General features: G+C 42.4%; 14 protein-coding genes across 21 annotated transcripts; 6 read left to right on the forward strand and 8 right to left on the reverse strand.

The window, feature by feature from the left end:
• The first annotated feature begins 22693 nt into the window (after positions 1-22693).
• Cfap126 (cilia and flagella associated protein 126) lies at positions 22694-25831 on the forward strand. The gene is made up of 5 exons (XM_077791419.1): positions 22694-22720; positions 23890-23952; positions 24125-24205; positions 24658-24834; positions 25372-25831. Exons 1-5 carry the CDS (start codon positions 22694-22696, stop codon positions 25648-25650), a joined length of 627 nt encoding a protein of 208 aa, XP_077647545.1. The 3' UTR covers positions 25651-25831.
• A 2378-nt stretch (positions 25832-28209) lies between these two features.
• Positions 28210-71661, reverse strand: Sdhc (succinate dehydrogenase complex subunit C). Its single transcript, XM_077791010.1, has 6 exons — positions 71579-71661; positions 62750-62806; positions 61039-61140; positions 52169-52230; positions 32952-33115; positions 28210-29060 (listed from the first exon to the last, which is right to left on the reverse strand). Exons 1-6 carry the CDS (start codon positions 71596-71598, stop codon positions 28956-28958), a joined length of 510 nt encoding a protein of 169 aa, XP_077647136.1. The 5' UTR covers positions 71599-71661; the 3' UTR covers positions 28210-28955.
• Positions 71662-75176: 3515 nt separating this feature from the next.
• Positions 75177-80438, forward strand: Mpz (myelin protein zero). Its single transcript, XM_026380587.2, has 6 exons — positions 75177-75308; positions 77887-78053; positions 78309-78522; positions 78741-78876; positions 79036-79096; positions 79227-80438. Exons 1-6 carry the CDS (start codon positions 75212-75214, stop codon positions 79326-79328), a joined length of 777 nt encoding a protein of 258 aa, XP_026236372.2. The 5' UTR covers positions 75177-75211; the 3' UTR covers positions 79329-80438.
• A 20301-nt stretch (positions 80439-100739) lies between these two features.
• On the reverse strand, positions 100740-120329 carry Pcp4l1 (Purkinje cell protein 4 like 1). Its single transcript, XM_026380606.1, has 3 exons — positions 120109-120329; positions 102515-102569; positions 100740-101927 (listed from the first exon to the last, which is right to left on the reverse strand). The coding sequence occupies exons 1-3, from the start codon at positions 120115-120117 to the stop codon at positions 101785-101787; spliced, it is 207 nt and encodes a 68-aa protein (XP_026236391.1). The 5' UTR covers positions 120118-120329; the 3' UTR covers positions 100740-101784.
• A 10525-nt stretch (positions 120330-130854) lies between these two features.
• Positions 130855-136964, forward strand: Nr1i3 (nuclear receptor subfamily 1 group I member 3). Its single transcript, XM_026380577.2, has 9 exons — positions 130855-131018; positions 131388-131527; positions 132434-132564; positions 134173-134342; positions 134556-134695; positions 135313-135458; positions 135552-135668; positions 135857-135962; positions 136826-136964. The coding sequence occupies exons 2-9, from the start codon at positions 131394-131396 to the stop codon at positions 136953-136955; spliced, it is 1074 nt and encodes a 357-aa protein (XP_026236362.1). The 5' UTR covers positions 130855-131018; positions 131388-131393; the 3' UTR covers positions 136956-136964.
• Positions 136965-137650: 686 nt separating this feature from the next.
• Positions 137651-140663, reverse strand: Tomm40l (translocase of outer mitochondrial membrane 40 like). Of its 2 annotated transcripts, XM_026380575.2 has the most exons (10): positions 140580-140663; positions 140112-140359; positions 139764-139831; positions 139373-139465; positions 139004-139105; positions 138749-138854; positions 138426-138548; positions 138248-138324; positions 137935-138037; positions 137651-137797 (listed from the first exon to the last, which is right to left on the reverse strand). In XM_026380575.2, the coding sequence occupies exons 2-10, from the start codon at positions 140224-140226 to the stop codon at positions 137658-137660; spliced, it is 927 nt and encodes a 308-aa protein (XP_026236360.1). In that variant the 5' UTR covers positions 140227-140359; positions 140580-140663; the 3' UTR covers positions 137651-137657. The 2 variants fall into 2 exon arrangements, with proteins under 2 accessions (XP_026236360.1, XP_077659867.1); XM_077803741.1 differs by lacking the exon at positions 139764-139831 and having other exon boundaries at positions 140507-140635.
• Positions 140664-142885: 2222 nt separating this feature from the next.
• On the forward strand, positions 142886-144169 carry Apoa2 (apolipoprotein A2). Of its 2 annotated transcripts, none has more exons than XM_026380612.2 (4): positions 142886-142928; positions 143098-143172; positions 143443-143575; positions 143952-144169. In XM_026380612.2, exons 2-4 carry the CDS (start codon positions 143121-143123, stop codon positions 144070-144072), a joined length of 306 nt encoding a protein of 101 aa, XP_026236397.1. In that variant the 5' UTR covers positions 142886-142928; positions 143098-143120; the 3' UTR covers positions 144073-144169. The 2 variants fall into 2 exon arrangements, with proteins under 2 accessions (XP_026236397.1, XP_026236398.1); XM_026380613.2 differs by having other exon boundaries at positions 142906-142924.
• A 2682-nt stretch (positions 144170-146851) lies between these two features.
• Fcer1g (Fc epsilon receptor Ig) lies at positions 146852-150386 on the reverse strand. Its single transcript, XM_026380598.1, has 5 exons — positions 149928-150386; positions 147979-148070; positions 147791-147826; positions 147346-147366; positions 146852-147205 (listed from the first exon to the last, which is right to left on the reverse strand). The coding sequence occupies exons 1-5, from the start codon at positions 150121-150123 to the stop codon at positions 147143-147145; spliced, it is 408 nt and encodes a 135-aa protein (XP_026236383.1). The 5' UTR covers positions 150124-150386; the 3' UTR covers positions 146852-147142.
• Positions 150387-150585: 199 nt separating this feature from the next.
• On the reverse strand, positions 150586-162385 carry Ndufs2 (NADH:ubiquinone oxidoreductase core subunit S2). Its single transcript, XM_026380596.2, has 14 exons — positions 162249-162385; positions 161519-161625; positions 158815-159005; positions 155845-155965; positions 155533-155645; positions 154965-155039; positions 154707-154784; positions 154486-154571; positions 154151-154270; positions 152995-153124; positions 152422-152517; positions 151195-151278; positions 150994-151051; positions 150586-150820 (listed from the first exon to the last, which is right to left on the reverse strand). Exons 1-14 carry the CDS (start codon positions 162341-162343, stop codon positions 150783-150785), a joined length of 1392 nt encoding a protein of 463 aa, XP_026236381.1. The 5' UTR covers positions 162344-162385; the 3' UTR covers positions 150586-150782.
• Positions 162386-165944: 3559 nt separating this feature from the next.
• On the forward strand, positions 165945-174262 carry Adamts4 (ADAM metallopeptidase with thrombospondin type 1 motif 4). The gene is made up of 9 exons (XM_026380609.2): positions 165945-166613; positions 167732-168055; positions 168308-168440; positions 168955-169125; positions 170508-170794; positions 170903-171089; positions 171552-171727; positions 172910-173085; positions 173768-174262. The coding sequence occupies exons 1-9, from the start codon at positions 165945-165947 to the stop codon at positions 174192-174194; spliced, it is 2550 nt and encodes an 849-aa protein (XP_026236394.2). The 3' UTR covers positions 174195-174262.
• Positions 174263-184706: 10444 nt separating this feature from the next.
• Positions 184707-191193, forward strand: B4galt3 (beta-1,4-galactosyltransferase 3). Of its 2 annotated transcripts, none has more exons than XM_026380585.2 (8): positions 184707-184891; positions 185813-185887; positions 186222-186530; positions 187054-187289; positions 188241-188431; positions 188563-188685; positions 190192-190296; positions 190427-191193. In XM_026380585.2, exons 1-8 carry the CDS (start codon positions 184792-184794, stop codon positions 190698-190700), a joined length of 1413 nt encoding a protein of 470 aa, XP_026236370.2. In that variant the 5' UTR covers positions 184707-184791; the 3' UTR covers positions 190701-191193. The 2 variants fall into 2 exon arrangements, with proteins under 2 accessions (XP_026236370.2, XP_026236371.2); XM_026380586.2 differs by having other exon boundaries at positions 184808-184891; positions 185709-185887; positions 186256-186530.
• Positions 191194-191322: 129 nt separating this feature from the next.
• Ppox (protoporphyrinogen oxidase) lies at positions 191323-196341 on the reverse strand. Of its 3 annotated transcripts, XM_026380592.2 has the most exons (13): positions 196223-196341; positions 195260-195353; positions 194979-195113; positions 194740-194855; positions 194422-194554; positions 194050-194194; positions 193759-193949; positions 192481-192541; positions 192186-192304; positions 191997-192107; positions 191748-191897; positions 191573-191615; positions 191323-191492 (listed from the first exon to the last, which is right to left on the reverse strand). In XM_026380592.2, exons 2-13 carry the CDS (start codon positions 195344-195346, stop codon positions 191350-191352), a joined length of 1434 nt encoding a protein of 477 aa, XP_026236377.2. In that variant the 5' UTR covers positions 195347-195353; positions 196223-196341; the 3' UTR covers positions 191323-191349. The 3 variants fall into 3 exon arrangements, with proteins under 3 accessions (XP_026236377.2, XP_026236376.2, XP_026236378.1); XM_026380591.2 differs by lacking the exon at positions 196223-196341 and having other exon boundaries at positions 195260-195817; XM_026380593.2 differs by lacking the exons at positions 195260-195353; positions 196223-196341 and having other exon boundaries at positions 194740-194871; positions 194979-195109.
• Positions 196342-196587: 246 nt separating this feature from the next.
• On the reverse strand, positions 196588-203550 carry Usp21 (ubiquitin specific peptidase 21). 2 transcript variants are annotated; one of them, XM_077791259.1, is made up of 12 exons: positions 201193-201810; positions 200377-200436; positions 200099-200219; positions 199768-199879; positions 199425-199580; positions 198592-198656; positions 198238-198341; positions 197970-198056; positions 197620-197691; positions 197285-197399; positions 197086-197200; positions 196588-196888 (listed from the first exon to the last, which is right to left on the reverse strand). In XM_077791259.1, the coding sequence occupies exons 1-12, from the start codon at positions 201790-201792 to the stop codon at positions 196798-196800; spliced, it is 1698 nt and encodes a 565-aa protein (XP_077647385.1). In that variant the 5' UTR covers positions 201793-201810; the 3' UTR covers positions 196588-196797. The 2 variants fall into 2 exon arrangements, with proteins under 2 accessions (XP_077647385.1, XP_026236385.2); XM_026380600.2 differs by lacking the exons at positions 196588-196888; positions 197086-197200; positions 197285-197399 and adding an exon at positions 202620-203550 and having other exon boundaries at positions 197434-197691; positions 201193-201813.
• Positions 203551-203641: 91 nt separating this feature from the next.
• Positions 203642-207671, reverse strand: Ufc1 (ubiquitin-fold modifier conjugating enzyme 1). Of its 2 annotated transcripts, none has more exons than XM_026380604.2 (6): positions 207517-207671; positions 205068-205135; positions 204772-204835; positions 204355-204431; positions 204047-204137; positions 203642-203852 (listed from the first exon to the last, which is right to left on the reverse strand). In XM_026380604.2, exons 1-6 carry the CDS (start codon positions 207637-207639, stop codon positions 203772-203774), a joined length of 504 nt encoding a protein of 167 aa, XP_026236389.1. In that variant the 5' UTR covers positions 207640-207671; the 3' UTR covers positions 203642-203771. The 2 variants fall into 2 exon arrangements, with proteins under 2 accessions (XP_026236389.1, XP_026236390.1); XM_026380605.2 differs by having other exon boundaries at positions 207473-207609.
• Between the last annotated feature and the right edge of the window lie 6568 nt (positions 207672-214239).

The raw sequence follows: 214239 nt of genomic DNA on the forward strand, positions 1-214239 counted from the left end.
TTGCAGTTTTTGAGTTTGGATCAATAAACAGCTTCCAAGTTGGTGAACAGAACAAGGTGCTGGAAGGGTGGCATTCCTGAAAAGAACTTGGAAGCTCCAAGCCCCTCCCTGATACTTTGCCCTGTATGCCTCTTCCATTCGGTTGTGCCTTGTAAAAAATCCACTACATATAAATAAGTATCTCCTTGAATATCATGAGCTGTTAAAGCAGATTATCAAATACAAAGGGGGTTATGGGAACTCTCAATTTATAACCAATTGATCATAAGTACAGGTGAAACTTGGGACTTGATATCTAAAATGGGGCAGGGCAGTGTTGTGGGACTGAGCCCTTTCATGGGATCTGCACTAACTCCAAGTAGTTATGTTACCAAACCCAGGTCCAGAAGTTCATCCTTCAGAAAAACAAATGTCTGAGAGATGAGCATTAGGAAGAAAGGCTCTATTTAAAGGCCACTGCCCAGGCCAGTAATTCTTCTGAGGCTTAAATACTGCAGGTTAGGGCTACATACACTAATGGGAAAATTGGTTCCATCAGGTTGAGTCAGGAGCCTCAGGCATCAACATCCTGCTGAACTCCAGAAAGAGTACTGGAAAGTTTTCTCTGTTGAAAAACAGCCAATACAAGGCCAAGGCCAGAAAAGCATCTTTAATTATTATAGTTGGGCCCTTTGCCTATAGGGGCAAAAAGTTGGAAGTACTTTCAAGACCACAGAAAGAGTTTAACACACTTTTCATCTTGCATATGGACTGGTTCAAGGTCTCCAAAATACATTGCTAATGGAAAAGACTGGAGCAGTGTGTAACATATATTTGGGTAAGGAAAAAAATAGAGGAAACAAATTTGTACACATGTAACTACTGTATATACATGTATAGATAGATGATCTACAAGCAACTGGTCATACAAGAAACCGGAATTAGTGGGTGCTTCTGGGAACTCAAGTGCAGAGATGGAGAAAGATTTCTCTTTTAAAAGTCCCCTCCTCCTTATGCAAAGCTTCACTTTCCTCGGCTTCAATTACCTGAAGTCAGCCTCAATCTGAAAATATTAAATGTAAAATTCAAGAAATAACTAATAAGTTTTAAATAAGCTTTATTATAATATTTTGTAATAATTGTTCTATTTTATTGTTATTAAACTCTTATTGTGCCTAATTTATTAATTAAACTTTATCATACAGTATTATGTATGGGAAAAAAAGCAGTACTCTCAGCACTACCTGTGGGTTCTGAACCTATGGATTTAAACACCTGAGGATTGAAAATTTGAGGGGAAAAATAAATATGTACTGTATAAACATTTTTGCCATTATTCCCTAACAAACAATACAACTATTTACATTGTATTAGGGGTTTTTGTTTGTTTGTTTTTTGTTTTGTTTTGGTATCAGGGATTGAACTCAGGGGATCAATCCTGAGCCACATCCCCAGCCCTATTTTGTTATTTTATTTAGAGATGGTCTCACTGAGTTGCTAAGCACCTTGACATTGGTGAGGCTGGCTTTGAACTCCTGATCCTCCTGACTCAGTCTCCCTATTTTCTGGGATTATAGGTTAGCACTACCATGTCCAATACTAATCCCTTTTTCTAAGGCAGACTACACATATAAGGTTCTGTATTCTCCCCAGTTTCAGGCATCCACTGGAAATCCTGGACTTACCCCTTGGTTAAGAGGAGGCTAGTGTACACTTTAATGTTTGAATTTGTTTTTATTGTGTCTACATATTACCTATTCAAAAATTATCCAATGTTTTTAAGATGAAAAAATACCATTAAGACAAAATATGGCAGGACATGGTGGCACATGCCTGTAATCCCAGCAGCTGGGAAGCAGAGGCAGGAGGATCACAGCCAGCCTCAGCAATTTAGCAAGGCCCTAAGCAATTTAGCTAGACCCTGCTTTTAAATAAAATATTAAAAAGGGCTGGGGATGTGCTCAGTGGTGAAGCACCCCTGGGGTTCAATCTCTAGGACAAAAAAAAAAAAAAGACAAAATACGAACGTGGGAAATGTATGTGACATAGTCTTAAGTGAAAAATGTCAGAGCAGCACAAACTGGAGTGGGCAGACGAAATAAACATACTAAATATGAGAAATAAATATACAAAATATGAGAAAGGAGCCAGGCATGGTGGTGCAGGCCTGTAATCCCAGTGATTCAGGGGCTCAGGTAGAAAATCACAAGTTCAAGGCCAGCTCTCAATTTAGTGAGATCCTGTCTCAAAATAAAAAGAACCAGGAATGCACTCAGTAGTAAAGTGCCCCTGAATTAATCCCCAGGATGATGATGATGATAATAATAATAAGACAGTAATAATGATAATATTTCAACAGTAATAGTAAAGGGCTGGGGTTGTAGCTCAGTGGTAAAGTGTCCCAGGGTTCAATCCCCAGTACAACACAATAGGAAGGGGTTAAAAACAAACAAACAAACAAACAAACAAAAACTAGTTTGTGAAAAATAGATTATGAGTGCGTTTTCAAATTTTTCCTTACAAAGATAAAGAAAGCATAGATATGCTAAAACAAAACAGGAGCATTTCCCCCAAATAAATTAGTCACATGGTGGTGACTTCCCTTTCTATTCCAGAGGGTATCCAGGTTGCTACTAATCCCCTCACTTCTTTCTCGAAGTTTTGGGGAGGCAACAGCTGAGCCAAGCCTGGGGCCTGCCGGCGCAGAGCGCAAGTCACAAGTGGGTGCCCAGCGGCAGCAGAACTGGGCGCCGACCCTGCACATCCGCCAACCTTGCCGGCCTAACCTTAAGTCGGGAAGACCTCGTCCCCTAGGCGGGAGACCTGACGCCCCAAGAAAACTCGGTGCAGTTTCTCACAAGCTCAGGGAGGCCCCGCCCCGCGGAGGTCAGGAGCTTTTCAGGGAAGTCCTGAGTCATCGCGGGAAGGGTTGTCAGGGCTGACCTCATTTCCCAGCAGCCGGGGCAGGACGACAGTCCCCGGCCACGAGCCAATGGAAGGGAAAAGGAGCAGAGCGCCGAGCGTGGCGACGCCGGGAGGAAGGGCGAGCCCGGACGTCCTGTCCTGGGAGGCTGACGTAACCGTGGGTCAAGGTCTTTCCCGGAAGGATAGTGCGGAGCCACGACTGGCGCACCTTGGGCTCTGAGTTCCAGCAGAGGTTGGTTCACTCCAGCTGGGCCTTCTCCACCTTAATCCACTCTCATCCCAATTGTAGGTGTTATTCTAAAGGGTTCTGTGAACATATCAGCCAGGGAAATTCTGAGTTTCACAGTTCAGCAGTTCTCTTTCATGGTTTTGGAGTCTTCCTAATCATAATAACGTTTGTTTTACATCCTTGAATCAGACTAACTTATAGTATCATTTAATCCTTCCAATCTTATGAAAAAACGATTATCAAAATGTTACAGATGAAGAAATAAATTGTAGACATGTTTCTCTCTCTTATTTCTTCCCCCTCACACTATCATATATGTAATTTTGCATAACCATGAGGGTCTCATGTCACAGTAGATTGGGTAGAAAGAGGTGATGGGAGGGGAGGGGAGGGGGGATAAGAAGGGCAGCACAATACAATAGACACTAGTATGGCCCTATGTATAAACATATAACCAATGTGATCCTGCAATCTGTACACGTGGAAAAATAAGATTATGTACCCCATTTGAATCAAATGTATGATATGTCAAGATCATTGTAATGTTTTGAGCAAATAATTTTAAAAATTTTTTAAAAAAAGAAAGAAATTGTAGAGCAATCTTGATATCCCATTCTGTTAAGTGATTGAGCAAGATCCAAGCTCTGGTTTCCTTTTGTTGTTATTATGCCAGGATTTGATCCCAGAGCCTCCTGCAAGCTAGGCAAGCCCTCTATCAATGAGCTATACTCCCAGCCAGACCCTGGTCGCTCATTTATATTGATTGTTCACAAATTCTTTTTTATATTGGGGCATCACTTAAAACCAGTCCTAAAAACAATACTTCATCTTAAGAGAGGGTAACGTCTATTAAGGAATGGTGCCCTCCCCCTGTCATGGAAGGAGTGTGTCTGACTTCTGCCCTCACCCTCCCACAGGTAAGGCAGTGAGGAAACTTCCAGATGAGGTCTATGGGCCAGCAACACTTCTGTCTTAAACACAATACACTCTTCTGCACCTTTTGCAGGGCACTTCTGAGTATTCCAGTAAAACCCTGAAGTTGGGGCCAGTGCTAGAAGGAGTGTCAGCCAGGGAGAGGATGGCAAAGAGAACAGGGGTATTTGTTGCCCAGACTGGCCTCAAACTCCTGGACTGTAACCATCAGCCGCCTTAAGTAACTGGGACTACAATCCTGTACCAGGGCACCTGGTTTAAACCTCACATTTAGGAAAAGGATGCGGTATGTAATACCTTCTAACAATCCTCTTAAAAAACACAATCAGCCATAAGATGGAAGAGCCAAGCATTTACCTGGAGGTGCTAAATAACCTCAAAATATTCTATCTTGGTTATCTTTTTCTGTGTATCTACATGAGAGCATGAGAGAGTGACTCTATATTCCTTTGTAGTTTAAGTGAGTTTTTGACTTAAGTTGAAGTGATACAAGATTTTGTTTTCTTTCCTTTTTTTTTTTTTTGAGAGTGATACATTTTTCATTTGGTTACTTTAGAATGCACTTGGAATCCAGTGAGCCTATAAGGAAGCAGAGAGACTAGGAGTCTGAGGCAGGAGTAGCACAAGTTCAAGGATAGCCTCAGCAACTTAGCAAGACCCTATCTCAAAATAAGCAAACAAACAATAAAAAAGAACTGAGGAGGTAGAGCTTGGTGTAAAGTGCCCTTGGGTTCAATCCCTAGTACCAAAAAAAAAGAAAGAAAGAAAGAAAAGAAAAGAAAATTTCAACCTCCAAGTTTTCAGCCTTTCTATCTCATTCAATTGGTCAAAACAGATCACAGAACCAACCTAGATTCAAAGAGAAGAGAACAAGCAGCCTCTTGAAGGATAATTGTCCATATTACATTGCAAGGGAGTTTGTAAATGAGAGATATATACCTTTATAGACACAATCACCACTACTATTAAGAAGAAACTACCAGGCAGGTAGCATAAATCTGTCATTCCACCTAATTAGGAAGCTGAGGGAGGAGGATCACAAGTTCAAGGCCAGCCTGAGCAAATTAGCAAGAAGACCCTGTCTCAAAATAAAAAGGGTAGGGAAATGTGGATAAATGGTAGGGTACCTATGGGTTCAGTCCCTAGTACCAAAAATAAATAAATAAAGGAGTAAAATAAAAAAGAAGAAACTAATATATTTTTAATTGGGCATTTAAAATTTTCCCCATTTCTCTGCCTAGTGTGTGCCAGGATTTGGGCTTATCAGCACCAAAAAGAAAATAAAATTTCCCCCATTTCTCCCCATATTTTTTGAGGAGTCCACTGGAGATCAAACTCGGGGGTACTCAACCACTGAGTCAGCCCTATTTTTGTATTTTATTTAGAGACAGTGTCTTACTGAGTTGCTTAGCAAGCCTTTCTTTTGCTGAGGCTGGCTTTGAACTCATGATCCTCCTGAGCAACTGGGATTGCAGCATGTGCCACTGTGCCTGGCTCTCCCATTTCTCCTCATCTTGTAGGACAGACACTTAAGAACAAAGTTAGAGCAGTATGCTGATATTAGATCAGTTATGAAATATCACCCCTGCCCCATGCACATAAGCTCAGCAGTTAACAAGACCCTGTCTCAAAATAAAATAAATAAATAAAAAGGGCTAGGAATGTGGCTCAGTGATTAAGTGCCCCTAGGTTCAATTCCAGGTTTAAAAAAAAAAAAAACTGGTTTAAACTAGATAGTCTTAGTTTTTGTTTTTGTTTTGTATTGTGATTGAAACCAGAGAGGCTTTACCACTCTAGTCCCTTTTATTTTTTTTATTTTGAGACAAGGTCTTACAAAGTTGCTGAGGCTGCCTGTGGACTTGAAATCTTCCTGCCTGAGACTCCCACATCACTAGGATTATAGGTGATAATCTATAATCCAGCAAGAGTTTTACTCTTAAGAAATAAAACTGAAGAACACTGGATACCAGTGGGAAGTTAGGAAAATTAATTTTGGCCAGGCATGGTCAAAGGAGCATGCCTGTAATCTCAGTGCTACGGAGGCTGAGGCAAGAGAACTTCAATTCAAGGCCAACTTCAGCAATTTAGCAGGACACTGTGTCAAAATAAAAAGGGTTGGGGGGGCTGGGATTGTGGCTCAGTGGTAGAGTGCTCCCCTAGCACAGGAGGGGCCTGGTTCGATCCTCAGCACCACATAAAAATAAAGGTATTGTGTTGTGTCCATCTACATCTAAAAAATAAATATTAAAAAAGGTTGGTGACTTAGGTCAGTGGTAAATCGCCCCTGGGTTCAATCCTCAGTACCAAAAAAAAAAAAAAAAAAAAAGAAGAGGAAGATTAATTTTGATTTTGCTATTAAAACTCTTGTATCTTCCTTTATTCCCATCCTGGTTTAATCTACTATTATCTCTTTCCTAAACTACCACAGATTTCTAGTCAGTGTCTCTCTATCCACAGTTGTGATTATTTAATCCATTCTCCATTTATGTATCTCTATATTTTAAGCCCTTAATACTAAGAATATACTTTAAATTTTTTTTGTTTTAGTTATACATGACAGTAGAATGCACTTTGATATATATAAGAGTATACCATTCTTCTGATTATACATCATACATAGTTATATATGTACATAGGGTGATAATGTCTAATTTATTCTACTATTCTTCCTGCCCCCATACTCCCTCCCCTTCCTTCACTCCCCTCTACCTAAAGTAACTCTATATCAAACATATTTATATTATATTTTTATTAGTGATTTCATTATAATATTTTTAGATCCTAAATCTGAAAAGGAACTCAAGAATCAACTTTTTCATTTTAAGGATGAGGAAAAAACTTGATAGAAGCTATATAAGTTGCTCCAAGGCAACTGCTTAGTTAGTGGCATAGCTGGAACATGAAAAGTGATATTTTCATTTATCACCTTACCTTTGAAGTAAAGATGGGAAACATAATAATAATAATAATAATAATAATAATGCCTTATATTTGTTGTCCTATATTTATATTTTTCAATACTTCTTTAAAACTGATTGTAGGGGCTGGAGTTGTAGCTCAGTGGTAGAGTGCTTGCCTAGTATGTGTGAGGCACTGGGTTCAATTCTCAGCACTGCATATAAATAAATACATAAAATAAAGGTTGTGGGGAGCCATTCTCACACGTGATCGGGTGCCTCCCGTTAAGGGTCTGAGGCACTTTGGCAAAAGTTGAAGTTTTTCCCGGCCCTTTCCTGATGAGAGAGCCCATCCGTGTGGGGGTGTGCCTGACCACTGACCCCGGGGACCCAATCGCTGACCCTGACCTTGGAGTGCAGCCCCCCCTCAACCTTCATTGGATGGAATTCTCCCCTGAATCTCTTGTTCCCTAATAAAAGGCTAGTCCCCGGTGCTCTCTCTCTCTCTCTCCTGCTAGCCCTGAGTAATCCTTGTTGCCCTGCTGGGCGGCTAGAGGAGCGAACCAGAGAGGGGAGCCGTCTCGGACCTAGCAATAGAATTAAGGTAATTGAGTCTTGTGTTTTTATTTCGATCTTGTCTAACTAACTTTATGCCTAGAACCTCATTAATGAAACCACTGCGCAGGCCGGGTGGTAGAAAAGGTCTATTAACAACTAAAAATATATTTTTTAAAAAACTGATTCCATCTTAAAACAACCTGGTGTATTTGACAGAGGAGATGTTATTATCCTCCATTTGTAAAATTAAGACATTGAATATTGAGAGGCTTGGTGACTTATTCAAGGCCATAAATAATTGGTAATTGAATTGGACCTATGAATAAATGTCTTCAGGCTACTCTTTCAGGATTTTAAAAATGCTTTTCTAAAAGTTTTTTTGCTACATGGAACATACCTGTAATCCCAGCAACTCAGAAGGCTGAGGCTGGAGGATCACAAGTTTAAGGTCAGCTTTGGCAATTTAGTGATCCCCTGTCTCAAAATTTAAAAAGGACTGGGGATGTAGTTCAGTGATAGAGTGTTGCTGGATTCAATTCCCAGAAATGCAAAATAAAATAAAATATCTCAAATACACAAAGAATATCTATAACTGATAAGAAGAAGAAATAAATTGAAAATGGGCAAGAGATATGAACGGGCAGTTCATAAAAGAGGAATTCTTGGAACCAATGAACATATGAAATTTTCCATTTTCTAGTCAAGAAAATGGAAATTAAAAGAATGATGATACATTGTCACAAGCCATCCATGGGCTGTGTGTGTAAGATATGCCCATTTGAGCATATGAAGGGACTGGTCTGGTGTTATGCTCTTATTGGGCTGTGAGACAAAGTGATCCCATTCTGCCTGTGATCCCATATAGCACCTGAGATGGGTGTGACTTGCCAAGAGTCATTCAATCTGCTGACCACAAGACATCACCAAGCAAGACTCCACCCTTCAAAACCCAATCCCTTGCCTTATTTGGGTGGAACTTTCTATTGAATGTCCTTTCCCCAATAAATAGAGGGGCTCAGGATGGGCTCACTCTCTTCCTTGCCTCTGTTGCTCTCCTTGCCCTCTTTCCAGTGTGGGAGCTGATCTTTGAGGTCACAGAGCTGTCCCTGACCCTAGCAATTGAGAAAAAGGTATTTTCAGGTTTGTGTGGTTTCTTTGCTGTTTTCTTAATTATGGATACAGCTAGCTCCTTGAACCCAGCTCATCTCATCAGCCTGGTCTGCTAGCAACAATACATCATTTTTCACTCTTCAGATTGATAAAAAGAGTGATAAAGTCAGGCATGGTGGCACATGTCAGTAATCCCAGAGACTAGGGATGCTGAGGCAGGAAGATTGCAAGTTTGAGAACAACTCAGAAACTTAGTGAGGCCCTAAGGACTTAAGCAAGACCCTATCTCAAAACATAAAAAATGGGCTAAGGATGTGGCTAGTGGTTAAGTAACCCCAGGTTCAATCCCTAGTTCAACAACAACAACAACAACAAAACACACACACACACACACACACACACACAGTGAAAATATTCAGGAACTGAAAGGAGGGAAGAAAAGAGGCACTTTTGTATGCTTCTGGTTGGAATATATATCACTACAAAATTGTTATCTGGCCATGTACATAAAAAATAGAAACACTGCTATGGTTTGTCTAAGTGTTCCTCAAAGGCTTGTGTGTTAAATGCTTGGTACTATTGGGAAGTGGTGGAACCTATAAGAGGTAGGGCCTACTGGGAGGTCTTTGGGTCATCAAAGGTGTGCCTTTGAAGGGTACAGTGGGACTCCAGTCCCTTCCTCTTTCACTTGCCAGTCATGAGGTGAGCAGCTTTGCTTTACCACATGCTTCTGCCACAGGTTCCACAGCAACAGGGCCAACTAAGCATGGACTGAAATTTATACTGTGAACAACAACAACAACAACAACAACAAAAAAAAAACACCTTTTCTCTTTAGTTGATTATCACAGATATTTGTTATAGTGATGGAAAACCTGACCAAAGGCTTTTGCCCAGCAACTGTACTTTTAAAAATCTAAGCTGAGTATGGTGGCACGTGCCTAAAATCCCAACAGCTGGGGAGTTTGAGGCAAGAGGATCACAAGTTCAAAACCAGCCTCAGCAATTTAGGAAGGACTTAAGCAACTCAGCAAGACCCTGTTTCAAAATAAAAAATAAAAATACCTGGGGATGTGGCTCAGTGGTTATGCACTCCTGGGTTCAATCCCTGGCACCAAAAAAAAAAAAAAAAAAAGGAATCTAGCCTAGCCTACTGAAATAAAACCATCAGTATATAAAGCCAAATGTGCAAAGATTTTTTTTTTTTATAACATTGTGGTGTCGAAAAAGTAGAAATATTCTGTATTTCTATGGCATACTAGGCCGTTATTTAAAAAACTGAAATAACTACATATTCATATGGTTTTCTTTTGGAGACATTTCTGATTCTTTTTGGCTATTGAGTCTCTGAACCTATTTCCTATGTTTAGAGGCTATCCCTCCACCTTATAAGAGACAGATATTTCTCATTGCTTTTTTTAAATATATATATTTTTAGTTGTATGTGGACACAATATTTTTATTTATTTTTATGTAGTGCTGAGTTTCAAACTCAGTTCCTCACACATACAATATGTACCACTGAGCTACAACCCCAGTCCCTCATTGCTTTTTAAAAAAAATTATCATTATTAGTTTATTATTGTAGTACTGGGGATTGAACCCAGAGGCACTTTGCCCCTGACCTATATTCCCAGGCCTTTTTACTTTATTTTTAGACAGAATCTCTCTAAATTGCCAAGGCTATCTTCAAACTTGGATTCTCCTGAGTCAACCTCCTGAGTGGCTGGAATTACAGGCATGTGTCACCATGTCCAGATCCTCATAGCTTCTTAAAGCTGCAAAATACTCATTGCGTGGACACAGATTATCTTATTGACAGTATATGGGTTGTTTCCAGTCTGTAGCTATCATAAATAATGTTTGATTTAATAGCCTTCTGCATACTTCTTTTCATTTTTGCCAGAGTACTTTGAGATTAATTCCCAGAAGTGAGATTGCTTAACTAAAAGCCATCCCTAATTGAGCTAGCCAGTTATTACCAAATTCCTTCCCCACTAAGAAGATTGTGGCATTTTGTATTTCCACACTCAACTTTTTTTTTTTTTTTTTTTTGGTACTAGGAATTGAACCCAGGGTTGCTTTACTATTGAGCCACTTTCCCGGCCCTTTTACTTTTTATTTTGAGGTAAGGTATTGCTAAATCGCTGAGGTTGGCCTCGAATTTGTGCTCCTCCTTCCTCAACCTCCTGGATTACCAGTGACATCACAGGCAGCCTGTGAATAGTATGAATACATATGAATAGTATCTGTTTTCTTACCAGCTGGCCAGCATATGAATAGTATCTGTTTTCTTACCAGCTGGCCAGCAGATTATATTCTCAAAGTTTTGGATTTATGCTAATTTCATGGGGGAGGGGGGTGTGCTGGGAATTGAACCCAGGGCTTTGTGCATACGGAGGCAAGCACTCTACCAACTGGGCTATATCCCCAGCCCCTCCATTGCCGAGTTTCTGTTCTCGAGACTAAAAGGCTCAGGGGTCACTCTAGTTAAACTGGGCTAACTGGGCTGCACAAAATAACCACACAAAAGACACAAATACCTTTTTCTTTGGGGTTGCTGTGACGGCTCCTCTGACCTTAAGGGTCCGCAGAAAGAGAGAAAGAGAGCATGTGCTGACCCGTTTTATAGAGGAGAAGCTATTCAAATGAGACAAGGGGTCAGGTTTCAGGGGGCTGAGTCTATCTTCATGATGTCCACTGTCAGCAGGTGACTGACACCTGGGTAGGCCACACCCAAGGGCACAGTAAGAGAAGGGGACACACAAGGCACTTCCATGGAAGATTCTATCCTAAACAGGGCAAGGGGTTATATTACAAAGGAACAGGTGAGCATAGCTTCACCATGGGGCTGTAGCAAGGCACACCCATTTCTGTGACTGAGCACCTCAGCACCCAGCTGGGGAGTGTAACTCAGTCACCCGTAAAGTTGGCCTCCCACACTCCATGTAGTTTTAATTTGATATATTTTTTAACTTATTTCCTGGGGATTGAACCTACGGATGCTTTACCACAGAGCTACATCTCCAGCCCTTTTTATTTTTATTTATTTATTTTTTTATTTTTGAGATGGGTCTTGCTAAATTGCTTAGACTGGTCTTGAATTTGTCATCCTCTTGCCTCAGCCTTCAGAGTAGCTAGGATTACAGGCATATTCAGCACTTTTCTTTTAATTGTGATAAAATATTCTCTTTTTTTTGTAGTTGTAAATGGACAGAATGCATTTGTTTATTTTTATATGGTGCTAAGGATCAAACACAGTGCCTTATACATGCTAAGCAAGCATGCTCTGTCACTGAACTCCAGCTCTAGCCCAAAGCTCCACTTTTTTTTTTTTTTTTTTTTGGTGGTGCTGGGGATTGAACTCAGGACCTTGTGCATGCTAGGTAAGCACTCTGCCAACTGAGCTATACCCCCAGTCCTTGTAAAATATTCTTTTGATGCTTTTAATTTTTAATTTATTTTTTGGTACTGGGAATTGAACCTAGGGCACTTTACTACTGAGCTATGTCCAGACCCTTTTTATTTATTGCTATTTATTATTTTTACACAAGGTCTAAGTTTCTGAGGTTCTCACTAAATTGCTGAAGCTGGCCTTGAACTTGCAATCCTCCTGCCTCAGCCTACTGAGTCATTGGCTTTATAGACCTGTGCCAAGAGCCCAGCCGCTTTTGACACTTTTTAATCAGAATTCTACTCTCTTACATGATTACAATGGCAAACTTTCCTTAAATTAAAAAAGAAAAAAATTCCAGCACATTTTTAGCTTTCCTGAATCTCTTCTCTTAGATGTTTTACACTACTGGGAACTAAATCCAGGAACTCATACATGCTAGGCAAGCTCTTTTACCACTAAGATGTATCCCCAAGCCTAGATGTATTTGTGTGTGTGTGTGTGTGTGTGTGTGCGCACATGCTCATATGTGTGTGTGTGTTTTAAGTTGTAGATGAACACAATATCTTTATTTTTTTATATGGTGCTGAGGATTGAATCCAGTGCCTCATGTGTGAGAGGCAAGCACTCTACCACTGACCTACATCCCCAGCCCCTAAGATGTGTTTTTTTAAAAATATAAATACAGCATAGTGTTGGATTTTGCTTTGTTAGTCAATGTGAAAACATTTTCTTTTAACAGGTATGGTAAACCTATTGATATCTATTAACATTATCAATGTTTGGCCTCTGATCTGCCTTACTATTTTAAATGTATCTTCAGTATTCAGAAAGAGTTTACAATTTTGTTCTAATGGTTATCTTATTTTATTTATTTGTTTGTTTGTTTGTTTGTTTGTTTATTTATTTATTTTTGGTACTGGGGATTGATCTTTACCACTGAAGTACACCTTCAGCCATTTATTTTTGAGACAGACTTTCACTAAGTTGTCCAGACTGGCCTGGAACTTGCAATTCTCCTGCCTCCACCTCCTGAGTGGCTGGGGTTACAGTGTGTGCTACAATACTTTTGTATAATATACAAGTTCTCTTTTTGGCTATTGCTTATATGAGCAATACTGAAATTATTTAGTAACCTTTTATTTTCCCTAGCACTTAACTTGAGGAAAAAATCCATTTAATCTTTTTTTAAAAATTTTTTTTAGTTATACATGGACACAATATCTTTATTTTGTTTATTTATTTTTATGTGGTGCTGAGGATCAAACCCAGGGTCTCTCCCATGCGAGGCGAGTGCTCTACCACTGAGCCACAACCCCAGCTCCCCAATTTACTCTTAATTAAAATCTATATATGACAATCAAAATACTTCTATGTCTCATGTACTCTCTCTAATGTCTCCTCATTGATAGTTGTACTATATTTACAGGATTGTCAAGAAATCTGGAAAAACAAGTAAATATATATTAATGTCTTATTGATATTACATTTTAATGTACAATAATAATATCTATTTTCATACTTTTATGGCCACCCTGCATATTGTGAAAGTTTATAGCCATCATATATACAATGTTTCCATTATAACATTTAGTCTTAGTTATGCAAATAAACAAAATTTAATTCTTACCACTAGTCAGAGCCATTGCTGTCTCATCCATCATTTTGGTTGTTTAAAGTTTGTTTTCTAGATTCCTCAAAAAGGAATCTTTCATGAAAAGAATACTTTTGTGGGCTGGGTTTGTGGATCAGTGGTAGAACACTTGCCTAGCACGTGTGAGGAACTGGGTTCAATCCCCAGCACACACATACACACACACACAAAACCTAAATAAACAAAATAAAGGGGTGTGTGTGTGTGTATTTTTTATATATTAGTTTGTGGCATATGGAGGCTGGAGGGAAATGTAATAGCAATCTCCATTAGAGGGAGCCTTAGTCTCAGAAAAGAAAAATGACTTGGATATTTGACATCTATAAGGAAATTCTGAAACTATAGTTTTTATGAATTTTTATTTATGACCATACATTTTCCAGGGTTTACCATATAACAGAACTGTGTTTTCAGTTCCTATAAGGAAATCTACAAAAGCCAGGGTATAAATAGTTCAAAATTGGACCAGCAGCTTGGCTCAGTGAGATCTTCTTAGCTCAGTGAGGCAACTTACAGGGTACCTTGGAGCCACTTGGAAGAAAACTTGGGAATTTGATGAAATAATTAGAGACAGTGATTCAGGAAGTCAAGCCATGAAACAGATGAAATACATGCCCAAGTCTTTATTAATAACTAGTTATTCATCATTTTTCTGATTTTAAATTTTTTCCAGGGCAAGAAAAATATGTTATAAGTTCAAGTTGTTGACTTTTGGCTATTATATATTAGAAAGCACTTAATATGATAGTTTATCTAAAACCAAATTTTTGAAAAGTTGTGTCACTAAACAAAGTACCATATTTAGTGCTTTTAGAATATAGGAAATAATATGAGATGAAAGCAAATAGCTTAGAGATCTAATCAATCTATAAAGCCTTCAAGAGCTGCCACAGAAATAGAAGACACCATCAAAAAAACCAAGATGGATACACAGCCGAGTGCTACTAGACTTTTAAAGAAGAACTAATACTAATACTCTTCAATTTATCTGAGGAAATAGAAATAGAAGCAGCACTTCCAGACTCATTCTAAGAGGCCAGTATCACCCTGATTCTCAAACCAGGCAAAGACACATTAAAAAAAAAAAAAAAAAGAAAGAAAGAAAGAAAAGAAAAAGAAAACTTTAGACCAATATCTCTAATGAACATAGATGCAAAAATTCTGGCAAATCGAATACAAAAAAATATCAAAAGGATCATGCACCATGACCAAGTGGGATTCATCCCAGGGATGCAAGTTTGGTTCAATATACGGAAATCAATAAATGTAACTGACACAATAGACTTAAAGATAAGAATCATATGATCATCTCCATAGATGCAGAAAAAGCATCTGACAAAATATAGCACCCCTTGATGTTCAAAACACTAAAAAAAAATAGGAGTAACAGGAACATATCTCAACATCATAAAGGCTATCTATGCTAAACCCTAGGCCAACATCATTCTAAATGGAGAAAAATTGAAGACATATCCTCTAAAAACTAGTACAAGACAGGGATGCCCTCTTTCACCACTTCTATTTATAGTTCTTGAAACACTGGCCAGAGCAATTAGACAGATGAAAGAAATTAAAGAGATACACATAGGAAAAGAAGAACTCAAATTGGAACTATTTGCTGATGATATAATTCTATATCTAGAAGACCCTAAAAGTTCCACCAGAAAACTTCTAGAACTAGTAAATGAATTCAGCAAAGTAGCAGGATATAAAATCAACACCCATGAATCAAATCCATTTCTATATATCAATGACAAATCCTCAGAAAGGAAAACTACCCCATTTACAATAGCCTCAAAAAAAAAAAAAACAACTTGGGATCAACTTAATGAAAAAAGTGAAAGATATATATAATGAAAATTACAGAAGCTAAAGAAAGAAATCAAAGAAGGCCTTAGAAGATGGTAAGATCTACTTTGCTCTTAGATACAAAAAAATATCCAAGGCAGAATTAATATTATCAAAATGACCATACTACCAAAAGCACTATATAGATTTAATACAATTTTGATCAAAATCCCAATAACATTCCTTATAGAAATAGAAAATGCAGTTATTAAATTCATCTGGAAAAATAAGAGACCCAAAATAGCTAAAGCAATCCTTAGCAGGGAGAGTAAAGCAGGTGGCATCACTACACCAGACCTTAAACTATACTACAGAGCAATAGTAACAAAAACAGGATGTTATTGGCATCAAAATAGACTGGTAGACCAATGGGTACAGAATAGAGAACACACAGACTAACCCACAAAACTACAATTATCTTATATTAGACAATGGTGCCAAAAACATGCATTGGAGAAAAGATGGCCTCTTCTACAAATGATGCTGGGAAAACTGGAAATCCATATGCAACAAAATGAAATTAAACCTCTTTTCTCACCATACACAAAAACTCAACTCAAATGGATCAAGGACCTTGGAATAAAACCAGAGACCCAATAGAAGAAAAAGTGGGCCCTAATCTCCATCATGTGGGATTAGGCCTCAACTTCCTTAATAAGACTCCTTTGGTGCAAGAATTAAAATCAAGAATTAATAAATGGGATGATTCAAACTAAGAAGAAAAAAGTTTCTTCTCCGCAAAAGAAACAATCTGTGAGGTGAATAGAGAGCCTATATCTTGGGAGCAAATCTTTACCCCTCACACATCAGATACAGCACTAATCTCTAGGGTATATAAAGAACTCAAAAAGCTAAACACCAAAAAAAAAAAAAAAACTCAACCAAATAAATAACCCAATCAATAAATGGGCCAAGGACCTGAACAGACACTTCTCAGAATATGAGAATATCAATCAAAAAATATATGAAAAAATGTTCATCATTGCTAAAAATTAGAGAAATACAAATCAAAACCACTTTCTTGGAAAATTTGGAATGGAACCACCATTGACCCAGCTATCCCTCTCCTCAGTCTATACCCAAAGGACTTAAAAACAGTGTACTACAGAGACACAGCCACTTCAATGTTTATAGCAGCACAATTCACAATAGCTAACCTGTGGAACCAACCTAGATGCCCTTCAATAGATGAATAGATTAAAAAAAAAAGTGGCATATATACACAATGGAATAGTACTCAGCAATAAAAGAGAATAAAATCATGGCATTTGCAGGTAAATGGATGGAGTTAGAGAAGATAGACAATCACAAAAAACCCAAGGCTGAATGTTTTTTTCTGATGTAAGGAGGCTGATTCATAGTGGGGTAGGGAGGGGGGACCATGGGAGGAATAGATGAACTCTAGACAGGGCAGAGGGGTGGGAGGGGAAAGGGGGGGACATTGGGTTAGAAATAATGGTGGAATGTGATGGATATTATTATCCAAAGTACATGTATAAAGACAAATTGGTGTGAATATACTTTGTATACAACTAGAGATATGAAAAATTGTGCTCTATGTATGTGTAATAAGAATTGTGCATTCCGCTGTCATATATAAATAAAAAAGTTAATTAAAAAAAAAGAGCGTCCACAGAACTGGAATACATGGCTAAAGGGGGAAAACCTCTACAGAAGGCACTTTGACAATCCCTATCAATACAAACATACTTTCTGAGTTTACAATTTCATTTTACAAACTTATGCTATAGCTATACTCACCCAAATGCAAAATGACATATGAACAAAGTTACATATTGCCACATTGTTGTAGTAGCAAAAATTTGGAAGCAACCTAAATGTCCAATAGGAAATGCATTAAATTATAGAACATCATCAGTGTATTACCCATTTACAGCTATAATAAAAGAAGCTGTTTATGCATTAAAGTGTAATGATATCCATGAGGCAGGAGAATCACAATTCAAAGTCAGCCTAAACATCTGTGAGGCTGTCTCAAAAAAAAAAAAAAAAAAAAGACATAATAGTATCCATCCAAACACAGTAGTGCCACATCTATAATCCCAGCAACTTGGGAGACTGAGACAGGAGGATCACAAATTCCAGGCCAACCTGGACAACTCAGTAAGACACTGTCTCAAAAAATAAAAAGGGCTTGGGGTGTAGCACAGTGGCAAATTACCACTAGATTCAATCGCAGAGAATTGAAAGAGAGAGAAGAATTGGAAAGAATAGATAAATTGGGCAAATGCCTGCTTAGGATAAATTCTGAGCCTGACAGTACCAGCAAGTCAGATATGAAGGCCACAGTGGCTGTATCCAGTGGGAACTGAACCGCAGTTCAAGTGCTAGTTCTGGATTTTTCAGGAATAATTTAAAATCCAAGTCTAACTTTCCATCCCAAAATTGTACAAACTACCCTGTGCATTTTATTTATTTATACCAGGGGATTGAAACCAGGGGTGATTAACCCCTGGTTTAATGCTCAAAACTAAGATTAACCTTATTTCACATATGAAGGCACCAAGACCAAAATGATTAATTTCCCAAGGTCTCATACTTAAGGCAGAACCAGAATTTAACTCAGGTAATTCGATTCCAGGACTTATGCTGGTGGTACCCTTACCTAGGTCCAGTTTATACATTGCCTATAGATCCAAAGTAAACTTGCACTTCAATAGCAGATAATCTCAATGCAAATAAAAGATTTCCTAATGGTCTAATTTCAGACATCAGAGAAACTGAATGATGAAAATACCTTGAGATATTTTGGGAGTTGCAGGGAGCCATCCGTGAAAACACATGAGGATCTTCTCTCAGCATGTAGCCAGGGAGATTTTAGGTTTAATCTTGGGAACTATCCATGGCTCTCCCACGAAATAGATTGCCCAAGGCACATGACCTTTATCTTCACTCTGCTAGGATGTTCTCTGATTGTCACTCAGGAGATGGGTGTAACCAGTTAGGAACTGGACAGCCCACCTTTTACGTTTTTTTGGAGAAGAACGTTCTACGGAAGGCCTTTGATGTCCTCCGAAATAAATAAAGCAGGTTCAGGCTTCATTTTGCCAGAGTATAGAAGCTCCATCCCTAGGATCGGCTTGCTCATCCCGACTTGCTTTTTGAAATTATTTTTTGTGTCCTGTGTTTTTTTTTTTTTTATTGTTGTTCTATTTTTCCTAGCTTTTATTTTTCAGCCAGCCCATTCCACAGAGAGGAACCTCATTTCTATTGCCTGCGCAGGACACAGGTGAGAGGGAATAGGGTTTTTATGAGCCTTTTCAAAGAACTGAATATGGTCCTAGTGACCTGAGGTCAACAAGTTCATGTAAAGAAATGCTAAAATCAATGCAATTTTATTAGAAGCTTAAAATTGCCTATTTTGATTTTTATGACAATTTTCTAGTATCTGTGAACTTTTAGCTGGAAGAATTCATACAGGAGCAAGTCAGGATTACACCTTAGATTTTAGGTTTATGAGAGACAAATAATCTAAAATGGTCATCCCTCTCCCCAGAACAATGGATTATGGGATCCAGAAACAAATCCCAATATATTAGAGAATATGATAAAAGTGGCATTCCAAATTAGTGGGAAAAATAGTTTATTCAATAAACAATGCCAAGAAAATCAGTTAGGCATCTAATACCTCACCTCTGTCTGTTCACTAAAACAAAGTCCAGTAGGAACAAAAGTCAAATTGTTAAAACTGAAACCAGTTTTAGTTAGTCTTTAAACATTGAAATTTATGAAAAGCTTTCAAAATAATAAAGTCTAGAAGTATAAAGAGTAATAATTTGACTACATATTGAAAACATAGCTGGTGCATTCCTGTAATCCCAGCCACTTGGAAGACTGAGGCAGAAGAATTGCAAATTTGAGGCCAGCCTGGGCAATTTAATGAGAACCTATCTCAAAATAAAAAGGATTGGGCATGTAGCTCAGTGGTAGAATACCTGTAGGTTCAATCCCCAGTACCTGCCCCCTTCAAATGTCCATAAGCAAAAAAAAAAAAAAAAAAGTCCCAAAGAAAACAAAAGTAACCAACTGGGATAAATGGTTGCATCATGTCTGGGAAAGGGCTAGTTTCCCTAATATATAAAGAATTCAAACAGATTAATAACAATGATTGACAGTCTAATCACAAATGGCAAAAGACATGAAAAGCCATTTTTATAATCCCAGCAACTCAGAAAACTGAAACAAGATGATCATAAGCTTGAAGCTAGCCTCAGCAACTTAGCAAGACCCTGAGCAACTTAGTGAGACCCTGTCTCAAAACAAAAAATAAAAAGGACTGGGAAGGTAGCTCAGCAGTGGAGTACCCCTGGGTTCAGTCTCCAGTACAAAAAACAAAACAAAACAAAACAAAAAAAAAACAACCAAAAACCAGGTGACAGCTGGGCACAGCAGCACATACCTGTAATCCCAGAGGCTTGGGAAATGAGGCAGGAGGATCTCAAGTTCAAAGCCAGCCTCAGCAACTTAGTGAGTCTCAAAGCAACTTAGTGAGACCCAGTCTGAAAATAAAAAGGGCTGGTATGTGGCTTAGTGGTTAAGTGCCTCTGGGTTCAATCCCCATTATTAAAAATAAAACAAAACAAAAAACAGAAAAGTAAGTAGGCACTTATTATGCACTGTCAGAACAAACAAACTGACGTAATATTTTTGAGTGATAATTTTAAGTACCTACTAATAATTTAAATGCACAAAGCTTTGACTTTGCAATATACTTTTATAAATTAATTTCATATATTATATATCTTCATAAAGATACATAGTATATATGACCTTAGAGATATAGGTGTACATATAGTTTTCATTGCAGCAATGTTTGCAACAGCAGATAACTTAAATGGTCACATGTATGGGTCTGAATAAGTGGTGGCATATCACAAGTGGAATACTATACCGTCATAAAACATAGCTCCCAAGATACTCAAAAGCAAATCACAAAGCATTGCAAACAATTTGCTCTCATAATTGTTTGAATGCATAAAATATCTCTGGAAGAAAACACAAAATATTGACAGTAATTGCCTCTGAGGAGCACAACTGGAAGTTGAAGTCAGATGAAGGTTTGTTTTTTCATTAAACATTTTCTTATAAAAATGGGGATGTGGCTCAAGAGGTAGCGCGCTTGCCTGGCATGCGTGCAGCCCGGGTTTGATCTTCAGCACCACATACCAACAAAGATGTTGTGTCCGCCGAGAACTAAAAAATAAATATTAAAAATTCTCTCTCTCTCTCCTCTCTCACTCTCTCTTTAAAAAAAATTCTTTCTCTCTCTCTCTTTAAAAAAAAATGGGATTCTTCCCCCATGTACAAGCATATTACTTTTTCAATTAAACAAAAACTAGCAACTTTAGACTCTGCAGAGTTCCCACTAGATGCAGCCTCCTGATCATGAACTTTTCAGTATTTGGAACCATGAGCCAAATAAAAAAAAATTTTTTTTTGAATGCTAGGGATCAAAGCCAGAGCCTCCTGCATGCTGGGTAGACACTCTACCATTAGGCTATATCCCTACCCCATCCCTCTTTTAAAATTTTATTTTGAGACAGGGTTTTGCTAGGTTGCCCAGGCAACCTTTTTTCTTTATAACTTAAAAAACCAAGAACACAGTCATCCCATATCATTATATTCCTATCAGAAAAGCAGGTGAAAACATATCAGCTGAAGACAGAAATTCCAAGAGAAACGATACTTGCTTAACTATCATTGTGACTTAAAAGTCCAAAACGGATACTCTAGAGCAAAGACAATTTTTGGTCCTTAAATAACTCCCATCTCTTCCATCACTCTTGAGATTAATGAGAACAACATGGACTAAAGACTCAAGTCCTCTTTCCAGACTTCACATTATCCAGCTGGTAACTGTCAGAATCTAGGAAACGAGTTATTTTTTACCTTCTCTAAAAGTGTGAGGAATGTTCTTACACTTGAATTGGTTGGGATAAGGACTTTGGGAGAAAGAGAATAAAAGGATGACAATTAATTATCCCTTATAATGCTTCCCTTGTCTCACTTACCTATTTCTTTGGACAATTTATTTTCAAAGTTGGGAGCAAACACAGAGAATCTTGTGCTCATTAGGCAAGTATTTTATCACTAAGGTATACCCCGCAATCTGGAGATCACTTATTTCTTTTATCTTAACAGCTTATATGTAGACAATTGACAAAGCACAGTTCCACTTCCTCATTAGTTCTCCTAACAACCCAGTAGACGAGTATTTTAAAATCAATCTAGATGAGCCTCAGAGGGTTGGTTGCCTAGTCCTATGGACTTTCTGTCATCATCCCTGCTCAATCTCCCTGCATAAGGCTCCATATATTACATTATCCTAGCCATTGCTAAGCATCTGTGCTCTTAAGTTCTGTTACTCTAGAGTGACAGAGAGACAAGAGTCATTTAAGGACAACAGACAAGATGTAATTTTCCTTTTGGGAACAAATTTGAGTCAGTCATTTTTTTAGACATTGTTTCTTTGTTATGCAACCTGAGAAAATGAAATAGTGGGCCCTAGAAACAGTATCTTACCATATTGAGTACGTACCATGATAGCACATTATCTAGAATGAGTGAGGCACTGGGTTCAATCCTCAGCACACGTTAGTTAATTAATATAATTAATTATTAATGATAATAAAGATATTGTGTTCACCAAAAAAAAAAAAAAAGACTAGACACATTACTCACTTTATCTCACTTACCTATTAAACCCAGACCCTTCACCACCACAATAGATATTTAGTGAAGGGAAGCCAGCTGCTTAAGGCCATATAGCTTCTATGTTCCCATGTCAAACAAAGATTCAAACCTCAGTTTCTAGCTCTACAGTCTGTAGTATATTGTGCTACATTGCCCAACAAATACAGCTCTTGGAATTTCATGGTTTGTTAAAGTTTTTAAAAATACCCAACACAACACGGAAGTTCTTAAGCAGGGGTAAGTTATGTTAGAGAGGGGAGGGTGGGAGGTAGGTCTGCTATCCAGCTAATTTTCTCATGTTTACAGTGCCTCACTTCTCTAAAATGAAACTAAGTTTCAGAAAGAAAGATGGGGGCAATATGAGCCAATGAAGTAACAGGCTGATTGGAAGGTAGTCCAAGAAGGTCTGCCTTCTGAGGTTGCCAGGCAACACATGTAAACAGTACAGGATCATGGCCACCAACTACAGTGCCAATCAGGTAAGTTCTTTCTCCACTTCTCTAACATTAAATTTTGCCTTCCCAGTTCTATCTTTGGCCTGGCTTCTCCCATAGGATTCTGATTTTTGAACAGACAGCTGACAGTGGGCTGATTGGGAGGGTCCAGAGATAAGCAAAAGGTATCTCTGGGTTCAATTTGTAAGATGTAAACCAGAGGTCAGAATTCTTTTCAGTAACAGGTCAGAAAGTAAATATTTTAGGCTTTGCTGCCAAGTAGCAAAGTCAAGAATATTATGTATCGGGCTGGGAATGTGGCTCAAGCGGTAGCATGCTCGCCTGGCGTGCGAGCGGCCCGGGTTCGATCCTCAGCACCACATACAAACAACAATGTTGTGTCTGCCGAAAAATGAAAAAAAAAAAAAAAAAGAATATTATGTAGCCACTTATATAAGAGAAATACTTCTCTGTAAAATTTTTAGCAAAATTCAAAACATAAAAACTGAGCACATCTTTTTTTTTTCTAATACTAATGAAAAAAGTGGAATTCTTTCAGGGTGAGAAAATATTTTGCTTAATTGGTATTAATAGTGTTCCATTTTGGCAAATCAATTGCAAACATTTATCTAAATCATTCTTAGCTCTCAGGCCATCCAAATACAGGTAGTGATGTGGATTTAGCCCATAAGACATAATTCACCAACTCTTGGTCAGCACTGCTCAATAAAAGAGTGGGAGTCACAAATATAATTTCAAATTTTCTAGTAGCTACATGAAAATTAAAATTCATTTCAGTGTTGTAATTTAACCCAATTTAAATCTAAAATATTTGAACATCTAATCAGTATTTTTAAGTTATATTCAGATATTTTATTGTACTATGTCTTCAAAGTCCTTTATATTTAAAAAGCTCTCGATTTGGACTAGTCATATTTCAAGTGCTCAATAGCTACTTGTGGCAAGCCCTTAGTTTTAAAATCTAGAGAACTATGTTTAATGCTGGGCATGATGACATATGCCTCTAATCCCAGCAATTCAGGAGGGGCCTATTCATCATTTCCTAGGTTTGGGGCTTGTTTTTCTTTTTAAAGTCATGCTGAGGATTGAACCTAGGACCTCCCACATGCTAAACAATCCCTCTCCCGCTAAGCCTATATCAGCCCAAGCTTGGAAACTTTTAACTTGATACGAATTCTCATTTGTCTCTACAGTATGAAAAAGCTTTCTCACCTAAGATTCTGCAGAACTGGTCTCCTGCCAAACCAACAAAAGAGGTATACCATGTTTGTTATGATCCTTTACATTACGCTCTGTAATCCTATCACCCCTTTTTTAGTCTTCTCTAAACTTCCTGTCCTCTACTCCCCAGACTCTAGTTCAAGCTCCTCAGATATATCCTCCCTCTATTGTACTAATAAGCATTTCTCTCTTCCACCTCTACCCCAGAAAATCTCTTCCCATGAAGGCTACACCCAGATTATCGCCAATGATCGTGGTCATCTGTTGCCTTCAGTGCCCCGTTCCAAGGTGAGATACCCATCTCCATTCTTATCAAGAAAGGTTGAAGAACTGAGGCATAGAACTGGGAGACTGCAGGCACTCTCTTAAGAAATTAAAATTCAATCTAATTCATGTTTTGAGTATGCCAAACTCCCAGCTAGTTTATCTAATAGGAAAGAGTTGTGCTTAGCATACGAATCTATAAGCAGATGAATGAACTGTATAAACAAATGTCCTTGGGTGATGATACTTGGGGGACTCTTGATCCTCTTAGCCTAAGGATACAGAATTTAGAAGGAAAATGTTGAAAAAAAATTCCTAATTGAGGGAGAGGGAAAAGGCAGGGGAGGGATTATGCTTTTAGCCTTGTTTCATTACCATGCACTCCCTAAGGAAGAAAGAATGGAGAGAAGACAAAGGTCCTACCAATAGGAATTTACAGGCAGTGAGAAGCCCTGAAGAATCCCTTTTCCTTTTAGGTAAGTCCCTGGGGTACTTTCATGGGTACCTGGCAAATGCCTCAGAAGATACCCCCTGCTCGAGTGACCTTGACTTCCCGAACAACTGCTGGTGCTGCCTCCCTCACTGAATGGATACAGAAAAATCCTGATTTACTCAAGGCCTGTAATGGGTTGCGTCCTGAAATCTTAGGCAAGGTATTTATTCTTCCTACCTAACCTGAAATCCCATCACCTCCAACCTCAAAAAATGTCTATTGTTATGCCAACATTGTCCCAGCAGGGGGAACCCTAACCATTCTATCTTGTCTAGTCCCTAATCACTTTTTCTGAGGCCTGAAGGGATGAACTGTGGATTTATTACCAGCCTCTCAACATAATAGAAAATAATCTAATCTCAAGGGGAGGTTAGGAGAACCAAATTTTTATTTGAAACCTACCAAGCATGGTGGTGCAGCTACAGGGGAGGCTGAGACAGGAGAACTGCAGTTGAAGTCCTATCTGGGCAATTTAGCAAGACTGTCTCAAAATAAAAATAAAAAGAACTGGGAATGTAGCTCAGTGGTAAAGCACCCATGGGTTCAATCCCTAATGCGTGTGTACACAGACGCACACACAATCAGAAACCCAACTTTCTGCCCATGGTAGGGGAATAAGGGAGTCAGGATTCTGAGGTGGATTGGGAATATTCTGGGCCTCACCAGAAACATGTCTATTCTATTCTCCTCTCAACAGCCCAATGATCCAGAGAGTCAGAAGAAACTCAGGAAGAAGTCTATCACAAAGACTGTACAACAAGTACCAAGTCCAACCATAATTCCAAACTTTATAGCTACCAATCCTAATCCCCCAGATCAACCCCATAGCCCACATCCCTCTGCAGGTCATACTCCAGGTCCCCAAAGCCCAGTTAACTCTCCAGGTCCCCAAAGCCCAGTTAACTCTCCAGGTCCCCAAAGCCCAGTTAACTCTCTTAATAGTCCACCTAGAAGTGCAGGTGTGATGGAACACTGAGACATAGCTGAGATACAGAAATATACTTAGATTGAGTAAAGTAACCAAAAACACCTAGTCCAAAATGTGGAACAGAGAAATTTAAGACCGGAGTAAAGGCAAATTTAAATAATAAATATTGTTTGTTGAATCTTTTACTGATTTGGATTTTCTCTCTCTCTTTTTTTTCCCCCCTTATGGTGCTAGGGATTGAGTCCAGGGCCTCTCATATGCTAAGCAAGGCCTCTACCAAATAGCTACATGCCCAGGCCCAGGCAGTTTGGCTGCCTCATGTAACCCATAATTAGGAAGGTTGAAAGTAGAGGTGAGGGCTGGGGATGTGGCTCAAGCGATAGCGCACTCGCCTGGCATGCGTGCGGCCCGGGTTCGATCCTCAGCACCACATACCAACAAAGATGTTGTGTCCGCCGAGAACTAAAAAATAAATATAAAAAAAAAAAAAAAAAGTAGAGGTGAAAAAAAATTTACAATGGTTTGGGGTGCAAACATTTCCACAAGACTGAGTTGGTTATACTCAGAAATGACCAAGAGAAAACTGGCTTAATTTTATAGCAAAAGGGAAGACCCTCAAAAAATCCATTCTTGCCCTTTATTTTTCATTCTACTTCAAAATCTGAAGTAAAATATATAGAGAGTATGTTTGAAGAAGGTGGCAAGGAAAGATATGGAGGGGCTGAGGGTATATCCCAGTGGCAGAGTGCTTGCCTAACATGTGAGGCCCTGGGTTCACCACAACTAGAAACAACAAAAAAGGGTATAGAAATCCAAAGTAGAAGACATTATCCTTATCTAAGCAAAATTATACAGTTTGGAAACTTAAGTATGGAAATGATTAGAAGACACAAGAAAAATAAAATGAGGGAGCAAGTACAAATTTATGGTTGAAAAACAATCATGATGTCCTACTACTCAACTCTTAAATAACTGGACTGGTGACAAGCCACCAAAAAATTCAAGAAGTAGAGGCTAGGGCTGTTGCTTAGTGGTAGAGCACTTACCTAGCATGTCTAAGGCTCTGGGTTCTATTCCCAGTATTGAAAAATGAAAGTCAAAAAGCCTCCGATCCATTTTGCAGATTCCAACATGCTTATCATTGACCCTGTTCTGCATCTTCCTGGCTATTAAATTTAATGCCCTTGCCAATCCTTCCCCAGTTCCAAAACCAAATCATTCCCTCATGAATACTTGTACCTCATTCAAAGGACAAAGTAGATGCGAGCTGGATTAAGCTGGAGGAAAGCTGCAAAACTTCCCAGAGCAAGGCTAGCAAAAAGGGGAAGTGATCAGTACTTAGATGGAAGACTGGGAACTGGGAGAGAAACTGTTAAGGTAGCAGTTTCCACTGTCTTAAGACCTTCCTATCCAACTGACACCAGTTAGAGGTCACTGTTATTCCTCTCCTACCCTCAGGTTTAACTAGTTGACCAACAAGAGCCATCTCTTTCCAGGCAGTGACAAAAGCTTGTAGTATCAGTTACTTGGAGGCCTAGGTTCCACCATGTGACCAGTGCACTGGTTTCATTAAAGAGATTCTTGGCATAAAAGTTAGCTAGTGAGATCGAATAAACACACACTCAGTTACCTTTTTCTATGACCAGGTCTGAGACGGCTCCCCCTCTGGTTCTCAACTAGAACCACCCAGTAGGGCAGCAAGGATTACTCAGGGCTAGCAGGAGAGAGAGAGAGAGCACGCCAGGGAGTGGCCTTTTATTGGGGAACAAGAAATTCAGGGGAGAATTCCATCCAATGAAGGTTGAGGGGGGGAGCACTCCAAGGTCAGGGTCAGTCACACCCCCACACGGATAGGCTCTCTCACCAGGAGAGGGTCGGGAAAGCTCCGACACAGTTTAGCCAGAGTGCCTCAGATCCAAACCGGGAGTTGCCCAATCACGTGTGAGAATGGCTCCCCACACCTTTAGGCAGGAGGATCCTAAGTTCAAATACTAGCCTCAGCAATTTAACAAGGCCCTAAGCAACTTAGCAAGACCCTGTCTCAAAATAAAAAGGGATGGGGATGTGGCTCATTGGTTGAGTGCCCCTGGGTTCGGTCCCTAGTACCAAAAACAAACAAAACAAAACCCCCAAATTTGCAGACTATCAAAATAGTACTTCTGCCAAGGGATTTAGGGCCCCAAAGGCCAGACCTATATGGGTTATAAAAGCATTAAATTTAACCATTATATACATATATGGGGGAGCCCTCAGATTTCAATACCCTCTTGACCCCCTAAATCTTAGGTCATCATCCCTTAGCTGGTCCTATGGTGGGAAAATTTGCTGAACTGTAATATGAGGCATATAATTCTCAATAGGATTTTGGAGCCTTTAATAACCTAAAAGTTCTGCACATGCTTAGCTTCTTTTCCTTTTCTGTGGAGGCTTCTCTGTGATATTTGAATCTCTGGCTAATCAGATTTTCAATCCATGAAAATTTCTAAGTGGTCAGTTGCAGGGTCCCTCCTGGGAAAATTCACTAGTGGGTATAAATGCCTGAGACCTGAGGGAGGTAAAGGAAAAGTAATTTTCTTGGTTTCCTTAGATTTCAAGGAGAGTCAGAGATAAAATGAGTGTTTTAATTCAGTTTCAGAAAAAGATAATACATGAACTTGGATTAGAAAACATGACATTAAAAGGTTTGCTTTTCCAGAAATGCAAAAACAAAACAAAACAAAAACCTTCATTGCAGTTGATGATAATTTTCTTGATCTTCCTCTTGCTATATATCTTCTTCCCGAAATATCTACTCCAAGAACCAACTCACCCTCTTTATCTCCATGTAGCTGGGCCTGGATAATTCCCTACTCCTACCTATCTCCTTTCAGTCACACTGTGTGGGTGCTAAAGGCCCTGGGCTCTGACCAATGAACAGAACTGTCCTTTAAGCCAGCAACCCACAGGCAGTGGCACCCAAAGCCTCACCCCCAGTTCCCAGGGCAGAGGCTACAGAGCTGGCATTGTTTCCACTGTCTTGGGAAGAAGGAGCCAAACGCTGACCCTCAGCACAAATCAAAGTCCAACATGGAAAGAGAATAAGGGCTCCTTGGCTCAGAGTAGGCTGTGAGCTGTGGGCAGGAAAAGGGAGTTTTTGCAGCCACTCCATCATTAGAAACAAGGGGAAAACTGGACCTTTTTCTACTATTGTGGTTCTACAAGCTACTCTTCTGAGTTCCAAAGGGATCTGCAAGCACAAAAGGGTTTAAACATATTAGGAGAACTTTGTTCATTGGAGATAAGAGTGACTGACAAACAGGAAAGTAAATCAATGTAATAATTTGTAGGAAGATGATGCTGGGATCTTCAGTTCTTCACATGGCTGCCAGCCCCAGAGAGGACAATACAGTAAGAACTAAGACGACCACTCCAGACTGGTAGAGTTGGGTAATCTTCAGGCCTTTTCCTAGGTCCCACATCTATAGAAAAAGGAAAACAAAATTTAAAAAAAAAAAAAAGTCCCCCCCCTCCCCCAGTACCCAGAACCTGGTCATAGCAACTTTCTCAAAAACAAATTATCTATTGGAATAGGCACCTCCTTTCTGCGTGGGGAAAAGCACTTATATCTTCAGGTTTGACCTTTACGCTTCTCAATATGGTACTTAAAATCCACTTATCCCAATGACAGAAAATCAAGTCCCACTGTGTGGTGGTGGTAAAAAGAGTATTCTCTAGAACTGCCACAGAACCTTCATACAAAAGCTTCCCCACAAAACAGATAAACCTTTTTCTCCTGTCAACATATGTAGACCACATAGATCAGTGTTTACTGAACTGTGTTTCTCCACATTGTTCTGCATAATGTTGTAAGGCATTATATTGAGCGGGGGGAAGTTCCATGGTCATATAAATCTGACAAACATTTGACTGAAAGACTCTCAATTTATTAATGTGTACCGTTAATCTTGAAAAGGGGGATACAATATTCATGTATGGTCAATCACAAAATTCCTTTTTAGAACATCTATCAGAATATTAGTATTTTAAAGAATACTCTGGGATCAGAGTCAATTTTGTTTTGACTATGACTCCACTAATATCTTCCAAATTGGAACCAGGTAGTAGAACTCTGTGTATAATATACCAAAAGTTCATGAAACAACAAATATTTACCCACACTAATGTGTACTGCATTTTATATTTTCTATTTTGGGTGGAGTAACTCACTAAATTTTCTACCCACCTAGTTGAAACCACACTTTAAAAAACACTAGTCTAAGTTGGGCACAGTGGCACACTCCTGTAATCCCAATGAGGCAGGAGGATCCAAGTTCAAGGATAGCCTCAACAATTTAGTGAGGCCCTTGGCAATTTAGTGAGCCCCTACTCAAAAGAAAAAAGACTAGGGATGTGACTCAGTGGTAAAGTGCTCCTGGATTAAATCCCCAGTACCTAAATAAATAAATATATGAGTCTAGATTCTTGTACTCTAGGGATATTAACATATCACACTCTAAATTACTATAAGAGCCCCTGGGGGAAAAGTAAAAGTTTGCCCACAGTCTGAATTTTATAGACTCGTATAAAATTGATTAAATTGAAGTCACTTTGGGGAAAAATTGTAGAGAGACCCAGAAAAAAAAAAACAAGGTGAAAACATTCCTTTACCTACACCCCCAATTATGTTCTACCTAAACCAGATTAGGAATCAAGCAGATTACATAGTATCTGTAAGCTGTTTTGCTTACAGAGGCAGTGTTGAGTCCTACTGGGTGGTGGGTAGTAGGAAGGATATTCTCTACGATGTTCCTACTCTTTGACATCAATATCTTTCTTCATTCCCCCATTAGATCTTACAACAAGGCAAATACCAAGCTCAGAGGCCAAACACTAAACACTGCCATAGGAAATAGTTAAAATGCTGAATCATACTCAGAGCTAGTACTTTTTAGAAGAAAAATTTTAAATTTAAAGGCTTAAGAAAAGCCTTTAGGCCAGGTACAATGGCACATGCCTGTAATCCCAGTGGCTCGGGAGGCTGAGGCAGGAGGACTGCAAGTTCAAAGCCAGCCTCAGCAACTTAGTGAGGCCCTAAGCAATTTAGCGAGACTCTGTCTCAAAATAAAAAAGGGCTGGAGATGTGGCTCAGTGGTTGAGCAACCCTGGGTTTAATTCCCAGTACAAAGAAGAAAAAATTTAAAAAAAGAAAAATGAAAAACCTTTAGGTTCATACATCTCTTACCAAAAAAATTCCTCTCATATGCAGGAACCAGGGCAGAAAAGTCCTGAGTTCCGGAATTCTGTAAAACCTCTCTCCTTGTAACAGTGGTCCACTTTATGCTTTGAATATAGCCCTTGCTGCTCTGCTACTGTAACTTATTTTTAAAATTGTTTCTTTCTCTTCTTCTCACCCTGCTCCTTCCTAATCTCTCCCCCTCCCCAATCTCAGGGGAAACAGAATTACCTTTCTTCCCCATCCCAGGCAGTTATCTGTCCCTGAGTACATACCCACCATAGGAACAAAGTAATCCAGACTTTGGGGATGGTACCAGAAGATCTCAGAAATGACTATCTCCCAAATGAACAAGTGAATTACAACTCTAGACAGAGAACACATGGAATGCAGCCTTTGAATCACCACTTTAAAAGCCTCCTGTTCCTGGTGATGGGCAGAATCACAGCTTTTGGGACAGGAGTCCCCTATGTTTCTCCTTTGCTAGCAAAGCAATAGACCTTTTTCCTTTTTCTCAAAACTGTGTCCTCATTACTAGATTGGTATCAGACACAAGAACTGAGCTTTTGGCAACATCCCTTCCCTCTCCTTCTCACCAGGATGTGGATGGAGGAAGCTGATTTTCTTTAGAGAGCTTTGTTCCTTGGAATAAGAAGTCATTAATGGAAATGCCCTTCCTTCCCACTAACTTTCCCTCAGGGAAGTGAAAAGTCATTTTAAATCAAACCAAACACCACCCTAGGGAACAGTTAATAGATACATTTAATTTAATAGGTCATTAAGTCTGTTTTATTTATTTATTTTTTTCTTTTATTCCATTGAACCACCTATAGGAAATCTGACAAGTGCTGCATTTCTCTAAGACTCTAATGTGGAAGGCAAAAGCATCTACCTGACACTTGGCTCAGGTTTAAATGTAATGGAAAACCAGATTTTTTATTGTTTTGTGGTACTACGGAATGGACCCAGGTCATTCTACAACTGAGCATTACGTCCCTAGTTGTTTTTATTTTTTATTTTGACATAGGGACTTGCTAAATTGTACAGGTTGGCTTTGAACTTGCAATCCTTCTGCCTTAGCCTCCAGAGGAGATGGAATTACAGGTGAAAAGAAAATTTTAATTGCCTTTTTGGGGAAGGATACAAGACTAGGAGTAGGGAGACTGACTTAAAAAGCTTAATTCCTATATTTATTGATTATTTTGGGCATTGGACATTGATTGGGGTTCTCTACTACTGAGCTAGATCCCCAGTACTTTTTTTTTTTTTTTTTTTTTTTTGAGATAGGGTCTTGCAAAGTTGCTGAGGCTGGCCTCAAACTTGGGATCCTTCTGCTTCAACTCCCTAAATTGCTGCTGGGATTACAGGTGTGCACCACTGCACCCAACCCTCTTCATTTTCTTCATGAGAAGGACAGAAACACCTGTTCTGAATTGACACCAAGGCCACATAGGAGGCAACAGGAACAGTCTACAGTCCACTAATAAAAGATTCTTAAACCCAAGATAAAAAAATCTGGGATCCATGGCACCCAGTTTCTGTTAAAGTTGCCCCATTCTCTATAATCACTCAAAAGCAACAAAAACAGTTAATATAATTTAATGTCAAGCTAACAAAAGCTAATATAAAAAGACTTGTCACTTTGTGTTGACAGAAATGGTAAACTGAAAGCAGCAAACATGTTCACTTAACTTATAATTGACATCCCCAGTATTTTTAACAGTGCTTGGCACCTAACAGGTACCAATTCATATTTATATAATAAATATGAATGATTTGGCTTCAGGAGTTTCTTTTAATTATATTTTTCTTAAAACTGGAAGAATTCATGCTGACAGCCTGCGAGTTCCTGCCTGGACTATACCTGATAAGGAATGCTGAGGAGGTCTTATTTAACTTTTCCCCCAGAGGACCTTGAGTGAAGGTCCAGCACAACTAACCTTAAGAATAGCACTGAGGGTTTAAAGTATTGCTCAGTTGGTACAGCATGTATGCTTAGAATGTGTGAGGCTCTACGTTCAAGCCCCAACGTCAAAAAAGAAAAGAAAGAAGAAGAGCACTAAACTCAACAATGAGGATCCTCTCAGCCTCCCCACTCCCATCACTCAGAAAACAAGCAAATCCATAATCAACTTACCAAGTGTCGAATTCCATTCCAGGTGTGATACATGAGAGGGAAAACAAGTGCAAATTTAGCTGTGTGGATCAGTGATGGTCCCAGACCCAGGGATTTCACAAATTCCAAATATGACTCGAAGTTTCCAGGGAGCAACAGGGCTGACAAACCAAAGAGGTAGACCCCTAAGAAGAAACAAAGAGCCCATCAAAACTGCATACCAGTTACAAGTAACATAATGTGTAAAACAGGGTACCATGAAAGCTCCTGGAACCTTATACAACTCTGAAATACATGTTCAAGTTTACAGTGGCAGATTGGTTAAGATGCAACCTGATGGTAATCTCAATACAAAGTTTTCTTTTTAATCTGTGTATTTGGTACTAGGGATTGAACCCAGGGCACTCTTCCACTGAGCTACAAACCCAGCCTTTTTTTATTTCATTTTGAGAGAGGGTCTTGCTAAATTGCCCAGGCAGGCCTCAAACTTGAGATTCTCCTGCCTCAGCCTTGGATATTGGTACAGGCCACTGTGCCAGGCAGTATGTTTAGTAGAATATTCCTCCTTTCAACATCCTGCTTTATAACAACCTTTCCTGACAGAAGTAGTCCTCTTGCTGTATCATCATGTCAGTAAGAAAGACAGTGTATTTTCTCCAAGGAAAGGAGCTAAAAAAAAAAAAAAAAAAAAATTAAGTGACTTGGGAGGCTGAAGCAGGAGGACCATGAGTTTGAGGCCAGCCTCAGCAATTTAGCAGGACCCTGTCTCAAAATTAAAAATTAAAAGAGCTGGGGATATAACTCAGTGATAAAACACCCCTGGGTTCAATCCCTAGTACTATTAAAAATTTTTTTTAACTCAAAACGGATCACAAACCTAATTGTTATATAATTAAAATATAAAACTCCTCAAACCATATGTCTGATGAGAAACTTTTTTTAAATGTACAGACATTTATCAGACGGTATTCTTTTTTATTTTGTACTGGGAATTGAACCCAGGGGTGCTTTATCACTATATCCTCAACCTTTTTATTTTTTATTTTGAGACAGGGTCTTGCTAAGTTGCTTAGAGTCTGGCTAAATTGTTGAAGCTGGCTTCAAACTGGTGATCCCCCTGCCTGAGTTTCCTGAATTGCTGGAGATTACAAGCATGTGTCACTGCACCCAGATATTTGGTGGTATTCTTGAGACCACTACTTGGAAGGAAAAGAAGCAGGATTTGGCAAATTTAATAATTAAAAATAATTTAATTGGACCTTTATCCAGAATATATAAAGAACTCTTTTTTTTTGGTACTGGGGATTGAACCCAGAGGGGCTTTACCACTGAGCCACATCCCTAGTCCTTTTTATTTTTTAAGACAGCAGCTCATTAATTTGCTTAGGGCCTCACTAAGTTACTGAGGCTGGCCTTGAATTTGCAATCCTCCTGAGTTGCTGGCATTACAGATGTGCACCACTGTGCTGGGCTTAGAAACCCAAGCATTTATTTATTTATTTTGCAGTGCTGTGGATTGAGCCCAGGGCTTCACAAATGCAAGGCAAGCTCTCTACCACTGAGCTACACACACACAAAACAAAAATCCTGAGGCAGGAGTACTTCAAGGTCAAAGCCAGCCTCAGCAACTTAACAAGACCCTAAGCAACTTAGCAAGAACTTGACTCGAAATAAAATATAAAAAGGGCTGGGGGTGTAGCCCAGTGGTAAAGTGCCCCTGGGTTCAATCCCTAGTACCTAAATAAATAAATAAGAAAATGCTCCAAATGACTATCAATTAATGGATGTGTAAATTAAACATGATATGTCAATACCACAGAATATTATTCACCAATAAAAAGAAATAAAGTAGGTCCATACTATTATATGAATAAACTTTGAAAACATGCTAAGTGAAAGAAACCAGTCATGAAGGACAATACATTATATAATTCCATTTATATAAAATGTTCAGAATAGGTAAGGGTATGGACACAGAAAGCAGATAAGAGGTTGTATGGTTTGAGAAGGATGCGCTAAGGAGTGACTGCTAATGGATAATGAAGTTTCTTTGAGGAGTAATAAAAATATCCTAAAATTAATTTGTAGTACAACTCTGTGAATGTATAAAAATCACTTAATTATACATTTTAAATATGTAATTGTTATGTGGTCTGCATAAAGCTCCACAAAGCTGTTAAAAGAAATAATCTCTTAGTTCCTATCCTTACATATTTCCCTCAGCAACTACAGAATGATTCTAAACAGCAGGATGAAAGGGCACACCTGCTGAAAATATATAGGGTTATTTTAATAAGCATTTACTGCTCCATTTCCACTCAAGGCCAAATAGTGGTTAGAATCATAACAATTCAACTACCAGGAACCGTCTCTCTCTTTTTTTTTTTTAAATATTTTTTAGTTGTAGATGGACACAATACCTTTATTTTATTTATTTTTATGTGGTGCTGAAAATCAAACCCAGTACCTCACACGTGTGAGGCAAGTGCTCTACCACTGAGCCATAACTCCAGCCCAGGAGGAACCTTCTGATATTAATGTTATTGATATTGTTGTGCCAACTCCAAGTCTTAAGAGAACATGAAACATTCATAAATGGTAGGAAATGGAAAGCAGGACAGAGAGAGTATGATTTTTAGAGGCTTGTTCTATTTTCACATGTAGCAGACACGTTCTCTTTTATTTCTTTGACACATTTTTGTGGGGGGTACCAGAGATTGAACTCAGGGGCATTTAACCACCGAGCCGCAGCCACAGTCCTTTTTGGTATTTTATTTAGAGACAGGGTCTCACTGAGTTGATTATTGCCTCGCTTTTGCTGAGGCTGGCTTTGAACTTGTGATCCTCCTGCCTTAGTCTCCCGAGCCTCTGGGATTACAGGTGTTTGCCATCCTTCCTGACTCACTGACACTTATTGAGGGCATACTATGTGCTAAATTTGTGAAAGGAAAACCAAGCCCTCATCTCTGACCTTAAGAAGCTTACAGTCTAGTAGATATATTTAAATACATCAACCTACAGTACAGAGAGATAAGCACTATAACAAAGGTATATGTGTGCACAGCATGTTATGAAATAAAAAGTAAAAGAATCAAAATCCATCTAGTAGGAGGGGGAGAATATCAGTATCTCCAAAGGCTTTTTCTCAGAGATTTACTCATCCTAAGTTTTGAGGAAAAAATAGAAAGCTGGTAATTGGGGAGAGGCAGGATATGATGTTCAATCATAAAGGTCCTTATGTGCTAAACTACAGAGTCTAAGTAGTCTTTTTGGTCAAGGATAACAAGTAGATTTCATCTTGGTGCCAGAGTTCATCTCAGTTCCAATTTCTATCAATTAGCAATATCTGTCTAGAGTACAACAGTAAGAAGGCTTCTTAGACCATATCATAGATAGAAAAACCTGCCATGGCCTCAGTAAGAGGGAGAGTTACTTGAGGCAAATTTTACCATAACTAATGGAACTGGAGAGTCATTAAGCTGGAGAATGATATGGTCAGAGAGGTCCTTTAAAAAGATAAACGTGACATCAATGGGGGATAAATCAAAGGAGAGAAATAAGGTAGGAATTTTGAATAGAAAACCATGTTAATTCTAAGTCTTAGTTGATAAAGCTTAAATAGTTTAAATGGACAAAAAAATAAAAACAGCTAAAAAAAGACTTAAAGGACTGCAGAAAGCCATCTGTGAAATACATGAGGATCTTCTCTGGGCGTGGTAACCAGGAGAGACAGACCTGGCACTAGAAACCTTCCATGGCTCTCTGATGTCAATAGATTGCCCAATGCACATGACCATTCCCTCCGCTCTGCTGGGACAGTTTCTCATAGTAGTTCGGGAGATGGGCATAACCCATTAGGAACTGAACAGCCCACTTTTAACCTTTTTTGGAAAAGGACATTCTATAGAATATCTTTGATGTTCCCCCATATAAATAAAGCAGGCGCATGATCCATTTGATCTAGAAGTTCCATCAGTCTCATCAGCTTGTCTGTTCTGCCTCCATGTTTGAAACTACTTTCTGTGTCCTGTGTTTTTTTTTCCCATTCTATTTCTCTTAGTTTTAATTTGTCAGCCAGCCCATTGCACCAAGGGGAAACCACCAACAAAAAATGCAGGTTGTTTTTTAGTTAAGTTCACTTCAGTAGTATTTTTAAAATAAATTTTTAAAAATTTAGTTGTAGATGGACACAATACCTTTATTTTTTTATGTGTTGCCAATGATCAAACACAGTACCCCATGCATGCAAGGCAAGCGCTCTACCACTGAGCCATAACCCCAGCCCTCACCTCAGTAGTTTTGATATGCTTGGGGCTTGATATTGATTTGGGGAGGAGGGGGAAGATAGGTTCGTTTTAGAGTATGTTTATATACCAGGTGCTTAAGAAACATAAAAGTGAAGATGTTCAATAAGCAGCTAAAGGTCTAAAGCTAGCTGAGTTTTGATTTAAAAATATGAATTTGGGGATCATTTGCATGTAAGTGATAAGTGAAGTTTTAAAGTGTGGAAGGGGTAATTCAGGGAAAGTAGAGTTAAAAGAAAAATAGGCAGCCGGGCATGGTGACACACACCTGTAATCCCAGAGACTCAAGAGGCCAAGGCAAGAGAATCCCAAGTTCAAGGCCAGCCTTAGCAATTAGTGAGACCCTGTGTGGAGAAAGTGGTGACTTGGAATATGGTCTTTGTCTGCTTTGGAGCTATGGCTGTACTTTTCTCTGGGAACTTTCTGTGTAAAGGTGCAGGGCAAGATTGCCCAGGAGCTATGGTAATGAAGCCCTGCCTGAGGAAGTTTTGGGTACAGAATAATAACATTCTTGACCTTGAGCTCAGAAACAGCTGCTAGGGATAGAGAATTCTGAACATAACAAGATAACCAGCATATCTTGCAAGTGGGGCAAACTTCAAGTCTGCTTGCTTTGCAGAAACTCTGGACAATGGGCTTCCTGGGTGCAGCAGGATAATAACAGGATGTTCCTAGCATTGCAACAGTAGAATAGCTACAATAATGTTTCTAGGTCTGTAACTTTTTAGTGCACAAAGAAAGAAACCCCTATGGTTTTAACTTCCTGATTATGAGACCCTATATAATAAACATGCTGAGCTAGCTCTGGGTCACTGGGTCACTGTTCCTCCATCAGAGGTCAGTATTCCACCTGGTTCCAGCTTTTTCTCTGTGTTTGTGTGTCTCTTAATCCCCCATCGCCTCTTGCTGGTTTCTAGGGTTCAGCAGTGTAAGTTGCAGCAATCCTGTCTCAAAATAAATTTATTCATTTACTTTTTTAAAAGCTAGAGCTATGGCTCAGTGGTACAATATCCCTGGGTTCAATCCCCACTTCCACAAAAAAACAAAAACAATACTGGCACTGGCAAAAAAAAAAAAAAAAAAAAAATTAAACCAGTGGAACAAAAAAACAGAGCCGAGAAATGAATCCATGAATATCCATGAATGTCTGAGGTCAACTATGATTTTTGACAAAGATGCCAAGAGTACATCATAGGAAAACAATAGTCTCTTCTTTAGTGTATATGTGAGAAGGGAGTGGTACTAGAGCCCAGGGGTGCTTTACCACTGACCTACACCCTGAACCTTTTTTTTTTTTTTTCTTTTTTTAAATAATTTTTTAGGACAGCATCTCATTGAATTGCTGAGGCTGGTCTTGAATTTCTGATCCTCCTGCCTCAATCTAGCAAGTCACTGGGATTACAGGGGCGTGCCACCACACTTAGCTAAAAATAGTTTCTTCTTGGGAAAACTGGCTATCTACATGCAGAAGAGTAAAACTGACCCCTATATCACACCATATACAAAAATTAACTAATAATTATACCAAGCTAAAAAGCTTCTGCACACAAAGGAAATAACAGTGTGAAAAGATAACTTATGGGGACTGAGAGAAAATATTTACAAGCCATACATTTGAGAAGATTAATATTCAAAATATAAGGAACTCAAACAACTTAATAGCAAAACCCAAAAAACCCAATTTAAAAAATGGCCAAGATTCCTGAATATATATTTTTCAAAAGAAGACATACAAAATGGCTAACAGATACATGCAAAACTGTTCCACACTGTTAATCATTAAGGAAATGCAAATCAGTCACACGGTCAGAACAGCTAGTGGCAAAAAAGAGGAAAGAAAAGTTTCTCAAGGATGTGGAGAAGAGGGAACCCTTGTACACTATTGGAAGGAATGCAAATTGCATAGCCATTATGCAAAACTGCTTGGCAGTTCTTCAAAAAACTAAAAATAAAAATTTCATAAGACCTAGCAATCCTACTTCTGAGTATTTATTTACCCCAAAGATTTTAAATCAGTTTTTTAAAGAAATATCTGCACTCCATTGTTTACTGCAGCACTATTTATAATTGTCAAGTAATGAAATCAAACTAAGTATCCATCAACAGGTAAATGGTTAAAGATGAATGATTAAAGAAAACATCTCTCTCTCTCTCTCTCTCTCTCTCTCTCTCTCTCTCTCACTCTCTCTCTCACACACACACACACACACACACACACACACACGAATACTACTCAGCCTTCAAAAAGAAAATTCTATAATTTGTGACATGGATGGAACTGGAGAATATTAAACTAAATAAAATAAGCCAGGCATAGAAAGACAAATGGTGTGTATTCTCATTGATTTGTGTAAAATAATCAAACTCAAAGAAGCAGATAGTAAAATGGTGGTTATAGAGATTGGATTGTAAGGGGAGTGGGATCATGATGGTCAAAGGATACAGAATCTCAGAAGGAATAGTTTTTATTTTTTATTTTTCAGCTTTATTGCAAACATGTTCAATAAAAAAAATAATAATAGTGTATTGTATTGTACATCTCAAAACTGCTAAAAAAGTAAAAAAAAAAAAAAAGCCAAAATCTTATCAAGGAAATTTAGGTGAACTCCAGGTGATATGCTTGGAATTGTAAAATTTTTTTTTTTTTCCTTCTTTTGGTACCAGGGATTAAACCCAAGACACTTAACCACTAAGCCACATACATCCCCAGCCACCCTGCTCCTTTTTTATTTTTTTGGTACTGGGAATTGAACTCAGTGGCACTCAACCACTGAGCCACATCCCAGCCCTATTTTGTATTTTATTTAGAGGCAGGGTCTCAACATGCTTGACCACTGTAGTTTGGGTCACAACTCTTTTCCTGTTTTTGTCTATTTAAACATTTAAATAACCTACCCTCATTAAAATATAAGAATATTTCATCTTTCTACTCTTGACTGGAATATCCAGTATATTAGGTCTGAATTTCTGCATAACAATAATCAGCTGAAGATATACATATATCAATGAATATCTCAGGAACCCTGACAGAACCCTCAATACTCATTAATATGTCCCCAACATTGAACTAGATGTCGATTATCTCTGTACTCAGAATTTTTTTGTTTTAGGAAGGAAAAAAGGTACAATTTTTCTTATGGTTGTGTCTCTATAAAAAGTGGAACAGCTATGTATTTCACTTGATTACTCATCTGCTTTACTCATTTAAATTACCTGCCTAGCCTTTGTAGATTGTGAGATTTCAAAGTCATGCTTTTGCATTTTTCTAACAAAACCAAATCCCAGAAACATTAGCCCTAAGAGTTTTATTTTGCTCTAGCTTTGTCTTAGATACACTAACGTAATCTTATGTATATCACATATTTTTCTCCTCTCCCCTACAACAAGGTCCTACTAATCTTGGCAAAGTTTGGGAGATTGAGAAAGAATTCTGCCTCCCCTACTACCTATGCTTAAGCTCACTTAACTTTTCAAAATCTAAATTCTCATTTATAAAATGGAAATCGTATCTGTTGTAACAATTTTTTGGAAGTGAAATGAAAGTGCTGGTAAAAGTAAAAAGACTAAGCACTCTTAAGATACTATTATTTTCTCTTCTATTTCTTGCTCCAATTCTACCAACTATATCTCTGTCCTTAATCTAATTCTTCCGGAAGCCTGAGATCAATATTCAAACCATTCAAAAGCTTCAAAAACTTCTCTTGATCAAGGAGCTCAGTTTCAGGATAAAATATTGATTAAATTCTAAGCAACAGACACCAGTGCACTAACACCAACCAAATGTATTTGTTACTCCCAATCTGATGTCTGTAAAAGAATACTCACTTTTCCATAACTGCAAATATGCACGTTATGGTTCCAGTGTTGTGATTTTATGAACTCTGGAAGATTATCTCCCTATGTAGGGAAAAAAGGATGGAAATTATAAGGTCTGACAGGGCTATATTACATTAGTAAGTAATTATAGATATTTGTGAATATACGTAAATATATTTCCACATATGTGTAAAAATATTTCCATTTATGTGAATTTTTTCTCCTAGTGCTGGGGATCAAACCTAGGTCCTCACACATGCTAAACAAGTGCTTTAACAGTGAGCTACATCCTCAGGCCTTTTTATTTTATTTTGAGATGAGGTCTCACTAACTTGCTAATGCTGGTCTTGAACTCGATATCCTCCTGCCTCAGTCTCTGGAATGGCTGGGATTACGGGCTTGTACCACCACTTCTGGCTATGTATATATTTTTCAAATGATTATAAATTGGTAGGACCAGGTGTTTGGATATAACCACTTAGTAAACAAAACTGATACTTCTTTTGACTTAAAAAATTACTGAAGACACAAGGGTACCATAAAGTGAGAAAATTTGAGAAGGTTTAGGAAGACATTATGACTCAACGGAGTTTTGTCTTTGATAGTCTGGGTAAATAGGAAGCTAGAAGATTGAAGGAGCAACTCCACTATTCTTTGATTTTCAGTACCAATACAAAGTTCAGAAACTTCAAATGCCACTTACATTGCTTAGACAGCAGAGCAAACTCAGCCCTGATCTATGTACTAAATGGTACAGCAGGCTAAGAGCCAAGGCCCAGGAATGACCCTCCGAGCAATACCCCTAGAATACGAGGCTGTGATATGGCTGCCTTATCACAGGAAATACTACCTTCTCTCACATAATCTGCCACAGCCAAACCCAATGAAAATCCTGAGATGGGAATAACAGTGTCTTTAGCTTTTGCTTTTCCCATGAATCAAATTATATTGATTATCTCTCGCCATGCACAAAAGTTAACTCAAAATGGATCAAGGAGCTTGATATCAAATCAGAGACTCTGCGTCTGATAGAAGAAAAAGTTGGCTCCGATCTACATATTGTGGGGTTGGGCTCCAAATTCCTTAATAGGACACCCATAGCACAAGAGTTAATAACAAGAATCAACAAATGGGACTTACTTAAACTAAAAAGTTTTTTCTCAGCAAGAGAAACAATAAGAGAGGTAAATGGGGAGCCTACATCCTGGGAACAAATTTTTACTCCTCACACTTCAGATAGAGCCCTAATATCGAGAGTATACAAAGAACTCAAAAAATTAAACAATAAGATAACAAATAACCCAATCAACAAATGGGCCAAGGACCTAAACAGACACTTCTCAGAGGAGGACATACAATCAATCAACAAGTACATGAAAAAATGCTCACCATCTCTAGCAGTCAGAGAAATGCAAATCAAAACCACCCTAAGATACCATCTCACTCCATTAAGATTGGCAGCCATTATGAAGTCAAACAACAACAAGTGCTGGCGAGGATGTGGGGAAAAGGGTACACTTGTACACTGCTGGTGGGGCTGCAAATTGGTGCGGCCAATTTGGAAAGCAGTATGGAGATTCCTTGGAAAGCTGGGAATGGAACCACCATTTGACCCAGCTATTCCCCTTCTTGGACTATTCCCTTCCCTAAAGACCTTAAAAGAGCGTACTATAGGGATAGCTATAATAGCTAGACTGTGGAACCAACCTAGATGCCCTTCAATAGATGAATGGATAAAAAAAATGTGGCATTTGTATACAATGGAGTATTACTCTGCACTAAAAAATGACAAAATCATGGAATGTGCAGGGAAATGGATGGCACTAGAGCAGATTATGCTAAGTGAAGCTAGCCAATCCCTAAAAAACAAATGCCAAATGTCATCTTTGATATAAGGAGAGCAACTAAGAACAGAATAGGGGGGAAGAGCATGAGAAGAAGATCACCATTAAACAGGGACGAGAGGGGGGAGGGAAAGAGAGATAGAAGGGAAATTGCATGGTAAAGGAAGGAGACCCTCATTGTTATACAAAATTACATATAAGAGGAAGTGAGGGGAAAGGGGGAAAAAAAACAAGAAAGAGAAATGAATTACAGTAGATGGGGTAGAGATAGAAGATGGGAGGGGAGGGGAGGGGGGATAGTAGAGGATAGGAAAGGCAGTAGAATACAACAGACACTAGTATGGCAGTATGTAAAAAAGTAGATGTGTAATCGATGTGATTCTGCAATATGTATACGGGGTAAAAATGGGAGTTCATAATCTGCTTGAATCAAATGTATGAAATATGATATGTCAAGAGCTTTGTAATGTTTTAAACAACTAATAATAAAAAAACCACAAATTATATTGATTAGTTTAATCAATTCAAAAGGAAGACTGTCTCCAAATAAATCAACTATTTCTTTAAACTATTTTACTATACAGCCCCACATCAATGTTTTCAAGATTAGTTTTTTCCTTTCTTTTTGATGCTGAGGATTGAATTCAGGGCTTCCTTCATATTAAGCATATGTTCTAACACTGAGCCACAACTTGGACTCAAGATCAGGATTTGACAAAAACACTACTGAGTCTGAAATAAATATTAAAAATCAGGAATTTAAGCAAAGTAGGGTGGTACACTCCTGTAATCCCAGCAACTAGGGGGGCTAAGACAGAAAGATCTTAAGTTCAAGGCCAAGGACAGCCTGGGCCACCTAACAGAGACCTTCTCCCAAAATAAGATGGCTGGAGATTTACCTTGGTGGTAGAATATCCCTGGATTCAATCTCCAATGCTGCCAAAAAAAAAAAAAAAAAAAAAAAAAAAAAAGGTGCAGCATTGGTGGAAAGAATCTGAATTTAGGTTTCAAGTCTTAGCACAGACATTTAAATACTGAGTAAACTTGGCTAATCCTGTTTTTGTTTGTTTCTTTAGCCAATAAATGGCTATGGCAATAAATTTATTTGAAATAGCTGGTATTTTCTGATGGGTTGATTCCTTAAACACACAAACAATACATATTTTTATTATATATATATAAAGTGAAATCAAGTCTCTGGCTATACTCAGAACAGAGGTTATCCCTGAGTGGTGGGATTATGGGGAAATCCTCTGAACCATACATTTCTGTCATATTAATTTTCTGTCATTATAATGCTTTTATAATCAGGAAAGAAAAAGTTTTTAAAATATTGCCTCTAGTAGGTCAAGGTGATCTGGAATCATTATACAAATGCCAACCCAGACATGAATTGAAGAGACATAGGTTAGCTGGATGCCTGTTTATTTTTTCCCACAAAAGAAGCTCACCTCTTCAAATAGGTACATCAGTTAACTCAATCAAAAGTTACCTTAGCCAATTTTTCCCTCATTACATGTGAGAAACATATGAGATGAAATTAAATAAAGGATTTCTTAGATCTTCCCCCGGTATATATAATGTTCAGTATACTAGGAATCAGGAAATAGTCTATACTCTTAGAACATGAGCGCCAAAATAGACTCCTCTAACAGTAACACAATTGAAACTGAGAAAAACAAAGCCACTGATGCTGTCCCATCTAATCATTAAGAAAAATTAAATGGCTCTTTTGCTTAGCTGCCAAGACCAGCCTCTGCTGGCTCCACTGCAGTTAAGTGCTATATACAGAACTGTGCAAATTGTAAGTCTTATTGCCACTTCCAAAAGCCATCAAAAGCTCTTTCAGACACTTTTTCCTAGCAAGCCGCTGCAGTTATCACTGCAAATGAAATCGAAAACATCTACAAGAGCTGTGATAAAGCTGTCCAAGTGATGATTAAAACTCAGATTGAGAGCACCTGATTGCTCTTTTATCTAACTAGGATGTAATCTGCCCATTGTTCCCTTGCAATGTCTTTTGGGTCAGGAGTATTCATGCACTGAAGAAAAGTAAAATATTTTTGAGAGCATATTCTCCTCTGGTGACAATCAGTTTTTCAAGTCATCCCATTTTGGCAATGCATGAACTACAACAAAATAGTCATAATGTGCAAAGGGCTGAAAATGAGATTTTTTTCCTAACCACAAATGATCAGACATTTTCTGAGACGTACCAGATTAACTATTCCAATTATTAATGTAGCCAGGAGTAGTGATACACTTCTATAATCCCAGTGACTCAGGAGACTGAAACAGAAAGATCACAAGTTTGAGGCCAGCCTAGGCAACTTAATCTCAAAGTAAAAAATAAAAGAGAGAGCTGGGGATATAGCTCAGTTGTAAAGCACCCTTGGATTCAATCCCTGGTGCATGTATATATGTATGTATGTGTGTGTGTGTGTGTGTGTGTGTAATAATCACCATGAGGCCTGTATTAGGAACTTATATAAAGTATTTAAATTCTCACAATGATAACTAGGCATTATTATATGTAGAAGAAAATGATGATCTAGTATATTGAAAGGCAACCTACCCTTCTCAATTTCTCTCCAAGGATCTCAATGGTGACAAGAATTCTTGATGTATTTTTTTTTATAGTCCAAGTCTACCTGGTCTTTAATTGTCTAAATTAAGACTACAGTACATAAAGCAGACTGCAATGAGTTAGTATATACGGCAGCAGCTGGGGAGGCTGAGGCAGGAGGGTCACAAGTTCAGACAGCCTCAGCAAAAGCGAGGTGCTAAGCAATTCAGATCCTGTCTCTAAATAAAATAAAAAATAGGACTGGGGATGTGGCTCAGTGGTTGAGTGTCCCTCAGTTCAATCCCCAGTACCGCCCCCTGCCCCCACCCAAAATTTAACAGATCAAAAAATAAGAAGGAAAAGAAGAAGAAAAAAAAAAAAAGCAAATCAGAGCAAAGAGTTGTGAGACAAATGTCATCCAAGCCAAGGTGAGGCCTGATAAATCAGAATCATTCACCCATGTGTCACAAGACTACTTCTCCATGGTCTGGAAAATTGGTGTTCTCTGGGTTCAACTCTCTCTACTCTCTGAACTCTAAGACAATAAGTACTTTCATCACCAGTCCCTGGCATTCACTTTTTTTTTTTCTTTTTTTTTTTTTTAAGGAGGGAGAGAGAGAGGGAGAGAGGGGGAGAGGGGGAGAGGGGGAGAGGGAGGGAGAGGGAGAGGGAGAGGGAGAGGGAGAGGCAGAGAGCAAGGGAAGGAGGAAGGGGGGAGGGGAAGGGAGAGGGAGAGGGAGAGGGGGAGGGGGAGGGGAAGGGAGAAGGGGAGGGGGAGGGGAGGGAGAGAGAGCCTGGCATTCACTTTTTGCATTTTCTTTTCTCCTTCCTACTTATTCCTCTCTGATTGTCACCCCCAAGATCCTCTACCCCTCCCAATGGGCAAGCCAAATCCAAATGCCTACAAAAGCCACACAAATATGTAAGTCAAGCAGAACACAAAAACACATATTATTTTTAATGGATGCACAGTAATCATACATGCTTATGGGATACAATATGATGGTTTAATCACATATAATCACACATACAAATCAGGGCACTAAGCATTTTTAACATTTATCATTTCTTTGTAGTGAAAACATTCAAAATCCTCTCTTCTACCTATTTTGAAACATGTGATACATTACTGTTAACTATTGTTATCCTAATCCAAAACTTTGAAATTATTGGAAGAAAACATATTTGGGAATCACCTTATGATATCAGTATAGGCAAGAATTTTTTTGGATAAGACTTCAAAAGCTCAGGGACCAAAAACAAAAAGAGACAAGTGGATTATATCAAACCAAAAAAATTCTGCACAAAGGAAACAATTAACAGAGCAAAGAAACAGCTGACAGAATAGAAAAAAAAGGCAGGGAGTCAAGTCATATCCAGAATATATAAGGAACTCAACTCAATAACAAGAAAACAAATAATCTGATTTTGAAAAATTGGCAAAGGACTCAAGTTCTATTTTTTTTTCATTACAGTATGACCAAGCAAAATACATCTGTTGACCAAATATGGCCCACAGGCTGCCAGTTTGTACCCTAAAATAGAATATAATAGTACCAACTAGATTCCTGCCTTACTTAATTCAATCACATTCTGGTCACATGTCTCTAACATTATTTGGTCATCTTGGTTTATTTAGTTAGTTTTATGGAGGTATAATTGATACATTCAAAACTATACATATACACTGTATGCATCATATACATTGTACAAACTGTATACATTTTGATGCATTTGGAAATTTCCTTGTTGTTCTCATCTGTACTACAGTATGTCCATAAACTTTCAGTTTATTCCAACAGACAACAAATCATACTCATTTCATAATAATTTATATTAATTTTACAATCCTTAAATTCGAATTGTTGCTCCCATATACAGTAAAAAAGTATTATCTACATTTGTAAATGAAATATCTGAGGCTGGGGGCTGAGGTTGTGGCTCAGTGGTAGAATGCTTGCTTTGCACATGTGAGGCACTGGGTTTGATCCTCAAGACCACATAAAATAAACAGATAAACAAAAGTACTATATCCATATTCAATTAAAAAAAATTTTTTTAAAATCTTATCTATCTGTTTATCGGAGGCTAGCACTAGGGATGCAGCCCAGTGGTAGAGCATTTGTCTAGCATGTGCAAGGCACTGGGTTCAATCCCCAGCACCAAAAGAAAAAAAAAAAAATTAAAATTAAAAAATAAAATTAAAGGCTCAAGGAACCAAATAACTTGTCCAATATCTGACAACTACTTAGTGATAGAGTTGCATCTGAACTCAGATCTATCTCATTCCAAAGGTTTTCATCGTCTCTATACTACCTCAGTCTGGAATGATCAGAATTCCTAAGGTGTAACAGATAACATTTAAGAATCAATAAAAAATGTCCCATCTCAAGAAAAGCCCAGAGGAATTAAAGAATCCCTTTCAGAAGTCATTAGTTACTTACAAATCTATTAGTTCTTTGGCTTTTCTAGGGGGGGAAAAAAAAAAAGAATGCCTAAGCAGCAGGTTTGCTTATGAATTAAGGAAATCTCAACCCCAAAGTTTTCTTTCTCTCTTTTTTCCCCTCTCTCTCCCTCCTTTCTTTTTTTTCTTTATCTTTTTTTTTTTTTTTTTTGATACTGAGGATCAAATCCAAGGGTGCTTTGTCAATGAACTACATCCCAGCCCTTTTAATTTTTTATTTTGAGATAGGGCTTTGCTAAGTTGCCAAGGCTGGTCTTGAATTTGCAATCCTCATGCCTCAACCTCCCAAGCAGCTGCACTCCACCATGTACGGCTCACACCTCAACTAGCAGTCTAATAAAAAGTCAACATTCTTTTTTTTTTTTTTTCCGATTCTGGGGATTGAACCCAGGAGTGCTTTACCATTGAATCACCAGCCCTTTTTAAAGATTTTTATTTTGAGACAGGGTATCACTAAGTTGCTGAAGGACTCACTAAGTTACTGAAGCTGGCCTGGAACTTGTGATTCTCCCGTCTCTTCCAGAGGTAGTGGAATTATAGGTGTGTGCCACCACACCAGGGCTGGGGTTGTGGCTCAGAGGTAGAGTGCTCGCCTACCATACATGAGGCACCGGGTTTGATCCTCAGCACCACATAAAAAAATAAAATAAAGATACTGTGTCCTCCTATAACTAAAAAATTAAAATAAATATTAAAAAAAGAAAATTACAGCCTGAAAAACGTTTCCCCAAGAAGTTTTAGGATGAAACTGCTCATTAATACCAACAAGCAAAAAGTGTCAACCTAAAAATTTCTCACTCTAAGCACAAATAAAAGCAATCATTAAAAAAAGTAATTATAGGGCTGGGGATGTGGCTCAAGCGGTAGCGCGCTCGCCTGGAATGCGTGCGGCCCAGGTTCGATCCTCAGCACCACATACAACCAAAGATGTTGTTTCCGCCGAAAAACTAAAAAAATAAATAAATATTAGAATTTCTCTGTCTCTTTCTCTCTCTCCTCTCTCTCTTTAAAAAAAAAAAAAAAAAAAGTAATTATAGGGGCTGGGATTGTGCTCAACAGTAGAGCGCTCGCCTTGCACATATAAGGCCCTGGGTTCGATCCTCAGCACCACATAAAAAAATAAACAAATAAAATAAAGATTTTTTTTAAAAGTAATTATAAATTTAATCAAGATTCACTCTATTAATCAATGCAAGCAGGTTTAAAACCAGGAACTACACACAGATTCCTAGGCAACATCATATACCTTCATTCTAATATCCCTTTACCAACCAAAGCAATGATAGCCTAAGAATGACACCATCAGATCTTAGGAGTTTCTATCCTTATATGATTATTACCACCAACAACATGTATGTGTGTGTACATGCATAAGATTAAGAACAGCAGAGACTTAGCTTCAGATAATTCCTGCCAATACCTAACCTATAGCTCCCTAAATGCAAGATCCTACACTAAAGCCACTAGGCTGATAAATCCTTTAGGTAAAGAGAAAAAAAAAAAAAAAAAAAAAGTCTACAGAAGTCTAGGAGGGACCCTGAAGGACAGTATGAAAAACAGAAGAGACTTTTCCAATACTACCATCACTTTACCAAGAAAATCAAAAGATATCTCTTTCTTACCCCGACAGCTCAATCTGTTATCAAATTTCTGGATCAAGCGCATATTACACACTAGGACCTGAAGGCTGCCTGCCATCTGTTCCACTCGGCACAGTGGGTCATTTCCTGACAAGTGAGCAATGATGCCTGATGTGTGAATAAAACTCAGACTTTGCTCCCAGGCTAAAGTAGCAAAAGAAAGGAGGCAAGGGGACTTGGAGTCTTCCATAATACAATACAGTGGGGCTTCTGTCTCTCAGGTATATGACCTCACACAGACTCTAGGCAAGATATGCTCTTACTCTGAGGATAAGGTTAAAGGCATAGCAGGGAACTATCCACAAGAAAAAAGAATTTGCATATCTGGCATGGATTTATGCTGTTCAAAATCATAACTCCATTTTCCTCTGCCAGCAAAGGGCTTAGAAGTAGCAACTTAAAACAGAAGACTTGTAGAACAGGTACTTACACCTCATTCTGCATTTCTTTTAGGAAGCATTCTACCACTCTTAGTTTATATTTGTTCCTCTGATGGATTTTTTTTAATATTTATTTTTTAGTTGTAGTTGGACACAATACCTTTGTTTTATTTATTTATTTTTATGTGGTGCTGAGGATCGAACCCAGGGCATCTACACGCTAGGCAAGCGCTCTACCACTGAGCCACAACCCCAGCCCCGCTCTGATAGATTATAAGAGCTAGATTACCTTTGTTAGAAGACAGCACAAGTTTCCAAGATGTCTTAAGGAGACTGAAAAAAAATAAATTCAGATTTACCTATGCAGGCCTCTATAACCTCTCTGTGCTTCCTCTCAATCAAGTAGCTTTCAAACCTAAGAAAAGAACCTGAGCATAGCAGGCACTCATAATTAATTGATAAAAAAGAATGAACCAGGAAGCCAAAGTGGTGGCACACACCTGTAATCCCAATGGCTCAGGAGGCTGAGACAGGAAGATTATGAGTTCAAAACTAGCCCCAACTTAGTGAGGCCCTAAGCAACTCAGTGAAACCTTATTTTTACATAAAATATAAGAAAGGGCTGGGGATGTGGCTCAGTGGTTGAGTAGCCCCAAGTTTAATCCCCAGTATCCAAAAATAAATAAATAAGTGAATGAGGAGCTGGGCATGATGGCACATGCTATAATCCCAGCACCTGGGAGACCAATGCAGGAGGATTGTAAATTCCAGATCAGCCAAGGCAATTTAGTGAGATCCTACCCCAAAACAAAAATAAATAAATAAATAAAGTTGGGTGTGGTAGCACACACATATAATCCCTCAGAAAACTTGGGAGGCTGATGCGGGAGGATCACAAGTTTGAAGTCAGCCTTAACAAATTAGTGAGACCATTTCAAAATAAAAACAAAAAAGGCTAGGGATATAGCTCAATGATAAAGCACCCCCATATTCAATCCCCAATACCAAATAAACATATAAATTTAAAAATTTTAAAATTAAAAGGGCTGGGGATGTGGCTCAGTGGTAGAATACCCTTGAGTTGTATCCCTAGTACCATGAAAAAAACAAGAAATGGATGAAGGCTGGGAATATAGCTCAATGATAAACATTTACTTGGCATGTACGAGGCCCTGGGTTCAATTCCTAATTAAAAAAAAAAAAAAAAGCAAAGAAGTAATGGCCATTTTTGCTGAATGCAGTGGCACACAGCTATAATACCAGCTATTCAGAAGGCTGACCCAAGAAAACAAGTTGGAGCCTAGCCTGGACAACTTAGTGAGTCCCTATCTCAAAATAAGAAAATAGGGCTGGAGGGCTGGGGCTAGGGCTCAGTAGTAGCACACTTGCCTAGCACATGTGAGGCACTGGGTTCAATTCTCAGCACCACATATAAATAAGTAAATAAATAAATAAAGGTTCTACTGACAACTAAAATTTTTTTTTTTAGATTTTAAAAAAAGTAAATAAAACTTACATTAAAAGAAAAAAGTAAAAAACAAAAAAGGGTTGAGTTAGACTGGTGGGTATAGCTTAGGTGCAAAGTGTTTGCCTAGCATGCACAAGGCCTGGGTTCAACCCTAGCACCTCAAAATAACAACAAAAAAGTAAAGTAGAAGAAGGCAACGGGGCCGCAGAAAGAGAAAGGGGAAGTAATGGATCGAAATGAAGCAAATTATGTAATATGCATGTATGAATATGTCAAAATTAACCTATTATGTATAACTATAATGCATTAATACAAAATAAATTAACTAATTAAGAAGGGGTGGGGACATACCTCAGTGGTAAAGTGCCCCTGGGTTCAATCCCCAGTACCAAGATATCATAACAAATGATGAATGCAGGAACTTAAAGGGACTCGTTATATCTAGGCCTCTAATCCCTGTGACTCGGGAGGCTGAGGCAAGAGGATCACCAAGTTCAAAACCAGCTTCAGCAACTTAGTGAGGCCCTAAGCAACTTGGAGAGATCTTGTCTCAAAATAAAAAATAAAAAGGGCTGGGGATATGGCTCAGTGGCTAAGTGCCCCTGGGTTCAATCCCCGGTATCAAAAAAAAAAAAAAAAAAAAGACTCATCAATCTCTGAGTTGCATAAGACGGTGAGTGACAAGAGTCATAGAAATAGCAGTTCTTCAAAGAAGTGTGTGTGTGTGTATGCGTGTATAAAAATGCACATACATACCTCCACTTAAGGCCACACCAGTACCACGGTGGCAAATGGACATTGCCATAGGAAGAGACCAGCTACAAAGAAACACATAAAGACAATTTAAAAACGGAAAAATTGACCCCATAGCAGAGTGTCCATCTTGGCAATGAAAACATACACTAATTCTGAAATAGGCATTATTTATTTTATTTTATTTTTTGGTACCAGGGAGTGAACCCAGGGACACTTGACCACTGAGCCACATCACCAGCACTATTTTGTATTTTATTTAGAGACAGGGTCTCACTGAGTTACTCAGAGCTTTGCTTTTGCTGAGGCTGGCTTTGAATTCGAGATCCTCCTATTTCAGCCTCCAGAGTTGCTGGGATTACAGGTGTGCACCACTGCACCAAGCTGAAATAGGCACTATTTTAAAAAAAAAAAAAAAAAAAAAAAAACAGTTTTCAAATTCCTTGCTTTCACTTTTTATTTTGAAAACTAGGCTGGGGTGTAGCTCAGTGTTAGGATGCCTTCCTAGCATGCATGAAGCCCTGGGTTCATTCCCCAATACTGCAAAATTGAAAAATGAAATATAAAAAAACAGACATTTATTTAAGAAGTGTCCCTCCTTTTTTTTTTTTTTAATTTATTTTTTTTTATTGTTGGTCATTCAAAACATTACATAGTTCTTAATACATCATATTTCACAGTTTTGTCCCTCCTTTTATCAGACTTCATCACTGTTAGAGCTGAGAGGAGAAAACAATTATAACTTCTTTCACAAGGAGAAACAGAGATCACTATATTGTCACCAATAAAAGTTGGCACAATTGGAGGAAGTAATCATTGGAACATAACCACCTGGGTCCTTCTGTTTCTCCAGTTTTAACACTGTAGTGGAAAATCTAAGTGAGTTTTACTTACCCAGTTTCACAAAATATATGATCATTCTTGAACTCTCCCTTATTATATTGAACATACCATTTATTCCCTAATAAATAATTTTGCTGGATTTAGTCCTATTCCCTTCTCTTCCTTTCCCTTCCCCTGTACTTTAACACTAGGTTACATCCCCAGTCCTTTTTTTATTTTTAGACAGGGTCTCCCTAAATTGCTGAAGCTAGCCTCCAAATTGTGATCCTGCCACCTCATCCTTCAAAGTCACTGGAATTAGAGGCATGTGCCACATGCCCAGCTTAGTATATATTTCTTACCATAGCAGTTCTAAAACACTTGGTCATGAAATCAAGTTGGGCAGGATGGCACACACCTTGGGAGGCTGAGGCAGGAGGATCATAAGTTCCAGGCCAGCTTGGAAAATTTAGCTAGACTCTGCCTCAAAATAAAATAAAAAGAGCTGGGGATGTAGTTCAGTGACTCTGGACTCAATCCCCAGAATCCACTCCCCCCCACACAAATTCCTTTTTAAATCATAAACCGCCATTTTGCCAAAGCATTTCCATAGAGGAACAATCAACATGGTTATTCTAGACCTGTTCTCATTCTCAAGAGGGAACTGATTGGTAAAATAGAAGGAATAGCAGTCTTGGAGAAAGTTAATGCTCATTTGGAAAATCAGCTTAGAAAGGGAATACTGACCAAAATCAGACCACATATTTAATACCCTAAAGAGAAATTACTGAAGTTTGAAAAGATCTCAAAAAGAAATTCTAGGACTGGGGATAGATTTCAATGATAGAGTGCTTGCCTAGCATGTGCAAGGACCTCGATTCAATCCTCTACCTACAAAATAAAAATGTTCACAATTAAGCCTGGTGTGGTGGTGCACATCTGTAATCCCAGGGGCTCAGGAGGCAGAGGCAGGAGGATTGTGAGTTTAAAGTCAGCCTCAGCATCTTAGTGAAACCCATGGCAACTCAGCAAGACCCTGTCTATAAATAAACTATTAAAAAGGGATGGGGAATGTGGTCCCTGGGTTCCATCCTTGGTACCAAAAAAAAAAAAGTTCACAGTTAAGAAAAGAGTAATATTCAGAGAAACCAAAAAAACTCACTAGAGACCATTCTGATTAACTCAGATTTAATGGGATAAATATAAAAGATGGAAGAAGAGCCACATAACCAAGGACAAACAGAACAATGGCATAATTTGGCAAGAACAATCAGGAGAGCTGCAGCTTGTAAAAGACATTAAGGACAGCAAAAAGGGGCTTTTAAAATTGCATTCAGGGACAGAAAGCCCCCTAACTAGAACAGGGAATTTTTGATGACAAAATTGTGAAACAGATTGCTTAAATATTTTGTCAAAGAGAAAGACTATCAGTCTAAAAAAGAACAAATATTTATTTGAAAGGCCTGAAACCCAAGAGGTAAGGAAATTTTGAGGCATTACTTAGCATTCCAAATGCAGTTATGGGGGCTCCTAGCCCACATAAATTAACTCCCATCACTAAAAGAGAGAAAAATTCAAATGTTACCCTAATTTTTTTTTTTTTTTTTTTTTTTTTTGTACTAGGAATTGAGCTCAGGAGCATTCAACAACTAAGCCATATCCCCAGCCCTATTTTGTATCTTATTTAGACACAGGGCCTCAGTGAATTGCTTAGCAACTCATTTTTTGCTGAGGCTAGCTTTGAAATCACAATCCTCCCACCTCAGCCTTCTGAGCCACTGGGATTACAGGAATGCACCACCTCACCTGGCAAATGTTACCATAATTTTATTTCTTTAGTAGCAGGAATTGAACCCAGGGGCTTATCCTTAGTCCATTTTTAAAAATTTTTTGAGACAGGGTCTTGCCAATTTGCTGAAGCTGGACTTGAACTTGCAGTCCTCCAGGGCATGAACCAACATGCCCGGCTACCCTAATTTTCAAAAGTCATTAAACCATAATAACCCAGTTAGCCTAGTACTGAGTGGGTAAAGGACATTCTACTTGCCAAAATTAACCACAACATTACTTCTTGTACCACATGCTCTTCCAGAATCTTGTCATTCTTTACCAAGTATTTAGTCCCTTCCTTTAAATCCAGGCAGAACTTCATGACTAATTGCTTCAAGAAACAGAACACAGAAGAAATAAACATGCATGACTTCCAAATTTCCCTTCCTCATGCTATGAGGAAGCCCAAAGTAGTCAATGCAAAGAGTTTATGGGTATATCAAAAAAAAAAAAAAAAAGAAAAGAAAAGAATTGGTACCGGGCTGGGGATGTGGCTCAAGTGGCAGTGCGCTCGCCTGGCATGCGTGCGGCCGGGGTTCGATCCTCAGCACTACATACAAACAAAGATGTTGTGTCCGCCGAGAATTAAAAAATAAATATTAAAAAATTCTCTCTCTCTCTCTCTCCCACTCTCTCTTAAAAAAAAAAAAAAAAAAAAAAAAAGAATTGGTACCAAGAATGTAGCTCAGTGGGAGAGTGCTTGCCTAGCATGCACATGGCCCTGGGTTCGATGCCCAGCACCACAAAATAAAACAACAAGAATTCAAAATTTAAAAATTATGGGAAACAGCCCATGTGGAGAAAATAAGGGCCACTCCCAATAGCCAGGATCAACCTAAGACATGTAAGCAAACAGAACTTGAGATTAGTTTAACCCTTAGACTGTGTTTTCCAGTTGAGATTCCAAACATCATAGAATAAAGATAATCACTACCACTACTCCCTGTTCAGTCATTAAGAGGCTAGTACAGAAAACCAAGACTATTTTAATTCACTTACAAAAAGTAGAAATCAGTATGATTTCACTTAGAAAAAAAAAATTTTTTTCAGGAAATACTGAGGTTTTTCTTTTTTCTTTTCTTTCTTTCTTTTTTTTTCTCCAGCACTGGGGACTGAACTCTATCACAAAACTACATTCCCAGTCCTTATTATTTTGAGACAGGGTCTCACTAATTTGCCCAGGCTGGCGAATTTACCATTCTTCTGCCTCAGTCTCCCAAGTAACAAGGGTTATAGGCACTCACCACAGGGCCAAGCCTGAGATCCTTTTTGAAGTTTATTATTTTATCCATTTCCAACTCCTAAAAGAGTATCAAACATACTGGGAATCATTAAAAAAAAAAAGTCTACTTTTCTGTTTTTTGACTTTGTTAATACAATTGTAGGCAACTAGAAACATAAGAATATATGAATTTCAGCAAGTGATCTAACAATTGTGCTACAAACAATACCTTCAAGAAAGTAAAAAGACATGGTAACACACAACTACAATCCCAGCAGCTCCAGAAGCTGAGGCAGGAGAATCACAAGTTCCAGGCCAGCCTGGGCATTTAGGAAGGCACTGTTTCAAAATTAAAAAAAAATAAAAGGGCAAGAGATGTAGCTCAGTGGTTATGTACCCCTGAGTTTAACTGCCAGTACCACACACACACAAAAAAATGAGAGCCAGACATGGTGGCAAATGCTTGCAATTCCAGCAACTCAGAAGGCTGACACAGGAAGATCACAAAATCAAAGCCAGCCTCAGCAATTTAGTGAGACACTGTCTCAAAATAAAACATTTTAAAAATGCTGGGGATAATAAATTTTTTTTTTAATTTTTAATTTTTTTTTTAAAAGGGCTGGGGATATGGCTCAGAGGCTAAGCACCTCTGGGTTCAATTCCTGATTCAAAAAAAAAGAAAGTAAAGAAAAAGCATTTCTCCAAGGAAGATATACATGAAAAGATGCTCAACAATCTCTCTTCCAAAACACTCCAGAAGTTACCAATAAAAGTATGATTTCAAATATCACAGATACATTTCTCTGACATGTCACCCTTGAAACAGGCCCATATTCCTTGATGTTTCCTTTTTGTATCTCACAAGTGTGTATGAAGTTCCATTACTGGAAGAGCAAACAAAATAGTTGTAGGCTTACCTCAGCAGCCTACTACCATTTTTGTGTGTGTGTGTGTGTGTGTGTGTGTGTGTGTGTGTGTGACTTGTAAAAAAAGATCAAGGCTTTTAATATAAATTGAGAATAACTTGGGAAGTTCTCCATAATTACAATCCTCCCTCCCCACCAAAAAAAAAAAAAAAACAAAAAAAAACAAACATTTATCTTTGGGAAAAAAAAAGTTTCACCAGGGACTGGGGTTATAGCTCAGTGGTAGAGCACTTGCCTAGCACATCTGAGGCACTGGGTCTGATCCTCAGCACCACATAAAAATAAATAAATAAAACAAAGGTATTGTGTTCATTACAACTAAAAAAATAAATAAATAAAAAATTAAAAGTTTCACCATGAGATATTAAGAATTGAGATCACTAGCCAGGGATTACAGTGGCTTGGAGGCTGAAGCAGAATGATTACAGGTTTGAGGCCAGTCTCAGCAATTTAGTGAGGCCCTTAGCAATTTAGTGAGACCTGTCTCAAAATAAAATAAAACAAAAAATTTTTTTAAAAAGGACTGGGAATGTAACTCAGGGTTCAATCTTTAATGCCCCTGTGCCCTCAAAAAATAACTAAGATCACTTATTAGCCTACTTTTATTTTAGTAAAATGTCTAATTCCTGCCATCAGAATTATTCCTGGAATTTGGGTTGGGGAAAAAACTGAAGGGCTGTGGTATTTGTGGAGGTGGTTAAAAAATGGCCAGCCTCACTGGCAGGAAACCAAGTAGAGGGTAGCAGAGCTCAAGATGTTGCTGGGTTGGCTTAAAAAAAAAAAAAAAAAAAAAAAAAGCAGATCAACAGGGACTTATCTTAGGAGGCACCAGCTATATACACTGTATATATAGTCACATATACACAGTGGGGTATGATTGGGTCCATATTTATCTTAGCTCTGTCCACTGAGAGGGCCTAGAAACAATGACATACTGGTAGTACCAAGCACATCTAACAACCAAATACTCATTTCACAGAAGCCATCAATACCCACTGAGCCAATTGTGGTTGGTACATACCTGATGTACCTACAACTTGAGAGGTTAAGGCAAGAGGATTACAAGTTCAAGGCCAGACTCAGTAACTTAGGGAGGCACTATCTCAAAATAATAAAAAAAGGACTGGGGGATGTAGTTCAGTGGTAAAATGTTCCTGAGTTCTATCTCTAGTACCAAAAAAAAAAAAAGGAGGGGGGGGGTCCATTTGTCAAGTCTGGCACCATCTGAACATCAAAATAAAATGAAACTAACAGAGTACAACCCTCTCAGCAAAATAAGAATCCCTGACTCCATACTGATAAAGAAGGCAAACTTTACTCTATAGAAATAAATAAATCTAGATGGGACATGGAATTAGAAAAATCACAGTTTGGCAACCATCAGAGTAATAACCTGATTAAGTAAAATATTATCCACAGATGTTGTTGGGTAAATGTCTGATGAAAAACAGAATATTTAGAGTTTCAAAGTATCTTCCCACAAAATATTATTAATTATTAAATATGCCAACTTTACATGAAAAAATCCAGTAAACATATCTTAACCAGTGATAAAAGCTCATATCAGCTGGGCACAGTGGTGCATGCCTGTAATCCCAATGGCTCGGGAGGCCGAGACAGTAGGATCGAGAGTACAAAGCCAGCCTTGGCAATGGTGAGGTGCTAAGCAACTTGGTGAGACTCTGTTCCTAAATAAAAAACAAAAAATGGCTGGAGATGTGGCTTAGTGGTCAAGTGCCCCTGAGTTCAATCCCAGTAACTGCTCCCCCCACCAAAAAAAGCCTCATATCACCAATAATGGATTAAATCATCATCATGTACCTCCTGAAATAATATATTGAGAAGAACACAGCATCAACTCAGGAGCCTGCCAACAATATATAAATCAAAAGTACATGAGACAAAGCCAAATTGGAGGAACATCCTAAAAATGCCAAGGTCATAAAAATAAGAAAAGATGAAAACTGTTCCATACTGAAAGAAATTAAAGAGATGACAACTAAATACAACATAAAATTCTGTGTTCTATCTTGGACCTACAATGGACATTACTGAGACAACTGGCAAAATCTGACCAGACCTTAAGTTCAGATGGCAGAGCTGGATTAGTGTTAAATTTTCTGATTACGATGGTTGTACTGTGGAGAGTGTCTCTGATAAAACACATACACAATATTAAGGGGTTCTGGTAAGCAGAATAATAAACTCATTGAAGATATCTATGACATCTCTAGAAGCTATGTTACCTTATATGGGAAAAGGAGAATTAGGGGATAAAATTAAGGTTCCTAACTTTAAGATCAGAGTCCATTCGGATTAGGCAAATGGACCCAATACAACCACAAGGTCTTCAAAAATGGAAGAGACTGGCAACAGAAAGATAGATAATTGAGATGATGGAAGCCAAGTCAACATGGTAAGATGGGAAAACTAGACCCCCCACTGCTGGCACCAAAGATGGAGGAAGGAAGCCACATGGCAAGGAATTTGGGCAGCCTTCAAAAACTGAAAAAGGAAATAGATTCTTTCTTATAGCCTCCAGAAGGAAAAACAGCCTTTATAGCGTCTTGATTTTAGCATAAGTAGACCTGTGTTAGAGTTCTGGCCTTTAAAACCATATGCTATAGTACAAGAGCATTTACAATATATAAATAGTTGTTAATACGGCATTACAATGTATAAATAGTTAATACGGCATTGATTAAGGAATAATGACAAGAAAAAAATACGTACATGCTCAGTACAAATATGATTTTTTTTTTCCTTTTGCAGTTCTGGGAATTAAACCCAGGGCTTTGCTCATGTTAAGGACATGCTCTACCACTGAGCCACACTCCCCATTCTAAGTAGATTGTGTCTTGAGTTTTACAGAAGACAATTAAATGCACCTCAGGAAGTATTATACTCAGAGTCTCACCCATATCTAATTTTGATATTTAGATGAAATTTTAAAACTTGGAGTCAATGCTATAATGGGTTAAAACTTTTGGGGCCAATGGGATGGGGTGAATGTATTCTGCCCATGGGACAAACAATCTCGGGGGGACTGGGATAGGCAGATCAGTTCAAATGTAATTATTAGCGTCCTTAAAAGTAGAAGGGAGAGGCAAAATAGATTAGAATGATATAAAGTGAGAACAAATCTGCTGTTGCTTGCTTTGAAGGTGGAAAAACAAGGCCACAAGCCAAGGAATGTGGATAGCATCCAGAAGCTAGAATTGGTAAAGTAATGGATTTTTACCTAGAGCCAATGGAAAAGAACGCAGCCCTTGCTAACACCTTCATTTGAAATCTATGTCACACTTCTATACTACAGAACTGTTAAGACTATGAAATTCTGTTATTTTTAGTCACTAAGTTTTAAAAGGGCTGGAGAGGGAACTCAAAGGTAGATCACTTACCTACCATGTAAAAGGAACCCAGTATGATAAAAAAGAAAGAAAGAGTAAAGAAAAGAAAAACCTGTTCTTAACTCATTCAGATATGTCAACAATCTGGGAATCTGCATAAAGGTATATGGGAACTCTGTATAATTATTTCTGCAACTTGTATGTATATTTGAAATTATCTCAACATTTTTTTAAAAGCTTTGTACTGGGGATTGAACCCAGAGACCTCCCACAGGCTAGATAAGCACTCTACCACAGAACTAAATTCCCAGTCCTTTTTATGTTTTTAATTTTGAGACAGGGTCTCCCTAAGTAGCCCAGACTAACCTCAAACTTCAGAGTGTCCTGCCTTAGCATCCTGAGTAGATGAGATTTACAAGTATGCACCACCTCAACAGACTCAAAACATTTTAATTAGTGGAAACTGTATTGGGACACATTAGAATTTCCTAAATAGTAGTATTGCAAGATAGATTAAGGCTAGACGATAGACTTAAATCATGTCCAAATTTAAAAAGGCCTGATAAGTTATTTCCCTCTACTGTGAAGGGTATCTCATCTACACAGCTACTTTCCATCTGAGCAAATATTTCCCTCCAATTGCAGAGAATATCAGGGAGGCTAAGGACAACCTCCAGAACTTTTACCCATCACCTCTAGATTCTCTGGCTCCAGAGACTTTACCTGTAGATAGTAATATGGGGAGATACAGGACGGTTTGAACTTGTGTTCTTATTCCAGAACCGCTCCATCTCTTCTTTGGCTGTGGTTCCCATCGGAATAGCACTAAAATAAAACCAGAAGATTAAAAATGGATTAAAAGTAAGCTTGGTTTAATTTCATTTGTTTGTTTTTTGGTGACACTGAGGACTAAGCCCTAGGTACTCTACCACTGAGCTACATCCCCAGGCCAGGCTGACCTTGAACTTGCAATCTTCCTGCCTCAGCCTCCTGAGACTCCTGGTGCTGGCAGTTTCATATTTTATATAACAAAAATTTTAAAAAAAAAGTAAGGTGAGCTTGACAAAGACAAACCCAACAACTTAGGAAAACATGTTCCTCCAATAGTATTATTTTTATGCCAAGTTTGCTTCAGTTAATAACCTTGGGGCTAGGAAACAATCACGAAAACTCAGCTAACACTACAAAATAACTGTACTGTAGTCTTCAAGAATTCAGCCATAAAAGATAAAGACTAAGACACAGTTTCAGATTTTAAAATATTAAAGAAATATGACAACTAAGTACACGTGAGTCTAGTTAGATCTTGGGTAGAAAATGAGATACTGGATTTCATAAAGTACGTTATTTGGAAAAAATAGAAAATCTGAAAATCAACTGTGCATTAGATAAGCATTCATCAACATTAAATTTCCTAAATTTGATAATTATGCTTGTATAACTATGCTGTGTTATGTAAGGTAATTTCTTGTTCTCAGAAGAAACAGTTACAGGTAAAATATCATGCTGTTCACAACTTACTCTAAAAGAATTCTGTGAAAATAATAAATATATATTAGGCTGAAGCACAATAAATTGACAACTATTCAACTACTTTTGACCTATAAAAATAACTGTTTCATATGATACAACCTAAAATAGAATGAATAAACAAACAGCAAAATGTTAACAATTGATAAATCTGGATAAAAGTTGTATTGAATTTCATCATACTACTTTATAACTTTTCTGAAAGTATAAAATTTTTTTTCAAAATAAGAATTTAAAAAAGAAGGAAAAAAAAGGCAATTAACACCAAAAGACTAGGAATGACTGTTTAGCAGGGGGAAAATATTTTACAACTAATTAAGATGTGAAATTGCCTAAAATTAAAAATTACAAAAAAATATTATTAAGGAAAAAATACAAAGTAGAAAAAGGAGAATTAAATATCAGTGAAGGAATCAAGAAGTTGGAGCACAAATTAAAATTAAAAAAAAAAAAGTTGGAGCAAATCAGTGAAGTTAAAAATTTCAATAAAGCTCTCACCAGGCATGGGGGCACACGCCTGTAATCCCAGTGGCTTGAGAGGCTGAGGAAGGAAGACTGCAGGTTCAAAGCCAGCCTCAGCAACTTAATGAGGCCCTAAGCAACTTAAGGAGACCCTGTCTCAAAATAAAATACAAAAACAAGGCTGGGGATGTCACTCAGTGACTGAGTGCCCCTGGGTTTGATCCCCAGTACAAAAAAAAAAAAAAATAGCAATAAGACTGGCCATCTATAGTGGTGCACTCCTGTAATCCTAGAGACTCAGGAGGCTGAGGCAAGAGGATTCAAGTTCAAGGCCAGTCTCAGCACCTCGGCAACTTGGAATACCTTGTCTCAGAATTTTAAAAAAAGAAGTATCATAACAAAGAAAATAATAATAATAATCTCCACAGACTTGGAGACTTACTTTCTGACATAGAGCTGAGGACTTAGGTGAGCTCGGAGGCAATGACGGCCAACATGTCTGCAAGATAAGAGAATCAAGAATCATACATATTTAAAGGTCAATTTTAATATATCAGCATCCCATTTTTGTACTATATTAGACTTGGGGGAAGATGGCTAGAATAAAAATAAGATGAAGGCCGAGGATGCAACTCAGCAGTACAGCATACTTAGCAGGCAGAGGACTCTGGGTTCCCATCCCCAGCACCAAAAAATAAGATGAAAACAAAGTCATTATCAGTGTCCCTATTTTCTAGTTGAAATACTACAAATTCTTAGTAACTTAAGAATGATTAGAATTATTACCTATAAATGCAAAATAAAATTTAACTTTTTCAAAATAAGAATTTAAAACAGAAGAAGAAAAAAAGGCAATTAACACCAACAGACTAGGAATGACTATTTTGCAGATGTAGGTTGGAATCTATGGCGTGCTCTGTCAGTGCTACTGTTTCCCAGACAAATAACAAAATATAAGGTAAAAGAATAATCAGAGCTGGACCAGCTGTGATGGCGCACACAAGTAATCCCAGTGACTTAAAAGGCTGAGATAGGAGGATTCCCAGTTCCAGGCCAGGCTCAGCAGTTTATCAAGACTGTCTCAAAATAAGAAATAAAAGGACTGAGGATGTGGCTCAGTGGTAGAGTGCCTCCCGGTTTAATCCCCAATAATGCAAAAAATAATAACAATTAGAGTTGATAATATTCAACAGAATACAGAAAGTGATTTTTTTAAAGATAGGTCCCATTGGAGGCAACACTTAAAAGACAGGGATTAAAAACATAAAGGGCAGGGGCTAGGGTTGTGGCTGCTCAGAGGTAGTGTGCTTGCCTAGCATGGGAGAGGCACTAGGTTTGATCCTCAGCTACCACATAAAAATAAAGGTATTGTGTCCACCTGTAACTAAAAAATAAATTTAAAAAACATAAAGGGCAGTACAAAACAGAACAGAACAGTAAGCCACAGGCAACATCAAGCACACAGTTTAGCTATAGTGGAGATATGTTGCAAATGAATGAACTAAAATTTGAAGAAGGGATTCACAGAATGAGGGTCCTAATAGTAAGCTAGGTCATTTCAGGAATTAATACAAAGTTCCAGACAACCTGGATGAACTTCAAGTCAAAAAGTCATTTAAAAAAAAAAAAAAAAAAAAGCCTCTCATATAATAGTGCAAAAAATATGGGAACACAAAAATAAAATTTTACCACTACCACAAAAAGGTAAAATTTTACCACTCCCACTTTAAAAGGACATGTAAATTCCCTAACTAAAAAGTTGCTATTTTTGAAGTATGTACTTTAGTGCCAGAACTGATTTTTAAGTCAAAAACTAACATGTGACCAGACATTTTATATAAGAAAAATGTGGGGGCTGGGGATGTGGCTCAAGTGGTAGTGCGCTCTCCTGGCATGCGTGCGGCCCGGGTTCGATCCTCAGCACCACATACCAACAAAGATGTTGTGTCCGCCGAGAACTAAAAAATAAATATTAAAAATTCTCTCTCTCTCTCTCTCTCCTCTCTCACTCTCTCTTTAAAAAAAAAGAAAAGAAAAATGTGACCCAAAGTTTACAAAGCATTATAAAAAACACAAAAACTATTATACCTTTTAGTCACATCAATACATCAAATCTGTACAAAAGTATTTCAGAAAGTGATCACGATGAATTAAGTTCTAGAAGTAAAAATTAAAAATATGGTGCTCTTCAAAAGTTATTGTGTGCCAGGTTTGGTGGCACAAGCCTATAGTCCCAGCAATTGGGAGGCTAAGGCAAGAGGATTGCAAGTTCAAGGTCAGCCTCAGCAACTCAGTGAGCCCATAGGCAACTTAGCAAGACCGTCTCAATTTTTTAATATCCCCTTCAAAAAAGGGGAAAGAAGTTTATTATGCATCTACTACATGCAAGACACTACGGGGATTAATAGAGCTCATGATGTTCCTCATGCCACTGACACTAGATCCACAAACATTTCAAGGTCTATGTTTTATAACAGTACACTTAAAGGGCCCACTACTTGAAGGGAAAAATCCAACCAATACTTCCTTCTTTGGTTCTTCCCTCTTCCCTGCTTTGGAGGCAAGAGGTGAATACAGACATTGTGTACCCAATGCTCCCAGAAAGAAGTGGGAACAAATCTCTTTAAATCAATTGAATTGTCTATGAAGTTGCAGGGCATGCATTCCTCACACCAGGCTAGGCCTAGTCAGCCAGCTACCCAGTAAGAGTTTGCAGATGTGGGTTGGAATCTATGGCGTGCTCTGTCTAGTGCTATTGTTTCCCAGACAAATATCAATGCAAGATTTCCACAAGGGCCTTACAGATTGAGTTGCACAAACTTCATAACCTTATTTAAAATATGACAAAAGTAGATATCTATCCTTGTGTTTCATGTGAAACCAGGAACTTTGAAAAGACTTTCTTTCTCCACCCATGAATGGTGCTTAAAATATTAGCACTAGAAAGTAACAAAACTTCATATTATCTTTAAGTCAGAACCTATAATTTCTACTAAGCATTGTCCCTTTCTAAACACACTATACAAAAAATGTAATCATTAATTGGATCATTGTTGGTTTGTTGTTTTTGCTATTGTTTTTTGATACCAGGGATTGAACAGCTTTTCCACTAAACTAATTCCCCAGTACTTTTATTTTTTATATTCAGACAGGCTCTTGCTAAGTTGCTAAGGGTCTCACTAAATTGTTGAGACTGGTCTTTAATTTTCAATCCTCCTGCCTCAGCTTCCCCAGTCACTGGAATTATAAAAGTCAAATAATTTTTGAAACTCTTCTCTGGATTGGGGCAACAACAGTACTAGAAAAAGAACACTGCAAAGTAAAAATGATAGTCTTAGATCTGTAACTTGAGTTGTGTAACTTGAGTAAGTCACTAAACTTCAACCTTTTAATTTATAAAATGGGATTGATAATATCTACCCTTATTGATTGTTGGGAGAATTACATAAGAAAATGTACAAGAGCCATGAACATGCCTATAATCTCCCAACTGGGCTGGGCTGAACACTGGGAATTTGAGGGAGGCTGAGGCAGGAGGCACACAAGTTCAAAGATAGTCTCAGCAACTTAGCAAGACCCTGTCTCAAAATTTAAAAATAATTTTTAAAAAAAGGGGGGGGGAGCTGTGGATACAGCTCAGTTGGTAGAGTACTTGCCTTGCATGCACAAGGCCATGGGTTCAATTCCCATCACCATAAATAAATAAATAAATAACATTTTTTTAAAAAAACTGGGGATGTTTCTCAGTGGTTAAATGCCCACGGGGTCAATCCCAATGCAAAAGAAAATCAAAAAAAAAAAAAAAAAAAAAAAAGAAGAAGAAGAAAGGAAGAAAACATACAGGAAAGCATTCTCTGGACTATAATACACCACTTATGTGTAAGAGATCAGTTCATTGGTCTCCCCAAGAACTTCATTGGTCTTTAGAATTCTTAACACATTTTCTTCAAAACATTCAGTGATGATAAAAACACTCATTTGGAAAAAAAAAAAAGGTTATTCAAAGCCATGTCTGTGATCAAACTGAAGACTATTTTTAATTCAAAACAAGACATGACTGCAATATAATGAGTTTCTTTGATTTGATGGCATTGAAAAGGTCTTATAAACATCTGCATTTGCAATAATAAAATAGATACATATAATCTTAAATTAAATGAACAATTTATTTTTTTGGTAAGAGTGATTGAACCCAGGGCATTTTTACTACTGAGCTATATCCCCAGGTCTCTTTTGAGACAGGGTTGTGCTAAGTTGCTGAGGCTGGCCTCCAACTTGCAATCCTCCTGCCTCAGCCCAGCTTCGGGAATCACTGGGGTCATAGGTGTGCATCTGACACTAACTCCCAAGCTATAACATAAGTCATCTTTGACTTCTCCTTTTCTGTCACCACCTATATATATGCATGGCATCATCCAATTCTACCATTACTATTTAGAAAACTTCATTCCAGTCCATTACTTTAGTCCATATCTTCTTTAAATATTTCTCCCCAGAACTGTAACAGGAGCTTCTGAACTGACCTACCTAGCAACAGTCTCTTCCCTATAATTCAACTTCACCAACATGAATGTACTGAAAAATAAAGTTACTCTCATTCTTACATCCACTACTTGCATTGCTATATAAGAGTCAAAGTGTGGGCAAACTCTCCAGACCTACCCTCTCACAAATTCCCATCAGTCCCCTATACTTCTGACACACTGAACATTACATTATGCCCAGACAGAACAAGCCTCCTTATGACTACAAGTCTTTGCTCATGCTCTTCTAATTGGAACTCCTTAAAGCCTCTTTTTTTCTTAATATTTATTTTTTAGCTTTAGGTGGACAATATCTTTATTTTATTTTTATGTGGTGCTGAGGATCGAACCCAGTGCCTCACGCATGCTAGGCAAGCGCGCTACTACTTGAGCCACATCCCCAGCCCTCCTTACAGCCTCTTAAACTCATCCATCAAAATCCAACTCCTAGATGGCAAGATCAAGTCACTTCTTCAGGCTTGCTCTATCCGCCAGGCTCTCATACATGTTTCTATCATCATTTGCTATGTTGTTTAATGATTCATCTATTTATCTCTCCTTCTAGACTTTGAGCTCCACAAGGGCTGAAATTCCTGACATTGATAGCACCTACAATAACTGAGAACTAAAACTAATTTTTTTCTTTTTCCCCTAGTGCTGGGGATCACACCAAGGGCCTCACACATGCTAGGCAAGCACCCTACCACTGTGCTACATATATTGGCCAGACAGTTGAATCACAGTGACTGTGCTTAAGTGGCATAAACATTATTACATGGAAGCCCAGCTGTCTCTATCTATCTCCTTCTTGGCCTTGGAAAGTCATTCCTTGACTGAGTGTTAATGGAATTCGTGTTACTCAGCTGTGAACAGCTCTGGCTGGTCCCTGGACTGTTACAAAATATGAAGCACTATTCAAAGGCTATGAAATATAATATTCTTTTTTGGAGGGGAAACTGGGGATTGAAATCAGGGGCACTCAACCACTGAACCACATCCCCAGCCCTATTTTCATATTTTATTTAGAGACAGGGTCTCACTGAGTTGTTTAGTGCCTCACTTTTGATGAGGTTGGCTTTGCACTTTCGATCCTCCTTCCTCCGTCTCCTGAGCCACTGGGATTACAGGTAACTAATAATTTTTAATTAGCCAAGCATCAAAAATTTTTAACTGGAGCCAAGAGTGGGAGTGCACTGATATAATCCCAACAACTTAAAAGACTGAGGCAGGAGGCTCTCAAAATAAAAAATAAAAAGGACTGAATCCAGTACAGTGGAGCACATCTGTAATCCCAGCAACCCAGGCAGGAGGAACTGGAACCTAAATTCAAGATCAACCTCAGCAATTTAGTGAAACCATAGGGTCTCTAAGACCCTAAGGACTTAGAGATCCCGCCTCAAAATAAACATAAAAAAGGACTGGGGATGTGGCTCAGTGGTTAAGCAACCTTGGGTTCAATCCTGATACCAAAAAATAGAGTAAAAATAAAAAAGACTGGAGATGTAGCACAGTAGTAAAGCATCCCTGGGTTCAATCCTCAGTACAAAGAAATAAAATTATTTAAGAGGGAGAAGGGAAGAGTTTAGGGAAATGGTGGTAATGGATAGAAAATTTTACTTACATACAAATAAGCTCTAGAGCTTTCTTGAAAACATGGTGATTTTCGATTTAAATTTAAAAAATGTATAAACTTTAACTGATACATAAAAAATTGTACATATTAATGGAAGTACTACAGAATACCTTTATACATGTCTATATTGTTCAGTGTTTACAGTGGTGATTTATAGTTAATAACAATGTATTACACACTTGAAAACTGCAGCTGGGCATGGTGGCACACCCAGCTACTCAAGGGGCTGAAGCAGGAGGATCAGTTCAAGACCAGCTCTGGCAAGTTACTGAGGCCCTGTCTGCAAATAAATTTTTTTAAAAAGGGCTGGGGATGTAACTTAGTGGTAGGGCACCCCTGAGTTTAATCCCAGGTACCAGAAAAAGGAAAAAAAAAAAAATTGCTTAGAGCCAGCACGGTGGCATACAACTGTAATCCCAGCAACTCAGGAAGCTGAGGCAGGAGGATTTTGAGATTAGATTGAACTTCAGTAACTCAGCGAGACCCTGTCTCTAAATAAAATATAAAAAGGTCTAGGGATGTGGCTCCGTGGTTAAACGCCTCTGGGTCCAGTCCCTGGTACCCCCCACCCTCCGCCCCAAACTCCTTAGAGTAGATTTCAAGTATTACACACATACACATACACACAAGTACATGGGTACTACATATGTTGACTAGCTATATTTAGCACAATGTATACATATTTTAGAACATCAAATTGTACACCATAAATATACACAATTTTTATTCATCAAGTGAAAATACACATTTTGTGAAATTTATTATTTCTCCTAAGTGGGCTCAAGTTATTACTATTTTCAACTCACAAATGAAGAAACTACAATCATAGAACTAAGGAACCTGACTTGTCTAAAATAAGTGAAAAGCAACTCTTACAATTTCTTAAAAGATACCTTCCTTTGAGATTAAAATCAGCATACTATAAACAGTATCAAATTCCTCTAGAGAATTGGTATTAGGATGGAATCTTCTATGGGGAAAAACAGTTTTAATTCACTATTTCTCCATCCAATAAATAAATAAAAGCCCTTGTGAGAAATAGAAAAGTGCCCTTCCATAAGAGCTTAAGGTTACCACTAATGAAAAAGAAGTGTATTTCTTGGCATTGAATCCTAGTATGGACAGAACAGTGCTACACAACATAAAATGACACTGTCTGGATACACTTTAATGAATATGGCTTACAGGGGATTAGCTGCAGGACCCTCAGCAGATACCAAAACCCTTGGATGCCTATATCCCTTCTATAAAATCATGTGGTGACTGCATATATCCTATGTACATTCACCTTATTTATTTATTTTTTTAAATCTTTTGGTACTGGGGATTGAATGCTGGGGTGCTTTACAACTGAGTTACATCCCCAGCAATGCCCACTCCCCCCTCTTTTTCAGATAAAATCTCACTAAATTGCTGAGGCTGGCCTGGAATTAGTGATCCTTCTGCCCGAGCCTCCTGAGTTCCTGGGATTACAGGCATTAGCCAACAAATACAGCTATTCCTATATACTTTAATCATCTCTAGATATTCAGAATGGCCAATATAATGTGAATGCTGTGTGAATAGTTGTTACATTGTATTATTTAAGGAACCACAAAGAAAAAAAATACATAGTGCAGTCCAGGTACAACAATCATAGTTGAAGACTGCACAGTATGTAAACAGAAAGTGTAGCAATTAACTCTGAAATAGTAAATTCTGCAGAGAGGAGAGACTGAGGATCTATGAAATAGTGGGAGGCTAACGCAGTATGCCTAAACACTACTTCATTTATGTGGACTCAGCATAATGCTTGGCAGGCAGCAAATTCAAATAACTTCTTGTAACTTTCTGGAATTTGTTTTTCAAGTATTTGAACCCATGGAGACAAAACCCAAGGATAATAAGGGGTGACTGTAATGACCCTCAGCTTCTAATCACTAATCCTGAAGCTCATCAAATGAACTGTTTAGAACAAATACGATCATTTCAAGCTAAATGTTAACTCCTCCAAAAGCTCCTAACATCTACTAAAATATGATATCAAAATCCAATGTCATTCAATTATGATCAAGTCAACTGGAAAAAAGGAAGGAGCTCCAGCAAGACTGGCCTCGGCATATCTGAGAGAAAAGATACATATGAAGATAAAAGGCAAAGAGAAAATGAAGGATTAAATAACTGATCTCAACTCCCAAGAGGAATAATTTCGTCACAGAGAAAAACTAAACAAAATCCCCTATTTTTATATTGCCTGACTGAAGTGGAAAGAGAAATGAGAAGACATTTGGAGAAATCGGGAATTGAAATCTCAACAGCATTTAAGCTAACTTTCCATAACAAATAGTTTCCAAAAATAGGGCTGGCACAAAATTATACTGGGATTTGTACCAGGAATATCCACAGGCGTTAGAGGCTAAGGACTTGAAAGGCTTGGGAGTAGAAAATGAGACCTAAACAGTGGAGAGTTCTAAATGGAAGAAAATCTAGGCTATTACTACCGATAGTGAATTGACCTTTTAGAGAAAAGCTGGGATCATCGCCCTTTAACCCCAAGTAGAAAGATAAACTAAAAACGAACTCCCTAGGGTGCAGCAGAGGACCTCTCGTTGTTATTATTGCTAATCGCGGTCCAGGCTTCTTCCATCCTCTGCTAGGGGCCTGTCGGGAACCTGGACAGAGTCACCCATTGCCAGCAACCGCTGGTGTCTGCAGAAGTTAGAAGCAAAAGTAAGAACACCGAGATCTCTCCCTCCGCCCCGAAGCCCAATCCCTAAATAAGATCTCGAAATTGTAAAACTCAGGGTCAGCTGAGTTAGAATATTTTCGGGTCTCGGCTCTGGGTGGGGTCACGAGAGTAATCTGGGGGAGAAGTACTAAAGCAGGAGAAAGTAGAAAGGGCAAGAACCGCGCCACTCCTCGGTACTTAGTTAAGTGACCTCAAAGCCCTACCGAGCTGCACCCAAGCGGCTGGGGGAGGGGGGTGTCTCTAGGATCCCGGAGCGGTGGCCTCCACACCCACGGGTCATTTCCCAGCCCAGGCACAGGGTAAAGCGCTGTCAGCCAAACGTTAAGGATCCGTTCTGGTCTCCCAAGGGTCGCGGACACCGACTCCCAACCCCCGCGCTAAAGTCACCTCAACAAGAGCACAGCCATCTTGGGTTCCGGTCTGGACGGAAGTGACGCAAGCGGCGGGGCGTCTGAGCTGGGGGGGGGGGTGAAGCCCGGGAAGAGTCGTCACGTGATGACACCGAGTTCTTTAAAAGGCTCCGCGACGCTGCTCTAGGTTCTGCGCTTTTGGTGGCAGACGTTCGGAAATGGTTTGTTCTTCCCCTCTTCCTAACGGTTTTTGCCAGGACTGCAGCAGAGATTCCGCTGGGTTTAGAATCTGCCACCCGCGTACGCGTTCATTTTTTTTTAATCCCCTTTCCAATCAGTAAAAATTGCCCACAGTCTTCACTGAGTCTGAATTTGACTCCACCTCCCTCCCTGGCCAGCCTAAAAATATCAGAGTTGGTTGGCTGAGACAATGGGGAAAAAGATACTTTGGGCTTCTTCTGATTCTAATATGTTTTGGTTAGATAGATACACAGGTTGAGACCCACTCAGGGGAGTCTGAGATGGGCCCACGAGAGGACCTTGCAGTCACCTCAACAAGATGAGGAACCCAAGAATGGGGAACGTCTAATCAGGCCTCAGGATTCCTAGGCTTGAGCTGCTGCCTGAGCTAGGCGCCCACCAGCCAAAGACAACGCTCCCTTGTTCCTTGTTTCAGTGCTATGTGGGCAACACCCACCATCAGAAGAACCTGAGATATGGGGGAGAACCTGCTTTGATTTGTACATACTGCATATAAACAGTTTTGAGGAACCCAAGCGTGGTGATCAATTTCAGAGAACTCACGACTGGAGAGAGAAAAAAAATCAAATGAGAAAGGAATAAAACAATGCAAAAGTTCTTGGCCCTTTTGCAGGGAAAGGGAAACAGGCGGAGTGGAGGTCACAGCCCAGAGGAACTCCTATTCTACAATAAAATATGTTCAAGTCACATTAATATTCAGATCTCATTTATATTTAGCACTCCCGAATTTTTACTTTCAGGATTTAAATAGCACAAATTCATTTATTTCTGAACCAAATGCTATTTTGCATTTCTATAATGTTAGACAAAAAAAAAATAAAAAAGCATTATTATAGATTTTTTAGGATTGGAAGGGACCTTAAAGACACTATAATCCAACCTTCTACCAAGTGCAAAAATCGCTTCTGAAGCATCCCTAACAGCTGATCTTCTAGACTGCTCGAACTCATCCTGTGGTAGTAAACAGCTTAATCATTACAAAGTTGTTCTTCTATTGAACTTCCAGTCATTGATACTCCTTTGGCCTTCAGGAGTATCACATTAGCAAATAAATGAAGACCTCTTGCACTTAGCCTGTTGTTGTTGTTTGGGGTTTTTTGTTTTTGGGTTTATTTTTTCTTTTTGTTTGTGTGTTGTTTGTTTGTTTGTTTGTTTTTTGTACTGGGGATTGAACCGAGAAGCATTTAATTGCTGAGCCACATCCCCAACCCTTTTTATTTTTTATTTTGAGACAGAGTCTTGCTAAGTTGCTTAGATCTTCACTAATTTGCTGAGACTGGTTTTGAACCACTGGGCTAGCTTTACTTAGCTTTTTAAGAAATTTTATTTAACACATAGGAGCTGTTGAGTTTCTGCCACAGTCTCTGAAAACTACTACAGGGGATTCAAAGACACAGACATACATTGTCCTCAACAAATTTATAACCTTAGCAAGATCCCTGAAGAAATACAACAAAGAAAGTAGTCAACACAAAAAACAGGTATAACTAAAAGTGGTGACTAGATAGGAAGAAAGTGATTGTTTATAGCTGGGAGAGGTAAGAATTGCAACATTTGTTGATGATGATTTTACCTGTGCAGTTTAGGACTGGGGTTGTAGCTCAGTGGTAGAGCACTTGCCTAGCACAGGTGAGGCACTGAGTTCAACCTTCAGTACCACATAAAAATAAATAAATAAAGGTATTGTGTCCATCTATACCTAAAAATATTTTAAAAGGTCTTTTACTTATTATTTATGTAGGTATTGGGGTGCTTTACTACTGAGCTACATCCCCAGTCCTTTTTATTCTTAATTTTGAAACAGGATTTCCCTAAGTTGCTGAGGCTGGCCTCAGACTTGCAATCCTCCTGCCTCAGCCTCCTGAGTCACCAAGTTCTATTCCCATCCCTAATTCCACCCCAAAATCTTAAAAAAATGGGTAAAATGCATCAGATAAAATCCACCCTCTTTGAGCTATCATTTAAGGCTCCTTAGGAAAAGGCTTCAACTTTTCTGTTCAGACTTATTTTCCCTTCAAGTTCCCCCAAATTAAAGTGGATGACTCAAGATCTTCCCTAAGTGTCCCCAGTACGTCACAAACCTGTCCAGCTCACACACACACACAAAAATGCATGCACAAAACACATTTTCTCACATTTTTGTACTTAATTTTGTTGTTCTATCTATCTGGTCACTCTCTCTGCTCTTTCCTTATTTTCAAAATGTCACTCATCCTTCAAGGTTGATCTATATCTAACATTACCTCTTAGACCTGACTGCCTCTTCCTCTGAACTTTATTTATTAAATGCAGTTTATTTTTGTGTTTAATCTCTCACATGACTTAACCTTCATAATGCTGTAGCTGTGTGTGTGCTCTGTTGTATTCCCAGCTCTTTGTTCATTACTAAAGCAAGCATCATGGTTTATTGTAATTGGTAGTTGATGGGTTTGTTTTCTGATCCTCTCTCCCTCTTCCTCCAAACTAAATTTTGAACTTGCAGGAGGGACGTAATTTTTATTCCTCTTTCTATTGCCTGCATTTCCATACTTTACATATAGCATTCAGTACAATTTTGTTGTCTTGCTCTAAATTTAAATGAACTTAAACTGCAGCATAAGTCATCAAAGAACTTCTTAACAAAGAGGGAAAGGTCTAGGATTTCTTCCTTTGAAATTTCTCAGTCAAGTTTCTCTCTGGGAAGCATCTCCCAGGATGCAGGAACATTGTGGGGTGAGGGATATTCCCAAAGAACCTGGTCATCTCAAGAAATCTATAATGCAACCTATCGTAATCAAGATAACAAGAGAGTTGGGGCTGTAGCTCAGTGGTAGAGCACTTGCCTAGCACATGCGAGACACTGGGTTTGATCCACAGCACCACATAAAAATAAATAAATAAATAAAGGTATTGTGTCCATCTACAACTAAAAATAAATATTTTTTTAAAAAATAACAAAAGATATCCTGTTTTCAGAGTTCTCTGGGGGAAAATTGCTTATAGCTTCTAGGACTCTCAGGGGCCTCCCGTCAGGCAAGGAGGCTAAGGAGAAATCACATTTCATGGTCTTTGGATTTAGGTTTCTCTGCCTAACTATCCCTCAGAGAAGTGTGTTTGTGTCCCTTTTTCTGTCCCTCTCCTTCACCTCCCTCCCAACATTCCAGCCTGGGGCAGGGGAAGGCCAGAAGACACAAAGCACTCTGTGTGTGGGGTGGTATGTGTCCCCCCCCATCCCTCCACCCAGAGTATACAATGCCCCTTCTGCTCTCTGCACCCTGTCCCCCCACCACCACCTCTCAACTGCACATGCCAGGCCGTAATTGGTTACTGGCTCAGGACAGCCCCCTCATGCTGGGGCCCCAGGGGATTTTAAGCGGGTTCCAGGAACCCCCCGCTCAGTTCCTTGTCCCCCACTCTCTTCACCCCACAGATGCTCCGGGCCCTAGCCCCTGCCCCAGCTATGGCTCCTGGGGCTCCCTCATCTAGTCCCAGCCCTATCCTGGCTGTGCTGCTCTTCTCTTCTTTGGGTAAGTGGAGCCACCCCAGTCTAGGTACCTTGCAACTCAGCTGGTTTCAGCATCCCCCCACTGCCTTTGTGGTACCCCTTATTGCCAAAAACCAGTGAGCAAAAGCAGGAAGGTGGTATTGTATTCAGAGAAAAATATATATCATTTGGAGGGAGTCAGGAAAGATCTTCTGAGAAGGGAGATGGTAAAAGAAAGTTTGAACAGCATTTAGAGTGGGCATGGCTGGACCCAGGTTGGAAACCAGTAACATACCCCCAGAACCATGCTGAGAATCTGATAGGAATTGGGGTTAGAGTTTGGGAAGAAACAGGATCAAACACTGGCTTCTATTCCCCACTCATCCCCTAATAGGGCAAGAGGTACCCAACTTTAGTTTTCCAGAAATGAAAAGTCAGGAAGTATAATCTAAGGAGGGAGCCTGAAGTTGTGGCCTTAGCTCCTTACAGTTTTTGTTTTCTTGGAGCCTCACATTCTCTCTGTGGCTCCTCATCTATTAAGTGAGTGGATGGAATAGAAGGAAGTTTCTATGAGATCCCAAGATCTTGTCCCTCTAAATCTGTCTTCCCTCATTTGTTGGCCCATCCATTCCTTGCCCTCTGACAAGTATTGGATAAGCAAGAGAAAGTCAAAACAGTGGACTGAATGGATCCTCTCCTTCTCCAAACTACCCTGAGTCCTGGTGCCATGGGTGACAGTAGGCAAGCTGGGATGAGGGTGAGGGAGAAGTCAGCAGGAGAGGGAAGTAAATTACAAAGCCCAAGGTTTTCTGCTGTCAGGTCCTTGAATCCTAAACCCAGAACCTAGACTCTTATGCGCTATATTGAACTGTTCCAGATACCCTGAGAAAATATTAAGGATAAGGAGTTAGAGAAGGGAGTGATGAGAGAAATGGGGAAAGGTAGTCTTGGAGTACAGGAGGGAGGGTGAGTTCAGTCCCAACGTCTGTCCCATTCATAGAACCATTGAGCTGAACTGAGAAGGGCAATGATTGGTATTATAACAGGAGGAATAGAAGTTAGATCCAAAGAATAACCTCCCTTGTTACCTTGTGATTCCCAAGAAGGCTGTAAGAAGGAAGTCCCAGGAGGTGAGTAAATAATATTGATGCTGAGGTGGGAGATTCAGGACAATGGGGTGGGAGTGGGGGCTGTAGAATTCCCCAATATTGGCCAGATAATGGGTCTTTGTTTGGTTGCCTCCTCCTCCTCCCCCCATAGAACAAAAGGGTCTACAGTGGACCCCATCTAGGGCCAGCCCCCACACATAGTCTCCCTGGAATGGCCTTTCTTGTGTGGGTGAGTCTTGCGGGTGGCACTAGGCTAGTTGGCCAAAGAGGAATGAGGATGATTAAACCACAGAGGCTCCCATGCAATGTCATTTGAACTCTGAGCTTGGGATCTTTCTCTGTATCAACTTCCCCTGAGAAGAGTATGAGTCCTTCTCTACCGGGCTCCCCAGTCAAAAGCAAGTTGTATGGCAACCAGGAATTCAGTAGTGAGGATTGTCATGCCACGGAAGACCTATATTCTCCAGTTCTCTCCATTTGGTGGGGTGGAAGGGCAAGAAATTTGAGTTTGCTATACTGTAAAATATCATACATCTGTTGAAAATAAGATTGATGTCAAGACGAGTGTAGTGGTGCATATCTGTAATCCCAGCAACTCAGGAGGCCAAGGCAGGACAACTGCAAGTTAGAGGCCAGCCTGGACAACTTATGGAAACTCTACCTCAAACTGAAAAATAAAAAGGGCAAGGGATGTGGCTTAGTGGTAGAGTACCCTAGGGTTCAATGCCAAGTCAATTCCCAATACCAAGAGGGGGGGGTGGCAGAGAATGTTATTATGCAATGTATATAAAAAAGCTCCACAAGCAAACTTATCCATTTCTTATAAGTACAAGTATATCTTGAGTTTATTGAGTTTGACAACCAGAAAAGCATACACATTAAATTGGTAACTGTGGTTCTGCGAGGGGACTACAAGAATTGGTTGGAGTGAGTGTGAAAGGAAACCAACTTTATCTGTATTGCTTGGATACTATATAAGAAGAATACAATTTATGTTACCTATATAATTTATAAAAACTTTAAAACTCTGCATCTAAGGGATAACTTAAGACTTGGATACTACCAGGTGTAGTGGTGCATTCCTGTAATCCCAGTGACTCAGGAGGCTGAGGCATGAGGACTGCAAGTTTCAGGCCAGCCTCAGCAATTTAGTGAGATCTTGTCTCAAAATTTTACTTGATTAATTAAAAGATCCAGGATATAACTCTAGGTTCTATCCCCAGTACAGAGAGAGAGAGAGAGAGAGAGAGAGAGAGAGAGAGATTTTATCAAAGGGAAAGTGAAACTTGAAAACAGCCCATCTTCTGGAAGTCCCCAAGACAATCTGTTACTACATACAGAGAGCTTGAACAGACATAACATTTACACTCATCAATTCAGTTAGTCCAGAGAGGTTCAGGCCTCAAAATTTTATTATTTCTTTGACTCAATCCTTGATTGCACTTTGGTCTCACATCCTCCATAGCCTTTACTGGGCCACATGCCTTTCTGATTTCCCCTCTGTGCTTGCAGTGCTGTGCCCTGTCCAGGCCATTGTGGTTTACACAGACAGGGAAGTCTATGGTGCTGTGGGCTCCCGAGTGACCCTGCACTGCTCCTTCTGGTCCAGTGAGTGGGTCTCAGATGACATCTCTTTCACTTGGCGCTACCAGCCCGAAGGGGGCCGAGATGCCATTTCGGTGAGTGCCTGAGGGATACTGGGGCTGGATAATAGAAGGGGTACCTCAAAAATCAACAGAAAAGAGAACTTGGGCTAAGGAAGGAAAAATCCTTTATAAGCCATAACCCCAACTTTGGCAAGTAAGTTGCATTTTTGCCACCCACAGCACTACCCTTTCCAGGCCAGAATCCCTGGCCCTACCCCCGGGGTGCCAAGCTTTGACAGCTTTGTTCTCACTAGGGTTCTCTTACATGCTTCCCCTCATTCCTCATAGATCTTCCACTATGCCAAAGGACAACCCTATATCGATGAAGTGGGGACCTTCAAAGAGCGTATCCAGTGGGTAGGGGACCCTCGATGGAAGGATGGCTCCATTGTCATACACAACCTTGACTACAGTGACAACGGCACTTTCACTTGTGATGTCAAAAACCCACCAGACATAGTGGGCAAGACCTCTCAGGTCACACTCTATGTCTTTGAAAAAGGTGCGACAAGGAGTCCAGAAAGGGGAGGAGGGAGACTGATAGACTGGGGAAAGAGGCAAAAAGCCCCACCCAACAATGTTTAGGCTTTGGGAGGGAGGGCAGGAGGTAGCCTTGGTTAGGAGTCCTATATCCCTAACGTCTGGGAATAGACGTGGGTCAATGGATCAGAGACAGAGGTCCCGGTTCATTTCCCCACTTCTTTTCCCTTCTCTTCCTAGTGCCAACTAGGTACGGGGTCGTGCTAGGAGCTGTGATTGGGGGCGTCCTTGGGGTGGTGCTGTTGCTACTGCTGCTTTTCTACCTGGTTCGGTACTGTTGGCTACGCAGACAAGCGGCCCTGCAGAGGAGGCTCAGGTAAGGGGCGGAGCCCGACTCCCCACCCTTAATCCACTATTTCCCATCTTGGTGGAGACCACTTCAGTAGGTAAGAGGGCCAAAGGAAAGAGAAAGCTGCGACCCGCTCTGCAAAGGTTTTGGGCGAAACCAAACCCACAGCAACCCCTTTTCCTGCAGTGCCATGGAGAAGGGGAAATTGCACAAGCCCTCCAAGGACTCGTCGAAGCGCGGGCGGCAGGTTAGCGGGACTTGGAACTTGGACAAGATGGGGAGGAGACCTGGGAGTCGCAGGGCAGCCGTGAGGGGCGGGATGGGAACAGTCAAGCCCCACGGGATTCGTGACTGATGTGAGCATCCCTCCCCCACAGACGCCAGTGCTGTATGCCATGCTGGACCACAGCCGAAGCACCAAAGCTGCCAGTGAAAAGAAGTCTAAAGGGCTGGGGGAGTCTCGCAAGGATAAGAAATAGCGGTTAGCGGGCCGGGCGGGGGATCGGGGGTCAGGGGCAGAGTCCGCTAAAGGTTCTCAGGTGGTGGTCATCGAGATGGAGCTACGAAAGGATGAGCAGAGCTCGGAGCTCCGACCTGCTGTCAAGTCCCCCAGCAGAACGAGCCTCAAGAACGCCCTCAAGAATATGATGGGCCTGGACTCGGACAAGTGATCACCGCCCCCAGACCCTGCCAGAGCAGGGGGACCTAGGCTCCTCTTATCCCCCGTCTAGGTGCTTTCCTCCCTTGCTCCCCAGCCCTGCCCTGCCCTGCCCTCACCTCCCTTTGAGATGTAAGTTTCATTCTAAAATTCATTCCCAAACACTTGTATTGCTCCCCCCCCCCTCACCCCCTGACTTTCTGGGATCCCAGGGACTAATCATACCCCTCACCTGCCCCAAGGGCTGTGTGTTTGGTGTCTGTCCCTCAGGCACTGAGAAGAAAGGGAACTTGATAGCCCCTGCCTCAATTCCAGGCCACCTGTTCTTCCATCCCTTGCACCCGAGCCTGACCCCTCTGGCTCTTTCCTTTCCCGCCCCTCCCTCCCCTCCAACAAGTGACCCAGCTCCATTATCTGTCCTGTTAACACTCAGATCACCCCAATCAGACTCTCCTTCAGGGTTTATTTAGGTTGTTGATTATTTTTTATTTTTTAATCCTTTGTTTGCTTGTTTGTTTACCTGTGCCCATGCTCTGCCCTTACCCCCATGACTGAGGACCGATGACGTCATGTGGCTTTTTCAGGCCCCCAACCCCATTAAACAGAGGGGCCCCTGATCCTCAGACCTCAGCTTGATACTTCCTGATCACTTTGGAGCACTGTTCTAGGACTCAAGAACTTGGAGAAGGATGAGGGGAGAGAGAAAGGATCCTCAAAGGTCAGGGGTGGAGGAGGGGGGCAAATGAGCCTTAAGAAATGGCTTTAAACAATCAAATAGAAAGCAGGAAAAAAGCAAATGGGAAGTAGGGGAAAAAGGAAGAGGCTGCTCTCCCAGCTATAGGGAATTCTTAGGAATTTTCTACATTCTGTATATTGCTTTTCAAAACTCCAAATGTCCTTAAATGTTTAATAAACACTGACATTTCCAGAAGTTTCTGGCTCCCTCTTGAATTCCTAGTTCTCCTGGGAATAATCCCTGCCCCTTCTCTCATCCCCAACATCCTATGATTCTGCCTCATCAACATTAGTTGTTGAGTTTGGTCTTGTGGTATTGTATAGTGGGAAGAATTCTGAAAAAGCTCACAAGACACATTGGGACGTTCAACAAATACCCAAAAAGCTTGTACTATGTGCTAAGCTGGGTCAGGCTTTGTTTTTACATAAGTGAAAACACACTAACCAAGATTCAGATTCTAAAATATCCCAGCCACTCTAGCTGTGTGATCCAGGATTGCATTTTATTTTATTTTATTTTTTTAATATTTATTTTTTAGTTTTCGGCAGACACAACACCTTTGCATTTCATTTTAATTTATCTAACTTTGGTAAGCTTGTTTATGCATTTGTCAAGAACTAAGATCGTGATATCCACTCTGCTTAATGCCCAAGGATGTTGTGAGAATCCATCCTATATATGGAAATCTTGGTAAATTATAAATTGATATACAACTAAGATATTGAGGATGAGTTCTTTAAAGGTGTTTTTAGCTCTTGCTTAAATAAGTACATTTTATAAACTAGCACAGATCTCTACAAAAACCCACATTTGTTTTGTTGGTAAACTATTTTAGCTATAATATTAATATCTCATTAGCTAGTTTGCTGGTATGTAAATTTAGGTTCATAATTAATATCCTTGAATCTTTAAATGATTGTGAAGATCATATATGCATCGTCTTTGCTTTGCGTCAAAAAACAAGGCTCTCAAAAGCCATTTCTTCTCCTTATTAAGACTCAAAAGATGTGATTAACACCAGCTTTGCCAAAAACCCATAGTGCTACTGTTTATTTGGGGGTATCTTTCACTACTTTTATTTTATTTTTAATTTAATTTTTTATACTGGGGATTGAACCCAGAGGTGCTTGACCACTGAACCACATCCCTAGCTCATTTTAGTCTTTATTTTGAGACAGGAGTCTCACTAAGTTTCTCAGGGCCTCAATAAATTGCTGAGGCTGGCTTTGAACTCATGATCCTCCTGCCTCAGCCTCCCAAGTGGCTGGTGTTATAGGCATGCACTGCTGCACCCAGCTGTTTTCACTGATTTTAAAAGAAACATTTATCTGAATTAATTCTAATATAAAATGGATTCTGGAGAACTTTTGGATGGGGGAGGAGAAAACAGTCAAAATCAATAAAGTTAGGAATATCTAAGTTAAAGATTTGTTATTAGTGAAGATACTAAAATGTTCATTATTCATCAAATAGTTGTAGCTGAGTACCCTTTTGAGTTTCCTGGGCTGTTATGAGAGTCAAATGAAACTTTGGGTCAGTTCTGATATATAGCATAGCCCAGAGTATCACATTTCATTACACTTTTGTTCTAAAAATTATCAGCACCTGCATTTTACCAGCTCAATTTACCCAATTGTTGAATATTTCTGATTCCATCAGGATTTCTGGTACCCTGGAACAGTATTTTGCAAACTTTCCATTATGTGTTTTCACAATCATTCCATACTTTTATGAGCTTATTCAGGACTACTTCCCATTTTCCACAATGTAAACCATATCTTTCTCTCTTCTGCAATGAAGCATTAAGTAGAGCCTAGAATAGTGAGCCACATAAAGGAAAATAGCAATATTATATGGGATAGTTTGAATTCCATCAAATTGCTACTTTTAAACAGATCATTTATGATCCTCAGTGCATCATAAATAACAAAATTTATCTAGGCATGGTGGCATATGCCTGAAATTCTAGCAGCTCTGGAGGCCAAGGCAGGGGGATCCCAGGTTCAAACCAGCTTCAGCAACTTAGCAAGGCCCTGTCTCAAAATAAAAAATAAAAAGGGCTGAAGGTGTAGCTCAGTGGTAAAGTGCCCTGGGTTCAATCCCCAGTACCAAATAAAACAAATAAATAAAATATTAATATTAATAATAATGATAATAATAACATAAATTTTGACCAGACATTTGAGTATTTTGAGAATAATTTAAAGCTTTTTAATGTAAATTCAAAATAAAAAGACAAAAATTATAATACAGCTTATGAATATACATAAAAACATTTCAATAAAATATTACCAGATAGAATCCTACAAGCTAATAAAATAATAAATTATGACCATGAAGAATTAATCCTGGGAATGAAAGAATATGTCTATACCATAAGAGGGCTAGGGTGTAGCTCAGTGGTAGCTTAGTATTCACAAGGCTCTGAGTTTGATTTCCAGCACTGGGGGAAAAAAAAAAAAAGGATAAAGTAATTTGTGGGCCAGGTGCAGTGGTACATACCTGTAATGCCAGCTACTCAAGAGACTGAGGCAGGAGAATCATGAGTTCAAGTCCAGCCTGGGCAACTTGATGAGACCCTCTCTTTAAATAAAAAAATAAAAATGCATGGGGAATGTAGTTCAGTGATAGAATGTTCCTGGGTTCAATTCCTAGTACTGAAAAGAAAAAAGAAAGAAAGAAAGAAAGAAAGAAAGAAAGAAAGAAAGAAAGAAAGAAAGAAAGAAAGAAAGAAAGAAAAAAGGAAATATCATGTAAAACACTACACCTCTTTGTCATTAAAATAGAAAACAAGACAGTTTATTCATTATCTCTAAAAGTACTCAACACCATTTTCAAAGAATTTAGTTGACATAATAAGAATAAGAAACCTCTCTATATATTAGAAGAAAAAAAACTATCTTTATTTGCAGATAGTTGCATTCCTAGGAAATGCATAAGACTTAACTAGAAAGTTACTGAACTAATAAGTCAATTTGGTAATGTGATTATAAGATAAATGTATTGCAATCTATAATGAGAAATCAAGATAGAGACAGAAATAAGATAGGAACCCATTATTGGCAATGAAAAGAACAAAAACAATCACAAGGTATATAACTTGTATGAAGAAAATTATATTTAGGCCACACCGTGGCCTGGAGTTCCGGAGGGAGAGCCTGCCCTCCCTGTGCCTGGAGATATGCAGTGAGCCACCCTGTGCTTGGGTTCCTTATTCACCAAAGCATGGCTCCACAGCCCAACATCAAGGTACATATAGGCTTGAGGCTGCCACAGCCATGAAACTGGGATATTGCGGCTTCTATCAAGGGACAACAATAAGGACCTGGTAAGACATCATCAAGGTCCCTGTGGCCTGGCTGCACCAGAGGGTTCTCTACTAGGGGTGCAACAGTTATCCTGTTGCTGAGGTAACAGGGAGTCTTGCATGGGGTTGCCTATCTCTTGTTTCTCCTACTAACAGCCAGCTTCTTATGATTATCCTCTCACTAGTCATATAATCTAATACCTCCATATTCTCACATCCTACCTCCTAAACATCTCAGCCAACCCCTCAGGACCCCCATCTACCTTTAGAAACTGTAAACCATTACGCAAACCTATTAACTATAAGGTAGAAGATAACCGAACTCATCATTTCTGATTATAGTGACAAAACTGTAAATGTAAAAATAGAAGCTAACTCATATATGCTGCATGTTGGGTACACTGAGTGCTGTAATATTGATCTCTCCCTTAAAAGTGAGCTATTGGTAACCCATAGGAACACTATAAGACAACAGGACAGAAGCTGTAATACCTCGGATCTACACTGCAAAAGAGGAAGACTCATAGACATCATGAAAAAACAAGGGAGAAAAGTGTCCCAAATAAACCAAGATATACAACAATAGAATAGATAGATAGGGAAGTAGGTTAAATGTCAGAGAAGGAGTTCAGAATATACATAAGTAAAATGATTTGGGAATTAAAGAACAACCTAAGTGAGAAGATCCGGGCAAAAATCGGTCACTCCAACAAAAAGAGAACAAGTACAAGTTGTAAGAGATTACTTCAAGAAAGAGATAAGAGATACTGAAAAACAAACAAACAAACAAACAAATCCTTGAAATGAAAGAAACAATAAGCCAATTTAAAAAATTCAATAGATAGCATCACCAACAGACTAGATCACTTGGAAATCAGGACCTCAGACAATGAAGACAAAATATATGATCTTGAAAATAAAGTTGATCTCACAGTGAAGATAGTAAAAACCATGAACAGAGTACCCAAGAATCATGATACCATCAAAAGACCAAATTTAAGATTTGTTGGGATAGAGGAAGGTTCAGAGATTCAAACCAAAGGAATGCACAATCTCTTCAATGAAATAATAGCAGAAAATTTCTCAAGCATGAAGAATGAACTGGAAAATCAAATACAAGAGGCCTATAGGACATGAAATGTACAAAATTACAACAGATCTACACCAAGACACATTATAATGAAAATGTCTAGCATACAGAATAAGGATAGAATTTTAAAGGCTGCAGAGAGAAAAATCAGATTACCTATAAAGGGAAGACCAATTCAGATCTCAGCAGATTTTTCAACACAGAATCTCAAAACTAGGAGATCCTGGAACAACATATACCAAGCTCTAAAATATAATGAATGCCAACCAAGTATCTTATATCCAGCAAAATTAAGCTTCAGATTTGATGATGAAATAAAAACATTCCATGATAAACAAAAGCTAAAAGAATTTACAGCAAGAAAGCCTGCACTACAGAACATATTCTTGGCAAAATATTCCACGAGGAGGAAATGAAAAACAACAATGAAAATTTGCAAAGGAAAGAACTACAATAAAGGAAAAGCCAACCAAAGGAGAAACCAAGTCAAGCTAAATATCAAAAATGACTGGTGATACAATTCATGTCTCTTTCAACTCATTTTGATAAATTTTTACACATAAAAATTTTAACTACAATATCATCTTATTTTTCAGATTTTTGTTTATTTTGTAATTTTTGTTTTCCATTTCTCTTCACAAAGTTACACAAATATGTTCTTTAAAAGTTTTAGCATTTTATATGTTATATTTTAATATAAAATTAATCTGGTATGTGTGAATACATTACCTGTGATATGAGATGAGGTATATTTTACTCTCCTATAATTAAAAATCCATTATTCAAGATTCCAAGATGAAAAAAGATCAATCAGAATAAAAATTGTTTAATAAGGTATTTATAAAGGTAAGGGCAAGATCGAGGGAAAAACGAACAAATTTTGTGAAGCCCCTTTCCTTCCATAAACTTGGAGAGGTAGGAGGTAAAAGAAGAGAGAGCCACTATGAAAACCTTGTAGGAGAAGGTGACCTAACTGAAGTTATTCCCACCAAAAGCATGAAGAAACCAACCCACAGTCTATTAGAGTCTTACAGGGAGAAATAGAACACCTCGCTCTACTCTTGTATATTCTAAGTTCATCTCTTTGGTGTCCCTTTCTGATGGAATGCAACAAGAAACCACATAACAAGGTGACTTACCATGCAGCCTACAGCATATGTCTCATCAAAAGGTGAAAGATGGAAAAAGGAGCCAATATGACAGCCAGTGGTTACATGAGGCCACTGAGTATTTGAAATATGTCTAGTCTGAATTGAGGTGTGCTATGTGTTAAATAGACATTAGATTCCAAAGAATTACTAGGTCAAAGAAAATGAACATGAACTATCTTACTAACTTCCACCATGCGACCAGCGCACTGGTTTCATTAAAGAGGTTCTTGGCATAAAAGTTAGCTAGTGAGATCAAAATAAACACACAGACTCAGTTACCTTTTTCTATGACCAGGTCTGAGACGGCTCTCCCTCTGACTCACACCTCGAACTACCCGGTAAGGCAGCAGGGATTACTCAGGGCTAGCAGGAGAGAGAGAGAGAACACGCCAGGGAGTAGTCTTTTATTGGGGAACAAGAAATTCAGGGGAGAATTCCATCCAATGAAGGTTGAGGGGGGCAGCACTCCAAGGTCAGGGTCAGTGATAAGTCCCCGGGGTCAGTGGTCAGTCACACCCCCACACGGACAGGCTCTCGCACCAGGAGAGGGTCCGGAAAGCTCCAACACAGTTTAGCCAGAGCGCCTCACACCCAATCCGGGAGTTGCCCAATCATGTGTGAGAATGGCTCCCCACAACTAACAATTATTTTCTTTGCAAATTATGTTGGTAATCCATTGGGTTAAATGGAACTATATTAAAATTAATTTTTCTATTTGTTTAAAAAAAGAATTAAAGGAGAACACGGTAACATATTCTGTATCTTGATGGTAGTACTATATACTATATATTTTTTATATTTGTATTATCAAAATTTATATAACTATAAAACTAAATAGGCAAATTGTACCATATATAATTTATATCTCAACAAACATGACTTTTAAAAGAAATCTAGTTCATAAAGTGTTTTAACAGGATTAGGCACATACTAACCACCTGATAAATAATGGCTATTATTATGATTCATTAAAACAACCAGCATCAAGCTGTTTCATTGTAGGGTAGGAGGGGGAGCATGGGAGGAATAGATGAACTCTAGATAGGGCAAAGGGGTGGGAGGGGAAGGAGGGGGGCATGAGGTTAGAAATGATGGTGGAATGTGATGGACATCATTATCCAAAGTATATGTATGAAGGCACAAATGGTGTGAATGAATATATTTTGTATACAGCTAGAGATATGAAAAATTGTGCTGTATATATGTAATATGAATTGTAATACATTCCGTTGTTATATATAACAAGTCAGAATAAAAAATAAAATACATATTTTTTTAAAAAAGAAAGTTACAACATTTATAAAAGGGTTTAGGATCTGAATAAACAACAACAACAAAAAAAATGTTTCATTCTACATTCTTTCTTTTTTTTCGGGGATGGCGGGTAACCAGGGATTGAACTCAGGGGCACTCAACCACTGAGCCACTTCCCAGCCCTATTTTGTATTTTATTAGAGATAGGGTCTCCCTGAGTTGCTTAGCACCTTGATAAATTGCTGAGACTGGCTTTGAACTTGTGATCCTCCTGCCTCTGCCTCCCACATTGCTGGGATTACAGGCATGCGCCACCACACCCGGCTTCTTCTACAATCTTAAGGAAGACTGAATAAAATAAAATTGTCTTCCACCAATAACATATAATAATCCACTGGAAATCCCAATAAAATAATTTTAGAAATGTAACTAACTGTTTTAAAATCCATATGAATGAATAAATATGCAAGGGTTTCTGCGAACATTCTGAACAAGAAAAATAATGAGAAGTGTCTTGATATACGACTAAATCAGTCAGAGTCACTTCAGGTGAACTGGGCTGGCATGAAATAATCACACAAAGTCAGAGAAAATATCTTTTTCTTTGGGTTCTGCGGTGACTCCTCTGACCCACCTCCCACAAAATGGGCAAGTCAGGCAAGAAAGAGAAAGGGACACTCCTGGAACCCTGGTTTTATTGGGGGAGGCAGTTTGAATGAACATTCCATTCATATAAAGCAGAGGAGTAATGTTACAAGGGGCAGCCCACTCCCATTGGGTACCGCCCACTCCCAAAGCTTGCTCCTCTGCTGAGCAGAGATGGGGATCCACCTGCTTCCAGGTTAGGAAAGCCAGTCTCCACATTTCCATCACTCAAAGCTAGGGGGTGCTCAGCTCCTACGTGGCAGCTCAGACAGAGAAGTGCACCTTAACACATATTAAGAAGTGCTGTAAAGCTACCTGATACAAACAGGTTTAGATGCATATATAAGTAAAACAGAATACAGCATCTAAAACCAGGCAAATGAATGTAGAGTATATTATAGTATAAAAACAGCATTACAGTTCAGTGATAAATAGGTTATTCTTGAATTCCTGGGCTCAAGCAATTCTCTTGTCTTAACCCCCCAAGTAGCCAAGAACACAGGGGCAAGATGACATATTGGGCTCAAATGGATTATTTAATAAAAGATACCAGCACAATTGATTTATATGCCTGGAAGAAAACGAAGTAAGATTTTAATTCCACACCATATACAAAAATAAAACCTAAATGTTAAAAAAATTACAAACATTTAAAATAAATAAGAATATTTATTTAATTTCTAATGGGGAAAGGTCTTTAAGAAAGACAGAAAATCAGCCAGGTGCAGTAGCATGCCTGTAATCCTGGTCTCTGGAAGGTTGAAGGAGGAGGCTCACAAATTCAAAGCCAGAATGGGGAATTTCCCAGGTCTGTGCCCCAAAATTAAAAATGAAAAGAGCTGGGGATGGAGCTCAGTGGTAGAGTTTCCCTGGGTTTAATGCCCAGTACAGCAAAAAACAAAAATAAATTTAGAAAGAAAGACCAGAAATCAACCAGTCCAATCATGCCTCTATCCCTATCAATCCACTAAAACTGCTCTGGTCAAAAGGTATTTAACTGGCTTTTGCATCACTGTGACCAAAATACCCAACAAGAACAATTTAGAGGAGGAAAAATGTATTTGGAGCTCACAGTTCCAGAGGTCTCAGTCCAGAGACAGCTGAATCCATGGCTCTGGGGCCAAGATAAGGCACAACTTCGTGAGGAAAGGGCCCCAGACTCAGTTCATGATGCCGGGAGTTGGATGGTTTGAGGGGAAGTGTCCAGAAGCAGAGAGAGAGAGAGAGAGAGAATGGCAGAAGGAGCCTCAGGGAGGATGCACTCTTCCAGGGCAAGCCTCCAGTGATCTACCTCTTTCAGTCACACACCACCAGCCTACAGCTACCCATTTACCACTCAATCAATCCATTCAAACTAGGATGGACTGATTGAGTTACAGCTCTCATAATCCAATCATTTCATCTCTGAATATTCCTGCATTAACCCGTGCATTGCGGTGGGGGTGGGGGGACATCAAAACCATAACAGAAGGTACTAATAATGTCCATTTTACCAAATCCAATGGTTACTCTCTCCTTCCCCCAGAACTGGGGATTGAATTCAGGAGCACTCTACCACTGAGCTATACCTCCAGCCCTTTTTATTTTTTATTTTGAGATAGGGTCCCCCTAAGTTACCAAGGATGAGCTTTCGTGTTAGAGGCCATATATATAAATTATGGTTTGTTTGAGTCATTAAGGCAGGGGTCCACTTTTTCAGGAACTCCTGGGTGGAATCCCCCTTTGGAGAATGCCCTGATAATGCTGGTGCCTGTTTCGGCTCAGAACCTTAAGGATCAAACAGCTTCTGGGAGATGGGCATATCCTGCCAGATAACCTGTTCACTGCAAGACCCTTGCCACACCAAGAAGCAAGCACCAACACAAGATCCTCACCCCTGCCCACCCCAGCTCTCAGCCAGAAACCTTATACCTACCAATCACCTTTGATCTGTACCTCTATAAATAAAGAAAGCCCAGGCTTTTTCTTTGTTAGGAGCCAGACCCTACTGGTTGGCTCAACGGGTCACACCCTTGCTTTGAAAATATATAATTCTTGTCTTTTTGTCTTTTTTTTCCTGCTTTATTACTTTCACAACTCCTGCCTTAGTCTCCCAAATAGCTGGGACTATAAGCTGCACTGCCACACCAGGCTCAATGGTCACTTTTGAATCTTCCTCCTCTTTTCGGCAGAACTCAACAGTTTCAGCCACTTATTTCTAATAACATTATCCCTTTGCTTCCTTTTTTTTTCTCCTACCTAATTCAGAAATGCATAAATTTAGTTTAAAGCAGAGATTGCAACAAGCCATCTTTTTACTATTGTCCCACACAATGTGTTTGTTTATTCAAATTAGTGCCACAATTGTCACTGGGCTACAGTCACCTGGAGCTGAATATTGTTTTTCTCCTTTAGAAGGAGCAGGGCATCCTTGCTTCTCTCACTTTCTTATCTGCCTAACCACTCAACATATGAATTTTCTACACTGCCTTAAAATGTCTAAGAAATGGTTGGACAGGAAAAGCTCACGGCCCACTCCTGTAAATCCAGCAACTTGTGAGGCTGAGGCAAGAGGATCACAAGTTCAAGGCTAAATTCAGTAATATAGGGAGACGCTGCCTCAAAATAAAAAAAGGATTGGGGATGTAGTTCAGTAGTAAAGTGCTCCTGGGTTCAATCCGCGGAAGAAGGAAGGGAGGGAGGGAGGGAGGGAGGGAGGAAGGAAGGAAGGAAGGAAGGAAGGAAGGAAGGAAGGAAGGAAGGAAGGAAGGAAGGAAGGAAAATACAACAAGTTACCAAGTTACTACAGTCTTCATTTCTGCAACTGGTCAAGGAGCCATAATTGGACTATGAACTTCTTCCACAACCCTTTTTTATCCCCAACCCCGCCCACCCCAGCTCCTAGCCAGAACGTCAGATGGTCAGGGTCCTTTACCTATAGAGAGGGAATTTCCATTTCTGACTCAAGGTCTGAGTTCTCTCAATTGTCCTCCCTTTTTCGGGTTGCTGTATCCCATTAATCTTTGTTTATGTATTGGTGTCTCGTGCATGGGTGTGTCTTGCTACAGCCCCATGGGTGAAGCTATGCTCACCTGTTCCTTTGTAATATAACCCCTTGCCATGTTTGGGATAGAATCTTCCATGGAAGTGCCTTGTGTGTGGCCCCTCTTCTTACTGTACCCTTGGGTGTGGCCTATCCAGGTGTCAGTCAACCTGCTCACAGTGGACATCATGAAGATACTCAGCCCCCTGAAACCTGACCCCTGGCCTCATTCGAATAGCTTCTCCTCAATAAAAGGGGTCAGTCAACGTGTGCTCTTGCCCTCTCTCTTTCTCCGGACCCTTAAGGTCAGAGGAGCTGTCACAGTGACCCCAAAGAAAAAGATATTTGTGTCTCTTGTGTGGTTATTTCGTGCAGCCCAGTTAGCCCAGTTTAACTAGAGTGACCCCGAGCCTTTTAGTCTCGAGAACAGAAACTCGGCACTATCCTCCTGCCTCGGCCTCCTAATTGCAGAGATTACAGGCATGTGCCCGTAAATCTTTATTATTAGTCATGGAACTCTGAAGCTTCACTTCTAGAAAATCCCCTGGTTTCCAGAAATAGCTTTCTTTGTCCCCTCTGTGTAGCAGCAGCTCAATTTCCCCCATTTATTCAGGATCAATCACATACCAGCCTTAGTATCTTTTTTTTTTTTTTTTTTTTTTTTTTTTTTGTCGTGGGCATTGAACCCAGTGGTGCTTTACCACTTAGCTATATTCCCCAGACCTTTTATTTATTTATTTATTTTCTTATTTTGAAGCAGAGTATTACTGAGTTGGTTAAGGCCTTACTAAAGTGTTGAGGCTCTCCTCAAACTTGTGATCCTCCTGTCTCAGCCTCCTGAATTGCTGTGATAACAGGTATGTGAGGCTGAGGCAGGAGGATGACCCAATAGCATATAAAACCTTAAATGACCAGGCAGTCCTATCTTCCATATTCATCAGTGGAATAAATCTCCCTCTAGGGACTAAGTTCTTCTTTTTTAAAAAAAATTATTTATTTATTTAGTTGTAGTTGGACACAATATTTTTATTTTATTTATTTATACATGCTGCTGAGGATAGAACCCAGGGCCTTGCACGTGCTAGGCGAGCGCTCTATCACTGAGCCACAATCTCAGCCCCTGGGGACTAAATTCTTCAAACCAACAGAGCTTGAGGTTGTTGGGAAATGAAAACTCTGTGAGTAGGTTATTCAGTGTGATAGTGAAAGCGCCACTCCTACTTCTACCCCCTAACTCCTAAACCCACATATTCTGGCTGTGGGAGAAATAAGTCCCTATAATGACCTCTCATCCAAAGCACATACTGCCATCTTGTAAGTCAGATCCCCATTTTTTTTTCAGGGTATTGTCCTTTGAGTGTTCAGCAAACCATTCCAAGTTTTATATAGGCATCTGCTTCCAAGTAATGGGGAATGTGTTAAGATCAATTAATTCCATGAGCATGAGCTCATTAGTGCATCTCCTTTATTGTGAAACAAATTCCTTGATTAAACACAATGATATAGGGGGAATGCCATGACTACAGATAAGGCATTCTATAAGTCCACAAATAGTGGTGTTGACCTTTTTTGGCTTTTATGGGCAAGAAGGGAAAACCTATATTCGGAATGTGTCTATCCCTGAGCTGGGGTCCACTGAGATAGAATTTTCACTGGATTTCCTCACACCCAGGTATTGATGTACAGGATATAAAAGGTATCACAACACTTTCCCCTGAGAAAGTTGTCACCCAGTGTGATCAAAATCAAATGTGTGTGCTTTCTCACCAGAAGTAGGGAGTCTAGTATTGAGCAGATGTCCACACACATGCACATGTGTGTGCACACTGAGGTTGATTCTAGCATGTGTAGTGTATGAACATTGTTTAATATTACTTTAAGTATAGAATAACTTAAAGCAGATCTCTTATTTGCCTAAATTACTTTGCTTATTCTAAAATAATCAAAATTAGGAATTACAGGCACATGCCTGTAATCCCAGTGGCTTGGGAGACGGAGACAGGAGGATCGGCAATTCAAAGCCAGCTTCAGCAATGGCAAGGTGCTTTGCAACTCGGTGACAACCTGTCTCTAAATAAAATACAAAATAGGGCTGGGGGTGGCTGGGGTTGTGGCTCAGTGGTACAGCGCTTGTCTAGCATGTGTGAGGCACTGGATTTGATTCTCAGCACCACATATAAATAAATAAAATAAAGGTCCATTGACAACTAAAAAAAATAATAGGGCTGGGGATGTGGCTTAGTGGTCAAGTGCTGTCATGAGCCATCTGTGGGCTGTGTGTGGACTATGTTGCACATAGTAGCCTCCTGAGGAGATAAGTCTGGCACTGGGCACTCCCTGGGGCACCTCCCCCCAACAGGGATTGATTGCCTGATACAGGTGAACTTCCCCCTCAGATCCCACAGGCTTGCCAAAATGCGTGTGACTTGCCGAGATGTCCATCAACTGCAAGACATTGGGAAGTAAGACTCTGTCCTTGAAACCTTATCCCTGCCTTTGATGTACCCCCTTAAATAAACCATGGGAGCCATTTCTCTTTGTCTAGTTCAAGAACCATGTGGACTAGATCTATTAAGGGCTTTGCTGTTTGTAAATATATTTCTGAGTGCTTGTGTTTTATTATTTGTTAATTATTTGAGATATTAAGATTTAGGGTAGCTTGGACTCCCCCCCCCCCCACAGTGAGATGCTAGCTGTCTTCCTTGCCAAAAGAGAGTTCCTGAGTTCAATCCTAGTTCAAAAAAAAAAAATTAAGGATTGTCTAGATACTCACCTGTTTCTGGTAAGACCTAAAATGAGATCAAACTACACCTGGTTTATGTTCCTGCTGTAGCTCTGTGTGACCTAGGACAAATCACCTGACTCTAGAAACTTGAATTCTGTGAAGTTAATATCTGATGGTTTATTTAAGATAGCAAATGGGAGGATATATGAAAGTACAAAAAAAAATTAAGTGTTTGGCATAGAGTAGAAGCACTATCCATGCATGTTCCTAGTTATTCCCTTTCTCCCTCTGTTCAGTTGAAGGAAGTGGGGGACTCTCCCCCAATAAACACTCAGAGATCAGGGCCCAACTCACCATCCAGGGGTCTAGTCTATCACTGTCTGCCTCATAATCCAGACTGCATCACAACTCAGGTACTATCCTTTTGTCCTGCAAATCCTTTTCCTTCTAGGCATTAAGTGTGTCTCCCAACTGAGCCCCCACAGTCTATCCTGCAGTCCTGTCTTGAGTGTCCAGCCCATGGCAAAGAATTGCAGCTTGACAGTGAGGTTTGGGGGACCCTTTTAGAAGAGGGTTGGAAAGAAGAGAAAGATAAATCTAGGAGCACTTATCACTGAGCTGCATCCCTAGCCCTTTGGTTTTATTTATTTATTTATTTAAATTTATACGTGACAGTGAAATGCATTACAATTTTTATTACACATATAGAGCACAATTTTCATATCTCTGGTTGTATACATAGTATATTCACACCAATTTGTGTCTTCATACCTATACTTTGGATAATAATGATCATCACATTCCACCATCATTAATTACCTTTTGGGTTATTTTATTTTATTTTATTTTATTGTAGTTGTAGATGGACAGAATGCCTTTATTTTATTTGTTTATTTTTAAGTGGTGCTGAGGATTGAACCCAATGCCTCATGCATGCTAGGCAAGTACTCTGCCACTGAGTTACAGTCCCAGCCCTGTTTTTTTGTTTTTTTTTTCAGACAGGGTCTTGCTAAGATGCTAAGGCTGGCCTTGAGCTCAGAATCCTCCTGCCTCAACTTCCCAAGTCACTGGGATTACAAGCATGTGCGTCACTGTGCCCAGCCAACTACTTTTAATTTCAAGAGAGCCTGGCTACATGTTCCCTGGAGTAACAGGGGAGGCAGCTGGATCAAGGCACTGATACAATTCGGCAGGAATCTGCTAGACCAGTCAGATAAAGCCAGCATCTGATCCTGAATAAGAGAGGGTTCAGGCCTTACCTGTCCAGGCTATGAGGGACCAAATCAGGTATGCCTGAGCTCAGCTAAGGGAAACTCTGCTCTATTCCCTCTAAGCTGGACAATATCCTTTTTTTAAATAATTTTATTTATTTTTTTTAAAGAGAGAGTGTGAAAGAGAGAGAATTTTTTAATATTTATTTTTCAGTTTTTCGGCAGACACAACATCTTTGTTTGTATGTGGTGCTGAGGATTGAACCCGGGCTGCACACATGCCAGGCAAGCGAACTACCGCTTGAGCCACATCCCCAGCCCTGGACAATATCCTTAATAACCAATCTGGCTACACTTCATTTATCCAACCCTTTATGTAGTATTAAAAAAAAAAAAAAAAAAAAAAAAAAGCACAGACTGATTGAATCAGACTGCCTGAGTTCTGGGTCTAATTCAACTACTCATTTGTTTTGAGAAGGTCCTTCAATATCTTTGACTTCTACATTTGTAAAATGGGGATATAATAGTATATAATAATATAAAGTATCTGTGTCATAGGCTTGTAATGAGTTAATATATATGAAAATGCTTAGAACAGGATCTGGCACATAGCACTTTAGGAACTTTATTTTTTTTAAATATTTATTTTTTAGTTGTAGTTGGCCACAATAACTTTACTTTATTCATTTATATGTGGTGCTGAGGATTGAACCCAGGGCTCCACATGTGCTAGGCAAGCATTTCACCGCTGAGCCACAACCCCAGCCCCAAGGAACTTTAGATATTACTATTATCACCATTCATATCTTGTATGCAGTATGAAGCTAGAGAATCACCAAAACGTAGAGAATGAACATCCCTTAGGACTCTACCTATGAATAACTCTAAGTTGATAGGGCCTTATATGCCAGTAAGAACACTCTCGAGTACTGAAGATGGCTTTTCTTGCTTTGTTCTTGAAAATCCAGGTGATTTGGTAAATAAAGAACACTGATGATGATGATGATGGTCATCATCATCATGAGAAAATAAAAGGAAAAATTTGATAAAAGAAACATTGAGAAAGCTTTTTAAAATGGAATCAGAAACCAGGCATGGTGGCGCAGGCCTGTAATGGCACTTACTCAGGAGGGTGAGGCAGGCAGATCACAAATTCAAGGTCAGCCTTAGCAACTTATTAGGACCCTGTCTCAAAAGAAAAAAGAAAAAAAGCTGAAGAAGGTATAGTTCAGTGATAGAATTGGATTCGATCCCCATTATTTAAAAAAAAAAAAAAAACCCAGAAGTGGTAAGCACACACCTATAATTCCAGCAGCTTGGGAGGCTGAGGCAGGAGAAGCACAAATTCAAAGCCAGCCTCAGCAGTTCATCAAGGCCCTAAGTAATTTAGGGAGACCCTGTCTCAAAATAAAAAATAAAAAGGGCTGGGGATGTAGTCTAGTGGTTAAGTGCCCCTGTGCTCAATCCCCAGTAAGGGAATCAAAAGGCACTATGAGAATAAGTAGTTGCCTGAGAATGTGAACTTTTGGGCACTTTGACCCCTTAATTGCAGGCAGCTGGAATGACCAGATAATTACACTGAGACCAGAGACTCAATATGTATGTCAAGCGATTATAAGATTATTGTTTTACAGACATTTTTAATACATTTATACATTCTTTTCTTTATCTGATTAGTCTCATAGCACCTGCCACTTAAACCCTGTTCTTTCTCGACATTTAATAGAAATTTTCTTCAAAGGAATTTTTACTGCTTTGCAATAAATTAGTACTACTTGTCTACATAAGTTTCCTTTTTTCTTGCCTCCTTTGGAACATTCACTCCGTGGTATCTGAATCTGTTTCCTAATTGTAACCCAAATAAATACCAAATAAAGTTCTTTTATGTTATCCATGATGGCACACACCTATAATCCCAGCTGCTTCAGAACCTAAGGCAAAAGGACCACAAATTTGAATATAGTCTCAGCAATTTAGCAAGACCCTGTCTCAAAATCAAAAGGGCTGAGTCTATAGTTCAGTGGCACAGCACCCCTAGATTCAATCCCCAGTACTGGAGGGGGCAGAGGGGGAAGCAAACTTCCTAACCACCCTTCACAACCCCTCAGTTTTCAGAGGCACAGACAGCAGAGAGACCAGTTGGGGAGATGATTAAGGATAGGAAGAGGGGCTTGTGGGTATAACTCAGTGGTAAAGTGCTTGCTCAGCATGTGTGAGGTCCTGGGTTTAGTCTCCAGTATGGGGATAAAAAAAAAAAAAAAGAACAGGACGACAACAGCTCACTGGAAAGTGATTCCAATTTCCAGTCAGAGTTGGTTCGCAGAGCCTGAGGATAACAGGGGCAGAGATGCTGCCAGAAACTGCTTCCAACTGCAACAATTTCAGAAACTCATCAAGGGCAAGAAGAAGAGTGGAGAGAGAGAGAGGCAAAGAGGTGGACAGGAAGGGGCAACTGGCAATTCCCCAAAAAAGGATATTAAGGCAGGATTTCATTGTAAGAGGAATGGAAAAGACAGAAGTGGAAGAAGCTGACTCTACATTGGGGCCAGATGAAGGTGAGGTCAAGAGTTCCATTCAGTAATATCAAGTATCTGAAAGTAGGATGTGAAAGGTTGTCTAGGAAGCAGAATCCTTGTCCCTTTCACTACCTGAATTTTCCACCCAGAACCTTCATCTCCAAGTTTGGGTTTTAGAAACATATTTAAAAATATATCACTTACTTAGACCTACAGACTTTCTCTGCCTTTGTCAGGACTATAGTTCTGTTATACTGTACAGTTGAAAATACACCAGAAGAGTAATCAGTTATTTGGATGTGATACTAGGATAGACTAAGAAATATTTGGTCTTCATCCTCAGGTCCTGGCACAGAGCTCCTAAAGCCCTTGGAATTTCTTGAGTGATGACTGTTATTCATGATAAACCCCTCTTGACCACACTACATATATGCTAGTGAGGTGACTCTTGAAGGGTGGAAGGCTTACTGCTAGAAAAACCAATCTTATGATTAGAAAATTGAACTTTCAATCCCTCTCCCATCTCCAGAGGGAGAAGGGCTGGAGATTGACTAAATCAAATCACTAATGACCAGTGACTTAATCAATCATGTTTATATAATGAAGCCTTTATAAAAATTGTAAAAAATAAACTTCAGGTTTCAGATAACTTCCAAGTTGGTGAACATACTTATGTTCTGAGAGAGTGGTGTCCCCAGAGATGACATAAAAAGCTTCACGTATCATCCTCCCTATACCTTGTCCTATGTATTTCTTCCATTCGACTTTTTCTGAGCTGTATCCCCTATAATAAATCAGTAAAAGTAGGTAACACATTTTCCTGAGTAATGTGAGCCATTCTAGCAAATTATCCAACAGGAGCAAGGGGTCCTGTGACCCCCTGATTTACAGCTGATTAGTTGGAAGTACAGGTCACAGCCTGGGATTTACAATTGGCAACACACATTTGGTGTCAGAAGTGTTGACTCTACTTTTCATTTCTTTCCTTTTCCCCCCCCCCTTCATGTCTTATCTGCTAAGCCATTTATAACAGAAATCAACAATTCCACAAAGACTTGTCATTTTTATTCCACAAAATAAAATACTCAAGAAAAACTCTCCAGTGATTAGTACCCAAGGATCATTTCTTTAGCTATACATACTAGAGGGAAGAGAAGCAGGAATCTAGAGCCCCAAGAATGAGATCCCAGTGGCTGGGGACATAGCTCAGAGAAGAGGCTCAATTTGAATACCCATGGTAGGAACAAGCAGCCTGGCAGAGAGAAATCAGCTTTTAGAACTGTTATTGAGATCTACCATTAGTTTGGTAAAGATACCTGTGTAAGTTAGTTTTTCATCTCTGTGACTAAAATAACAAACAAGAAAAATTTTGAGGAGGAAAAGTTTATTTAGATTCCTGGTTTTAAAAGTGTAGTCCATGGTAGGCCTCTTCCCTTGCTCTGGGCCCAAGGTGAGGCAGGATATCATGGCAAAAGGGCACTGCTTGTGTTATGGTGACCAGGAAACAGGGAGACAGAGAGTGGAAGGAGAAAGGGCCGCAGGGAAGATGCATCTTTCAGGGTTCGTCCCCAGTGACCCACCTTCTCCAGTCATGCTCTTCATGCTATGGTTACCACCCAGTTAGTTCATTCAAACTAGGATGGACTGATTAGGTTACAGCTCTCTTGACTCAGTCATTCACCTCTGAATATTCCTGCATTAAAATGGAAGCTTTTGGAGGATACCTCATATCCAAACCATAACAATGCCCAAGGCTCTCTTTTGGTCAAACCCATCCTTCCCAAAGTAATGACTATGTGTTTATTACTAAGGACTTAATTTAAAAATATGCATGAGGATAAACATAACCTTTTTGGAGCAAGAGATGGTGAGGGGAAAAATCATTTCAGCAATATGCTCCAGATCAGTGTGGCAAGGAACAAATCAGTGGAGATCCCGCAAGCAGAAGATACTATAGAAAGGGGCTGGTGACAGAGAACTCCATCCTTGCCTTAGCAACAGCCAACTCTCAAGAGCCCAAGGCTCTAATAAGAAGGAGCAATTTAGTCTGACCATAGGCAAAGACTAAGGTACAGCACCAGTTAATTCTCATCTCATCCATGGGATAAGGGAACAGGAAATACTCCTATTTTACTAGAATATGCTGGAATACACAAGGTGTAGCAATAAAGTTATTCTCGTATTTGCCTAAGAGGCTGGAACTAAAGGCCACTATCATTCCTATACTGCACTCAGAACATAGTCCAAATATAACAGTAAACTTCCTTTTCTCTAGCATCAGGAGGAGGGAGGTACCGCCTTTTACATATGGCCTTCCCATGAATCACTCTTTAATTCTCCTAAAATGTTATAGGCTTGCTAGGCATGGATACACTTTGGGGTAAAGTTTGCATTCCAGTGATATTGTCCTTTGTTTCTTATTCATACCTGCTATATGTTGTTGTTGTTCTGCAGTTCTGGGGATTAAACCCCAGGGTGCTCTACCACGGACCTACATCCCCAGACCTTTTTATTTTTTGAGTCCGGGTCTAAGTTGTTTAAGCTGACCTGAAACTTGCAATCTTTCTGCCTCTGTTTCCCAAGTCATTGGTATGTCAGGCATGTGCCACCATGCCTGGCTTGCTATTTGGTTTTGACTTCTATATTCTTGAATCAAGAAGGGAAGTATAAATACTAAGAAGTAAGGGGAAATCTTAGAGACAGGGAATGAGACAGTGTTTTCTAGAGACTGGGAAGAAAGAGAACAGGGAATTATTGTTGAAACATTTCAGTTGTACAAGATGAAAAGTACCATGGAGATAGTAGTGAAGGTTGCACAACATTGTGAATGTATTTAATACCACTGAACTGGATAGATAAAAAAAAAAATAGTTGAGATGAACTAGACATAATGATGCATGCCTGTAAATCTTAGCCGCTCAGGAGGCTGAGACAGGAGGATCACAAGTTCCAGGCTAGCCTGGGCAACTTAACAAAACCCTATCTCAAAATAAAAAATACAATGGGCTGGGGATAGAGCTCAGTGGTAGAGTGCCCCTGGGTTTAATTCCCAGTACTGAAAAAAAAAAAAAAAAAAAAAGCTAAAAATGGTAAGTTTAAAAAAAGAAGTGACAGCAAGAATAGATCTTTTTTCCCCTCAATCTTTAATCATTTGCTTTCTAGTTTCAATGTATAGTCATTTTACTTCATTTGTGATTTGAACTCTTCTGTGTAACACTGGTGCTCTCTAGTGACCGTAATCATTGTTAGCTTCCCTTAAGTTTGATAAACACTGGTAGAAGAAGGGAGAATGTGGGAGGAAGAACAAGCAGGATAGGTCATTTGGGGATAGGGAGCAAGGAAGACTAGTTTTGTTTTCAGAGTGATATGTACCAGGTTTGCTCTTGACTGGCAGGAGTACAGGAAGATGAACTCCCTGCAGGTGCACACTGTGGGTGGTGAAAGCAGCAGACACAATGTGGGAGGCACATCAAGGTGAGGGCAAGGTCAGGAGAAGGAAGGCAGAACTGGCTTCACCCTGAAAACTATTCAGCCAGTGTTGGTTTCTGTGTCACCATGTAATCCATGCAGTTGCTCTACCATTCTCCCTGGGGCCAGTTCAGGCTTAAGTTCACATTCCTCCAAGACAAAAACACTAATAGAGTTAAATGGCCCCAACTTGAGGCCTTTTTATTATCGTTGTTGTTACAATTATTAAACATGCTAAAATCACAGAGTGGCTATTTCATTTCTGCCCTGACTCCACAGTGGGGCAAGGGGGAACTACAGGGGTCACATGCCTCTTGTGGCTTCTGGGGATGTCTAGAGTTGGGGGGTTAGAGGTAGGCAGGTTAGCAAAGCCCCAGGAATCCTTCAGGTAGTACACTTTTACTGACAATAACTTGTGGCTTCAGAGACTTCCCCTTCTTCACTTTTCTTTCCTCTCTAATCCACCCTCCGCCTCATTCCCCTGCCTATGGCTCCTTAGGACCTCTTCTGCCTGTGCCTTTTGTGGTCTTAGACTGAAAGATGAAGGAAACTTTTCCAATCCTCTACCACTCCCAGTCTCCCTTCCTTGGAACTAATCTACTCAGCATGCACTAATGTAGTAAGCTGTTTGATTTAGGGCCACCAGGAGAGAAAGGGAAGCTCAAGTTCCCATTGTGGCTTTGATCATAGGAGGGAGGTTGGAGGTTTTGGTGCAGAATAATCTGAACGGGAAAGAAATGCTACTTTAAGTATGAATGTTACAACTGGCAGAACAGTGCATACACCTACCCTTGGACACCCTACTCTGAAGTTTTTTTCCTCCTTCCCATATCATTGAGGGGTGGGGTCCATTCTACCTCAAAGCCTCTGTTTTCCAACCCCACAGGGCAAGCATAGGCACTAATGAGAGAGCCTGAGCCCAAGGAGAAACTGATCCACCCTTTGGCAAGTGGCTGCCAACTGAAATCTTCATCTTGTCTGTGTCCCTGTATCTCTACTGCTGTGATGTCTCAAGAGGGTCAGAGAAAAGAATATTTAAAGGTTGAACTTGCCTCAGTGAGAGGCCAGAGGGATAGAGGGACAAGATACATGGGAGTCAGGGCTACAGAGAAAGGGAAAGAAGGTAGCAGGGTAAAGGGCTAGGCTAGCCATTCAAGAGCTGGGATCCTTTTTCCTTTTCTGGAATCGTCGGAACTTGCCCTGAATGGCGAGGGCAGCCTTCTCTGTTTCTGGTGCTGTCAGATCAATGTCAATCTCCTCCTCCTCCTCAGACTTCTTGACACTGCCAGCTTTCCCTGTGGATAGTTGGGAGATACGTTAATGAAATAACCTGCTTATTCTAGCCTTTTCTTCCAAGCTCCAAATATAGTGGGTAAGGTCCATTTTGTGCTACACTCTTTGGGGTAGACCCCAGTCTTTTCTAGGACTATGAATGCCTGATGATTCTCCAAGAGGTTTGAGTCAAGGTACCAAGTCTGGGAGTCAGCAATAGTTACTGAAGCTTTGCTGTTTTTGAACCAAATGACAAATGTCTCCTATCATTACTTATTCCTCAATCCTATAGTTCAAGTCCCAAAATTCACTTTCCCCAGTTTTTCCTCAATTTCCAATGGAGACAGAGACTGATATTTCTCCTGCCACCCCAACAACTTCTGACCTAGTTTCTAAAATCAAAGAGGAAATACTGATAGGTTTACTTTTTAGTAAAAAGTAGAAAGAAGCCTATAGATGATAGTAGTTTTAACATAGACCTTTGGCCCATTTTTTCACATTTTTATTCCATTGACATCTGGCCTTAGGTGCTTCCAGATTTGCAGCTCTACTTGTCTTCATGTTCCCACCTTCACTAGCTCTACAAACTGCCTAGCCCAACCCCACTCACCTTTCTCTTCTGGGCCAGATGCCTGGTTGCTTCCTGGAGATGTTTTGGTGTTAAGCTGGAAAAAAATCAGGATATCAGATATTCATGGAAGTATTAAAGTACCATCCCTTTAGATCACTTTGGTATACCTAAGCTCTGTTGCATTCCCTTAGTCTCTGGAAGAAGTAGGTCTTAAGATTAAGAACAGAAGAAAAATTATCAAAAAATTTATCAAATGAATATTTATTGGTGCTACAGAAATCATAGAGGACAAAACAAACAAAGAAACCCTGCCCTTATGGAGTTTAAGAATATACTCCAACAAATAAATAAATGATGATGATGTTGGGTGGTGGTAAGATTTATAGGGAAAAGGCAGGGAAGAAAGATAATGAATGCTGGGGAGAATAGAGAACAGTTTGACATAGAGTCATCAAGAAAAGTCACTTGCAAGATGGCATTTGAGCAAAGGGCTGAAGGAGATGAGGGAGTAAAGTTTATTTTATCAATGGCAAGAGCTTTCAAGGGTGCTGGGGAGGAAGTATGATTAGCCTATTTGAGAAATAGCAAGAGACCAGTGTAGCTGAAGAGGAGAGAGGGAGGAGGAAGGTGGGAAATAGATGGAGATGAAGTCAGAGCTAACTGGGGCTGGAAGCAGATGATGTAGTGCCTTGGAAGTCCTTTTAGGGAGTTTGACTTTTACCACAAGTGAGATGGGAAGCCATTGGAGACCTTCAACTGACACAAAAGGGGCATGAGGGAGGAAGCAGATATGCCTGTTAGGAGGTTATTGCAGAAAACCAAGCAAGATATGACGGTAGCTTGAATCAGTATGCTGACAATAGAGGTAGCAAGTAGTTGGTCTTGGATGTATTTTCAACTTATGACCAACATGAATTGTTGACTAAGTGGCATTGTGATAAAGAAAAGTCAGGGATAACTTCAAAATATTGGCCTGATAACCTGAAAAACATGGAGTTGCCATTTCCTGAGATGGAGAAGCCAGGAAAAGGAACAGGTTTTAATGAGAGGATCACCAGTTTGTTTTTGAACAAGTTTGAGATGTCTATTAATTATCCTGGAGATGTTTTTATAAGCAATGTATATTCAAGATGAGTTTAAGTGTAGAGTCTGGGCTGGAGATATAAGCTAGAGAGTTATTAACATATGGATGGATTTAAAGTCATGAGACTGAATGAGATCACCAAAGGAGTAAGTTCAGTTAGAGAAGATAAAGGATCAAATCCTGAGGCATTCCAGTGATTAGAGCTGCAGAAATGAACAAAAATCAACAAAGAGAACTGAAAAGAAGTAAGGTAGGAAAGAAGCCAAGAGATTAGAGTAAAGTGGAAACCATGTGAAGAAAATATTTCAGGAAAAAGAGAGTGCTTAACTATGCCAAATTCTCAGTAAGCCAAATAAGATGAAGACTGAGATTGACCACTGAGTCTTTCTTTGTGGTGATCACTGTGACATTGACAAGAGAAATTTTAGTGAAGAAATTTCAGAGAGAAAAGTAAGCTAAGCACAGTGGCACACACCTGTAATCCCAGCTGTTCCAGAGGATGAGGTAGAAGGATCACAAGTTTAAGGTCAGTTTGGGCAACTCAGTGTCTCAAAACAAAATTTTAATAAAGGGATGAATAGGGCTGGGATTATGGCTCAGCAGTAGAGCGCTCGCTTAGCACGGGCGGGACCCGGGTTCGATCCTCAGCACCACATAAAAATAAAGGCATTGTGTTGTGTCCATCTACAACTAAAAAAACAAATATTAAATAAATAAAATAAAGGGATGTATATAGCCCCCCAAAAGAGGTTAATCCAAAAAATTAAAGGCCAAATGTTCTCTCTGATATGTGGATGCTGAATCACAATAGGCATAGGGGTGGGGGAGTGGAAGTTCACGGGCTGGGGGGGGGGGACGGGGATGGGACAGGAAAGACAGTAGAATGAAAATGGGACATAAATTTCCTATGTTCACAGTGTGACTCCACATCATGTACAACCACAAAAATGGGAAGTTATATTCTATGTATGTAATGATATATATCAAAATATATTCTATTGTCATGTATAACTAAAAAGAATAAAAAATTTTAAAAAAAGTTTAGTCCACACTGAAAAAAATATGACATAGATGGATGTGCAGTAATAGGATAACAGCCAATTGTCCAGACAAGAGGGTCAGGGGTCAAGAGGCAAGTTCTACAGTTCCATGATCACTCACTTCAAATCCTCCTTTCTCTATTATCAGAAAATCCCTGACTCTCTGATCTTTGCTTTAACCATTATCCGTTTGACTCTAAACCTGTTGCCTTAATCCATCAACTCTTCTCCCTCTTCCCACCCCTCCCCTTTGAAGGAAAAAAATCTGGATTCCCATTCTAAATATCTCTTCTCAGGTGGCTGTTTCCTCAAATTTTCTTATATCAGCTGACCTTGAGAATTCTTTTAATAAAGAATGTGTCAGGATTGAACCACCCAGCCAGCCACTTTCCCTGCCAGCTGCCCCACTTCCTGAGCCTCTCTTGAGATTTCTATCCCTGGAATGAAACAGTGGCTCAGTTGCCATCTGGCTTTCCAGGAATCCCAGATCCATTTGGGTTAAATTTATGAAAGAGCAAGGGTCTCCACTGGGGATGACAGAAAAGTGTGTTGTAAGGAGAAGAAAACTCCTAATGCTCAGAATGCCCCTTACACCTTCTGTTGAAAAGCAGGGTGCTAGAGCTTCTACCTCCTGCTCCTCCTCCCTCCATTCTCTCTAGTCAGTTCTCAAAATAGCCACTGTGGACACTGGCTTTAGTTGTTTGCAACTTGCTGAGGTTGTCTCTCACCACTTATTTGGTACTCATTCCTTCATTAATTCCTGGACTTTGACTCAACTTTCTTATTCATTTTCCAGAAATTCTGCAATTTTAGATAAATTGAGGTTCTCTGGTATGTCCATGTACAGGCCATCAGACTAGCCATACTTCAGGTAAACTAAGGAGGCATGGAAGTCCACTCTGCATAAACCAGAGACCAAACTGTCTGTAAGAGTACCTTTTAAAAAAACTCACATCTCTGGAGGAGTGATGCTAACTCACAAAAGCTATACAGATCAGTATTTCTCATCCTCTCTCAACCCCTCATTCTAGGCAGATACAGATTACAGACTTCTCAGTGCTATTCCACTTCTTCTAATATTAGGCTTTTCTGATCAGAAACAACAACAGTGAAATGGTTTAGCAAATCCTTCCTTCTCCTTAGGGAATCCAAGTAGAGAAACTGGTAAAAATCAAGGAGTTTAGAACATTACCTCACTTATTTTACTAATGATCACATGTATAATACTTTGTGCTCATCACTTTCTGTGCACTTTTAAAACACACTGAATCATTTTTAACAGTCTCATAAAATAGATGTTGTTATTATACTCATTTCACTGATTAGGAAACTGAGGTCAAAAGATGTTAATTTTCTTGCCTAAGGTCATAGAGCTAAGAAGTTACGAAACCAAGATTTGAAGCCAGGTAGTCTGGCTTAAGAGTCCAGGCTCTTGAACATTATGCTACACTATTTCTGAAGATCTCCAACCAAAAGCATGGGTCAATGTGTGCACACTTGAGGAAGATGTCGTGTGTGAGACTGATCTGACTACACAAATTCTCCCACTCAGCACAGCAATTCCCAGATAGAAAGGAGTCTTAAGAATCATGGTTTTATTCCATTCCCACAGTCAGGTAGCTGAACCCAAGGCCTGGCCTCTCAATCCCCAGTCCTCAACACTTTCTTCATATACACGACACAGAGAACATAAAGAACTGAATCCTGTTCTCCCATTATGGACCAATCTTAAGTGTTATGTGAAAACTTAATCCCACACCATACCTGACAGATGACTGCTCTAACCCTGATGTGTGCTCTGTGGGCCTCCTTACACATACTAGGCTGACCCCTGGGGGACAGTCCTAGCTTATGTGTAAGTTCTTCACTCACAGGACAAAATCCTATCCCCGCAGCATCTGAAAACTCTACATATAGTATCATCCCATTGCTTTCCATTTCACATGACTCCCTTGCTTACATTCAAACCTATTATTACAAGCTTCTAGTGAGCTTGGAGCTTGGTTCAGTTCAGCCTCATTGCCCACACAGGACTAAATGTTTCTTACTTCTTAATACATACCAAACACTAATTAGCAACAGTGAGGCCCATCAACACTTGCCTTTCCCTAGAGGGCCTTAGTTTCTTTCCTTGCCTACCTTCCTGTATCCCTTTCCTGCTCACCTTGGGATCTGATGTATACCAATGTTCCATTCCATCATCTAGGCAGTAGTTGCCAATTCTCCATGAGTATGCTTTTGTATCTTCTTCAACTCAAAGTTTGTATCTTCTTCAACTCCTTTCTCGTAGGGAAGACAGAGGTAAAGCCCAACATCTTAGGAGTATCCCCCCACCACATCACCCTTTTAGGCTTTAAAACTATAGAAAGGAACATAATACAGCAACATCCTTTTATTCTTTAGTATGTCCTCCAAGAGTATTTACCTTTTTGATTTACTCCCACTTCTTAAAAAAAAAAAAAAAAAAAAAAAGAGGAAGCACTATACATTTGCCCTGTCCACCTCCTCCTAGGACATTTATTAACATTCAGATGAGATCTTGTTCTTCCATCTGAGCTCTAGATCCTATCCCCTTTCTCCTCCCCAGGAATCTTGACCTCCACTTTCTTATATATAAAGCCTCTCCCCCTCTTTAAGAAAAAAGGAAAAGAAACGCTTTCTCAATCTGAATTCCTTTTTGAGTACCAGTAGAATATAAAGAAGCAGGTCTAGGACTCAGTTTTGGGGGACAACAATATTAAAAGGTTAGAGAGATCTTTTCAACAAACAGTGCTGAAATGATTGAGCAGCCATATGCAGAAGAAAACAAACAAAACAAAAAAAGGCCCACCTCAAGCCATACCTTGAATCTTATACAAAAATTAACTCAAAATAGATATAAAACCTTATACTAGCTGGGCATAGTGGCACATGCCTGTAATCCTGGTGGCTCAGGAGGCTGAGGCAGGAGGATCTCAAGTTCAAATCTAGCTTCAGCAACTTAGTAAGGTCCTAAAAGCTTAATGAGACCCTGTCTCTAAATAAAATACAAAAGATGAGAATATGGCTCAGTGGTTAACTGTTCCTGGGGTTCAATTCCTAATACCAAAAAAAACAAACAAACAAACAAAAAAAACCCTACACACCTTAAACTATAAAACTTTTAGAAAAAAAGTAGGGAAAAAATCTTTGCAACCTTGGGGTAGGTAAAAATTTCTTAGATATACCAAATACACAACTCATAAAAGAAAAAAATATAAATTGAAAAATTAAGAACCACTCTTAGACACTCCTAAGAGAATGAAGGGACAAGCTATAGACAGGAAGAAATATTTACAAATTACATATCTGACAAAGAACTTGAATCAAGGGTTAAAGATATAGTTCAGGGTCTGGGGTTGTGGCTCATTGTAAGTGCATTTGCTGGGTTTGATTCTTGGCACCACATACAAATAAATAAAAATAAAGGTCCATCAACAACTTAAAAAAAAAAAAGATATAGTTCAGTGGTAGAGTGCTTGCCTAGCATGTGCATAGGCCCTGAGTTGTGGAGTAGGGAAAATTTGTATTCAGATTTTTTTCTCCAGTACTAGAGATTGAATCTAGGGGCATTCTACCCCTGAGCTACATCCCCAGTACTATTTATTTATTTATTGTAGTACTGGGGATTGAATACGGGGTGCTCTACCACTGGGTTATATCCCTAGTCCTTTTTATTTTTTGAAACAGTTTCTCTTTAAGTTGTTGAGGAGCTCACTAGGATGCGAATGCTGTCCTCCAACTTCAGATCCTTCTGCCTCAACCTCTCAAACTGCTAGGATTACAGACATGCACCACCATACCCAGCGCTTTTTATCTTTCACTTTGAGACATGGTCTTATAAAATTGCCCAGGCTGACCTCTAACTTGTGATTCTCCTGCCTCTCAGATTGCCCAGTCACTGGGATTAAAGTGGACATCATGCTCAACTAATGACTCTCCTTTAAATAACCAGTATTTTCCATGATACTAAATTGAATGCAAAAATTTCAGCTCCATTTGAGTAGACTCTTGACTACTCCCCCTGCCTTAACACATACTCCTTGCTTGGCTTCTGAGATATCCTAGTTTTTTCCTGGATTTTCTCCTACCTTTCTGGATTCTTCTGTCCAACATTTAAGGGTTACAGATTCTTAAGATTGAGGATAAGTCCTCTTCTGTTCTCTCTTCCTAGATGATCTCATCTCTACCTATTACTTCCTAGATGATCTCATCTGTACCTATTACTTAATACCAAATTATACTTTATACCAGCACTATCCAATTCAGAGATTGACAAACCACAACTCACAGGCCAAATTGGGTCTGCAACCTGTTATTGTAAATTAAGTTTTATTGGAATGCAGCTATGCCTACTTGTTCACATATTACATATGACTGCTTTGGCACTAAGCAGTAGAGTTGAGAACATAGTTCCACAAAGTCAAAAATATTTTGACTTTCTAGCCCATTAAAGAAAAAGTTTGCAGACCCCTGTACTGTAACTTTCTACAGTGCTAGAAAGCTTTTATATTTGCACTATTATGATATCCACCAGGCACATGTGGCTATCGTGTACTTTAAAATGGAGCTAGTACAATTGAGAAATAAATTTATAATTTTATTTTATTACATAAGATTTAAGTTAAATAGCCATATGTGGTTAGTGGCTATCATATTGAACGGCACAGAATGGCATTTCTATCCCAGATCACTGCTCTGGGCATCCACTCTGTGGCTAGTTCAGAGGTTGTGGGGAAGGTATCAGAAGCCAGGTCTTAGCCGGGTTTGGTAGCTCACACTTATAATCCCAGTGACTTGAGAGGCTGAGGCAGGATAATTGCAAATTCGAGGCCAGCCTCAGCAACTTAGTGAGGACCTCAACAACTTATTGAGATCCCATGTCAAGATAAAAAATGAAAAGAGCTGGGGATGGGGCTCAATACCATGTGCTCCTGGCTTAAATCCCCCATACCAAAAAAAAAAAAAAAAAAAGCCAGGTCCTTGCTTTTCTTCCCTTCAGCATATATACCTGAAAAAGTGCTGAGGGTGAAAGGAAGGTCTTCTTAGAAAGTAGAATTCATATTACCTGTAAAAAAGGACCCCATTCCTTTTTCATTTTGAGACAGGGTCTTGCTAAATTGCTTAGGGCCTCACTAAGTGGCTGCAGCTGGCCTTAAGCTTGCAATTCTCATGCCTCAACCTCCATAGTCCCTAGGATTATAGGCATGCACCACTGCACCTGGCGAGTTATTGTATTTTTTTTAAACTGATGCATTATAATTATACATAATAGTGGATTTGTCACTTATTTATATGTGCACATAATAACAATTTGGTCAGTTTCATTCCCTAGTACTGATCCTGGTTCTCCCCTCCTCCTCCCTCTAATTATTATGTCTTATTTCTCCTTCCCTACCTTCAGCACCCCTCCAGACTTCATTTCATTGAAAGCACAGTCCATATATTTTATTTATTTGTGTGCCACCTATAAAAACTACAACCCATATCTTGCACATGGTAAGGTATTCAATAGATATTTGTTTATATGAATTAGTATTTTCTCAGACTTTAAATTTCTGGAATGTCAGTGAAGTCAAACAGATCACAATTCATATCCTACAGCTGCATAGACTATCTGTTCAAATCCCAGCTCTGCCACTTATAATTGTGTGACATTGGATAAATTAGTAAGCCTTGCTGTGCTCAGATTGATTATTTGCAGAAGAGAGATAATATCTATTTTAAAAGGTGAAAAATAGTAGAGGAAAAATATATAAAGTGCCTAGAATGTATTAAAATAGTTATTATTCTGAAGTAATATAACCCTGGGTTGAATGTAAGCATAGCTCTATGCTCAGCATATAAAAGGTTCTGGGTTCAATCCCCAATACAGGAAGGAAAAACAAACAAACAGTCTAGGTCAAGTTACTGGAGATACTGCACGGTTAAAGTACTGGGATCAAGCATGGAGTTAGCAGGGCATGGTGGCAAATATCTGTATTGCTAGCGACTCTGGAGGCTGAGGCAGGAGGATTGCAAGTTTTAAGTCAACCTCAGCAACTTGAAATCAAAACAAAACAAAGCAAAACAAAAAGAGTAGAGTTACCACCAGGTGCACTAACATTACAGCTGTAGTCCTGGAGACTGGCAGGCCAGGGCAAGAGGATCACAAGTTTGAGGCCAGCCTCACCAGCTTAGCAAGGCCCTAAGAAATTTAATAAGACCCTGTCTCAGAATAAAAAATAAAAAGGAGTCAGGCATGGTGGTGCTTGCCCATAATTCCAGCAGCATGGGAGGCTGAAAAGGGAGGAGGGAGGATCATAAGTTCAAAGCCATCCTTAGCAAAAAAAAAAAAAAAAATGAGGCACTAAACAACTCAGTGAGACCCTATCTCTAAATAAAATATGAAATAGGGCTGGGGATGTGGATCAGTGGTTGAGTGTCCCTGAGTTCAATCCCTGGTACCCTAAATAAATAAATAAGGCTGGAGATGTAAAATAAAAAGGGCTGTCAGTGGTAGAACACATCTGGGTTCAATCCCAGGGAACAACAACAATAAAGTAGAATTACCACAGAGTAGACCTTTACTAAATGGTGCTGAATAGCTGGGATTGCTCTAAGGGTCCTTGGGATTTATTCTGCAACCAAAGAACCTTACTAAATGATCTTTTACTCTAAACTAATCCCAAGAAAAACAATCTCCTATCTTCCCAGTATCTGTCCTGTCCTCCAAAATGCTGAGAATGGCTCTAAACCTTTGGAAGCTCATAGACACTTTTTCTTCTATCTCTCTCTTCTTCTTTTTTTTTTTCAGTTATAGAAGACAGAAAGAGATTAGTGCTTAGAAGCAAATAAATCATATCTCCTTGATCAAGAACTTTTGTCCTCCCTAGTATCACAAAGATGATTATGTAAGTCTGTTCCTTGCCCCACAAGTTAGTATTGTCTTGGCAAAGCACCTACAGATGGTCAAAACAGCATCTCAGGTGTTATTTCCCTGCTGCCACTAATGGGAAAACAGTCACCCTATAACTCTAGGCCTGATGCACCCTGCTCCCTCCTCCCGCTGCATTTCTTTCTTCCTTTGTTGCTTTCCTCTTTAATGGTGTTACCACAGCAACCATTGTCACCAGAAGAGGGAAGATAACATTACCCCTGCCTGCTCCAAGCAGTGGGTTAAAATTAATCTTGGGGAGGGTAAACCACCCAGTTTTCCCTGTACTCTTTAAATCATGGAACTCTTTAAAGAGGGATCACAGATTGTTAAGAGCAGCAATAAACAGGAACAGGGTTCACTTCATTATACCCGGGTCAACTATACCCTGTACACTTGCATAACATAGTTTGGATGCTGTGCAAATGAAAACACATGATGAATACATACTGATACTGCCACGATTACTGGCAGTTTAGATGAGTATGTTACTGGAAGTACTGTTGCCTCTCAGGGGAAGAGGTTAGGCTACACGCTTGTTGCTCCAAAATAACCAGAGTCACACTGACAGGATGATAAGTTTTAATCGAAGCCAGCTTTGAAGATTTTCCCCAGTTTGATCAAACTGCATAAAACACATTTTTCCTTTTTCCATTTTTTTGCTTATTTTGTAAGCTGGTGGGTAGCCAAATACAGCCAGCTAGTAGCCAGGCAGGGTCCCTGGGCCAGGCTATTGGGTACAAATAAGTTCAGGGAGGCTGGGGTTGTAGCTCAGTGGTAGAATGCTCACCTAGCACGTGTGAGGCCCTGAGTTCGATCCTCAGCACCACATATAAAATATATAAAGGTATTGTCCCAACTACAACTAAAAATAAATAAATATTTTTTTAAAAAGAAAGAAAAAAATTTAAAAAAAAATAAGTACAGGTACTCAGAATCCTCCTGTCCTACAGGCCAGGGCAGAGAACCTTAAAAGAGTTTGAATCCTAAAAATTCTAAATATGAGCCTTAAAAAGACCCTTTTCTTGCCTTTGTATGGACTTAAATCCTAAGCTTCATAAAATCCCTACTTGCTCTAGAGATGCAAGAAGTGAAGCAGAACAAGAATTAGTGGATACTTCCAAATGGTTACAAAGAGGTTTTCTACCCCACTGCCTCCCAGGGACTCTTTTATCCCTGTTGACATATTATTCTACAATGTTAAATGAAAGTCACTGCTAAAGGAACTTATAGAGGCATCTGGGATCCCCTGGTGCCCCTGGATGACCCTAGACTGCTGTTTTTGGAGCACTGTTGGAACTGTTTCAATTCTTTCAGTGCAGCAACCAGCTGCAGTCCTCAAACAGTGTCAGAAACTTGTTCAAGGTCACCCTCAAGATAATAACAGAAAAAGAATTAGGAATCCTTACTCCAGGTTCCACAGATACACAATCCTCCCCTAGTATATGGAATATAACCCAGATGCTCTACATCTTGGTGATTTCCCAAGAAAATAATAGAACTGAAACAGTTTTAACTCCCAAGCCCCTGGTTTGTCCCTCTTCCCTTAGCCACCCCACCCTGTTTACTGGAATAGAAGTACCCCCACTGAAGTCAGAGGCAGAATTCCTTATCCATGCCAGCTCATGGTATGCAGTGAGTCAACAACCCCAGCCCAATCCCCCCAGCATGGGCTGCCACAATTTAATGAGTGGTTATTTGTGATACTTTGCACACGGCTTGGAGCTGTGCCTTTACCCCATACTGGGGGATAAGAAATGGGGGAGAGAGTAGTGCCAAAGCATCACTTATTACTATAATCTTCAATGTGCATCCCACCCCTGGTGTTAATGTCCTAAAATAAATGCATTAATCCCCCCACAGCCTACAAGGCAAACACTCAGCTGGAGGGCTTTGTGTGGGAGGAAAGCAGCACCAAGGACAACAGAATGGTAAATGGCACCTCTTTTCCCCAGGTGGGGGTTGGGAAACCTAGGTGGGCATGCCTTCAGGAGTCAGCCCAGAGGGATGTAGAAAATCAGGATTTGGTGAGCCTGATCAGTATGGAGAAACTGACAAGGTCTAGGTTTCTAAACACTTGTATAAAAGCACTTTTAAGGGATGCAGATTTTTTGCAAAAAGTAGTTTGAATCTGCTTCTGACTTCACTTACTCTTGCAACTAAAATATTTCTGAGGCAAGTCAAACCATTATGAGCAGCAGGTCTGGAGTATGGATTTAGAAAACCATACACTTCAAATTTTGGAATCCCAATAGGCTTTCATTACGTACATCACTTACAGTCTAATACAATCTTTCCTCCCCACCTCTTTTTGCTTTCTCCCTCTGGAAGGCTTTGTACTCCTTTCTTGGAAGCCAATTGGCCAAATAAAGGAAAACAGAATACACAGAGAGTATATAGAGCCTGTTTGGTTGTCAAGCGTACTAATTTTACTTAGATACCCTGTTTTTCTGCACTGTATTCTCCAAGTCAAATAAAAGTAAGAGGGCTATAGCTCAGTGGTAGAATGCTTGCCTAACAAGTGTGAAGCCTTGGGTTTGATCCCCAGCACCCCACACATACACACACACAATTAAGAGAACTGCTTTCATAATAGTGTGCTAGATTTCAAAAAGAAAGCTTCTCCTTCTGGTTCTTGATACCCTATAATTAAGTAATTAAGTGAATCAATGATGGACATCAAAAACTAAGAACCTATGGCTGGGTGTGGTAGCCCACACCTATACTCTCATCAACTTTGAGGCTGAGGTAACAGGCACAAGTTCAAGGCCAGTTTGAGCAATTTAGTGAGACTCTCAGTAACTTAGTGAGACCCTGTCTCAAATATATAAAAAGGATGGGGGATGTAGATCAGTGATAAAGTATCCCTATGTTCAATCCTCAGTATGAAATGAAAGACAGGAAGGAAGGAAGGAAGGAAGGAAGGAAGGAAGGAAGGAAGGAAGGAAGGAAGGAAGGAAGGAAGGAAGGAAGGAAGGAATTTAAAAGCTATGAAAAGTTGGGTGTGGTGGCACAGGCCTATAATTCCAGCAGTTCAGAAGGCTGAGGCAGGAGGATTGTAAATTCAAAGCCAGCCTCAGCAATGGTAAGGCACTAAGCAACTCAGTGAGAATCTGTCTGAAATAAAATACAAAATAGGCTTGGAGATGTGGCTCAATGGCTGAGTGGCACTGAGTTCAATCCCCAGTAAAACAAAACAAAACAAACAACAACAACAAAAAAAAACCTCTTTTACCCCCTGTCAAAAAAAGCTATTAAAAGATGGCCTCTAGGCTTCCTTTTTCATTCATCCCTATCAGTTTAGCTACTTCACTCCAGTATATTCAATGCACCCTTTGTTTTTTCTTTCTGTTCTAGAATTGAACCCAGGGCCTCTTACATGCCAGACAAGCATTACCACTAAGCTACATCTCCAGCCTCAATGTACCCATTTTTAAAGTGACTAGGCATCTATCAAAATGTGCCCAATTGATAAATGTTATCCCCTATAGGTCTCTCATCTCTATTTTCTTTCTTAATGTTTATTAAACCACAACTGCTTGCAATTTTTATAAAATGCATCTTTAACACGTTCATGGCTCAGTGGTAGATGCTCACCTAGTGAGGCACTGGGTTCAATCCTCAGCACCACATAAAAATAAATAAAATAAAGGTATTGTGTCCATCTACAACTAAAAAATATATTTAAAAAAACTTAATGAAAATTAAATGATTCTATATTCATTTGGGTAACAAGTTACAGAGGTCCAAAGGAAAGTTCTTTTGGGATAAGAAGGCAGTTGTACTGTGCCCTAGTTTCAGTTCTAGTCCTGTGTAAACTTTGATAAGTTTGGGTATCAGTTTCCTCACCTTTTAAATGAGAATAATGGGCCAAATGAGAATATCTCTTTAACAAATTTTAAATTATATCACTAAATTTCATTATTTATTTGTTTGTTTGTTTATTTGTTTATTTATTTATTTATTTAGGTACCAGGGATTGAACTCAGAGGCACTCAACCACTGAGTCACATCCCCAACCCTTTTTGTATTTTACTTAGAGACAGGGTCTCACTGAGTTGCTTAGGGCCTCAGTAAGTTGCTGAGGCTGTTTTGAACTCGAAATCCTCTCACCTCAGCCTCCATGACCGCTGGGATTACAGACATGAGCCACCTTGCCTGGCATCACTAAAATGTTTTGATATTTTATTTAAGATTATCTTGGTGGAAAATAATATATCTAATGTTCTATCTTTAATTTTTTGCAAAACTTAGTTTCTCTTTTTCCATAATAAATCAGACTTATGAAAGACCATTTTAAAAAGTTGAAAGAAAAAAAAAAGGAGGGAGGCATTCACAGAACCACTATCTCGAAGAGACAATTATTGATCCATCTTTTCCTTCTGCACAAGTAACCTGATCTCCATCACATTCATCAATTAAGTCATGAAAGATATATCAGATCTGTGTATTTGGACTCCAGCCATATTATTACAGTTGCCTGCACCCAGAAACTTGACATTCTGCACCAGGCATGGTGATATACTCCTATAATCCCAATGACTTGGGAGACTGGAATAGGAGGGTTGCAAGTTCAAGACAAGACTGAGCAATTTAGCAAGACCCTGCCTCAAAATTAAAAGGGCTGGAGACACCACTGGGCATGGTGGCACACACCCATAATTCCAGCAACTCAGGAGGCTGAGACAGGAAGATGGCAAATTCAAGGGCAGACTCAGTAATTTAGCAAGGCCCTCAGCAACTTAGTGAGATCTAATCTCAATTAAAAAGAGCTAGGGATGGGGCTGGGGTTGTGGCTCAGTGGCAGAGTACTTGCCTTGTACATGTAAGCCAGTGGGTTCAATCCCCAGCACCACATAAAAATAAATAAACAAAATAAAGATATTGTGTCCATCTATAACTAAAAAAAATCCTTTTTTTTAAAGAGAGAGAGAGAAGAGAGAATTTTAATATTTATTTTTTAGTTTTCGGCGGATACAACATCTTTGTTTGTATGTGGTGCTGAGGATCGAACTGGGGCCGCACGCATGCCAGGCGAGCGCACTACTGCTTGAGCCACATCCCAGCCCCTAAAAAAATTCTTAAAAAAAAAAAAAAGAGCTGGGGATGTAAATCAGTGATAAAATACTCCCGGGTTACATCCCCAGTACCAAGGGAAAAAGGGGATGCTGTTCACATTCTAAGGGATAATTGATCACAGCTACCACTTGGGAGAAAGTCAACTATATTTCCAGGTCACAGGATAAAAAAGTCATCCATTTCTACCAAGTAGAAGCTCCTGCTCAAGCAGCTAAATCAGCTAAAGCAACAACCTAAATTGATGGCCAAGAAAAAGGTAAGCAAGCTTAAAAACCAAGTTCTAGTTTCCTTACTTTGGAAGAAAGATATTTCCAGAGATAAAAGGCATTATCAATAACAAGTAGCTAGTCCTTATTTTATATATTTAATACCACTATAATAATAAATAAAATAAATGAGAGAGAGAAACTTGGATCTCTTCCAAATCCCTACTAGGTTTCCTAACAACTGACTCACAGAAGATATAACAGAATTGTCACTCTGACCTAACATCCATTGTCGGGGAGGTTGCACATTCAGACAGATGTGCAAAGGAAAAAGAATATGATCCCCAAAGTGTGACATCTCATTCCCAGAAGACAGCAAGAAGAAGAATAAATGAGAAAGTAAAAGCTTTCCACTAATGATCTAGTTGATCTGTCCCTTGCTCCTGCCAGCCAAAACACAGGACAGACACCCAGAGGATTGTCCCTAGCAATCCATGACTCCCTTTTCAGCAGAATGATTGCTGGACCAAGGGATTCTTCCCACAAGGTTTCTCACAGATAAAGAATGCAACAGGATCACAGAAGAACCTGCAATTCTGCTTTTAAGCAACCAGCTACACTGTATGAAAGGGATTATAGAAAAGAGCCCTTTGGGACCAAATGCATCTCCCCTTCTCTCCTTCACTGAAACTAGGGTAAAGTTATTAAACTATAAGAGACAGACTGTGATTCACAGCAATCAAGTCCTGCTTGCAGCTGTGAATGTAGACAAGCTGGAGATGAGTCCCTGCAGCTCCTCTGTGCATGAGTACACACATTTACAAGGAAATGCTCTGCTGCAGTACTGAGTGACAGCAAAAAGCCACCAAGGCAAAGCAGAGCTAGAGATCCGGTAACCCCAACAGAATCCCTACACTGTTAGTTGCTCTAAGTCTAGAGATTCCTTCCCAGTTTTTATTCTTTAGTTGACATGGGAATCTCTTGAAGACATTCTAAATTCTCTCAATATCATGCAGTTTCTCTAAAGCAAGAAAATAAGCAGATGGGGGAGGTGAAACTTACATAATATTCAGGGTACACAGAACTTTCCTGGCCTGGGCACTTCAGCCTGAAAGAGGAAACCCATGGGGCTGGGTTGATAGAAATGAAGCAGTTTGGAGTCTCCCTGGGGCTCCAGAGCTCTGGGCAACACTTCCGCTTTTCATCATAGATTTTATAAAAGGAAGAAAACAGGCTGGGTCTTTGCCTCTAGGGAAGCAGAGATCCCTAGGGCATATGGTTTAAAGACAACTGGTCTCTGTGTACACCCAGGTGGCTGCTTCAAGATATTATAAATACTCATCCCTGTAGTCAGGATTAGCTCTGTATTAGGAGGCAAGCATGTATAGCTAAATGGCTAGTTAGAACTAGTTTGCTCTGACATCTAGGAGGCTAGCCAGTCTTGTATACACTGAATTAGTCCCTATCCAAGGATCCTACTCTCATTACTCTCGGAGCCCCTTCATTGGGGATAGCCAAGGCTTACTGTCAAGAAGAGCCTCAAGACTTTATTTCCCCTAGCAAGAGCCAAATTGTTTTCTTTGTTACAAAACAGCTTTGTCACTTCACCAAATGCCACCCTAAATGCTAGCCCTTATAGTGTGTCCTACAGAAGGGCCTTACGCTTCTCCCCCAGAGCATAAGCAAACACAAATCTTCAAGTTGGCATAGCCTTCAGATAAACTCCCAGGGGATGGACTGGATTAAAACTCATATTTAGAAACACTGGGGTGGGAAGCAGTAGTTTGAACCTTAGACCTCAGTGAAAATAGAGCAAAGAAAATCTCTCTGCTCATGTTAGAGCTGAAAAAAATCAAGGGGAGAGAAGGTTGATCCACTTTTTCTTTTTCTTTCTGAAGGACTGCCATAGTCACAGTCATAACCAGCTGAGGGACTAAAAACCACTTTGTTTCTTCTTAAGCCCCCCCATACAAGCTGAATTTTCCAGGATAAACTTAGTGGACATGGCAACCAAGACAACATAGCAGTTGGCACTAATTGGCTCCCTAGGTGACAAATTTTAGGAGCCAGCAGAGCTCCTACTGAAAATCTTCATCTTTTGTATCTAAACTGGGACCTGGGCCCCAGAGACCTTCACTAAGATGATATCTTTGGGAATTCTTGTGCTAGTTTTCTATAATACTGTAACTGAAAACAGAGACAAATGAACACACAAACACACACACATACACACACAGATAATAGCTAACATACATTGAGTGCCTACTCTGTGATAGATAATGTATACTTTGATTATACCATTTAGTCTCATTTAATCAGAGAACAACCTGTATTATCCCCATTTTACAGATAAAAAGTCAAAGCTCATAAAATTTGTGTGATTTGCCTAAGGCCACATAGCTAAGTAATAGAGCTAGGGTCTGATAGATAGTTGAGAAGCTGGATTGAACACAATCTGTATGCTAGGAAGGATCTGTATGCTAGGAAGAGGACTGCAGAAAGCAAGCTTGTGATGTTACTTATCCAGACCAACTTTGCTTGGTACCTTTTTTCAGGATATGAGACTGCCTGGATAAGAGATTACAAATACAGTCAGACAATGGGAGGGGTCTTTCAAAGTCTTGCTTTGACCCCCACCATGGACAGTATTATTTGAAAAGACTAGATCAGTTAAAGGACTGGACCTGGCTCCAATGAACATCATAGAGCCCATTCGAAGATAGATGTAACAAGCATTGTAGAAGGAGGTCCACTCTTGAAGGGGACATCTCCCATGGAACTGGACATGTCTCCACTACAAGGCTTGTGAACGTCAGAAATGGTCCCTCCAACATTCCTGACAATGAGTGAAAGATGCCACCTTCCTAAAAGAGGGAAAGTGATCATCCCTGGGGGCCAGGGATGGAAATCTTGTTGGTTGCCTCATAAGGAATATAGGAGTAATACAACCCTAGGAGACAAGGACATAGGTGAAGTGAGGGGTCAGGAGGAGCCTGAATAACCTCAGAACAGTAACAGATGCAGAGGGCAGTACCCCGATAGCAGAGTCCCCTCCCTCTATGGCCAATTCAAATCACCTCAAAAGCGGGCATCCACAGTTGGCAGATTTAAAGCCTTCCCTTATCCAATCCAGTGCCCAGAGGTGGGAGCTTTCCCAGAGGGGCAATGGAAACCCCCAGAGAATCTCCAAGGTGTCGCACTCTCCCTCACCTCCCTGGGACCCCGAGCCGCAGTCTTCTCCCCGCTGCAGCCCTCTCCCAGAGCGCGGTGGGCCTGGCCGCGCCGCTCACCTCGCTCATCGCGGCAGCGGGACTAGGAGCGCCAGGCGCGGCACGCGCAGGTGAGGCGAAGGGCCCTCGGGGATGTGTGGACAGCGGCCGAGAGTTGCCGGGATCTAAGGCAGAGACTCCGGCTGACTAGGAGAAAAGAGTAAGCGCGGAGATCCGCTGCTTCCGCGCCTGCACCCCTTGTTCTCAGCGTTCAGCTTCCCGCCAGAGATCCCCCTTCGACCCTGTCCTGTCAGAGCCTCTCCGAGCGCCTCCGCCGACCCCACTTTTTATAGTCAGCTTCGGTACCCGCCTCCAGCCTGACCAATAGGAGGCCCCCCTGCGGAAGAGTGACAGCCCCTTGCATCCAATAGTGTCAGACTCAGAGCTTTGCTGCATTTCCAAACTAGGGTAAGAGAGACAGTGAGCGGGAAGGAGGGGGAGGCCGTCGGGGGATGAGAACACAAAAAACGAAGTACCGAGAGCAATGAAGGAGAGGTAGAATGAAAGGAAGGAGGAAGAGGGAAGAAAGAGTGTGTTTGAGAAAGAAATGAAAGAAGAACTGGGAGAAAATCAAGAAGGCACGAGGGAAACAGGAACCAGTGAATTAAAGGGGCGAAACTAAGATGTGGCAGGTTAAAATTGAATAGTAAGGTGGCAGTCTGGAGAGACAGACAGACTGGAGCAAATGAACAGTGCTCAATGCTCTGAAGCAAAGAACAGGAAAATTGGGAAGTGCCTATTTGACGTGGAAGATCATAAATCTTAGAAGTTGGGAGACATTTTAGGATTCATTAATCCTATTTCCTACATGAGGCTAAACAAAACAAAATCTTTCCAACAGAATGTTGATCTTCCAGGCTCACTTGAATAGATAATGAGCTCTTCCTGTTAATTTACAACTGCACTTTTTCCCCCCAGCTCAATCTAACAAGTTACTCTTAGCCTCTATTGTGTCATGGCTATAAGGCTTTTTTTTTTTTTTTTTTTTTTTTTGGGTGCTGGAAATTGAACCCAGGGGTTTAACCATTGAGCCATATACCCAGCCCTTTTTCATATTTTATTTAGAGACAGGGGTCTCCCTGAGTTTCTTGGGGCCTGGCTGAGTTTGCTGAGGATGGTTTTGAATGCACAATCCTCCTGCCTCAGGCTCCGGAGCTCCTGGGATTACAGGCAAGCACCACCACACCTAGGACTATGAAGCTATTTAAAAAACAAAAAGCACACACTGCCAGTGGTAATGGTGCACACCTGTAATCCCAGTGACCAAGACAGCTGAGGCAGGAGGATCTCAAATTCGAGGCCAGCCTCTACAATTTAGTGAGACCTTGTCTCCAAATGAAAAGTAAGCTCTCTGCTTCCTACTGCCATGTTCCCAGCTGCTTTCCTCCACCACACCCTTTTGCCATGATGTTGTGCCTCACCTTGAGCCCCCAGGAATGGAGTCAGCCTTTCAATAGACTAAGATCTCTGAAACTGTGAGCCCCAAATAAATTTTTCCTCCTCTTAAATAGAAAAGTAAAAAGGGCTGGGATGTAGCTCAGTGGTAGAGCACCTCTGGTGTGGATACCCAGCACCAAAAACAAAAAACAAACAATACAAAAACAAACAAAAAACCCAAGACACACCTTGAACCTATTGTTGTCACTAAAACATTTAAATCTTGTCTCCTAGAGGCCAGCTTGTTTCCCCTGCAATTCAGGTAGCAACCTACCATTGGGGTGGTAGATATCTAAATACAAAAGCTAACAGAGTGGTCTCTCCCAGAGCATAAGGAACAGATGTGAAAGATGAAGCCCAGAATCTAATCTATATAGATTATTTCCCAATAATATGGAATTTTACTAAATAATTACTATGCTGTATAATTTTTAAGAAAAAGATGATTAAAGAAGAAAAAAATAGAACATCTAGGTAAAAGGTGTTATTCCTGCTTGTCTATCTAGCTTTCATTTTTTTCTTTTAAAATCCTTTAAATTCTCATGCCTATAATTCTGGGCATTGTAAAACCTTTACTTACAGCTTTAGTCAGCCAAGACTGAATATTTTCAGCTTTAGCAGTTACAATCTTTTTGGTGGTGTGTTGGTTTGTTGCAGTTCCAGGGATGGTACCCAGGGGCGCTCTACCACTGAGCTCCATCCCTAGCCCTTTTTATTTTTTATTTTGAGGAATGTTCTTGCCAAGTGGCCCAAGCTGACCTCAAACTTGCAATCCTTCTGCCTCAGCCTCCTCAGTTGCTGTGATTATTATAGGCGTGTGCTACCACAACCAACTATTATAACAATCATGAGAGCCTCAGTCAGCAACCACTTTCAGATCAGTTTCAGACCACAAATAGACCTTTCTGTGTTTTTACACTTTCTCTGCCTGGTTGGAAACAAAAAAGATTGGGAAAAAAAGATGACCTCTTTTCTGTCATCCACCTTAGATCCTCGACTCTCACTTTCCAATGGGAATCCCGTTGCCTGAGTTACTAAATTTCTAACCAGCCTACTCCTCTGGCTTCCCCCTTTCTAATGAACAGCTAATTAGCATTGAAAAGATTGCCTTTAATGAAACAGACCTTTCTGAAGTTTTTAAACAGCTATGAAAATATATTCTAAAGGGAATTCAAGACCTTATATCAGGGATCAGCAAGCTTTCCCTATAATAATCAAATGATAATTATTTTAGGTTTTGCAGGCAGTATATGTTCTGTGGAGACTACTCAACTCTCCTATGATAGCTTGAAAGAAGCCTGAACAATATGTAAACAAATAGGTATGGCTATGTTCAATAAAACTGTATTTGTGAGCACTAAAGTTTAAATTTTATATAATTTGCATATGCTATAACTTTTTAAATTTTAGTGTAAAACCATTCTTAGTTTATGTACAGCAAGCTGGATTTGGCTCACAGACCACAAATTGCCAATCCCTGCTATAGATGATTACATGTTCAAGAATGCTACAATACTAAATTGTATGATAATAAATAGTATTGTTTAAAGAAGGAAGACATCAGATAGAACCAAAAGAACCAAAAGTTTCCTGGGGAAAGTGATAGGTTGGGCCTTAAAGAAAGAGCAAAATATAGGCAAGTGGAGGAAAGAGAAAGGAAGGAAGAAAAGATGTGTCTTCCTGGTATCTGAGTAATAATAAGAGAAAGAATGAAAGAAGACAGTTTTATGATCAACTTGATTCAGGAGATATGTAGAGGTCCTGGATATCAAAATAAGAAAATTAAACATAGCCTTCATACAAATAGCATTTCTATATTATTCTTGCAGAGAAAAGAGCACTGATCTGACAAGAGAAAGACTAAGAGCAAGTAGACTAAGATGGGCATACTGCAGTTGTATAAAACATAAGAGCCTGGTGACTGTAATGATGTTAATAGAAGAAAAGGCACAGTATCAGGAGACACATGGCATAAGGAATCAATAATACCTGAAGAATAAGAAGATTTAGGGGAGGATTCAAAGTGACTCTTGGAATTCAGAATCAGGAAATAGGGAAAATTATAAATCATCCATTGGCTATTAAGCCCACATTAAGCCCACTATTAAGCCAGGACCAATGTGGCTGTCAGGATAGAAAAACCCATGCAACACAGATGTTACAATCCAGTAAGTGAGGGACAGTTATGTGAATATAAAGGTATGGTATTGTTGCAGGCACTATAATAGAAGTCTGAGAAAGTGTGGCTGCAGTCCAGGGAAAGCAATAGAAGACTCCTAACTTGAGGAAGCATCAGAAGTAACTACAAAATTTCTGGGATTACAGATGGCACAGGCCTGTAATCCCAGTAAATCAGTAGGCTGAGGCAGAAGATCTCAAGTTTGAGGCCAGCCTCAGCAACTAAGTGAGACCCTGACTCAATAAAAAGATTTGGAGGTGTAATTCAATGGTAGAGCACACCCCTGGGTTCAATCCCTAGTACCTCCTCATCCTTCCCGCCACACACACACAAAAGATGTTAGCTATTTTACTTTTTTTTCTTCTTGGTACTGGGGATTGAACCCAGGGGTGTGCAGTATGCCCATCTTGGTCTACCTGCTCTTAGTCTTTCTCTTGTCAGATCAGTGCTCTTTTCCCTGCAAGAATAATATAGAAATGCTATTTGTATGAAAGCTATGTTTAATAACCACTGAGTCACATCTCTAGATTTTTAAACTATTTATTTTGAGACAGTGTCTTACCAAGCTACTTAGGACCTTGCTAAATTGCTGAGGCTGGTCTTGAACTTGCAATTCTCCTGTCTCAGCCTCCCAAGCTATCAGGATTACAGGCATGCATTACTGCACCCAGAAGCTACTTTACTTTTTTACTGAAGACTTTTATAGAGAGGAATCATTAGGGCAGAACGTAAAAGAAAGGTAGCACAGTTATAATGGGGAATTAGGAAAAAGAAGAATCCATTAGAGGAGAAAGGAAAAAAATAGTTATTAGAATATTGGTGCAAGGGTTGGGGGTGTAGAGAGGAAGAGAATGTAATTGTCAGGGGTTCAAAAGCAGTAGGAAGGTTGATTGTTGATTAGGAGAAACATGGGAGAAAGCCCAGTGAATTCAAGAGACCACGGGAAATCATTGATGATTTTAAAGAAAGGAGATTAAAGCCAGATTATAAAGCTCCAATGAAAGGAACCCTTCCTGTTCAAAGAAGTGTTTGTGCCAGCACCTGGGGTGCCAAACAGGATAGAGCAAGCCCAGATTAGAAATTTGGCTCAATGGACACCTGAGTGAGGTTGGCCAGAAATCAACTACGAACATGGCAGGTAGGAACAGCATGTAGCAGTAATTAAGAAGTCAAAACCACCCTCCCCCCCAAAAAAAGGAAGAAGAAGTCACAAACCAGTTAGGAATCAGACCAGAGGACTGGAGGAGAGCTGGAGATGTACCTCTGTGATAGAGCATTTGGCTAGCATACAAGAAGCCCAGGGTTCAATCCCCAGTCGCGCGCGCGCGTGCGCGCGCGCACACACACACACACACACACACACACACACACACACACACACACTTAATGGAAATCCTGCCAGAGAATCAGGACAGCAAAGGATGACCAACTATGAAAGACAGTAGCTAAGAGGAAAATAGAAATGTATCCAGATGACCCCTTGGAACTTACAGTGCTAGCAAAATGTCTGGCACAAAATAGGTTCCCCTTAAATATTTATTGGACAAACAAATGGCACAAATATAGGATACAATGCCATGTGGAAAGAGCAGGAGTTTGGAATCAGAACTTAATTCATACCCTAGCCCATTTACTCATCCATAAACTTTCATTATAAATGCCTGAAGTAATAAAAAGATGTGGCCCTTGACTTCAGCAACTCATAGTTGATTGACAGAGTCAGAAAGAAACAGGCAATTGTTCTGCAACGTGATTAAGTGCTGTGACAAATTTGTGTGCAAAGGTACAGCTCTAACCTCTACAGCTCACAGGTTCTCCAAAGTGATCTGCTGCATTCAGGCCAGAAGAGCCAAGAGGAACAGGAAAACCAAGGATGGAGTGTTTGAGGTGGGTGTGCTTGAGGTGATTCCAATCAGACAGAACAACAAGGAAAGCTGCTCAGAGGTGAGTGAGCACAGCATGTTCAGGGAACTCCAAATGTTTAAGCACATCTAGAGCCAAAGTGCTTTGTGCTAGGTCAGTGGATGGAAGTGAGGTTAGAATAGATGAGGACAGAGTGATAAATAGAGGCCAGATCACAAAGGACTTTGTGTGACATGCTAAAGAGATTGGATTTTTTTCCCCTGAAGGTGATGGAAAGCAAATGAAGAATTTTAAGCAGGGGAGAGACATGATCAAATTTGCATTTTAGAAATAGCAACAGCATGGAGGATGGGTTGGAAGGAGATGAGGCTGGGAATAGGGAGAATAATTTAATAGGCTACTGCAGTGATGAGTGAAAAATGATGAGGCCCTGAACTCAGCTTAGAGATAGTGGGTGGTTAGAAGTCAAGAGACAGAAATAACAGGTCATGGGCATGAGGGAGAGAAATGAGGCTAGGTGACCCCCACCCCACATCTTCTGGCTTGTCATCTGGGAAAGGGTGGGGAAGGAAAGGAAGAAGGGAAAAATGAATATGTATCTATTTTCTTCCATGTTCCAAGCACTGTTTGAGGAATTTTACATATATTACTTTATTTAGCCTTCACAATGAACCCAGATAATGGGTGTTATTAACTCTTTCTTCCAGATTAAAAAATAAAAACAAAAATCTAAAATTCAGAGAGCTCAATCCACTAGGCTATGGCCAACACAGGTATTTTTCAGACTCTGGCTCAGGATAGATGTGTTGGAAGAGGATGGGGGCATTAGTTAACCCTGAAGTCTATTTGGATGCCAGGTGCCTTCTGCAGCAGATAGATACCAGTCTCAGTCTGATCCACAGAAGAGACTCTAAAATTGGGAGACATTTCTGTCTCCCAAGCTCAGGGAGGTCTGTCCCCAAGGCAACTTTATCTCAAAGAACTGTTAAGTGAACTTCTCCGTGAACAAAGCTCACCATAATCCCCAGACCTCCAGTAAAGGGACAGCTCTGAGCCAGAACATTTGTCTCCACCTGGCCTCTCCCTAAATATTAAATATTGACCTAGGAGAGGAAGTGTACCAGTTGGCCCAGCATGATGATATATGAATCCCAGGCCCCATGGAGCTGGGTTAGTCATGACAAATAATTTAGGAAGAAACAAAAAAAAAAATGAATTCAACTATCAAGGGCCAGAGTCACAATTTGAACCTAAGTCTGTATGACTCCAAGGTCCATATTTTTTCCACTTTCTCAAGTTGGGATAGTCACCAAGTTAGATTACACAGAGAAGTTAGTTTGGGGAATTGGACATAGTGACATTTTAGACATAGTGAATTTGAGATGCCTCTGTGACATTCAAGTGAAATCATCTAATAAACTGTTGGGTATATTGTTCCCTTGTACAAATTACTTAAAGTATCTGAGTTGTTGAAAAAAATACCAAAGTCTCTGAGCCTCAGTTTCCTCATCTGTAAAATGGTAATATTATCTATCTTAAAGGGTTAACGGAGGTAAGATTCTTACATAGTACGCTGCTCACATTAGGCAGTCAATAAGAATAAATGAAGCTGGGTGTGGTGGGGCATGGCGGCACATACCCATGATCTCAGTGACTCCAGAGACTAAGGCAGGAGGATTGCAAGCTCAAGTCTAGTCTGGGAAACCTAGTGAGACCCTGTTGCAAAATTAAAAAAAAAAAAAAGCGGAAGTGGCGGGGAGGCACTGGCAATGTAGTTCAGTGGTAGAGTGCTCTTGGGTTCAGTCCCCTGAACCAAACACACACACATACACACACACACACACACACACACACACACACACACACAAAGAATAAATGAATAAAGCACGTGCTACCTACGATATTATGCATATTCATTGCTGCACAATTTAGAATGTGATTATTTCCTTTTTTAAAAAACATATTTTTAGTTGTAGATGGACACAATACCTTTATTATTTTTTATGTGGTGCTAGGGATCAAACCCAGTGCCTCACACGTGCTAGACAAGCGCTCTACCACTGAGCCACAACCCCAGCCCTGCTTATTTCCTTTTAAGATTTAGTAGTTTAATTAATTTAGTCTCCATAGTTAGACTATAAATTTCTTTGTAATACAGATGCCGTCTTTTGGTATTCCTTATGGTGCTAATCAGAGAATGGGGACTTGACAACTTATTACTAGAAAAAAAATGTTGATGTGGAAGTGGATTGGGACCTAAAGTATGGGGGATGCTTTTCCTTTCGTTGTCTCTTTCCCACCAGCTGCTTAATCAACCAAGCTAGAAACCTGGAGTCATCTTTAACTCTTCCTCTTTCTCAACCCAAACATCTAGTAGTCACCAAATTCCAAATTACTTCACCTATATATCTCAAAACTCTGTTCTCTCTCTACCACTGTCCTAAACCACCTGATCTCTCACCTCCATTATGGGTTTTCTTTCGTTTGTTTGTTTTTCTATTTATTTATTTATTTATTTTTATGGTGTGCTGAGGATCAAACCCAGTACCTCCCACTTGCTAGGTGAGCACTCTATCAGGCCTGGGCAATAGTAACTGCTTACTTTGCCTCCAGTTCTGCCTCCTCAAATCCATCTTCCAAAGAGTCGACAGAGTAAACTACACAGAACACAGATCTGACCATGTCGTTTCCCGGCTTACCCTTTCAAAGCTCCCTGATGGACTCAAACTGTTTAGTCTGATACATATGGTCCCTAATGCTCTATACATAACACCACTGTTCATCTGAATGTATTTCTTTATGTGTCTTTAAAGGTCTATCTTCCTACCAGCATTTCAATGCCATGAGGTCAGGAAAGCATCTTATTCATCGTTTTGTCCCAAGTATCTAAACACATAGTAGATTCTCAATCAATATTTGTTGAATGAACAAATTAGTATGAAATCTCAGTCACATTTGAGCAAAGACAACAACAAATATATATACACATAGATATACTCACCATCTCCCAAAGACCAGAACCAAACACCTCTCTAAACTCAGCTTATTTTAAAATACCAAGTTATGCATAGTTGAATATTGTACCACTTGAAGTTAAGGGTTCTACCAATTCATTCTGGGAACCTAAATGAGGTTCTTTTTTCAACTTACTATTGTGTGTGTTTGTGTGTGTGTGTGTGTGTGTGTTTATGACTCTAAGCTGCACTTGGGTTTTTAACCCATCTTTAAAAAAACAATTAATTGGGGCTGGGGATGTGGCTCAAGCGGTAGCGCGTTGTCTGCCGAGAACTAAAAAATAAATATTAAAAAAAAAAATTCTCTCTCTCTCTCTCTCCTCTCTCACTCTCTCTTTAAAAAAAAAAAAGAATAACAAGGCACATTTACCATTTAAAAAAAAACAATTAATTATAGGTTAGCTTTCAAGAAACTGAAGACATGACAGAAAAAGGAAGAAGAAGGAAAAAAATTCTCTTTTATTCTGTGGGAACAGTTTATGCAGGGCAGAACCAATTAATACCTAGGAATCCTCAATGAGAAGAATCTCTTTTTTAAATTGATTGATTGATTGATTGATTGATTGATTTTGGTATCAGGGATTGAACTCAGGGGTACTCAACCACTGAGCAACATCTCCAGCCCTTTTTTGTAGTTTTTTTTTTTTTTAGAGACAGGGTCTCACTGAGTTGCTTAGAGCCTTGCTAAATTGCTGAGGCTGGCTTTGAACTTGTGATCCTCCTGCCTCAGCCTCCCCAGCCACTGGGATTACAGGCATGCACCACTGAACCCTGCTTAATTTTTTTGTTTGTTTGTTTCTTTTAGTTGTAGATAGACACAATGACTTTATTTTTATTTATTTATTGTTGATGTGGTGCTGAGGATTGAACCCAGTGCCTCATACATCCTAGGAAAGCATTCTAACCCTGAGCCACAAACCCAACCCCCCTACTTCTGATTCTTAAACACATTAATCATAAGTCCTTCATCTTAACTCCAGACATGCTGTGTACATAGTTTTGGAGACCCACTGAAAAATGAAAACCCTTATTTAAAAAAAAATCTTATTTCAGGACTGCAGAGCAAGCAATGAACTCCTCTGAATGTAGGGCCTAGTGCAACTACATAGGTCACACCTGAAGTCAGCTCTGGCACAGGAGTTCACAAATCAACCCCAGCTACCTCTGATTTACTAGAATTCACTCTGAATTAATTCTCAGCCATTCATAGCAAGAAAATGAGACCCTCTTCTAGGCTCTTAGACCAATTCTTCCCACCCCACTTACAGGGGATTGAACCTAGAGGCACTTAACCACTAAACTACATTCCCAGCTTTTTTTTTTTTTTGTCTTTTAATATAAGCTGGGAATTGAACCCAAGGAAGCTAGACAAATGCTCTACAATTGTAGACAAATGAGCTACAGTTACAGCCCTTTTGTCTTTAATTTTGAGACAGGTGCTAAATTGATGAGACTGGACTTGAATTTGTGATCCTTCTACCTTGTTGTACCAAGTCTCTGGAGATTACAAGCCTGACTTTTTTTTTCCAGTTGTAGATGAACACAATACCTTTATTTTATTTTATTTTTTTAATGTTGCTCTGGGGATCAAACCCAGTGCCTCATATGTGCTTGGCAAACACTCTCCCACTGAGCCACAAACCCAGCCCTTCTGCCTGGCTCTTAATTTTTTTTAATAAATCCTTCCATTTTCTTTCTTTCTGAAGCCTAATTTTAAAGTCTTTTTTAAAAGAACTTTTCTGAGTCTGGTATAATTGTAAGATATCATTGTTAGTAAAATAGTTAATTTTACTACTGACATAGTGCATGTGAAAAGTTTGCTCTGTCTCTCCCTTTCTTTCCCTCACAGCTTGTCCAGGATCCATGTATAGAGGAGGCTGCAGATCTACCCTGAAGCTCAAAAGTAGAAAAAAACTTGGGGCTGGGGATGTGGCTCAAGCGGTAGCGCAATCGCCTGGCATGCCTGCAGCCCAGGTTCCATCCTCAGCACCACATACAAACAAGATGTCGTGTCCGCGGATAACTAAAAAATAAATATTAAAATTCTCTCTCTCTCCCTCTCTCCCTCTCTCTTTAAAAAAAAAAAAAGAAAAAAGAAAAAAAACTTGGTGAGTCTGATAAGCAGCAGCTTTTAATGAGTGATAAGGTCCCGCCCACCAGGAACCCTCCCCGTGTGCCACCAACCAGCATCTTAGGCATGCTGGTAAACTTCCTACACAGGCCTTTGCCCTAGGTCCAGAGTATGTGCCCTACCTACCTAGGGCTCTGAGAGCACCCAGAGGCCACATACATAGACATCCCTTGTTTTCCAGGTAGTGAAAAGTACCATAATTGCTAACTCCTGAGATCACAAGGAAAGCAGAGTCACTGTGGGAATTTGGCAAGACGCATCCTGCACCAAATTCTGTGGCCTGTGGTGTGTTGCCTAAGAGAAGCAGGTAAGAAATCTTTTGGGGTCCAGGTGTGGTGGTGCACGCCTGTAATCCCAGCAGCTTGGGAGGATGAGATAGGAAGATTTTAAGTTTGAAATCAGCTTCAGCTAGCAAAATTCTGCCTGGGGATGTAGCTCAATAGTAAAATACTCCTGGTTCCTGGGTTCAATTCCCAGTATCCCCCCACCACCACCAAAAAATAAATAAATAAATAAAATAACTTTTTGTTCAGGGCCAGAGACTTAAGCAACTGTCTTGCTTTTAGTATAAATAGTGCTGGGACCAGGTTCAGGGCAGGTTTGGAAAGAGGCTCCACAGAAAGAAGAGAAAGTCACAAGTGGCTCAGAGTGGTCTGCTAAATCTTCTCACATTCAGGGGTCCATGATAGCCACACCAATACCTGGAATCATGGCTAGTGGGGAAGATGAGCCAAGGAACTGTGTGGTGTGTGGGGACCGAGCCACAGGCTATCATTTCCATGCTCTGACGTGCGAGGGCTGCAAAGGTTTCTTCAGGTAAGACCCTCCTCCTCCATAGAAACAACCCTGTTCCCAGCTCCTATCAGTCAGCCTTTAAACCCTGGCACACGCCCAGCCTTGTCCAGCTACATTACTCCTGTATTTAAGTCTCACTACTCTGTGGCTAGCACTCTACATCTTGCCAACCACACCACTGTATAAACTGACGGCATGATAAAAGAGAGAGGACCAAATATTTGTCCCATGCACACAGTCTATTTGTTCCCCCCCCCTTTCTCTCTGTGTGTGTGTGTCTCAAGAGTACTTATCATGTGCCCATTGCAAAGCACTAAGGTAATACTATATTGACTAGGCTTGCCCCAATGATCCTGTGTGTTGTGCTCTATTCACTCCTGAAGTTCTTTGAACTTGTGCTCTATTCACTCCTGAAGTTCTTTGCTGAGTGAAGGTGGGAGACAGCTGTAGTCCCAGCTACAGAGGCTGACATAGGAGGGTGGCAAGTTCCTGGCCAGCCTGGGCAAGTTAGCAAGACCCTGTCTCAAAATAAAAAATAAAAAGGGCTAGGTATGGGGCTGGGATTGTGGCTCAGTGGTAGAGTGCTTGCCTAGCACATGTGAGGCCCTGGGTTCTATCCTCAGCACCACATAAAAATAAATAAAAATAAAAGTATTGTGTCCAACTACAACTAAAAAATAAATATTAAAAAAAAGGGCTAGGTATGTAGCTCAGTGGTTAAGGCCTCCCCCCCGGAGGGTTTTGATTCCTAGTACCACAAAAATTTAAAATGTCTCTGTTGGGGCTGGGGTTATGGCTCAGTGGTCTGAAGTGCTTGCTTAGTTCGTGTGAGGCATTGGTTTCAATCCTCAGCACCACATAAAAATAAATAAAATAAAGGTATGTGTCCATCTATAACTAAAAAACAAAAATGTCTGACTTTCACAGACGAGCAGTCAGTAAAAGCACGGGTCTCACCTGCCCCTTTGCTGGAAGCTGTGAGATCAGCAAGACCCTGAGGCGCCACTGCCCAGCCTGCAGGTTGCAGAAGTGTCTAGGTGCTGGCATGAGGAAAGACAGTGAGTTGGTCTCCTACCTTCCCAGTTGTCCATTGACTGTCTCTGTGCTTTGTCTTTATTCCCAATAGTACATTTTGCATTAACAAGCACAGTAAGATTATTTTTTTCAAATTCGTCAGATGATATCACTATTCTACTCAAAACTCTCAATGGCTCCCCATCTCTTTTAAAGTACAAGATCTCTTGATCTGGTTCCTGCATACCACCTTTCAGACTTCATTTCCTCTTTCCCCCTTGCCCAATCCAGTCCAATAACATTGACTTCAATGCCCTTCTTAAACCCACCAATCACACTCTTCCCCAGGACTTTTGCACTCCTCATTCCCTCTACCTGAAAAGTGCTTCCCTTGGTATTCATATGGCCAGCTTTTTTCTTTTATCTCTTGAGTATAATGCCTATCACCTAGTAGATGCTCGATAATTTTTAATTAATTAATGTTTTCTCTGTGCCAGGTAAACTATTCTATGCTCCCAATAGATGATATAACTGGGACTCAAAGAAGTTAACTTACCCAAGATCAACCAGCTAAACAGTTGTACAGTCAGTATTCAAATTCAAGTCTGCCTGACACTAAACTCTTGCTTTTTCCATACGATTGCAGTACTTTTCAATAGGATGGAAAGAAAACTATTTATAAACCAAAAAATCTTGGTTTGAATTCAATCTGCATCATTTATTTTATGACCCTGGACCTGTTGCTAGAATCTAAGCATATTTACATTTCTGAAAAATATGAATAATACTTACCTTGTCTACCACAGTGTTGTTTCATCCAGTGAAATCTAACCTCAGAACTTTTGAAATTATAATGCTGTGTCATGGTTTGGATCTGGAATGTCCCCAAAGTCTCATGTGTTGAAGTCTCGGTTTCCAATGCAGTAATGTTCAGAGGTAGGGCTTTTAGGAAATGACTGGATCATGAGGGATAGAACCTCATCAGTGGATTAATCCATTTGATGGAACTAATAATTTGAGTGGACTATTGGGACGTGATAGAAACTGTAGGAGTTGGGACCTAATTGGAGTAGCTTACTGGGAACCTGCCCTGGAAGGGTTTATCTTCCTCATCTCCTTCCTCCCTCTCTCTGCTTCCTGCTGCCATGAGCTGAGTAGCTTTTCTGCCATGATGTTCTGCCTTGCCTCCGTCCCAAAGAACAGAACCAGCCAACCATAGACTGAAATTGAGTCAAAAGAAATGTTTCCTCCTCTAAGTTATGTCAGGTATTTTGGTCATGGAAATGAAAAGCTAACATATTATACAAACACAAGATGCTGCCTTAGCACTTTATTAAGCCCCTCTTAATTATTTCCCCCCAAAGCCAACCATCTTATACCTTTCCCACTTTACTCTCCATCCTTCCCTCCTTTCCCACAGTGCATTGTTTCCTGCCATGTGCCTTACAGGTAACTGAGGTTGGTGAAAGGGGGCAGGAATTCCCCACACTTGAGGTCTCTAGGAGTCAATCAAGTTCAAGGAAGCCTCAGGAACTCTCCTTCCTTCCCCAATCCTTCCTTGTATAGAGTGGTTGAGGAATCCCAGATCAGTGACTGGCTGAAAGATGTTCTCTGCTGGTCTAAATAGCTTTGTTACATCTCGTCTGGTACAGTGATACTGTCGGCAGAAGCCCTGGCATTACGACGAGCAAAACAGGCACAGCGGCGGGCACAGCAGACTCCTACACAATTGAGTCAGGAGCAGAAAAAGCTGGTCCAGACCCTTCTGGGGGCCCACACTCGTCATGTTGGCACCATGTTTGACCAGTTTGTGCAGTTCAGGGTGAGCACTGATCAGGGCTGAAAGTGACAAAAAGGGTATCTAGGAGGTGGCCTATGGGAGAGGGCTGTGTACCATGTACCAACAGAGGATAGATCTTCTCCAGAACCCTAGTCTGGGCAAATTCCTCTAAAGAACCTTTCCAAATAAGGCTGGTGAGGCCTCAACAAAAGCCCTAGGAGCCAGGGACTCTGGCTCACATCCTGATCTCTACAGCCTCCAGCCTACCTGTTCATCCATCATCAGCCCTTGCCTACCCTGACCCCTGTGCTACCTCTGCTCACACACTTCGCAGACATCAACACTTTCATGATGCAGCAAATTATCAAGTTCACAAAGGATCTGCCTCTTTTCCGGTGAGTGATCTTCCCTTATCTCTCATGAAGCAAGGGCTTCATAAATTGTATACCGTCTTCATCTCTCCCTACCTCTAAAAGTTACTGATCAGCTGGTCATGGCGGCTCATGCTTGTAATCCCAGCTACTCAGGAGGTTGAAGAAGAAGGATTGCAAATTTGCAGCCTGTCACAGCAACTTAGTAGACCCTGTCTCAAAATAAAAAGTGCTGGGGGTGTAGCTCAGTGGTAGAGAGCCCTTGGATTCAATCCCCAGTACTAGGGTGGGGGGAGTCCTATCACACATGGTGGTGCATGCCTGTAATCCCAACAATTTGGGAGGTTGAAGCAGGAGAATGGCAAGTTCGAGGCCAGCCTCAGCAATTTAGCTAGGCCCTAAGCAACTTAATGAGACCCTGTTTCAATACAGAAAATAAAAAGGGCTGGTGATGTAGCTCAGTGGTTCAGCACCCCAAAATAAAAAAGTCACTCAACCAATTACCACACCCCTTAGTATTTCCAAGCACCAGGTCTCAAAATCAGGTTTGTTTTTAAGTGTGTCACTCAGGACCGGAAGTTCCTCTCCCTCTCCTAAGTTCAGACTTGTCTAAAATGCCCTTTTTTTCGTGTTCTCTATAGATCCCTGCCCATGGAGGACCAAATCTCCCTTCTCAAGGGAGCAGCTGTGGAAATATCTCACATTGTACTCAATACCACTTTCTGTCTCCAAACACAAAACTTCCTGTGTGGACCTCTTTGCTACACAATGGAAGATGGAGCCCATGGTGAGAAGGTGCTAGAGCAGTAGGGGCATGTGTCCTTGTGGTCTGGGATGAGGTGAGGTGACCTAGAGGCTCTAAGCCTCATATCTCCTACAGCAGGGTTTCAGGAAGAATTTTTGGAGTTGATATTTCGCTTCCATGGGACACTAAAACGACTGCAGCTCCAGGAGCCTGAGTATGTGCTCATGGCTGCCATGGCCCTCTTCTCTCCTGGTGAGCATTTCCCAAAGCCCAGAAACTTTGGTCCCACCATCTCTACCCAAACTGGGTCCCTTGAATCCATCCGTCCATGGCCATCTAGCCTTTAAACCTTTGGAGTGGGTCTATATCATCCTCAGACCCTGGGACACTGTGCAGGCCTCCCCCCTCCCCCTTGTCCTTCCCAGCTCTCTCTCTTACAGATCGGCCTGGAGTTACCCAGAGAGAAGAGATTGATCAGTTGCAAGAGGAGATGGCACTAACTCTGGACAGCTACATCAAGGAACAGGAACCAAGGCCCCGAAATCGGTAGGTGGGAGCCTGGGGCTTGGAGGCTGCACTGGGGAAGAAAGAGGTTATGGAAAACGCTCAACCCTGGATGAATGTTTTTCCTGTCTTTTCCTTTGGCAAACCAGATCTCTTGGGGTCTGGTCCTTTCCTCTGGCCATCCCAGTTGCACAGTTCCAGCATTCAAATTGCTCTTACTGATGTTTGATCTTACTTTTTCCAGATTTTTTTTTTTATTCAGTAGAGATGCAAAGTAGTAGCTCACAGGCTCTTATAATAGCATTCCTGAGATTGATGACATCTATAACCTAGCACTATAACTTCTCCAGACTAAAGTAGACCATTAAGAGTCTTGCTCACTTTTGTTCCTTGGCCCTTTCTCATCTCTCCACTTGGCCAATTCCTTGAATTTTTTCATTTCCCTTGGAGTTAGGGTCATTCACAGTTTTGTGTCCCTGATTCAGGATCTATCTGGGCTCTGTGGTATGTGCAACTTCTGTTCTTACTCATTCCTCAATAAGTCAGTTTGCCAGAAGAAGGATACTTTGTACCACAGAACAACCCACCCATCTTCTAGAACTTGCTCTAGAAGGCCAAACCCTCAGACTCTACACAGTTGAAGTTCTGGCAAGGTCTGGGGCTTCCTTCACACTTGGCCCTCAGAGTTCAGGAAAAACTGGGCATTGTGACAAGATAGTATCAGACAGATACCCCTTTGGGGACTTTTGAACATTTGACAAATTTTCATACCAGAGCCTGATTTTCTCTAAAGTTCAGACTTAGCCTCACTGAGGGTTAATTCAGTGGGTCAGGGCCTCAGGACAAGACTTCTAGCTGTCTTATTTCCTTTCTCTTCCCTGGTAACCCCACTACTTCCTTCAAAGGTTTCTATATGCAAAGTTACTGAGCCTGTTGGTTGAACTCCGGAGTATTAACAACGCATACTGTTACCAACTCCAGCACATAAAGGGACTATCTGCTATGATGCCACTGCTCCAGGAGATCTGCAGCTGAGCCCCAGCCTGGCCTTCTTCCCCAGCCCACTTGGGACACACCGGACTGGAAAGGGGAAATTGCTAGGACGAGGAGAAAGGGAGTTCAGTGATTGTAATGAAAGACTAAAGCAATAAATGCCTCTTCATGCGATCATTGGGGTACTCAGGGGTGACCATGGGGGTAAGGTTGTCCTTTGGATGCATAGAAGATGAAGAAGAGGAAGCCTCAGGCTAAGAGGTAAAACTTCTGGGAATGGGTAGGTCCCACTTTTCAATGCCCCAAATTTAGCCCTTCAGCCCTACTTTCTCAGCCTTGGGAGACTCTGGGATGGGAAAACAGGATGGGGAAGCTAATCCCATGCAGTCTTTTCTGCTCTGGAGAGGAAGGAGCTAGGGGCTTTAATCCAGAGGAAAACAAAGATGGAAATGAAGGGGGGAGTTCAACCAGACATATTCCTTAATCCTTCTCCCTTAGTCCAGAGCAACGAGAGCCTGGGGAAGATGATACTGGGGCTGGTGGCAGAAGTGGGAGCCTCAAACCACTGCCTTATCAGCTGACCCAGTGGCAGCGCCAATTTTGAGAAGGGTATGGTCCTGTTCCCCACTCTGCTCCTAGGACCTAGAGGTCACCCATCGAGGTGGGCTCTGGAGAGGAGCCTAGTCTCTGGCCCTAGGACACCTGACTCAGGTTCCAGCTGTGGGGGCTGGCTCTGGGACAACCTCAGCCCACAGTGATGCTGAAGCCACAATGGAATCTGTTGCGCCAATGATTAAGGAAGGCTCCAAGGGCCAAGGTGACGGGCAGCGGGGGCATCTTCTTCTCCAGCACAGCACCTACACACCAGTTACTATCCACCAAGCCTATTGGGAAAGAAAACATCAACTAGGTTATTGAACAAGACTTGGAGAAAAGGGTTGGCAAAAATAAGGTAGAACTTCCCTCCCTCTGCATCCCCTGATCCTTCAGCACTTCTGAATGCTGTCACAATAACTCTTACCTCTAAACACCATGTTGGCCTGGGGCAAAGTCAGGTGGTAACCAAAGGAGAAGGTTGTGTCTTGTAGCCTTGTATTTGCCTCAAACTCCACTCCGACCTGAACCTGAAAAACAAGGGCAAGGATAAGAGGGGGATTCAGTCTTGGTGAAGACCCGAGGGGCCCTGACAGGGGATCAGCAGAATGAAGACATCCATGAAAATGTATACCTGTGTGGGTAGGAAGAATACGAGGCCAGCAAGAGCCTGTTTGTCTACAAAGGCAAAAGTTTATATAACTGACTTAGTAGCATAGGGCATGAGATAAGTAGCTCACCTGTTCATTTGCCCTGTGGTAATAGCTTGCGTGGGCCCCGCCAGATCCCACATTCAATGTAGCCACCCAGTGTACAGCTGTAAAAAACAAAATACAAGGGGAAAGGAGAATTACTGTAGTAGGACGCATTCCAAGGACCCCAGCAAAGCCAGAATTGCCATTCCACTTCACCCCATACCCGAGTACTTCCCAGCCAGAGTCAAGATGGCTCCCTCTTCACCCGGCCGCCGGTGATAAACTAGCTCTCCTCCTAGCACCAGTCGATGAGTGAGGCTCTGCAGAAAGTGAGCGACCATGATCACTGTGGGGGAGTGAGGAGACGTGGAGTCAGAAATAGAGACAATAGTGAGGACTATTCCTTCACCCCCAGTTCCCTCCTACAACCTGCCCCAGAAATTCCTTTTCGAACTCCCAAACTCTACAGAAGATGAGGAGGCATGTCCAACATTAGCAAATAGAACCCTGTTTAGGGTTCAAAAGAACCCTGTCCCAACTCCTCACCCGATTCCCCAATCAGGTCAGGATTTCCTAGGGTCAGAGTGGCTGTGTAGTCATCTCCTCGATACTCGCCATCAAACTGCCATGTCAGGAATTTGGCCTGTTGTGTCTGTGTGGAGAGAGCAAGAAGTAAAATCTCCAACCATCTTTTTATAATCACTATTGCCTCTGATCCTCCCCCTGGCTTCCCCAGGGCAGGATACCCATAGAGGAGAAAGAGAAGTGCCTCGATGGATGGAGGCAGGAACTGTGGGTCACCTGGAAGACAGCCTTAGCTCGGAGCCGCTCTGCCAACAGAAGCAGGACCTGGGCGTTGAGACTTCCACTGCTGTCCATATCCCCTACCACAGTGGGGAACACCTGGTGAGGAGTGTAGACAGTAAGGCTGAGCTGGATAGCATTACTCAACTTAAACCCAAACACTGGGTTACTCAGCGCCCCCTGGTGGAGACACAAAGAAAAACTCTGGCATCTTTTCATAGAATTGTTTCCCCACCCTTTGCCATTCAGAAGAGACAGAATCTGGTTACTGTCAATTCTTCCCTTAACACACACATTTCCTCCTCCTCCGGACCTAAGTCCCAGGTGCGCTTTTAGAGAGTGGACCCAGGTATGTGGAGCCCTCACCTCTGTGGGGCTGAGCTGCCAATCCCCTGCATAGGCTGCATGGAGGTGATAGCCAGGCAAGCCCAGGGCACTCATGTGCACAGTGTGAGCCACCTGCAGAAAGAGGAGTCAATGGAGGAAGAGAGCATCCATGTTTCATTTCAATACCTCATCCCACCCGTCATCTTCTCCCCATTCAGGGGGCCTTTTAAGAATCCCAAATATCCCAACATATGCAGTGGGTTAACAGATTTTAAGCACCAAGTCCCGCAGGCAAGGGAGGTAAAGAGAACCCCACATCCTCCCTCATTTGTCCCACATAGCCTAGCTAAGGCTGGAGTGCAAAAAGGAAAGGAGGATCCAAGGATAGGCACGAAGGAATGGTAAGGATGGGACAGAGAAGTGGGAGCACCTGGAAATGGCTGCTCAGAACCTTGTTGACAACGAGCTTCACTCCCTCCATCTGTGCTGGGAATACATCTGAAGGGGGTGGGGGGGAAGGGAAGGAATAAGCACAGACAAGGAATCCCTACCCAAAGAGATAGTCTCCCCTTTCAATCCCATATGAAGCACTGGAGGGATTGACCTCCTTTCAACTCCTCAAACGAAATGCTCCACTTCATTTGGGCACCTGATTCTCCCTGAACTGAATGCCGCAGCTGTGATTTCCCCTTTTCTGTTCCCATCACCGGACATCAGGTTTCAAGACCCTCCCTTCCTCCGCCCCTTCAACTTGAGATCCAAATGACAGAGTTCTCACCTTTGCATAGCCGGTGCAGCTCATCGAAGCTCCCAGGGTTGGGTAGAGGTTCCTCTCGGCGGGGGCTCCGGCGGGGCATACTCCCCATCGGTGCCAGGCCCAAAGTATTACCCATTTTAGTCCAGAGGACAGGGAGGGGCCCGGGTTAGCCTGGGAAAGGATTCTGGCTTCCTCTACCCCCCACGGGCCCCACCCCCCATCACCAGGCTCCCCAGTCTCAGAAACTTCCACATGATCGAATGCTAGTCCTGGAACAGGAAGAGTGGGGAGAGAGAGCACCGATGGAGAGATAGAACCCTAGGCACACTCCCACCCCATCTTTGATCCCTCACCCCCACCTGTCACCCCTGTCCTCGCTCCCATTTTTTAATCCTAACCCCCACCACAGACCTCACCTGGATTCCTAGTCTTTCTAATCTTCATTCCCACGCCCTGAGGGCAGGCCCGCAATAGAACAGTAGCCCTTACCATCTCAGACCATCCTGCTGTCCCTTTCCCCCCGGCACACCCCGGTCATCTTGATGGGGGCAGCCATCTTGGTTAATGGCAAAGCTTCGGCTTCACGTTGCATTTCCAGAGTGGCCATGAGCGCCATCTTGGAACCGGGCAAAGGAAACTACCTAAGACCCAACCCTCTCCTGATTCGGTCCCGCCCAATAGGTGGGAAAAAAGGCACTTCGATCTCCTAGTCGCCAATGAGAAAGAAGGAAGCAAAAGAGTGGCAGGCATGGCAGCCGGGGAGCTTCACCCTGGCGGGGCAGAGGCCAGCGGGATTTGATTGGTGGTTTCTTAGACTTCAGCAGAAGGCCTTAGATTGCCCTGCCTCTCCAAGGTCGAGATAAACCTGTGAACGTTCAAGCCACTAGAGGGAGTATCTTGTCGCTTGGACCACTGAAACTCCTTGCACCGGCCACGAAAAAAGTGAAACTACAGCCTGGAGGCTGTTTTATTTTTGGTACTGGGGATTGAACCCCCGGGAGCTCTACCACTGAACTACATCCCCAACTTTTTCTTTTCTTTTTTACTTTTTTTGAGATAGGACTCGATTAGTTGCCGAAGCTGAACTTGTGATCCTCCAAACGTGTGCCACCACACCCAACTCAGATTTTGTGTTTAGTGACGAATGATGGAGGAATGATCCTGAAGACTTCTTTCGAACCTAGTTCATATCATGCCCCACATCCCCATTGAATCCACAGCCCTCCACAGCCCGCCTCTAAATGACACATAAGCACAGCTCTTCCCCAGACACAAACCCCCTCATCTTCTAGAGGTCTACACCTCTCAGGAGTGTCCCCTCTGGGTAGAAAGGAAATGGGTGTGTGACAGTTTGGGGTAGAGGAGCAGGCTCTGGGCAGAACTATTCCTTAAAATACCATCTAAGCCCAGCGGCTCGGGAGTCTGAGGCAGGAGGATGGCAAATTCAAAGCCAGCTCAGAAACTTAGTGAAGCCCTAAGCAACGCAGTGAGGCCTGTATTTAAATAAAACACAAAAAAGGCCTGGGAATGTGGCTCAGTGGTTAAGCGCCCCTGGTACACGCCCTCCAAAATAACAACAACAACAAAAAAAACAAAACAGGTACCTCTATAGTTAATCCTTCTTTCTTTGAGTTTTCAGGCAGGGTGAACAAATAAAACCTAGGAATAAGTTTCCAGACCACAAATGTGCTCTGCCTTAGGGCCAGGGGCAAGCAATAGACTACACTCAAGAACTATGAGCTCTACTGGGGAATAATTGAAAATGGAATAAAATTGTTTAGCCTTTTTTCCCTACCTTTCTCACTAGCTCCCACCACTCCTTCCCATCTTTCAGGAATGTTCCACATACCTAGGGAGCAAACTTTGAGGGCAATAGGGTGGAAGATACAAATGCTTCTGGTATCTAGTTAGCTAATTCTACTGAAATGCTTTGAGCCTAGGAATGTAACCCCCCTCCCCTTAATTAGGGCTGGGACAAGGGCCAGGACCTTGGCCATAGGTATTCTATGGCCCCTGCTAATTCAATATTGGCTGACCACTGCCTTGAACTGATAAGGCAGTCAGATGACCAGGTATATTCAACCCTTATCCTAGCAGGAGCCTCTTGTGTCTTTTCCTGCCAGAGCTCTCCAACTGAGAGGGGAAGGGCAGAGGCTGTTTTCTGAATTTGTTTTTATTGGGGGAAGGGTATGCTCATTGATCAGCAACCAGGAGGGCCATTCTGGGCCCTGGGTTGTTTTCTCCCCCTGTCTCATTATACATTAACTGAAAAAGGACAGAGTCAATCACACCTGCCCTCTGACCCTGACTCTCATTCTCCTAACCCCCATTCCCTTCACTACTGCCCCTAATTTCAACTGCTCTTTTTTTCTTTTATTCTTTTCCCCAATACTTATCTTCAAAGTTGCAGTGAAGACAAGTAGGGTTGGGGAGATGAAATTTACTCAGAAAAGAGATAAAAAGATCAAGGATCAAGGGTTTGATGTCAGAGCTTTCCAGAGAAATGATTAGAAATCTTGCTTCCCCACTGCATTCAAATCCAAAGATAACTAGCCCCAGATCCCAAAAGAGTCAATCTTAAACAGATGGATGTGTACACTTTTGCCCTTCACTAAGGCCTGTACCCTCTGCTTCTCATTTAATCGCCATGAGTTCCTCATTTCTTGTCCTCTCCTCCCCCATTTCTCCAATCTGTTTACTTCAACATGGTCCCTCCCCCAATATCTCCCCAGAATCTCTATCACCTGACAGGGGGTGGTGAAAAGGACAGGTATATATATAGCCCCTGCCTTTCCAGCCAGGCCAGCAACAGACACCAAAGACAGAGACGCTGAGTAGGTATGGTGAGAGAGTAAGAGCTGTGGGCAGCATGTAAAGAGGACTGGGCTTTGATGGTGGAAAGGAAGGGAACCAGGGTGGAGAGGGCATCTGGATGTGAGATCCCTGGGGAGGGGGTGAAGCCCATTTGGCTTTATCATCCTTCCTCACCACCAGCACTATATTCTAGGCGACCTTTCTACTGTCACCACGATGAAGCTGCTTGCAATGACCGTGCTTCTCCTTACCATCTGTAGCCTTGAAGGTGGGTATGATATGGAGGGAGGGGGACAAAGAAGAACAGGAGATGGTGGTCCTCGCTACCCATTTTCTGTGTTCCTATGCCTCAGTCTGGCAACCACGGAGCTTTCCTCTCTGAAGTCCAGAAAGAAAAAAATATATATATCCAAAGATTTGTCTATATATCTATTTGGAAAGGGGGCTGAGAGCTGGGGTGGAGAATGGCAGAGGTATGGTGGGAGACCAGGACTCATTGCTGGGGACCCAGCTGAGAAAAGTGTGCCTATGTTTCTAGGGGCTTTGGTTCGGAGACAGGCTGAGGAGCCAACTCTGCAGAGCCTTTTCTCTCAGTACCTCCAGACTGTGACGGACTATGGCAAGGACCTGGTGGAGAAGGCCAAGGGCCCAGAGCTTCAAGCCCAGGCCAAGTAAGTGTCAGGGGTAAGGGTTTGGAGGTGGGACAGTGGAGAGAAGGAACAGAAGATGGAAGGTCTTACAGGAGACTGACTCAGGGGTGGAGGTTAAGAAGGATTCAGCTTAAACTGGGGAGAAAACTTCTTCCATTGCTCATAGATCGTGTGTACCTTTTGGACAGATAGGGGTAATAGGAAGTGGTCCCTGAATTTCAACCTCTAGAGTCTATTGCTCTGTCCAGTGGTGGGTTTGATTCTCCTACTAGGTGCTTTGCCATGGCAGGAGGGACCAGAGACCTAGTTCATTTTGCTCCTTCTCACCACCAACAAGGCTCCTCCCCGCCAGTCATTAGGTTTCTTCACACTGACCTCTAATCCCTCCCCTATCCAGGGCCTACTTTGAAAAGACGCAGGAACAGCTGACACCCCTGGTCAAGAAGGCTGGAACTGATCTGATTAACTTCTTGAGCAATTTCATGGACCTCAAAAAAACACAGCCTGCTGAGCAGTGAGGAGACCGTACCATTTCTTCCAACCCCAGGGACCAGGCCTAGTGTCCCTCTCCCTACCAACTCCCCATTTTCTACAATAAATGTGGAAGGAATCAAATTGTGAGTCTCATGTGTTCAGGTGACTGGGAAAAGTAGCAGAGTTGAGGAGGAGTGGAAAGAAGAAAAAAGATAAATCTGCTTTTAAAAGGAGAAGGGTTTGGGTGTGGAGGGATAGAGAAAGGGTTGAAGAGACAAATGATTGAAATGATATAGCAGTGGTGTGTGGTATGCCTGTGATTCTTCCTCAAGCCCAGGGAATCTCCCACAGCCCAGGCATAGCTCTGCCGTGGAGTGATAGTGCCACTGTATAGGACATGGAACTGTGAAAGAAAGGAAGGATTCATAAACCCAATCCCTAGACTTCTGAAAATTACAGGAAATGAGGGCATCCTTCAGAATTTCCCCTTAATCGTTCTAGAAAGAGAAAAATATCTTCCTCAAAATTAGCCCAGTGGTGTGACCCAAGACCCTCTCTTTCCTTATGAGTAAGGAGAATACTCTTGTTTCTCCATCTCACAATAAAAGAGAAACCTGGTTTCACTCCTTTCCCTAAAAGTGTTCTAATTCTTCCCTCCTTTCAAAACCTCTGAAAGCTTGGACCCATTCCAAGCCCTTCCCCTACCATTATCCAGGCACTATTCAAAGAACTGGCCTGGTAACCATCTTAGAGCCTGGAACTGGTAGCCATTTAAAGGCCTGACAGTTATCTAACTTGGTGGACATGGGATATAAGAGACGCTGTGATACCTGGATTAAATGAAAATGGAAATCAGGTTGGGTTGATAGGGGGAGATACAGTTCTAAAATGAGGCCTTTTCCAATAAAAATGAATTCCTCTTTTATTTACTTATAGTATAAGGAATCAAACCAGGGATTCACACATACTAGACAAGTACTCTACCACTGAACTACAACCTTAGCCTCCTGCTTTAAAAGTTATTTTCTCGGGGCTGGGATTGTGGCTCAGCGGTAGAGCGTTCCCCTAGCACGGGTGGGACCCCGGTTCAATCCTCAGCACCACATAAAAATAAAGGCATTGTGTTGTACCCATCTACACCTAAAAAACAAATATTTTTTAAGAAAGTTATTTTCTCTGTATGTCTAGCTACTTGGAAGGCTGAAGTAGGAGGATCACAAGTTTGAGACCAACCTCACCAATTTAGCGAGACCCTGTCTCAAAATAAAAACTAAAAAGGACTGGGTTTGTAACTTAGTGATAGAGTGCCCCAAGTTCAATACCCAGTACCAAATTAATTAATTCATTATAACAGTTATTTCCCTGTCCCGGCTCATTTCACATACAGCATCTGAAGTCATCTTTCTCCCGGAGACTGGAGATGGCTTCAATTTATTCTATATGTTGATCAACCTCCTTAATCTGTTATCAAGACTCTCACCATTCATAATTATTCCCCTACCCTTTTCTTTCAAAATATCTACCTTTTCTCATGAGGCAAAGTGTGCAGAAACAAAGATTTATTAGTCTGTTATTTGCAAGGTGACAATTTGGACAAGTTAATTTCAAAAAGCCTGAATTTCCTTAGGAGTTGACAAGTGAATCAAATGGTACAACTGAAAAAATAGTTTGAGAAACATAAGTTACTACCCGTACAAAGTATTGCTTGGCACAAGGGGTTGCTGGAAGCTTGGGGACCCTAGACCCATTCAAGAATACCTGCTGGGTTAAAGGTAGAACTGGCAGCATCTCAGGAAGTTTAAATACTTCCAGGCAGAGCTTTCTGGCAGTTCTGGAAACAGGACAGGCACAAACACGGGATTCCTTGGTCACTCACCCATGGGCTTGGGGGAGATGACTTCTTATCTGGGCCCAATTTGATTCCCTTTGCCTTACCTGTCTTTAATCCCTATTTGGCCATTTCTCTAAGGCCCCTTTCTCTATATGTGAATGTGCTACTAGGGATTGAACTGACCTACATTCCTGAACCTTTTGATCTTGCTAAATTGCCCAGGCTAGCCTCAAACTTTTTTACTTTTTTTTTTTTTTTTTTTTTTTTTGAGTGCTGGGGATTGAACCCAGGGCTTTGTGCATGCTCAACAAGCACTCTACCAACTGAGATATAGCCCCAGCCGTGGCCTCAAACTTTTGATTCTCCTGCCTCAGCTTCCTGAGTCACTGGGATTACAGTAGTATACCACTGCATCTGGCTCTTAAAAGTTCCTCTTACCTTAGAATTCCCCTTAAAATCACTCTTTCTAGAAAACCGTCTATTAGGAGCTTCACATAACCCTGGTTATCCCATTTTTTTTTTCTGCATGTTTGGCTTTTCAACTGTGCTAATTCCCATATGCATATACTGGATTGGTACATATCTGGATTGGTGAAAATCTGGGATTGGACAGACAGGCTCCCCCACAATCCAACAATTGTCAATTTTCAGACACAGAAGGCCACATTGTGTGCAGATGTCATTTCTTAGGTTCTGATGTCTCCGAACATGGCTACATTCCCAGCAGAGTTGGTGTGTAGGGAGCATACTCCCTGCTCTAGCTCTATCTCAGAGCATCTGGGGGTCAAAGGTCTCATCCCTCCCCCAGCTACAATCAGCATTCATTCCTTGTTTGAGCAAAGTAGCTTTAAAGTTCATTAAACTGTGAGTTCTGTGAGGTCAAGAACTGAGTTTGCCTTACTCAAAACTGCATCTTCAGTATCCTTCCTAGTGCCTAGTAGAGGCTGAATAAATATAAGATAAATGAATGAACAGATAGAGTACAGTCTGTGACAGCTTTATTGAGGATCTCCCTTCCCATTGTTTAACAAGAGTTGGGGAGGGGGAAGGGAAGAATGGTTGGGCAAGGGAGTGAGACTAGAAAATAAACACATTGAAGAGCATCTGAGCATAAGTCTTTAAGTGGGAGGAGAAATCGCTGGTGTACATTAACATGGGGCTTGGCATCATTATAGGGATAAGGTCAGTTGGCATTAAGAGTGTGGAGGCATATACAATGCTGACCATAAGGGCTGGGAGGTGAACTGGAAGCCACAGAAAGATGTGACCAAGGATATCTAAAGCTATTGAGGTGGTTTCTCATACTTCAGAGTCTCATATGTCTCCTGGGTCCGGGTGCTCAGGCCCTGAAGGTGGGAGTCAAAGAATGGTCAGGGGTTTGATCTCACCCAAGAAGCCCCACCCACCCCAAAGACCTTGGCCCAAGGTCACCCCAAACCCCACCCTCTTTTGCTGATTCTGAGGGGGGACAATCAGGCTCACTCACCGTGTAAACACCATCTGATTTCTGCAGAGAGGAAAGGGGCAAGGCATTACAGACCCATATCTCTTTGAGGGCTCTTCAGCATCTATTAGGAGCTTCACATAACTTTCCCACCCAGGGAGTATCTGGGTCAGGGTCAGAGTTAGCTGCCTAACGCTGGAGGTCATTCACATGATAGGGACATGAATACACATTTGCCAACATGGATACAAACACAAATAACACACAACTCTCATGCATTCATTATCACCCTGTGCTTGATTCTTCCCTGTTACCTGCCAGACATTTTACTTGTGGCTTGGCCAGCTGGCAGGGTAAATAAGGTAAGGTGCTAAGGTGTATGCAGATCAGTACAAGAGATGCATGCTCTCCCAGAGGACTCAGACCCTAACTCTAGAAGGGCAGAATCTGAAAAATTATCAACACCCACATGTGGGAAGGTCCATACCTCATAGTTGGCTATAGCTGCCTTTCGAACCTGGATCTGGAGTGGAGGAAAGGTAATCCGTGAAGAGGAAATTAGAGGCCCATCCCCTTCCCTCCAAGTGGGAGAACCCCTTGGGTTCCCCTTCCTCCATTCCACACTGCTGCCACCCTCCCACTTCTCCTTCTAGCCCTCACCCCACTTTGCCTTACCTTGAGTCGACAATAGAGCAGGGTGAGGACAATACCATATAAGAACAAGATGGCGTCCAGGATATAGCAGAGCTGAGGCTCTCCCAGGGCCTCTGAGGGGATAGAGGGTACCAGGGGGTCAGGGACATGGTGGTGGGATCTCGTGCTCAGTGGAGAGAAGGGAGAGACTTAGAGGGGATCCCTTTTAGGAAAGAAACTCTATGGTCCTTTCTGGACTCCTATTTTTCTTACTTTTCTCTATTCTCCCTTACCAGAGAGTAGGGATAGAATAAAAAGTTCTATTGCAGTAGGACTTACATGGTTTAAGAGTTGAAGACTTTCCCCTTAACCCCAACCCTCTTTAGCACTGTGGTTCTTTGGGTTCCATTGAGCGCTTCATCTATTCTCAAGGACAGGTCTAAGTTCACTGGGCTGAGACTAAAACCTCAGCCCAGCGGGGGAGGGTGATAGAGAGGCAGTGGCAAATTTCAGCTTAAGAAACCACAAGAGTGTGTCCTGTGACCTGTGGCTGAGAGCTGGACAGGAAGGATGTGAGCTGGGGAAGGGAGGGAAGGCAATTACTCCATTATTGGTCATCTCCCAGCCTCAGCCTCATTGCTCTCTGTCCCACAAGACACTTAAATATGCTAAAAACAAAGTATCTACTTTCCTATGCCTGCCACTGGCTGTGCACATGGAGCTGGGGAAATGACTACAGGCTCAAGGGAATGATCCCAAATTAAATGCAAAATATGAATTCTTCCTCCTGCTACTCTGCCCTGTTACTCACTGTGAGCCTCTCGGAGGGGAAGTTTTTTATGATTAAAAAAAAAAAAAAATCACATAGGATCTGGGCTTCCAAGACTGTTCCCAGCCTGTATCAGAACTGATGGAATGCATCTGACTAATATGGGCCAAGTACTGACATCAGTAAAATACTTTTTATTCTGTAACACATGCACAATATTACATAAATCTCAAAACTACCCTGTGAAGGAAACGTCACTGCCGTTTTATGGATGACGAAACCCAGGCTTTCGGAAAAGCTAAGTAACTCATTCAGGGCCACAGTTAAGCAAGAGACTGGAACTGAAATCTAGTATTTTCTGCCTCCAAAGTTTTTCCTATGCCCTGGAGCTCTGGCCTCCCTCTCCATCCCATGACAGCAGATAAGTGGCTCACTTAATCCTTTTTCTCCACCTCAACTGGGTTGGTGGGACTCATTCAATTTCTCCAGTTTCCTTAAAGTTAACCAACTCCTTCCTCCCCAACTGACACAACCTCTGTTCAGAACAGACACACCCTCATAGCATAGACAACCCAAAGTAAGCAAAAAGTGAGAGTTCTTCAATTGACTAGAGTCCTAGAGCTAGAACCTTGTTATTTGTGCCTCTATTTCTCCGCTGATGCTCAGGTCTCTAGAAACAGGCATTTCATATGGCCCACCTTCCTATCAGCTCGTGCTGTAGTGATGATCCGCCGAAACAGCTATCATGCCTATTTATCTTGAATACCCCTTGCCTTGCTCCTAAGTCCAAAGACAGGCCTCTGCTCTCTAAAAGGGAGTTTTGTATATTTATAATTAACTACAGACCAACTCCCCCTGGACAAAACCAAGGATACCACAAAAATAATGCTGATCAGGGAAAATGGAGCCCTCTCATACATGCCCTTGATTCCCACACTGAGGACCAGCTCTTCGTACTAAACAAACACCTGCTTTTCCTGCCAAACTGACAGTCTCAAAGCCATCCTGAAGTCAGTCTGGAATAAGGTTGGAAAGGGACTAAAATCAAAGAAACCATGACTAGTGCCCTGGATAGGACCAGACTCAAGGTCTCTGTATCTCAGCCCTGTGCCCACATGCCTACCACTGGCCTTCCTCATTCTGTCCCTGACTAGAGCCCTCCCATAAATGCTCTTGATTCCCACACTGAGGCCCAGCGCAGTGACGCTCACCACACTCTCACCTGCTTGTTCAACCAAAAGGAGTAAGAGCAAGATCACTGCTGGAATCATCTTGGGCAGGGGGCTGAGGAGCCGAGAGCTGGGATCGGGCGCTGACAGCACTGCGCAGCTGTGCTCTGAGAACAGTTCCCTGACCACAGAGTTCCCCCCTTCCTGCCACGCCTTCCCCCACATTTTGGCCCCTTCCCCTTCCTGCATTAGAGATTGGGCGGCTCCCGGAAGGGCTAACTAGGGGAGCTAGAAGATCTGGACTCTAAGATTCAGCCCTTCGATGACCAACCTCAACCCACGGAACGAGGGGACTCTCAAGCTTGGGAAAGGCTATCTACACTGCCACCTTTCACTCCGCCCCTGTTCATAGACACACGTTTGATAAACTGACTTGATAAACTGCCCCTCAAGATTCCCTCTATACTCTTAACCCTTACCACCTGAAACTTTATACCCAGTCTTGATTAAGGAGCTTACCATTTTGTGTGGACATTGAGGTTAACGCAGAGGGAACTGAGGGAAAAAGAGGAAATGAGGAATAGAGAAGTGGAAAGGGCAAGAGTCAGCAGAGGGGTGGAGATGAGCAGGAAAAATTGCTGAGACCTAAATTTAACAGAAAAACAAAGTGAAAGACAATAAGATACCAAAAAGACATATCAGAAGCTTGGCCATAGGGGCTGCAAGGCAGCTAATTTATTATAATTTTTCCTTTTCAGTACATGCACAGAAAGTCTGTACAGATATATGTGTATGTGTACACACACGTACACACACACGCGCGCACACACACACAGACCCATTTTCAATGAGGAACAGGCTCCACAGAGGAATCTGATAGACAGGGCAGGTCAATGCTGTTCCCCTGCTCACCGATCTACTTCTCCAAACACAATATCTTGGGTACCTAGGTCAGAGGATAGAGAGAAGTTGTGTTACCAAAGAGCCAAAGCTCATTACTAAGTCCAAGAGACGGAGGCCTCAAGTCCATGTCAGTCTATGCTGAACAGGGAGTGTTTGGTTTCCCAACCACAGCCTGACACCCCTTGTACCTCCAGTACACAATAGGATGCCTCATACCTATAATGGCAACAACATCTGCCAACATGTGTCCCTTAGACATCTTGTCCAAACCAGCCTGGAGAGACAGAGAGAGCAACAGTGTGAGCAAAGATTTGCAGGGAAGGAGGAGATGGAAGGAGATTTCATAAAATCTCAACCAAGGTCAATAAATTTCTGGATTAATTTATTAGCATTCAAATCACTGGGATTGGTTCTTACCAAGTGGGCAAAACCAGGAGCTTTGATCTTGCACCGATAAGGGCGGCTACTGCCATCAGACACCAGGTATACCCCAAACTCGCCCTGTGCAAGGAAGAAGGTTGGGTGCCACTGTTTTTTTTTTTTTTTTTTTTTTGAGGTCGATCGATCGGCTGACTATATTGACAAGATACTGATTGGTTACATGTTGAAGAAAACATACAATACAAAATACAGAAAAAGTTGGTTCCATCCCCTCCCACTCCCCCCCTTACCCACCCACCCCCAAATACTCATCATCGTGATTTGGTCAGAACAGGGCTCAGAGCCAGAGGTCAGGTGACCGAGGGTGGAGGGGTCATGGGCAATGGATTCGTGGCTGTCACAATGATGCTGCGGTAATGCTGCGTTTTCTCTCCCAGCTGGGAGTTGGGTGGGAAGGAGGCTGCAGCCTGATGACAGCCAGCTGAGGGCAGAGCTGCCTGTCCCCTTCCCAGCCCAGGGCCTGCCCACCACCCCAGACTAAGACCACTCCCAACAAGGTAAGGATGTGGATGCTCACAAGGTAAGGATGTGGATGCTCTGGGTGCCACTGTTAATAGGAAGAACATTCTTCCCTGCCAACAAAACATCTCTGTTCATCCTCACATCCTCTTGCTGATGAGAGAGCATTCTGTTATATGTCTGTCTATAGCCACTCACCCCACATTTGGCTGTGGGAAGCCAACCTTATGGGTGACTGAGTTACATTCCCCAGCTGGGTGCTGGGGCCCTCAGTCACAGAAATGGGTGTATCTTCCTACAGCCCCATGGGTGCAGCTATGCTCACCTGTTGCTTTGTAATATAACCCCTTGCCCTGTTTAGGATAGAATCTTCCATGGAAGTGCCTTGTGTGTCCCCTTCTCTTACTGTGCCCTTGGGTGTGGCCTACCCAGGTGTCAGTCAACCTGCTGACAGTGGACATCATGAAGATAGACTCAGCCCCCTGAAACCTGACCCCTTGCCTCATTTGAATAGCTTCTCCTCAATAAAAGGGGTCAGCGCGTGCTCTCGCTCTCTCTCTTTCTGCAGACCCTTAAGGTCAGAGGAGCCGTCACAGCGACCCCAAAGAAAAAGGTATTTGTGTCTCTTGTGTGGTTATTTTGTGCAGCCCAGTTAGCCCAGTTTAACTAGAGTGACCCCTGAGCCTCTTAGTCGTGAGAACAGAAACCTGGCATTTGGCCTTTCCCCTTCCCTCTTCCCCTCACCTTAGGAGCCTCAATAGCAGTATACGTGGCTCCTGGAGGAACTTGGTAGCCCTCAGTATACAACTTGAAGTGATGAATCAATGACTCCATGGAAGTCTAAAAGGAGGGAAAACAGAGCATTAGTAAACCAGACCCAAATTCTTTCTCCTGAACCTTCCTCCAGCACAAAAAATAATGTGTCCTCAAGTCTAAAAACCAACACGGAAGCAGAGAGAACACAGAATAAAAGAGTGCCACAAGACGCTCAGAATCTTATACAATATGCCAGGCCTGGTGGTGCACGCCTACTACTCAGGAGGCTGAGGCAAGAGGATCACAAGAACAAGGTCAGCCTCAGAAACTTACTGAGACCTTTGTCTCAAAATAAAAAATGAAAAGAACTGGAGAGTAGCTCACTGGTAGAGCACTCCTGGGTTCAACCCCTCCCTCAGTACCAAACAAACAAAAAGACAAAAAAAAAACAAAAAACAGAAAATTCTTTGAAAAAGCAAAAATAGGATTGAATCCAAGGCTACTCCTCCCTGGCCACCAACCCCTTCCCAATACCCTCCTCCTCCTCTCCCTGCAGCCAACCTTCATCTCTGCTCGCTTAGGTGGAGACACTTTAGCGTCATCAACCTTGATCTCCCCAGAAGGCATCTTGTTTAGACACTGTAAGATGATGCGAAGGGACTGGCGCATCTCTTCCACCCGACACAGGTACCTAAGTCAGTAAAACAGACTCAGAACAAGGCTGAGGAGCATATATGGGGCTGGAAAGATAACTTCTGATTGACCTCAAGAGAGTTAGATAAATGGTCCTCACTCTTTTCTCCTAATACAGCATCTCTGTTTAGAGTGGTTACCCATATAGATCCTGCAGTATTTTGATTTTACTACAGCCTTTCTCCAAATCCTCTTTATTTTCTCAGACCATGGCCTGTAGTATTTCCCTGTTTATCCTCTCAAATACTTTCTTGAATGTATTTGAATGGAGGAGACAAGCACAGGGGCAAATGCCTATAATCTCAGCAACTCGAGAGGTTGGAGCCTTGTAAATTTGAGGCCAGCCTCTGTAACTTACTGAGGCCCTAAGCAACTTAGGGAGACCCTGTCTCAAAATAAAAAAACAAAAAGAGCTGGGACATAGCTCAGTGGTAAAATGTCCTTGGATTCAAAGCTCAGATACAAAAAAGAAGAAAAAAAAAATGAGGGAATTAAATGGAAAAACAAGCAAACAAAACAAAACAGAAAAACAATAGTAGCAAATCTTACTCTAATCTTACTTAGGGTCAGTGAAGAGGAGTGGAATTTAAAGCTTAGAATCTAGTGGAAAGAGCACAGGATCAGGCAGATTCTAGTCTTAACCACTATTAACCACTACTAACAGAATAATCCCAGGCTAATCCCTAAATTTTATGCCTTAGATTTCTCAGCCATAAAATGCAGCCCAAACTAGTTCTAAGACAGGGATAGCATAAGGATAAGATAAGATACCAGGTATGTGCAATGTATTTTGGGGATTTTGTTTTGGTTTTGGTTTTTGGTACTGGGACAGAACCCAGAACCTTATATATGTTGAGCAAGTGCTCTCTCGCTGAATTACACCCCCAGCTCAAGCAACCTAATTTGACACAGGAGCTCCTATAGGGATTTGGAAGTAGGGTAAAAAAGAAAGTAGTAAAGAGACAAGTTAAGCAGGGGCAACAAGCTAGACAAGCAGCTGAGAAAGGAAGGACTGGGTCCTTACCTATCATAGCAGTCTCCTCGAGAACCAATAGGAACATCAAACTCAACCTGATCATAAACATCGTAGGGCTGAGTCTTCCGCAGGTCCCACTGGATGCCTGAGCCCCGAAGCATCACTCCACTGTAGAATAGACAGCATAAGGGCCACTCTCCACAAACCAAGAAAGGAGGCACATTCTTCCTTAGTCTCCTCCTTCCCTCCCTGACATTCTGGGCATGAGATACAAACTCAGAAAATGGCAAAGAGGGTGCCAAATATTCTTTCAAGCCAAGGTACTGTGCTGGAACTCCCCACTCCTATCCCAACCCCTAAGGAGAGATGTAGTAATCTCCTACCTAAAGCCATAGTTCAGCGCGTCTTCTGCTGTCACAACCCCAATGTCAATAGTTCGATTTCGCCAGATCCTATTGTTGGTCAGCATCTATTAATCAAGAAAACTGATGCATTAATGCTCTTTATAACAATATTTAAATACATCTATATTTCTTTACAATTGGAAACTAAAATTCCACATGTTCTTTTAGGGGGGATTTTTCCCCATTGTCTTCTATCTTACCTCCTCTACTTCATCAATCCGAAGAGAGAAGTTCTTAGAAAACTCATAAATATCATCCATAAGCCCAAGGGGTAGGTCCTAGAAGCCAAATGAAGGTAATAATGAAAATAGTACAGTCTCCATTAAGGACAGTCAGCTCAGCAACTCTCCCCCATGGCTACAGGGTTAGTTTCCACCAGCCAGCACTGCCCTCCAGCGGCCACAGAGGGAAGAGGCCTATACTGGAGGTTTGGGAGGCAGGGAAGCCCACTCACTTACCTGGTGCACTCCTCCTGGGCGGATGTAAGCAGCATGCATTCGGGCTCCAGATACTCGCTCATAGAATTCAAACATCTTGATAGGACACATTGGGAATCAGTGACCCCTAAGTCCAACACACTATACCACCTTTTTTTTTTTTTTTTTAAGTGTTGGGATGAAACTTAAGGCCTCACACATGCCAGGCAAATGCTCTACCAAGACCATTCCCAGCCCCCACCATCCCATTTTCTGCCCTTTTTATTATTTATTTTTTAGTTGTAGTTGGACACAATACCTTCATTTTATTTAATCCATTTTTTGTGTGGTGCTGAGGATTGAACCCAGGGCCTCACGCATGCTTAAGTGAGCACTCTACCACTGAGCCACAACCCCAGCCCATCTTCTGTCTTTTTATGTTTGACTAACCCCTCATGATATGGAGTTCCTAAGAATAAAACTCAAGTAAATATACCTTCTTCTCTTAAATAGTCTCTCCATGTTCTCTTTTTCCTTTTAATCTCGCTTCCTTCATGCCCTCCCTACTTTCACTCTTCCTCCCCTATTCCTATCCTTGCCTCCCTCATACCTTCTCCCTTTCTTCAAACATCCAGAAGAAAGGGGTCATGGCCCCAATGTCCAGGGCATGTGTGGTTACAGCCATAATGTGGTTCAAGAGTCGTGTAATTTCTCCAAACAGCACTGGGGAGAGGTAAAGACAAGAAAAACAGAAGGATATAGCAGCCAAGGATTCATTCTGAAAACAGTCTGGACAGAGCCTGGGGTCAGAATAATGAATACCAACCTTGAATTCAATGTTCCTAAGGTGGAGAAGGGGTAGAGTGGAGAAGGCATGGAACTGTGCTCAAAATGGGCAGCAAGAATAAGTGACAGAGCATACCTCGGATCCACTGTGCCCGGGGAGGAGGCTGGATGTTTAGTAACTTCTCCACAGCTAGCGAATAGGCCTGTTCATTACACATCATGGACACGTAGTCTAGTCGGTCAAAGTATGGAAGAGCCTAGGCAGAGGGAATAATCTAGGTCATATCTAACAAGCCCAGGAAACCACAGTCTGGCTGCCAGAAGCCTTCCTTCCAGTGGACTGGAGTCCCAGCAATGCAGGATGAAATATCCCAACAGCCAGTAGTATGCTTGGTAAATGTTTCAAAACTGGCTCTCCAACATGAGGGGAAGACCCTAATTTGCCATTTTTGTCAATTCCATAGTGAAAATACTCCCACTTTAAAGCTATCAACATTATGTGATGGAATGCAGCATTGGGAAGAGCAGCACACCAATATATAGTATTTGTAATACAGAAACACAATAGTACCTTAAAGGCAGCCCAGTAAAATGTAATAATAAATAAATAATAAATTCTGAGTATTTCCTGCTTTTTAATTTTTTTGGGGGGTACTGGAGGTTGAGCTCAGGGGTGCTCGACCACTGAGCCACATCCCCAGCCCTATTTGGTATTTTATTTAGAGACAGGGTCTCACTGGATTGCTTAGCACCTCACTAATGCTAAAGCTGGCTTTGAACTCATGATCCTCCTGCCTCAACTTCCTGAGCCACTGGGATCAGAGGCATGCACCACCATGCCGGGCTTCCTTTTTATTTTTAATGCATTTTATTTGTTTGTTTGTTTGTTTGTTTATGGCATTGGGGATTGAACCTGGGGATGCTTTACCACAGAGCTGCATTCCCAGTTCTTTGTCATAAATTTTGAAACAAGGTCTTGCTAAGTTGCTGAGGGCCTAAGTTGATGAGATCAGTCTCAAATTTTAAATCCTCCTGCCTTAGTCTCCTTCCTGAGTCACTGGGATTTTAGTGTACCACAACATCTGGTTTAATGTATTTTTAACTAATATACAAAAACATAAAAATTGGGGCTGGAGATATAGCTCAGTTGGTAGAGTGCTTGCCTCACATGTACAAAGCTCTGGGTTCAATCCCCAGCACCACAAAAAAACAACGTAAAAATTATATATATTAATAAGGTATAATATACTGTTTCCATACATATGCAGAGTTTTAAGTATTTCTTATCTATCTTTTTTTTGGGGGGGGTGGGTTACCAGAGATTAAACTCACAGTACTCAACACCGATCCATATCACCAGCCCTATTTTGTATTTTATTTAGAGACAGAGTCTCATTAAATTGCTTAGTGTGTTGCTGTTGCTGAGACTGGCTATGAACTCAGGATCCTCCTGCTTCAGTCTCCTGAGCTGCTGGGATTAGAGGCAAGAGTCACCTTGCCTGGCTTCTTATGTTTTTGTTTGTTTGTGGTACTGGGAATTGAACTCAGGGGTACTCAACCACTGAGCTACATCCCTAGCCCTATTTTGTATTTTATTTACAGACAGAGTCTTACTGAGTTGCTTAGCACCTCACCATTGCTGAGGCTGGCTTTAAACTCACGATCCTCCTGCCCCAGCCTCCTGAGCCACTGGGATTATAGGTATGTGCCTCCATGCCCTGCTTCTTATCTGTTTTTAATTAATGTATTGCCATAAAATTAAATTTTTTTAAAAAATCACAACCCTATATAGTTTAATTTTTAATAATGTCTGTGTTCAATAACTGGCTCACAAAAATCTCTGAAAAATTTACCATTTACTCTCTTGCTAGTCAGTATTAGCTGGCACCAGCACATCACTGTCGACAGTCCTCTGATCCAAGTGACACCTCTGCCAAAGACTGGCCTAGACTACTAACTCTATTTTCTCTTAAGTCTCTTAAAATTGAGCGGGGCATAGTGGCACATGCCTATAATCTCAGATACCTGGGAGGCTGAGGTAGAAAGATTCCAAGTTCCAGGCCAACCTGGCAAATTTAGTGAGACCCTGTCTCAAAAAAAAAAAAAAAAAAAAAAAAAAAGATGGGCTAGGGATGTAGTGCAGTGGTAGAGTGCTCCAGAGTTTAATCCCTAGTACAAAAAAGAAAACTGAGATGTTGAAGTCGAGAAAGGTAATCAGTCTTAGGAGTATCTGGGAGCAAGAGTTTTAAGAAAAACGGAGCACCAGCTAGAAATGGTCCTTTCCCCAGAAGGCCAAGAAAACGAAGTCCTAGCTGTCTACTTCAGTTTCCAGGAAGGAGGCGGAGCTAAAGTATCTCTTGTTGGGACAGCCTGTTCTTGTCCTGATGTCACTATGATGTGGGATAGTGCTACAGGGATTAACCCATAGATGCCAGAACCAGAATCCACTGCTGCCTATAATTCTCTGGGGGAATCATGCACTAGTCACTGTTCATCCCCAAACAGGGCTGAGTCTAAATCCTAACCCCAACACCACCATTATGTTTTCAGGACCTTTCTTCGTGACAGTAAGAAAAAACTTCAGATTCCCAGATCCAACTCCTTCAAGTCTGACCTTCACCACTTGGGTCACACGGTTCTCCTAAAACAGGCAAACTGTCACAAATCCCCTCCCAGTCACTCTGACTCACTGAGTGTTTCAAAAACAAACTTAGACAGCTGGAAGATACAAGAATCAGCTGTTAATCCTAGAGGGCTGACGTCTTTCTCCTCTTTCTCTGCCCTTAGGGACACTAACTTTGACGTTAGTATAAGAGCAGGGAAACTGAGGCACTAGGGTACTAATGGTCAAGGAGTGAACCAAGTTAGTCATAGAAAAATTGAGAGTGTGGCTCTGGGTCCAAAGCACTTCTACTGGATAAACCAAATCCAAAGGACTCCATCCCCTAATATCACCCTCCATCTTCCCAACCAAGACTGTCCTAAAAACCTCAATGTGCTACCCTCCTCAACATCATCCTTCTCTGAAGTTTTGGGGCAGCAAACCTTGCAAAGTGCCAGGCTAAAACCCACATCCCATCAACAGACCCCTGTTCCCCCCTCACACCTGCAGATAGGTCTTGTATTCAATGAGCTTCTCAGTGCCTCGATGAAGGAGCCCAATGTGAGGATCACATTTCCGCACCATCTCGCCACTCAGTTCCATCACTAGTCTCAGGACTCCATGGGCTGCTGGGTGCTGGGGTCCAAAGTTCAGGGTCAGGTTGGACACCATTTTGTCCTTTGGAGGGTCCACATCTGAGAAATGGCAAATAGTTGAGAAATAAATGGTAATTCCCTTGGGAAACTTCAAGAGACAACAAGAACTTAGTCTCTCCCTATAGATCTTCCATCTCCCTATTCCATACCTTGTTAATTTATGAATCACCAATAGAACTAGGAAAAGTTCCATCAGAAGAGGAAAAAGGGAGATCTAAACTTTCCAATGAGAAGGACCATGAATCTCACCAAGTGTGGTGGAAGGCTGAGATAGGAGGATCACAAGTTCAAGGCCAGCTTCAGCAATTCAGAGAGGCCCTAAGCAACTTGCCTATCTCAAAATACAAAGGGCTGGGGATGTAGCTCAGGGTAAAGTACCCCAGCCCCTGGGTTAAATCCCTAGTACAAAAAACAAAACAAAAAACCATGAATCTCATTTTATGTCTCCTAGAACACACTTACATAATCCTTTTCTATGTCTTCATCTTTTTTTTCCCCTCATACTAGGGACTGAACATAGGGGCATTCTACCATTGAACTACATCCTCAGCACTTTTTATTTTTTATTTTGAGACAGGTTGTGGGAGACCAACCTCCCACATAACTGGGTTAACTCCCCTGCTGGGCGATGTGGCTGTCAGGTAGCAGTCATGCAGCTATACTGCCCCGCTCTTCTAGGGTTCGATTAACTGTCTTCATGCCCCATGTGTCTTTCTACAGCCCCTTGGGTGGAGCTACGCTCACCTGTTCCTTTGTAATATTACCCCTTGCCCTGTTTAGGATACAATGTTCCAAGGAAGCGCTTTGTATGTGTCCCTTTCTCTTACTGTGCTCTTGGGTGTGGCCTACCTAGATGTCAGTCAACCTGCTGACAGTGGACATCATGGAGATAGATTCAGCCCCCTGAAACCTGACCCCTTGCCTCATTTGAATAGCTTCTCCTCAATAAAAGGGGTCAGTGCATGTGTGTGTGTGTGTGTGTGTGTGTGTGCATGTGTGTGTGCGCGCGCGCGAGCGCGCACTGTCTCTCTCTCTCTCTTCCTTTGGACCCTTAAGGTCAGAGAAGCTATCACAGCCACCCCAAAGAAAAAGGTATTTGTGTCTCTTGTGTGGTTATTTTGCGCAGCCCAGTTAGCCTAGTTTACCTAGAGTGACCCCTGAGCCTTTTAGTCTTGAACAGAAACCCGGCAACAGGTCTCACTAAGTTGCTTAGCACCTCACTAAATTGCTGAGCCTGGTCTTGAAATTGCGATCCTGCTGCCTTAGCCTCCGAGAGTCTCTGGGATTACAAGTGTGCGCCTCTGCACCCAGTCTTGATCCAGGTTTTTTTTTTTTTTTTAGAGGGGGGGGGAGAGAGAGAGAACTTTTTAATATTTATTTATTTATTTATTTAGTTTTCGGCAGACACAACATCTTTGTTGGTATGTGGTGCTGAGGATCGAACCCAGGCCACACGCATGCCAGGCGAGCGCACTACCGCTTGAGCCACATCCCCAGCCCATTGATCCAGTTTTAATCTCCCTGCAGTTTCCTCACATTTGGGATAATACCCTCACAGCATTGTTGGAAGGATTAAGTGAAATAACACATACAAAATGTTGCACAGATGGGTATAGTGATACATGTCTGTAATTCCAACTAATAGGGAGGCTGAGGCAGAAGGTTTTCAAGTTAGAGGCTAAACTCAGAGGCCAGCTAAAGAGGGGACAACATCAGTGGCAGAAACCCAATAAATAGACTCCTGAGATAATTGTCTAATATAAGATAAATATGAACAAGAGCGATGGCAATGAAAATTAAAAGAAAGAGATAACCTGGTATGAATATTATGAAAGAATCTATGTAATCTGATGACTTACTAAACAAAAACTTAGAAGCCAAAAGAGAAAAAGAGTCAAAGATTACTAAAAAGTTTCAATTTTGAAGAAATAAAAGAAATGAGGGTATTACTGATCAGAAATTTTTAAAAAATCAAGAGCCAATTTTTAAAAATTATTTTTAAATTATTTTTATTTTTATTTATTCTAATTTGTTAAGATATATATATATATATATATAAAAAAAACAGCAAAATGCATTACAATTCATATTACACATATAGAGCACAATTTTTCATATCTCTGGTTGTACACAAAGTAGTGTTACACCATTCATGTCTTCATACATGTATTTAGGGTACTTGAAGAAGAGCTAATTTTGATGTGGGAAAAAATATGGTTTGTATTCAAGTAGGTTATATTTGAGTGCCAGTGGGGAAACTACTTGTCCAGATGGAAAAATGTATTAAACCTGGAAAAAGGTGACACTAATTATTGAAATTTGGTAGGAGCCTTTAGGTAATAACTAGGACCTACTCTTTCTTTTCTTCTGGAATGTCCTTCTTTTCCGTCTCTATCCTGCAAATACCTGTTATTATCATCAATGTGTTTGCTGAATTGGGTGGTGAAAGAAGCAAACATAGCAGAGGCTAAAACTTGCCTGAGACAGAGGGCTAACAATCAGCATGGGGCAGGGATGGCTATAGTTTGAGACAGTAGGTTCTGGGTACTTACCATTCCAAGGTGGAGGCTTCCAGTGTGCTGTTTCTTTGGTGGGGTACATGACAGCTCCCCCAAACTGCTGTGCCCATTCCACATCTGGCTGCCATTGCCGGGCGCCTCTGAGAAGTTAAAGACAAGATTCTAGACAAAGGGAATGAACTAATGCTTGCTTCCTACGTTTCCGATTCTATAATGCCCTAATTTCGGACAGAGATAGTATAGCTTTGGCAAAATAAGGTAGAACTTTAGGGGTTACACTCCTACTAAGACTTATTCCTGCGTTCACTCCACCCATCATCCTTGTGCATGCAATACTGGGGAACCTGGCTCCTTCATATTTCCATCACATTCATATTCCTATGCAAGTGAACATGAATGTGAGAAAGGAGTTTCTACAAGGTCATCTTAAGAGGGTGGGGGGGGGGAGAAAGAAAAAGAGAACGGAGAGTGAGGGAGTGAGGTTCCTTGGCTGGGCTCTGCTTAGGTATGACAGGAGAGGTGCACTCAAGTTTTCTCCCACGCCACTGATTTTGCCGCTGGCACAACAAGCTCAAGCCCCTGTTCCCTTCCTCAGCCACAGCGGGCGCCACTGCATCTCGGAGCCTGAAAAATCAGGTCTGAGCGAGGGGATCACGGGCCTGGGTCATTCTTTCCTAGGGGGTCACTGGGCCCATGGAGTGTCCTCATCTTTGGGAAACTCTATCATTGAGGAGAACATATCGAGGACTGCCCTCGATCTCACCTGCTGGGCTGAATCGACAGACGGATCCCAGCCCCGGACCGCAGCGCCTGGGTCCCGACACCCCGGAGGCTGCATAGGGCCCTCAGCGCCGCCATCTTACCCTGGGTGCAGACTGCTGGAAGGAGAACCGGGCGGAAGTGATTCCTGCGCGCCTCCTTGTGGGCTTCTCGTCTATTAGCACAATAGATCCACCATCTGGGAAGCTGGCAACGCCGTCTGCTACGAACCTGACAACATCCGGGTTTTGCGACTTAGCTTCATTTGCACTTAAATAACAGTGAATGCCGCCATCTTTACTTAGGGCGGTTTCTCCCACGGCTCCTGGTTGGCTTTTCCCGGCGTGAGCTAAGGGAACTTGCCGCTGTAGCAGGGGCAAAGTTGCACTTCGCCTTTTCTGGCAAAGCCCGCCTGCGTGTACCAGGGAAAATGTCCCTGGCTCACTTTCATTTGGGGGTTCCTAATCTCCGTTCCACCTTGGCTATGGTCCTGCCCTCCTGGGACAGCCCCAGGCTTTGCCAATAACCTTTCTCTCCTGGAATGCTAAAGATTTCTAACAGGGAAAGCCAGCTAATTTCCAGATGTCCCAAATGAGGATAGGGATGGTGGCCCAAGTGCGTCTGGGTAGGTCTGAGAGCTTCCGCCAAACCAAAACAAAAACAAAAAAAGAGTAGGACGCCAAGGCCACCAGCATTGGTGGAGAGGGGTGTGTAGGAGCCACCTCATCCCAGATGGGGGAGGGAAGATCCTCCATGGGTGACCCGATATCCTGTAGGCATTCTGAACTTACAGAATCACAGACCCACAAAGCTTCCCTATAGATGTCTCATACCCCACTTCCATTCTGTCAATCTCTTTTTCCCTCAAGCCTTGGTAGTGGCCAAAAGCATAAAAATGTAATCGCACCAGGACTCTGATCCCGATTCTGTATGGACAGAGTTTTCCCATCTTGAAGTCTGGTTCCTGTCTCTTCCTCTGCCTTCAAGCCCAGTTCCAGCTGGGCCACCCACCCGCAGAATTTGTACAATTTCCCACCCTGAGAGTGGAAAGAAGCCTTCTCCAGATCTCCCCTAGTCAGGGTCCCTGGGACAAAGCCCACCAGCAGTGCAACAGGGTGGAGCATGCAAACCAGGGGAGTGGCAGAAACAGAGAATTCTTAGCTGCAAAGAAAGAGGGAAAAGCCAGACTTCTAGCATGAATATTGACCTAATGGGAACTGTACCAAAGGGTGGGTCCAGATCCATGGCTGTGGGAACTGGCCGGGACTTAGGAAGGACAAGGCAGTCCCTGCAGAATCAGAACAGAGGCTTGGTCCCCTTACCCTCCGAAGAAGTCCTCACCCTTTTCTTTGGCCTTTTCTCCCTATAGTTGAAACATTAAATATGTTATGCTGTATTTATTTGCCTTAATCCAGCCTAAGAGAAATCAGGATATACTCGGGCTGCTTGGCCCTGGGGGCAACTTGAGCTGGGACTGGGGTGACTGCTCCTGGGGGGCTGCTTAGGACACTGCATCTTTTGTGCTTTCTCTCTGCTGCCAACACCCCCCACACACACTGCTGTTGCCACTCTAAGGCCCTTTGTCTTTCACTGCTTAGTCACCCCCTTTGTCTTCATCTCAGAGGGGGGATGGAAAGGAGCAGCAGGAGTCCTCTGGTGATAGCTCCTCTTGCCCCTGCCCCTTCTGGCCTCCCATCCCTTGTCTAATTCCTCTAGCCCCAGCCCCTTCCCTCCCATAAGACCAGGGAGGGTCAGGGCATGTGGTGGGTCAAAAGATGGGTCTTGTAGTTACCATGGGGTGGGTGATATAGGAAGTGATAGGCACCAGGGCAGGTATTAGTGACCTGGGCAGGAAGGGAGGAGGAGATGAAGTATTATGGCGGATATGATGTGGGGGACAGGAGGTGACATGGCAGAAAGTGATTAAGGGAATGGGGGCAGGGGGAGGTGATTCCCCTCTGGAAAAAGGAAGGGACTGCTGACTGCACTCTCCTTCCTGGGGATTTCCTGGGGAAACAAGTGGCTGTAGGGTTGGCTGAGCAGAAATTGCCCCTATTTCTGAACCCTTTACTTCCTTGCCTTGAGAATTCACCCCTCTTCTGAGTCACCTCCAATCCAGAAGAAAAGGAATCATTTGCTTCCTTTCTCCAACACCACCCCTTCTCCCCAGCCTCTCTCCTCACCCCAGACATACTCCACTCTTTCCCCCATCCCCATGGAGAATGAGAAATCAAAGATTACTAGATATTCCAGGAACTATTGGCTTTTCAGGGCAAGGTGGGGACAGAGAAGGGAGCCAGGTTGGGGATTTCCTCAGGTTGACACTGGGTAATTCTGAGTTCTTGAGAGAGCAAGTCTTGCCTATACTGGGGGCTTGCCAACTTGAGACTGGGGAGGGGTTAGGGTAGTTGGGAGTGGGTAGGAGCAGGGCCAAGAGCCTGGGGGAAGCTGCTGGGAGCTGGGCCAGGGAAATGGGGAGTCAGGAAGCAGGGGGGGATCCTGGGGAGTGGAGGCGGAATAGCTGTTCCCGGCTTTGTGGGGGTAACTCAGGAAGGGGGAACCTGAAGGAGAGGAGAAATAAGGTGCCACTCTGGATCCTCTTTCTATAGGAAAATAAAAAAGTTATTAACCCTCCCTGCAGTGTTGTCTGTCTCTTTTATATATGTCCATTCTAGCAGAATCATCCTGTCTTTGGACAGTAAGCTCCCTGATCGCTGGCTCGCTGCCTCCCCCGTCTTTCTGCCCCCTCTGCTCTCTCCAGCTGTTTGGTCCCATCCTGAACTATGTCAAGGTACCTCCTTTCTTTGTTCTTCATTGTCTGCTTCCTCGCCTGTTCCCCACCCTCTCTCCCCCAGAGAGCCTGCTCAGTCCCCTTAGCCCTGGCAATCAGCCTGTGAGGGCAGAGGGCAGCATTGAGGGAGCCTTGGGAAAGGGGAAGTCAGCCAGGTCAGACAGTAGGAGCGGGAATTCTCCCAGGGTATGATTCTATCTGTGCGTGTTATCTGGGCCCTTTCCCTGGCTCCCTACCTCCCTTGGGGCTCTGTCCCACCAAAAAGGGAAAGAGACAGCTAAGGGCTGAGTGTGGGGTTTGGGAAAAGGCTATGTCATCAGCTGGCTCAGTTCCTATAATCCATCCGGCTGCTAGAGATTCCCCTCCCCTGGGCAAGTCCCATTTTTTTTTTTTTAAAGGAAAACAAAAATTAGGATTTTGGGAAGCAAAGTCTATGTCCCACTGACAGAGCTCCCGGCTGAGTGGCTTACAGCTCAGCCAATCACAGAAGCTCTAGATGGTTAAAAGAGCTGGCGGGGAGAAAGGCTGGGGAGAACCCACAGGGAGACCCATAGACACTTAGACACGAGAGAGACAGGAGGAGAGAGACAAAGGCACAGCGGAAGGAGAGAGAGACAGGGCAGGCCGAAGGCGAAGCCAGACAAAGTTGTACAGAAGGAGAGGCCAGAGAAGCTGCGGAAGACACTGGCAGGGAAAGACAAAGATCCAGGAGAGGAAGGCACAGGAGGGCAGTTTGGAGGAACCAGACCCCTGGGCACCTCTCCTGAGTCTAAGGGTTAAGTTTTCTCCATCTCTTCCGAAGGTCCTCAGCCCCTCTGAAAACTGCCTCTGACCTTGGCACGAATCCTAGCCCCCAGGCTTTAGAGAGGAGCTTTCCACAGCTAGAGTGTGGAGGACTTCATGCTCCAGATGGCCTCAGTTCCTCCCAGCTGCAGCGCCCGTGCCATGTCCCGGACCAGCTCACATCCCGGGAGGGGCTTGGCGGGGTGCTGGCTGTGGGGAATCCAACCCCGCCTGCTGCTCCCCACTGTGCCCCTCTCTGGGCTGCTGTGGCTGCTGCTGCTGCTGCTGGCCTCCCTCCTGCCCTCAGCCTGGCCGGCCAGCCCCCTCCCCCGGGAGGAGGAGATCGTGTTTCCTGAGAAGCTTAACGGCAGCGTTCTGCCTGGCTCAGGAGCCCCCGCCAGATTGTTGTACCGCTTGCTGGCTTTTGGGGAGACACTGCTACTGGAGTTGGAGCAGGACCCTGGTGTGCAGGTTGAGGGGCTGACGGTGCAGTACCTGGGCCAGGCACCTGAACTGCTGGATGGGGCAGAGCCCGGCACCTACCTGACTGGCACCATCAACGGAGATCCAGAGTCGGTGGCATCTCTGCATTGGGACGGGGGAGCGCTATTAGGAGTGTTGCAGTACCAGGGGGCTGAGCTCCACCTCCAGCCTCTGGAGGGAGGCACCCTTAACTCTGCCGGGGGACCTGGGGCTCACATCCTGCGCCGGAAGAGTCCTGACAGCAGCCAGGGTCCCATGTGCAACGTCAAGGCTCCTCCTGGGAGCCCCAGCCCCAGCCCCCGAAGAGCCAAGGTAGGCAACCCTGGAATCTGTATCCTGCAGTGTCCTTTCTCCATGTCTGTCCTACTGACCCCTATTCACCCTCTCTCCACCCACTTCTACTTCTGGCCATGCTGCTTCCCTTCCTTCTGTCTGTCTGCCTTTCCTCTCTCCACTGGCCTCCTGTCTTGGGAAGGGTCCTCCCTCTCTCTCTCCCCCCCCCACCCCCGAACCCTTCTCCTAGCCAGACCACTGATCCACTCCAAGTATTCCTGGAGGTGGGTCAGATACTCTAGGCTGGGAATGGCTGCTTTCCCTTATCCCACCCCCATACCCCTTCTTGGCTTTGGCATCTCCTACTGGCACAGTCCCCAGCAATAGAGCTCTCCTAACAGCCCCCATGGCCTTGGCTCTTTTCTCTGCCTCAGTGATTTTTCACCCCCACACTCAGCTAAAGGAGTGAGGTTTGAGTCCCAAGGGATTGGCCTCTGGCTTCTGATGCTTTCTTGAAATTTGTTCTGGCAAACTGCAAACTAGGACAAGAGTGGGAAGGGGAGGAAAGGCATCCCAATACCTCCTCTGGTCAATCCCCTTCCCACACTGTGGACTGACTGAGGCTGCCTGAGGCTCCATCCTTTCCTCCCTCCCACTCCTGTCTCCCCCTTCTTCCCTTCCTTCCTCCTCCCTCTCTAGCTTTAATCCAGACCAGACGCTCCCTCCACACCCGCCACGCTGAGATCTGGCCCTGGCCCTAGCTGCTGACTGAATTGTTCCTCCAACCACACAGGGCAGACACGTTGCAGCCCAGCCCTCTAGCCCTAGTCCCACAGGCCCCAGCCACACTCAGGCCTGGGTACCCCAAAACACCTCCTGGAGGCATTCCAGTTGCTTTTCACTTCTGGGGCCCACAGTTCCAGGACATGGCATCCCCTTCTTTCCTTCTCAGAACCAACAGCTGGGTCCTCAGCATTACCCCAAAAGCCCTAGAATTTGGGATGGGGGGACGGCCCAGCCCAGACCCGTCAGGAATCTATGGGGTATGTGGGGCCCAATGGGCTGTGCTGAGTTTCAGACCCAGGAAGTGATGGAGGGGAGTGATCATGGGTCTCAGAGGCCATTTCAGGATCCTCCTCTCCCTTTTTTCTCTACAGCGATTTGCTTCACTGAGTAGATTTGTAGAGACCCTGGTGGTGGCAGATGACAAGATGGCAGCCTTTCATGGTGCAGGGATAAAGCGCTACCTGTTGACAGTTATGGCAGCAGCAGCCAAGGCCTTCAAGCACCCAAGCATCCGCAACCCTGTCAGTTTGGTGGTGACTCGGCTAGTAATTCTGGGGTCCGGTGAAGAGGGGCCCCAAGTGGGGCCAAGTGCTGCCCAGACCCTACGAAGCTTCTGTGCCTGGCAGCGTGGCCTCAACACCCCTGACGACTCAGACCCTGACCACTTCGATACAGCCATTCTGTTCACCCGCCAGGTGAGGCTCCACTCAGTTCCACAGGCCAGGTGCCAAAAACACCAAGAAGCACCTCTAAATAGATGGTGTTGGAAACAGTGCTCCCGGAGTGGGACAGCAGGATGCCTGGCCCTGGCCAGGCGGCCATGTGTGGCTATCTGGGCCTTGACAGTACTGGGTACCCAGTGCTCAGGTCTCCACTAATCTGGGATCCAGACTAACAGATCCAAGTGTCTTCACCCCCCATGCATCTTCTATGATCCCTCTCCACAGGACCTGTGTGGCGTCTCCACTTGTGACACTCTGGGTATGGCTGATGTGGGTACTGTGTGTGACCCTGCTCGGAGCTGTGCTGTCGTGGAGGATGATGGACTCCAGTCAGCCTTCACCGCTGCTCATGAACTAGGTAAGGTGGGAGTGGGGCCATGGGGCACCTGGGATGGATAGCAGCAGTATCTGGGGAGCAGTATCCCCCTAACTAAGGGGACAGTGAGCTCATGGGAGTACAAACAAGAGTCCTAAGGTGTTCCTTCCTCCTCCCAGGCCTAGGTTCAGCTCTGGATGTAGACAAATAGATTTTCCTATTCAAATAAGATAGTATATGGAAACCTGCTATAAAGTGCTATGTGTGTGTATGTATGTATGTTTGTTTAGAGGGGAGTAAGTGAGGGAAGGGAGGTTCAGGATTGGGAATGTTGGCTAGAATGAAAAATGAGTAGGGAAGGGTCTTTCCTTTGGAGAAGGGGAGATGGAGCAATGGTGGTTCTACGTTGAGGAGCTCTTAGAGCACCAGGAAGGGGTTGGGGGCAGGATTGGTTAGGAAATGGATCTGATCGTGCACAGCTGCATCCAGATTAATAATGGAGCTCCCTGAGGGCTCAAGGAACCCTTAGTCACTAGCAGGACCTCTGCCCTTACAGGCCATGTCTTCAGCATGCTCCATGACAACTCCAAGCAATGTGTCAGTTCGAATGGGCATGGGAGCACCTCCCGCCATGTCATGGCTCCTGTGATGGCTCATGTGGATCCTGAGGAGCCCTGGTCCCCCTGCAGTGCCAGCTTCATCACTGAATTCCTGGACAATGGATACGGTAAGAAGTGACACTCATCTTTCCCTGTGTAGGATTCAATTTCTGCCCCCACTGGACTCTCACTTCCACTACATCTCCCATAGGCCACATTGACTCCCCTATATTTCCTCTGCAGTGTGGAATGGGGTGAGAAATGCTGCTATCTTTGTATGGTTCCTACTTCCTTTGAGAATAAATAGCACAACTAGAGAAGGCAAATTTTGGATCAACAGAATTGGAACCTGACCTAAGGGCTAGAACTGTCCTACACTGGAATGGGCTAGTTGTTGAAGGAAGTGATTACCTTGTCTCTGAATGAAATGTTCCAGAATAGCAGGCTGACTGTCACTAGGCAGAGGTTGGTTGATAAGAAGCAGACTCGGGGCTGGGGATGAGGCTCAAGCCGTAGCCCGCTCGCCTGGCATGCGAGCGGCCCGGGTTCGATTCTCAGCACCACATACCAACAAAGATGTTGTGTCCGCCAATAACTAAAAAATAAATATTAAAAAATTCTCTCTTTAAAAAAAAAAAAAAAAAAAAAGATAAGAAGCAGACTCTAGAATCCCATGGGAAGCTGGGCATGGTGGCTTATGCCAGTAATCCCAGCTACTAGGAAGGCTGAGACAGGAGGATCACAAGTTTGAGGCCGGCCTCAGGATAAATGTGGCTCAGAGGTAAAGGTTTCCTGGGTTCAATCCTCACTACAAAAAAAAAAAAAAAAAAAAGGTGGTTTAGATTTCTATCCTATCCTTCTTCTTTAGTTGTATACAGATGCAAGACTGTAAATCCCTTCACTTCTCCATGTTTGTATCTAATGTATAAAATGGTATAATAATGGTGACTACCTTATAGGTATTTGCCATGATGAAATGTGATAGTGCTGATTAAATGTGATAGGTCAAGCATTTAGACAATCCTTATTGGATAATAAGCATTCAATAAAGCTTAACTGCTATTTATTTTTTTAGTACTGGGGATTGAACCCAAGGCACTCACTTTACTACTGAGCTATATTCCTAGTGCTTTTTAAAAAAAAATTATTTATTTGTTTTTATGGAGTGCTGAGGATCGAACCCAGTTCCTCACACATGCAAGGCAAATGCTCTACCAACTGAGCTATAACCCCAGCCCTCTAGTGCTTTTTATTTTTTATTTTGAAACAGGGTCTCACTAAATTGCTTACAGCTTCCCTGAATTGCTGAGGCTGGCCTCAAATTTGTGATACTCCTACCTCAGCAATGGGATTACAGGCATAGCTGCAATTTAAAGCCTCTTTCAGCGTCAGGATTTTTTTTTTTTTTTCCCCTAGGATCCCTCAGCCCAGGGAGAATAAGCTTTCAGCTGGCAATCCTGAATTCTCTTCTCAGTCCCTTGCTGACTTTGTGCCTCAACCCCCTTTCCAGGACACTGTCTCTTAGACAAGCCAGAGGCTCCACTGAACCTGCCTGTGACTTTTCCTGGCAAGGACTATGATGCTGATCGCCAGTGCCAGCTGACCTTCGGTCCTGACTCACACCATTGTCCCCAGCTGCCACCACCCTGTGCTGCCCTCTGGTGCTCTGGCCACCTCAATGGCCACGCTATGTGCCAGACCAAGCACTCGCCCTGGGCTGATGGCACCCCCTGTGGGCCTTCACAGGCTTGCATGGGTGGCCGCTGCCTCCATACGGACCAACTCAAGGACTTCAATGTGAGACTCTAGGGCAGGAGTTGGATAAAGGACCTGGGCGAGTGGGGACTAGCCCTCAGTCCATAAGAGAGTATCCTTAAACTATCTTTCCATTCTGTTCTTCTTTAGGTTCCACAGGCTGGTGGTTGGGGTCCCTGGGGACCTTGGGGTGACTGCTCTCGGAGCTGTGGGGGTGGTGTCCAGTTCTCTTACCGGGACTGCACGAGGCCCGTCCCCCGGAATGGTGGCAAGTACTGTGAGGGCCGCCGCACCCGCTTCCGCTCCTGCAACACTGAAAACTGCCCGACTGGCTCAGGTGAGGAATGGGAGGGATGGGAGCTCTTGGGAAAGGATGGTAAAGAGTAGGAAGGACTGTCCCAAGAGGTGTTGATTGCCCCGGCTGCTTGGGGGAGTGACTTTGCACTATAAAGGAACTACCCCTCTCAGTCTATGGGGAAAAGAAGTGCCATGCAGTTTAAAGTGCTAAGTGGAACCATCAGGCACGGTGACACACACTTTCAATCCCAGCAGCTTGGGAGGCTGAGGCAGGGAGATCATGAGTTCAAAGCCAGTCTCAGCAACTTAGTAAGGCCCTAAGCAACTTAGAGAGATCCTAACTCAAAATAAAAAATAAAAAGACTGGGGATGTGGCTCAGTGGTTAAGAGCTCCTGGGTTCAATAACTGGTACAGGGGTGGGGGTGGAAGGAGGTTCTGGTAGAGGAGTTTTGGGGATAATGTGAGGAGGGAGAGGATCTGACTGTCCATTTCACCCCTTAGCATTGACCTTCCGTGAAGAGCAGTGTGCTGCCTACAACCACCGCACTGACCTCTTCAAGAGCTTCCCAGGACCCATGGACTGGGTCCCTCGCTACACAGGTGTGGCCCCGCGGGACCAATGTAAACTCACCTGCCAAGCCCAGGCACTGGGCTACTACTATGTGCTGGACCCACGGGTAAGGGACAGGCACCCCTACGCCCTGTTCATGTTCACATATTCCCCAGTGATCCTTCTGCATTCTGATGGCAAAGATTTTCCAAAATTGCCCCATCACTGGCATAGCCACACCATACCAGCCCATGGGTCTACTCAGACTTATCTGTCCAAGGGTATTGAGAAAACAGTTTGCAGATGGCTGCTCTAGGCGGTCCCCATTTCCCTGCTTCTTTCCCTCTCTCTGTCTTTCTGCATTTGGTGAGAATGGAAGTGTGGGACCTTTGGGGCAACTCCTCAACCCTCCTTTCTATGGGTTCCTCTGTCAAATTACAGTGGTGGCTTCATTAGACTAATGGAAGCCAGTCCTTCAATGGACAGGCTTCTGGAAGTGCCAGATGTTCCTGCACTCCCTCAGTGCAATAGGGCACATCAATGGGTTGAGAGTGGAAGAGAAAACAAACCCTAGTAGTACTTGCCTCCCTCTCTTTGCCCAATCTGTGGAGAATTTCTGTGGTTTGGCTGCCCTCTAGTGTCCATATGAAGACAGTACCATCAGATTCATGAGTTGTGAGTGGGTCTCTGAAGGACCAAAAATTGGGAGTCTTGGTTTCTTTGCTTGCCATATCAGTAAATTTTAAGCAAGTTCTTTGCTCTTTATAAACCTTAATGTTCCATATCTAAAAACCTCAAATAACAGTTGTGAAATTTGATTTGAGATTTATATATATATATATTTTTTTTTTCTTTCTTTTTGAAACTTTTGTAGTACTGGGGATGAAACCCAGGTTGCTCTTCCACTGAGCTACATCTCTAGTAATTTTTATTATTTATTTTGAGACAGGGTTTCATTGAGTTTCCCAGGCTGGCCTTGAACTCGTGATCCTCCCTGCCTCAGCTGCCCGAGTTGCTGGGATTCCAAGTGTGCACCACTGAGCCCTGCTTGTGTTCATGCTTGTAGAGCATTTAATTTAGCACACTGCCTGACTCATAGTCAGAGCTCTGAAAGTGGTGGCTTTTATATCAGTTGTTATGATTATCATCCCGTACAGTGGCTGGGACTCATCCTACATACCATTCACATCCCCTACCTCTCTCAGCTTTTCTGACACCTCTTTCCTGTTGGGACCTGAGTTGTATTTGGCTTATCAACCTCTTCTCATTTAGGAAGAGACCATTATCTTTTTTCTTCTTTTTTCTTCAGGTGGTAGACGGAACCCCTTGTTCCCCAGATAGCTCCTCAGTCTGTGTCCAGGGGCGCTGCATCCACGCTGGCTGTGACCGCATCATTGGTTCCAAAAAGAAGTTTGACAAGTGCATGGTGTGCGGTGGGGATGGTTCCAGCTGCAGCAAGCTGTCAGGCTCTTTCAGAAAATTCAGGTTCCTTCACCATTTGTTTTTTGCCCTCTACCTTTATGGATGCTGTTCTGGGGATACAGAAGTGAACTCAACACTGTTTCTGCAGTCTAGTGGGGAGACCGATGAGTAGGCAGTTATGATGCCATGACTCACATGTTCCACAGAGAGTGGCACAGGGTGCTGTGAGAGCCCTTATGGGCATCAAGGATGACTTCCTTGGGAGTGACTATAAACTGAGCCTAGGCTGGAGAGTAGGAACTGGACAGGCATCAAAAAGTGTGTATGGGGGGCACTAGGAGGCACCTGAATAAGAGAATAGTGGGTATAGCTGGATGTGGTGGCATCTACCTGTAATCCATCTACTTGGGGAGCTGAGGCAGGGACATGGCAAGTTTAAGGCGAGCCTCAGCAATTTAGCAAGCCCATGCCTCAAAATAAAAACTAAAAAGGATATAGTTCAATAGTAGAGCATCCCTGGATTCAATCTATCCCCCCCGAAAAAAAAAAAAAAAGAGAGAGAGTAGTGGGTGTTCCTGACCAGGTACATGGTTAGGAGGGAACATTTGCATGTAGATCTGATCTGCGACAGTTCATGTAGGTTTGAGGAGATGACCCTCTACTCACATACAATCAGACAAACACACCCCAGAAGACTGAGAAAATTTAGAAAATGCTGAGTTCTCTATCTCTTTTCTCCACACAGGTACGGATACAACAATGTGGTCACTATCCCTGCAGGGGCCACCCATATCCTTGTCCGGCATCAGGGAGCCCCTGGCCCTCGGAGCATCTACCTGGCCCTGAAGCATCCAGATGGCTCCTATGCCCTCAATGGTGAATACACACTGATGCCCTCCCCCACAGATGTGGTATTGCCTGGCGCAGTCAGCTTGCGATACAGTGGGGCCACTGCAGCCTCAGAGACACTGTCAGGCCATGGGCCACTGACCCAGCCCTTGATGCTGCAAGTTCTGGTGGCTGGCAACCCACAGAATGCACGCCTCCGATACAGCTTCTTCGTGCCCCGGCCAGCCCCTTCAACACCGCGCCCCCCTCCCCAGGACTGGCTACATCGCCGGGCACAGATTCTGGAGATCCTTCGGCGGCGCTCCTGGGCAGGCAGGAAATAACCTCACCATCCCGGCTGCCCACTCTGGGCACCGGGGCCTCAGACTCAGCTGGAAGAATGAGGGGGCTTCTGCAGCTGCCTCTTGCTAAGACACAGTGGGAAGGGGCTATGGGGGTGAACCTGCTTCTCCTCTCTGCCCTAATGTGCAGGCTGGCCCTGCCCTGGTTTCCTGCCCTGGGAGGCAGTGATGAATTGGTGGATGGAAGGGACTAGGAGATAGTCCCCTATCCAAACTGCTCCCTCAGCCCTGCAGGTCATGGGAGGGAGGGGGAAGGCAGGATGGGCCCTGGGCCCAAGTTGTATTTATTTAGTATTTATTCACTTTTATTTAGCACCAGGGAAGGGGAGGACTCTGGTCCTGGGGAAATTGACCCCCACCCCTCATAGCCCTCACCCTGGCTAGGAACTTGAGGGTGGCAGTGATAAGCATGAATGATTGTTTGTGTGTTTTGTGTGTGTGTGTGTGTGTGTGTGTGTGTGTGTGTGTGTAAGTCTGTGTATTTACATTGAGGTATAACCTGCCTTGCTTTCCTCTCCCTGAATTTTATTTGCTGGGAAAGGAAGAATCAAGAGTAGGTTGGACTTTTAAGGAGTGAGGGTTTATTAAGTTTCTAAAATATAAATTGAATTCTGCTATTTATGTACTCCTTTTGGAGTCAGACAGATGTGGGTTGTGCCTTGGCTCCATGTCTCTAAACATTAGTTTTATTCATTTGCCAGTAATAATACCTCCCTTAGAAATGTGTAGTAAGGATTAAATAATGTAAATAAATAACTAGCATAATGCCTAGCACTTGGTAAGTGCTCAACAAATGGCAGCTGCTGTTAGTTATTATCACCTTTCTGTTCACATCCACCCTCTACAAGGTCTGCAGTGTGCTTAAAGGTGGCAAAGATCTGCATCAATGGTGGCTACCCTCACCCGCAAGCATAGTTCCTTTGGTTGGCAGAATCCAATCCTGGATTCCAAGGGACTATCAGAGAAAAGACATTCTGTCCCTACTCCTGTGGTGCCTCATTCACAGGAAACACTTGGCAAGTGCATGTGTGGTAGAGCACTTGTCTGTATGCCCCAGGTCCTGGGTTCAATCTCCCAGTACCACATACACACACACAAAAGCATTTGGCAATGAGAACATGAAGGTGCAAAAATAAGATCAACTAACTACATCAACACAAAACAAGTGTTTAATAGTAGCAATAATAGTTGAGGGGGTCAAGTCAGGGAGGACTCTTTTAATAGAGAGAGTCCTGAAGCAGGAGCTGATGGATCTGAATTTGAGCTAGAGTTTAGCACCTTATTAACTGGATGGTGTTGGATAAGTCACTGATACAGAACTTTAGATTACTCATATATGGAATGGAACTAATAATACTTGTTCCCAGATAATACTTGTTCCAGGAGCAAATGTTTAAATATTTTCAAATAGTAAAGGCTACAGCAATGTGAGAAGTTACCCTCATGACTACTCAGTGAGACTGGGTCCCCAGAATCAAATAATATAAACCCAGCAGTCTTCTTTGAAGATGTGAAGTTAGAAGAGAATTCAGGCCAGGCACAGTGGTGTATGCCTGTAATCACAGAAACTCACGAGGCTGAGGCAGGAGGATCATGAATTTGAGACCAGCTTCAGCAATCTAGTGAGACTTTAACCAAATGTGTTCAACCAATTTTTTTGTCACAAAAAATAAAAAGGACTGGGGGATATAGCTCAGTGGTAACATACTCCTGTGTTAATTCCCCAGTACTCCCACTCCCTCCCAAAATAATGGAAGTCAGTATGAGGAACAAAAATAATTGGGTAGGAGTCAGGTGTGGTGGTACAAGTCTGTAATCCCAGTGATTTGGAAGGCTGAGGCAGGAGGATTGCAAGCAACCTAGCAAGACCTTTTCTCAATACAAAAAATAAAAAGGGCTGGGAATATAGCTCAGTGGAAAAGTGCCCCTAGGTTCAATCTTCAGTATGAAAATAATAATGCAGTAGGGGTAGGCACCAAGGCAAAAAGAATAGCGTGAAAAGGGATTTGAGGTGAGGGGTGCCAGGTGTTCAGTGGTGGCAGAGTATTTGCATAGCAGGAGGGAGCAAGAGCAGCCCTACTTTACTGCCTAAGCAGGCAATTTTGCTTGAGAAAGAACCTGGGTAGTCCTGTGCATATCATGCATGGGACAGGGATGAACAAGGGTAGCAAGTGGGCCCTGTAAAAATTTGCAGTGTTGAGTGTTAGAAGCTAAGGATCAGGGAAAGGATTGAATGTGAAGGAAAGGGAAGAATTATTGGTTAAGAATACCCTGAGGTGAGAGGGGAGGGAGAATGAGGGAACCAAAGACACATCACTCTGCCACAATAGCCCTTGCTGGGCTGCCAAACATGGCTTGGGATACAGAGCTGGGACTATGGGATTGAGGCCGGTCATGGAGGTTGTAGAAGTTGTGTGTGCTATGCTCACTGGTGCTGGGCTTTGCTAATCAACTTCAGTACTAGGCAGAGCCTTACACAATGCCCTGTGCTTTGTACCATCCAGCACAGTGTCTGCTCCCACCGCAGCCATGGGAAAATGGCCACCCACATTTTTCTCTCCAGCAAAATGTCACACTACTGTGCTTGAATGCCCTGGTGCTTCCTCTGGTACCAGTCAAGCATGAGGAGGTAGGAACAGGATAGCTCAAGATCAGAGAGATCTTCAATTGTTTCATCTAGCTAACAAAATTGGATCACCAATAATATGTTCACGGACCTTCATACTTTGAGCTCACGGTACACTGAGCAGAGCCCTGTGGTAAATGGATGTGAAGTACAGCGTGAACAATATATGACTGTGTACTAAAGGAGCCCACATTGCATCCTGGGGAGAAGGTCGGGTGTTAGACTTCCACAAGAGAAACAAATGGGTCCAAACAAGGGACTATAAGATAAGGACAAAATAAACCGTGCAAAGACTGAGCTTTGGACTTCATGGGCTATAGGGGTATGAAGGGTGAGCCTGAGGAGAAGGGCTTTCTTTCTCTTTCTTGTTGGGAGCCACACTGGACAGAAGCTATGTGCACACCTTTAAGTCCTGAGTAAAGGGGTACTGAACAGTTTTTGCACCCCGCAATACATTGAGCTTTACCTCTGCTTGGACAAGGAAGGTGTGGCTCTAGGAATGGGCGACACCCAATGGGGTTGAATTACACCCACCGGTTCCTACCCCTTTGCCCTTTTTGGTTTAGAATGTTCCATGGAACATCCCCTTGTGTGTCCTCTATATAAGAATAAGGAATTCCAGTGGCTCTCTTTCTACAAACCCCTAGGGTCACAGAGCCGTCCCCGGATTTTGAAAAGGTACTTCTGTGTGTTTGCGTGCTTTCTTTACCATTTTCTTAAGTTATTGGAATAGTCAGATTTTGTGAACCCAGCATAGGTCACCAGCTCGGATAGATGGCGGATTTTCTCTCTCTTTCCCCCTCCCCCCTCCCTCCCTCCCTCTCTCTCTCTCTCTCTCTCACACACACACACACACACACACACACACACACACACACACACACGGTGAACCCTGAAGCTCTTTATTACTGACCTATGACCCTACCCCTTTTTATTTTTTGAGAGGGTGTGGCTAAATTGCTGAGCCTGGTCTTGAAATTGTGATCTTCCTGCCTCAGCTTCCTAAATTACTGGGATTATTGGTGTGCACCAATTGCACCTGGCTCACCTTTCTTTAATGCTCTTTGCAATTCAAACTTTGTAAATCACTTTCATATATGTTATTTTAAGAAAACTTCTGCCAATGTAACTCAGTGGTAGAGTACCCCTGGGTTCAATTGCCAGTACTATAAAATAAAAGAAACCCTCTGCTCAATGGGTAGGGTTCTTACTGGCATACAGAAATATTTTCCAGCTAGGGGTGGTGGTGCACACCTGTAATCCCAGTGACTCAGAGGCTGAGACAGGATTGCAAATTCAAGGCCAGCCTGGGCAATTTAGTGAGTCCCTGTCTTAAAATAAAATTTGAAAAATAAAGTGGGGAGATCTGGGGATGCAGCTCTTTGGCAGACTGCCTCTGGGTTCAATCCCCAATAACTGCCAAAAAAAAAAAAAAAGTTTTCCAGAAGGGACTGAACTCTAACTTGGGAGTTTACTTCTATAATTATGTGAGTAGGTGGTTGGGAGCATAGAGTGAAACAGGAACAGAGAGAACTAGCTTTTCAAAGAGAAGTGAAGGGTGTTCCCTCCCTTAATCTCAGGCAAGGCCTGACCCCATTCTGGAATGACCTTCTCCATACTATCCCCCCAGACCCAGGTTATAGGGTCCACCTGATATCCTGAAGTCAGGGGGCTAATAAATTGTTGATAGGGGTGTGGGGCATACCCCTCCCTGGAAGTGCCAGGATGGGCTCTGTCTCTCCAGGCTCTACTCAGTGCCTTCATGGGTCTGAGCTAGCTAAGGTGTGGTATATAGGAAGGAGCAAAAACAGGAATAACAGGAAGAAAGAAGGCATTGGAACTTTTCAAGTGTATGGTCTTAAAAGTGAAAAGAGGGCATAATGAGCTGGAAAAAGAGGCAGTGACTGACAAGGAAGTATGTGCCCTGTCCCTAGAGAAGTTCAAGCAGAGTTTGGACAACCCTGTTATGAGGTGCCAAGTGTTACACATGAGAGTCTGAGGCAGAGAAGGAGATTGAAGCAAGAACTGAGTTGGTTCAATTTCTTTAAACTCCTCCTGCCCCCAAGATTCTCAGCTTCTGTGGTTACAAGTGAGGAAATTTGGGAATTTGTCCAACTACTATTTTTGTGGTGGATGTGAGAGAGCCAGACTTTCCAGAGGGGTCTGGGGAATGGGCATTTATACTTCTACTCCATCTCTAGTTCCACTTCTTTCATCTTCATTCAGCATTACAGTATTTTGTTTTTTAAAATACCAGATTGACAGTTAAGTGACAAAACCAGAATCTCATTGGTCAGGGTTTGTGGGGGAGGAAGGGGCAAGAAAATTGATTTCAGTGTCTTAACATTTCATTGGCTACGAGGATGCTTCTGAGCCAATTGAATACCTTCCCCACTGACTTGCTGGGGAGGAGCCAAAGTCATTGGCAGCAAGAGTAACCAGCTGACAGCTGGAGGAAACCACCAGTTCTAAAAATGCTCAGAAAGAGGGGGGTCAGGGGAGGTGGGGGAGCAACAATACTGAACAACTTCCCCAGACAGGACCTTATATGGGGACAGGCCCAGAGTACTTAAGTAGCCTTGGGAAGAAAAGGGAGGGGAGAAAGAAGATGTAAGCATCCCTTATGATCTTCTGGTCATCCAGCAACAGGGCCCCCTGAAAACACAAACAGTGACACACATTACACATATACATCCAACTTCATAGAGATATACCAGCATACTCGTTTGATAATTGTTAGAAATACCTAGGTGCCAAAAGAAATCAGACAAGTGCTTAAAAGTGGGTGGGCAAAGCAAACTTTATTTCTGCCAGGAGGGTGTGCTACTGGAACCTGACTAGCTAGCTATACCTGGGTGGGTAGTCTGCCTACTAATGCAGCCCTACACTTTGCCCCAGTTGGAGGAGCTCGGGGATACAATCTATATGATTGGCTAATTTTCCGATTAGGGCAGCAAAGGGAAGGGCTATAATTAAAATGGCTACAATTTAATCCAATTAAGGCTATTTTCTGAAAATGGACCACTGGGACTTTCTATTTCTCACATAATGTAGGTACAAATGAGCATTAGAGGGCTGAAAATCTTTTAAAAACTGCCCTGGAAAGTAAAATATATTGATTGACTTAATTGTTCATCCCATTTGTTTCTTCAATAAATAAACCATTGGATTGTAAACCGTTGTAATCATGCTCTCACAGCATTTGGAAAAGACACAAAATTTTGGAGTCAAGCTGAATCCAAACCTTGCTACTGATATGTACTGATGTGATCTTGAGTCACTTGATCTCCATGAACCTTGCTCTCCTTATTTGTATAATGGGTACGCTTCTACCTGCCTATGGAGAGGTTGAACAATGTAAATGCTTAGCAATCGATGCATTTGGCTTCTAGTAGTGATCAATACATGCTGATTCTCTTTCCCTTGAATCTTTTTTCCCCCCTGTCCTCCCTTCCAATCCTGCATTAGCATGAGAAAATACCAATGAACTGTCTAGATCTGATCTAAAATAGGCTTTTTGTAGAATTTTTGCCAAAAGTTCTGGGCTACTTTCAGGGGACATTAAAAAGAAAACATGGTCCCCATCCTCAGAGAGTTCACAAAATGAGTAAACATACACAAATGTAATCCCAATGACTTTGGAGGCTGGAGGCAGGGGATCCCAAGTTTAAGGTCAGCCTAGGCAACTTAATGGGACTCTTGTCTTGAAATACAAATTAAAAAACAGGGCTGGGAATGTAGCTCAGTAGTAGAGTGCCCTTGGGCTAAATCCTTAGTACTATAAACAATCAATCTGTGGCTGAGACAGGTAGGGCAAAAGTTCCAGACTTGTCTATAGGTGATGTGTTAGAGGAGGGGCACCCAGCACAGAATAGGGTCACAGTTGTGTTCCTGGAAGCCATTTCTGCCTCTCTTTCCAGAATAAGCTGTAAGGTTGCAAGAACCCCCATGGAGTCCCATAGGATAAAAGATGGGGAAAAAGAATTTCTGTTTGCTAGGTCAGCTCCAGAGCCTTTCTGTTATGCAAAATCAAAGTGAAATAAGTTTTTATAATAAGTTTTTATCTTCCAGAAATGAAGCTGGAAGATAAAAATTGTGTGGGACTGAGTGAGGATGGAAGAGATAGGTTTGGGGAAAAGCTTATCCAGGTGAAAAATGGTTGAATAGGAGAAATGATTTAAGTGTCACTGGACTACACTTGGAATATGCTCCCACTCCACCCCTCCCCCTGCCTGTAATGTTTATTTGAAAAAGGAAATCAAGATTTAAATAATTTTAGTAGTTTATTTATTTATTTACTTACTTACTTACTTACTTACTGACCCAGGGGGTGCTTAACCACTGAGCCACATCCCCAGCCCCTTTTAAATTTTATTTAGAGAAATGGTTTTGCTGAGTTGCTTAGGTCCTCACTAAATTGCTGAGGCTGGCTTTGAACCCACCATCCCTCTTAGTCACTCAGATTACAGGTGTGTGCCACCATACCCAGTATAAATAAGTTTACAGCTTATTATTAGTTTGATTTCTAAAATGTTTCTTCTGTGTTGAGTATCATGACTGGTCCACTAGGGGGCCAAGGGTTTAATCAGAATATAGAAAGACAGGATGTTGTGGTGGAAACCAACATATTCCAACTTGAGTTTTCAGAAATGTAGAAGTTATAGATGATGACTAAGTTCAGGGTGTGGCTAGGGTGAAGGCTTTTGAGAAGACAGATACAGAGGGAGATAGAAAGTACAAGAACAAAACACCAAGGTGGAGCAGAGGCTCAGAAAAGGATCCTCTGAGAGAACCACACTTCAGAGAGCTGTGTAAGTCTGTCCTTTCTGCTATAGTGAGCTCCTTTAAAAAATCAGGGCTTTTACTTGGCTCCTATTTTGTGCTCAAATTTCAGATGCGTTGAATATCTGCTGCTTGCTGGCACTTTTCCATGGTTCTATTATACCAAAATCTCTTAAGATAGAGTTTATTTTGGGCTGGGGTTGTAGCTCAGTGGTAAAGCACTCGCATAGTATGTGCGAGACCCTAGGTTCAATCCTCAGCACCACATAAAAATAAATTCATAAAATAAAAGGTATTGTGCCTATCTACAACTAAGAAAAAAAAGTTTATTTTACAAATGAAACCTAGAGAGGATATTGTTCAGTCATACCACCAAAGTATTTCAAAGCTGGTGTTGTATTCAAATCCAGCATTATTTCATTTTCACCCTTTATAGTCACCTCAAACTTGTTAAGTCCAAAATTCATCATCTTTGCCCTTTCCTCAAATATGTTCCCCCTAAGTTTTGCTCATTAAATGACACCACAGAACTAGGAATGCAACTCAGTGGTAGAGTACTTGCCCAGCTTGTAAGTCCTTGGGTTTGCTCCCTAGCACAAACAAAAACCCTCATTCATTATCCACCCTTTGGTTCAAGTTAAAAATCCAGGAGTCATCTTGGAGTCCTCTAACTTCAAGACTTGGCATAGTCAATCAGTCACTGAGTTCTCTTTGCCTCTAAAAGTTCTCAAAGGTAACTTCATCCAACCCAAATGCTTTTTTTTTTTTTTTTTTTGCTTTTTTTTTTTTTTTTTTTTTTTCCTGGGAATTGAACTCAAAGCTTTGTACATCAAGGTCCACCACTGAGTTACATCCTCAGCCCCCAAAGTCTTTTAAACTTGAACTTTTCTTCTTTTCTTTTTAAAATCATGCTGGTGGTGCTGTACATATTGAGCCCTGGCATAGGCAGTTTCCCCAGCTGACCAGATCCTAGGTGATCTTCAGTATGACCATTGCTTCTGGATTCTCTAGCACTTTTGGTATGACTCAGATGCTGTGCTGGGTCATTTTACATATCCAGATCCTTCCCAATGGACAGATGAAGAATTAGGCATCCCTCCTGATGATGAAGATTGAAAGTATAGACTCAACTCTTATCAAGAGCAAGTGAAAATTTCAAGAAATTACAGACTTCATATTGTACATTAAAAGTTGTACGTGGGTGCAGGACACACACTTGGAATACAAGCAGATTGGGAGGCTGAAGCAGAAGGACTGCAAATTCAAAGTCAGTCTAAGCAATTTAGTAAGGCCTTGTCTCAAAAATAAAAAGGGCTGAGGATGTGGCTCAGTGGTTAAGCGCCCCTGAGTTTGTTCAATCCCTGGTACCTTAAACAACAACAACAAAAAAAATTGTAAATTAAAGTGATTGGGGTCCAGTGTTCAGATGTAGAACATCCAAGTTCAATTCCCCAATCTTAAAAAAATATATTTTTAACTTTTATATTGTTTTTTTTTGAGAGAGAGAATTTTTTAATATTTATTTTCCATTTCTCGGCGGACACAACATTGTTGTTTGTATGTGGTGCTGAGGATCGAACCCGGGCCGCACGCATGCCAGGCAAGCGCTACCGCTTGAGCCACATCCCCAGCCCTAACTTTTATATTGTTAAAGAAAAAAATTACCCTGACACTTGCTAAAATAGAGCAGAAGACTATTTAGGGTTATCGGGGAGGTAAAAAAGACTATTACAATAAGGGAGAGAGGGAGAAAGGGGAAGAGAGAGAGAGAGATAGAGGTATCAGGCCAAAATCCTAATACAGCACGGGCAAGTGGGGATTTATAGGCAAAATGAGAAGGTCAGTGGATGGAAGCAAAATTACATCAAGGATAGGGGAATTCTAGATAAACTGATAACAGGATTTTTACAGAGGTAGTTGAGGGTTGTCAGATATCCAGTGCTCTCTTATCTGCCTTGGCAGGATTCTTGCTAAAACTGGCTACCTAGGCCCAAGAGGGACTCAGGAATATGACCTCATTAAAAAAAAAAAAAAAAAAAAAAAAAAAAGGCTCAGAAGAAAGGTTTAAAGTTTGGTTAAGGAGACAGTCTTTTGATTTCCATGTAAAAATGAGCTTATTGTTTATATCACACAAGAAGTGGCAAATGTTCTAATCGTTACAAGAGAAAATCCAGAGAACAGACACATTTACAGATCAGGAAAACAAAAATAAATAAGAAAGTGGGGGCAAAAGTTGCTTTTTTTCCATAAGTGAGGAGTAGGAGATTAACAGGATCTCTACCAGACAGGATGGTCTTTGCATACAGATTAGGTTCTTATACTAAATTGTATAATTAATGCCCGTGAAAACAGAATCATATAAAGCAGAATATACTATACACAAGGTCTTCAGGTTTCCCATTAGCCATCACTATTTCTGGAAAGCCTTTCCGGAATCTCCACGTATGAATGAGTTGCCATTTCTGGGATATCATATTTATCATACTATACTGTTTATATCCCTTCCTCCCTGCCACACGTGCCTCAGCTTTTTGAGGCAGGCACTGAGTAATTTCAAGTCCCTTACCATTAGAAACCAAAAGAATAACATATTGCATTATCAATGTAGCGTCCATTTTACTATAATACCTAAGGAAACATATTTTTACATTAAAACTGGCGCTGCCTTTTCTTCCACACTCGGTGTTTTATTCACTGCTTCTATTTCAAGGCCTGCAGATACCACGGAGATACAAAATGCGCTGCAGGAGTCTGCAACATTAAAGCCTGAGCGAGAAACAATTTTGATACTAAGTGGCCAGACACCGCAAGAGGTGTCATTGACAACTGGGAAAGGCGCTCAGCCTACCCCCCCCACCCCCCTCGGGGGATAGTGAGGTCACTGCACCAGAAACAGTCCCTCCGGCCTCTAAGACAGTCCCTTTGGGCTCTATGAAAGACGAAGGAGTTGAGCTACTGTCTTTACAAATCTGAGAGGTGGGAAATGGAATCCCAATAGAATCCCAATAGTTGGAGTTGAGATCCTCCTGCTCACTCCGCGAGGTGTAGGATCGATCCTTCGGTTCTCTCCACGAGCAAGAAACCCACCCTCGCCGCCCCCGCTGCACTCCGGCAGACGCCTCCAGGCGACGCGCTGCTGGAACCTTGCGCTTCGCCCGGCGGCCCCGCCCCATGACGCGAGGCTCCGCCCCGCAGCGCCCGCTTCCAAGATGGCGGCAGAGATGCCCGCCCGGCTGTCTGGGTGGCGGTGACGAGGTAGACAGAAGACCAGGTATGTGGGCTAGGGAACGTGGAGACAGAGGCCTCGGAGAAAGGTTCGGTAGGAAGGGAGGGTGAAGTTTGGGGTAAGGGATGGAAACAAGCTAGGGACAAGGTTCCAGAGGGAATTGTGGACGGGGACCGGGTGGGCTCATTTTGCTCGGTAGGGCAAAAGCAAGAGGAGCTTGGGATGGGGTGGGCGTGCTCGGAAAAGACTGGGTTTTAACCCCAGGCAGAAAGCCGGCCACGCCCCTCCAGGTGAGCCCGCCTAGGTACCCCGACAGTCTCTGCTTCAGCCCTCCCTGTCTCCGCACTTCAGCAGTCACCCTGTTCTCCACCTCTGTTGGGGCTGGGGAAAGGCGGAAAAGGTAAAGGATACCATCCGCGCGGTGCACCCCGCCGCGCTCCAGGGATGTTTGCTTGCAGCTCCCAGGTGGTCATTCTCCCTGAACCTGCGGAGCTAGCTCCCTGGCACATGAAAACGGAAGGAACCTATTTCTGTCCTCGTCCTGGGCTCTCCCGAGGCCACTCCACAGTCTCTACTGTCTCGCCTCTTTAAACGGGTTTTTGACAGTTCTGTCATGACGGTCTCCCTTCTTAAACGGGTTTTTGGTTTGGGATAAAACAGTGTCTTCATTTATTTCCCTGTCCCCACTCCCCAAACTAGTCCGTGATGGTGTGGTGGGGTAGGGAGTGAAGTACAACTCTGACACTATCACATTGTAATTCCACAGTAGCCTGAGAGAAAGGCCAGAGACCTGGCATTTCCAACCACTTTCCCTCACTTCCCCTGATGGGAAACTTGCTTTACCTGATCTCTGCCCATGCAGGTGGCTGGCTATTCTCGATCACTTCTGTTCCAGTTGGTCCCATATTCGCTGTTGGAGTGCTAGATGGAGCCTTTCTCTGTCCTCTGTGACATTTCCAATTTTAGATAATGCCTCACATCTCTGCCCCCCTGGGACCCCCTGGAGCCCCCATGATCTGGAGGAAGACAATTTGAATCTAGGTGAGTCTCTCTATTGCTCTCTAAAATTAGAAGAGTTCTCTAGAGACTCTTCTGAAGTGGACATGGGACTTGAATGATGTAAACATTCTTGGAGGTGGGAACTGAAAGTAGATGGTAGGAGTGGTTCGAGGGGAGGTGGACAAGAGTGAAACTTGGGCTGGAAGTGACAGGTGGTGGGGGCTGCTGATGGTTACATTCTATTTCTTTTCCTTGTGTGACCATACACTTGTGTGCTCCTTCCTATAACTCTGTTCTCTGCTTTTCTTTTTTGTTCCTGGCATCACCTTCATTCCTCTTCTCTCAATGATCTCCTTGCTGGCTTGCTCTTTTCTAGCCTACTCCCAGAACTCCTCTTTCTTCTTCCCCAGACCTCACCTCAGGATGTTGCGGAGGCTGCTGGAGCGGCCCTGCACACTGGCCCTGCTTGTGGGTTCCCAGCTGGCCGTCATGATGTACTTGTCACTAGGGGGCTTCCGGAGCCTTAGTGCCCTATTTGGCCGGGACCAGGGGCCTACTTTTGACTATTCTCACCCCCGAGATGTCTACAGTAACCTCAGTCATCTGCCTGGGGCCCCTGTAGCTCCAGGGGGTCCTTCAGCTCCTCAAGGCCTACCCTACTGTCCTGAAAGATCTCCTCTCTTAGGTGAGTGCAAAGGGAAGGAGGAGGTGAAGGAAAGGACAGTGTGTGGGGGCAGGGAGCCTTGGGCAGGTATGGAGTGGGACTTAGAACAGATTATTTTGAAGGTGGGCTGAGGTTGAGATAGAGTCTACTCTAAAGTCAGAGTTTGGGCCATGTTCTTGGATTGGGCAACTGGTTCACTGCCTTCCCATTTATGGGTTCTCCCAGCCTCAGGCTAGATGAAGTTGAGTCCTGGTTTAATTAGTTGGTTAGAAGTTCCTGTTCTCTCTCATCCCCAACTCTAACTTCAAACCCCGTGGGCAGGAGAAAGTTATAGAGCCCTACAAAGAAGGTAGGTAAATACCTTCCAGATTTTGTTGAGTTGTCTCATGAGGGGAAATCCAAGGCTTGTGAGATTTCTGAGTGAGCCTGGGGGAGAATTGAGCCCAGAACCAGACTGCCAGATCCAGAGGTATTCCCAGGCCCTGATGCTCATTTTCTTCTCCCTGCCCCTCTAATTCCTTAATGTGACATTCCCTCCCAACAGTGGGCCCCGTGTCGGTGTCCTTTAGCCCAGTACCATCGATAGCAGAGATTGTGGAGCGGAATCCTCGGGTAGAACCTGGAGGCAGGTACCGCCCAGCAGGGTGTGAGCCCCGCTCCCGGACAGCCATCATTGTGCCCCATCGTGCCCGGGAGCACCACCTACGCCTGCTGCTCTACCACCTGCACCCCTTCCTGCAACGCCAGCAGCTTGCTTATGGAATCTATGTCATCCACCAGGTATCTCCAATCTCTGTGTTACTCTTTCTTTCAAGTAAGGAAGCCTTCAGTAAATGCCACTCCACTCTTACCTGGAATAATTTTAAAAGGGAAGACTGGAATGTGGAGAAGAACCTAACCTTTCTCTTCTAAACTTAGTCCCATTCTTTTTATTCTTTTTAAAATTTTTCATTTTTTTTTCTTTTGGTAGATGTAGATGGACAGAATGTCTTTATTTTGTTTATTTTTATATGATGCTAAGAATCGAATCCAGTGCCTCACCTATGCTAGGCAAGCGCTCTGCCACTGGGCTACAGACCCAGCCCCTCATACTTCTTATTATTCTGATTAGGATACTCCTATTGTCTTGTACCCTCCTATGATTTTTCCTTTGTTGAGTGGCTTGTGCAGATTTAAAATTGGGCAGATCTGAGCTAAAATTCCAGTTCTGCCATTGTTATGTGGGTGACCTTGAGCAAGATTCTTTTTTTTTTTAAGAGAGAGAATTTTTTTAAATATTTATTTTTCAGTTTTTGGTGGATACAACATCTTTATTTTATTTTTATGTGGTGCTGAGGATTGAACCCAGCGCCCCGCGCATGCCAGGCAAGCGCATTACCACTTGAGCCATGTCCCCAGCCCTGAGCAAGATTCTTAACCCTCTAAAATGTGGAGTGGAATCCTTGGGTAGAACCTGGAGGCAAAGAGCAATAGATTACTAATATGCCACCTGTTCCACCTTGCTATTGGTTGTCAGGATGAAATGCTAAACAGCAGCAACTAAATGTCAGGCACATACTGAATGCAAGAAAAAATTGTTGAACTGACTAAATGAAAAAAATGAAAAAGATAGTTTGCCTTTCCCTGCTTTCTCCTTGTCTGGTATCTTACTTCGATTTTCCTTTTTTGCTCAAGCCCCTCTTCTTCATGTTACTTACAGAAATAGCCTGATTCCCTTCCATTATCTTCCAGGCTGGAAATGGAACATTTAACAGGGCAAAACTGCTCAATGTTGGGGTGCGAGAAGCACTGCGTGATGAAGAGTGGGACTGCCTGTTCTTGCATGATGTGGACCTCCTGCCAGAAAATGACCACAATCTCTATGTGTGTGACCCTCGAGGACCCCGTCATGTTGCTGTTGCCATGAACAAGTTTGGATACAGGTAAAGGACATAGAAGAATGCTGGGAAGCAGGAAATGGAACCATCCAAAGAAAAGAGGACAGCTAAGGGAATTGTGGGTAGGGATGTCTTCCCAGAAGACCTGTCGAATGCAAGGATCTTTTTCTCCCTAGCCTCCCGTACCCCCAGTACTTCGGAGGAGTCTCAGCCCTCACTCCTGACCAGTACCTGAAGATGAATGGCTTCCCAAATGAATACTGGGGCTGGGGTGGTGAGGATGACGACATAGCTACCAGGTCAGATTTATGCACCACTTCCCTCCTCACCCCATCCTGTAAGACCACCTATGAACATAGCCTTTCAACACCAAACTTTAGCTCCCTGGTCCTGCACTAAATCTATTCCTTTCCCTTTGCTTTTCAGTATACCTACATAAGGCTTTGCATACTACTGCCCATTCTATCTTTCAATTTTCTAGATCTGGTTAGTTATATTCCTGAGAGGAGAAAATATCAGTAGGAAATATTATCATGGAGATAATAACCATCTGTAGGAAATGGGCCTACAGATGGTTTAGTCTTGCCTTATTTATTTATTTATTTATTTATGGTACCAGAGATGGAACCCAGAAGCACTTAACCACTGACACAAGGCCTTTTTTTTTTTTTTTTTCCAATTGGAGACAGGGTCTCACTTAGTTGTTTAGGGCTTTGCTAAGTTACTGAGTCTGGCTTTGAACTTGTGGTCTTCCTGCCTCAGCCTCCTGAGTTGCTGGGATTACAGGTGTGTGCCACAGTGCCTGGCTGGAATCACATCTTTACATGAATTCTTTTTTTTTTGGTACTAGGGATTGAACTCAGAGGCACTCAGCCACTGAGCCACATCCCCAGCCCTATTTTGTATTTTATTTAGACACAGGGTCTCACTGAGTTGCTTAGCACCTTGCTTCTGCTGAGGCTGGCTGTTTACCTATCAGCAGCTTGTTTTCATTCTGGATCCTCCAAGATCCCCGCATAATCCTCCTGTCTCAGCCTCCCGAGCCGCTGGGATTACAGGCGTGCACCACCATACTCGGCCCTTTATGTGAATTCTATGTGTAAAGCACCCAACAAATTCTAAATGTCTGTTATTCTTTCAGTTCCTTCACAGGCCATCTTCACCTTTGCTTCTGTGTCAGAACTGGAACTTAAGATCCTGATTACCTGGTTTTGCTTTTTTTTTTTTTAAACACATGGTAGCAGAGGGAGAGGAGTTGAGGGTAACTCAGTAACTCAGTCACTATTCTAAATAAGAATTGCTGGGCTGGGGATGTAGCTCGGGGGTAGAGCATATGTGCTTAGCATGTGCAAGGCCTAGGGTTCTATTCCTAATACCAAAAAAAAAGAAAGAAAGAAAGAAAAAAAGGTTTGGGGTCTGCAATACCCAATCATATCATCTCAACAAAATGGTTTCTTTCCTTGTCCTTCCCAGACTGCAAAGGCAGCTCCTAGGAGCTACTTAGGAAACAAAGGTAGGAGGGCAGAACTACCTTTGCCAATTGTTTAAAGGCCCCAGGGTGCCTGGCACTGGGCCCTAAAGATTTGGATACATTCAGCCTTTACATTCTCTTCAAGTATTTCCTTTTTGCTGTTTGATTTTCTCCTACCTTCTCATACTTAGGCACTTTTTATAATCCTTACTGGTAATAATTGTTCCTTGTGTATAGAAACATGCAGTCCCTTCCTTGCTTTGCTTTTCTTGTTTACCTATCAGCAGCTTGTTTTCATTCTGGATCCTCCAAGATCCCCTCACTTTCCCCATAGGGTGCGCCTGGCTGGGATGAAGATCTCTCGGCCCCCCACATCTGTGGGACACTATAAGATGGTAAAGCATCGAGGAGATAAGGGCAACGAGGAAAATCCCCACAGGTAGGAAGGGAAAACTACCTGATAATTGTTACTAAATTCTCAAGGTTACATACTCCTAGCCAGGACCCAAAGGTCCCTAGATTCCTGGCTGTTCCTTTCTGGGTCTTAGTATCCAACCTCTAACCCTTAGATTTGACCTCCTGGTCCGTACTCAGAACTCCTGGACTCAAGATGGGATGAACTCACTGACGTACCGACTGCTGGCTCGAGAACTGGGTCCTCTCTATACCAACGTCACAGCAGACATTGGGACTGACCCTCGGGGTCCCCGGGCTCCTCCTGGTCCCCGCTACCCACCTGGTTCTTCCCAGGCCTTCCGTCAAGAGATGCTGCAGCGCCGGCCCCCAGTTAGGCCTGGCCCTCTGCCTACTGCCAACCACACAGCCCGCCGTGGTCCACACTGACTCCTCCTTGCCCACCTTAATCATGAAACTGAGTCAGAAGGGTTGTATTCTCCCTACCCTCAGCTCCTCACTGCTCTTAGAGGGATGTGGGGGAATTGAACTCTAGTACTATGTTGGGGGGCAGGGGCCTTCCCCACTGCTAGAATGGAGCTGGGCTCCTCTAGACCTGGAGGTCCCTTTTTCTAGGGTCACCTGCCAGGGCTTATGACTGTGAATCCTTGATGTCATACTTTTATGTGACAACTCCTGGGAGTCCCCTGCCTCTGGGGTAGGAGCAGGGCTGGACCCCAAGTCCCTTCCTCTTCCATGGAGACCACTCTCTTCCAAGAGTGATCTGGCTTCTCCTGGGACCTCTGTGAATATTTATTCTATTTATGGTTCCCAGGAAGCTGTTTGGTGAAGGAAGCCCCACCCTGGGCACTTTCTGCCAGTGCTGGAGTAGCTCCCTTTTCTGGTCCTGGCTCAGGGGGCTGGGATTTTGATATATTTTCTAATAAAGGACTTTGTCTCGCTTCTGCTCCCGCTTTCTGCATCCCAGGCACACTTTACGTCTCCTTGAACCCCCTCTACCCTCAAAACCATAGATGCCAGAATAGCCATACCATGCTAAGATCCAGTGACTTTTATTTTCATGAGTGGGAGCTGAGGATCAGCTGTTAGATTCTGGGCCCAAGACACTGATTGCTGCCTGGCGCCCACTCTCTATACAGTCATTGACTGCAACCCCCTCATAGGAAGCTCCAGCCAGAGTCAAGGGCAACCTTTGAGCACCCAGGAATTTCATAGCTGACTCTAGAAGGAAAGAATAAAAGGAATTTTGTGGCTACAGGTCTCATTTCCTCAGCCCTCAGCCCAGCTGCTTCCCACCTTACCCAGTTTTTGCCAGTGGCCTAGTGTATACTGAGGAATGCAGTTCTGGGAAGAGGAAAGGGGATACAGGATAAAGTTTATTATTGATTTTCCAGGCCTTGGTTGACATACAGTAACAAATATACCTTGTATGCAAGGTCTACAATAGGGAACTGATAGGAATTTACCCCAACTCACCTTGTGTAGATGGACCAAACAGTGACTTGGTGGCTCCTTCAGTCCTAATTGTGTGGCAACTGCTTCCTGTGCCTGCTGCTGGAATAGCTCCTGAGATAAAACACAGCCACTAGCCTCCAGCGTCTGTAACCAGGAACCTCCTAACATTACCTGTGAAGGGAATATGGGACTGACCAGCTTGGCCTTGCCTACAATGGGGCAAAAAAGAGCCCTTTGGAAAGCCCACTATACAACATGTCCCGCTCTCACAGTCACTCTGAGGCCAGGGGGGCTCCCATCCTGCTCAGGGAAAGCAACTGAGTCATACACGATTCCCAGGACACCTGGGTCTTCTGAGGATGGTACTAAATGTCCAAATCCCTGAAGGGAAAAAAAAAAAAAATAAGAAGGAAAAACTCCATCTGAGGCTACACCTTTTTTTTCCCCTCCATACTATACCTGGACAGGCAGGCGAGCTCCTCGGTACTGTAGGTTCACCACAGCCACAGACACAGCAGTGATGGTATTAAGGACTTGAGCCAGAGGAGCTGCCTCTGTAGGGAGCAGCTTGCTGAGTGCTGGAGGAGAACAGGCCTGATTCAGGAGACATTCATACTACAATTTTGTCAGCTCTCTTTGAGATTAGACTTCATAGGGATGATCAGCTTAGGGGCATGATGTGGTCCTGCTGGCCCAGGAAGAAACAGTTATTGCTTCATGCTGGTTGGGGAATGGGAAAGGACTACTCCATTACCTGAAGCTGGAATGGCACTAATAATGTGGTCGGCTTCCAGACTGCTATCCCCCAGAGATACCTGAGAAAATGAAAACATTTGAGAGACATAGCAATAATGAGAACTTTAAGGATGAAGTGAGATTTTTACTGTACTCTTCTCAGTTTCCTAGTAGCAGGAAAGACTGGGTGCTAACTCAGGATGAAGACACTGAATGATTGCATCATCTGCATAAAGCTCACCTTAGGAAGTGGGCCAGAGGCCGGTGTGGCTGCTCTGGAATGTTAGGTGAAGCTGGGTTGTTCCTTCCTTATCTCTGATTCTCTGACCATTTATCTTTCTACTTTTGTTTGGCAATGCTGGGGATCGAACCCAAGGCCTCACCCATGCTAGGCAAGTGCTCTACCACTAAGTTATATTCCCCCTTCTCTGACCACTTATAACTACAACTTCTTTTTTTTTTTTTTTTTACATTTAGCCTTTTTAAAAAATTATTTTAATAGTTGATAGACCTTTATCTTATTTATGTATTTGTATGTGGTGCTGAGAATCGAACCTAGTGCCTCACACATGCCAGGCAAGTGCACTACTGCTGAGCCCCAGCTCCAGCCCCAGCCCCTATAATTCCAACTTCTATCCACAGACTTGCATCAAAGGGGTCTCGGAGGAAGGTCCACAAATAAGGCCCCTAGGAACCTGGGCTAGTCCATGAATAAATAACTATTTTCTCCCCCAGTTCTGGGGATTGAGCCCAGGGGTGCTCTGCCACTGAGCCTCATCCTCAGCCCTTTTTATTTTGAGACAGGGTCTCACTAAGTTGTCCAGGCTGGCTTTGAACTTGTGATCCTCCTGCTTCAGTCTCCTAAGTCACTGGGATTACAGGTGTGTGCCCCCAGACCTGACTCTAAATAATTTCTAAGGCAAGGAAAAGAGTAATTCCAATTCTACCAGCCTTGGCCTGGCTAAACTACTTAAAGATGGAAACACTGATACAGGGGGCTGGGGATGTGGCTCAAGCGGTAGCGCGCTCGCCTGGCGTGCGTGCGGCCCGGGTTCGATCCTCAGCACCACATACCAACAAAGATGTTGTGTCCGCCGAGAACTAGAAAATAAATGTTGGAAAATTCTCTCTCTCTCTCTCTCTCTCTCCCCCCCTCTCTCACTCTCTCTTTAAAAAAAAAAAAAAAAAAAAAGATGTTGTGTCCGCCAAAAAACTAAATAAATATTAAAAAAACAATAACAACAACAACAACAAAAACATTGATACAGGTTTATTACACTGCTGAAAGTTACCCTACCTTCCAGTGCCCTTCTGCTTGGAGAGAGAGCCCACATACTGGCTGACCTCTGAGAACACTGACTCCCCTACTAGTCAGGTAGGTGTCAAGGGTCTGGGGCAATGTCTCCATCCCTCCACGGAGTGACCATTGGCTCCAGCGCTCAGCCCGGGCCTGGCGAATAAGTGCTGAGTCTGGCTGTGGGCTCTTCCCTGAAGAAAAAGCAGCAGAAAAGAATCACCAAACTAACACCCCTTGCCTGCCTCTGGCAGTCCTTAATATCTTCACTCTTTGAACCAATCTGCCCCTCACCTGCTCCCAGCAGGAGCCCCAGTATTACTGAACGATGGGTCTGCTCAGCTTGGAAGAGACTTGGAAAACAGGACCTGATGCTGAGCTCACGGCTATTGCCTGCAAACACTCCACGGCAGAGACTGTCCATGACTAGAGATGCCACCTTAAGAGTAAGACTGAGACTGAGAGGCCAAGGAATAAGCTACAGTGAATAAGCTTCCACTGCCCCTGCTTGGTAGGGAAGGATTTGAGTTTTGGAGATTAGTGGAGTATGACAAGAAGAGGGCATCCCAAATGACACAAAAGAGCCCCTAGGGTAGGTCTGAGGGGGGGGGGGATTCTGAAGCTGGTTTAGGCAGGGAGAGGTTGGAGGCCTCTGAGCAGTGTCACCTCAGGTCCAAGACGGCGCTGGGCAAAACTGTGCACAGTCTCATCAGGTTCTTTGCCCCGGGGCTTGGTCAACTCCCTCAGCCCAGCCCAAAGCAGAGGTTTGGAGAAGGGGGGTGAAGGACGGAGTAGCCCCCTGTGTGGAGGAAGGCATAGTGAAGAGGAAGCCTCCTGTATTATCTTCCCAGATCCAGGGGCTTACTTCCACTCATTTGGCCCTTTTCTGCTGGAAGGGCTGACAGACATGGAGATGAAGAAATGGAAGGGCTGCGAGGAAGGGGCAAAGCAAAAGGATGTGCAGTAAAGACGTGGGGGTGTTACCTGAGGTCAGAAGGCAGGGGGTGCAGGGCACCATCTACATACAGGAACCTGTTCTGGGCAGCTGGGTGGTCTCCCCGGACAGGCAACACTTCTGAGTCCAAGCCAAGCTCAGAAATCTGCTCTCCACATATCCTCAGAAAGAGGAGAAACTAAGCAAAGGGTCTGGCCCACCAAACTCTAACCCCTTAGTAAAACCCCGCCTCTGCAACCTCTCCTTATACATTCCACAAGCCTCTCACCAGGAGCAGAGTGCGGGCTCCCAAAACTCCGGCTGGCCGAATTCCCCGAGGTCCAAGTTCAAAAATCGCACCACCGGGCCCTCTGATTGAACGGATCCAGCCTCCCAAACGCTTGCTACCCTCCACCAAGACTACCTGGCGACAAGAAGAAGCCACTGCAGTACCATCTGGAGCCGCGGGGCGTGGGGGTTGGGCGCACCACCGGCCAGGATCCACCCAGCTTTTGTTGGAAATTAAAAAGTATTAAATGAGGCTACCTCTGGCACGGATGAAGTACTCACCTTAGGTGGACGTGGGGCTTGGCTCAAATGGTAACTGGCGGCCAAGCCGCTGATGCCTCCGCCCAGCACGACCACAGTCCGGCTCATTGGGAAACTTAGAGAGAAGGGGCGACACTGACAGACAGACTGGGAGGCACCCTGGGCTCCTGAAGCCCCGCTGATTCCACGTTCCACCCTAGGCCACCCACTGATTTAGAAGAAACTAAGGCAGAGCTCGCGGATGGGTCGGTGGACAAGCGAGGTCTTCGCCCAGGGGCCAGAGTTCATCTACTAGATAGGGACAAGAGAAAATGAGGTAGAAGGAGGCAGAGGTACGGAAACCTCTCCCCGCCGGCGCTCCGCAGGGCGAGATAAGGGCCACGCCCACGCTATCTGCCCTCGCAGGGGTGAGTAGGCAGGCTGAATGCCGGAGTTTTGAGGAGCTCTACTTCCCACGCCTCTGGAGACACCTAATACTTGAGGTCTGCCAACCCCGCCCCCGACCCCTTTTAGGTCTTTCGGACTCTGCGTCCACTCTATTCTGGCGGCATGCGGGGAAGCTTCTCTTCCCGGCTTCTGGATTGGTGGGTCCTGAAAGACCCCGGATCACAATCACCAATGAAAACACTGAACCGGCAGTGACGTTACAGGCGGAGCGACAGCAGCTGTCAGAGTTGATTCTGTGGATAGAACTAGAGGTTGACCCGTTCAGTGCCAAGTTGAAGGGAGCTGTTGTAGCCGGGCGCTTTCCTCCCTAGGGCTAAGATGGCGAGTGCTGAATCCGGGAAATAGCATTCCACAGCTGAGGCTTCCCAGGCCCAGCTAGAGTGAGAACCCTAGAGGGATTGGCCCCAGGAGCTTTGGTTGTAGAGAGAATAGACGCGGAGACTAGGGGCCAATCCGCGGGGAGGCTGCTCCACAAACAGCTCCTTGATGTTAGCAACAGTCCGGGCCTACGGGAGCTAGGGCCGCCCGGCAACGTACCTAGTGTTTGTCAACAGGGGTTCTTGAGTGCCTCACCCTCGAGGGGCAGCCCCCATCTTTGGCAAAACCCGTCTTCCCAGTGTCTGCACCAGTTTCAGGCTTCCCCGCAGCTTCACGAATCTCAAGATTTGCCTGCCGCCTTCTTCCAATACAAAACCCTCACTGCTTGGCACGAACTTCTCGGTCGTGCTCCACTCCCGACCCCTCCTCCTTGGCCCTGAGGGCGCCCCACCTGTTCAAATATGGAGCTGGGTCCCAGGAAGATTTCAATTGGACCCAATTCTGTATTTCCACCCCCAAGCACAAATACAAATAAGAACATTACTTTTTCTTAATAAATTTATTCACAAAAAGTGAGACTGCAGAGGGTATGGGGGCTGTACATGGGCAGGGGCCTGATAAGCTCTGTACACAGGGCTGGGAGACGAGGGAGTCTCCAGTGGAAGGGTAGTTTTTAATAAAAAAAATAATGGGAGCTACAACCACCCCCTCCCCCCTCCCCGATTAAAAAGACACAAAAATAGACGTCTCTGAGGTAAATGGGGAGCCTGGGGCTTAAGGGTGTTGAAAGGGTTTCACAGGTGCCGAGTTGGCTCCTGCATCAGTTGGTAGAACAGCACATAGCCTTCACTGGATGCCACTTGATTTTCACTTATAGGGGAGACACTAAGAAAAAGGGAGATGGGGAAAGAGTTGTAGTCATTCCTGTATATTTTATGCTCCCCACAAGACTTAACCTCAGATAATCCAGCAAGAGATCAGGAAAGACCCCCACCGCTCCTTTCACTGGGCCCTCTGCACTCCTGGGGTTACATGGAAGGGGAGGGTGTCAGGGCTGCAGTGGGAGTGGAGGCTGTTCTCACCGAGAGTCATTGTAGACATGCCAACCAGTCTGGCATCGGCACAGGGCTGTGTAGTGGCCATAGTGGACGCTGCCCGAGTGATTGCAGAGGGCATAAAGCTGGTAAACAGGACTTCCTATGGGGTTAGAGATGATCCAGTTCTATAACCATAGGTGAGCCCCCCTCCTAAGCTCCTCAGGACCTTCCCCACCAGACTCACCTGCTTTGTCACTGGCAAAATCCCCTAGGCTCAGTCGCTGCAGTGGGAAGTCTACACCTACTGAACTTTTCTTGATGGACCCTCGGGAGGTGGAGAATCGATTCAGATCTAAGCCCTGGTTAAGGAGCATTTGGGAGGTGGAGGGTCTCTAAGGGGAAGTGCAGCCCTAAATGCTGTCCCCCTTTTTCCCCCAAGAGAAGGCTGGATGGCAGGCTTTTCTAAGGAAAATTCAATTCCCAAATGGCCAGCCTCTGCAAACGTACAGGGTGAGGAAAGAGAATGTATGGGAGTTATCCTAAGTGAAGTAAGAATTTGAGGATTAGGATATGGAGCACGAGGATTCGGGGGAATCTTTGTACTGTCAACTTTTTGGTACTTCGTGTTTTCTGCCGACATCGGTCACATACCTGAATAAATGCCAAACAGTGTTAAGTTAATGTGTTCTCTCCTCAGCTGGTTTTCTGACATCCCAAACCACACAAATTTAGAATGTTCTCCATTACTTCTGTATCCTCTGGGCCACACCCCTTTGCCCTTGGAGCACCGGGACACATCTGAGACCCCAACACGAATGCAGACATGTAATGGTTTTCCCCATACTAAGGAAACACATGTACCCTTTTCTCCTTTTGGAGTTTCCCCAGTTCTCCCACCCTTATTATAGCCCCTGTGAACCTCCACATACTGGGGCATTCTCCGACTCTAGCTCTTCTTCCTTGGTGAAAAGGCTGAAACAATCTCGCAGAGACACTTTGCCCCCAGCAAATCCTTTCTGGGGGAAAAGGGGAAGTAAGGGTCAGCATGTTCTGAATTTTCTTTTCCTACTCTTCGTCAATCTAGGCTTCAGTTATACTCTAGAGACCCACAGGGTTCCCGCCCACACTCTGGGGGTGGGTAGGTTTGGATCATAGAACCTGTGTTCCTTCCACCCCTGGAATCCTCTGGAATCCCACCTTGGGGATGGGCAGGGACAGGTCACAAAAAACCTCGAAGGTCGTGGAGCGATACCCACAGGCCTGGCACTTGAGACAACTTTTCAACTGGCCCACAAACAGGTCTAGACAGAAGCAAAGGGGCAGGAGAAAAAGTCATTGTTGGGTGCCTGACATGATTTCTTGAAATCCTGTCTCTTTATGCCCCTTTGCATGACTTTCCTTTTCTCACTATCAATACTCCTAACAAACTCTTCATACCATTTCACATCTTCATCATCCAGTTTTGCTCCCACACCCCTTGACAGAATCAATTTTTCCCCCAAGCCCAAGCCCCAAACTATTTTTTTCCCACTGCTTTGCCCCATTTCATACCCACAATCTTGCTGTCCTCTCGCTCCAGGTAACGCTTCCACATTAGGTTGGCTCGATCATCATCACTACCATATAGATCAGAGAAGTAGGGAGCACTCATGAGACAGCAGGAAACAAGGCACCCCCAACACACTAAAATGATCCATAGAGCCCTGTAGTTCATCCACACCCAACTCTGCCTCCAAATTTATCTAGTTAAAGTCAAAGGAGTAATTCAGGAAAGTTTCTGGGGAAATCCAAGGTGAAAGAAAAGATGGGAACACATACCGGGGAAGAACATGCTATCTTCCTCCACCTGGCTTCAAGCCCTTTTTATGTACTTTGTTATAATTATTCCCTCCTCTCTTGATTCTGTGATTCCCTAGCACTATCTTCTGTCTCTTTCTGCACTCCTCAGCCTACTTCCTTTTTTCTACTGCCACACTTCTTCTCAGGGGATTTTCTTTTTAAAAAATATTTATTTTTTAGTTTTAAGTGGACACAATATCTTTATTTTACATTTATGTGGTGCTGAAGATCGAAACCAGTGCCCCAAGCATGCTAGGCAAGCACTCTACCACTGAGCCATGATCCCAGCCCCTCTCAGATGATTTTTTATTCTAAAGCATTTCCCTGAACCCTACAGCTCTAATATTTATTTGTTTGTTTGTTTATTTATTTATTTTTGGTGATACAGGGGATTGAACCCAAGGGCTCATGAGAGCTACGCAAGCACTCTACCACTGAGTTATAATCCCAGCCCTATATCTCTAATCTTAACAAGCTTAACTCTGTGAAGGATGAACACTGTTGATAAACTATTGGGGAGAGAAAGGAGGAGAAGCAACCCTTACCTTAACTCGGGTTCTTCCAGTAAAGTCCCTCCTCGGCGAGGTGGAGAGGGAGCTGGACCATTGGCCAAGATTGGTGGAGCCCGGCGACCTCGTCTGTTGATTTCAAGATGTAGCCGCTCCATGAGGAGTTTCAGGAATTCCTGGGCATCCTGCTGGCTATAGCCAGACAGATAATATGGGAAACTGACCCCTTCCTTGTCCACAGACACTATCCCCTGCCCAGACATGGTTCCTACTTCCTGGATGGAGAACATCAAGGCTCAGAACAATGTTGCTGGGGTCCCTGCGTTGCATACCCACAAGACATGACCAGAGAGAAATCTATACCCTCCAGCTCTCCCACCTGTATCCAGAGAAGGAGGGAACATATTTCTGGAAGACGGCTCGGAATCGAGTAGGATTCACAGCTTCACAGGAGTCAGGGTGCCAGAGGGCACCAATCACATCTGCAAAGGCTGTTGGGGTGAGATTGGGGAAGGGAAACAAAGGTTAATATCTGAAAGATGCAGGCAAAAGGACATCTGGAGGGTAGAAAACAACCGCTAGGAAAGTAGGCAGTGGGAAAAATGGATACAACTGTTAGACTGATGGGTTGGAGGCCATGAGCACTGGCAGATGGACCTGCAAGGGGTTTGGGGAAAAATAAATAGAGGAAGCAGGAGGAGTTGTCCTACCTTCAGTAAGCTCTTGGGCTCGGCCCCCTCCAGGTACCTCTTGCCGGAAGTCCCTTCGTAGACAGAAGTCTCGAAGAGGCCGAGTGCTGCTCAAACACTGTAGCACAGCATTCAGGAAGCACTGGGAAGCAGCAGAGATACTGCCATTATCTCTCCCGGAAACTCAGGAGAGCTTCAGTGCTCTCCTTCTACATGCCTTCCCCAATTCCCCAAGTTCTCTCCACCCCCAATATCATTTCACATTTCCTTTTAGAAAGGAGGAATAGAATGGCTCTTACTGTATTTCCCAGATTTCGGAGGCCAACATGACCAGAGCCCAGAAGCAGCGTATGATGAGCCTGAAATGTCAGGGTACAGTCAGCAGTTTCCCATATATCCACTTTAATCTTCTAATAGCATGCTGCCTGCTGCCTCCCCCACCCTATACGTGCCCAAACTCTACCCTCTCCCTCACTGTCTCCCTACCTCACTGGTCATGAGCAGTAAGCCCATCACAGCTGAGTGTACCACAGACTCAGCCATGGCTGTCCCACCTATTCCCCACTTACTCCTCTGCCCAGCTAGACGGCGCTGCAGCTCCTGGGGCAACTCCCCAAGCACTGGCATGGTTGCCCAGCTGCTCCTCACCCCCACCTTGCTACCTCCAAAGCCCCCTCCTGCCCCCGTGGCCCTTTCCTGCACCCTCTCTTGTAGGCACCAACTGCAACCAGCCTAGCTCACTTAGCTAGGGAAATGGGCAACCACATTAGCTCAGATGTTCTGAACCCACCCCTCTTCAACTCCAGAGATTAATTAGGCCTAGGCAGAGTCCTAAGAGAGAAAATGCAGTAAGGGAAAGGAAGAGCCTGGGGACCCAAAGAAGTATTCTAAATAGTTGGGTTAATTCCCTGGGGACCAAAATGGCACACCATGCTGGGGACTCACAGACAACCCAGAAAAGGGTTTAGAAGGGCCCAGAAGTAAGGGAGAGGAGAGGATCCACTGCTATAAGGAACTTAGGAAAAAAAGGGACAGGAAAATCACATGATGACAAGAAAGCCGGAGGCATAAAGGTATAGGAGCTTGGAAGGCCACGTGTGTTGGCAATTCCTCACCATCTTGTCATCAGAGTAGAAAGGCTCAGAGGGCCGGGCAGATATCATGTGGAAGGAGCCATGGGAAGTGGGGGGCTCTGTCCGTATGCTCAGCAGGGTCGGGGGTCCAGGAAAGCCCCCAAGACGGCGGAGAGAAGTGCTACGTCTCAAAGTGGGCGGCTCAGGCCGGAGTGCCAAGCGGCTCAGTGCAGCCCCCAGCTCTCCAGTGCCACGATGCCCTCCCAAGGCAATCCCCATTGGACGTAAGTCCCCACTGCTCACAGACTTGGAACGGGCTAGGTTGGTCCGGGATGGGATGGGCAGAGCCACAGTTGGGGGTGGTGAGCCAGGCAGGGGAACCCCATGATCTGCCCGAAGGGGGCCTCTGGGACGAGGGCCTGAGGTCCGACCCCGTCCAAGCTCCAGTTTCTTGAGCCGTTCATCAGGGGGACCTGGCCGAGGAGGCAAAGGTCGTAACATAGGGTTTGGCCCAGGGGCTGGGTTGCGGCGCTCCTTGCTGCGGGCCCTGGGGGCAAATTGTAGCTTAGATCCCACTCGGGGTTGGACATTGACAGGTGGTTCTCGGGTCCTGCCCAGGCGGTGCTCAGAGGCCTGGGGCATTGTGGACACCACAGGCTGGACCTGGGAGGAGAAGAGGAGGTCAGCATCTGAATTATGGAGGGAGATGAGACCCTAGGCTACCATATTAGTTTGCACATGCACTGAAGACACGAATCATGTCTATCAGAGTAGTCATTATCTTCCCAGGACCTAGGAGTGTTTGCCACGAAGAAAATACTTAGTAGCCCTTGAGTAAATAAATGAAGGAAAGATAGCAGCTCATGACTTTGACCCTTTCAATATCCCCACTCTTTCCCTAGAGAATACAACTTTACTAAAAAGCCTGTGCTAATCAATTGTCTTAATAATCCAAAACTCATAAAAAGAGGTCTTATACCTGGCTAGTCAAGTGGGGTGTACCCTGGTCCTGTGGTTAAATTCAAGTATGGATGCAAGAATAACTCCTCAAAAGACAGCATTCCACCCTCAAATCCCTGCCCCTCCGGGTTGCAAATGAAGCAAACTAAATGGGTGATTTGCGACCCATTCCTTCCCCCACCTACGAGCTCCGACATGGTGTTGAGGCTCAGGGGTCAAAAACTGGAGATGCAGGACGAACAACTCTTGACCCCTAATCTCTGCACCTCACCCACCACAGCAGGGTTTTACCCGGGTCCGCCCCCCTCGAGGGCAAAAAGGCCGAGACCGCTGATTGGCTACAGGGTCCGGCGGCGTATTCCCTGCGGTCTAGGAATGTTGTCCCTCCAGCCCAGTTCTCCCAGGCCCCGCAGGGCCCCACGAGCCTCTGCCTTTGTGGAGAACCCGCTGGGGTCTGGAGCACTCTTCCCTCAGCTTCCCCTCCCCCGCCATAACACCCCGGCCCGTACCTGTCCCCCTGCGAGGTGGCAGGGGAGGCCAGCCAGGGCCAGACTCCAGCTCAGGGTCACCCCCTCCTACCCCCGTGCAGCCCCCGCGCCGGCCGGGCTGCAGCTTTAGCTGCAGCTGTTGCCCAGATCTCTCCCGCCGCAAGGGCCGCCGCCATCTTTGTTGGTCCCACCCGGCCACCGGCCACCAGCTTCACAGTCTCTCAAGGCGCCTGCGCACCCACACTCTAAATCCTGCCTCCCCCTCTGCGTTTGCGTGAGCCCGCCCCCACGGCTCCTGGGCCGACACCATGGAAACGATGCCAACTTTAGAACCGCTAGTTCTCAGCCCGGCTCTGAGTGGTCTTTAAACCATCGCTCCAAAGCAAGTTCCGAGGTCCAGGCTTCTGTCATCCCGTCCTGGGAAAATTCAAGAATGGCCACGAAGCTTGTAACACAGATCAGGGCGGGTGCTAGAGTGACAACCTGCAGGCCTGGGTCCAGATAGCAGATGACCAACAGAGAAGCATCTAGTACTCCACATAGGGATAGGAAGATCCCTAGAGGGCAGGGAATGCTGGATCTGCAAAACCATTCTTCAACCTTCTTGCAGGCGTAAGCAGTAGGGAAAAGCATGGCATGCTGCTAAAGGACAAAGCAGATCTCAGCAGCAGGGAGAGCAGTCAGATTTTCTTTAATTCCCTAGCTCCTGACCAAAGCATACACCATTCCCCACTTCCTCCCAACCTACTGTGTCTGTTCAATATGCCTCTGGTTTTAGCTGCTCACCTTCTGTTAAAAGCCACCAACGAAAACGACAGGTTACCATGGGAAGCAGCTTTATTGATGGGTTGTCAACAGAAATCAAAAAGGCTATGTACTCATTTTCAGCTACTCCCTATGCCACCAGGATTGAGGCCTCCATTGCTCTACCTGGAAAGGGAATATAAATTGCCTCTTCATTTTCTAAAGCAAGTCTTTTCCCTTCCTGTGCAGCCTAACTTAAAAATTCAGTGACAATACTGTGTGTATGTTGTTTTCATCAATAATGCCTGCTGCAGCAACTTAGAAACAACCAAAGGTGGAAGAGCGATAGGGGGAAGTGATCAGATGAGTAAGAAGAGTGATGCACAAGAAAGGAACGTAGCCACTGTCCTGCCTCAGTGGCTGGATCCTTCACTGGTTGCATTTCTCTTTGTGCTGGATCACACCCTTCTGAATCAGATCAGGAATTTCCACTGCCAGCCATGGACCCAGCTGCAATACAAGGGAGACCCTGTGAGATTACTACCACTCAGTTAATGCCTCTTGTTCCATCAGAAGCTCCTTCCTGGAGATTCTGGGGGAACATGCCCAAGAGACATCACTATTATTCCTTGTTTACTCTCAGTTACTTTTCCAGAGCCTAACCCCAACACCTCCCCTTCCTATACCAAGTATACCAGACTTACCCCCAGGGCCATGAGATGAGCTAGTCCAAACTTGGGCACATTCCTGGCCCACAAGGGTTTAAAGTGATCAGTCAGGCATATTTTGCCACCCCTGTGAGAGGTATAAGAGAAAGAGATTGATATGCAAAATTCACCAAAATGCACAGCAGCCTCTGGGAACACAAGAAGACCACCAGTGCTCAAAACTAATAACAAAGTCACCTAAGTACTTTGCCCAGGCTTAAATCCCTCTAAGTGAGTAGACTCAGAAAAATTTCTGCCTTGAGAGTTCTTCCCTAAGTCCTTCTCCATCTCATTTTCAGTCCTACCTGTACATCTTGGCTGTTTTTCCATCCAGCTCAGGGACTGCAATTTCTGGAGCAGTAGTGGGATATGTGATAGGAATCTGGAGGAATTATAGAACCTTAATAAAACAGAATTAGGCTAGATAGGAACTACTCTAATCAAACACACATATTTCTTTTCTTTCTTTCTCTCTCTCTTTAATCTTCCCACACATTTCTTGGTTGAATTGAAATGTTCAGCAAACTTCCCCAGCAGCTTCGACATGCCAGGATTCCTGATATGGAGATTAAAAGCTATAACTAATGCTTGCTTCAAACCTCAACTTTCCCCTCCCATTTGTAAAGTTTTCTTTGGTTTCTTCAAGAAAGATTAGCTTGTTAATAGTCATCTGATCTCTCCCCTTCCACTAACCTTCATGTTTCCCACTTCATCACACTTACATCAAATTCGATGTCAAATTCATATTTGAGGAGGTCATGGATGTACCAGCATTTTCCAAACCACCTGTAATAAAGACCAAATTTCAGTTAAATTTGCCCATCCCTCTTTTACTCAAATGACATCTTGGTTTAGGGCTAAACTGGGAGACTCATCTCCCAGGTTGGGGAAATCTGGGGCTATAGAATTACAGATAGCTAACCTGACACAAGTCAGTTCCAGCAGTGGATTTTGGGATACCAAACTGCACAAGCCAGGTAAGACTCCCATCCTCCACCTCCCAAGAGGGTATACCTACCGGGTACCTTCCTTGTTGGACTCCAGACGGAACCAATCATTGTCTGCATTCTTGTTGTTCTCCACATACTAAAAGCAGAGAATGAAATCTTTGAGGGGAAAATAGGAGCCACGGGCATTCCCTCTCCCCACAAAAGAAAATTATGATTACTTCTCTCTCAGTACATTTACCAAATTTTTATGACGTAAGTAAAACTAAAGACAAGGCTACCCTGGTAAGTTGGGGACTTGCCCAGAGCAAAGAATAGAAGACTTGGGTTCCATTCAATTTAACAGGCACAAAAGATGTAAAGATATCATCTGGATTCTTTTCTTATTTCTGATAGTATCTGCCCTCAGCCCACAACTCACCTTATGGTATACTCCCTTAAAGGAGGGCCTTAAGCAGTCCTGGATTCCACTAGCACCCACATGCTGATAACTACCAGATCTTTTATTTTTAGTCCAGATCTTTCCTCAGAAATTTGGACTTAAGTATACAACTGTATCTTCAAATTTCGACCTTTAATTTGAATATTCCTGAAACCTGGCACTTCCACCTGGTATTTACAGTATTTCTTCAGACCTGTTTCTCATCCTGCATTCTCAATCTCAGGTTGAGGTGTTAGCATTCACTTAGTCAATGAAGCCAAAAACCTGGGAATTATCCTTGACCTTTTTGATACTGGGATTTAACTCAGAGCTACTTTACTACTAAGCTATGTCCCCAGTCCTTTTTATTTTTGAGACAGGATCTCACTAAATTGTTTATGGCCTCACTAAATTGCTGAAGCTGGCCCAGAACTTGTGATCCTCCTGGCTTAGCCTCCTGTGTAGTTGGAATGATAGGTGTGTGCCACCATGCCTGGCTGGATATTCTTCAAATCTACCTCTCCTTTCTATTATGACCACAATGCCTCATTTAGATCGTCATCTTTCTTTCACTTGGATTAATGACAGCCTCCTAACTTTTCTTCTACCTTTAACCTTACCCCTGATCAATTGTATTTTTCTCTGTGTCACTGACCTACACCCAAATCTGGTCATGTTACTCATCAGCTTAAAATCCTTTAAAGGCATCCCAACACCTCCAAATAAAATTCAAACTAGAGTGATGGGTGGCACACACTTAATAATCCCAGCTACTTGGGGAGACTAAGGCAGGAGGACGGCAAGTTGTAGGCCAGCCTGTGCAACTTACAGAGATCTTGTCCCAAAAGAAAAAATAAAAAGGGGGCTGGGGATATAGCTCAGTCAGTAGAGTGCTTGCCTCACATGCACAAGGCCCTGGGTTCAATCCCCAGCACCACAAAAAAATTAAAAATAAATTAAAAAATAAAAGCGGGAGCGATGGCTGAGGATGTCACTCAGTGGTAGAGTGCCTTAGGGTTCAATCCCTAGTACCACAAAATAAAATTCAAGTGCTCAAATCTATTTCCCCAGCCTTGTTTACTTCCTGCCTCTATCTGAATCTCTAGCAACTCTGAACTATTTGTTTCTTTATAAACATCATGCCACATAGAACTTATATTCCTTTGCTTATGATGTTCTCATGTCTTAAGTATCCTTCTCCCACCTTTATGTTCTATTAATTAGCCTTACTTATATTTTCCTTTAAATCTCAGCCCAAACATTACTGTTCTCAGGAAGCCTTCCTTGACCAAACTCAAGCTCGATTAGATATTGCTTCTCATGCTCTCAGACCATCCTGGCCATTTCTTTATTTCTATTTAAACACTGTATGATACTGTTTCTGTCTACCACGGTAGGCTCCTCCTTACTCGGTTTTGTTTCCCCTTTTTAGACCCAAGGGACAATAATGATATTGAGATTTTACACACACACACACACACACACACACACACACACACTGAATGAATACATGAGTAGGATATCTGCTGAGAACACTATGAAAGATTTTCTTCCCTTTTCATAATAGGAAGATTAGCTGATAAGATGGCTCATTTCTAACTATTTCTAAAATAGTTATCCAACTATTGTGTGCCTCACATTGGGTATAGAGAGACATTCCATCCAACTCTCAACAACTAACACCTACTTGAATTTTCAGTCCTAACGTGTTTTTCTTCGTTACGGAGAATGAAAGGGGGAGCAGAGAGACGCGTTGGGATTTAAGGGCCCAACAAATACTTCTGACCACCACTTTTACATACCCTAGGACAAACACCTGGAGCAGGAGAGACACGTCACCTTCCGGGTAAGTGTAAGCTTAAAATACTGCTGTCTTTAGCTATAAGATATAGTCCCACTTTTACTAATCTGAGTCTTTCTTTCCAGCTTACTTCCCGTCATTCTTCCTAAACCACCCAGCCCAGCAAACCGTCCCATTTCTCTGAATTTAGAAGTTAAAATTAAAAACCGGAAGCGGCTTCCACACGGAGCCTATTCCTGAGAACACCTGATTACCTGCAAGCCCTTTGCTACGCGGTCGATCATAAAGCACAACTGACCCGGATAAGAGACTGGTATTCCTCCTTTAGTCGCTGCACCCACAACTCCCGATCTCGGGGTCCGGCATTAGTTTTCAGCACTGGAATCTCAGACACAACACGCCGTGTGGCCTCGTCCGCCATCTTGGATCAGGGCGCAAGAGTAATGCGGAAGTGGTGCTGTCTGTAACTTACGCTCGGGCGCAGCCATCTTTACTATGGGAAGAAGAGGAGTAGGATTGCCTTAAGACTTTTCTGAATGCAATCTTTTTTTTCTTGTAAGGAGGGCAAATTTGCTATCTGATTACCCGCTTGTGATGCGTCAGGAAGAACGAAATAGAAACGGACTGCTCTGTCCTGAATATGTCACCTATCACTAAATCACCAGAGACGGCTCGGAGAAGGACTTCCGTTCATGCTCAGAAGAAACAATCAGGAAAAAACGATCCCGGAGGTCTTCCCAAACCTGGAGCGTTTTTCCAATTTCACGCTCTTCTAGGCACCCTTCTAGGAACTGCCTTCCTAAAACACTCAATTCTGCTTCAAAGCTTCCTTACCTTAAGTATTGTCCAGCTGAATACCAGAGGCCAAAGGAGTTATCCAATATAAGTGTGTTGAACTCATAATTATCAGAAACCATGCAAAATCAATGTATAATATACAGTCCCTGCCCTGAAGGATTAATATAATTGAATTTAGAAGTTACCAGACTTTAGAAGTTACCAGAAGACTTGGTCTATCCTAGAAGAGGTATTCACTGGTTGAGCACTAGACATTTTTGGTAATTAACCAGTAAAGAATGTCTCTCTATACCCAATGTGAGGCACACAATAAGTTCTCAGTCATCCTTTGCAAAAATTTTTTATCTTCAGTTAGTTTTAAAATTTAAACACATTCGGGTCTGGGGATGTGGCTCAAGCGGTAGCGCGCTGGCCCTGGCATGTGTGCGGCTCAGGTTCGATCCTCAGCACCACATACCAACAAAGATGTTGTGTCCCCGGAAAACTAAAAAATAAATATTAAAAAATTCTAAAAAAAAATAAAAAATTAAATACATTAATTTTGGATTTAAATATCTTAAGTGAATCAGTCCAGCCTGTGGTAGTAATTCTAGATCAAATTCTATAATTCATCAAATTCTTTAGTCCATCTATAAATGTGATGAGCATTCTGTATCTTGTCTAATTGCCCTGGCTGAAACTTTCAGTACAATAGTGTATACAAATGTTGAGAGTAGACATCTTTGTCATGTTCTGATGTTAGGAAGAAACTCAATCTTTCCAGTATGACATTAGCTGCAAGTTTTTTCTAGATATCTTTAATCATGTTGAGAAAGTTCCCTTCTATTTCTAGTGTTTAGAGTTTTGTTTTGTTTTTAAAGTCACAAATGGATGTTGTTTTTTTCCAAAGGCTTTTCTGTGTTCCTTGAAATGACAGTTTTCCCACCTCTATTTTCTTTTTTATCAATCAATTTCTTTCCTTTTCCCACTCTTCCCCCCCCCCCCCCCCCCCCCCCCCCCCCCGCTTAGCACTGGGGTTTGAACCCAGGGATGCTCTTTGTTAAACCACGATGCAAAGTAAAGACCACCTATTCCAATTTTAAACCAAATTAAAGCAAGCTTGTAATTCTGGCCAGCCAGGACTGTCTTGTCAGAAATCCATGGGTTAGAGGACAGTACCTCAGCTCTCTAGGAGCGTGGTTTTATAGCACAAAAAGTTTCAAAAGGGGGGGGGGTGTCTTGAGAACATACAGATAACAGGATTTTGACACGCAGCAGATAGTAGGTTAATGATCTAAATGGTTCAACATTTCAAGTTAGGGAGTAAATTTAGATCCCAATACCAGAATTTATGAGGCACTGCTAAGGTTTCAGAGAGGGCTGTTATCTGGTCAGGGAAAGCCAGGCATGGTTGAGTTCAAGGCACAGGCAGGCATTCCAAGCAAGTTAGAAATCGCAGTAATTTATAGTAAAACAGAAATTAACTTTTCATGACTTTGTGATGAGATGGCTCCTAATCTTAAGGTGGAATTAGGCTGGGTTTATCACTCTACCCTGAGCTACATCCCCAGCCCTTGTCTAAGTTGCCAGGCTAGTCTAAAACTTGTGAGTCTCCTGCTTCAGTCTATTGAGTAGCTGGATTTTTTTTTTTTTAAGGTGATTGAAGCCAAGGGATGGTTATACTGAGCTATAAACCCAGTTTTTGTTGTTGTTTTGTTTCTTTTTTTGACACAGGTCTAAGTTGCTGAGGCTGGCCCTGATTTGCAGTTTTCCTGCCTCAGCCTCCCAAATCACTAGGATAACAGGTATGTGCCATCTGTCTGAATGGCAGTGACAAAATTCTTGGCATTTTAAATGAATTTAGAGTACTGAGCTTGGACACACAGTATTCCAGAAATCGGCAATATTATGTAAATGAAATCAGTATCCCGTAAGTGGAGAAACAATGTTGCAAACATCTACATTTTCACAGAGGAAAATTCTAGATGGGGATTATGAAAGTCAAAAAACTAAGATTATTGATTCTTAGTAAAGTTTAAATGGTTATTAAAGAGTGATTTGTGGGGTCTGGGAATATAGCTCAGTTGGTAGAGTGTTTGCCTCACATGCACAAGGCCAGAGTTCGATCCCCAGCACCAAAAAAATAAATAAATAGTGATTTATGAGTTGGGTGCGATGGCACATACCTGTAATCCCAGCTGAAGCTTCAGGGGGCTGAAGCAGGAAGATCTCAAGTTTGAGGCCAGCACGGACAATTTAGTGAGACCTTGCTTCAGAATAAGAAACAAAAAATGGTCTGGGAATGTGGTTCAGTGGTAGAAGGTCCCTGGGGTTAAAACCCCAGAAACACACACACACAATGATTTATTAGCAGTGAGATTAAAAATCAATGATCTCCAGAATCCCTCAAAAATGGTTCATTACCATATGATTTAGTCCCCCAAATTGTCAGCTCTACCTTTCTTTCAAACCTTTTGTGGGTATCCTTTTCTCAGCCTACAACATTCCTGTGGCTCAAGGTGATTGGCCTCTTGTCTTTCAGACTGCACCTCCTTAAAGATAAACTTCACTGATTATTAATTTTTCTGTCACAACATTCTGTTCTTTTCCTTCATATCACCTATCTCAATTTAGAATTTTATATTTGTACACCCATGTAGATGGTGAGCACCACAAAAACAGACCTTATCTGTTTACTACTGATTTTCTTATGCTATATGGGTATCACAATAAATGCTTAACATATATTGACTAAATAATTGACTCCCCCCGCCTCTCTTTTCTTGGCAGTACTGGGGATTGAGCCCAGGGACACTCTACCATGGAGCTACACCCCCAGTTTTTTTTTCATTTTTTATTTTGAGATTCTGAAACAGGGTCTGGGTTGCTGAAGCTGACATGGAATTTGGGATCCTCCTGCCTTGGCCTCTCCAGTTGCTGGTATTACAAGTGTGTGCCACCACACCCAGTTAATTTTCCTTTCTTGCCAATGTAACTAGATTAGCAGATGAGAACATCATAGAGGCAGTGTACCTTGCTTTCAGAAAAATCTGCCAGTTTTTCTGATGTTATTTAAGAAAGTTGGAAAATAAAGAGTTAGAATATAAGGTAATTTTTACTTAATTGAACAACCAATCAAAGGAAAATTAAATTCTAATTAGCTGGTGAAATTGATGAGACAGGGCTGTTTTTATCATGACTTTTAAAATAATCAGTCTTGGACCAAGTCATCCCCATGGGGGCAGCATAGAGTTGTTGATAAAAAGCATGTTGAATTGCTGAAACCTGATGAAAATTGTTTATATGTATATTATTTAAAGATAATAAACAGATAATATTTTCTAAGTACCAGGCCCTGTGCTAACACTTTATATACATTATTTAACATAAATAATACCTCTGAGGTGGATATTACATTTCCTTCTTTTCTCAGATGAGAAAGGAAGGTGAGTTAAGAACTTGCCCAGTCAAATTAGTGCCAGAGCTGGGGAATTAATCAAAGGGAACAAGTTAAATAGACTTTTGGATAGCAGATCATTAGGATTCAACAAACGAATTTGGCCCCTGTGCTTCCATTCAGGAGCGAGGAGACACCAGAAAGGCTTACAGCTTACAACATTCACTGAAATTAAGAGTTGGTATGATGCCTGAGTTAAAATGAGTAACTGGAGCAGCTTAGTTAATGGGAACCAAAAAATACAGCAGATTGGCAGGTTATTAAGTCCCTGTAGGACAACACTCGAGCAAAGCCAGGGCGGGGGGATGTAACTCAGTGGTAGAACACTTGCCTAACAAGCACCAGAGCTTGAGGCCCTGGATTCCATCTCCAGTACCACAAACAGAATTAAAGAATAAAGTCCAAGCCTGGGGGAGTAGCTTGGAGGTAGAGTGCTTGATTAACATGTGAAGCCCTGAGTTCAATCCTCAGCAAAATGGGGAGAGTGGGAGTAAAGCCCTGGCAGAACACAAGGATCAGAGTGTGCATGGAAGGGTCATGAAACTACTTGTGACAATGAGCTAACAGAATACAGACTTCTTTAAGGGAATGCTTGGTATGAAAAAATATTAATTCTGGTGAAGCAGAGAAGCAGCATAGACTGATAGATTGGGACAAGTAGATACAAAACAGGACTAACAAACTTAAGTTATAGAAAGATTTTTCTGGCTAGGTAGTGGTGTGTGCTTGTAATCCCAGTGAGAGGGCAGGATAAATACATAAGGCAAGAAATGAGGTTTTTCTTTTGACTATACAGATCATGTATAGTTTAAGCCAAGGAGGAGTAGCTGTCTGGCTGTGGCTAACAAAAAACCCAAAACTGTGAAATATTTTTCTCATTAATGAGCATGAGTGTCCTCCTTTATGTGGTTGCTCCTTATTAGTACTTACTCCATTCCACTCCAGGAAATCTGCTCAGCTGTTTACTGGCACAATGATCTCAACCTGGGTGCAGTGAATGGCGCAAGCCTGTATTCCCAGACTAAATAAATTAACAAATGAAGGCTGGGATTGTGGCTCAGAGGTAACACACATCTGGGTTCAATCCCCAGTATACAAAAATAAATAAATTGCCCAAGTCCTCTGTAAGTTTTGAGGGACACATTCCCCTTCCATACATCACAACTACCTCTGACCTGATGACCATTCCTTTAGGAAGAGCTAATGAGCAATCTGCAAGGAAAGGATATAGGGGAGATTGTTTACAAAGGACGTTTCAGTGGCTATAAAGGGAAAAAATACTCAGAGGTGGGGAAGAAATTTTTGATTTCGACTTTTTGTTGTTTTAGGTGCCAGGGTTTGAACTTACAAGCTGGTGCAAGCCCACACTATACCACTGAGTTCAACCCCAGCCTCTGACTTATAAATGAATTATCTCTTCCCTTCAACCTTCTAGAGACTGTTTATTTTGCCAGTCATATAGGGATGGCAGTGTGTTAGCCTTATCTTTGCTACCCATTGATACTTTTAGGCTTATTGTGTTTCCATCCTTTTGCAAAAAATCTTTTTTTGCAATGTGTGCTATCTGGCTTTACTTTCCTTCAGCCGTCCTCCTAAGGACATCGGCACCTGTTAAGTAACCTCTTTGCAACATTTGTGATCATCCTGGGTGGTTTTGGGGAAAACCCATTAAATATGTGGTTAGTTCTTGGCCTTCTCAACTTCAACTTATACTCCTGTTTTCAAGTTCTTCACCATTTCTTTCTTTCTTTCTTTTTGTGGTACTTGGGATTGAACCCAGGGGTGCTTTATTACTGAGCTACATCCTTTTAAAAAGTTTTAGGGTTTTGCTAAATTGCTAGGCTGGCCTTGTGGTAAGAACTGTGGCATCAGATCCAGCTGGTGTCAATTTGAAAATCCACTGAAAGATTGGAACTGGCAGACATGAAGGATACGGTGGAATAGCAAGGAGGCTGGATTGCCCAATGGCTCTTGGGGAGTTTTAAGGTCTGGAGTTGACTCTTGTGATGATTTTCTGTGTTTGGAGCTAAAAACTCCTTCCCTATTTGTGGGAAGCCATGTATGAACCATGGGTGAACAGAGTGATGTTTGAGCTATTAGGCAAGGAAGCTTGGTCTTGGGAACTCTCAGGCTGAACCCCCTGATGTGAGAATGCCCATACATGCTGGCGCCCAGTTCTAGTTCACTGCTCAAGTTCAAGCACAGCCTGCTTACCCTCACCCCTATCCTGTTTTTTATGAAGAAGCTCCTTCAGATCCCTTTTGCCTCCTGAAGATGGATATAACTTGCCAGACGCCAATCAACCCGTTTATCACAAGATCCCTGCCACACACCCAAGGAGCAAGTGTCAAAACAAGACTCCTCCCACTGAAACCTTATCCCTCCCTGCCTTTGATGTACTCCTTTTTGTTTTTTTTTTTTAAAGAGAGAGTGAAAGGGGGTGGGGGAAGAGAGAGAGAGAGAGAGAGGAGAATTTCTATAGTTTTTAGTTCTCGGCGGGCGGACACAACATCTTTGTTGGTATGTGGTGCTGAGGATCGAACCTGGGCCGCACGCATGCCAGGCGAGCGCGCTACCGCTTGAGCCACATCCCCAGCCTTGATGTACTCCTTCTTAAATAAAGAATCAAGCCCCTTTTTCAGTTGTTCAGTCCCAGTTCCTATCAGGACTGGAAAACCCATCAGGTGCTCCACTTTTTAAATCTTTATTTTTTTTTCTGTGGTGCTAAGGATTGAACCCAGTGCCTCACAATGCGAGGCAAGCTCTCCACCACTGAGCTACAGCCTC

Source organism: Urocitellus parryii, chromosome 11 (genome assembly GCF_045843805.1).
Source record: "Urocitellus parryii isolate mUroPar1 chromosome 11, mUroPar1.hap1, whole genome shotgun sequence".
Taxonomy (NCBI): Eukaryota; Metazoa; Chordata; class Mammalia; order Rodentia; family Sciuridae; genus Urocitellus; species Urocitellus parryii.

Excerpts from the sequence above, each read along its gene's own strand:
- Cfap126 (XM_077791419.1), top strand. The coding sequence starts at position 22,694 with ATGGCCACCAACTACAGTGCCAATCAG. Across the intron at positions 22,721-23,889 it reads CCAACTACAGTGCCAATCAG|TATGAAAAAGCTTTCTCACC; the intron begins GTAAGTTCTTTC and ends TTGTCTCTACAG. Across the intron at positions 24,206-24,657 it reads CTTCAGTGCCCCGTTCCAAG|GTAAGTCCCTGGGGTACTTT; the intron begins GTGAGATACCCA and ends TTTTCCTTTTAG.
- Sdhc (XM_077791010.1), bottom strand. The coding sequence starts at position 71,598 with ATGGCTGTGCTCTTGTTGAG. Across the intron at positions 62,807-71,578 it reads ATGGCTGTGCTCTTGTTGAG|ACATGTTGGCCGTCATTGCC; the intron begins GTGACTTTAGCG and ends CTTATCTTGCAG. Across the intron at positions 33,116-52,168 it reads TGGTGTGGCCTTAAGTGGAG|GGGTCTACCTCTTTGGTTTG; the intron begins GTATGTATGTGC and ends GTTTCTTCTTAG.
- Mpz (XM_026380587.2), top strand. The coding sequence starts at position 75,212 with ATGCTCCGGGCCCTAGCCCCTGCCCCAGCTATGGCTCCTGGGGCTCCC. Across the intron at positions 75,309-77,886 it reads GCTGCTCTTCTCTTCTTTGG|TGCTGTGCCCTGTCCAGGCC; the intron begins GTAAGTGGAGCC and ends CTGTGCTTGCAG. Across the intron at positions 78,877-79,035 it reads GCCCTGCAGAGGAGGCTCAG|TGCCATGGAGAAGGGGAAAT; the intron begins GTAAGGGGCGGA and ends CTTTTCCTGCAG.
- Pcp4l1 (XM_026380606.1), bottom strand. Across the intron at positions 101,928-102,514 it reads ATCTGGCCCAGAAGAGAAAG|GGAAAGCTGGCAGTGTCAAG; the intron begins GTGAGTGGGGTT and ends AACTATCCACAG.
- Nr1i3 (XM_026380577.2), top strand. The coding sequence starts at position 131,394 with ATGATAGCCACACCAATACCTGGAATCATGGCTAGTGGGGAAGATGAG. Across the intron at positions 134,696-135,312 it reads AAGGATCTGCCTCTTTTCCG|ATCCCTGCCCATGGAGGACC; the intron begins GTGAGTGATCTT and ends TGTTCTCTATAG. Across the intron at positions 135,669-135,856 it reads CATGGCCCTCTTCTCTCCTG|ATCGGCCTGGAGTTACCCAG; the intron begins GTGAGCATTTCC and ends TCTCTCTTACAG.
- Tomm40l (XM_077803741.1), bottom strand. The coding sequence starts at position 140,582 with ATGGTAAGGGCTACTGTTCTATTGCGGGCCTGCCCTCAGGGCGTGGGA. Across the intron at positions 139,106-139,372 it reads GGCAGCTCAGCCCCACAGAG|GTGTTCCCCACTGTGGTAGG; the intron begins GTGAGGGCTCCA and ends ACTCCTCACCAG. Across the intron at positions 137,798-137,934 it reads GGCCAACATGGTGTTTAGAG|GCTTGGTGGATAGTAACTGG; the intron begins GTAAGAGTTATT and ends CTTTCCCAATAG.
- Apoa2 (XM_026380612.2), top strand. The coding sequence starts at position 143,121 with ATGAAGCTGCTTGCAATGACCGTGCTTCTCCTTACCATCTGTAGCCTT. Across the intron at positions 143,173-143,442 it reads TACCATCTGTAGCCTTGAAG|GGGCTTTGGTTCGGAGACAG; the intron begins GTGGGTATGATA and ends CTATGTTTCTAG. Across the intron at positions 143,576-143,951 it reads GAGCTTCAAGCCCAGGCCAA|GGCCTACTTTGAAAAGACGC; the intron begins GTAAGTGTCAGG and ends TCCCCTATCCAG.
- Fcer1g (XM_026380598.1), bottom strand. The coding sequence starts at position 150,123 with ATGCAGGAAGGGGAAGGGGCCAAAATGTGGGGGAAGGCGTGGCAGGAA. Across the intron at positions 148,071-149,927 it reads CCTTTTGGTTGAACAAGCAG|AGGCCCTGGGAGAGCCTCAG; the intron begins GTGAGAGTGTGG and ends CTATCCCCTCAG. Across the intron at positions 147,367-147,790 it reads CAGCTATAGCCAACTATGAG|AAATCAGATGGTGTTTACAC; the intron begins GTATGGACCTTC and ends TCCTCTCTGCAG.
- Ndufs2 (XM_026380596.2), bottom strand. The coding sequence starts at position 162,343 with ATGGCGGCGCTGAGGGCCCTATGCAGCCTCCGGGGTGTCGGGACCCAG. Across the intron at positions 154,572-154,706 it reads GGATTGATGAAGTAGAGGAG|ATGCTGACCAACAATAGGAT; the intron begins GTAAGATAGAAG and ends CTTGATTAATAG. Across the intron at positions 150,821-150,993 it reads AGATGTTGTTGCCATTATAG|GTACCCAAGATATTGTGTTT; the intron begins GTATGAGGCATC and ends CCTCTGACCTAG.
- Adamts4 (XM_026380609.2), top strand. The coding sequence starts at position 165,945 with ATGGCCTCAGTTCCTCCCAGCTGCAGCGCCCGTGCCATGTCCCGGACC. Across the intron at positions 168,441-168,954 it reads CACCGCTGCTCATGAACTAG|GCCATGTCTTCAGCATGCTC; the intron begins GTAAGGTGGGAG and ends CTGCCCTTACAG. Across the intron at positions 171,728-172,909 it reads ACTATGTGCTGGACCCACGG|GTGGTAGACGGAACCCCTTG; the intron begins GTAAGGGACAGG and ends TTTTTTCTTCAG.
- B4galt3 (XM_026380585.2), top strand. The coding sequence starts at position 184,792 with ATGACGCGAGGCTCCGCCCCGCAGCGCCCGCTTCCAAGATGGCGGCAG. Across the intron at positions 186,531-187,053 it reads TGAAAGATCTCCTCTCTTAG|TGGGCCCCGTGTCGGTGTCC; the intron begins GTGAGTGCAAAG and ends CCCTCCCAACAG. Across the intron at positions 188,686-190,191 it reads GATGACGACATAGCTACCAG|GGTGCGCCTGGCTGGGATGA; the intron begins GTCAGATTTATG and ends CTTTCCCCATAG.
- Ppox (XM_026380592.2), bottom strand. The coding sequence starts at position 195,346 with ATGAGCCGGACTGTGGTCGTGCTGGGCGGAGGCATCAGCGGCTTGGCC. Across the intron at positions 193,950-194,049 it reads GGGGCTCCTGCTGGGAGCAG|GGAAGAGCCCACAGCCAGAC; the intron begins GTGAGGGGCAGA and ends CTTTTTCTTCAG. Across the intron at positions 192,108-192,185 it reads GAGCTCGCCTGCCTGTCCAG|GGATTTGGACATTTAGTACC; the intron begins GTATAGTATGGA and ends TTTTCCCTTCAG.
- Usp21 (XM_077791259.1), bottom strand. The coding sequence starts at position 201,792 with ATGCCCCAGGCCTCTGAGCACCGCCTGGGCAGGACCCGAGAACCACCT. Across the intron at positions 198,342-198,591 it reads AGAGGACAGCAAGATTGTGG|ACCTGTTTGTGGGCCAGTTG; the intron begins GTATGAAATGGG and ends GCTTCTGTCTAG. Across the intron at positions 197,400-197,619 it reads AAAGATTCCCCCGAATCCTC|GGCTTAGATCTGAATCGATT; the intron begins GTGCTCCATATC and ends CTCCTTAACCAG.
- Ufc1 (XM_026380604.2), bottom strand. The coding sequence starts at position 207,639 with ATGGCGGACGAGGCCACACGGCGTGTTGTGTCTGAGATTCCAGTGCTG. Across the intron at positions 204,138-204,354 it reads AAAACAGCCAAGATGTACAG|GGGTGGCAAAATATGCCTGA; the intron begins GTAGGACTGAAA and ends TACCTCTCACAG. Across the intron at positions 203,853-204,046 it reads CTCATCTCATGGCCCTGGGG|CTGGGTCCATGGCTGGCAGT; the intron begins GTAAGTCTGGTA and ends CTTGTATTGCAG.